This window comes from Anabrus simplex, chromosome 1, assembly GCF_040414725.1.
Source record: "Anabrus simplex isolate iqAnaSimp1 chromosome 1, ASM4041472v1, whole genome shotgun sequence".
Lineage (NCBI taxonomy): Eukaryota > Metazoa > Arthropoda > Insecta > Orthoptera > Tettigoniidae > Anabrus > Anabrus simplex.
This window is the reverse complement of record NC_090265.1, coordinates 249,891,254-250,179,611: the sequence shown is the minus strand read 5'-3', so window position 1 is coordinate 250,179,611 and position 288,358 is coordinate 249,891,254. Positions and strand designations below refer to the sequence as shown.

General features: G+C 38.7%; 1 protein-coding gene across 3 annotated transcripts; it reads right to left on the bottom strand.

Moving 5' to 3' along the window:
- Positions 1-94,468: 94,468 nt before the first annotated feature.
- Positions 94,469-265,443, bottom strand: LOC136864568 (uncharacterized). 3 transcript variants are annotated; one of them, XM_068226062.1, is made up of 8 exons: positions 265,393-265,443; positions 241,821-242,004; positions 225,660-225,734; positions 214,572-214,691; positions 183,627-183,744; positions 138,179-138,275; positions 114,940-115,000; positions 94,469-94,691 (listed from the first exon to the last, which is right to left on the bottom strand). In XM_068226062.1, exons 2-8 carry the CDS (start codon positions 241,986-241,988, stop codon positions 94,626-94,628), a joined length of 705 nt encoding a protein of 234 aa, XP_068082163.1. In that variant the 5' UTR covers positions 241,989-242,004; positions 265,393-265,443; the 3' UTR covers positions 94,469-94,625. The 3 variants fall into 3 exon arrangements, with proteins under 3 accessions (XP_068082163.1, XP_066997863.2, XP_066997845.2); XM_067141762.2 differs by lacking the exon at positions 265,393-265,443 and adding an exon at positions 264,604-264,663; XM_067141744.2 differs by lacking the exon at positions 265,393-265,443 and adding an exon at positions 263,644-263,783.
- Positions 265,444-288,358: the final 22,915 nt, after the last annotated feature.

Here is a 288,358-nt window from a genome sequence, read left to right as displayed (position 1 = left end):
AAAGTCAACATGAAATCGTCACCTTGGTGTGTCTGAAGAAGAAGAACAAGTCATATCATGTTTTTGGTAACATACAATTCTGTAAATGATAAATAAATATATTATATTTCCTATCCGGCCTCTCTTGGTCAAACCTTGTTCTCTTCCGACCCCCGCGGTACGATGTTTGCCAAGCCCAGGCAGTCTTACATTTTCACGTCCTTCGTGGTCTTTCCCTTCTTTTTCCCTAAAAGAGAGTCGGACCTATTCGACTTGTTTTGTGGTTAGTTTTAATGGAAGATGGTGGCACCGTTCTACTTTCTCACAAAAACAGTAATCACTACCATCACGAAAAGGTCTCGTAGCTACCACGATATAAACAGTCACGCAGATATACAGTCTCGTGTATTTGATATTTAAACTCACACCACAAAGTGAATTTTTATATACAAACATCAGAGGCTAATTCAAATAAAGTTTCCTATTTATTTATCGTGGAATAATTAAAGGTAGGCCAAGGTAAAATACACTGTTTTATTCCGCACCAGTCCTTTAGTTTTAGAAAAAAACAAAAGTTAATCCATCGTTAATCAATTAAATGTATTTATTTATTTCTGGTAATCTAACGTCACGCTAACATATTTTTAGAAATGCCGTACTCAATGGCTCACACGGTTGAGGCGTTGGCCTTCTGGCCCCAACTTGGCAGGTTCGATCCTGCCAACCCACGCTCCTAAGTTGTAAGCCCCGGGACCCCATTTAGTCGCCCCTTACGACAGGCAGGGGATACCGTGGATATATTCTTAGTCTGCGTCCCCCACCCACAGGGAGTCACAACTTCTAAACTCGAGTACATACAATCATTTGGTCGACAGTACATTATATGTTTAAAACTGCTGATTCCCATCACACTTTATCAAGGCTTTAGACTGGCATAATGATTGTATTAAAATCAGTTTGTCATGTTTAAAATCAGCTGTAACTAAGCTTCGTCAATTACTTTTGTCGGCTTTAGGTAACCGTCGTTATAATTTTGTTCCTTTGTACATACCTATTCACAGTAGGAACACCTGAAGCAGCAAGAAGATTACGCTGGTTTTCCATGTAAGACGTTGCCTTTAAGCAGGACCTGATTTCGCTGATTTCTTCATATTTCTTAAGGGTTCTTTCAATCCTGTCATCTTTCTTCACATATTTCGTCTTCCTCCTCTTACCTTCAAGAGTGAACTTCAGTTTCAGGTACATGCAGTTCGTCGCTTCTACTTCCTTCTTTAAACAAACCACCAATTCGTCGAATCGAGGATGTGGATTTTCAACTAAAGAGTTGATCTCGTTGTTCTCAAGCCATACGTCTGCAAAATAGTGAAGAAGCCAGTAAGTTTTTTTCTGTAGAAGGAGCATGAGAATGTACCACCAGCCATCCTTCACTGACGTCATCTGGCTTCAAAAACGCCAGAGCAGCGCACATTCGGATGTGGAGACGTATATCTCCGTTCTCCTTGTAGTCGCCCGTCAGGCCAAGTTCCTGTACTTTTCACCACAGGCATTGACTTCATGTGAAAAAAACGACCACCTAACTCTGCTGACGGAAATACTTTTCGTAGGGCTGATATCGTAGCTGCTTCGAAGTCAATAGTGATTTTCTTAGGATTCCATTAGGAAACCGCTTCTAAGATAAGTTGTAAGAAACGAATATAAGTTTCCTTCTTTTTGTTAGGCAGGAACGCAAAGACGACTGGATAAACGCTGCTTTCATCACTCCAGCCTCCAAGGTCTGCGTGAATGGTGTATATCTGAGCCGACTGTTCGCTGCAGCTCTTGAACGTGCCATCCATAAAAAGTTGCGCACAATGCCTAAGGCTTTCTCTACCTTTTTTGGCACTAAAAATTATAATTCTTTCTCCCATGCCGTCGTCAGCTAAAAGAAACGAGCTGCCATTATTCATCCTTAACGCCTCTTCATCAAGAATTATCTGAACATTTGTTTTTGGCTCTACTTGAAGTCCGCGTGCATGATTTCGTTGCTCACGCATTGTTCTTTTTCAAGTTTCTTGAGGTGGCATATCAGTGACAAAGTCGTAGCCCCTGTTATGCAGGTCACCCAACTCCTGCACGTAAATCTGTGATAGTGGAGTCACTTCTCCTCTTGCTGTCTTTGCCTCTTGAACCTGCTTTTTCACTGTGAAGGCCGCTTCTTCAAGTGGTCCACACCGATGAACGACGGTATGAAGTATTTCTTCGCCTCTTGTCCTCAGTCGTCATTTACACTTGTTCTTTTCCTTCAGACACACCCAGGTGACGATACCAGGTTGACTCTCCCTATACTTTCTGTACATATAACCTGTGCAAAGTGCACAACTATTTTCCTGATTAGTAACTGTCAACTCCATTGCAGCTCACAATAGTAAATACAGTACTCACACCAGGAAGTTTCGGTAAAGAATGGTGTTTGCGGCTGAAGGTATCAATCCCTAAAAAATGCCCGCGAGAGAAAAATGTTGATCTGTAAGGAGCGAGCAGGTGCTCAGGTAGGTTAGCGAGTGTACCCGAGATTAAGCTAATGAGGCCCTCTCCCTACTGCAGTGGCCGCAAATGTCCTGTGACAACTGGGGAATTTCTGTGAGTGGGCACGAGTTTATCTCCGTGACCTCAAATCCGGCGACCGCAAATATCCGTGACCGCAATTGTCCGGCAACCGGACAGTCAAGTCATTAATTTGCGACCAGAAGTGAAGTTGAATGAATCATTCATAAAACTGACCTAGAAAGTATCTTGCACACATTCCAAGGGGTTGCCGCACCAACTACGTAGCAAGACTCACTCATGACTCAAAACTTGCCCTTGAAAGATAACAGCAATTGTTCGAGAACGATCTCTTCTACTAAGAAGAATCAATGGAAGCAAGTGAGGTGTTGCTTGGTGCTATAACCACCTCAAGACAAGAGAGAGATGGTGCTCTCTAATTTAAAATATGGATATGAAACAAAATAGCCGACGTACATGGAAAATGATTAGCAATGATCCAACTTCACCTCAGATACTTAAGAGTGATGTTACACCCAATCGAATTGCTCATCAACTACTGCTTAATGGTAGAAGTACCAGGAGGACAAAAAGACTGGAGCTTCAACGTGAACTTGAAGATGAAAACCACTCACTTAACACTCCATTTTCACTGTCTGAACTGCAAGAGGTGATTCACTACATGAATAGTAATAAAGCAGCTAGAGTGGATGAGTTGAGAACAGAACAAATAAAATATTTTGGGCCGGAAATATTGAAATGGATCCTCAAATTCGTAAATAACTGCATCACTACTTGCCAGATTCCAAGGATGTGGAGAAAAGCTCATGTTGTAGCTATTTTAAAGCCTGGCAGGGAGTTAAATGAACATAAAATCTTCCGACCTGTTTCTCCATTGCACCATCTTTTCAAACTATTGAGCGAATGGTATTGAACCGTAGTTCACTTCTTGTAGATAAAGCTCTCATACCTGAAAAGGCTGGATTTAGGCCTGGAAGATCATGCTGTGGACAAGTTCTCAATCTGACACAACATATACAGGATGGCTACGAGCGGCGGCAAGTGACTGGTATTGCCTACACAGACCTTAGCGCAGCTTATGATACCATTAATCATTAGAGATTGGTGTATAAAGTGTGTCAAACAACAAGGGACTGTGGTTTTACAAAATTTGTTGAATCCATTCTTCAAAATCGACGTTTCTACGTCTCTCTTCGAAATGAGAACTCAAAAGAATGTGGAAGGAAGTGTTCTTGCACCATTGCTCTAGAACATTTTCACTAATGACCAACCAATTCCTACCGAAGTCAAGCAGTTTATCTACGCTGATGACACAGCAGTGGCAGCACACGATAAAACATTTGAAGAGATTGAAGAAAAGCTGGCAAAATCTCTCGATACTACGAGAACAATCATTTGAGACCCAACCCCAGCAAGACTCAAGTCTGTGCCTTTCATCTCCGCAACAAAGAAGCCAGTAAATACTGCGCGTGGAATTGAGAGGAGCAGTCATTGAACACTGTTATACACCAATGTACCTTGGTGTGAAACTGAACAGAACATTATCTTTCAAACAACCCTGTCAGGATACCAAATAAAAGGTGTGCGCTAGGAACAATATTATTAGAAAAATAAAAGGCACATCTTGGGGTGCATACCCTCATGTCCTACGCACATCTGCCCTGGCCTTCTGCCTATCAGCTGAAGAATTTGCATAACCCGAATGGAGAAATTCTGCCCATGTTAAGCAAGTAGATATTGCTATGAACCAGACTGGTCCATAATTACAGGGTGTCTGAGACCAACTCCAACAGAAAATATCTATCCTATCGCAGGAATCGCCCCTCCTCACATAAGAGGAGAAGCAGCAGTGGAAGTTGAACGTCGGAAGCAATCAACCGATCCACGTCACCCCCTTTATGGCCTTCAAATGCAGTCTGTTAGACTCAGGTCAAGAAAGAGTTTTTTTAAGAACCATACCACTCGTTGATACGACAGAGAAACGAAGACGTGAAGTGTGGTAACAGTAAGTACGTAATCCATCCCTGAGTTTAAAGGAAGAACCTTCTGAAGGTTTTCGCCTTCCAAATCGCGTCTGGAAGACCTTCAATCGACTGCGGACAGGTGTTTCAAAGAGCAAGTCTAACCTAGTTAGGTGGGGCTATGTACAAAGAGACATGGACTGCTACAGAATGAAGAAGACCTTCTGGTTTGTCAGCATGGTTTGTCAGCATTTGCCTTTTCCCTCCCTTTGTAACATTATTACTGTCCAGAAAGGTTTCCCTGCTGCTTGACCTAGTCTTCCAGGCTATCACCGAAATCTTCCCAAGACTTTTTCTTGGATTCAATAACTATTTGTTTCGTTCTGTTTCTTTCATCTACGTACAAGTCTCTATCTGCATCAGACCTTGTATGGCGCCATTTCCGACACGTCTTCTTTTTATATTTACAAGCTGCTCTCATTTCATCATTCCACCAAGATGTTCGCTTTTCCCCATCTTTACACACACTTGTCCCTAGGCATTCCATTGCTGTTTCTACTATAGCATCCCTGTATACCACCCATTACTCTTCTATATCCTGAACCTGCTTACTGTCTATTGTTTGGAACTTTTCACTAATCATATCCATGTACGTCTGTGTAGTTTCCTCGTCCTGGAAGTTTTCTACCCTTATTCGTCTGCAGACAGCTTTCAGTTTCTCTATCCTAGGCCTAGAACTGCTTAATTCACTACAGATTACATAGGTAGTGGTCTTTATCATCAAAAAATCCCCGGAATACCCGCGCATTCCTACCAGATTTCTTGAATTCAAAGTCGGTCATGATACAGTTTACTTTGGATCTGGTGCTCCTTCCCTCCCATGTGTAGCAGTGAATAACCTTATGCTTCAAGAAAGTATCCGTAACAGCTAATCCCGTACTAGCACAATCCAGTAAACTCTTCCCATTCCTATTAGCGCCTCTATCTTCCGCACATGCATGCATCACCTTCTCATATCCTTCAGTTCTATTCCCAACTCTTACATTGAAATCGCCCATTAGCACTGTGCTATCCTTGCTTTTTACCCTGACTATATCACAACTTGTCAACTTTCTCCTCATCTGGACCCTCAGATGGTGAATAGACTAAGACAGTTCTTGTCCTAATTTCTCCAAATACCAAATCTACCTACATCATTTGCTCGTTTACAGCCTAACAGAAACTATATTCCGTGCAATAGTATTCCTGATGAACAGCCCTACCCCACACTCTTCCCTTCCGTTTTTAACACCCGTTATTACACTTTATAATATGCTATCTCTTCCCTGTTACCTCCCCTTACCGGGTTGTCATTAACTCCTAACACATCCAGACGCATCCCCTTTGCTGACTCAGCCAGACCTACTTTCGTTCTTCTATAAGCCCCATTAATATGCAGGCCTATAGCTCCCCACCGAATTCCATTTCGTTCGCCAAGTGATTTCCAAGCAGTCCCTCGCCTATCAAATGGAAGAGGGACTCCCCTACTCTCATAGGCCCAATGCATGCTTAAGATATTCTGAGTGCGGTACATTCTGTGAAGGAGGATGTTACCCCACTTACACATTCTCTCATTGAGGATCTCTCCTCTAACGTGTTAGGGACCACCGATGAATTGTGGAGGTGGAGGTGATTATTGTTTTAAGAGGAAGTACAACTGGGTAACCATCCTCTATTAACATTAGTCAGGCGGAAAAATTGGAAGGGATCCGACACTTCGAAAAATGAAGTTATCGGCCAAAGAAAGATAAGGGCCACGAAGGGCATGGAAATTAAAGTCTCCCTAGGCCTCAACACGTAATACCGTCGGGGTCGGAAAAGAACAAGTGTTGACCAAGGGAGGTAATATACATGAATGTGAGGAGCCTGACACAAGTGAAGCAATGCCAGAATACTGAGCACAAGGAGGGCTATGACTCAGAATATGTCCGAGATGCCCACTCCCATTCCATAACAACTGGTATCCTAACTCTCACGACTATATACTAGGCCGCTCAGCCATTGCGAATGGTTCATGGTTCTCCTAAAATCTAGTTATACTTTTACAGGGTGAATTGCAACTGTTAAAGCATACTTCCACTGCCACACCTAAGTCTTTGAACATTGTTACAGATACCTTGGCATTTGAAAAGCCTCTGGTTTTAACTTTGTAAAAACAAAACCTTTGTTGAAAATTCAATGAAATGTATATGTTAATTTACCCAACAAGTCGCTATAATTTGATATCGTATCTCTTTCATACCATGTTTTGAAGGTTAGTTCATCATTCTGCAATAAATCCTCTCTCCTCTCTTCTAGCGATTTTCGTTTGGCAGGGGTTAGTTGTGACATGAGGGCTGTCCAGGAAATATTGCTGGTACAGCATCGTCAGTTAATTTTGGTATTCCTCTGGGCACAGTTATAACGGAGCCGTCTGGTCTTTTTGCAGTGTCTACCAGAATGATATGATTTTCAGAAAAAAAAATTCTACTACAGACACAGGCATATTCACTAGGCTCAAAATTAGCTCGGTGTATAGCATGAATCCATTTAACTCACTTCTCTTTATCGCTAGCGAACACAAATATTGAGATATTGAATTATACGTGTAAATAGGTACCCTACACGTTTGTCCCATATCGTAAACAGGGGCCTACACTACACTAACACATCATGATAATAATCATACTTAAATACTGACTGCACTTTGAAGCACTGTTAGACCATTCTTAATAGCTCAGTGAGTTCACATAACCTAGCAATGCTTGCACTAACATCAGACTGCTCAAACTACAAGACTATAGCAGTAAATCAACTAATCAATCAATCACCATTGATGTGCATTTAGATCTGTCGCTGCAGAAAATACAAGGCCAATCGAGTTGGAAATGGGACAGATGATTCAATGGTCTACGTCAGAATTTCCAGCTGAGACAAGAACCAGTGAGGCGCTATGGCGCGTTGGAATCAGCTGACTAGCAGGATGAAGAATTTCTATTCGTTCTGGTCACCGGCGTCTCGATTCTCTTATACTGCCTGCTCTATGCTTAGCCTACAAGGAACACAAAGCCTGCCCAATAGCCACTCATAGCTGTCCGCCCTGTGGATGCTATATTTGCCGCTAGAGGCGCTGCAATTCAACCTCACATGAACACGTCGGTTGGCGGTATTTCTACACACTGTATGCTTACTGGTGACGAAAGTTGAATGTTAATACCGATAGAAATAATGAAACTCAATGATGATTTTGTTTTGTCCGAATCCTTGGCTGAATGGTCAGCGTTGAGGCCTTCGGTTCAGAAGGTCCCAGATTCGATTGCCGGCCGGATGGGTGATTATAATCACGTCTAATTAATTCTTCTGGCTCGGGGACTGGTGTTTGTGTTTGTTGATATAGTGATTACTAGATCTCGGATTTTTAGGTGCTAAAATGTTATTTTAACTGCCTAAAACAGACTCTCAAATAGGCTCTAAAGTATTTTTAGGCAGCTGTAGTTTTACGTATCTTAATATGCATTATTTAAAACACCGTGTTGATTTTGTTAAATTGATATTAATTCGTTATGGGGAAATATAAAACAAGTTTCACTCACCTCTTGCTGCAAACGTCGCAGAATATAATTTTACCATCCGATGTGAAACGGGGAAACTCTTGTAAATTGAGGATGAATTGGAACCTGACACCTTCTGCTTAATTCACACACTGGCCAAATGGGAAAAGGATATGGTTAAAAACGTCAATCATATTACGCTGGTGTACTGCTGCGTTCCGTTTTGTAAACAAGGCTCTAGAAATAAAGTTCCTGGAACTAGTTTCCATGAATTCCCTTGCTAAGAGCCAACTAGGGAATTATGGATTAAAGCAATAAACAGACCAGGTATGGTACAGTAAATACGCAGACCATGAGACGGCAAAAATTAGGTTACTTATTATTATTGCTCCTATTCTGATGATAATAATTTCCTTATTTTGTTGTGTAGGTAGTACCAAGAATAAGTTATGGAACCTTAGTGACCACTCCGTCGAACGCTGCAATGGCATATATTGGAGGGTATTTGGTAAGAGTTGTCGAAGACCACATGCCATGTCAAGAGTGTGTTGATAAAATTAGTAGTATCCAGAGTCCATCTCCACTAACGTCATTAATAAAAATCAAAGACAGAGGTGGCCTCAGGTATCCAAAGCCAAGTTTTATTTCACTGCTGATGAAACTGGGGCAAGTAAGGGACGAAATGTTATCGGTAACGCTGGGCAGTCCAAAAACAGCACAAATATTAACCGAAATACAGTTGCCACGTGTTGCTAAAAATCCTATTCTACAGTGTGGGAAAAGTGATCATCCTGAGAAACAAAGCAGAATAATACTGCAGCAGTTTCTGCACTTCTCTGTCACTAACTACGCTAATGGCATGGCAGATGAGTATTGCTGAGAATACTTCTCGATAAGAAAAACAATTTATGAGAAGAAAAGATCAAGGAAAATAGTTAAAGTCGTTCCTTTTCACTGAAAATCTATGGAGCGGTAGTAAAAATATCTAGTAAAGACCTTACATCCTTTAAATGCCAGACATATATTTCGACAGTTATATGTGTTATCTGAAATGAAAATCCACAGCTGAATTGAACTCCTAGGGGTAAAAGGTGAACATTTTCTACTTCATTCTGCTCAGTAATGTATATAATATACAGGAAGTATAGTATAGAGGTCAATTTGTGCTGATTTTAACTCCCGTTACCAATGCTACTGAGTGCTGATGTGAGGTGGTATACTAGCGCTGCAGCGGTCAAGACGCGCACTGCCAGGCGGACACTGTTTCTGAAGAGAACACTGCGAGTGAGCAGGCTTTGTATTCCTTGTAGGCTAAGCTCTATGCCACTAGTTTAACACAGGAAGGTGCGCCTACCAATATTTCTCCAAGTCGCCGTAAGAGTACAGCAGTAGACGCACAATCTTGGCTGTCAGTGTGGGGTGTAGCCCCCTGTTATTGGAGCATGAATGTGTGTGAAAACCTTATTTCGTACAATGAGTAAACGTGTCTGGTCACTTCCGTTGGTACAAGAGATATTTTGTATAGAACTGTGAAATGAATTAATCATGTTATGCTTATAGATATTTCAAAAGTGATATTAAGGTGTTGGTACTTGTTTCTTCCCGTTCATGCAAAGCATATTTTTCGTAGAACTGACACTTCAGATTCTTTCCCCGAAATATTCACCTCTTGTGTACCATTTTGCCAATCTCGGCAAGGTGGTTCGCAGCCAGAAAAGGTACGACTCCATGAAATATCGTCTAGAAGGGAATTAAGAGAAAAGTGGCTGTCAGCTTTATCTCAGCAAGGGCCTAATAAAGGAAGAAATTGGATATCCTCAGATTACCCTCGCGTCTGTGCCTTTACAACTTATTTCAGAAGGTGATGGAACCTCCGCGGGTCAGGCGGCAGCGCGCCGGCCTCTCACCGCTGGGTTCTGTGGTTCAAATCCCGGTCACTCCATGTGAGATTTGTGCTGGACAAAGCGGAGGCGCGACAGGTTTTTCTGCGGATACTCCGGTTTTCCCTGTCATATATCATTCCAGCAACACTCTCGAATATCATTTCATTTCATCTGCCATTCATTAATCATTGCCCCGGAGGAGTGCGACAGGCTTCGGCAGCCGGCTCAATTCCTATCCTCGCTGCTAGATGGGGGCTTCATTCATTCCATTCCTGACCCGGTCGAATGACGGGTTTTTTCCAGAAGGTGAATAAAGCCGTGGAGGATAGTGGATTCCTTGTGATAAGAACTGTGACAGACAATCACAAAATAAACTCTTCATGTTTAGACATTTTGGACAACCTCAGATATCCAGACGATAATAGGGTCTATTCCAATCAAACTAGGAACAGGAAATCAAATTCTAATTTGCGGGTACTAGGTTCGTGCTGCTGAAGAGAGGATGGAGTGTGACATTTATTTCAGCAACGTCTCACTGCCTAGAGCTTCGACACCGCTAAATGGAACTGATTATGCATCAGGACGGAGGAGGAGTTCGATACCCAAAACCTGGTTTTGTTGCTCTGGTGAAACATCTGCAGGAGTTCGTTTAAGTTGCTGTGCCCTGTTGTCGAAGTCCTTCAAACGTACGAGCGTAATACGAGAACTTGCGACGTCTTCCCTTTCAGAATACCGGGCGAGTTGGCCGTGCGGATAGGAGCGCGCAGCTGTGAGCTTGCTTTCGGGAAATAGTGGGTTCGAACCCCACTGTCGGCAGCCCTGAAGATGGTTTTCTATGGTTTCCCATTTTCACACCAGGAAAATGCTGGGGCTGTACCTTAATTAAGGCCACGGCGGCTTCCTTCCCATTCCTAGGCCTTTCCTATCCCATCGTCGCCATAAGACCTATCTGTGTCGGTGCGACGTAAAACAAATAGCAAAAACCACCTTTCAGAATGTGTTTTGTTAGTTTGAAGTCAAAGAACATCAGCAAACTGTTAGTGATATTATCCTAACGAAGTTCGTAAGACCTCTATTATTTGATATTGCGTTGGCAAGAACATAAAATGTACGGTGCCACTCCAAGCCTTCCTCCAGGAAAATCTTTAAATTGTGCATGAAGAGGCCAACTGCGACTTCATACAGGTAATGTGGCCGATATTTAATATTACTGATGTAATTTACGAGCTTCAGTGAACATATGACCATACTCCATAGTGTTTTGTAGGCTGTCGTCATTAGAATAAGTTTAGAACATTGTGCGTCTATGTCTGCCATCTAGCGGAGAAATTTTGTCGCAGCGTAGTCGCAAAAAGGCTCGCATAGAGCAGGCAGTATAGGAGGATCGAGACGGCGGTGGTTCTGGTTCTAGTCTAATCATAGAGAAGTAAACGAAAGATCTGATTCACTTGATGCATAGCGTCTCTGTGCAGCGTTCTTTTTAATTCATATTATGGATTATATTTAGTGATGGAGATTAGTGGAGAAGTACTAACGTGCAATTACAATTAATTTTCAGTTCTCTTATTTAGAGTATGTTCATATTGTTATCAAGTACTGAGTAACATCTTGGTTTGCCGGCATTCGTAATAGTTTTCGCAATAGAGATAGATAGCGGTGCATTATTTTTCTCGCTTTCTTTTCATAAATACAATAAGTTCTACTCTTCAATACATGTGTGAAATACAGTTTGAAACCTACGTGTAGATTAGACTGCAATGATTTTTTTAAAATATATATAACTGAATAGCCAATCGCATGATTCTTAATGAATTCACTGTAAAATGCCAACATTACCTTTATAGTTGAGAATTCTCATTGTGAGCTAAATCATGTATGTGGTGTGCAACAATAACCTATAAGACGGTATATAGATTAGTGCATATTTGTTCTAACTTGGGGAAAGAAGGAATATTTAAGTATGTATCGCCGTCATTTTTTTGATCACACAGCAGTGAGATGTTGTTTTCAGCATCTTTCTTCGATTAAAATTAAATCCTTTGCAACCGAGCTCGATAGCTGCAGTCGCTTAAGTGCGGCCAGTATCCAGTATTCGGGAGATAGTGGGTTCGAACCCCACTGTCGGCAGCCCTGAAGGTGGTTTTCCGTGGTTTCACATTTTCACACCAGGCAAATGCTAGGGCTGCACCTTAATTATTAAGGCCACGGCCGCTTCCTTCCCAGTCCTAGCCCTTTCCAGTCCCATCGTTGCCATAAGACCTATCTGAGTCGATGCGACGTAAAGCCAATAGAAAAAAATCCTTTGCAGAGATTTCCTATTTTAAAGGTTATAATTTCCTTTCCATTAATTGGGAAGAAGAATGTCATTTACGATAGCTTCTATCATTTATTGAATCCCGTTCCGTATGTCCTTTATTAGATTCGGTGCTTTCTCGAATAGCCTAGTCTAAAAGCTTGTATTCTACATCAGAAAAGCCTTTCACTATTTTCTTCAATAGTATGTTAAGTTCCCTTTCAGTGTTGTACTGTAATTCTGTCTATTCTCATGATAGCATAGATGATTCCTAAAAATATTTTATGCATACAGCAGGATTTGCAAAGCGGAATATTATTTTATAGCGATGGAGTTTAATTATTTCAACTTACCGGTACGTATTGTCATGACCGTCGACTGTGACAAAAATAATATCAGGATACTATGATTGTAGAAAGAAACACGCACTTACAAGGAGTGCCATGTAGGCTATTGATACTGGTTCAGATGGTGGTTCAGAGCTTTGCCTTCATTATATTTACTTTGCAACCGGTTGCATTTTTATGTGTATTTGCAAACAGTGTTCTTCATAAAGATCATTCAGTCGATAAACTTCAATTTACGCTGTACAGCTGTCAGACTAACTGCGTGACGTCATACGCCTCACGCGCCATAGCCTAGCACGGCCGACTTGAAAATGAAAATGAAAATCCGCAGCCTGTTTCCAGTCATCTGACCGGATCAGAAATGGAATGAATGAAGCCCGCATCTAGCGGCGAGGATAAAAATTGTGCCGCCTGCCGAAGCCTGTCGTACTCCTCTGAGGCAATGATTAATGACTGACAGATGAAATGAAATTGTATTGGAGAGTGTTGCTGGAATGAACGGTGACAGGGAAAACCGGAGTACCCGGAGAAAAACCTGTCTCGCCTCCGCTTTGTCCAGCACAAATCTCACATGGAGCGACCGGGATTCGAACCACGGAATCCGACGGTGAGAAGCCGGCGCGCTGCCACCTGAGACAAGGAGGTTTGAAAATCCACAGCCTGTTTCCAGTCATTCGACCGGGTCAGGAATGGAATGAATGAAGCCCCCATCTAGCGGCGAAGATAGGATTTGTGCCGGCTGCCGAAGCCTATCGCACTCCTCTGGGGCAATAATTAATGAATGAGAAATGAAATATTGGAGAGTATTGCTGGAATAAAATATGACAGGGAAAACCGGAGTACGCGGGGAAAAACCTGTCTCGCCTCCGCTTTGTCCAGATCAAATCTCACATGGAGTGACCGGGATTTGAACCACGGAACCCAGCGGTGAGAACCCGGCGCGTTGCCGCCTGAGCCACGGAGGCTTCCGACTTTAAAATATTTGAAGTAAAAATCTCATAAGAACTATCTCAGAAGGACGTTATTTGATCTGGCTGTGGCAGTGAGGAGTAGGGCTCTCTAAAGACTAGGTATGCTCGCCCACCATTATGGTTCATTCCTGCACTATATTGGTAAGGCAGTTGACCGCCCCAGTCTTGTATATCCCTCTTTTTTTACTTATCTCCACGTTAGAAAATAATGCTAAACTGAAACACTGTAAAAATACTCATTCTCAGTACTACTCAAACGGTTACTCAACATAAATATTAGTATATTTCGTTAATTATTGTGTAATTTTTACTCGAGACAGTGATTGTAAAAGCAAGGTCGTTGATAATTTTCCTTTTGATAAAGAAACAAACTAGGCACGTACTCTCACTGGAGAAATATTAGAAAAAATAGCTTACTAATAAATCGGTTTTTTATTATTATTATATTTTTGATAAGTTGAATAGGTTGTTCGTAAGCTATGAGCCGCAGTACCGTCAAATGAAATGAGGGACACCGTGGTATTGATATAGGCTACTGTAATTCTTAAATCGTGGAATTTGACGTGGTAATCGGTCAGTGTCGAAGATATATAAATTGTGATAGAAGATTTTGATACCATATGATCTCAGTCGGTATTTCATACTTGCGTGAAATTGATTCACTGTTGTTGAAACAATAAGAAAAATATTCTTGGAACAAAAATAACGCTGAAATGTGATGAACGAAGACAAACACACCCAAGTAACTGGGATTCTTTAAGTTTATTTATTTCCTCTAAAATTTAGTCTCTTTTCTTATTTACCCGTATTAAAAAATATTCTATGTGCAAAATAAACTTAATTTTTGGTGAGTGTTATGAATCTCATCTGCTTATGCAGATGTAATGAACAGAGGATTTTAGTTTATTCAACCGAACATTCCTGAAACAAATGTTATGTTATTATAAATTGCATTCGGGAAGAAAATAGGAATAGAATAACTACTTCTACAGCTGAAACTTCTCTCCCAACCTGAGACTCAGTTACCAATGACTTGTAAGGGGAGTGGCCCACGAGCTGTGGAGAATATTGAAAAATTTTGACTTCGGCAAAGTTAACAGTACTTTTTTTAACATAAATTCCTCTGGTTTGAGGAGAAGTAGTATTATTTCTCAACACGACTCATCTTATTAAACTTCAAAAGGTTGCATCATTTGTTAACTTGCTCAGGCAGCACATTAAAAAAAGATATTTAAGTAATATTTTACAAATTTACTGTCTCCTTTTATTACAGTATTTACAAAACAATAACGTTAAGGAATGTAATATTTCTCTTCTTTTCCGAAGTAGTCCCATACATTTTACCTCGTTTCCGTACATTCTTGTTAAAGTCCACAACAGCATAGGATCGAATTTTGAAGAAGTGTCTGCCAACTTTTTCTTTTAAATTACAACACGTTGGAGAACATGTACTGATACATTTATCATTCAAATTTTTCTCCATTAAAAGATTTGCACCATTTTGCATTATATAATGCTTATAGTTCCTTTAGAAGACATCGCAGTTATAAATTGATTTCTTAACTTCACAATTTGGCTTCTTTAGACCACCTATTTTTTTTAAATGCGATGTTTCAAAGCTTGAGTCAGAAAGCTCATAGTTTAAAACCTGCCTGCATATAGGCCTACCACAGATCTTGGTTTTCTATAATGCATTTGCTATACTATCACCAACGTTAAACAAATTATTTCTGTCATATGAGGTTAGTTTTGACAAATATTGTAACTGTTGTGTTTGGAAGTTGAACTCCTGTTGCCGGACTTTGGGGGCAGAACTGAATACTGAACGATCACTGTGACTGAACTAAGGGGTGTAGTAATGTCAATGGGAGCTGGATGCAGGTTTAAGTGAGCAGTTGAATTAGAAGGTGTAGCAGAGGCAGTGGAGGCATAATGCAGGCCAGAAAGAAATCTAAACAACCTGTATCCCGCAGTAGAGACATTACCGGTACTACAATTAGGTGCAGAACAACCCACCATGTTGCAATAAATATCCACACAAATAAAGCACTATTCCGTCCATGCAAGCGGTGATTAAGGCAATACGTTTAATGTGACGAAGCGAGCGCTCATAGCAGAAACTAGTGTTTGATCACATGGCCATTGCGCATGTATGAACCAAAATGGCGGCTAAGCATACCCATCTTATCTTATAGAGCCTTAGTGAGGAGAGTGACGTCACAATGTCAACAGCGGGACCTAGTAGAGCAAATGAGGATACCTTAAGGAGTTTAAGAGACCTCTTTCTGAAGAAGGGTGTGGATTCAGGTAGTAGAGTAAAAATCTCAGAAGAGCTATCTCAGATGGACGTTATTTGATCTCCTGCGGTATAATGGAAGTGGAAAGGTCTAGTACAGGGATGGCGAACCTTTTCCAACTAGTGTGCCATTTTAAGTCTGGTTTATTATTCTCAACTGTTTACCGTGCCACTTGTTATTTTCCTTTAAGGACTGGCTACCGGGGGGTGTAGTCAGTGGGGGGGGGGGTCACACATTTCCTTTCCTAATTGCCACTTATGCCCCATAATGTTATTAATGTATTTATTTATTTATTATATCTTGTAAATACATGTGATTGCATGTTCCGTGGTCTTATTTTGGAAATTGTTCAAAAATATATTTTTAAATACCGTACGTAAGTTTTGAGAATAATAAGCTCCCATCGTAACACACTTCGCCATTAAATATCATTAGATATAACAATAAAAAATACTAATATCGCCAATGGACTTTAAGTGAAATATCGTTCTCACATTTAGCGTGAAACTTGTTGCTGAATCTTGGTAGCCATGCCATTTTTGTTAGGTTCATAACATGTCTTCAGCAACACACAAGAAGCATTTAGGTCTGAAACAAGACTGTTCATAACTTATGACTTAACAAAGTTCATTGTAGAAAATAGCTGCTCGCAGGCGTACGATGACCCAAACAAAGTAAGTAGCTCTGTAGCAAGTTTCTTCATGGCCGAAATCTTTTATGGGAGGCTGTTCCAATGTTCAAGTATTAAGTTCTCTGGCTTCTGGAGAGAGTATTCACCATCAACAGCACACTCGATTTTCACCAATACTTCACCAAGTTGATTGAATTTGTTCATCCATGTATTGCTTTCTTGAAATTCAATCAACTCCGTTTCTAAATGGTCAATAAAAATTGACCTTAATGTCACTCAAGAACAGGTCAAGAGAGGTGCAAACGAAATGAGACTTACAGCATATGTGATCAACAATAGAAAGGAGTTCAGAAGCCGAATTGACATCATGATATCGGAAGAGAAGCCACCAACATACGTAATGTTTTCTCCAAATGTCAAAATTGGGAAATTCTCTTGGAAATTATTTGTTTTGAATTTTGTGAGACGTCCACATACTTCTTACAAATACTTTTTGTGTCTTCAAAAGTTAATTGATCTGAATTTTTTTACATCAATTCAATTTGTATTTTAAGTGAAGGAAAGTACTTAAATGTCTGTTTCAAAATCCTTGATGAATATTTCAAGTTTTCTCCGGAATGTTCATGATCAGCCGCCTCTGTGGTGTAGTGGTTAGCGTGATTAGCTGCCATCCCCGGAGGTCCGCTCTGCCACGAAATTTGAAAAGTGGTACGAGGGCTGGAACGGGGTCCACTCAGCCTCGGGAGGTCAACTGAGTAGAGGTGGGTTCGATTCCCACCTCAGCCATCCTCGAAGTGGTTTTCCGTGGTTTCCCACTTCACCTCCAGGCGAATGCCGGGATGGTACCTAACTTAAGGCCACGGCCGCTTCCTTCCCTCATCCTTGCCTATCCCTTCCAATCTTCCCATCCCTCTGCAAGGCCCCTGTTCACCATAGCAGGTGAGGCCGCCTGGGCGAAGTACTGGTCATACTCCCCAGTTGTATCCCCCGACCGAGAGTCTGAAGCTCCAGGACACTGCCCTTGAGGCGGTAGAGGTGGGATCCCTCGCTGAGTCCGAGGGAAAAGCCGAACCTGGAGGGTAAACAGATGATGATGATGATGATGATGATGATGATGATGATGATGATGTTTATGACCTCAAACAATATATCTGCAGTATGCCTCTTTCCTTGCAGTTCCTTATTTATACCATTGTATACTGCTGTAAAATCACGGAGAAACATTCAAACACACAGCCAAATAGGGTCCGTGTGCTCTGGGAATTCTTCCTGCTTTTCTATAATGAAGAAGTGAATTTCGTCCAAGAGCACGACAAGCCCACGATTCAGCAAGCGAACATTATTGTACATTACAAGTACGCCATAGTGAGATTCCCCTTCGTGTAAATTTTCTAGAACTGGCGATTATTTTAGAGCACGTGCGCGTATGAAGTTCACAATTTTGATTACCCCGAGAGTACTCTTTCACATGACTGCATAACTCTTTCGCACATAGGACTTCCTGGTGTGACATACCATGAAACTGTAAAATAGGGAGTTTAAACTTTTCTTTAAGAAATTTCACAAACACATTATGAATACCCACCATACTTGGGGCAGTAGCAGTTATCCCAGGCACAGTATTCTTTAAGTCAAACCCCATTTTTAATACAAGTTCCTGCTTAACTTCGTTCATTATATCTTTCCCTGTAATTCCTCCCTCACCACATTTCAAGAAGAAAATCGGACAAAATCAGCTATCCTTGTTTGTAAGGTCACATACGTTCTTTGATCAAGGCATACGGAATATATCTGGGAGATATCCGAATCAGCTTTCCATTGCTCCGAAACATCTTCACTCATCCTTATTATTCTACACTTGACAGTATTTCTGCTGGCTGGAATTTCTTTCATTCTGTTAATTATTTGTTGTTTATTAGGAAACAGGAAACAGCCGCACTGATATTCCTTGGCCTGAAAGATTATACAAAGCAACTAGTTTGTTTTGTGTATTGTTCGATTTTTTGTGAAACGAGCTCTCCTCTTTCTTCATTTGGCATGTAACGAACATTTGAATGAATCGCCTCAAAATGGGGCTTTACATTAAATGTGCGGGAAACAACTGCTTTTTAACACATGGAACACAAAGCTTTATTGCTTCTTGCTATTACTCCGAATTCTTTGTCCACTATTCTTAAAGAATACGGTCACTACCATTCTTGAGTTTCTGATTATTGTTTCTTTTTTTTTTTTCGGCACCGAAAACATGTTTGCGAGGTCCGTATAAAAACGACATTCAACAAACAGTTATACACAAAGAATAATTACCCGCTACTGGCTACTTCACACAAGTCAAACTTCACCCACTGACTGACTGACGACCAGATTTTCTATATTTATTTCTTACACGTAAAACACTATAAAAATACGATGCACGAGATATGTATAGCCTGTAGTAAAAGATGTATACAGAGTGAACAAATAACGCCGCACTTGGAGGTCGGCATGCGATTCCACATCCCACAAGTAGTGGACAGTGGTCGTCCAAGGACTAGATCTGGTGCTGTTGGAAAACAAGTCGAAAACGAGAAGCTGGCAACACTGTCACATTCTGTAGCGCATCGGAATGTAATAGAGAAACGTGCATCATCTCGCTCTACCGTACCCGCCGTCGCAGCTCACTGACTAGACTGCTGGGCAGTGGCGGCGCGTGACTTTCATCACTGGGGGTTCAAAAGAAGAAAAAATTGCCTCCCCCCCCCCCAACCTCTCCTCTCCCCATCTCCGCCAGCTTCTCTTCCGTCGTGGGCCGTAACCTCCTAAACTAAGATGACATACGTTCTAGAAATATGATCAAATACGAGAGGAGCAGAAAATACGGTAGGCCTACATGCCGAGTTTTACCACATGCAAAATAAGAAATAACTGCTTCATTGAAGTCCGCAGAGTCTCGAACAAAGTTCCTTTCAATTGACAACATAGCAAGAGCAATAAGTCTATCCTCGGTCATTGTGCTGCGCTAGAAAGTCTTTATTCTCTTCAGGGTAGAGAAACGCCTTTCTGCTTCCGATGTCATGGGAATAGTAACAACTATATTTAAAAGTTTTCATTGGTATTGCCTTGCCGCTATTCTTTGCCTCAATGATTTTTGAGTTAAGTTTCTCTCCAAAAGGTAATTATTCCAAAGAAGGCAAATTAATAGGTGTTTAGTAAGTAATGATATATTTGGGACAAGATATTAATTGGAATTTGACAGTTTAATGTGACTTTTGGTAGTAACGATGCTTTTCAACACTAGCGCTAGTTACGTGCACTATTCTCTGTTGCCTAGCCAAATTCCCGTAAGGCCAACAGATGGCAGGCACATACCCCAACCCGAACAACACGACTAGCTAGTCTTGAGACAGTGGCCTATTGCGCATGCGTAAAGAACAGAGATCCGTTTCTGGGATATCCTGGTCTTGCCTTAGTGCTGGGTTTCGTCCCCCCGCACCTCGCCACTCCCTTCGCCTATGTACGGACGGAGAGATCGCCTTTGTAAGGGGGTTCATTCCAGACAAGTATCCAGCCACAGACCTTGCGCAGCTCACATGAATTGAAAGCCAGTACGAGTATATTACGGATAGGGGGATTTAGCAAGAGCTTCGAGATTGACAAGGGAGTTGTGAAAATTACGTAGTTGAGTACAATTTGATATAAACTGGAGGTTCATTGCTCCATTGCGCTATACCAGAAACCGCCACTGCTGCTGGGTTATGAAACCCACATGCACCATGGAGCTACGGCTCGAATCTACGTCAGGTGTTTTTTCTTTTGTCTGTGTGACGTCAGGTCCCTAGTTCCCGTCGTGTAACTGCGTTTGTAAGCATGACATCCTGTTGTCACATGACAATAGTGTGATCCATTCAACCGAATGCACGAGTCGAAAACCATGCAGTGCACAACCATAACTGGTCCTGTCAAGTGCATGTAGGGCGGCTTCCTGATGGAGTACACAAACGGCGAATACGTCGATATGCTTTTAGTGTTGGCGATAACCAGGCTTCAGCTGCTGCTCGTGAGTATGCAGCACGGTACCCTCAAAGGCGCCATCCCGATAAGAATGTTTTTCGTTGCCTTGAGCAACGCCTGCGGGAAACTGGTAATCTTCGTCCACAAGTAGTGGACAGAGGTCGTCCAAAGACTAGACGTAGTCCACAAACAGAGGACGACATTCTTGAAGCCGTTCACCAATAACCTCGGCGAAGTACCCGTGATATTGCAAGGCAGTTCCAGCTATGTCAAACACTGGTTGTTGACGTGTTGCACGACGAAAAACTGCATCCATATCATTACACGTTAACTCAACACCAGCGGCCAGAAGACCGCATTCAACGAGTACAGTTCTGTGAATGGCTTTTGCAACAAGTTGGAGATAACGAACATTTTATAAAGAATGTGATATAGAGTGACGAATGTAGCTTCACTCGGGAAGGAATTTTCAACCATCACAACAGCCATTATTGGTCGGACCACAACCCACATGCCACCCGTGAACGTGGCTTTCAGGCACGCTTTGGCATAAACCTGTGGGCTGGAATCGTGCGAGGAGTGCTTTTAGGCCCTTACCTATTGCCGGAAAAGTTGAATGAACCCCGCTAGTGTACGTTTCTGGGCAATATTTTGTCTGACGCTTTAGAAAACGTTCCACTTGGTGTTCGGCGACAGCTATGGTTTCAGCATGACGGTGCACCGCCACAGTGTGGAATGACTGTGCGTAATTGGTTAAATGAAGCGTTTCCAGGGAAATGGATTGGTGGTGGCGATCCAATGTTCTGGCCTCCACGTTTCCCGGACCTTAATCCACTAGATTTTTATTTGTGGGGACACTTAAAGGAACATGTATTTAGTACTCCACCCATGGATGTAAAAGACCTACTAGCTCGCGTTCATGCTGCATCGGCAATGGTGGATGCAGGTGTGTCGCGCAAGGTCCGGCAAAGTATGCTCCAGCGAGTGGCGAATTGTTTGCAAATGCAAGGTGGTCGCTTTGAACATCTTCCGTGAAGTGAACGTTGCTCGTAAGTGTACGCACCGGCTCTGTGAAGATAAGACTGGACGTCACACGTACACTATGGAATTATTGTGCGTAGCATAATGGGCAATCCAGTGTAGCCTACCTACTGTACTGTATTGTGTTTCCTAGTACCGCATTGGATAGAGACGATGATACTGTATCCACTATTATGCCCTACGTATTGGCTTTATTTGTGCCATGGACGGAACAAAGTGGTCGTTTACCTCTTTAAGAAGTTCATGTTATGTTTGAATGTTTAAATAAACGTAACTGTAACGGTAAGACAGAGAGTAATTGCATAGTGGAGGTGTAGCCTACAATGGACACAATTTGATATATTAACTGAAAAAAAATTGGCGCAAACGCGACTCGAACATCGGCGCATTCACACAACCGGCATTTTCGGCATTACCTCCTCTCACTGAGGTAATGAGACAGCGCCGGCAGAGCGCCGAGTTCATGCGACCTGTGCTTGGCCACGCTGTGCGCCGTTACAGCGTTGCAAGAGCCTCGTTTCTTAACTCGCATTTCTATTAAATATATTGGTAGGACTAGGTTTTGCAAGATACTTTTGTCGTGAATTTCGACGATGGGCCGCATACCGGCCTCCACGTGCGGCATTTTTGTTGGTGAACCGAGCACGCCTTTAACGCTCGGCCAGGCAGCCCCTATTCACTTCAAACAGGAAAAACAAATCCTAAAATTAAACATTCGGAAAAGTACCGAGCAGAGCCGGGTACTACAGCTATAACAACAATAAAGGGGGGCAGGCTTAAACCAGGTAGGCCTAACCCTAGGGGAATAAGCTTATTAGATATATTAGGAAAAATATATACTTGTATACTGGCAGAAAGACTCATGAACTTGACAGAGAGACATTCAATTTTGTCGAAATTTCATCGTGTTTCAGAAGAGGGAGAAGAACGCCAGATCTTTTTATTATGATAACACTTACTGACAAATATGTAACGGAAAAATTAGGGAAGTTGTATATAACATCAATTGGTTTAGATAAAGCACTTGATTCTGTGCAGAGGGAGGCGGAGCCATCACTAGTTACCAGGTTGAGACAAGTTCGAGTATCGTGTAAGATGATAAAAGCGATAGTAGCGATATAAGCTGAAGTGAAATGTATAGTAAGAGTGAAAGAAGGAGTGCTTGTAGGAGAGATTGTTTCTAAATTGGGACCCCAGCAAGATATAGCAGATATCTTGGATTCAGGAGGTCAAATGCACTACATCGCGATTGACCTGTCTAAAGCATTTGATAGGGTGGATCATGAGAGGATTACTGGCATAAATGAGTGCTATTGGACTAGACAAAAGAGTGATTGATTGGGTTGTTATATTTCTAGAAAATAGATCTCAGAGAATTAGAGTGGGCGAAGCTTTATCTGACCCTGTAATAATTAAGAGGGGAATTCCTCAAGGCAGTATTATTGGACCTTTATGTTTCCTTATACACATATAAATGATATGAGTAAAGAAGTGGAATCAGAGGTAAGGCTTTTAATAATGTTATTTGCTTTACGTCCCACTAACTACCTTTACGGTTTCCGGAGACGCCGAGGTGCCGGAATTTAGTCCCGCAGGAATTCTTTTACGTGCCAGTAAATCTACTGACACGAGGCTGACGTATTTGAGCACCTTCAAATACCACTGGACTGAGCCAGGATCGAACCTGCCAAGTTGGGGTCAGAAGGCCAGCGCCTCAACCGTCTGAGCCACTCAGCCCACTCAGCTATTTGTTTTACGTCGCACCGACACAGATAGGTCTTATGGCGACGATGGGAGAGGAAAGGCCTAGGAATGGGAAGGAAGCGGCCGTGGCCTTAATTAAGGTACAGCCCCAGCATTTGCCTGGTGTGAAAATGGGAAACCACGGAAAACCATCTTCAGGGCTGCCGACAGTGGGGTTCGAACCCACTATCTCCCGGATGCGAGCTCACAGCTGCGCGCTCCTAACCGCACGGCCAACTCGCCCGGTGGTTGTTTAACAAATAGGAAAAATCCTCTCAGTTTTAATTACTGCGTTGATGGGGTGAAAGTTCCTTTTGGGGATAATTGTAAATATCTAGGTGTTAATATAAGGAAAGATCTGCATTGGGGTAATCACATAAATGGGATTGTAAATAAAGGGTACAGATCTCTGCACATGGTTATGAGGGTGCTGAGGGGTTGTTGTAAGGATGTAAAGGAGAGAGCATATGTCTCTGGTAAGACCCCAACTAGAGTATGGTTCCAGTGTATGGGACCCTCATCAGGATTACTCGATTCATGAACTGGAAAAAACCCAAAGATAAACAGCTCGATTTGTTCTGGGTGATTTCCAACAAAAGAGTAGCGTTACAAAAATGTTGCAAAGTTTGGGCTGGGAAGAATTAGAAGAAAGAAGACGAGCTGCTCGACTAAATGGTATGTTCCGAGCTGTCAGCGGAGAGATGGCGTGGAATGACATTAGTAGACGATTAAGTTTGAGTGGCGTGTTTAAAAGCAGGAAAGATCACAATATGAAGATAAAGTTGGAATTCAAGAGGACAAATTGGGGCAAATATTCATTTATAGGAAGGGGAGTTAGGGATTGGAATAACTTACCAAGGGAGGTGTTCAATAAATTTACAATTTATTTGAAATCATTTAACAAAAAGGCTAGGAAAACAACAGATAGGGAATCTGCCACCTGGGCGACTGCCCTAAATACAGATCAGTATTGATTTCTTGATTGACGGGAAGGACGGAAATGTCAGAGACGTAAACTATGCCAGGCCCAGTCTGGTCCTCCACTTTCTATTAAGCGCAATCAACGTGGCCGCATGGTGCATGCCAGGATTGCTCTGCTAAGCCATCAAAAACACCTTCATTAGTGAGCCATTCCATAGATGCCTCAATTATTTATGTAATACATTGTGGGTTAAGTTATTTATTTCAAATGCATGGCACTGAGGGCAAAGCCAGTAGGCCGTTACCTTAGCGTGAGGAGTGCGGCGCTGCCAGTATTTTTCCATTAGCAGCGAACTTCTTCAAATTTAAACCAAGCCGCTGCTTGCAGATTCAAGTAAGGAGACCTCATTCCACCGTTCAAACTCAGCCAATTACGAGCTGGGGGTGTGGTATATTCGAATGAAGGGAACCCCGAGAAAAGTAAAATCAGACTGGCCAACTTAACTTCACTGTGCTGAGATCCTTGAATTCGATCAGAGATATCTGTTAATAAGCTGCTACTCCAGAGATCTGACCTAATCAGTAATTAAGAACGTATTTATCATTTACTCTTAGATCAAACTATTGAGTACTTGAGCACTTTAGTGTATTATTTTATATGAACTTAAAGCCGTTGGGCTGGGCGAAGCTGCTGATAGGCTGCAGTCTCTCGCAGACGGGGAAGCCCCGAAGTCAACGACCAAATTGCTAGTCTATTTAAACTACCCTGGAAGGCGAAGCGTCCCCAGTCGCCAGAAGTATTTTGAGAGAGGTACACGTATCGTGTGTCAGTCTCCGCTAGAAGTTTCTTTCTCTGTGAATTTGCTTTGTGACAAACATTTATATATTATTTTGTTCAGCATAATTACTTCTTTCTTGTAGACTATTAAAATACCAAGTGCGGGCTGGTAACGGTAATATTCAGACATGAACTAAATATAGAACTAAATATGAACTGAAATATAGAACAATCGAAGCTCCCAAGTGATATAATAAGTACTACTGACGCTTATTATTATATCCGGTCGGTACGCGGTCGTGAAACATGAACGGTTCGTGTGCGTACCATATATTTGAACCGCTGTGAAGGACAAACGTCGATTAGGTTGTTACCCTTAATCTAATAGTGTACGAGGCGGAACTAAAACTCGTGCGTCGGCTAAGTCAAGTGTAGCCTTGTATTAGGATCGATGTTGTGAAATCGCGCATGCGAAGCGGTGAAAATATTCTAACGCCCAGTATCTTGCAGTTATCAACAGGTACGAGCAGAAGCAGACGATGGTGACGCAAGGACTTGAACCCAGGACCATTCTACGTGTGCAACCTGTCTTCATGATGTGCTAAAAGGAACGAGACGCAGCGGACATGTGATTCGTTGACTGATGCTGTGTAGCCACCAAGTTAAGTGCCAAAATGTCCATTTATGCATGTTCTTGTTGTTATACGAAACGCTAGTGCAGGGTTAATTTGCATTCGTATGATTTACATGTCAGCCAGATTGGCAATATTATTTGTATAATTTCTTTTAATGTTAAATGTTGGTCAGGGCTGGTGAGCCTGCTTCAGCCCATAATTGTGTACATATTTAGCCAGATGAGAAGCACGGGTAATGCTAGATTTTTCTTGGATCTTTTTATTTGCTGGTGTTGTATATGTGTGTTTCACTTTGTGTCATGACTGACAGGGATATTCGGGTAAAATTTTCCATATATCAAATCGGCATTGCGCCAGCTGCGTTGTGATAAATTCATTGTATTAATGGGAAAATTAGTTAGGTTGTTATCTATGCACGAAGCATGCCTTATTTCAGTGGAGAAGATGCAGAGGGTTATTTTACCTGCTATTGATGAGTGTAGGATCATCTAAACGGATTGGGGGCTGGTTTGGAGACGGCAGGGTGATCAAACCAATGATATGCTGTGTAAAAGGGCTAGTGATATTGTACGCTATAATTTGAGGCGGTCCGTCCCAAAACTCGTCTTATCCATTTTAAAAAATGAGTTAGAGGTAGCATTGCCTTCTTGGTGATGTTTGTGATAGTTCTGTCACAAAATTAAGCACCAAAACTCGCCTTTTCCCATAGAAATCTGTCACCAAACTTAGGCTATTGTTCCACAACTCGCCTTATCCACGGTGTTTGTCGTTCCAAAACTCGCCTTATACAATCAACCAATAGGAAGGGATAATTTAAGCACGTGACTCACGCTACAATTTACCCGCGTTTTATGCCAGTCTTTTCACTCTTTGAGAGTTGTTCTTGAACTGTGTTAGTCTTTCATGCAGTTTTGTGCTGTGAACAGAGTGTATTAATATGACGGAAAATATTACTCTTATTGCGGAAGGTAAAGGGAGAAGAAGGAAGAGTGATTCTAATTCATGGAGAAAAACTAAGGAAAAAAGATAGGTATGCTATGAATGTTACATCCTAATAGTTTAGTTGAGAGCTGCTACTTTTAAAATACAGTGAAACCTCATAACATGTTTCCGCAGGGGACAATCTTGTCTACTGGAAGTATTTTAATTTTGTCTTCATCAGTTAACAAGTTAAAAATTGCTCTTCTACATCTCAACTTTCTTGTCAGAACACTGAATACACAAACTCATAGGAACAAGGTGTTATAGTATTCACAAATTCGACGAGCTTCAAGGTCAAGCTACCTGCTTGTTATCTTGCAAACTTCGTCCGTCCTGTGGCCCAGACAAGAGATTAAGGGAGGTTCACATTCCACAAGGGATGGACAAAGAATGCTTTCAGGGGCGCGTAAAATGTTATCATACTAAGCAATAAAACGTATGACGAAGGAACGAGGTTTCACTGTAATGAGAAGTAGCATATTGTTGTATTAAACATCAGCAATTTTGCGATATAGTACCCTGGTGAGAAATCATTCATTTTCATTGCAGGCATGGGCCTACTAGTCCTCCAGACTACCCACAATGTAGTCGCAATGGTCCAACCTCCAAATGTCGTAAATTGCGGATGATTGACATTCAGCAGTTTCATGGAAACTTTTATGAATGTAACAATAAGATTCAACAAGATACATTCATTTTAAAGTATCTGAGTATAGAGAAGCCCAAAAGGGAAAGAACGGTCAAGGAGGGAAGTTCAAGAAAAGGTGTCAGTGTTCAGTACTATATAAAACTTGCTAATACAGAACAGTTTCACATTCAGGTCTGCCAAAAGACATTCTTGAATGTATTGCATGTCAGCAAAGATCGGGTTCAGAGGATTGTCAGAAATCACTTCACGACAGGGAAACTTGCAACAGAAAAGAGGGGAGGAGCTAGGATCAAACCAGAGTACAGTGAAAAGAGGCACTCCGTGAAACGTTTCATTGAAAGCTTGCAGTGTTGTGAAAGTCACTATTGCCGCGGAAAGTCACCGGTCTGACAGTATCTACCTGGAAATTTAAGCATCGCTAAGCTTTACAAAATGTATAAGAACAAATCGCCTAAAGAACTCAGGGTGAAGCGGTGGTTCTTCCGTGAAATGTTTACGCGTTGCTACAGCATAGGATTCGGAACACCAGTTACTGACGCTTGCTCAAAGTGCATAGAGCTCAAGGAGAAAATTAAACTTGAAAGTTCGAACGTATCACTGAAGAATGATTTAATCTTGGAACTTAAGAGTGCACAAACTAAGGGCTGCAGCTTTCTTCAAAAAGCTCCAAGAAGAAAGGGACAGCATGGCAATATTTTCATTTGACTGCCAAAAGAATCTTGTGAATCTAAAAGTTCCAGATCAAACTGCCTATTACAGTCGCCAAATGTACACCTATAATTTTACCATTGTGAGGGGTACCTCAAATGCCAAGTTGACAAAGGAGAATGCTTTTACATACACATGGATGGAGCATGAATTTAATAAGGGGTCTAATGAAACGTCATCTGCAGTTTACCATCGGTTATCACAAACTGATTTGTCAAACTTCACAACTATACGACTTTGTGCGGATGGCTGCGGAGGACAGAACCGCAATTCTACAATGATTGCAACGTGCTCATATTTCTTGACACACACAGCTCCGCCTAGTATAAAAAGTGTTGAATTGGTCTTTCCTATGACAGGCCACTCATTTCTGCCCTCTGACAGGGTATTTGCTCAAGTCGAGAGAGAGATACGGAAATGCGCTATAATCTGTAATCCAGCAGAATATGAAGACATCTTTAGCAAACATGCTGAAGTCTTCAAGTTTGGCAGAGACTGCTCGGTGCACAATTGGAAAATGGTTGCGGAAAATATGATGAAAAAACCTGCATCTAGGCACTTTAAATTTTCTTCAGTGAAACGATTTATTAGCAAAGACTCACTGGGAAATGTCACCCTTAGGGGAGAACCTCATTACAACTCAGACATCGGTTTAGGAAAATCGGTAATGAAAAAGAGAAAACGCCTGCGAGATACGCTAATGCCACCTGAATTATTGCCAGGAGTAAACTTGAATCCCGCCAAAGCAAAGGACGTAAAAAGTTTGCTTGAAAAGCATTTTGGAATGGGTTGGGAAAGGAATAAGTTGCTTTCTTTTTATAAGAATCTGTTCACCTCAATTTCTGTAGACGAAAACAATCTTGTTGAAGAAACAGAAGTTCCTTGTGAAGGATCTCAAGAGGAGGGAACAGATTTGAGAGTTTGATAAACAAAGTGATGTTTTATTGTTCAAGTTACTTCTACTGTGAGTGCAGTGTAACCTATAAAGGAAGAATTATCTCCATATACTATGGATAGGATATAAGTATGATAAATCACACTGCTGTGTTTAATTTATTAGTGAATATCATTATATTGATAGCAAAAATGTGTATTAGTGTACTGGTGAGTTTTATTACAACATTATATTCTCAATTCTTTCATTTTTCTTGTTTTAAAATAAGTTGTGTGAGGTAATATATTTTGATTTTTTGGATGCTCCAAAACTCGTCTTATCCAAAATACAAATGTAATTTATTGACATTCTACTAATTATATTTATAATTCTTCAGTAAGACCACCCTATGACATTGGACTTGAACGCGTCGTAATACATTTAAACAAGTGAGACTTATATTACAAAAATTACAGGTTTTTAGCTTTTCCTGAAGAATCACTTATGGTGGATAAGACGAGTTTTGGAATGGACCGCCTCATTTAAGGCTGGTTTTATATGTGAGGCCATGGGGCCACGATTTTATAAGGATGATATATATGAATAAGTTACGAATGGGGTCCGAGATGGCTAGAGATGCCAGGCAGCCCGCTTGTATTGATTTTTGAGAGGAAAACTGTCTCCCTTTATGTGTGAAGAAATGCCGGCTTTCGCCGATGTGAAGATAGCTCCCTATGAGAGCGCTCAGCTGTTGAGCGTACCGTTAGCCTTGTGAGAGTGCAAGTTCTGCCTACTGAAGGTCTTGCTAAACCGCCTGCCAAGCCTATGTTAGCGTTCCGTGTTCATTCATGTACAGCTGACTACTACCCACGTGGAGCGAGAAGTGGACAGCTGTGTCGCCCTGAGACAAAAACCGGTGCAGCCTGTGGATATCGGCATGTTACCCGATACCCTTACTACTTGATATGTATTTGTGTGTTTTATTTACAGGTTTGTTGATTCCAGTGTGCTTTTATTCTTGTGCGTTGTTTTTCTGTCTTGTTTTGCTTATTGTGGGATAATAGCTCGTGTGCTGTTTCATTGTTAAGGTATCCTGTTTTGTCTGGTCATTTATCTCATAATGTAGAATCAGTGTCATTTCGGTAGGAGAGTGTAGGGGCCACCGTTACCAAAGTGTGTTTTTATTTTGTTTCCGAATATGCCTGAATGTACATATAGTTATGTCAATAGTGGGTTCGTATTTTCGAGGACATATTATAGACGATCATATATCGATGCTTAAGGGCCAAAACGTGCATCGGCATTTAACTAGCGCGGTTACACAAATACAGTTACGAACTCGTAACCTCAGTCACATCTCCATGTAATTACTATTGTAATAATTTTCTTGGGTCGTTACCCAATTTTTCGTTTTTTATGATAGATTTTCTTGTCAAATTTAGATTTTTCATGTACGTGTCACATATGTTACGGCCATTATTGAGATCGAAATATATACCTTATTTTTGAAATTCAATCTTAGTATGGATCAGTTTTATGTTTTGATAATAAATCCATTCTATCTCCTATCATGTATTTCTCATTCGACTACATGCCTCCATATTTGCTGTCAATATTTTAAGTAGTATGTTATTAGTTAGATATTTTATTTGACCCCGTTTCGGTCCGTTACACGCGCTCTACCCCAACTGTGTTAGTCGGCATTTTATGAAAGGATATGGTGCAATAGAGTCTAAACGCATGGGCGCCCGCAAGGGGGGGGGGCGCTTGCCCCCCCCCCCTGGAATTCTAAAAAGTTGATGTTCAATAGTTTAATATCATACCAGATTATTTCATAAACTGAACTTACTGACAGTCATCTAGCATCTGTTATATTCGCAAATTTCTGTAAACAATTTAATGTTGCTGACGTTATATTGGTATTTATATTCAAGAAAATTGTTATTGTGCCCCACCTTGGAAAAGATCCTGCGGGCGCCCATGTCTAAAGGTGTAAAAGGTGGAAGATGTAATCAGGAAGTGACATGAGATTGCAGCAGTGAATAAGGATGTGACGTAGCTTACAAGTATATTCTTGGTGTAAAAGGTTGAAGATGTAATCAGGAAGTGACATGAGATTGCAGCAGTGAATAAGGATGTGACGTAGCTTACAAGTATATTCTTTCTTTGTGAAACAGTGCAGGAAAATGTGAGACAGTGATAAGGTCTAAAAGCTATTAACCTGTGGACTGATATGGTTTTTAAAGCATCTTCGCGTATAATCGAATTCCCCAGCGTGGAAATTAGTTCTCATTTAGTGAAATGTGTATCGTAACGGCAGCGTTGCTGCATTCTCTAGAGGGTCTCTCTTATAAACCCGGACCGTCCAACAGCGTTTCTACTCTCAGAGACCTAAGCAGCTGTACGGAAGGCGCGCGCTAGTTCTTGACCTTGCAAGGAGCGTGCACGTGTTCTACCCAGCATCCATAGTCAGTTTGAATCTCACCTGTTAACACGCTGAGACAGTTATCATTGCAACACCGTATTTTGTTATGTAAAAGTCATTTTAAGTACGAATCGGCTCGATGGGAGTAGTAGGACAAGGCCGATACTAAATCACTTGCATCAGCATTTTTGCGCTGGGTCAGCACCCGAACTCATTGATTCCTAGTTTAGTAGGGGTATGGTGGTTCGCGGATTTTGCGTACGAGAGCAAGCCTAACCTCACAGGGCCTAGTTTAACGGCCAGATGCCCTTCCCTCCTCGTCGCCATCATGGAGGGGTCTAACCTTACAGAGCACAGTTTTATGGTCAGATAACCTTCCCTCTTCACAGGCGCCATTTTGGAGGGGCATTACCTCACAGTCGCCATCTTGGGCCCGGTTTTAGGTCAGATGCCCTTCCCTCCACACAGACCCATCTTGGACCCAGTTTTATGGTCAGATGCCCTTCCTTCCACAAAGACGCAATTTTGGAGGGGCATAACCTCTCAGTCGCCATCTTGGACCCAGTTTTACGGTTAGATGCCCTTCCCTCACAGACACCATTCTGGAGGGGCCTATCCAAACAGTCGCAATGTTGGACCCAGTTTTATGGTCAGATGCCCTTCCCTCCTCACAGACGCCATTTTGGAGGGACCTAACCACACAATCGCCATCTTGTGGCCCAGTTTTACGGTCAGATGCCCTTCCCTCTTCACAGCCATCATTTTGGAGGGGCTTAACCACACAGTCGCCATCGAGTGGCCCAGTTTTACGGTCAGTTGCCATTCCTTCCTCACAGCCGCCATTTTGGAGGGGCTTAACCACACAGTCGCCATCTTGGGGGCCAGTTTTACAGTCAGATGCCCTTCCCGTCACCATTTTGGAAGTGCTTTACTACACAGATGCCATCTTGGGCGCAGCTTTATGGTCAGATGCCCCTTCCCTCCTCACAGACGCCATTTTGGAGGGGACTAACCACATAGTCGCAGTTTTACTGTCAGATGCCCCTTTCTTTCTCACAGACGCCATTTTGGAGGGGCCTAACTACACAGTCGCCATCTTCAGCCTAGTTCTACAGACAGATGCGCCTTCCCTCCTCACAGACGCCATTCTGGAGGGGCTAACCACACAGTCGCCATCGTGGGTCTAGTTTTACGGACAAATGCCCCTTCCCTCCTCACAGACGCCATTTTGATGGGGCCTATCCTTACAGGGTCTAGTTTAACGGACAGATGCCCTTCACTATCTGACCTAGTTTTACGGGTAGATTGCCTTCCCCCTCACAGGCGCCATTTTGTTTACAGGGCCCAGTTTTACGGACAAATGTCCTTCTCTGGCTAGATACCCCTCCCTCCACAGACGCCATTTTCGCACACAGGGCCTAGTTTTGTCTTCCTCCTGATCTAACCCAATTTTACGGTCACATGCCCCTTCCCTTCTCATTTGGCACAAGATGTCCCTTCCTGTCACTTTGGAGGAGCCGAATCGACGGACCCGTTGTTTTCGGGAAAGTAAAAAAATAGGAATATTGATTAATATTGAATTTTCACGACCACATTGTAATCGAAACCGACTTTCAGCCTATTAGGTAATGTTACGTACACTTAGTACGTGTTGAAGAGATGTTAAGTACAGAACAAAAACGGCCAACCGGACACCAGTGCTCAGTGGGATCCGAAACCACGAACCTCCCGATTTCGCGTCGGTTGCATGTTCCAATAGGCCAAATTCAAAATTAAGTACTAAAATGAATACTACAGAATATAAACAAATATATAAAAACATACTTAATCTATGTGGACCCTCAATTAAAAAATCATACCATGACAGATAAAAAATGCAACCGACGCGAAATCGGGAGGTTGTGGGTTCGGATCCCACTGGTGTCCGGTTGGCCATTTTTGTTCTGTACTTAACACCAACACGTACTACGTGTACGTAACACGACCTTATAGGCTGAAAGTCGGTTTCGATAAAAAAAATATTATTAATCAAACGCAATCATAATTAACATTACAATTAAAGATATATCTGATAGTGTGTTGTCGACCCCGGTCTAGAAAGCAAAGAATAACGGCTGAGAGGATCTGTTATGCTGACCACACGCCACTACATAATCTGCAAGCCTTCGGGCTGAATAATTTCATGATTATTACATGTTATCCTTACTTCCATGTTACGGTTCGTCCTTTTAGCAGCAGAATTCGGTGCTGAGTACATGAAATAATCATTAAACACATGGATAAAAAGCAATTACTATTTTTCATGACTGTTATACTTACGTTATTGAAATGTCATCAAACTAGTTAGCACGGCGTGGAGGTGTTCTTTTCTTATCTTCTGATAAGACGTGAGCCTTGAGTTCAGCACTTTTACCTTTATCATCGAACCCTTTTGCGAGATGAAAGAAGAGGAGGGTGCAGAGGATGAATGAGGAATGGTATTTTACATATACCACATCTTTCATATAGAAATGAAAATAGAATTTAAAAATGAAGTAATAATCTTTTATGATTTTTTGTATTTACAACTATTATCAAAATGTAGAAAACTACAATAACTTATTGTATTCTGATTATTTACAATTTAAAAAATGATGTCATGACAGGCAGCTAAATGTTTTTGTAAGGAGGTGGAGGCGGATTTTATAAGTGTAGCACGATTTTTTTGGTTCTGCATTGTTTTTACATTTATCTTGTTTTCAATCATTGATATCAGGAACATAATACTGTTTATTGTATAACATTAAAACATACAGGTAATTAGAAGGATAAAGGAAGAGGAATAGAAGTGTGATGATTATTATACTAAAAATAAAACAATATACTGTAGCTTTTTCATTTTTTTGTAATATTCATCATCATCATCAAATTCATCGTCATTATTAGTGATTTTTTGTATATTCCAAACAAATATAGAAAAATAATTTGGTGAAATATTATTATTAATATTAGTGATTTTGAAACATTGTAAAACTACAATATCTTTTTATATTCTGATTATTTTCTCATCATCAACATTATTAGTGATTTTTTATACTGTAAAAAATATAGAAAAATAACTGGTGAAATATTATCATTACTATTACTGATTTTGTAATATTGTAAAACTACAATAACTTTTTGTGTTCTGATTATTTTCAATTAAAAAATCATACCATGACAAACAGATAAAAAATGCAAAGAATAACATATTTCTCATCTTCTTCTTCTTCTTCTTCTTCATTTTGCCTCATGACTGAGGCGTCGTGACTATCATAATATTCAGCCCTCTAGCCGATGGACCATACTCCGCCTTTCTTCCCTATCTAAAGCTTTCAATGTGGTTGCTCTGAGAGAACACTGTAGGGGGCTGTTCACCATGTCAATCCATCGCGTTGGTACTCGTCCTCGTTGTCTGGTTCCTTGGACTTTGCCCTCAACAATCAGCTTTTGAAGACTGCCATCTTGGCACATTATATGTCCAAAGTAGCGTACAATCCGCTGAGAGACCTTACACGATAGACGAACTTTTATTTCAAGTTGGTTCAGGATTGATGTGTTCGTGCGATGAGCTGTCCAAGGAATCCTTAACATTTTCTTCCAGCACCACATTTCAAAGCTTTCTATCCGTTCACGATCACGTTTGAGGATGGTCCACATCTCTGCGCCATACAAGAAGACTGAGAAGACTAGAGATTCAACGAGCTTCTTTTTTTCATTGATGGTGATATTATCTTTCCAGATCTTCCGCAGACGGATCATTGCTACCTTTGCTATTTCAATTCTTCGCTTTATTCATCTTTAGAAACACCAGAATTGGACAGTAAGGAGCCTAGATATACATACTGATGTAACTCCACACCCTCCAATCTGTATGATATGTGGACTGTTGTTGTTCTTACGATCAACAATCATGACTTTGGTTTCCTGTCGATTTAGGCGTAATCCAATTTCTATGCTTGCTTTCTCTACTCTCTTGATCAGCTCTGTCAACTCCTCTTCAGATGATGCTATCAAGGTGGTGTCGTCAGCAAATCTCAAGTTGTTGGTCTTGCATCCTCCAATGGAAAACCCTTTGCCCCAGCCATCTAATGCAGTTCTCTCATTGCATATTCACTATAAAGATTGAAAAGTAACGGTGACAGGATACATCCCTGGCGAACTCCAGCCCTTGCACGAAACTGCTGAAACTGTTTGTTTTGAATCTTCACAGTGGCTGTATTTTCCTTATACAAGGACTTGAGGGGATCAATCAAATGGAGTGGCAAACCCATGTCATCCAAAATTTTCCAAAGATGGTTCCATTTGACAGTATCGAAGGCCTTTTGGTAGTCAATAACGCACAGGTATACCGGAACATTGAATTCTCTAGCCTTTTCTATTATTTGTCTTAGGCTTACGATCTGTTCTCGAGTGCCTTTTCCTTTCATAAATCCAGTCTGGACTTCAGGAATTTGATACTCTAGAAATGCCCGGAGTCTTTTGTGCAGGATATGAAGCATTACTTTACTGGCATGTGAAATCAAAGCAACTAAGCAATAATTTCCACATTTTTTCTCGATTCTTTCTTGTGGATTGGGACAAAGATTGACTGTACCCATTCCTCGGGCCATCTTCTAGAATTCCATATTGCTTGGCAGATTTTCAACAGCATTTCAATTCCAGCATCGTCTGTAGCTTTCAAGACGTCTGCACTTATTCCATCAAGTCCACACAGTTTTCCAGTTCTCAGCATTTTCAAAGTCATTTCTACTTCATCTTGGAGGATGTCAGGTTCAGGATCTGACTGCTTGTCTATCCTCACTTGGTCTTGTGCATTACATTGTTCACTGTATAGATCCTGGCAGTACAATTTCCATGTTTCCAGAACATTCTCTATATCCACATCATCATCACCCTGTGAGTTCTGTATATTCCAGGAATAGGGCTTGAATTCTCGAGCGATTATTCTAAATTTGTCAAAAAGATCCTTGCTGTGGTTTTGATTTGTATGGTCTTCAATCTCAAAACAAGAGAGAGGGACCTCACTACACTATTATTCCCATGAACACTATCAGTTCTCATAATACCATATCTTTAATATAGAAATGAAAATAGAATTTTAAAATGAATGATGAAGTAATAATCTTTTATGATTTTTTGTACTTGCGCCTATTTTTATCGAAATGCAGAAAACTCTGTACTTTAGATAATCTTATCCCTTTTCACTTAATCATTATATTTTCATCAATGAAAGTTTCTTCAATAAGAGGATATTATAACATCGTAAACTACAATAACTTATTGTATTCTGAATATTTACAATTTAAAAAATCATGTCATGACAAACAGCTAAATGTTTTTGTAAGTAATTTACTGAAAAAAAACAGGCTTTCGCCCAGTTACATGTTCCAATAGGCCAAATTAAAAATTAAGCACTAAAATGAACACTACAGAATACAAACAAATAAATAAAAACATACTTAATCTACTATGTGGCCCCTCACACATGGGTGAATCGCCAGCTCCAAATGTGACACCCCTGCATAATATGCCAGATTCAAAAATAATTACTGAAATGATAACTAACTAAACTCTGAAATACTGAATCTACACATCTAACTACACTCTAAATCACTAGATCTACTTTGTGGCCTCTCACATGGGCGGAACACCAGCTCAAATGCAAAACGCCACACCTACATCTACACTAATTCTATTCTAAATCTGACCGGCCGTGTCATCCCACCCTGGTGAAGAATAAGGCACCTTCCCTGGGATGACACGCCCGGCCCCTGTCTCGTGGAGCCCAGACTGAGTCCCCACAGACCCCTAGAGCCGACAATGCTTTATTCCTCACCCTTCCATCATGCGACAGGCCACATGCGAGCGGATAACGAACTCTACACGTGGTCCACCGGAGCTAAATTTTCACTGCCACATTGACAGCTCACGCCCTCCATCTATTCTACGCATGCAAATGCTCTAACAATACATTCTCGGGATAGGGCAGACCTATCCCACCCTCTTTCAACTGCGTTCTGCCCTCTACCATCTCACTTCTTTAAACTACCTCTTACTATACACATAAAATTTGGCAACATGACACCCCTACTGAGAGGCTAACGACCTGCCCCTTCTGGCCTGGTCGAGTCAACAAGACTTGACTTGCATACATATCATCCTCATGACCTATCTTACTATGCTAAGTCTTGCTGTCTCAACCTTAACTTTTCTTCAGTTTGCTGAGTAAGTGCCCTCGTTCCTCTAGCGTTCCAACTTACTGACTTCACAGTTTACAGTATTACATACACTGCACTACTTTCCATTTAAATTCATATTCACATGTGAGTCTACACAACCACTTCTTGATCTTTTAATATGTCCCTAATAAAATTGAATTATACGACCAATTCTTTCAATTTATTTACACATAATATTTTAATGGCACATGAAAAATTCAAGTTCCTTCCCATATTCCACTCTTTGGTTAGCCACCCTATAATTTTTTGCTCATCACCCTGCTTGAAAATCTCTTGTTATCTCGTACTTAAAAGTTTCACCCTTACCTTTCCTGTTTCCTTGCACTGACCTACCAAGTGTAGGTCATCAATTATTTTCCCACACAATATACACAGTGAGTTGACTTTATTCTTAATCCATCCCTTACTTTTGGATAAACCCATGAACCACCACAATAAACCTCCTTTCATTGTTCCATCCCCAAACCTAATATTTATCTTTGAAACTTGTATTACCTAATAAAATAAACCAAGAGATGCTCTATTTCTACGTTCTTATGCCTTCCTTTGTCCTTGTATGTCCTTGATCCTTGTTATAATCGCTCTCTGGCTTCTACTTCCCTTACTATTCCAGATCTCTTATCAAATGTAACCCATACACACAGACTCCATATACATTTTAATTTTTAACAGCCAATTATCAGCATACAAACTTTTCAATTGCGGTTTGTAAGCCGCTTGCAACACTATACCCCTCCCCACTTTTTAGACGCATCCAGTAGTTCAATAATCTCTTTACATATTCCACTTCTATATATTCCTCGCACATTATTATCGCCCCGGCATTCGCTGTACACTGTGGGAGTCTCATAACCGCCTTACTAAATTTGCAAGTAATTTGATTTAGAATGTCCCTTTCATCTTCTAGATCCCATAATTCTGCCCTATGCAAAATTCTGCTTAACACTATCGTCCTTAACACTAGCCTTAGTATATTGTAATTTATCCCCGGATATTTTGCCTGTATAATTTTAACCACAGAGAGGGCCGGTGTCTCCTTCCATTTTGCTCTCTTTATTCGGTCTTCCCATCCGCCTCTTATATTTATAAGCTCTCCTAGATATTCTAACTTTTCTACGTATCTCCCCCTGGACCACTCATTTCCTTTGATTCTTTCTTCTCCTACTCTTACATATTATTAACACCTTCGATTTATTACCATTAATTTTCAGGGACCACTTCCTCGCATATTCCGACACATTAAGACTTCTCTGTAGCCTCCCTCCTGTTAAAGCCATTACAATCACATCAGCGAAAATCAGTCCTAGGAACTCTAACTCGCTTATTACTGGCGCCACCCTATTATTTCCTCCGTTCCCTTGCAATATGTCCTTATTCTCGGTTTAGCAAGCCTCTTACCTACCTTATTAATTTTGTTTATTCTGTCCCACACTCTCTCAGGTTGATTCATCCTACAATCTCCATTTATTAACTCTGTTTGTTTCTTCATCCATAACTTCTTCCCCTCAGCAATTTTAAGTGTGTATTCTTTCCTTAATTTACAGAAAGCATATATTTCTTTATTCCCTCCATTTTTCTATATTCTTTTAACGACTTCATAACTGTTCTCCTTAATTCCTCGCACTCCTTTTTATACCACCGTCCCTCTCCTCTTGTCTTTCTTCTCTTGCCTTTGTCTATCTGTGCAACCCTTTTAGTTGGATATTCAATTAATTCCAATATTCAGTCAACACTATTTTCCTTCGTGGCTACTGCCCAGCCACAGCTAATTAATTGTAGCCATTTTTATAAGAGCATCTAATTCCCATTTTGTATTTTCTGACCATTTATATTTAACCTAACTTCTACCCTTCTCAATATTCCTGTTTGTAACTCCATCCCTTACCTCTTCCATACTTCTATCATCACCCAGACCGGTGCATGGTGGGATTCAACCCAGTCTCCTACCTCCATCCTTTTGATTTTCCCTAACATGTTTTCCGAGCTAATTACTAAGTCAATAACGCTTCCACCCTGAGCCGTAATATATGTCAATATCCCCTTCCTATCTCCCTCCCAACAACTATTCAAACCATTTTCCTGCCTCGCACAATTCCACGAGTTTTTTTCCGTAACTATTCCTTTCCTTATATATACTTCGTCTTCCTCCCCTTATTTTCATCTCATCTTCTTTGCTGAACATTCAGCACTGCTCACCCATTTTAGCATTCCAGTTTCCAAATAGTAATATTCCATCTTCTTCAAACATCCCACTAATGATACTAGTTTCTAGTAATACATCCTTAAGAACTTATCATTAGCGTATAAGGAGCCCTTGGGGTGACAGTATGTAAAAGCCAAGCATACACCCATTAATCTCCCTTTCTCCCTCCCCATGTTGAACCTGAGCCAGACCACTTCTTCCAGTTCTCAATATCCTCTGATAGTTCACTAATCTCTTCTTTAATTAACTAAACTATCTCCCCGGGCGTTCGCCCCTTATTGCGCTCTTTTTCTTTGACTTATACTTGACCATAACCCCCCTTTTCCTATTTCTAGCCACGTCTCTAAGAGTGCCACAATGTCAAAACTTTCCAGTACCTTTTTAACCTCTATATTACCTCATTTACTTAACAAATCTTTAATATTTACTGTACAATCCCTATATTCCAATCTCGTTATAACCTTCCCTCTCTTCCTTCTCCATTCTCTCCCTTATTCTTGCTTCTTGATATTATGACCCTCTCTCCTTATACCTCTATTCCTTCTTTTCTTGACATTTTAGGGCGTTCAAAACCTTCCTTATCATCCGTGCCTTTATTTTTCTTGCCCCACAGATCTCTTAGACCCAGACTTCTCCCTTTTATCATGGCTTCCCTTCCTTTCATTTCGTCCCTCGAACCCTCACCATTGTTATGCACGTGTCCACTGCACTCTGTATTTGCCGTTCCTTGAGAGTCACCCTCCACCACCTCCTGAATCTTCGTATTTGAACCCGCACTGCACTGGCCACTTATCCCTTCGTTGAGTTCGGCTCTTCCCTCGTCTCGTCCCACCTCCCGATCTGCGACCTGCCTTCCGCCTTGCCTTGTCACAAGGTCCTTTTCCTGCTTGAGCTTCTCTTCCATTACCTGCAATTTAGTCACTAACTAAACTCGTACCCATATGCCATTGGATACAACCAGCCGTTGGCCCCTTATGTCCGCCCTCAGTCCTTGATGTCTGGTTCTCACTACATGTCCCTTTAAAATTTTAAAATTCTCACTCATCTTCCTATGTCTCTTTTGACCCAGATTTGTCCCCTTTAGCTGTGTCCTGGCAATGCTTCTACTTACTTGTGCCAGGCTCCTTACTTTTATATATTGTATCCGACCTCTGTTGGTCATCTCGTGTTCTTTTCTAACCCCCAATGCTATGAAGGCATTCGACTAGGGAGTCTTTCATTTTACGTCCTTCGTCCCCCCCGCCCCACCCAAACAAAGATTTAATTGTCTACATAGTCAAAAGGCAACTTTCATCACCCCTGACATCCGGTACGTAACATTCCGTTCTTTGCAGACGTTCACATTTTTACTCGACTGAGCGTAACGCACAAACTCTGCTCTACCTCCTTCGACGATCTGTACCGATAATATTCAGATTAAGGTTTGAATAACACCCATTTTTTTTACTAGGGGCTTTACGTCGCACCGACACAGATAGGTCTTATGGCGACGATGGGATAGGAAAGGCCTAGGAGTTGGAAGGAAGCGGCCGTGGCCTTAATAATAACACCATTAAGGTGTTCTCTGTGTTCGATTCTTGGCAATTACAATATAAAATGATTGTGGTACGTGCGTAGCCATAATAATAAAATAATTGTCGAGCTGAGTGATACAGCAGCCCCAGCATTTGCTTGATGCTTGCTGGCTAGCCAGCACCCCTGGCTGGGCCTTGCTCGATGATCTGTGTCCATAATATTTAATATTAAGATGAAGGATTGAATAACACCATTAAGGAGGGGTTCCCTGTGTTTCATTCGTGGCAATTACAATATAAAATGACTGTGGTATGTGTGTAGCAATAATAATAATAATAATAATAATAATAATAATAATAATAATAATAATAATAATAATAATAATAATAATAATTGTCGAGCTGAGTGATACAGCAGCCCCAGCATTTGCTTGGTGCTAGTTGGCTTGCCAGCCCTTCTAGCTGGATCCTCTAAAGCCTCAACGCTGACCATTCAGCCGAGGAGACAGAAAATAATAACTGGAGGTGAGTCGCTCTGAAAATAATAACCAGGGTGAGTCGCATTCATTTACCAAGGAGTCGAGAAATAATAATAAAGGTGTCTAAAAGGGGCTCGTAGGGGGCTCACAACTTGGAACTAGCCCTCAGATGCTGGTAAAAAATCCCTAACCTGACCAGCAATCGAACCTGTGGCCTCAAGGTAAGAGGTAGGAGCGCAACCGCTGGGAGACCCTTTTAGTCTCTTCTTACGACAGGCAGGGGATATCGTAAGTCATATTCTACTGCTCCGTACAAATGCAACAGCCCCGAAGGGCCTATAGCCTACCATGCGTTCACTAGTTAGCCCGAAGGCCTGCAGATTACGAGGTGACCTGTCGTCAGCACAATGAATCCTCTCGACCGCTATTCTTGGCTTTCTAGACCGGGCACCGCTGTCTTACTAACATGTAGGCTGTGTGTATGTATGTATGTAGACCACGAAACCAGCCCTCACATGCAGGTAAAAATCTCTGACCAGGAATCGCATCCGGTCGCGAACCAGCCCTTAGATAGTAGCAAAAAATTCCCTGACCAGGCCGAGAATCGAACCCGAGGAGTCAAGGTAGGAGGCAGGAACGCAATTCCTACACCGCGGCCCAACATTTTAAATCTATATCCGTTAATTATTTTATTATAATTCTCCTCTAGCAGTATGTTGGTAAGATTGAAACAGTGAAGTGCTGCACGTGCAAGTGTGTGCTGACTCAAACATCCGTTTTCCGGTTTGCGGCGGCAGGTAGCCGGCATGACAGATCCTCTCAGCCGTTATTCCTTGCTTTCTAGACCGGGGTCGGCATCACACCATCAGATAGCTCTTCAGTTGTAATGTTATGATTGCGTTTCATTAATAATAATAATAATAATAATAATAATAATAATAATAATAATAATAATAATACTGTTCCGAAAACAAGGGGTCCGTCGATTCGGCTCCTTCAAAGTAATATGAAGGGGCATCTAGCCAGGGAAGGGCATCTTTCCGTAAAACTGGGCCCTGTAAAGAAAATGGCGTCTGTGAGGAGGGAAGGTAATCTACCTGTAAAACTAGGCCAGACAAGGGAAGGGCATCTGTCCATAAAACTAGGCCCTGTAAGGATAGGCCCCAACAAAATGGCGTCTGTGAGGAGGGAAGGGGCATCTGTCCATAAAATTAGGTCTAAGATAGCGACTGTAGGGTTAGGCCCTCCAAAATGGCGTCTGTGAGGAGGGAAGGGGCATCTGACCGTAAAACTAGGTCCAAGATGGCGACAGTGTGGTTAGGCCCCTCCAAAATGGCGTCTGTGAGGAGTTAGGGGCATCTGACCGTAAAACTGCGCCCAAGATGGCGACAGTGTAGTTAGATCCCTCCAGAAATTGTGACGGGAAGGGCATCTGACCGTAAAACTGGACCCCACGATGGCGACTGTGTGGTTAAGCCCCTCCAAAATGGCCGTTGTGAGGAGGGAAGGGCATCTGACCGTAAAAATGGGCCCGAGATGGCGACTGTATAGTTAAGCCCCAGAATGGCGCCGGTAAGGGCATCTGACCGTAAAACTGGGCCACAAAAACGCGACTGCTTGGTTAGGCCCCTCCAAAATGGCGACGGGAAGGGCATCTGACCGAACAATTGGGCCCAAGATGGCGATTGTGTAGTTAGGACCCTCCAGAATGGCGACAGGAAGGGCATTTGACCGTAAAACTTAGCCAAGATGGCGACTGTGTAGTTAGACCCCTCAAAAATTGTGACGGAAAGGGCATCTGACCGTAAAATTGGGCCATAAGATGGCAACTGTGCGGTTAGGCCCCTCCAAAATGAATACGGAAAGGGCATCTGACCGTACAACTGGGACAAAGATAGAGACTGTGTAGATAGGCCCCTCAAAAAAAAAATGGCGACGGGAAGGGCATCTGACCGTAAAACTAGGCCCTCCAAGATGGTGACCTATGAGGGAAGAGCATCTGGCCGTAAAACTAGGCCCAGTGAGGTTAGGACCCTCCAATGTGGCGTCGGGAATGGCATCTGGCCGTAAAACTGCGCCCTGTAAGGTCAGGCCCCTACCAGATGGCACCGGGATGGGCATCTGGCAGTAAAACTAGGCCCTTTGCGGTTATGCCCATCCAAGATGGTGCCGGGAAGGGCATTTGGCCGTAAAACTAGGCCCTGTGAGGTTAGGCCACTCCAAGATGGCGACTGTGAGGTTAGGCTTGCTCTCGTACGGAAAATACCCGAAACCACCATACCCCTACTACTCAACTAGGGGTCAATGGCTTCGGGTCAGAACCCCCTACCCCTAACACTAGGGGTCAATGACTTCGGGTGCTGACTCAGCACAAAAAATGCTGACGCAAATAATTTAGAATCTGCCTTGCCTTACTAATGATAGGGACGCCATGCATATGTTCAGCAATTTCCTGGTGAAGTGCCACCTTCATGAGCACAGATTCATGTAATTATAAATAAATTTGAAACTACTGGACAGTGCTCAATAAAAAAAAAAAAAAAAAAAAATACGTGCACACAAACAGTTTCAGCAGAGGTAAAGCTAGATGACATTGGTGCGAATCTTGAGCGGTCACCGAATAAATCACTCACAAAATTAGCACAAGTAAGGATTTCAGTTTCTTCTGCACACAGAGCTACAAATCTGTTACACATCAAACCGTACAGGTTTACAGAGTTTTTTTTTGTTTAAAACCTGCTGATCCAGCCACAAGAGTGAGATATTGTGAATGGTATCTTGCATTATTGAATGATCGTTTATTCGACCCGCCTGTGTTCATTTCACCTCAATGGGCGTGTGAACAGTCGTAACTCTCGCTATTGGTGTGCAGAAAATCCTAATGGTGTTTATGAAGTTCCTCATTGTGAAGGATGACACTTCCAGCATCTTCTATATGGCAAGTTTTCATATAAGATTGCATACACGCTTAAAGCAGGGCGGTCGCGCGCGATGTAACTTACGCTGAGGCAGCTGCTGCAGCGCAGAGTGCAAACACCGTGCGCTCAGTCTGGGTTTATAAGAGAGACCCTGTATACGCCAATATCATCAAGATTAATCGCTCGTTTTGGGACATTGGTCTGTAAGTTGTTGAGTGAGCTCAAATCGAGATTATCACGAATTTTATCGGAAGAAGAAGTCGTCTCTCATATACGTGCAAGCATACGGAGAAGCAGAAGGAATCTGTTCAAGTCACGGAGGTGGAAAAAATATTCCAACTATTACGTATACGGATGATACCCAACAACTAGACAACTCGAATTAAGTAATGGAAAATATGCAAGAATACAGGCGGGCCTGTTAAAATTTCCAATTAAAAGACATCAAGGTATTTACAACGAAAGTACAGGGTTCTGCATCTGCATCTCTAAATAATCTACAAGGTCCTATTAACATTGATATATACTTCAATTATATTAACTTGTATTATATATTTTCGCGACTGAAGCATTTGCAGGCTTGTTCTTTAAGCTATTCACCAAGTTTCGTCGGCATTTATAAGCACAGTGCCGGACACTGCGTACGTTGCACTGATCTCGACTTGTCTGAGCGACTTGTCTTCGACTTCTACACAATTTTGGGACTTCAAATTTATTAAATCGTGTTGTGACTTGGCGCCCGGCAGTGTTTGCAGGCTTGTTCGATGAAATGTTCACCTCTTCTCGTAAACATTTTAAGGCACAGTGCCGGACAATGCGTGTGTTGTACTAATCTTCAGGGACATGCGCCTTGCTACATATAAGTGACTGATCTTCGACTTCTTCTGGTTTTTATGATTTAAAATCGCGCAGTGCTAATCCCTATTGTCTTATATTGCTTCTTGAACTGCTTCTGTGAAAGACTTACCGTTTAATTTTTTGTTTTCCTATGCAATGTTTTTGTATTTTTAATCGGCTGATGATGACCCACATTGGTGGTCGAAACCGGTACCGCTTTTAACCAAATAAGAATGTAACACTACATTTCTTATTTACTTGTATTGAATAGGTTGAACCACTTCATTTTTTGTTTTCAATTTAATTGTAGTACAGGGTGACCCAAACAAAAGATAATGGAAACCTCCTTCTAATATAATTAATTCAATGCATTTTTGTTACAGATCTGAGGAGTTAATCGTGCCAAAGTGCACCATAGCAGGACCTGCCTGGCCTTAGTCCACAGCTATAGTGCTGGAAGGGATAATGGACCATCTCTGCAATTTGTGTTGTTTGCTTTTAAGGAGACGTTTAGTAGCCCCTCCACCAAAAACATTTCTTCAATGGGTGGAAATGTGTAAGAGTACAGGTAACTTTGATAACCATAATGAAGAAAGGATTGGATGTCACCATAAGACCTCTCTGTGTGATGTAAAACTGATATTTAAAAAACTCTATATACAGTGATTTTAAATTATACTCTTGAAGATCTTGAAGAACCAGGTGTATATAGCAGTGCTGGACAAGGTGGATGTGTTCCGTGTGCTCAATGTCAGAAGCAGGCATGTGCACATCACATTTTAACATTGAACCACAGTGTACAGAAGGACAAGACAGTAATGTATAAGCACTCCACGATTTGTCATGGACTACCGCAACACTGGCAACAGTGTAAAAAGACATTTAGTAGCCTATTTACACAGCAAAATTAATTGATTAAAACTCAGTCATTGATTGCCTGGTAGAGTAAACAGGTACATCGAAATTACAGACTGCCAAAACAGTATCAAATTAAATTTCTGCAACACAGTAACTGAAGGCATATACAATTAAGAAGAAAACGACATTCATAGGCCTATATTAGGACAGAGAGAGAGGAAATTTACCTTTTATCCTGATCAAATTACATCATCTGGAACTATGAATGCAGTCCTCCTCATATTTTATTTCCATCTAAGAAGATCATAACGGAGTTAGGCCAGTACTTCGAGTACATAGGCCTAACGGATATGTGGTTCGGCTCAATTAAACATGGTGTGCTCAATGCATGAAATGGCTCCCTTCACTGTAAAAATAACATTATGTAACTATTTTATGGTGTTACGGCGAGATTCTATTTGTTTGAATCCAGTGGCGCAGCCAGACCTCTGAGCTCTGGTGAGTGAGGAAGGATAGGGAAGGGAGGCAGCCTTCTGGGCTCACATGATCGGGCAGGTTTTAAACTTCAACCCCTTAAAAATTCAGTACTTTATAAATTGAACCACAATAATAACAAGTTGATAGGTAAGTACTTTAATGTCCATCGAGCAATCTACGTATTTTTTTCCTCCTTGGCCTTTTTCCAATCAACTGGGGTCGGCACTAATGTGTATTAATCCCAGTTTTACAACCGGATGCCCTTCTTGACGCCAACCCTTTGTGGAAGGATGTACTCACTGTTGCGTGTTTCAGTGGTAGTCGGCAGTGTGATGTGTTGTATGTAGATGAAAATTAGTACAAAGATGGTCACAAATACACTACCCCCCGAGCCACAGGAATTACGTACACGCAGTTAAAATACTCGACCTGGCCGAGACACCCTCTGAACCGAAGGCCAGTTCACTGACCTTTCTGCCAAGGAGCCGGATATCGGACAAACTATGTATACAGTGTACCTCCAACCTTCAGTGTCAGTTTTATACCGATGGTAGAGGACACTAAACTGAGTATTTTTAGTAATGCATGTGAGGAACGTTCTTGTGAGCTGCATTAGTTTTCGTGTTACGAATCTTATCGATCTACTGTAATTTAATTCAGTATGACGCAATTAGAGCACACACACACACACACACACACACACACACACACACACACACACACACACACACACACACACACACACACACACACACACACACACACACACATATACAGTATACACACAGAATTATATTCAACCATCAATGACCACACTCCACTTACTGCCGTCTATTTACAAGTCTCTCACAGCAGGACTCCAGCTGGGCAGGCTTTACCTGGAACAGGCTACAATTTTCACTGACAGGCTTCATCTTTCACTTTCGCTCCGCACGTTCAGTCACCTCACTCAACAGCTGCATGCAGAAAAGTCTGAACATAGGGCTACTTGCATAAGAGAAGTCTTCCCCGTAACAGACAAGATTTTCTTCTGAAGATGTGGAGCAAAGTTCTCTGTGAAACGTAAAGAATTTTACCTTGTTTTCTTGATGAGGCAAAAGCACAAAAGCTATACTATCATGTCTATAATTACGGGTTGTGAAAGCATCAATCTAAATATTCTGTAATATTGTTCCCTTAGTATTGACAGATGTAAAACACTGGTTACCTGATTACCACGATGTCGGTTTTCTGTCCATGCAAACCTGTCTACGCTAAACTGATGAAGCTAATTCCTGATAGATCCCAGCCAAAAACGTTTCCATATTCAAATATTTCACGTTCTGTAACATTGTTCACTCCTTGTGAAAGAACGAGATAAAGTCTGTGTGTGCAACAATGGACAAAGACACCGCCTGAGTATTTATCTTGTACACTGGTTTGCAATCTGCTTATTTCCCCTGACATTACAGAAGCAAAGTCATGTGTGTGCACTACAAGTTTGTTTGGACTAATGTCATTTACAGGACAGCATTTTAAAACATGCTCCGACTGCTGCAGCCATTCGATTTTTATTGAAGTCAGCAAATTCTAACAATCGCTTTTTAATCTTCTCACTTTTTGTCACATATCCCAGAATTTTTGAAAGCTGTGGTTCATTTGTAATGTCTGTTGGTTTATCAAGCAGAATAGCAATAAAGGGAGCATTGGAAATTGGGTGATGATGTTCCACTGAAACTGTTGCAGGAGAGCTACGGTTTGTCGGGCGATGTGCGGGTGAGCGTTGTCATGGAGAATGTTTATGCCCTTGCTCAACATTCCTCTTCTCCGGTTCTTGGAAAAGTTACAGAAACAATGTAATGTAATGCCGACTGCTTTGTTAAGCTCGATTCCTCACCGAGTCTCGGTCCTATGACTTATCAAACAAACACTACACACTGCAATTCTCACTCTCGTTAGGCCACCAATGCATTGATTACTGCCATCATTCTCCATAACCACCAATAGAAATGCATGTAACAATGCAAACATTTTGAGTCATTCTGCTCACCAATAGGGAAACATGTAACATATTCCAACAAATAACTCATAAGTCTGAGATCGTTCCTTAGATAGGAACTTCCTAGCGTATATTTTTGGAAATCATAAAATCAAGAAAACATAATAAGTTGAAGAAAATTTTTTACATTAATTATATGGACTATCAGTATAGACTTACATTTTATAACTTAAGGCCAGAAAAAATGTAAAATCGGAGATTGTTTTGTTAAGAAAGAAGCCATATTTTCCAATGTTGACTTATGAAATGTAAAAAACACTTTCCAGTCTGTCAGACACACAATTTCAAATGCAAATTAAAACACTATAAGCATTCCTGTAAAAATCACATATTATATACAAGGAATGACATGCTTCTTTCTACAAGAACGTCCTCAGATTCTATCAAATCACTTAAATTATGTGCATATATGTACAGTATAGTTTACGTAGTGTATAGTCAATAAGTGGCAGTTGGAGATAACATGTGCTTAGTGCTGTAAGTTTATTTTTCCAGTTTATGTAGAAATTCTAAGAGGTAACTACTAATGTAACATGAAACCATAGCAAGATTAATAATAAGTGAATAATAATTTCACTAATAATTTCAGAAAACTGTTCAAATAGAAGTGTTAACTCACCTTTGTGAAACATTTGCTGAGGTTATGGGTGGCAAACCAAAGAATAAAGGAGGTGAGAAGATGCCGGAGAAACAACAGCGACCGGAGCGATATCACACGGAAGGATATGGTACTACCTCGTCTTCTAATGACGAAAGTGCATCGACTGATCTCATAGATGTTGTTAACAATATCATGTGCAGCTCCAATTTCCTAGACTTGCTTATTAAGAGACTGGTAGAGAAAGTGGTCACTAGATTGCGTGAAAGCATTGATTTTAATACAAGAGTAATTGAGGACTTGAAGGCAGAGCTGTGTAAACGTGATCAAAAGATCAGAGAACTTCAAGAGCATGTCTGCAAGCTCAATGACAAGGCAAATGAAGACGTAGAACAAGTGAACCAATACCTAAGAATAAATAATGTGGAAATACATGGTGCGCCAGAAATCCAAGGAGAAGACATTTATGAAGTTGTAAAGAACATAGGTGCAGCTGTGGGATGCGAAATCAAGAGGACTGATCTTGATATTGTTCACAGGATCCCATCTGTAAACAAGAATCTTCCTCGTCCAATCATCGTCAAGTTCGTCAACAGATCGAAAAAGCACGAATTAATGATGGGCAAGAAGAAAATTAGACAACTGCAGTCCTCGGCAGTTGGAATAAATGCTACTAGCTACACAGTCTACATAAATGATCACCTCACTCCTAAAGCTAAAGGGCTACTAAAGAGAGCTAAAGACCTGAGGATAAAGAGGTATAAATATGTGTGAACCCGGGATGGGAAAATATATATGCGAAAAGATGATACCTCCCAAATAATTATTGTCAAATCAATTGATGATATTGTCAAATTAGAATCATGAATTGTACAGTTTAGCCACTTGAACGAAAAATACCATCATAATCATCATAATCCATGGATAGGTCAGAAAATCAATTAAATAGCTTAGGAGAAGTTAAAGATAAAGGGAACAAAATTACGATGTTATATATTAATGCTCAGAATATACGTAACAAATGGATAACATTATCAAGTCTCATTGTGCAAGCACACATGCCAGATGTTATAGTTATTACAGCAACTTGGCTGAATCCAGATGAAGAAATATGTTAGGGGCCTATAACTTACCAAATTATGATGGTTATTTTTGTTCAAGACCATTCAAAAAGGGTGGTGGGATTGCCATCTATGTCAAGCAGTGCTATGAAGCTAAGGTCCTAACAACTGTAAAATCTACAGATGTGCCATTTAAAGTGTTATTAGTTGAAATTTCTGGTTCTGATAGTGTTTCTTGTTCTAGCTTGCTATAATCCAAATATTAAATATGCTGATTCATTCATCACTTGTCTTGAAGAGATGTGGAGTAAATATAACAGGAAGTTATGTGTTACTGTTGGAGACTTTAATATAGATAAACTGGAACAAAACCAGCTGTCAGAGGAATTGTACAGGCTGAGTGTATGTTATAATCAAATATCTTGTAATAATGTCTTATGTATTACCGTTGGTATTACCGTTAATAAAGTATTATTATTATTATTATTATTATTATTATTATTATTATTATTATTATTATTATTGTAGGCCCACTAGAGTTACTAACAGTAGTGCAAACTTGATAGATCATATATATATAAACGAACACCGCTGTTTTCAGTTGAACAACATTTTTAATGATTTTAGTAACCATAATATATTAATATTTGACTCAGAAAATCAGATCGCCGTCCAAACAAACAAGAAACGTCTTGTAAACAAAAGAATAGATGTTAAATGTTTAACTGAACACAGTGTTAATAATCCCTTAATAATTGATAGGAATAACAAGTGTAACACAGTAGTAAATAAACTAATTAGCTATATAGACGAGAAGTGCACGCTGTTCGTCAATTACCGAGGTAACTTAAACAGTAAGAGACCAACATGCCCATGGATGACACCCGACCTCTTGAACCTTGTTGAACAAAAGAACAAGCTTTATGCCAAAATTAAAAGGCAACAACTTAGAAACAGAATGGGGTGTGAATATTATTCAGAAGAACTGGTATGGGACTACACACCACTATGTAGAAAAGTAACTAAACTGAAAATGGAATTAGAGAATTCATATTTTATCGACAGACTAAATACTACAAAAAACTATTGGAAAGTGGTAAATGAAATCCTAACCACTGACAGCGATAATGATAGTAAAGAAATACACTTGAGAGTATAGGATACGGTTATCACAAATCCACTAGAGATATCAAAAACATTCAATGAATATTTTACTAATATTGGTCAAAACCTAGCTGCTAATTTTCCAAGTAAAACTACTCCCAAGTTAGGTACAGGTCCATGTAGTTCTCTATTTTTATACCCTGCCAACGATAATAAAGTATTAAATACAATCAGAAAACTGAAAAATACCAGTAGCTGTGACTGTTATAAAGAAATTGCCTCCATACCTAGTCCCCTGTATTAGACAACTTATAAATACATCGTTTAATGAGGCTACTGTCCCCAAAATGTTGAAGGTCGCAAAAATTGTACCAATATACAAAGGTTTAGATAAATTTGACGTAAATAACTATCGTCCAATTTCTATACTACCTATCTTTAAAAAAAATTTAGAATACATAGTTAAGGAGGGATTGCTGAGCTTTTTACTTAAAAATAATTATTTTTACAGATATCAGTATGGATTTTTACCAAATTCTAGTACTTACAATGCAATAGAAGACATAATAATTAAACTTCAGGAAAATTTAGACTCAGCAAATATAGCCGCGGGATTATTCATTGACTTGAAGAGAGCTTTCGACATAGTGGAACATGATATTTTAATCAGGAAGTTGGAAGCTGCTGGAGTTAGAGGAACAGCATTAAACTGGTTTATCAGTTATCTTACAGACAGAGAACAATTTGTGTCCTGTAATAATGTGAACAGTATCCCACTGCCTATAAATATTGGTGTACCTCAAGGGTCAGTACTAGGTGCCATTCTTTTCCTCATATTTATGAATGATATCGGATCACTAAAATTGTACGGACAATTGTCTCTATTTGCTGACAACACTAACGTGTTTTACACAGACACTTCTCCAGACAACCTTGAAATCATGATGCAGTCTGATATTACTTTATTTTAGAATTGGCTTCTTATAAATCGTCTAACTATTAATCTGACTAAAACAAATTATATCATATTTCATAAACCAGCATGCAGGCTTTCTCTGGATATTACACTCAAAATTTATAACTGCAAAATACCTAGAGCTAGGGCGACAAAGTTCCTAGGATTAATTCTTGACGAATTCCTCTGTTGGAGTGATCAGGTTCAGGCGATTTGTAATAAAATTACACCAGCAATTGGCGTTCTTAATAGACTTAAATACAAACTTAATGACACTCTACTAAAAAATATTTATCACTCTCTTATTCAAAGTCATATACTTTATATGGTGCATATTTGGGCATGTTGCAGTAAGGAGCTCTTTCAGACTGTTGAAATTCTACACAAGAGAGCATTAAAAATACTGTTTAAGCTACCTACATTGACACCAACAGCTTATCTATACAAACATTGTAATGTCCTTCCCCTTGAGGCTTTACGTCAGAAAGCTTCAGCTGTAATGGTCTATAAATTGATAAATAACCTGGCTCATTTCATTTCTTTATGTGTGACAAATTCTGACATACATTCATATAATACAAGAGGTATCAATAAAATCCACATTGAATTAATTAACTCAACTAAATATGGATGGTTCATGTTTGTGGGTTACTGTAGTCACGTCCTAGTTCGTGAACCATGGGCAATGGCTGAGTGGCCTAGTAAGTGGTCCTGAGAGTCGGGAAACCAGTTGCTATGGAATGGGAGTGGGCATCTCGGACATATTCTGAGTCGTGGCCCTCCTTGTGCTCAGGCGGCTAGGACTATACAATTCACCGGTGGTCCATAACCCGTTAGAGGAGAGATCCTCACTTGGACTATGTGCAAGTAGGGCAGCATCCTGCTTCATGAATTTACCGAGCTCAGAACACTTTAAGCAAGCCTCGGATCTATGGGAGTAACGGAGTCCCACTCCCATTTGACAGGCGAGGGACTCCTTGGAAACAACTTGGCGAACAAAATGGAATTCGATGGGGAGCTATCAATATTAATGGCGCTTATGGAAGAAAGAAGATAGAAATGGCTGAGTCAGCAAAGAGGATGCATCTGGATGTGCTAGGAGTAAGTGATATTCGGGTAAGGGGAGATAATGAGGAAGAGATAGGAGATTATAAAGTGTACTTGACGGGTGTTAGAAAGGGAAGGGCAGAATCTGGGGTAGGGCTCTTTATCAGGAATACCATTGCACGCAACATAGTTTCTGTTAGGCACGTAAATGAGCGAATGATGTGGGTAGATTTGTCAGTGGGAGGAATTAGGACAAGAATTGTGTCCGTGTATTCACCATGTGAGGGTGCAGATGAGGATGAAGTTGACAAGTTTTATGAAGCATTGAGTGACATCGTGGTCAGGGTCAACAGCAAGGATAGAATAGTGCTAATGGGCGATTTCAATGCGAGAGTTGGGAATAGAACTGAAGGATACGAAAGGGCGATTGGTATATGTGAGGAAGATATGGAAGCTAATGGGAATGGGAAGCGTTTGCTGGACTTCGGTGCTAGTATGGGTTTAGCTGTTACAAATACATTCTTCAAGCATAAGGCTATTCACCGCTACACATGGGAGGCTAGGGGTACCAGATCCATAATAGACTATATCTTAACAGACTTTGAATTCAGGAAATCTGTTAGGAATGTACGAGTTTTTCGCGGATTTTTCGATGATACAGACCACTATCTGATCTGTAGTGAACTAAGTATCTCTAGGCCTAGGGTAGAGAAAGTGAAATCTGTCTGCAAACGAATAAGGGTAGAAAGTCTCCAGGACGAGGAAATTAGACAGAAGTACATGGATATGACTAGTGAGAAGTTTCAAACAGTAGACAGTAAGCAGGTTCAGGATATAGAAAGTGAATGGGTGGCATACAGAGATGCTGTAATAGAAACAGCAAGGGAATGCCTAGGAACAACTGTGTGTAAAGATGGGAAAAGGCGAACAGCTTAGTGGAATGATGAAGTGAGAGCAGCCTGTAAACGTAAAAAGAAGGCTTATCAGAAATGGCTCCAAACAAGGGCCAAGGCAGACAGGGATTGGTACGTAGATGAAAGAAACTGAGCAAAACAAATAGTTGTTGAATCCAAAAAGAAGTCATGGGAAGATTTTGGTAATAACCTGGAAAGGCTAGGTCAAGCAGCAGGGAAACCTTTCTGGACAGTAATAAAGAATCTTAGGAAGGGAGGGAAAAAGGAAATGAACAGTGTTTTGAGTAATTCAGGTGAACTCATAATAGATCCCAGGGAATCACTGGACAGGTGGAGGGAATATTTTGCGAATCTTCTCAACGTAAAAAGAAATCTTAATAGTGGTGTCGCGAACAACCGAGCTCATGGAGAGGAGGAAAGTGATGCTGGTGAAAATACGCTTGAGGAAGTGGAAAGGATGGTATATGAAATCCATTGTCATAAAGCAGCAGGAATAGATGTAACTCGGTCTGAAATGGTGAAGTATAGTGGGAAGGCAGGGATGAAATGGCTTCATAGAGTAGTAAAATTAGCGTGGAGTGTTGGTAAGGTACCTTCAGATTGGACAAAAGCAGTAATTGCACCTATCTATAAGCAAGGGAACAGGAAGGATTGCAACAACTATCGAGGTATCTCATTGATTAGTATACGAGGCAAAGTATTCACTGGCATCCTGGAAGGGAGGGTGCGATCAGTCGTTGAGAGAAAGTTGGATGAAAACCAGTGTGGTTTCAGACCACAGAGAGGCTGTCAGGATCAGATTTTCAGTATGCGCCAGGTAATTGAAAAATGCTACGAGAAGAATAGGCAGTTGTGTTTATGTTTCGTATATCTAGAGAAAGCATATGACAGGGTACCGAGGGAAAAGATGTTCGCCATACTGGGGGACTATGGAATTAAAGGTAGATTATTAGAATCAATCAAAGGCATTTATGTTGACAATTGGGCTTCAGTGAGAATTGATGGTAGAATGAGTTCTTGATTCAGGGTACTTACAGGAGTTAGACAAGGCTGTAATCTTTCACCTTTGCTGTTCGTAGTTTACATGGATCATCTGCTGAAAGGTATAAAATGGCAGGGAGGGATTCAGTTAGGTGGAAATGTAGTAAGCAGTTTGGCATATGCTGACGACTTGGTCTTAATGGCAGACTGTGCCGAAAGTCTGCAGTCTAATATCTTGGAACTTGAAAATAGGTGCAATGAGTATGGTATGAAAATTAGCCTCTCGAAGACTAAATTGATGTCAGTAGGTAAGAAATTCAACAGAATTGAATGTCAGATTGGTAATACAAAGCTAGAACAGGTCGATAATTTCAAGTATTTAGGTTGTGTGTTCTCTCAGGATGGTAATATAGTAAGTGAGATTGAATCAAGGTGTAGTAAAACTAATGCAGTGAGCTCGCAGTTGCGATCAGCAGTATTCTGTAAGAAGGAAGTCAGCTCCCAGACGAAACTATCTTTACATCGGTCTGTTTTCAGACCAACTTTGCTTTACGGGAGCGAAAGCTGGGTGGACTCAGGATATCTTATTCATAAGTTAGAAGTGACAGACATGAAAGTAGCAAGAATTATTGCTGGTACAAACAGGTGGGAACAATGGCAGGAGGGTACTCGGAATGAGGAGATAAAGGCTAATTTAGGAATGAACTCGATGGATGAAGCTGTACGCATAAACCGGCTTCGGTAGTGGGGTCATGTGAGGCGAATGGAGGAGGATAGGTTACCTAGGAGAATAATGGACTCTGTTATGGAGGGTAAGAGAAGTAGAGGGAGACCAAGACGACGATGGTTAGACTCGGTTTCTAACGATTTAAAGATAAGAGGTATTATGGAGGGTAAGAGAAGTAGAGGGAGACCAAGACGACGATGGTTAGACTCGGTTTCTAACAATTTAAAGATAAGAGGTATAGAACTAAATGAGGCCACAACACTAGTTGCAAATCGAGGATTGTGGCGACGTTTAGTAAATTCTCAGAGGCTTGCAGACTGAACGCTGAAAGGCATAACAGTCTATAATGATAACGTATGTATGTATGTAACTAAATATGGCATCAAATCTGTATGGTACTACTCAGCACATGTGTATAATTCACTTCCTGAACATATTCGACAGGCTGCTTCATTTACTGTATTTAGGCAGAAACTTGTAAAATATTTACATAACATGCTATGAACATCTGTGATATCTTGGCTATGTAATATGTAGGCCTATACATTAAATGTATCATACCTCTATAATGAGCTTAACTCACTTTACATTTATTCTCATATAAAACATTTAAGATTCTGTGTTAACTCCTAATTCTGCTATATGTATATCGGATATGTATTGTACCTATATGAGCCAAGGCTCAGGTGTCCTTTACAAAATAAATAAATAAATAAATAAATAAATAAATAAATAAATAAATAAATAAATAAATTAATTAATTAATTAATTAATTAATTTTTTAAAAAAACTTGTCAATGATATGGATTAGGTGATAATATGAACCGTATGTAAGTAAAAAATGATTGCATGGGAAATGACCAACACCGTATAATGAAATATTTTGTACTAATCTACACTGCCGAAGAAACGTCTGTTGTCACCTCTCACTATAACAGATCTGTGAACCTGGGATACGAGCGGTTTTGAACTTAGCTAACGGTTCCTCGGGGAGCGGCAGAGGAGGGGATAGGCGCGTGTAATGATAAGGATCTTTCCTATTGGTTGGAGCAGAGCAGGCTGTTACCTTTTTCATCTTAAAGCTAGCAACTGTAACCTGGAGAGAGGGAGGAGGGGAGGGTGTTGGGGGCAGAGCATTTGTGAAACATTCTACAGCTATCTTCATCTAGTAATAATGTGTTATGAATAAAGGCAAGATTTATGATGTGGGTTTAATAAATTAGTTATTGAATTAGAATGTACCTATTAGATGTTATTTTAATGTTAACTCATATTCCGATTACATGAAACATATTATTATTATTATTATTATTATTATTATTATTATTATTAAGAATTTGTTGTTGTTGTTTTTTGAGTCATCAGTCCACAGACTGGTTTGATGTAGCACCCTATCCTGTGCTAACCTTTTCATTTCTACATAACTACTGCTCTGATCTGCTTATCATATTCATACCTTGGTCTACCCCTACCGTTCTTACCACCTACACTTCCTTAAAACACTAACTGAACAAGTCCTGGGTGTCTTAAGATGTGTCCTATCATTCTATCTCTTCTTTTCACCAAATTTAGCCAAATCGATCTCCTCTCACCAATTTGATTCAGTATCTCTTCATTCGTGATTCAATCTATCCATCTCACCTTCAGCACTCTTCTGTAACACCACATTTCAAAAGATTCTATTCTCTTTCTTTCTTTCTTTCTGAGCTAGTTATCATCCATGTTTCACTTCCATACAATGCCATGCTCCACACGAAAGTCTTCAAAACATCTCCTTAATTCCTATATCAATGTTTGAAGTGAGCAAATTTCTTTTCTTAAGAAAGCTCTTCCTTGCTTGTGCTAATCTGCATTTTATGTCCTCCTTACTTCTGCCATCGTTAGTTATTTTATTACCCAAGTAACAATATTCATCTACTTCCTTAAAGACTTCATTTCCTAATCTAATATTTCCTGCATCACCTGCCTTCGTTAGACTGCACTTCATTACCTTTGTTTTGGACTTATTTATTTTCATCTTGTACTCCTTACCCAAGACTTCGTCCATACCACTTAGCAGCTTCTCGAGATCTTCTGCAGTGTCAGATAAAATAACAATATCATCGGCAAATCTCAAGGTTTTGATTTCCTCTCCTTCAATTGTGATTCCCTTTTCAAATTCTTCTTTCATATCCTTTATTGCCTGTTCTATGTAAACAATGAAAAGGAGGGGGGACATACTGCAGCCTTGCCTCACTCCTTTCTGGATTGCTGCTTCATTATTTAGCCCTCGATTCTTAATGGTTATAAATTTCATGTTATCACTGCAGACTGATTTTTATACAGATTGTAGATAATTCTTCGTTCTCGGTATCTGATCCCAATTTTAGGAGAGTTCCTATGAGTTTTATTTAGTGATATTTAATAACCTACAAAAGATCGTCCTGAGCCTGTGATGGATGGTGCGTAAGTCAGGTGCACTTACTACTGATAAGAATATCCTAACCCACATTCCAGACCTTTAAGTCAGAGATTACCCCCTGTGGGATTCATTAAGCGTTAATGTATAAGTGTAACTGTTGTCCAGATATCAATTAAGTAAGGTAAATAGGAGGGAATGTTTTAAAAAGGTATTTTCATTCAGGTTGTTTTCATTATATTTGTTTGCAATGTAAATTTCGATGGCTTCCTTAATATTCAAAGATTTACTGTTATTTTCGAAGTGTAAGATTTTTAGAACCGTGTTGATGTCTGTGAAATGGTGTGAACTGTCGTATGTGTGCTCTCCGAAGGCTGAATGCTGATTATATCTGATCGCGTTTTTGTGTTCTTTGTATCTTGTTCGGAAATTATGTTTTGTTTGGCCTATGTATATGGCTTTGCAGTTAGGTTCTTGGCATTTCAGTTCATATACTCCTAACTTGGCTAGAGGGTCTTTTTTGTTTAGGTTGCACTTGCTGATGTGTCTCTGTGGTGTGTTGTTCATTCTAAAAGCAACTTTTAGACCTTGCTTTTTGAAAATATTAGCTACTTTGTATGTGTTCCTGTTGACGTAGTTGATAACTACGTTCTTTTCCCTGTCATGCGCGGTAGTTTTCCGGGCATTTTTCTTGTGTTTATTTAACAGTTTATCTATTGTGCCCAGAGGGTGGTTGTTTTCTTTTGCTATTTGTTTAATTATTTTTATCTCATCATTGAAAGCTGTTGTGCTCATAGGTAAGGAAATAGCTCTGTGTATCATTGTGTTTAGACCTGCTATTTTGTGCGTGTGTGGGTGGTTTGATTCACTGTCAATAATGTGTGACATCTGAGTGGGCTTCCTGTATACTTTGTAAGACAAGTTGTCACTATTCCTACTGATTGTGATGTCTAAATAGTTTATTTTCTTGTCAGTTTCTGGTTCCATCACGAACCTGATGGAGTTGTGCAAAGAATTTAGTGTGTTTAAAAAACTGGTGTGCATTAATGTCATTATCACATATGGCTAATTACATCATCTACAAATCTGCTCCGGTTTAAGATTCCATTGGAATTCTTGCTGTTTAAGAAGGTGTTTTTGAAGCTGTTTAAGAAATTGTTTGCTATTATACCTGACAACGATGAGCCCATGGCTAACCCTTCATTTTAACAATAGATTTTGTCATTGAATGCAAAAAAGTTTGGTTTAATGTTGTTCTAAGAAAGCTAATAATTTATAAATCAAGTGGGAACACTGTAAAAACCTGATGGAACATACACTCAAATGGGAAAGAAGACTGGATGTGTTGCTAGCTTGTCATTTTCCTGAGGCTGAGAAAGTAGAAGGGGAAAAAATGGTTGAAACAGAGGCCAGATCACGAAGAGCGGATTGGAACTGCGCCAACCAATTAATTAAGCCTAACCATGTGAGGTGGGCAATCAACACATTTCAGCCCATAAAGGCTCCGGGGCCAGATGAGATACTCCCGATAACTCCTGCAGGAAGGATGGGAGATAATCATCAAGGCCCTGACAGACCTTTTCAGAGCAAGCATAGCTCTGGGGTACATGCTGAAATAATGGTCTAAAGCTAAAGTGGTATTTATACCGAAGCCTGGAAGGGCGAACTATGCCCAAGCCAAAGCCTATAGACCATTATGCTTAAACTCCTTCATGCTAAAAGCAATGGAGAAAATACGGGATAAATACATCCGGAAAACAGTGCAACTGAACTCAACTTTACATGAAAATCAGTTAGCATACAGACCTGGCAGATCCACTGAGACAGCACTCCATCAATTGCTTTGCAAACTAGAGGAAAGCCTAGAATACAAAGAAATTGCTCTGGTGGCAATTCTACACATAAAAGGGGCCTTCAGTAATACAGTCTACAACTCAATGATTAAACCTGTTGAAGAGAGTAGGGTGAGCAAAACTGTTGTAAAATGAATTAGATCTATGTTAGACAAGAGGAAAATAAAGGCAACTCTATTTGAAAAGATGCTAACAGTTAGAGCACTCAAGGTTGTGCACAGGGAGGAGTTCTTTCTCCTCTTCTGTGGTACCTTGTGGTGAACAAAATCATAGCCATGCTCAACGAACAGGGATTTTACACACAAGGATACACAGATGATCTAGTTATTGTGGTAAGAGGTTAGGTGATGAGTGTCATCCAGGACCTCATGCAAAGATCATTTAACCTTGTGGAGAACTGGTGTTGGGAAGAACAACTCACAGTCAACCCGAGCAAGATAACACTGGTCCCTTTCACAAGAAGGAAGAAATTAGAGGGGACAAGAACAGTGAAGCTCTTTGGGCTAGGGTTGGGCACCATGTCCCTGTTTTGGCACACTGTGCACAGTTATGTTCCGCTGTTCCAGAACACCGAGTGTCAATCGTTCCAAAATATTCTCAAGCGAGATGGAGACACTGACTCACTGTCCCGCCAGAAGCGCCACTATGCACTGCCCTTCGCCTACTAGCTGAACTGTGCAGTGGGCACACGGGACTGTAACTGCACAGTGTAGAGAGAACTTTGAGAGGCAACATTACATGCTCCGCGCCAGCGGGAATGTGCCTGTACGGAACGTGCTGTGTGGTGTGTGCCTGTGTGTAGTTATGGCCATGTCCAGCATAAAGCTGCATGGAACATGAACGAACAGTCAGAACACTGAAATTCGAGCCCAATAATCTCGTTTAAAGGCTGCTTTTAGGTTAAGATTTTTCCGGTCAATATGAAATACACATAACACAGTTACAATGGCAGTGCAGGTGTTTAAAAGTAACTAATTCAAGAACATTTTCACTAGTTGAATGTATTGGCCTGTATTGTGAGTAATTAGGGACAGGATAAAACTTCACAGCACATGAGAAAGCAGTCGGAACTCTGAATGAAATACTCACCCAAAAAATCATGTCTAAATTTTCTTTTTAGGATAAGAATGTTTTCATTCATTCTGAAATACACCTGTCACGATTACACTGGCAGTACAGGTGTTTACAAATGTCACAATGTTATTTTCATCAATTAAAAGTGTACTCACACAGTTGAAGAAACATTCGTCAGTGCTCTATTCACGTACACAATATACAAGCGAAACACGAAAATAAAAGCTGTGGGATATTTAAGTTTGAAATGTCTTGTCATTGTGCCGGTTCAAGGTCCTTTTGCAGACAAAATAGTACATAAATTGCATTTCACTCTGTCTGGTTTTCTTCTAGTAAAAAAGTCCTGAACAGGACTCCATTGCGACATTATGCAAAGTTTACCGTCTTTCGTATGGTTTAATTACTTTCGTGCTGATATCCCTTTCAGATCTGAAAGAAAACTGGAGGTGTGAATTTTTGTTTGTACGTCAAGAACTGACTAACATGCTCCTCAATACACATATTAATAGTTTATTTTACAAAATAAAAACTAACATCCGAAAAACAGGACCCACACAATTGTGCGTATCAAAATTCAAAACCTCGTTGTATCACGTACGATGGTGTAGCTTCAAAATTTACGTTCACTAACCAATGTACACACTTCATTGAATATATTCCGGTATTCAGTAAAGCTTCTAGATTAATATAAACGCAGTAAATAAATACTTACTTTCGGCACTACTGCTTCCTGCCATCTCGCCGATCAACTGTGCTTTTTAAACTCTTCTTCCTTCGCCCTGGCGGTCAAGCGCATACTAAAATCAATTGAAATACACGCCACGTGTCCTGCACAATCACTGCAGTCTGGTGTAGCGCCGAAAAAACATCAAATACGGTCAGGGATAACTAAAATACGAACCCGCACAATTGTGCGTACTCGGTCTGAAAGGGTTATGCTCTCTGCACTTCGAATTCCTTCCCTCTCAACTTCCATTTACTTTCTTTAATATCTCAAAAATTTCCCTCAACACTTTCTCGGGGATTGACGTTAAAAATTAATTTGGACTTTAAGGAAACTTTTAAGCCCAAGAAAAACATAGGTCATCGCTTTGGAATTAAAAATATAACTGGATGAAAACATCGTTGTACTTTCCTGCTGTTATGCTCTCTGCACTTTGAATTCCTTCCCTCCCAACTTCCATATACTTTCTTTAATATCTCAAAAATTTCCCTCAACACTTTCTCAGGGATTGACGTTAAAAATTAATTTGGACTTTAAGGAAACTTTTAAGCCCAAGAAAAATATAGGTCATCGCTTTGGAATTAAAGATATAAATGGATGAAAAAATGTTTACACTCCAGCACAGGGCGGCACACAGCCGGTATCGACAGTCAGACACAGCCAAGGCCAACTAATCTACCTAGTGTGGCCTTCACACAGCATGTTTGGTACAGGCACATTCCAGCTGACGCGGAGATGTTGCCTCTCGAAGTTCTCTCTACGACGCAGTTAAAGTCCTGTGTCCTGTGTCCCGACACTCTGTACCGAAACACTCCGCCTCAAGCTCCTAATGTTGCGGAACTGAATGTTCCGTCTGCCCAACCCTACTTTGGGCAAGAAATCTATATGGAAGAACAGGTATTACACTTAGGTGTGATATTAGACATAAAGTTAACCTGGAATCCACACATAGAAAGAAACATAACCCAGCTAAGAACCTATTGTATGCATGCAAGAGGGCAGTCGGGACAACCATGGGGTCTAAACCCGGCAATGGTAATGTGGATATACACAATGATCATTAGAACACTGATGACCTATGCAGAAATCATTTGGTGGATGAAAGTAAGTCAAGGAAACATCAGTAGCAAACTAAATAGCCTTCAGAGAATAGCACGCATAGCCATAACTGGGGCAATGAAAACTATGCTGACAGAAGCCTTGAATAGTCTACTAGATCTCCCTCCATTAAGTAACTTTATAGAATGAGCTTATATCGATTGGAGCAAAATGGATGCTGGAAGGCTCAAAGGCCCAATCTTGGCCACTGTAAAATTAACAGAGTAATAACAGGGGAAGGTTTACGCATGCCAGCTGATTATATGATTCCAAAGTATATCTTTGAGAAACCATTTGAGACCCAGATAACTAAAAAGGAAGACTGGGACATTAACAGATGGAAAAGTGATAGGGAAGATATTGCATGGTGGATAGATGGCCCAAGCACTGAGAAGGGAACAGGAGGAGGGATCAATGGGGAAAGGCCTGAGAGATCAATCCAAATGAGCCTAGGCAGACACACTACAATTTTCCAAGCTGAAGTGATAGCCATCATTACATACTTTGAGGAAAATCTGAAAATGAACTACAGAGATAATTTTTTTTTTCATATTTACAGATAGCCAAGCAGCCCTTAAGGCACTTGAAGCTGTCCGGGTTATATGCAAAATTGTTTGGTATTGTCATACACTTCTCCTGAAGCTCTCAGAGTATAATGTTGTTAAAATAATATGGATACCTGGGCATGTAGAATAGAGAAGAGCCGACTAAGATGGTTTGGGCACATAAAGCGAATGAGCGACGAAAGAATGCCAAAAAAGGTGATGGAAATGCAAATCCAAGGAAGGAGAGGCCGTGGACGACCACGATTGAGATGGAAGGATACCATCCAACGCAGCATTATAGAAAGAAACCTGGACTGGGACACAGTGTTGGAGGAGGAGTGGTGGAAAGACCGAAGAAAGTGGAGAGGAACCATATTTGCCCCTACCCGGCTACAGCTGGATAAAGGGAAATGATGATGATGACCTGGGCATGCCGGCATAGAAGGTAATGAAAAAGCAGATAAACTGGCAAGAAAAGGGTCAGAAACACCTTTTGTGGGCCCAGAACCAGTATGTGTGATCTCTTATAGACAAGCCCGCATCTACATAGGTAAATGGGTACAAAAGAAACAAATGCTCCAGGGTGCAGGCTTGTGAAAGAACTCATAAAGAGCCCAAACAAGAAGCATACTAAGGAACTGCTGGAACTCAGCACAGAAAATGTGTAGTAGGACTGCTGACTGGACACTGCCATCTTAAAAAGCACCTACACAAAATTGGAGTAATAAGAGACAATGTATGTAGGAAATGCAACGATGCGGAAGAATCAGCTGAACACATACTCTTTGAATGTGAGGCGCTGGGAAGAATTAGAATCTCCACACTGGGATTACCTGGTGAAGAGAGAAGAAACATCCGAGAAGACCCAATAAGGAGGACCTGCAACTTTTTGAAGGGAACAGGTTTAACTAGATGGGGATGAAGTAAAACACATGGTAGTAAAAGATCTTCGAGGTCGACGCTAAACGGAACTTTTAAAGAGACCCCATGAATAAAGGAAGAAGAAGAAGAAGAGGCTAATAATTTCCCTGGTTTCTTGTAGAGACATGTTTTCTTTGAGTAGGTTCTCTGTAATTCTAAGGGATTCTTCTATTGGTACATTGGTATACATGTTGGTGATGTCAAAGGATATCATTCGTGTGCTCTCTGTTTTTTTTTCAGTTTATTTAGTTCCTTAGTTAATTCAAGGCTGTTTTTGATTGATCTGTCTCCTTTAAGGGTGATTTTCTCTTTTATAATCTGATTGATGTGTTTGCTTAATTTGTAACTTGGTGCATCTTTAATATTTACTACAGGTCTAATGGGACACGTGCTTTTGTGTATTTTGGGAAGGGCTCTAAATTGTGGGAAGTTTGGGGTTCTTGATGGTAATGTTGTCTTTTTCTTGTTTTGTGAAAATTAATTCTGTTTTCTTGATAGCTTGTTTAATTGCGTTTTGAAATTTATTTGTACGGTCGCATTGTAGTTCCTGAATCCTGTTGTTGTTGATGAATTCTATTGTTTTTTCTGTGTACTCACTACAACTGTCTGTTCCCTTTATCCGCTTTTGTGATGATTAGGTTGTTGTTCTTTATTTTATTCTTACTTGTTTTTAATGCTGAGTAATGAGTTGCGCATTTGGTTGTTTGGTGGAATTTTCTAGTTTGATTATCTTTAGGCCTTCGTTGGTGGCTACGTTCTTAATTATTTTGCAAGCAATTTCAACATCAGTGATTAGCTGTTTTTTGTTGTCTTCATTATGACATTTCTAGCAATTGAATTTGAGTCCCTTCTCTAGCACGTATATTTCATTCTTTGTAAATGTAGTGTCAGATCTGTTAACTAATCTAGGGTGAAAATTAGCGAGTATGTCATGGTTGGTGTTTTCAGGTTTTTTCTGTTCATTGATTAGGTTATGACCGGGCGAGTTGGCCGTGCGGTTAGAGGCTGTGGGCTTGCATCCGGGAGGTAGTGGGTTCGAATCCCACTGTCGGCAGTCCTGAAGATGGTTTTCCGTGGTTTCCCATTTTCACACCAGGCAAATGCTGGGGCTGTACCTTAATTAACGCCACGGCCACTTCCTTCCCATTCCTAGGCCTTTCCTATCCCATCATCGCCATAAAACCTATCTGTGTCGGTGCAACATAAAGCAAATAGCAAAGAACCAAACTCATTTCAGAGAATGAATGCAAGGTTGGCTTTTTAATTACGAGTATTTAACAAGTGTTGCCAATGCAATTCATTTCTTCAGACAGATAAACCCTGAAGGATTTGGTGCTGGTGAGAACACAGAAAATTTTACTCGAGGCTTCAATAACCTTGCAGATGTATGTAACTCCATGTTGCCTGTGAAAAGTCTATTCCATTTTTTTTAGGAGAGCAAATTTTAAGTTTTCAGCTCACTGTAAATTCAGAATTGTTTCTAGAGTAAATTATAGCATAGTAATGATTTGAAAATCTCAGCTTACAATCAGAATGTATAAATCTAATTTGTAACTTTTTTAACCAGCTGAAAATTGAAAATTTCAAAATGGAAAATGGCCACAGTGCTTGAGCGAGTAACGTCACTGTTGGTGAGCCACCTCCTGTGCGATATTAGTAGGTGTAGCAGAATCAGACAGTGCAACTGTTGGTTCAGCATGTTTAAATACTGTAATCAATATCTAAGTCAAAACATCGTTTACTGTGTTGTGTATGGTTGCAACCATACAAGCAATTCGAAAACATCGAAGGAAGAAAATTCCCCAATCAAGAGAAATCTCCTGAGAGATATCATGCTTAGCTATTTAAATATTAACTGCAGTAGTTTCATATGCTTTACACATTTCACAGAGCAGGACTATGAACTATTGATTAAATATAAAGCCGAACACCCAAGACAAAATAGAAAACGAGCGTCAAAAAAGGTTATGTGCCTGTGCTAAATATGAGGGGAATGAAATCTGTTCCTGTTGCATAGTGTGCATCTACATATATTATGAAATAATTTACAATATTGTAAATATACTTTTAAATTTGTTATTAATCAAAGTATTCTTCTTCTTGTCCCTCAGCAACCTGGAATCCTAAGTATGTACCTCTTTCTTGGGGATACTGTTCTTAGATTGCCTTCACTACACAAGATGGTATGAGTTTTATTTTCTCTCTTCCTAAAGGAATCCAAGAATTGACCCAGTACACAAACTGGCGAAAGGCTACGGGCTGCCAATTAGCAGTAGTTTTCATAGTCAGTCTTTCCCACACATAGGGGACATTCATTTTATCCGTATTATACCCGAACACCTGTCCTAAAGTACACCTGGCAAAGCTCATCGGTTAAGGTGTGGAGCGTCCGGACGGGCTTTATCTTACCGATACAGATAACCTGAATTTACTTTACATGAATGCCTCCCAGACTGAGTCCTCATAACAAATCTGTATGAGACTGCTACCGTTCCTTCACATCAGATGACTTTGTATTTACATGCAACTACTTTAAATACAGACAACTTATCGTGGTGATCCAACACTTATGTACAAGCCTAAATAACTATTTCCCCCTAAGGCATTATACAAACAAATACAAAGTTATACACACATGAACATGCATTCAGGTCCTATCCAAGTTAAACTACACTACGAAAGGTCTCGCCTTAAGTGGCATTAATGAATTACTATCCACATATTTACAGAATGAAATGTAAAAAACTACTCTCTTACATTATGATTGTTAGACTTATCTGTTTTCCATCTTGTGTGACAATTCAGCCCCTTAAGGCTCGGAATTTAGCTTGCCATTGATGATGAGAGATGCCCTGGGTTCCATCGTGCTGCTGTCAATCATCTTGTGATGCAGTCTTCTTGAGGTCGACGATCTGGTCCATTGTGGCTGTGCATACAAATGTATTACTTATCGCTCTTCGACAACTCATTCTGCACTTTCGCACCATGAGATATCGAGTTCTAAACCTTGGACTTTATCTGTTCCCAATAAAAGAAAATTTGTTTGTTTCCTAAAGACTATAATGACTGATGGTTAATTACGATCGCTTCTGAAATCTGTCCTTCTACCTTCACTGCTTAAGTTATTTAAACACAGTAACTGATACGTGAAAACTGATTTGTTCCCCAAATAATTAGAATGATTACTGTTATTACTTCTCTTAACTTCACATTCTACATTACTCGAACACAATAACTGTTCCTTTGTTAATTCTTATTTGACTGCGATGCAGCCTGACGTGTACACGATGACTTGTAACATTCAAAAAGCATGCTGAGGACTTGGTCCTCCTGTATTTAAAAGATCGCCCCTTCCACAGAGCCCGAGGGAACCTCTAACAAACACTGAGACCCCTTTTTACTGGTGACCTATTTCTTCCAATGGACATTCAAAAATTCATCTCGCTGTTAACTGCACAATTATTACAACTTGTAGGTCCTAGGTGCTTGAAAAAATATAATAATAATAATTTTATCCTTGTTTTAGATTTACACCAAACGATCTGATAATGGAAATTTGAGTTTTTTTCCGAGAGGATTCCACTCCTGCAGTCCCTCATAATTTATTGGCCTCAGCAGTCAAGGAGTCCCAAAACAAATTCAAACCTCTGTCTCCTTCAGTGGCCTGCATTTCTCTCTCTCCGGCGGTGTGCCCCAGCTTTCCCTTTGTGTGCCTGGCATGCTAACTTGAGACCTCACTCGCTATTGTTTTTCTGTCCATGACCCAGCGAGTGCCTTTTGCACACTATATGTGCTTAAAAATGGTCCTAGGATCACTGTATGATACGGTTCCATATAAAGACAATGTGTGATATTTAACAAAATATTAGAAAAATCACAATTATAAGAACTGAAGGAAGGTCTACCTATTCAATACAAATTAATATTTAAGGTGAGCTATATTTAGATTAAATATATATCATGGGACCAGTTTCAACCCTTTAAGAGTCGTCCTCAGCCATAACAACTAAAATTGACAGTTTATAACATAGGAATATAACACCTACATGCTTAAAATGAACACTTTAAAACTACAGACTGTACAATAAATTTACAGAATAAAAATGTGGTTTACTCAGTCTTCAGATTCCTTATGGGAATCAACATCTACATCATCTGATAGCCAAGCAGGCATCAATTTTTAGTAATGAGACAAAGTCTCTTAGTGCATTGGCACTGCCGGTGGCTCCAAGTAGCCTACGCAGTAGCCTCCACGGTATGCACTAGCAAGTGTATTGGTAGGTGTGCTAGGTACCAACTGACGAGCCCACCCTAGCACACGAGGGCGAAACGCTGGCAAGCAAGAATGAGTTAGCTGGAAAATTTATAATGTCCAATAACGGACCATTTATATTGGTATTACTCAGTCTTAACTACTAGAATTTGTTGATTCTAAAGTAATCTTTTTAAGCTTATGTCAAGTGTGACATAACTATTTTAACAGTTAACAGTTGATCAGTCCTATCATAGAAACACAGATACGTATGGACTTAAAATTTTTTTAAACTCGAGCCTTATTATGTTGACATCTGAGATAGAATATGATCTTTACAGTCTTAGCTGATGAAAGTCTATTGCAGTTCGTAACAGTAGTTAACTTATAAAGCTTGTGTCATGTTTATGCAAAAAGGAATTAAGGAAACAGCTCTTATTGTCCATAACAGCAAATCATCACAGTATTTCTCCAAGGTTTCAGACAGCTAACACATTCACGGAATAGTGGCCTTTCTTGATACAGACTGTGTAATATGAAGTTAATTACATTTTGTCATAGTTATTAATAGCTTCAAGAAAGTGTTTATCTTCTTGTTAAATTTATATAATGTATTTTAACCCATCAGATTGTTTTACCAGTAGCCTAAATTTAAAGATGAAACATATGTAAATGTACAGTGAGATGAAAATGTAGTAAGCAGTCTGGCCTATGCTGACAACTTGAACACTTAATGGCAGATTGTGCCAAAAACATGCAGTCTAATTTACAATGTGTACATTAATTAAAACACAGAATTTGTGACTAGGAAGCAATTAGAACAATGACCAGAAATTGTTCAAAGCATAAATTGAAACTTCTCCAACTGTATGGATGAAAGTTTATACAAATGTGTTCACATTGACTAGAAATTTACCACAGCGTAAAATGGAATTTTTCAACTGTATGGATGATTCATAGTTTATACAATTGTGTTCATTCAAAGGTGGTTATGGTCACCTATGTTGTAAGTATACAGCTACAAAACCGGAACTGTGATGTAATGTCGATCTTGTTGGGCTTGGATATCCCTTTAGAAAGAAGCGTGGTTTGGATGGTAATATTTAGAGGCTAAAAACGTGTATGTTAATATCATTCATTAGTCAGGTGCTCATCTGATAAAATGTTTCTTGGAATTTTGTGCCATTCTTGTCGGAATAATGTTCCCGTTGGTACACTGTTCAGCCTTTGGGAGGATTTATGAGTATTGTCTGTAACTGAATAAGAGAAAAAAAAAATGAATGTAGAACCCACATAATTGTAAAGATGAAAGTGTTATACCCCAAAATTGTGGACGTACTTACTTGTCCTGTCAGATGCTAGCTGGATCTACTTGTTCCGGTTGTCTCTGAACGACTAACCTTGTTACTTCTAGTGAAGTATTGATGCGGTAACTGAGGGGTGGAGCGTAGAGGGGAAAGGGGAGTGAGTTTTAACTTGTGCGCCTGTGTTATTGCTAGAGAAGCGTTACTCGAATTGGATTGGGAGGGCCTAGCATTAGGCGTGGTAATTGGAGCGCATGCGTGCTGTGACTGAAATATACTGGGGACTTTATTCTGATTTACAGCCTGGATTAACCTTGGAGTTGCCTCATATAACGGATTTTTGTTGTCAATTATTATAAGTCTGCTCCAAATAAATGTACAAGTTTTCCGTCTCACTCTATAATTTCCCTTTACCTAGGCTTCTAAAGATCGTCAAATCTTTCTCTATTGAGGTGAATTTATGTCCCGTTTCACTCATATGTTGGCTCATGGCTGAATACTTGTTATGTTTGGAAGCATTGTAATGTTCCAGATACCTTGTGTAAAAGCTTCTCCCTGTTTGACCAAGATACGTGAACCCACACTGTGTACACTTTTACCTATAATCACCTGATCTTGAGTAAACGTTGTTATTATTATTATTGACCTTATTGAGGTTGAGGAATATGTTTTGGTTATTATTTACTGTCCTGAAGGCTATGTTGACGTTGTGTTTTTTTAAAACATTAGTGATCTGATATACGTAAATGTGGCGTAGCTGTTTTTCTTTGATTTTTCTGGGACTAGGTTGGAAGATAGCCTAATTTTGATCTTATTAATTAACCAATTGATTATATTTATTTTAAAGCCATTGAATTGAACTAACTGTCTTATGTAATTCAGCTGTATTTCCAAACTTTTTGGTGAAAGAGGAATTTTTAATGCCCTATATATTAGACTATGATAGGCAGCTAGTGTTTGGGTCTTAGGATGCAAGGACGGATCTTTAATAGTTTAATAGGTTTACTAAAAATTTGAAATTCAAAAGTGTCATTCAAGCGCGTAACTGTTAAATCTAAAAAATTTAAAGATATTTGATCTCATCTTCTTTGGTAAATTTGATATTAGGATCTATTTTTGTTTAGTGAAACTAATATATCATCACTATTAGTAATATCTTTATTGATGATCACGGAAGTATCGTCAACAAATCTTAGCCATAAACAAATAACCTTTATTTGTGAAATAATTTTTTTATGTTCTATCGAATCCATGTAAATATCTGCTAGAACACCTGAAAGAGGGTCTCCTATAGCTAAGCCTTTCTGCTGATAATATTTTCCATTAAAGGAGAAGTAATTATTGTTTAGAACGAAATTCAATATCTTCATGAATTCTTCAATTTCCATTTTACTAAGGCCGCTGTGTTTATTGATGTTGTCATGGATAATTTTAACGGTTTCTTTAGTAGGAATGCTTGGAAACATGTTTGTGATATCGTAAGAACATAAAATATGGTTGGGTTGCAGTTCAAATTTCTTCAATATTTTGAAAACAATAATTGAATTTCTTAAAGGAGATTTATTGTTGAATACATAATGTTTTCCTTAAAAACCTATGAATGAATTTCGATACTTTATAAGTAGGGCTGTTCCTACAATTTATAATGGGACACATTGGGGTGTCCTTCTTATGAATCTTCTGCAAAGCTCTGGCGGTAAGGACATTGGGGTTTATGTTGAAAAGTTTTTGTTGCTCTTGTTCGTTGAAAAGAAAATTAACTTTTTATTAAAGTTTTTAAATTACGTTAAATTCTTGCAGTGAGATCTTTGTTAACTATCGAGTAACTTGTATCATTAAAAAATTTCTTTGTTTTTTGAGTGTAAAACTGTTTGTCTAATAGGACCGTGGAACACCCTTTATCTACCTTTGTAATGTTATTGTTGTCTCTCTTTGTTTTTAAATTCTGAATTTGTTTTTTATGATTGAAATAAAAATAAACATTTATTTTTCAGCCAGTTTTGGTAATTTCCTTTTTACTTCGAATCTAACATCATTTTGTATCTCAATGGGGAGTTCTGAAATACTACTGTGTTGATGAGATCTGTTGTTTTATTTCCACTAGGCCAATTATACTTTAAGCCCTTATTTAATATCCCAATCTCTTCCTCAGAAAACTGAACGTTCGTTAAACTGACTACTGTGGATGTGTTATTGTGTGGGAATACTGTTCTTGGCAAAACTTTGCTATGTGTGGGAGATCGTATTTTAGACTTTACTAATTGGGAGAGTTTTTTAATCAAGTGTTGCTTGCTTCCTTTCTAATGAAAGGATTCTATTTATAGTCTACATGTAGTTGGAACGAATTCCATTCTTCAGGCATTCAAGCAGATATTTACATGGATTTGATAGAACATACAAAAATTTCACAAATAAAGGGTATTTGTTTATGGCTAAGATTTGTTGACGATAGTTTCGTTAAACAAGATAGATCCTAATATCAAATTTTCCAAAGAAGATGAGATCAAATATTCTGTAAATTTTTTAGATTTAACAGTTACGCACTTGAATAACACTTTTGAATTTCAAATTTTTAGGAAACCTATTAAACTATTAAAGATTCATCCTTGCACCCTAAGACCCAAAAAATACCTGCCTATAATAGTCTAATATATAGGGCATTAAAAATTCCTCTTTCACCAAAAAGTTTGGAAATACAGCTGAATTACAAAAGACAGTTAGTTCAATTCAATGGCTTTAAAATAAATAAAATCAATTGGTTAATTAATAAGATCAAAATTAGGCTATCTTCCAACCTAGTCCCAGAGAAATCAAAGAAAAACAGCTACGTCACATTTACGTATATCTGATCACTAATGTTTTAAAAAGCATAACATCAACATAGCCTTCAGGACAGTAAATAATAACCAAAACATATTCCTCAACCACAATAAGGTCAATAATAATAACAACAATGTTTACTCAAGATCAGGTGATTATAGGTAAAAGTGTACAAAGTGTGGGTTCACGTATCTGGGTCAAACAGGGAGAAGCTTTTACACAAGGTATCTGGAACATTACAATGCTTCCAAACATAACAAGTATTCAGCCATGAGCCAACATGAGTGAAACGGGACACAAATTCACCTCAATAGAGAAAGATTTGACGATCGTTAGAAGCCTAGGTAAAGGGAAATTATTGAGCGAGACAGAAAACTTGTACATTTATTTGGAGCAAACTTATAACAAAAATAAAAATCTTGACGACATCACTGACAACAAAAATCCGTTACATGAGGCCTCCAACGTTAATCCAGGCTGTAAATCAGAACAAAGTCCCCAGTATATTTCAGTCACGCCTCTCTAGCAATAACACAGGCGCACAAGTTAAAACTCACTCCCCTTTCCCCTCTACGCTCCACCCCACAGTTACCACATCAATACTTCACTAGAAGTAACAAGGTTAGTCATTCAGACACAACCGGAACAAGTGGATCCAGCTAGCATCTGACAGGACAAGTAAGTGCGTCCATAATTATGGGGTATAACACTTTCGTCTTTACAATTATGTGTGTTCTACACTCATTTTTTTTCTCTTACTCAGTTACAGACAATACTCATAAATCCTCCCAAAGATTGAACAATGTACCAAACGGGAACATTATTCCGACAAGAATGGCACAAAATTCCAAGAAACATTTTATCAGATGAGCACCTGACTAATGAATGATATTAACATACACGTTTTTAGCCTTTAAATATTACCATCCAAACCATGCTTCTTTCTAAAGGGATATCCAAGCCCAACAAGATCTACATTACACCACAGTTCCAGTTTTGTATCTGTATACTTACAACCACCTTTGAATGAACACAATTGTATAAACTATGAATCATACATACAGTTGAAAAATTCCATTTTACGCTGTGGTCAATTTCTAGTCAATGTGAACACATTTGTATAAACTTTCATCCATACAGTTGGAGAAGTTCCAATTTATGCTTTGGACAATTTCTAGTCATTGTTTTAATTGCTTCCTAGTCACAAATTCTGTGTTTTAATTAATGTACACACTGTAAATCTACGTAAATATCACCTAAAGCACAACTTTTTGTAAAAAAATTTTAAGCATAAAACCATTGTATTTAGTTTTAAGTTCTAATGTTTAATGGGTTTAAGACTTGACCTTAAGATTATTATTACGCTGAAGATGCCAAAAAACTAGGGCTAAACATGTTCCCAATTAGTGTTTGTAATTCATGTAGGATTTAATCACTACAGAATATAATTGTATTGAATAGGTGGACAAAGTACATTTTTTTCTTGAAGAATTTTACTTATTTTACTAACTGAATGTCAGTTTGGGTATACAAAGTTAAAACAGGTAGATAATTTCAAAATATTTTGAATGTATGTTTTTCAAGGATGGTGGTATAGTAAGCGATAATAAATCAAGGTGCAGCAAAGCAAATGCTGTGATTTTGCAGTTATGATTAACAGTATTCTGTAAGAAGGAAGTCAGTTCCTAGATGAAACTATCTTTACATCGGTCTGTTTTCAGAAAAATTTTGCTTTAGAGGAGTGAAAGCTGGGTGGACTCCGCATGAAAGTAGCATGAATGAGTGCTGGTGCAAATAGACGGGAGGGTATTCGGAATGAGAAGATAAGGGCTAAGTTAGGAATGAACTTAATGGATGAAGCTGTACGCATAAACCAGCTTTGGTGGTGGGGTCACGTGATGTGAATGGAGGAGGATAGGTTACCTAAAAGAATAATGGACTCTATTATGGAGGGTAACAGGAATAGAGGGAGACCAAGATGACAATGGTTAGACTCAGTCTCTAACCATTTAAAGAAGAGGTATAGAACTAAACGAGGCTACAGAACTAGTTACAAATAGAGGAATGTGGCGGCGATTAGTAAATTCACAGAGGCTTACAGACAAAACACTGAAAGGCACAACAGTCTATAATGAAGATGTATGTATGTATGTATGTACATGAAATGAAACGGGTTGTGTTTCATTTATAACAATGTTTATCGTACAGATATTACTTCATTTCTGCCTCGTACTGTCTGATACTCGGTCGTTCCACCGTATCTGATGGTTGTTTGGCAGACCTGTTACGACTAGAACGTGATCTGCTGTCAGAATCTTGTACTATTCGAGTGCACACACTCTTCCTTTTACTCACTATGCTGTAAGGTTCATTAGGCTTCCTTTCAATGGCCTTTCCTCATCCTTTATTGATAACTCCTCCTCTTACTACTATGATTAATGTTAAGATGTGCTGATAACTGTCTTTTTATTCCTTACAACAACAATCACTTCCACCACTAAATGGAAATGAGCAGTTTCTTACCTTCTGGTTTTATATGGGTGGGGGTGGTAGAATAATCAACGGTATCCTCTGCCTGCTGTAAGAGGTGACTGAAAGGGGGACCAGGGCTCTCAACTTGATTGGCGACCATAGCTGTGTCTCGGATTGCTTCCATTAACTTGAGCCAGCCTCCTCGCTTTCATCTTTCCTATTTGACTTCTCTTGATCAATTGTTGTTTGTTTCCAATGCTGAAAGAAAGTCTGTGGGGCCTAGGGAGTCTTTCATTTTCATTCCCTTTGAGGCTCTTCCCTTAATTTTTAATTTTTCAATTTCTGGTTAGTGTAAGAGAAAATTTGCCTACTTGTACTTCTTCTTAAAGCAATAATCACCACCATCAAAAAACAACAATCACAACCACTTCCAACACTACATTGATAAGTAATTTCTTACCTTCCAATATTGCGTTGGCAAGCTTCTCACGATCCTTCTTAAACTTTCCCTGAAATAATACCAGGATTTATTAGTTATTTATTGTCATGGCTCAAAGATAACATAAAAAATTATATTTTGTATTCTCAATCATAAACAGAAATATAATTGAAATGATGCTATTTGTTGAACATCTGTTCTAACTACTAATGGGTCAGGGGTGCACAGTGGCGAGCTTTCATCCGGGAGACAGTGGTTTCGAATCCCACTGTCGGCAGCCCTGAAGATGGTTTTCAATGGTTTCCCATTTTCACACCAGGCAAATGCTGGAGCTGTTTCTTAGTGAAGGCCACGGCCACTTCCTTCCCACTCCTAGATCTTTCCTATCCCATCGTCGTCATAAGAGCTATCTGTGTCGATGCAACGTAAAGCAAATTGTAAAATACTAAAAAATTAACTACTAATGGTCTTAACCCTTTAGGGTCCAATTGCTAACACCCAGTTCAGGTCCTATGTTGGACATGATTCAACATAACTTCGATGTTATATTTATGTGAATCTATGGGAAAGTGGTGGGCATGCTTTACTTTGTATGAAAAAACCTGACTCCATGGCACAACAGCCCTGAAGGGTCTTAACCTACCAAGCGACCGGTGCTCAGCCTGAAGGCTTGCAGATTACGATGTGTCGTGTGGTCAGCACGACGAATCCTCTCGACCAATTTTCTTGGCTTTCTATTTCACCGTCAGATAGCTCCTCATTTCCAGTCACATAGACTGAGTGGACCTCAAACCGGCCCTCAGATCCAGGAAAAAATCCCTGACCTGGCCAGGAATCAAACCCGGGGCCTCCGGGTAAGAGGCAGGCATGCTACCCCTACACCATGGGGCTGGCTGGGTCTCTACTTTATATGCAGCATAGCTATTCCTCAGTACAGTGCTGAAATCTAGAACTACTGACTAAAAATGAGGGCTAATGGACTAGACAAAAGTATGACTAAATGGACGGCTAAATTTCTAGAAAACAGACGCGGAGAATTACAGTAAAGTAGGTGAAGCATTATGTGATCCTGCAATGATTAAGAAAGGGTTGTTCTTCATTTTCTATCAAACTTTTCCTTAACAATTGTCTTCTGAATGGCACTTCATAGTTTTGATAAGTGAATGGTCCACTAGTTGCACCAAAGTCTTTATGTTTGGCACTAGGAAAACTATTAAAGAACGTCCATTTTATCTTTCAAGAAGGTTTTCTGAGGGATGGGTAGTTAATCAACGATTAATACCACCTTATTACCTTCCTTTCCAAGGGCCTTTTGATGTTTTTCCTTTTCTGGCATGAAAACTTCATCGTTCCATTTGGTAAACAGAGCAGCAGTCATCAGGACCTTTGACTGATTCTTGTAAAAGGAAGTTTCTTCACATTTTTGAAAGCTCTGGGGTTTTCAATTACCCTATGAGCAGAAGGAGTATTTTGTGGTTTCCCTGGGGAGTTAGCACAATAATTTAGCAGGGTTACATGGTCAATATTAACCTTATGACCAGAAGTACTAGATTCCATTTTATGATGATGATGATGATGCTTGTTGTTAAAAGGGGCCTAACATCTAGGACATCAGCCCAGATTCCATTTTGGACGCTTAAAGTTGTTTCAGGCAAGGCCTTCCAAATAAGGCCTGTCATTTGCATTATGTAAAAATTCACATTAATAAGATGTTGTTTCAATTTTAATTTTTTAATAAAGTTTTCTATTGTTTTAGGTTCTGCAGAGCCACTAAAGTCTAACTCGTGGATTCTGTACATTGCCTTTTCTAAAACCACCTATCCATTACTTGCCTTAAAAGAGGACAAACCTTCTATTTCCTCAGCTAAAAGTTTCACCTTTTTGCAGATTATCAGTCCTGAAAGAGGGTTTCCCAGTGTTTGCTGCTGCAAAGACCACTTGAATACAGCCTCTTCCAGTTATTTGTTTTGTGGCATTTTGATAGTTTTTCTAGATGAACTCCCATCTTAATTCTTGAGGACAGACAAAGTTTAAAACTGGAGACCTGTTCTTTTTAAATGTCTGAAATTGTTGATGTTTCAATGTTATCTACCGACATGTATTTGAACACTTTCAAATACCATCAGATTGAGCCAGGATTGAACCAGCCAAGTTGGGCTCAGAAGACCAGCACTCTACCACCTGAGCTACTCAGCCAGGCCCATAATTGATGATTGTCATCAAGAGGACTGAAAACCTCCCTTGTTAGTGAATCGGGCCAATAACAAGATTACATTAAGGATGGGAATATCACCACAGTCCTTCACTAAATATAAGCTCACTGCAAAGTCTTTAGTTGAAGTAATAAAAGTAATGTGTCCAGAACAAGTCAAGGATTTCCAATCACCCCTTCAGTGTTACAGAAAAGATCTAATAAAAAAACACAGAGACCTAATTAGACAATTTTACTGCATTTAAATGACACAGCTCAACTTGTAACTTTCATCAGAGATGAAAACAGTGACCCCTGAGGTAAGGGAAGAGTGCAAATGAAGAAGACTGCAACACATTTGATTAAATTCACAACTCCAGAGGAGATAGTGATACTTGTTTTTCTTTTTTTTGGAGAGAAATGTTGACAACAGATAAAGCAATGGTGATAATGCGATACCACCAGACCAACTTAGCATCTCTGCTCCCATGGCCATCAGTGGACATTCTGCTTCTGCCTCTTTTGCATTCAGCCAACATTTGGTACCACAAATTGCCACAGGATGGACAAGGGGGGCATAGAATTTGATTTCCGGTGGTCTTTCATCTGAAAGTTGCAGGCGAGGCCTATTGCTGTGTCTTGCCACTTCTTTAGGCTGTGTTAATCCTTGCGATCACCTCTTCGATATGTTGGTCATCATCAGCAGTAGTAGATCCAAGGGATTTAAACTTTGTCACTCATAGCAAGTCTTTGCTATCAACTTTGATTATTCTAATTTCTTGTCCGTCTGCCATCGTATATTCAGTTTTCATTTTGTGGAGTTGTACCTCACATTGTGCAAATCAATCATTCCAATTTTGTGTTCAGTATTAGAGGTCAAGTTTGTTTACGGCTGTTGGCATGACAATCATCGGCACAGTGAAGGGTCTAGGGCTTCAACTAGTGCAGGACTCCTGTAGCAATTTCCATCACAAGGACAGAGAGAACAGGCGAACCCTGGTGCACATCCACTGTAACGTCAAGGTTTTCACACGCTCATCATCATCATCATCATCACCACTGATCTGCATTAAGAGCTGTTGCCCAGGTGACAAATCCCTTATCACTTGCTTACCTAGTCTTCTCTTAAATGATTTCAAGGAACTTGAAAATTTAACAACTTCCTTGATAAATTATTGCAAATCCTCTTATCAACGAATATTTGCCCGAATCTGTCCTCTTGGATTCAGTTGCGGCTCGTGGCTGAATAATATGGTGAAGAGCTATAACCCGTTCTGTTTCCAGCGACAGATTTAGGAACTACATGTTGTTTCTGGTTGTTTTGTACTCGTATCTCTACCTGTGACTGGCAGAGGGTCCAGTAAGTGACCAAAAATGTATATAGACCGGAGCGCTGTGTAACGTCATAGTGCGGAAACCATGTGGTTGCATTTGCTCTACAATGTAAAGTACAGATAATATCTGACCGGGAGACTAACAATTACGGAAGCGCGGCATCCTCGGGAAGAGCTGGACATTTTGTCGTGTTTTCGTTTACAACGCACAGCTGTTTACTGACGCTAGAAACCGAAAAATTATATTACCAACTGAAGGAAAAGCCTATTTAAACGGACATTTTCATTGAACTGTACAGTATTCAGTCTAGCATTTTCCTTCGGGGCATCAAATATCATATTTTGGTTTCCTTCCAAAGTCTTCAAATCTAGCTGGCATTTTATATGTTCTGCAGAGTCTGAGGGCTTATGTAAAGAACGTGTTATGTTCAAAAGGGCAGAAAATCCTTCTTTATTCCAAACGTTATTTTTATTGCTAAAAAGCAATCAGGACCAACAAAACAACTTCTGTAGAGCTGAAGAGGAGCATAACCATGGAAATTCCTTCAAGCACGATCGTTTGAAGCTAAGATTGTAAGATTTACCGGAATGATTCACTTCTTTTGTAGCACAAATTTGCGGTGATTCAGTAGGCATTCTGATCTTCGTTTTTCCAACGTGTAAATGGTGTTTCTAATAAAATACACACTATGCCATAAACAGGATACATGTCTAAATAAAACAGCACAACACTACGAATGAACCACGATGCGTAGGAACTCGTACTTCACACAGGATGACGCAGGGAAGACGAAACATTCCGATCTTCCCGCAACTTCACTTGCACATTTCGCTATGAGTAAAGTACGCAGGTGACGTCACGGTTGTCATGGCAACCGCCAGGGCCAAGCAGCACTTGGGAGGTAAAGCCAGCTGCTGAATCTCTCGTCTTCACTCAAGCTCACGCGCCGTACTGTGGGTGCCGACAGCCTGCGCTTTCGTGAGTTCCCCTGGTTCTCATCAAGTGATGCGAGTTCTCGGTGCTCCAAACGCCGCAAAAAAACATTTTCTTTCCGTAAAACCAACAAATGTCAAAGGAAAATTAAATTTAAAAAATTCATTCTGGTAAAAATAAATGGTGAAGTGGCACTTCACCTACTTCACCTGAAAAGCCGCCCCTGCTTGGATTCCAACTTTATCTTCATATTATGATCTTTCCTACTTTTAAAAACTTCTAGTTTATTTGTCTATGTCATTCTACACCAATAGCTTGGGACATACTGCTTAGACCAGCTGCTCATCATTTTACTCCAAAGTCTTTCCAGTCTGAATTTTGCAACATTTTTGTAACATTAATCTTTTATCAGAAATCATCCAGAAGAAACTGCTGTGCTTTCCTTTGGATCCCTTCCAGTTCTTGAATCAAGTAATCCTTGATAGGGTCTTATAAACAGTGGAACCTCGATTCTCCATTTTTGGAGGGACCATATAAAAAAAACGTACAATACTGGAAAATGGATAATCCAGAAACAAATTAAAACCATCAACAATTTGGCTAAATCTCACAATAATAAAATATGTATAATTATAATCTTACAAACACTCCTAAACCATACCGCTGCTCAGCCCGAAGGCCTGCAGATTACGAGGTGACGCATGGTCAGTATGATGAATCCTCTTGGCCGTAATTCCTGGCTTGCTAGATCAGGGTCCCTATCTCACCATTATATAGCTCCTCGATTAACTGTAATCACATAGGCTGAGTGGATTTAGAACCAGCCCACATATCCAGGTAAAAACGCCTGACCTAGCTGGGAATCTAACCCGGGGCCTATGGGTGAGATGCAGGTAAGCTAGACCATGGGGCTGGCTTCAAACATTAATTACACGAGTTAAAAATCTCAATACTTTATATTCACTTTTTATCAGAGAAACTTCCTCAGTTTCCTGTGAAAACTTCATTCAGGTCAGCAACTTTGATCAGCCAAGCTCATCGAAAAACCTAATAAATAATGCCAAGCCATACCAAACAACAACTGACAACAAGTAGTTATTAATTCTCTAATTTAATAAAATAAAGCACATCAAGTACAGAAACGCCCATCCATTGTAATTTAGTCACCGGTATACTATTCGCAGTAAGTTTCTAGAAATCTTGTACCACATAAAGTAGGCCTGCACAGACTTTTAAAGGTTATGTTGAACTCAAGATTATGGTTTCGAATGTAAGTATCAATTCTCAAAAATTCTCAAGTGAATTATTTTTAATTCTCTCAGTCACTAATCACAAATTGGAAGAGAAAAAATATCAACAAACCTCCACAAATTTCAGTTTAATCATGACCTTGAGCTCAGCTGGAAAGTGCGCTCACTGCACACGCCAGTACAAGTGGGAAATGATACAAAGTTTTTAAATGCTATGCTGTGCGTATAAAATGATCACGGATTTATAAGGATATTTTAACATAAAAACGTATACATAAATATCCCCATCTTATATTAGGACCAAAAAGGTAATAGGCAATCCCAAGACCCCCCATGGCTTTATACATGTAAGGTGCAACATCTGTTCTGCTCTTGAAAATATAACCATATGTGGTTATATTAAAATACTAGATTCGTGTTAAGAAGAAGCAATTTTGATTCCTGTCTGAAGCCTAGTGACTATATAGTTTCCAGATGGAAGTTCCAAAAACCTGTTTGGCAATACTAGCAGGGAAAAAAAAAAGGCCTTTTCAAGATTTACAACTATGAACATTTTATGACACTCGTTCCGTCTTCAAGTAGAACTGTCGAAATGTGCTCTGTCTCCTTCCAATTGTTGTGGCCAATCTCTGCTTTATGATTTCCGAGGATTCCCTAAACAATACCAGCTGAAAGTGATGCTAAGATGGTCTAAGTTCACCTGCCAATCGATTTCCCAGTACAGTACTTGCTCCAATTATCACAATGATGGAACATTAACATCAAGATCCATAGCTGTGTCATAGCCATCCTTTCGCAAGGGTACAAGTTCTTGAAAAACGCTTGATTGAGGATTTAGCATTGATGGGACTAAAATTTCTGGACGGTTGATACAGGAAATAGTTTTTTTCAAAGAATGGATAACGCAGGATTTTTACAATAGGATCATTCGGCCCTATGTTGTTGATCTGTTTAACCACTCTACTGGACATTAAGATCATACTTAATGCTAGTTTATATATCGCATGTATTTTGGAATCACCCCTACTGAGCTACTTAATTCTCAAAATGACAGTGCAGCATCATCTAACGCTGCTGGGCAATATTGTGCCACTGACTTTGTGTGCAAGCACTTAGACATGTCTCCTGTTTGGCATATAGTAACAATGGGTGGTGTGAATAAAAATTTGTCTAAGCCCGTGAGCGAGTGCTTGCTGAATGTCTGTGTCTCACTGCTGATGAGCTTCTACTCCAAATTTCCAATGAATAAAAACATGGAGTGCAAGCCCAGAGTAAACTCAAATGTCTGGAGCAGCCACTTAGCAACACTGATCAAGGTAGTGTACATTTTTTTTTTGCTAGGGGCTTTACGTCGCGCCGACACAGATAGGTCTTATGGCGACGATGGGATAGGAAAGGCCTAGGAGTTGGAAGGAAGCAGCCGTGGCCTTAATTAAGGTACAGCCCCAGCATTTGCCTGGTGTGAAAATGGGAAACCACGGAAAACCATTTTCAGGGCTGCCGATAGTGGGATTCGAACCTACTATCTCCCGGATGCAAGCTCACAGCCGCGCGCCTCGACACGCACGGCCAACTCGCCCGGTAGGTAGTGTACATTCCGTACAATATCTAACACTTGGGTAAATTCAGGAAGTTTGAAATGCAGTCCAGTAATCAACATAGCAGAAGACAGTGCGGAATTCCAGTCCGCATTTATCTTCATTTTAAATGAACATTCAATTCTGTTTTCCCAAGTCTCAGTTACCGGATACAAAGCACAAGAAAATAAGTGCAATAAATACAGTTTAATGTAACCTTCTTGCTAAATTTAACTAACATCTTTTGGCCCATTTAAAAAACTACAAAACATGAAAACAAGACTGAAATTTAAAGTAGATTTAAAGAGTACTGGAAACAAACACGTATTGTTAAGCGAATGGGAGAAAACAGATGATGAATCTGATGCCGGGGAGGATAATCCAACCATCGGCAGCCTGAAAGGCAGGAAATCATAGCCTGAAAATTACAACATTAATAAACTGAGAAAAATGGTATTATGAAACAAAACTTCATTATGATGAAAATAGCATATTAACCCCGCTGGTGCTTACATGTTGCCCAATAGATGTCATGATTTCACTCTGCACATTTATTTGGAAATCAATTCGTATCTTCAGTCTTTTCACGATATATTTTTATGAAACTAAAACTACAGTGATTGTGAATCTTTCTATAAAATTACAGGCTTATTACATTTCTATTACATTACATTTCTATAAAATTACAGGCTTATTACATCAATATTTTTCGTATTATTTTTATAGTGTTGTATCAGAAGTATTTTTTCTTTTTTTTTATATTAGTTGCAAGAAAATGCCAACAGTAGTTAAAAATTTGTGTTCGGAGTGAACAATCTCCATAGCCAGACAACTTTACTTGCCTTACAAAAGAAACCCATTTAGAGTTTAATGTCAAATGTCAACTAGACCATTTCCTCATTCTAAATTAGACATGCTGGGTAGCTCTCACTACGAATGCAGATGCTGTCTGATGCATTTGCTTATCTTGTTATCAAGATCAAGATCATCATCATCATTTCCCCTTATCCAGCTCCCGGCGGGTCGGGGTTTTTATAGCACTTCTCAATCTTCCTCTTTCTTTCCACCATTCCTCTTCCACGATCTTGTTCCAGTCTAAATTTTGTGCATTATTACTATCAATGATTATCAAATCACTAATGATCTGCATTTAGGGCAGTTGTCCAGGTGGCAGATTCCCTATCTGTTGTTTTCCTAGCCTTTTCTTAAATGATTGCAAAGAAATTGGAAATTTATTGAACATCTCCGTTGGTAGTTATTCCAACCCCTAACTCCCCTTCCGATAAATGAATATTTGCCCCAATTTGTCCTTGAATTCCAGCTTTATCTTCATATTGTGATCTTTCCTACTTTTAAAGACACCTTTCAAACTTATTCGTCTACGGATGTCATTCCATGCCATCTCTCCACTGACAAGTTGGAACATATCGCTTATAATACCAATGTAGTTGGTATTATAAATCTACTCATTCGGGACAAATATTTCAGGTTCCCTATGGGAATCAACATCTATGCCACATATCACTTAGTCGAGCAGCTCATCTCCTTTCTCCCACGTCTTCCCAGCCCAAACTTAGCAACATTTTTGTAACACTACTCTTTTGTCGGAAATCACCGAGAACAAATTGAGCTGCTTTTCTTCGGATTTTTTCCAGTTCTTGAATCAAGTAATTCTGGTGAGGGTCCCATACTCTGGAACCATACCCTAGTTGGAGTCTTACCAGAGACATATATGCCCCTCTCCTTTACATTCTTACTACAACCCCTACACACCCTCATAACCATGTGCAGGGATCTGTACCTTTTATTTACTATCATATTTATGTGATTACCCCATTGAAGATCTTTCCATATATTAACACCTAGGTACTTACAATGATCCCCAAAAGGAACTTTCATGCCATCAACACAGTAATTAAAACCGAGAGGACTTTTCCTAGTTGTGAAACTCACAACCTGACTTAACACAGTATATCGTCATACTATTGCCTTCTGTCCATCACAACATTATTGAGGTCATTTTGCACTTGCTCACAATCTTGTAACTTAGTTATTACTTTGTACAGAAAAACATCATCTGCAAAAAGCCTTATACCTGATTCCACTAATTTACTCATATCACTGATATATATAAAAGAACAAAGGTCCAATAATACTGCCTTGAGGAATTCCCATCTTAATTATACAGGGTCAGATAAAAATTTGCCTACTCTAATTCTCAGAGTTCTATTTTCTAGAAATATAGCCACCCATTCAGTCACTCTTTCGTCTAGTCCAATTGCACTCATTCTTGCCAGTAGTCTCCTATGCTCTATCCAATCAAATGCCTTAGACAGATCAATCGCGATACAGTCCATTTGACCTCCTGAATCCAGGTTGTCTCCTATATCTTGCTGGAATCCTACAGTTGAGCTTCAGTGGAATAACCATTCCTAAGTCCGAACTGCCTTCTATCGAACCAGTTATTAATTTTGCAAACATGTCTAATATAATCAGAAAGATTGCTTTCCCAAAGCTTACATGCAATGCATGTCAAACTGACTGGCCTGTAATTTTCAGCTTTATATCTACCACTCTTTTCTTTATACACAGGGTCTACTATAGCAGCTCTCCTTTTATTTGGTATAGCTCCTTCATGCAAACAATAATCAAGTAAGTACTTCAGATATGATACTATATCCCAACCCATTGTCTTTAGTATATCCCCCAAGACCTTATCAATTCCAGCTGCTTTTCTAGTTTTCGACTTTTGTCATCATCATCATCATCATCATCATCATCTCACACCAGTCGCCTGGGTGTGGTTCAACTTTTGTATCTTAGAATACTGTAAATGTCATTGTTATCATAGGTAAATAAATTGTAATACTCCTTTAGTATTAGTCACCTTCTCTATCTGGACATTATCCTGTTAACGAACAATCTTTACATACTCCTGACTGAATACTTCTGCCTTTTGTAGATCCTCGCATACACACTCCCCTTATTCATTAATGATTCCTGGAATATCCTTCTTGATGATGATGATGCTGCTGCTGCTTGTTGTTTAAAGGGGCCTAACATTGAAGGTCATCGGCCTGGAATGTCCTTCTTGGAACCTGTTTCTGCCTTAAAAGTACCTGTACATTCTTCTTCTTCGTTTTGCCTCATGACTGAGGCGTCGTGACTATCATAATATTCAGCCCTCTAGCCGATGAACCATACTCTGCCATTCTTCCCTATCTAAAGCTTTCAATGTGGTTAATCTGAGAGAACACTGTAGAGGGCCGTTCACCATGTCAATCCATCGCGTTGGTATTCGTCCTCGTTGTCCGGTTCCCTGGACTTTGCCCTCAACAATCAGCTTTTGTAGACTACCATCTCGGCGCATTATATGTCCAAAGTAGCGTACAATTCGTTGAGAGACCTTACACGATAGACGAACTTTTATCTGAAGTTGGTTCAGGATGGATGTGTTTGTGCGATGAGCTGTCCAAGGAATCCTTAACATTTTCCTCCAGCACCACATTTCAAAGCTTTCTATCTGTTCACGATCACGTTTGAGGATGGTCCACGTCTCTGCGCCATACAAGAAGACTGAGAAGACTAGAGATTCAACGAGCTTCTTTTTTGTCTTAATGGTGATGTTGTTATCTTTCCAGATCTTCCGCAGACGGATCATTGCTACCTTTGCTATTCCAATTCTGCGCTTTATTTCATCTTTGGAACCACCAGAATTGGATAGTAAGGAGCCTAGGTATACATACTGATGTACAACTTCACACCCTCCAATCTGTTTGATATGTGGACTGTTGTTGTTCTTACAATCAACAATCATGACTTTGGTTTTCTGTCGATTTAGGTGTAATCCAATTTCTATGCTTGCTTCCTCTACTCTCTTGATCAGCTCTGTCAACTCCTCTTCAGATGATGCTATCAAGGTGGTGTCATCAGCAAATCTCAAATTGTTGATCTTGCATCCCCCAATGGAAAACCCTTTGTCCCAGCCTTCTAATGCAGTTCTCATTGCATATTCACCATAGATATTGAAAAGTAAAGGTGACAGGATACATCCCTGGTGAACTCCAGCCCTTGCACGAAACTGCTGAGACTGTTTGTTTTGAATCTTCACAGTGGCTGTATTATACAAGGACTTGAGGAGATCAATAAAATGGAGTGGCAAACCCATGTCATCCAAAATTTTCCAAAGATGGTTCCATTTGACAGTATCAAAGGCCTTTTGGTAGTCAATAAAGCACAGATATACCGGAACATTGAATTCTCTAGCCTTTTCTATGATTTGTCTTAGGCTTAAGATCTGTTCTCGAGTACCTTTTCCTTTCATAAATCCAGTCTGGACTTCAGGAATTTGATACTCTAGAAATGCCCGGAGTCTCTTGTGCAGGATATATAGCATAACTTTACTGGCATGTGAAATCAAAGCAATTAAGCGATAATTTTCACATTTTTTCCTCGATCCTTTCTTGTGGATTGGGACAAAGATTGACTGTACCCATTCCTCGGGCCATCTTCTAGAATTTCATATTGCTTGGCAGATTTTCAACAGCATTTCAATTCCAGCACCGTCTGTAGCTTTCAAGACTTCTGCACTTATTCCATCAGGTCCACACGCTTTTCCAGTTCTCAGCATTTTCAAAGCCATTTCTACTTTATCTCGGAGGATGTCAGGTTCAGGATCTGACTGCTTGTCTATCTTCACTTGTCCTTGTGCATTACATTGTTCACTGTACAGATCCTGGCAGTACAATCTCCATGTTTCCAGAACATTCTCTATATCCACAACATCTTCTCCCTTTAAGTTCTGTATATTCCAGGAATATGGCTTGAATTCTCGAGTGATTATTCTAATTTTGTCAAAAAGATCCTTGCTGTGGTTTTGATTTGCATGGTCTTCAATCTCAAAACAAATGTTACTAAGGAAATTATTCTTATCTCTTCTACAAGAAGACTGAATCCTTCTATCAATATCAGACATTTGCTCTCTTTTTTCTTTAGTGTTAATGCCAGATTTTTTAAGGCACCTTCTTTCTTCTACAAGCTGAAGGCTCAAGTCAGAGATCCACTGTTGCCTTCTAGTATTTGGTACTCGAGATTCATTCAAAGAGGACTCTATCCAGTTTTTTGTCACATTCCACAGCCCTTCTGCAGTTGTTATTGGATCCTGTCATATGGAGGCTCTTCGCGCCAATGATTCCTTGAAAGACGACATATTAACTACTTGTGGTATCCTGTGTGATCTTTTAACTGGTGTTTGAAGTTTTATTCTTATTTCTGTTCTAAGAAGCTGATGATCACTGCCACATACTGCACCTGGACAAGTTCTGGTGTCCATTACAGAAGACCTCCATCTTGAACTGATCAAAATATAGTCAATCTGATTTTTATATTGACCATCAGGCGATGTCCATGTGTACATGTGCCGTATGTGATGCTTGAAGACTGTATTAGTTATAGTGAACCTGTTTGAATTGCAAACTCAAGAAGCCTGTTCCCCCGTTCATTTCTTTCTCCAATTCCATATCTTCCTATCGATGTTCTGACATGCTCATCATGTTGTGTTGAACCAATTTTGGCATTGAAGTCTCTCATAACAATAGTTATTTCTCTGCTTGGAAAAGCTGAAACAGTAGCATCAAGATCTTGATAGAAGCGGTCGATTATTTCATCAGATGCATCCGCTGTTGGGGCATAAACCTGAATGATGTTGATTGAAAGTGGCTTGCATTTGAGACTTAGTGTTATAATGCGATCATTAACAGGTTTATATCCTTTCACTAGGCCATTCAGTTTGTCACTGATCACAATTGCGATCCCGTTACTGCTTTTTTCTTCATTTCCAGAAAAGTAGACCCAATGATTACCACTCCTAAAATGGCCATTGTTTTTCCAGTGAGTTTCACTTAGCCCAGCCACTCCTATATTATACCTTTCCAGCTCTTGTATTATCAGGAGAAGTTTTCCTGAAGCTAAAAGTCCTCTCACATTCCAAGTACCCACATTCTGCTTTGTTCTTCCAGTCGCAAATTTCGCATATGCAGCCTGGTTGCCTACATGCACATGCCCAGTAGCACATTTCACACTTTGCAGCCTGGAACCGCAAAAGTGCCGGTTGTCAGCCGGGTCGCATGACGAATTAGATCCATTTAAAGCAGCTATCATGATAGTGTTCATGGGAATAATAGTGTAGTGAGGTCCCTTTCTCTTCCACACCGCAGTACCACAACCGAAAAAACAGTCATTCTGGTGACGCTTGAGGCTCCCCACTCTTGACCGATCTCGAGCATGAATTGCTCTGTGCATCAAGTCGATACTGATGACGCTGCTGCCCGACATCAGGTTTTCAGTGGATCCCAGTGGCATTTCCTCCACTGAGGGACCACCGCCCTTCCTCCCTCAAGGAGCTCATCCGCCCGAAGCCGTTGGCTCCCTGAGGGTGTCAGGTTATTTCTCTCCGCCTGACACTCGGCGTGGAGTCACTGGCTGTTCTGTCTACTCTATACCATCAAAAATACGTCCATTGTAATGGTGTCAACAGGTGTAGACTCTAGTTCCTTGGCAACGTCGATAAGAGCATGCATAGTTCCCGTCTTTGTCATAGTTTCCATGGCATTGATGGCAGATAGAACAAAATGGCCGACACTTAGGGCAAATATAGTAAATAATTATATCGAGTGTCTCTCTTAGTAATGTTGTCTATGGATTGAGGGCAAAACAAGATGACTATCGCCTAGGGCATAAAAACACAAGAGACTTACCTTAAAAATCAATATCAAATGATCACTAATTCACTAGACAACACTCACACACAATAAATATATGCCACAGTGTCATAAATACTGCCAAGAAGCCGCTAACAAAGCACAGTTCCCTTTATATATAGATATTTTATGCTCTTACACCACACTAGATCTTGCATTTGGCAGTCATTTATTGTATGATGTTTTGAATGATAAAGGTCATTATAAGATACGCGGAAGTCTTAGAAATCGCCCTGGAAAGGAGTTTTATCTCCCGTATGCAGTTATCAGACTGTGCCACATAAGAGACTTCTGATAAGTTCACCTGCATACACCCCAGCATAAGTGGGTAGGGTCTGACACATCCCACTCTGACGAGTCTAGTGTCAGACCTAGGACGAAATGCTGGTTAACAGAGCAAATGCCTGAAAAGCCATACATCTAATTTTTGATCTGATTTTTGATATGCTCTATTGGTGGAAAAATATCTAATTCCCTCCATGGGAATTTAGAATTACCATTTATATGAGTCCGCGCATTAATAAACGTATAAATATCTACCAACTGTGCCGCCAGGATTTCATTCCCCACTAAAATTTGTATGACCGCCAATTATGCTTGCCATCATGTTATCCTTAGCCGACTTCTTTGCTAGATTCAATCTCCTTACTTCCAGCAGCCATTTCTAAGTCTATTTCTTTCCAACCTGCACCTCCTTCTTAGTCTCTCTACTTCTCTGTTATAATATAGTGGATCTTCACCATTCCTTACCATCTTTAAAGGTACAAACCTGTTTTCACATTCCTCAACAATTGCTTTAAACCCATCCCAGAGTGTGTTTCCATTTTTATTTACTGTTTTCTACTGATCATAGTTTTTTTTTTTTTTTTTTAAACTCCATCATGCCTGTTATAACAGTCATATGGTACTGCCTAATAGTCCTAATTATAATACCTTCCTTTCTATCACATTTTATTTTTAACTACAACAAAAGCAGCTTCATGATCACTAATACCATCTATTATTTCGGTTTCTCTATTGAGCTCATCTGGTTTTACTAGCACTACATCCGGAATATTCTTTCCTGTAGCTGGTTCCATCACTTTCTGAATCAGCTGCCCTTCCCATATTAACTTATTTGCCATTTGTTGGTCATGTTTCCTTAATTCTGTTCCTTTCTTCACAATGCTGCTCTTCACTGATTCAATCTACCTTGTTCTAGGTCTTCCTCTTGCTCTCTTGCCCTCGCACTTTGCCTCCAGCATCTGTCTTGGAATTCTGTTCTCCCCCATCCTCTTAAATGTCCTAACCACCTTAGTTTCTTCTTTTCAATTCTCTCATTTAGCTTTCCTATCCCAACTTCCTTCCTAACATCTTCATTTCTCACTCTGTCTTTCCTCATCTTTCCTATCATACTTCTTATGAATTTCATCTCACTGACTTGAATTCTACTCTCCTGCCTGTTAGTCAAAGTCCAAGTCTCAACTGCATAAGTCAGTATGGGTACATAGTACATTTTGTTCATTATCTCTTTACTTTTCCTTGGTACTTCTTAGCTCCAAACAAGTTTTCTTACACTTTGGTAGAATGCATTGCCCTGCTGTACCCTCTTGTTAATCTCCATGTCCACCACAGCATCTTGCATCAATTCACTTCCTAGGTATTTAAAGCTGTCCACAATATCCAGACTCTGACTTCCAATTTTCACAATGCACTTTCCTTGCCTTTCCCCTCTCAACATCACCATACTCTTGCTTTTATCTGTACTGATTTTCATGTCATATTTCTCAACTTTTTCACTCAGTACATCTAGTTGTTGTTGCACTTCTTTGCTGTTCCTTCCCAAGATCACATCATCTGCAAATAGCAGTATCTTCGTCTATCTCCACAGGCTTCCTTTGTTTCCTTTACAATTTTGTCTATGACCATAATAAACAAAAGAGGTGACAGCACACTCTTCTGTCTTAGTCCAGTTTTATTCCTAAACCATTCTGTCTTTCCAACTGGGGTCAGTACCCTGCCAACATAGTTCTACATTGCTTGCACCATTTCTAACATTTCTCTTCCAAGTCTCTTTTTAACCATGATTTCCCAAACCTTCCCTCTGGGGACACTATCATATACTTTTCCTATATCTATGAAAGTCATGACCAGATCCTTTCTATATTTCCAGTTCTTTTTCATCAGCTGTCTCATGCTAAAGATTGGGTCCACTGTAGCTCTTCCACTCCTGAAGCCATATTGTTCCTCTTGTAACTCTCCTTCAATCTTCTTTTTTTTTTTTTTTTTTTTTTTTTTTTTGGCTAGTTGCTTTACATTGCATCAACACAGACAGGTCTTACAGTGACAATGGGACAGGAAAGGGCTAGGAGTATGAAGGGAGCAGCCGTGGCCTTAATTGAGGTACAGCCCCAGCATTTGCCTGGTGTGAAAATGGGAAACCACAGAAAGCCATCTTCAAGGCTGCCAACAGTGGGGTTCGAACCCACTATCTCCCGAATACTGGCCGCACTTAAGCGACTGCAGCTATCGAGCTCAGTCCTTCAATCTTTCTTCTCATTCTTCTTTCTAATATCCTTTCTAGTATTTTAACTACCTGTGATATCAGGTTCTTCCTTTCCACAAAAAAGTAGTCAATTACTGATTTTGTTCTTCTGTCACCCCACCAATATCTCATAATTTTCCTGTTGTTTTTCTTTCGAAACCATGTATTCCCCACCATCAGTCCATTTCTTTTAGAGAAGCCCACTAGTTCCTCTCCTTCGCAATTCTTTTTCCCATATTCACAATGTCCAATGACTTCTTTCCTGTTTCCCATCTGTGGTGCATACACGTTTGAAGTCCATCACTTCATTCTTCATCTTTAGTCTAATAATTATTGTGTCACTCACATATTTTACCACTTCAACATACTCTCCCAGTTGCTTCGAAATGATTAGCTCCACTCAGTTTATTGCCTCTTAGCCACCAAAGCAGTATAATGTGTACCCTTTCCTCAATTTCTTCCTTCCATTACCTTTCCATTTCACTTCACTCAGCCCCATCATTTCCACCTTCTCCTTCTCCATGAAGTCTACTACTTCCTCCGCCTTTCCCGTCAGGGTCGAAAAATTTACTATTCCTATCTTAATGTTGGTTACTGGTCACCCATTTCTCACAGTTCCCCCAGTACCCTGAGAACTGCACGTCGCCTGCAGGGGACGCCCTAACCTTTTCCAAGGCTGATTTACCAGTACCATATCGTGTATAGGCTATTATTACGATGGGGTCGCCACTCCCAAAGGCATTTTATACCTACTGCCAAGTGTTATTCTAGGCCACTCCACTGGACTACAGACGCTACAAGTTTCCTTCTTCCACCACCAATGCCGTACTTAAGTCCACCTTCTCCCCCACTGATGCCGTTGGGGCCTTCACCCATACCCTGGGCTCTCCATATTTGCAACCCCTGGAGAGAGGGTGTCCGAGTAATTTTAAGCCCCCAGGAACTGGGCTGCCTGTTGGTTCGCGGGTTGTACTAGGTATTTCAACCAGCCCTACCAAATTGTAGCATCCCCCTATCCGCCACCTGGGGATACGCCCTCTGAGGGTTAACAGGCTCCCCCAAAGATACAGATCTATAAATAGCACATGAGTTTACATAAATAAACAGATAGACCTACAAATAGCTCATGATAATATACAAATAATATTTCTTGAATATTTAGGGCGGATCATTATCACTCGTAACTATGACTTCAGCAAGTCCAGGCGAGCTGACAGTTCGCGATCTTTAGTAAGTGTTAATGGCACAGAAATTCCCATGTATTTTGTCAAAGATGTACTAGACAGTGACAGTGATATTGATTTTAGCTTTTGTGATAGGCTACAAGAAAGAGATTTCATCTCCAAGATTCCATCCACAGACAAGAAAAAAAAATGCTAGCCACCGATTAGTGTTGTGTCAGAGAACAGGTGTTAGGAAAGATGTAAGAACTACGTGCGGTGCTGCGGAAATGTGTCCTTGTGCTTCAACTCCTGTTTTGAGGCATACCATTCTATAGTCAACATTAAAAGGTAAGATAAAAATACATTTTATTAATATTTCAAGAAAAATATTTTTTTTCCAAAACATTCAGTAAAATAAATACAATGCATGTTTGATCAAAATAATTTGGATAAACTACGTCCATAATGTGCGGCGGGCATTTTATGCTTGATGACAATTATCATCCATAATGGGGAAACGCTTAACAATTGAATTAATTTTTTAAGGTGCAAGATTTGCAGGAGTCATCTCTTCGAATTTCAACAGAAGTGAGGATGAAATCCTGAATGGTAAGGACATTTATAAATTACAACACTAATAAATTGTGGAAGAATTTATTTAAAATACTATGCAATATTGTTTTTCAATTATATAATAATATTTTCATGCATAAATTTTAAGAGGAAATGGCCACCACTCCGATTATGGATGATTAGGGAGGGGGTTCCTCAGATGAAGTTGCTGCTCACCAAGCACACCACCATCAACCACACCAAAAGTCTGCACACCACCAACAAGACCAACAGTGAGCACAGCTATCAGAGTCATGCTGGATGAAACAGAACAAATGAAACACTTAAATGACAGTAAACTGCAAAGGTTGGTGCTGTCAAAACAATTTGAAGGTTTTGGAACAGAAACATAAAAGTTTTGTTACTATAAGAAAAACTAGCTAAAGCAGAGAGAAAGAGACATGGAAAGAAAAAGAGAAAAGGAAACAGAGAAGGAAATGGAAATGGGAAGGAGAGGGAAAGAGAGAAACAAGTAACAGGTTATGAAGGTGATGATAGCGTACTCTATTGTCTGTTGTAAATCTACAGTATTATTTAAAATGGAGGTTCTTTGTTGATAATGAATTGATTAGTAAAACAAAGTTAAGAACTAATACTGGTGTATTACACTGAAATAACTAAACCTTGAAATTATTCCTTTCTCGATAGACTTAAAGGAACATTATACTGCATATGGTAAGTCATGGATAAATGTAATCTTATAAATAAAGTTGTTCGTGTCTGTTTCTCTGTTTGTTTGTTCCACCATCATGTCGAAACGGCTGGATAGATCTCAACCAAACTTCATATTTAGAGTATACTCACCCCGGGGAAGGTTTCAATATGCATATCAACCAAACTTCATATTTAGAGTATACTCACCCCGGGGAAGGTTTCGATATGCATATCATTTTAAAATATTTGAAAAGACGGGGGTTTTATAGGAAAACCGTTTTTCTCTTTTACTATTATAGGCAAAATATCGAATTTGTCGTATAAGGACGAGACAAAGCTCAATTTAATCCTCTTGACGCAAAGAGCAAAACTCGGTAAGCCCTATGGGCCCGAAAACCATGTTTTAAGGCCCTAAAACCAACCGTTACGGAGATATTGGCACCACACTACCCCTGCTCTAGGAATTGGATAAAGAAATGAACTGCCGTAACCATGGCAACGCCAGCTCCAGGATTCTAGAGCAGTGAGATTATGTATGTACGTTTGGGCATAGCTGCCAACCAAAACTGGTACAAATAAGACTTAATATCTGGAAAAAATATACTGTTGTGTAAGGCACTCATAGGACTCCTTTGGGCGGGGATGGGGGTGAAGTACGAGTATAAAAATCTTACTATATATAGAAATGGAAGTGTGTGTGTAAATGACACATCTCCTCCTAAACCACTGGAGCAATTTCAACCAAACTTGGTACATTTATTACTTACCATCGGGAGATGATCACTGTGGGAGGTATGCCATCCCTAGCACCCTTAAGGGAGAGGGTCAGAGGGCGGGGGGGGGGGGGGGGGGGTAGTTACAATAATAATCAAGAATAGTTTCGAATTCATAGTTTTCGGGGTCACTGAGTTGAAAAGTAATACTCTAGAATTTTTAAGTCCAGCCCTCTTTTAGGTGGGGAGCAAGGGGGAAGGGGTGAGATATAGAAATAATTAAAAACAGTTTCGAATCCATAGATTTCAGGGTCTCTGAGATGAATAGTATTACTCCGGATTTTTTGCAAGTCCAAGTGGGGAGCGAAGGGGGAGAGATATAAAATTAATCGAAAAACTACATATAAAAATATTGTCTTCTTCTTCTTACTATATATAAAAATTTATGTATGTGGGTGTGTGGGTGTGGGTGTGTAAATGACACATCTCCTCCTGAACCACTGGAGCAATTTCACCAAACTTGGTACACTTATCAATTAGTATCAGGAGACAAACCGCATGAGGGTAAGACACCCCTAGCACCCTTATGGGCAGGGGGCAAGGGGGGAGGGTATAAAAATAATCTAGAATATTATTGAATCCATAGTTTTCGTGGTAGCTGAAATAATTAGTGACACTCCGAATTTTTTAAAATTCATGTTCAGGCCCCTTTGGGGTATGGATGAGGGGGAGTGAGATATAAAAATAATCGAAAACAGTGTCGAATCTAGTTTTCTGGGTCACTGAGATGAATGGTGACAATCCAGATTTTATATCTCTTAGTGGTGGAGGGCGGGAGGGGGACAGTCTCATTGACAGTTGAAATCCTGTACATCGTACCTATAGTGCGATGGCTAAATACATATAGTTATCACTTATTAATTTTTGACAGGATCAAATACTTCCCAGTCGATTCGAGCTTCCATAAGGAAGAAGTTTTACTCAAAAATTAAATAATCTAAAACTTGAAATCAAACACATCTAAATAATTTTAAAACTCATAATAGATCATAACATATCAATCTGCAAGTCAAAAAGGAATTCTATAAAAATTCACATCACACATAACTAACTGGTAATGCAAATCTTAAAGGTAAATATTCAGAAACTATCCGGGCAACGCCGGGTACTACAGCTAGTTTATTAAATAATTATTGCACATGAGACAATTGTTATGTACACTGAACACTCAAAATCTCATGATTAATGAACAAAAAGTATGAAGTCGATTGATAAAAGTCGCCAAATTTGACACACCTAATGTTGTAAACCATATGTTGCTGTTGCTATTTCATCTCACCTTTGTTGTCCCCGCTCTTTAATACAAACACCATCATGTTCAACTGTCATGTCTTCATCCTTAGAAGACTTTGATTTCAAAATCTTCATCTTGGATATGCTTCACGACGTTGTGGAGAATGAAACTGTATAAATGACAGATGGAACCTTCTATGTGGCTATTCTAAGGCATTCGATAGGGTGGAACATGGGAGACTACTGGCAAAAATGAGTGCAACTGGACTTGACAAAAGAGTGACTGAATGGGCGGCTATGTTTCTAAAAAATAGAACTCAGAGAATTAGAGTAGGTGAAGCTTTATCTGTCCCTGTAATAATTAAGAGGGGAATTTCTCAAGGCAGTATTACTGGACGTGTATGTTTTCTTCTACATATCAATGATATATGTAAAGAAGTGGAATCAGCGATAAGGCTTTTTGCAGACGATGTTATTCTGTACAGAGTAACAAATAAGTTACAAGATTGCGAGCAACTACAAAATGATCTCTATAATGTTGTGAGATGGACAGTAGGCAATGGTATGATGATAAACTGGATTAAAAGTCAGGTTTTGAGTTTCAAAGTCCTCTCAGTTTTAATTACTGTGTTGATGGGGTGAAAGTTCCTTTTGGGGATCATTGTGAGTACTTAGGTGTTTTTTTTTTCTTCTTTACGTCGCACCGACACAGATAGGTCATATGGCAAAGATGGGATGCAAATGGCTAGGAGTGGGAAGGAAGCAACCGTGGCCCTAATTAAGGTACAGCCCCAGCATTTGCTGGTGTGAAAATGGGAAACCACGGGAAACCATTTTCAGGGCTGCCAATAGTGGGGTTCGAACCTACTATCTCCCAAATACTGGATACTGGCCGCATTTAAGCGACTGCAGCTATCGAGCTCAGTACTTATGTGTTAATATAAGGAAAGATCTACACTGGAATAATCACATAAATATGATTGTAAATAAAGGGTACAAAGAAATGAAGTTGTAGCGTGATCCTTAGTGATCCATTTGCTTGTAAAATAAAGGGTACAGATCTCTGCACATGGTTAGGAGGGTAATTAGGGGTTGTAGTAAGGACGTAAAGGAGAGGGCATACAAGTCTCTGGTAAGACCCCAACTAGAGTATGGTTCCAGCGTATGTCACCCTCATCAGGATTACTTGATTCAAGAACTGTAAAAAATCCAAAGAAAAGCAGCTTGATTTGTTCTTGGCGATTTCCGACAAAAGTGTAGCGTTACAAAAATGTTGCAAAGTTTGGGCTGGGAAGACTTGGTAGAAAGGAGACGAGCTGCTCATCTAAGTGGTATGTATTGCAAGCTGTCCACTTCATGACTGTATCAATGAGTTAAATCAACTTATTACATTAAATTACCACCTAATCGATACTTTATTACATGCCTTTGGCAAAATTATAAAAACATCAACAATCACAGTACATGTTTCGACCACTTAGTGGTCATCTTCAGCTGTGTCCAAAAAATTTTAGATGATAATACATGGATTGTAAGCAAGTTAAAAACCTTGATAATTTCCCCCCCCCTTCCTTTCCATGTTCAGTATAAAATAGTAATAGTAAATGATCAAGGTTTTTAACTTGCTTACTATTCATGTATTATCAAATTATCATCTAAGTTTTAAGGACACAGCTGAAAATGACCACTAAATGGTCAAAACATGTACTGTGATTGTTAATGTTTTCATAATTTTGCCAAAGGCACACAATAAAGTATCAATTAGGTGGTAATTTAATCTAATAAGTAAAGTGGTATGTCTCGAGCTGTCAGTGGAGAGATGGCGTGGGATGACATCAGTAAATGAAAAAATGAATAAGTTTGAGTGGTGTCTTTAACAGTAGGTCATGCTATTTGCTTTACGTCGCAAACACACAGATATGTTTTATGGCAACGATGGGATAGGAAATGCCTGGGAATTGGAAGGAAGCGGCCGTGGCCTTAATTAAGGTACAGCCCCGGCATTTGCCTGGTGTGAAAATGGGAAACCACGGAAAACCATCATCAGGGCTGCCGACAGTGGGGCTCGAACCCACTATCTCCCGATTACTGGATACTGGCCGCACTTATTTAAAAGTAGGAAAGATCACAATATGAAGATAAAGTTGGAATTCAAGAGGACAAATTGGGGCAAATATTCATTTATAGGAAGGGGAATTAGGGATTGGAATAACTTACCAAGGGAGATGTTCAATATTTTTCCAATTTCTTTGCAATCATTTAAGAAAAGGCTAGGAAACAACAGATAGGGAATCTGCCACCTGGGCGACTACCCTAAATGCAGATCAGTAGTGACTGATTGATTGATTGATTGATCGATCGATCGATTCATCTTGCTTTGCAAAATAGGAAAGCGCTGCTTTACTTGACCACAGCATCTTTCTATCATGACTGGGACTCTTATGATGCAAGCATTATATACCCTCTGTTCAGGAGTGACAGCATTTTGAAACTGAGTCATGAGCAATGGCGAGATTCCATAACCTGCACTTCCATGATGTTTAGTCATAACTCTGTAAACATTGGAGTTTCACTAAACTCAGGAGTCATGGATAGAGCCAGGCCATGATACATCTAAACTGGTGAACTGTTCCTTTCCGTTGCAAGTAGCCTGTACATTAATGCTACGGACGCCTTTTCTGTTAATGAAGTCAACCCCGTGAGCAGTTGGCTTTTTAATTTGTACACGAGTACAGTCCACAGCTCAGATAGCATAACAGAGGGTAAAATGTTGCCACTTAGTCTGCGCTTCCTACATTTCAGTAAAATTTTTTGTTGCAAATTTTATCCAGTAATCCGCAGTTTACTTTTTTTCTTTCTTTTTTTTTTTTTTTGCTAGTGGCTTTACTTTGCACCGACATAGATTAAGTTTTATGGCGACGATGTCCGACTCGTTGGCTGAACGGTCAGTGTACTGGCCTTCGGTTCAGAGGGTCCCGGGTTCGATTCCCGGCCGGGTCGGGGATTTTAACCTTAATTGGTTAATTCCTACGGCACGGGGGCTGGGTGTATGTGTTGTCTTCATCCTCATCATGACGCGCAAGTCGCCTACAGGCGTCAAATAGAAAGACCTGCACCTGGCGAGCCGAACCCGTCCTGGGATATCTCGGCACTAAAAGCCATACGACATTTCATTTCATGGTAACGATGGGGCAGGAAAGGCCTAGGAGTTGGAAGGAAGCAACTGTGGCCTTAATTAAGGTACAGCCCCAGCATTTGCCTGGTGTGAAAATGGGAAACCATGGGAAACCATGGAAAACCATTTTCACCTCATATTCACTGTTCCGTATCAATGCCAATATCATATAACAACCACCTCAAAAGGAAATAATTCTGGTTCCACCTTATTCAATACTGAAGATAGAACCAGAATTATTTACATGCGAGGTTATTACATGATGTCTTCACCAACTACACTCTGAAACCCAGGGTCACTAACATAACACAGAAAGATTCTCGTTTTTTATTTGTTTGTTAGTGCATCGCCTCTTGTTTCTTTGGACTGTCCAAGGAAATGCTCCACTAACCATTTAAAATGTTCCTTACTGATCCTATGAAACACTCTGCAGTCGAGATGATTCTCTGCAAAGCTGATATAATTTCCTGTTCTGATTGACCACCATCAAAAACTCTGCCATTCTATTGAGCTTGACACTACTGCTTGGAGTCATCTGCTGAATTATCTCAAGGAAACATGAGCACGCACTAACTGGAATGAGCGCCTGCTCTATCCTTATTCACCATAAATCTGTAGGACCCACATTACTACCTGAGTGACTGGAGTGAGTGTTCAAGTGCACAGGTCTGCTAAGAGTGACTGCTAACGATCAGTGGTTTTTATTCACCTCAATGAGAGTGTCCATTCTAAATTCATGAGTAAGGGTATGTGCTCATTTTTATTGCGTGTCTGTTTTGGAATCTCGTCGTGTTCCATCATGGCAAGCCATCCAGCAGTAAAAATGAAAGCAGGGTTATCCCTGTTTCATCTATCAGGTGTCGGATAAAGTGAAAACTGCGTAAGGTGCTTGATATGTTCTTCTGAAAATCAAATCCACATTAGTGACCAAAATATACCAAGATATAATTTATGGAAGAACAGTGCGAGTACATGTTTATCTTTTGACATGAAAATTATCATCTTTAAAGAAGTATTTGATGTGTGTTTTAACTCATTACTGGACTACTATTTCAATGTTCACATTTGGAATTATGTTATGAAGCACATGGCATCACGAAGCTCATGATGGGAACCATGGTAACTTAACATGTACTGGAACTCAAAAATTGTACTTGTGAAAGGGAAGCTTGCCCATCATGTAAAATGATGCGTTTGCTTTTCATTACCTTATTAGCTGCCTCAGTGCATCAGTGGTAGTGTCAGCCTTCGAATCCCAAGATAGTGGGTTCAAACCCGACAGATGTAGTTGGATTTTTGAAGGGCAGATAAAGTCCATTCGACACTCCATTCTGATAAATTTGACCATAACAGGAGCTATTTATTCCTGTAATGACTTGTATAATCTCATTTAAAAAAAAAGAAATTTGGCAATAAGATATAAGGAACATGTTAATGCTGTTAAATATAGGATATATTCAGCAATGGGAGAACACATGGTAGAAAATAATCAAATTCACAGACATTAATAGCAATATGGAATTAATACATTTGACCCTAAAAGGTAAATTCATGAATGTTTTAGAAAATTTACTTTTACGGTTTTCAGAGACACCAAGAGAGATTCAGTTTACTCTGCCATCTAGTACGCCTAGAGTAAAATGGAACGTTGAAAATGACAAGCAGAAAGCCAGTTGGTGTCAAATTAAAATGTCTGCGTATGGTAGCTGAGACGATTGCCTTATTTAATTTGAGCAGTGCCATTGGTTATAATCTTAGTAGTAAGCACCACAGTCCTTTAACTTAATTTGCATTTCTTATCGATTTGGATTTGTAACTTGATATTCTAAATAGTACTCTTGCTGACATTACTGAAAATCTTAATTTTTTTTTTTTTTTACCAAGGTAGGTATTATGATGTACATATTGATTCCCAAAGGGAACCTGAACTATTTGTCCTGAGTAAATTACTAATTCCTAATTTCATAATGTCCAATAAAGGACCATTTATAATGAAAGGCAGGATGTGTGATCTAAGAATTAGTTCATATTTTTGCTCCATCATGCTGTAATTAGTTTCTGTACCCATTGTGCTCCACTAATGAAGTTTACTCAGTCATTTGCATGTGCTGGTGTTTAATGTAAGGACATTGTAGTCCTTATGAATTATCCATTGGCTGAAGGCCCTTTTCTTGGTTATGTCCTATAATTAGTTATAGGCCAGAAGAATTATGTTCAAGCCCTTTGATTGCATTAAGTTTTATTTGGGCGGTATGGTTTTCAATAATTCTACATTCCTTTTATTAGATCCTCCATGAATGAAGGAGCTTCAATTCATTTAAACTTCCTTTTAATCATCTTTTTTGGGTTCAAAATATGTAATAATTATTTTACAATTAGCAGATTTTTATCCTGTTTGAGTTTATTTCAAGCATTAAGCTTTATTCTCTTTAGATTAATCTTGGTTTTATCTTACCTGTGTAGGACAACGTAAGTTAAGTTTACCCCCTTTAAAATAGAATATAGGACAATGTTATGATGAAGTATTAGGAATTGCCATCCTTTGTGGGGCTCGACGTGCTATTTTCCTTCATTGTTTTAATCCTCCTCTTTATTGTCCAGTTACCTCTCTCCTTTTGTTCTGTCTGAATGGGAATAGTCACCTGTAATGGTTCTATTGTTTTCTGTCCAGTATGTGGGTGGGTGAGTTTTGTTTTTTGGTTGTTTCTTGAGGTTGGTTGTTGTTGATTTGGTTTGATGTAGATGTACCCAGCCATGGGAAATTTTGGGAAGTTTTCTGAAGTTTGATTGATCTTTTGTGATTATCTGCTTCATCTACCTTGGTGTTATCTGTAAGTTTTCTTTTCTTCTCCCTTTTAATTTCAATTTGTTTTTGGTGTTGTATTTATATTGCTACTCAAAATTTATCCTCGGTTCTAAGGTGACATTATTGATATTGTATTTGTATCTTTTCTTTGAGTTGTCTAATATGGTGGAACGATATGTTCCATTATTTCTTGGCTTTACATCTGAAAAACAACTCTAGCCTTCACCTGGAATTAATGATAATTTGTAATGAAAGATGTAATTTGGTGTAGAGAAGGAAGCCATTGACTTAAACTAAGATCTTAGTATTTAATGATTAGTTTGGGATTCTGTTAGCCTTTTTCATCAATTTCATTTCTCTCATCCACATTTTATCTCTTTTAATTATATTTTCTAAATTTATTATATTAGTCAGCATGCATGCAGTAGGACTAACTTCTATCATAAAATTTAAACTTGATAATAATAATAATAATAATAATAATAATAATAATAATAATAATAATAATAATAATAATAATAATAATAATAATAATGCTATTTGCTTTACGTCCCACTAACTACTTTTACGGTCTTCGGAGACGCCAAGGTGCCATAATTTAGTCCCGCAGGAGTTCTTTTACGTGCCAGTAAATCTACAGACACGAGGCTGTCGTATTTGAGCACCTTCAAATACCACCAGACTGAGCCAGGATCGAACCTGCCAAGTTGGGGTTAGAAGGCCAGCGCCTTAACCGTCTGAGCCACTCAGCCCAGCAAATTTAAACTTGAAAGCATACAGTAGTTGTCATTCAGTACGCAAATTATGTACACTGGTGGAAAATGAAATCCCAATGCCAAGAAGACATTACTTTAGAGGAATGAAATTTAGGCTAAGCAATTGTCTAGGCAAAGTATTTATTTGATTAAAGTTTCCAGGTCACAGGTTCAAGTGCGCACGAAAAGACATGTGACATTATGGTACATTAATATCCACTGTAGTCACCACGATTTCCAATGCAAGCATGCAAATGTGCGTGCATTGTGTTGTCAAAAAAGAAAAACAGTCATCTCCGTACGGGCCATGAAGGCGCTTGGAGGGGTGGAAGGTGAATGCTTCTACTATCCGTAACCTCAGCACTTGTTGGAGTAGAGTGGTTGGTTCTATGCCTGGCCGTCTTTGCCCCAAGGAATTAAACCTGGTACTCATTTTTGATGCAGGATGAATGAACCTGAGGACCATATGCACGTCCAGAAGTGAAAATCTTGTTTCTTAAATTTTGACTTCTTGACAGGAAATTGAACCCACGTCCTTTCAGGTGAACCGAGCACGCCTTTACCATCTCGGCCAGGCAGCCCCTGCATTGTGTTGTTGAGGTGCTGTATGTCATTTTGTGGGATGAAGTTCCATGCCTGTTGCACTTGGTCAGTCAAATCAGCAACGATTAATGCTTATATTGGATGGCGCTGGATTTGTCATTCCATAATGTCCCATACATGCTCATTTGGAAACAGGTCTAGTGATCTTGCAAGCAACGGCCAATTGGTCGACACTCTGTAGAGCATGTTGAGTGACAGCAGTGGTATGAGGATGAGCATTATCCTGTTGGAAAACACTGCCTTGATTATTGCGAATGAATGGCAGCACAACCAGTTCAATCAACAGTCCGACATACAAATCCACCATCAAGGTTCTTGGGATAACGAAGAGAGTGATCCTACTGAAAAAGGAATTTGCTCTCCACACCATAACTTCTGGTGTAGGTCCAGTGTGTCAACGCCGCAGACAGCTTGGTTCCAAGCACTCGCCTGGCCTCCTCCTTACCAACCTACGACCATCACTGGTACCAAGACAGAATCAGCTCTCATCTGAGAATACTACTACAGATCTCCACTCCGCCCTCCAATGAACTCTATCTTGACACCACAGAAGTTGTAGGTGGCACTGATTCGAAGTTAGTGGCTTGAACGCTACAGTACATCTTGCTGAGAGCAGTCTCACAAGTAAGCCATGCAGCAAATACAACAATCTCTTGAATCAGTGCCTTCCCGTAACTATTGTTGCCAACAAAGATGCACTGTGGACATATCCCTGCCAAGTCTTTCTGCAATATCACAGAAAGAACATCCACCTTCTTGTAGACCTAGTACACGGCCTCATTCAAACTCGGTGAGCTGCTGGTATAGCCTTCTTCGCCTCCTTAAAAACATGTTTGACTTCTACCTGCCTCACAATTTACACACTGGACAATGACTAATGCTCATGAAGCGCATATGTAAAGCAAACTTGCTTTGCAAGGTCATAGTGGCGCTATTGGCACCACTTTCCATCGACTAACGTACAAATCCGAATAGGTGTCATCATTCAGATGTTCAAACACGCCTCCCAACTTTCATTTAGCTAGCACAACACCCTTTTTGGTGTTGGGATTTTATTTTCTGCCAGTGTATATACAAACATTTCTTCCAAGGTGGTCACCTTTATTGTTTTTAAGGAGTGGGTTTTCAGCATGATTTTCCTGTGGAGAGTGAGGTGGGGTTCTCCCAAGGTAAGGTTTTTCTATAATGAAGTGATCATGGGTCTTGTATATTTATGTGTCCTTCAGGTTTTCCTCCTCTGTGTTCTTTTCCAACTCAATTTTAATACTGCTCACTACCCATAACTAATGGATTACATTACTCTCTCTTTAGTCCGACATTTCACCAGTCCAACACATCCCATAGTCCAACACAACAACATTTGCACAGTCACTATGAAAAAGAGGGAGAGCACCAAGTAAACAGCATTCAGTCACTAGTTCTTTGTTGTATTGATTGTACAATTGAATTAGCATGCTTTTTAACACTGCATCTTTATTTTGTTAATGTTAGTTTTGGTGTTAGTGGTATCTGTTGTACAATATGTCACAAGCAGGAAAAGGTTAAAAACGTAAACACAAGACACTGACTGTGGTTGAAAAGGCTGAAATAATTAAGAAACTGGACAAAGGAGAAAAATTTAACAAGTTTCTTTTTATGGCATTGGACATGCTACCATTTACGACATTTTTAAAAACTCGGGATAAAATTGAAGCGTTCGTAAACAATTTGAACAACAACAGCAGCGACAGGAAAGTAAAAGAAAACTGGTGAGTTCCCCTCAGTAGAGGACTCTTTGTACACATGGTTCCTTCATGAGCGTAGTAAACACACTCCCATTTTAGGGGATCTTATCAAAGAAAAAGCTGATTATTCTATACAAACATAATGTAAAAAGATTATTTCCATGCAAGTACTGGATGGCTTGATAAACTTAAAAAGCAACTTGCGATCCACTTGCAAACTGCAACAGGAAAGACTATCTTGTGAATTTGAAGATGTTGAGCCATATAAGAAAAAAAATGTAGAAGAATTAAATCTTCATCCTGATCAGATTTATAATATGAATGAAAATGGATAATTCTGGAGACTTCTCGCAAAAAAAAATGTTTGTCCACAAAGCAGATGCTAGTGCTCCTGACAACAAAATGTCAAGAGACACTCATGTTTATGCCATGCTGTAATGCTAGTGGAATGCACAAGCTCAAGCTACAATTATAGGGGTTCAAAAATGTTAAATTTCTATTTAATTATAAATACCGGAACAAAGCTTGGATAACAAAGGACTTGTTCAACGAGATGTTTCACGAGGAGGTTGTGCCAACAATTAATGAATTGTGCCAACAGTCAAAATGTTCCTTAAGTAGCAACATATGCCTCAGCAAGCTTTGTTAGTTTTAGATAACTGCTCAGACATCCAGATGAGGATGAACTTCAGTCCAAAGATGGTTTAATAAAAGTTACGTTTCTTCACCCCCAATGCAACCCCTTTACTCCAACCTAAGGACCAGAAAGTCATACAGATTAGAGAGAGAGAGAGAGGGGGGGGGGGGCATCATTCAGTCACTGAAAGACACTTAACATAAAATATATTGTTCAGAACCTTGGTTGGAGTTGGAAAAGTGTGTCGACCAAAGTGATGGTAACTGTGCGGGGCAAACTGTGGCCAGATCTCCCTTTATTCATCCAGTACAAAAAGAAATAGAAAGAAGATGAAGTAACTGAAAGTGATCTTGATCCTGCAAATGACAAGGAAATCATGCAGCTCTGAAGAGATTAGTACCACAGATTCGTAAATCATCTTCTTCTTCTTCCTGATATGTTTCTGTTTATGCAGGTCGTTCACAGAGCCTCTTCCAATGTTCTCTTTTTTTCCACATCCTATCATTCATCACTGTCTGCCACTGTCGTCCTGTCCGATTTATGACATCCTCCACCTGATCCCTCCGTCTTGTTCGTGGTCTTCCAATTGGTCTTCTTCCAGATTCTGTCCATTCCAGAGCTCTTCCTGGTAATCTTTCTTGTCTTATTCTTTTGACATGGCCGAATCATTTCAGCTTATTTCTCTCCATAGTTTCTTTTAGAGGATTGTTCTGTAGCATGTTTCGATGGTTTCACTCCTTGTTAAGTCCAACATTCTACTCCATACGTCAATTATGGCAAATAATACGATTTATATAATCATGATTTTTGCTTTGGTAGGTACTTTCCAATTTCTAATTATGTCTGATATACAGTAATAAAATTTTGAGCAATTTCCTATCCTCTCCAAAATTTCTTCCTTGATGTTTACTTTCCCAGTTAGCTTACTTCCTAGGTATTTAAAAGCATTAACTACTTTAAGAATTTTTCCATTACACCTAACATCCTTTATTTTTTTGTTTTGTCTACTGGTTTTCATTACTTCACTTTTCGTTAAACTTATTTCCATGCCTGCTTCTTCAATTGCCCTCTGCCAGGTATTCAGTTATTCTTCCAATTTTTGTACATTTTCTTCCCATATCATTACATCATATGCTATGACTTCCATACCATTTGCTGTTGACCCTTGGTGAACTTTCCTCATTATGTTGTCTGTCTTAAATGCTGTCTGTTTTGATGTAAATAATAATTCCAATATAATAACATGTAAATGGCTGGCTGTTTGGATATGAAGACAAAAATTGTCAGCCAATGAGTGATTATGAGATCGTTCAAGATGTTTCCACTACATGATGAAGGACAATAAGAAAATTTGCCACAAATTCATGTTGTACATCATAGTGATGCTGTGAGGGTGTTTTCAACACGTGTCAAGTGGGCTGAGAAAAACAACATAGCAGCAGCCAAGTTTTAGTTGTAAAGAGACTGCAAAAGCAGCAGCCAAGTTTTAGTTGTAAAGAGACTGCAAAAGAAAGTTCTAAAAACCTCCTTAAAAGCAATTTTATTTTCCAGGACAGGCCTATTGCTGTAGAAGATGGACTTTAAGAAATCAATCATGGCACCAAATTGCTTTTCATTGAATAAAATGTCTCATTTAACATGTCTTTACAAATAAAGGGTTTTTTTTTGCTAGTTGTTTTACGTTGCACCAACACAGATAGGTCTTATGGCGACGATGGGATAGGAAAGGCCTAGGAGTTGGAAGGAAGTGGCCACGACCTTAAGGTACAGCCCCAGCATTTGCCTGGTGTGAAAATGGGAAACCACGGAAAACCATCTTCAGGGCTGCCGACAGTGGGATTCGAACCCACTATCTCCTGGATGCAAGCTCACAGCCGCGTGCCCCTGACCGCACGGCGGTTACAAATAAAGTACTGATTTTCATCCACTCATAGGTCTACACAGTATTGTCTAAGGGTTTTTATTTTCAACAAAGAAAATAGTTTTCATTTAAATAACTCTCTGTTTTCATTGAAATTCCAGTAATCTCTATAATCCGACAAGGCCCAGTCCCATACGCGTCAGACTAGGGAAAGACTACCGTATAATAGGACACAAGTTAACTGACTAGCTTTCACAAACACAGGAACAGTAAGTGAGAAAGAAAAAGAACTGAAGATAATATGAGGACAACACGAACAAGATAGCCAAAGGGTAGGACTACGGATCAGCATTGCTAAGGCAAAGTTACTGAACACCACCGGAGACTGGACAACACCAAAAAGCACCATGCAAAAAATAGCCAAGTACATGGAAAATACGTAACAGGAAGAAACAGGGGCAGAAAAGGGATAAAAGAGTGGGTGAAGAGGATGGGAACAGACTACCTTGCAACCAGAGAAGTGTACAGCAAGAACAACATAATAACAGATGTGGAAATCAGATACTACAAGGCAATGGTGAGGGATGTGGTTCTGTATAGGGCTACGTCACCAACATTGGGAGGACATGGGGAGGAACAACTGGAGAAAGGGGAAAGAACCATGGGAGAAAGAAGAGAGAAAATTTCTAAAGAAGATACTGGGACGACAAGGAGGAGGTGGAAGATGGGAGAAGGATTAAGTGATGATAACGGAACACAAGAACAATCTTGCAAGAAGATTTACTGGACTTGTTGTCACGATGGACATGAACAGAATGATGTGAAGAGTATGGGAAACAATAGGAAGGACAAGAGAAAGAAACAGGAATCATGTGGTTTGTCAAACTCGGGAATAATTGGTCTGAGATGGTGAGCAAGGTGGAAAGAAAGAAGAACTGGGGAAATAACTCCACACCAACCAAAGTGCCAGAGCTAAACAATAGAGAAAGATAACAGGGACAGAATAGAGAAGCACCAGTGGGGGAGACAAGGAAAGAGAAAATCTAAGAAGAACAATAAGAAAGCAGGGAGGAAGGGGGAGGGTGAAGAGGTTCTGGGAAGATAAGAAGTTGTTGTGGTGAGAAATTGAAAGGAGGTACAAGATAGAGGAGGAGAAAAAGAGAACTGCATAGAAATCTAAATAAGACAACTGCTATTCAGAACAATAGCTCAAACAAACTGAAATGTTCTTGACTATGAAGAAAAAAAATCCACAAAGGGCAAATGAGAATTCAAATTCTGATATAAAGGTGGATCTTGGAGGAGGGGTGCAATATTGAAAATACAGAAAGTGACTGCAAATCTACTCCTTTGATTGTTGTCATTTCTACTCGAAGATTAATCCTAAAGCTTGCAGACTTGTCTCTAAAAAAAGTGAGGTTATCAATAAATTTTCTTCTCCTCTAATCATTCTAAAGCTCTGTGAAGGAAACCCACAAGGTACAAATTTACAAATAATTCTTGGGTTTCAATATGTTTTGACCTAAGTGGTGAAATATCCAACTCGATGGCTGAATGGTCAGCGTACTGGCCTTTATTTCAGAGGGTTCCAGGGTTTGATTCCCGGCCGGGTCAGGGATTTTAACCTTCACTGGTTAATTCCAGAGGCTCGGGGGCTGGGTGTTTGCGCTGGTCCCAACATCGCTGCAACTCACACACCACACATAACACTATCCTACACCACAATAACATGCAGTTACCTACACATGGCAGATGCCGCCCACCCTCATCGGAGGGTCTGCCTTACAAGGGCTGCACTCGGCTAGAAATAGCCGCACGAAATTATTATAGTGGTGAAATTTGGCTATTTGAAGAACTTCAGAAATAATAAATCAAGTTTTAAAAAATTATGGTGTTTTGTAATTTTATATTTCCTCTTTCATCTATACAGGGTGAAGCGTAATTCGCGCACTTGGGCGTCGCAGCGCGACTCCTCACATGCCAGCAATAAAAAAATGTCTCCTACAAAATTTCATCTTGCGAGTATATCCGGCAGAAAAACGACGAAGATTAGCAATCTGGCAACACTGTAACCACATGTAGGGTAACTACCTCTGTCAGCAGACATTACTCGTATTGTACAGTTGGTGCAATGGATAGAGTTTTGGTTAGCATGCAGGAGGTCGAGTGGTCGATCCTGGGTTGAGGCGTGTTTTTTATTTCGTAAATGTAGTCCAGGTGGTATGGTATCTGGCATCTTAATCGTCAACAGCGATTGCAGTGGGTCCTCTAGAAACCATTTGCACTTACATACTACGATCCTAGAAATGGACGAACAATCGTTTTCATTGGTCAGCTTTGAAAGGCGCCCTTTCCACGTCGTGGGCGTGAATTTATTCGCACCACTTCATCTACTAGATGTGAAACCTGTTTTCTTTGTAGCCTCCCCCAATGGTCCCATAGATTAGTACCAACTATTATTCTTGCCTCGTTCAGGTCCATTACATTTCGTTAGGGGCTTACGTTACCAGTAGGAATAGCAACGTGCTCTGCGAATAATGTCCAAACTCGGTTACAATTTGTATGTGTTATCACCATGGTCCCAATAATTCTGCCTTTCAACATTGCGTGTTGCGTCTGGTAACCGCATGCTGTTTAGTACGTATCTCAATGTATTATTATTATTATTATTACTATGTTGTAAATGTAGGATACATGTGACCTCAGAAACGGTGTCTTACTGTATCACAGTAGGTACTGTCAGATGGAAATTAGCAAATAAAAAATGCGCCTCAACCCAGGATCGAACCATCGACCTCCTGCATGCCAACGAAAAACTCTACCCACTGCACCAACTGTACAGCACGACGTGGACGTGCTGACAGCAGTAGTTATCCTACATATGGTTACAGTGTTGCCAGATTGCTACTCTTTAACGTCCGTTTTCTACCGGATATACTCACAAGACGAAATTTGGTAAGAGACATTTTTTTATTGCTGGCATGTGAGGAGTCGCGCTGCGACGCCCGAGTGCGCGAATTACGCTTCACCCTGAATATATAAAATTGGATGTTGGTATATTTGACGTTAATAGACTCAAAAACTACTGGACCGATTTCGCTGAAATTTTCACAATTTGTTCTTATTACATCTGAAAGGGATTTTGAAGTGTTTGAACGAAATTGGTAAGGTAGTTTTATTATTATGAGTAATTTGATGTAATTTTATTCAAAAGCAAAGCTGTACCAAGACTGGATCGACTTGATGGACAGATTGTCGCTTGGCGACAGCAGCTTACGCTATACCATGATAGTCGGCTAAATTAAATGGTGTAAGGTTTTTAGTGCCGGGAGTGCCCGAAGACATGTTCGGCTCGCCACATGTAGGTCTTGTGATCTGACTCCCGTAGGCGACCTGCGCATCGTGATGAGGATAACATTTGCTGTATATAGGAGGATGAAAACACGCCGCATTGACTTACAAAGTACCTTTCTTGATAGGAGGTGCATTCTTATGCCTATTATTTTGAAATAGCAATCCAACATGCCGTGATCGAGATGTACTTTCATGTCATAGTACGAACATTGATAGGTCTGCCCATTTTGAAGAATGTAGCTGTGTATTAGACGTGTAAAATATATAAGAAACTTTTAAAAATATAGAATATCAACAATGGAATGACAAGAGTTATCACCCCCTCCTAACGAAGAGCAATTGGGGGTTCCCAACGAGCAAAGGCGAGTCTATGTAATCTATAGGTCTATAGGTGGGTATGTAGATATGGATGTATTGCATCTCCTCCTATACCACTCGAGCGATTTCAACCAAACTTGGTACACTTATGACTTAGTATCAGGTAAAAACCTTGTGGGGGAAAGACACCACAAGCACCCTTAAAGGGGGGGAGCCTTGGGGGACGAGTTAAAAAAATAATCGAAAATAGTGTTGAATTCATAGTTTTTGGGGTCGCTGAGATAAATAGTGACACTCCGGATTTTAAAGTCCAATTTCAGTCCCCTTCGGGGCGGGAGCGAGGGGGAGTGAGAAATAATAATAAGAAGAAGTTGACGAATAGAAAATAGAGCCGAATTCATCATTTTCAGGGTGGCTGAGATGAATAGTGATACTCCGGAATTTGTTGAAGTCCAAGTTCATCACCCTTTGGGGTGGTAGGGACAAGGGGGGAATGATATATAAAATTAATCGGAAATAGTGTCGAATCCATAGTTTAAGGGGTCACTGAGATGAATAGTGACACTCGTTTTTTTTATTAAAGTCCATATTCAGCACCCTTAGCGGGGGGAGGGGGCGTGAGATATAAACATATTAATAATAGAAAATAGAAGTCGAATCCATAGTTTCGGGGTCGCTGAGATGAATAGTGACACTCCGGAATTTTTGAAAGTCCAAGTTCATCACCCTTTGGGGTGGGGGGCGAGGGGTAATGATATAAAAATAATCGGTAATAGTGCCAAATCCACAATTTTCGGGGTCGCTGAAATGTATAGTGACGCTCCGAATATTTTGAAGTCCAAGTTCATCACCCTTTGAGGTGAGGGACGAGTGGAGAGTGAGATATAAAAATAATCGGAAATAGTATCGAATGCATAGTTTTCGGGGTCGCTAAGATGAATAGTGACACTCCGGAATTTTAAAAGTTCATATTCAGCACCCTTAGTGGGGGGGACGAGGTGGGAGTGAGATATAATAATTATAGTAATAGAAAATATAAGTCGAATCCATAGTTTTCGGGGTCGCTGAGATGAATAGTGGCACTCCGGAAATTTTTAAATTCAAAGTTCATCACCTTTTGGGGTGGGGGTGGGGCGAGGGGTAATGAGATATAAAATTAATCGGAAATAGTGACGAATCTATAGTTTCGGCGTCGCTGAGATGTATAGTGACACTCCAGATTTTTAAAAGTCCATGTTCAGCATTAAGATAAGAATTTCGTAGTGTTCCCTATTGAAGCGAGTTCAGCGACCTTGGGGGGGGGGGGGGGGGGTGTGAGTGAGACATAAAAATAATCGAAAATAGTGTCGAATCCATACTTTTCGGGATGGCTGAAATGAATAGTGACACTCCGGATGTCGTTTAAGTCCAAGTTGAGCCCCAGTAAGCAGGGTTGTGAGAAGGGGTGAAGAAAAGAAAATGTGCAAATGACCGAGATTTTGGGTGTTTGTATGCATGTCAAAGCATAGGTGTCTACTAAACTTGGTACAATACTAAATTTATTTAATAAATTCACACTATCTGTAAAAAATACTGCAGGGGCAAGACACCCCTAGAAGCCCTAGGGAAGGGAGCGAAATATAATCATAACTAAAAACGACCGATATCAGTGTTGAATCCATAGTTTTCTGGACTACGGGAGAGATTTCAGCCAAACTTGGTACACTTATGACTTACTATCGTGAGACAAACTGCGAGGAGGTATGGTAGACCTAGCACGCTAGGGGTGGGGTGGGAAGGGCTGAGATGTAAAAATAATCGTAAATAGTGTGGAGTAGTGAGACAAATATTGATATTCCGGGCGTCGTTCTGTGTATGTTTCTTCCAACATAGCCCTCATACAAAATTGGTACACATATGACTTACTATCTGAAAAAAATACTATTGGGTAAAACACCAGTAGCACTCCTCGTGGAGGTGGTGAAATATAAAAATAAACGAAAATGACTGATATTAATGTTTACGAGTTCACTGAGTTGAACTGAGACACTCTGGATGGATAACTCATACTTCACTGCAACTGGTATGGAGGTTGAGAAGGGGTGAAAATGAATGTAAAAATAACCATTAAAAATTTTAAAATAATAGAAAATAACCGATATCAATGTCGAATTCATTGTTGCGACTCCCTGAATATCGTTTAAGTCGACGTTCAGCCTCCATTGGGATGGTACACTGAAAGGGGTTTTGTAGTGAATAGTATAAAATGATAGAGATTAGTGTTGAATCCACTGCGTTTGGGGTCTCAAGGCTGATTGGTGAGAGTCTCAATGACAGTTGAAATCGTGTAGATCATATCTATACCGTGATTGATAAATACATGAATGAGCTTCCACAAGGATAAAATTTTACTCAAAAATGAAATCATTTAAAACTTGAAATCAAACACATCTAAATAACTCTAAAACTATATAATAGATGGTAAAAATCCATATCCCAGAAAGGAATTCTATAAAAATTCACATAACATAACTAACTGGTGATACTAATCTTAAAAGTAAACATCCTAAACCAACCGGTCTACGCCGGGTAGTACAGCTAGTAAACTATATAATATAATCAGTATGTCTCACCACAGCAGCAGCTGAGTTTGTAGACTGCTTTTCATTGTCAAACTGTGGATGACAGCCACTCCTGGAAAAGAGAGATATGAAACATAAAACACAAGATGAGAAAAGATAAAGAAAAAAAGGAAAAAAACTATAAACCAGCTTTCTATTCCCATATGTACCATCACCACGAAATGAAACCGTTTCTCCAAAATGAATGTGATAACTGCTGAATATGAAAAGTAATATTCTACGTACTGGTAGTGTGAAAATGAAAATCCTCAGCCTGTTTCCAGTCATTTGACCGGGTCAGGAAATGGTATGAATGAAGCTCCCATCTACATCTACCGGCAAGGATAGGAATTGTGTCGTACACCTCTGGGGCAATGATTAACACGCGAGAGCTTGTACCCACGGCAATTTGCCGCACTTTTTAAATATTTGTTAATAATTTTGTTGCTAGCCGCTGTAGGGCTTAGGGAGCTCGTTTTATCCCTCCCCTCCCTCTCTCCCGCCTGACATTGATTATCGTCAGTGTATTGCCTGCTGCATTCCGGAGTAGTTTAAGTTTTCTTTCACTCTCGCATCTGCATTGGCAAATTGTCTTCGAGCGATCCCTCGCGTAGTGTATTCTTACATGACTGCATTTCCAAGAAAGTTTCTTAAGTAAAGTTCATGAGGTTTATGGTGGCTTTCAGTGAAGTGTGGTGCTGCAGTTTTATCTTGAATTGTGACCAAATCATTAATAGAAATGTACAAATGCAAATGTTGCGGCAATTTGCTCATGCGTGACCTCTTGCGTTCTTTAAAAACTCACGTAATTTTACCAGATTTTACAAAAACATTTCATTAATTTTTTACATTGAGAAAATAAGGTTACTGGGTAATTATGTTAGTACTAGTTGAAAGGCAGTTAAACATGGTACATTTTTATATTTTTATCAGAGCATTCACTGCAAAAGGAAAATAGCAGCTTATTAAAATATTAAGCGTGAGCAATTTACCTTCGCGCAACCTCTCGCGTTCTAAAACGGGTGCGACCTCTCGCGTGTTAATGACTGGAAGATGAAATTATATTGGAGAGCGTTGTCCACCACTAATCTCACATGGAGTGACCAGGATTTCAACCACGGAACCCAGCGGTGAGAGGCCAGCGCGCTGACGCCTGAGCCACAGAGGCTCATTGTATGTAGTATAACTTTCTTATTCTTTTTGACAAATGGTGCCTGAACTATTACAGTTGTTAATATTTTAAACACTGAGTGAGTTGGCTGTGCAGTTAGGGTCGTGTAGCTGTGAAACTGCATTCGGAAGATGATGGGTTTGAATCCTACTGCTGGCAGCCCTAGAGATGGTTTTCTGCAGCTTCCCATTTTCACACCAGGTAAACGCTGGCCTGTATCTTACGTAAGGCCACACCTGCTACCTTCCCAGCCCCAGCCCTTTCTAATCCTTCCATTGCCAAAAACCTTTGATGTTTAGTGCAACGTTAAAGCACTAGCAAAACAAAATTTTTCATCTAGGATAATTAGGCATACCTGCTGCATCTTCCATGGACTTCAATTAAGATAACTGGTCTCGTCTGCCAAGCACAAACCATTACCTTTCTGCTTGTAGTACCTCTAATATTTAAGGTGTTCTGTGAATAAGCAGGAAATTTGACTGTCCTATCCTCGTGTTTCTTAGTGCCTATACCATTACGTTTTATTTACTTTCTTAGAATTAGCAGCAGCAACAGCAATATACCCACATTTTGCATGCGTTTCAGTTCACTATGGCTGCGGTAGTAAATACAAGGTGCGTTCCATAAACAATGCGACCAAATTCATAAAAAATCATTTATTGAATATATTCGTACAAATAATCATAAATTTTCAAAATAGCACCCTCTTGCGTCGATACACTTCTGGTGGCGGTGTTTCCATGCCTGGAAGGCATCCTGGAAAGCCTTTTCCAGAATGTCCTTCAGATTACAAACCATTATTCTCGTCATTATTCCGTATTGAAAAATAGCTGATCACTAAGTTTATACAAGGAGTAATCTTAGTACCATCTATTCAATACAAATTTATTCCACTATAGTGTGGTTAAATACACATGGAAATTATCAGAAATTTCAAGTACATGTTTCGCCCACTATTTATTGGGCATCATCAGCTTCAATTAATCTTAAAACACACATGGTCTAAGGAGTCATAATAACTTACGTAAAAAATATTGATGAATATTTACAAGTGTTAATACTGCGGATGCATAATGTTTACAGTAAAAAAAAAATTGGTATTAAAACAGAACGTATACTAAAATCACTTTGAAAAAATGATGTGTTCATCTAAAAGTAATAGTCATATATTGTTTTTAAAAAGTAGTCTATGTCTGACACTGAAATGGATCTTCTTGATGAGAAGCTTAATCAATATATATTAGGAAAACAGAATATCAAAAATAAGGCGTCAACAGGGTAAGAACAAGACGGTTAAAAGATGCAGTAAAAATTCATATTTGTGGCCAATATTTAAAATAAGGATGGAAAGAAGTAGTTGAATTGAAGGCAGTGTAGTTTATGACGTCTTGGAAAGTTGGATTAAAATAGTGGTATGTCATGAAGTGCTGAAAAAACATCGAAGAATTTGCCGTAAAACGCTGCTAAAATATCGAATAAAAGAAGGTAGGCTGGACGACAAATTCATGTAACAGAAAATGCCTCTTGTAGACGTGGATGTCCATTGTAAACAATGTTGTCAATTTATTCTCAAGATGTAATGTATGTCCGAATGTATCTGCAGCGTTACATACCACTATTTTAATCCAACTTTCCAAGATGTCAAACTACACTGCTTTCAATTCAACTACTTCTTTCCATCCTTATTTTAAATATTGGCCTCAAATATGAACTTTTACTGCATCTTTTAACCGTCTTGTTCTTATCCTGTTGATGCCTTTTTTTAATATTCTGTTTTCCTAATGTAATATATATTGCTTAAGCTTCTCATCAAGAAGATCATTTCAGTGTCAGACATAGACTACTTTTTAAAAACAATATATGACTATTACTTTTAGATGAACACATCATTTTTTCAAAGTGATTTTAGTATAAGTTCTGTTTTAATACCAATTTTTTTTTTTTACTGTAAACATTTTACATCCACAGTATTAACACTTGTAAATATTCATCAATATTTTTTACGTAAGTTATGACTCCTTAGACCAAGTGTGTTTTAAGATTAATTGAAGCTGATGATGCCCAATAAATAGTGGGCGAAACATGTACTTGAAATTTCTGATAATTTCCATGTGTATTTAACCACACTATAGTGGAATAAATTTGTACTGAATAGGTGGTACTAAGATTACTCCTTGTATAAACTTTGTGATGTCCTTCAGAGCCGATGTAACATGCACCTGGATTCTTTCAATCGTGTCCCAATGTTTTCCTTTCACGACTCCTTTTAACCGATGAAACAAAAAAAAAAGTCAGCGGGAGCCAGGTCAGGACTGTAGGGAGGCTGGGGAACCAATGGGGTGTTGGTCCTGGCCAGGAAGTTGTTGGCAATGAAGGCGCTGTGACTCGGCGCGTTGTTGTGATGAACTTTCCACGTGTCCTTGATGTCGCTTCGGCAGCACGAGACCCTCCTTTTCAGTCACAATGCGGAAAACGGTTGTTTTTACCATGTTTAGAGTTTGTGCTATCAATTGAAGGCTCAGCCATCTGTCAGAGTTCAAACATACGCGCACACGCGTCACATTTTCGTTGACTCGTGAGGTTGACAGCCGTCCACTGCGAGGTTCGTCGGTGATCTCCTCTCGGCCCTCCATGAACGACTTGTGCCATCGGAAAACTTGTGATTTGGACAAGCAATCAGTCCCAAAGGCCTGCTGGAGTAATGGAAACACTTCGGTGGCGGACTTCCCAAGTTTAACGCAAATTTGATAGCATACCGTTGCTCTACAGAACGATCCATTGTGCCGTGTTAAATGAACTCAAAACGGGCTTGACGGAAAAGCACGTCCTGACTCTCTGGCACCTCGCTGCTGAATGAGACAAAGAGCGTTTGAAGATAACACCACCCTCCACCTAGCCCAGCAGGTTAGAATACGCTGCGGTGTACAGTTGCATCAGAAAAAAACTGGTCGCATTACTTATGGAACGCATGTTGTATGGCTGCATTAAAAGTATGCTCTAAATGTTGTAGATAGTGGATCAGAAGTAAGTGGGCAGGGTAGTGAAATGAATGTGCATCATGATAATGGAGATGGTATTATTATTGTACCGGAGGTACACTTTCTGCGTCCATTTGAACTGCGCACCTCCTAGAATTCCACCTGTGTTATAAATCTGAAACTGTGTAGCTGAAGAAATTTGGCCCTTTAATATTTAGATGTCTTTACTATCGGCCTATGTTCCCCCTCTGGCGGGAGGACGGACAATTAATTTTCAAGAGAAATTTCTATTCTATATGTTTGTAAACCTGAAGTGTTTGTAGATTGTTTTATTATGTGCTAAAGTTACCAGCAATTCTACGACTTCCTTCTTCCTTAAGCTGTTAACCAATTAGAAATTCTTGTATATATTTCTCTAGCTAATTGAAATTAGGGGTGTGTACAGGCTTTCGGCGTAGGTCAAGACAGTTTGGGAACCTTCCTCCTGAGTTACTATAAAAGCTGGGCGCTTTAGGGCCGTTTTGTCATCTTCATCGCTCCGATCTACGCGCGTGTATGGCAAAGTTGTGGGCAGGGGTAGCCTTGCCGTCGTAGTAAGGCCCAACAGCTAAAGGTAATGGCAGGTATCTTTTAAGATATGTGATAGCTCCAGACAGTTAACTCGAGGGGAAGGTTTCAAACTTCTTTCTTAATGGAAAAATTCTCAAGTTTAATATCACCTTTTAAATGTAAATTTTCAGGCAAGTCTAAGGACTCTATTCAAATCTCTGCTGGGAAATATGTAACTTAGGGAATAAAGAGTGTTCACTTTCTATTAATTCCCATTCAACTTTGTATGGGGGTGACTACGATTTTCTAAAACTCTAAATTCTTCAAAACTATTTTGTACTTAATATTTCACATCTAGTCACCCCTCTGTAGTATAAGATTAGCCTATGTAACTTTGGGCCATAAGCCCATGCAGGATTTTAAGTGTATTTCAGAAGGAGTGCAAGTGTTTTGCCTCCTAGCATTTTGTTCATGACCATTCTCTTAAACCTTTTTTTTTTTTTTTTTTTTTTTGCACGCTAAGGCCATTTAGAACGGGCACTTATTGTCCCTGCTTAAAGTGTCATTAGTTATTGGCGAGTGTGTAATAGACTGACAAGCTGAAATGACAGTAAACACTGTTTTGAAGTTTATCTGGTGTAAAATTTGACAGAAAACTTGTGCCTTCGAGAGGCTGGACTGTAGTAAAATTTTGCAATGTGAGTGGAGCCAAATGTGCTCTTTGAAATAGTGTAACTTTAGAGCTACAAAGCTCATTTCTTGTAAATGATTGTTTTGACAATTTTCTCTATTGTACCTGATTTTTGGACTTATAGCCCACTCTTGTTATCCCAGCTGACAAGCTCTTTAACCATTATTTGTTGTTGCTGATTCAGATCATCTATCAAAGTTTAAAGTCAGAAAAAAAGAAAGGAAAGAAGTAAAATTTCAAAACTGACTTGCTTATTTCCTGTTGCTCCTCCTGGAGCATAGGACTGCCATGAAACATTTCCATCTGTTCCTATTGTTGGCTAACCTCTTCACTTCATTCCAAGTTTTTCCCACTGTTAGACATTCCTCTTCGATCGTTTTTTTCCAGGTCTTCTTCGGACATCCGCGCTTTCTAGTGCCTTGGGGGTTCCATTTATTTAAAGATATGAACTTCATTAATGTTTCCGTATTGAACTGAGATCAGCGATAAGATATCTATTTGGTTCAACCTTTTCAATACTAATTAGGTTCATGTTTATGTTACAAATACCTTTTATTCAACTTGGGGACCGGTTTCGACATATATAATGTCATCATCAGCCATAAAATCACAAATATATAAGCAAAGACATAATCTATAACTGAACATTCACACCATGTGTCATAACAGAAGAGTAACGGCTTAATAATTACATCAGGCGCAGTGTCACATTGAAGTAAACATAAAGTCTCTCGCTATTCAAAGAATAAAAGAAGGGTCTTCAATATGTAGTCTTCGTGCATCCATTCAATAGAAGGCTCCGATAGGCTTCAAAAGTAAAGAGTCATGTAAAACACTCGCACGTGCAATGCGTCAACCAGAGCGTCGAGAACTTATTGGAGTCACTTGTTATTTATACCTAATAAAATTTTAATACTGATGAATATGAAATCAGTCAGTAGTAAAAGACGTTAGTCTTGTGAGAAGGAGATATAAAATGTGGTAAGTCTGGAGGGGAGGAAGATGGTGGGGAGAAAAAATCTTGTTAAGGGATTAGTAGGTTTAAGGTGGGTCTTGTGAACAATGTGGTAGGGGTTTATAACGTGATAGGGTACTGTGTATCATGGTAAATATTGACCTCCTATTCGGAAGATAAAAATACTTAAAATACTGTAATTAAAAAAATCAAATAGAATGTTAGTTTTTTCTGAGATTTCGTTCAGATTCGAATTGGAGTTGAAGAACTGGTATAGTGAATGAAGCAATTTTCTGCGACATCAAGAATAGGGCCTTTGTCCAAATTCATGAGCGCCTCTATATCTTGTTGTACGTTACTGAAGCTATGCTTTGAATCTTGAATATGCTGGCCAACTGCCGAGTATCTATTATATTTTCTAGCATCAATATGTTCTATGTATCCGATTTTGAAGTTTCTCCCTGTTTGACCAATGTATGAGGATTGACAGTTTTGACATTGGAATCTGTAGACACCTGATTTTTGATAAATGTTAGTCTTGTTAATTGAGCTGGTATTGTATAAGATATCCATATTTCTATTGTTAGTTTGATATGTGATTTTGGTGTTGTGTTTCTTCAGAATATTCGGAACTACATAAGTATCTTCGTTGAATGTGAAGGTTGAATAATAATCAGCTTTAATTTTCTCTCTAGTTAGAGTTGAATTTAGGCGAAATTTTAGTTTGTTAATAATGCACTCAATAAATGCATTGTCGTAACCATTATATTTGGCTATGAAGTGGATTGTATTCAATTCTTTATTTAGATTTACCTGTACTAAGTGGTTCCAAATATTCTGAAGAAACACAACACCAAAATCGCATATCGAACTAACAATAGAAATATGGATATCTTATATAATACCAGCTCAATTAACAAGACTAACATTTATCAACCGAGCTCGATAGCTGCAGTCGCTTAAGTGCGGCCAGTATCCAGTATTCGGGAGATAGTAGGTTCGAACCCCACTGCCGGCAGCCCTGAAGATGGTTTTCCATGTTTTCCCATTTTCACACCAGGCGAATGCTGGGGCTGTACCTTAATTAAGGCCACGGCTGCTTCCTTCCCAGTCCTACCTCTTTCCTGTTCCATCGTCGCCATAAGACATATCTGTGTCGGTGCAACGTAAAGCCAATAGCAAAAAAAACATTTATCAAAAATCAGGTGTCCACAGATTCCAATGTCAAAACTGTCAATCAATGTACATTGGTCAAACAGGGAGGAACTTCAAAATCAGATACAAAGAACATGTTAATGCTACAAAATATAATAGATACTCGGCAGTTGGCCAGCATATTCAAGATTCAAAGCATCGCTTCAGTAACATACAATAAGATATAGAGGTGCTCATGAATTTGGACAAAGGCCCTCTATTCTTGACGTCGCAGAAAATTGCTTCATGCACTTAGACCAGTTCTTCAACTCCAATTCGAATCTGAATGAAATCTCAGAAAAAACTAACATTCTATTTGATTTTTTAATTAAAGTATTTTAAGTATTTTTATCTTCCGAATAGGAGGTCAATATTTACCGTGATACATAGTACCCTATCACGTTACAAACCCCTACCACATTGTTCACAAGACCCACCTTAAACCTACTAATCCCCTAACAAGATTTTTTCTCCCCCCCCCCCCCCCCCCATCTTCCTCCCCTTCAGGCTTACCACATTTTATATCTCCTTCTCACAAGACTAACGTCTTTTACCACTGACTGATTTCATATTCATCAGTATTAAAATTTTATTAGGTATAAATTACAAGTGACTCCAATAAGTTCTCAACGCTCTGGTTGACGCATAGCACATGTGAGTGTTTTAAATGACTATTTTTGAAGCCTATCGGAGCCTTCTACTGAACGGATGCACGAAGACTACATATTGAACAACCTTCTTTTATTCTTTTAATAGTGAGAGACTTTATGTTTAATTCAATGTCACTGCACCAGATTTAATTATTAAGCAATTACTCTTCTGTTACGATGACGCATGGTGTGAATGTTCAGTTACAGATTATGTCTTTGCTTATATATTTGTGATTTTATGGCTGATGATGACATTATATATGGCGAAACCGGTCCCCAAGTTGAATAAAAGGTATTTGTAACATAAACACGTACCTAATTAGTATTGAAAAGGTTGAACTTAATAGATATCTTATCGTTGGGGGTTCCAGTCAAGCGCTATCTTTTCAATGGCTGCAGCGAGCTTCCTTAAAGTATGTCCTATCCAACGCTATTTTCTCTCCCTTATCTGCAATTTCAATTGGCTGCTGGTTAGTTTCTTCCCATAGATCTTCATTTGAAATAATATCCAGCCATCTTCTGTTGATGATACGTCTTAGACAGCGATTCACGAAGACTTGCAGTTGTTTAGTCGTCTTCTGGGTAACTTTCCACATTTCACAGCTGTAAAGCAGAACGGACTTAACATTTGTGTTAAAAAGTCGTAACTTAGTTTTTCTAGAAATGTTCTTGTTTCTCCATATAGGATACAATTGAACAAAAGCACCATTCGCTTTCCTGATACGACTCTTAATGTCTTCTTCTGCTCCTCCAGTCGTAGTAACCATACTCCCAAGATATATGAAGGAGTCTACTTGTTCTACCTCTTTATCACCTATAGACAATTTATTATCAATCTTTGAATTGACCATCATCTCCTTGGTCTTATTAATATTTATTATAAGTCCAGCATCCACTGCCTCCTCCTTCAACCGCTTAATCTTCTCTTCCATATCTCTGAACCTTTGAGCCAGTAGGCAGATGTCATCTGCAAAAACAAGGTCTTCTAACCTATCTCGTAAGCCCCACTGGATCCCCATTTTCCGACCTCGATATACTCTCCTGAGCACACTATCCAACACAAGTAGGAAAAGCGTCGGAGAAGGAATACAGCCCCGTCGAACTCCCGAGGTCACATCTATTGGTTCAGTAAGATCTCCCATACGCAGAACCTGACATTTATAACCCTCGTACATATCCTTTATAATATTCAGAATCTTTTGTGGTATACCATATTCTTCAAGTGTTTGCCACATAACTCTTCTATTTACAGTCGAATGCCTTCTCAAAATCAATGAAAGTCGAGTAGAGGGTGTTCTGCCACTCTGCACTTTGTTCCAAGATGATTCTCAGAGTGTTTATGAGATCGACACAGCTACGGTGTTTACAAAAACCAGCCTGTTCCCTTCTAAGGCGCAATTCCACAACATCCTTCACCCGCTCTAAAATGATCCTTGAAAGCAACTTACTTGGTACCGACAACAATGTAATTCCCTTACAATTATCACACTTAGTAATATCCCCTTTCTTTGGTATCTAAACAATCAGGCCTTTCTTCCATTCAGCTGGTAGCTTTTCTTCATTCCAGATCCTTTCCAACAGGGGGTGCAATAATTTTGCAGAGGTCTCAATATCTGCTTTAAGTATTTCTGGTGCAATATTATCCATACCGGGTGCTTTACCAGTTCTTATCTGTTTCAAGGCCTTCTCTATTTCTCAACAGGTTGGAGGATGTAAATTTATTCTTGGGTCAGTATCTACTGGTTCCATTTGTTGGTTAACATTCTGTTCTGTATCTCTATTGAGCAACTCTGATAAATGTTCCTTTTTACCGAGCTCGATAGCTGCAGTCGCTTAAGTGCAGCTAGTATCCAGTGTTCAGGAGATAGTAGGTTCAAACCCCACTGTTGGCAACCCTGAAAATGGTTTTCCGTGGTTTACCATTTTCACACCAGGCAAATGCTGGGTTCTTGTTAGTCGTTTAGTCGCTTTCGACTCTCCGTGACCCCATAGACCAAAGTGCGCCATTTCTTCCTGTCATGAACTATTTTCCAAAGTCTTTCTAAATTGAGAGCCGTGGCTTCCTTGATGCCATCAATCCACCTCATCCGTTGTCGCCCCCTTCTCCTGTTACCATTAGTCTTCCCCAGCAGTAAGGTCTTTTCCAGTGAATCATGTTTTCTCATAATATGACCGAAGAACTTTAGTTTTTATCTGAGTATTTGACCTTCCAGTGAACAGCCTGGGTCGATTTCCTGTAATATAGACTTATTAGACCACTTCGCAGTCCACGGAACTCTAAGGAGTTTTCTCCAACACCATAGTTCAAATGTGTCTATTCTTCGACGCTCAGCCTTTCTTACTGTCCACGTTTCGCTTCCGTACATTGCTACTGGAAAGACCATAGCCTTCACTATACGAATCTTTGTTCTTAAAGTTACGTCTCTACTCTTGAAAATGTTATCGAGGTTGGCCATTGCCTTCCTCCCAAGGAGCAAGCGTCTCTTAATTTCATGGCTGCAATTGCTGTCAGCAGTTACTTTGGAGCCCAAGTAGATGAAACTAGGAACAACCTCCATTGTTTCACCATTTATATGCCAGGAGGTGATAGGTTTAGTTGCCATGATCTTTGTTTTATTGACATTCAACCTTAGTTCAGCTTTAGCACTTTCTTCTTTCACCTTCATTAGTAGATACTTAAGTTGTTCTTCACTTTCTGCCAACAGGGTGGTGTCATCAGCATATCTAAGGTTATTTATATGTATCCCACCAATTTTAGCTCCAGTTTCTGTTTCATCTAATTTGGCATTCCTCATCACATACTCTGCATATAAGTTGAATAAGTAAGGTGACAATATGCAGCCTTGACGTACACCTTTCTTAATCTTGATCCATTCAGTTGCTCTCACCGTAGCTTCCTGATCAGAGTAGAGATTTCTCATAAGGCAAATAAGATGATCTGGTACTCCCATAGTCTTGAGTACTTGCCACAATTTATTGTGGTCGACACAGTCAAAGGCTTGAGCATAGTCAATAAAGCATAAGTATAGGTCTTTCTGGAATTCTCTTGCTTTCTCCATAATCCAGTGAATATTAGCAATTTGATCTCTGGTTCCTCTGCCTTTGCGGAAACCGGCTTGTTCTTCAGGTAGTTCTCGATCTACATACTGCCAAAGCCTATTTTGCAGGATCTTGAGCATAACCTTACTAGCATGCGATATAAGTGCGATTGTTCGGTAGTTTGAACATTCTTTAGCGCTGCCCTTCTTTGGAATTGGGATGAACACTGCTGGGTTTTCCATATTTGCTGACATATTGAATGTAGCACTTTCACAGCATCCTCTCCTAGGATTTTGAACAGTTCTGCTGGGATTCCATCATAACCACTTGCCTTATTGTTTGCAATACTTTTTAGGGCCCACTTGACCTCACTTTCTAGGATATCTGGTTCTGGCTCTGACAACAGAGTAACTTCATCATCAGGAGTATTCCGCTTTTTCCTATACAAATTGCCTACATATTCCCTCCACCTTTCTTTAATCTCCTTTGCTTCAGTAAGATCTTTTCCATTTTTATCTTTTATCATTACAATCTTTGCCTGGAATTTCCCTCTGATGTCTCCAATTCTTATGTAAAAATCTCTTGTCTTACCCAGTCTGTTATTTTCCTCAACTTCCTTGCATTGTTCATTCAAAAAGGCATTCTTATCTCTTCTAGCTAGTTTCTGAAACTCTGCATTTAATTTAGCCATCTTCGATCTTTCCCCTTTGATTTTTGCATTCCTTCTTTCTTCTGCTATTTGTAGTGCTTCACCCGATAACCATTTGGCCTTCTTCTTGTTGTTTTTCTTGGGAATATGCTTTTCTGCTGTCTCCTTAACAACACAGCGTACTTCTGACCATAGCTCTTCTGGAATTCTATCTGTTAAATCTAATCCATTAAATCTGTTTCTAACCTCTACTGTATATTCAAGAGGTATGCTATTTAGGTCATATCTGCTTGATGGTTTGGCTCTGTCAATCCTTTTTAATTTGAGCCGGAATTTGGAAATTAAGAGCTTGTGATCTGATCCACAATCAGCCCCAGGCCTCGTTTTGGATGACTGTACAGCGCTCCTCCACCTCTGACTACAGAGTCTGTAGTCGATCTGATTCCGACATTTACCATCTGGCGAGGTTCAGGTGTATAGGCGTTGTTTGGGCAATTGAAGCAGTGTGTTGGTAATGACCAGTGAGTTGTTTCGACAGAATTCTATGAGTCTCTGTCCAGCTTCATTTGTTGTGCCAAGGCCAAATTTTCCCGTTACTCCATCTAGAGTTTGATTTCCTACTTTGGCATTCCAGTCGCCAATAATGAAGACGACATCCTTCTTTGGTGTTAACTGTAGCAATTCTCGTAAGTCTTCATAGAACTGATCAATATCTTCCTCTTCAGCTTCTGTGGTTGGTGCGTAAATTTGTATGACTGTGATGTTAAAAGGTTGGCCTTGAAAACGTACAGACATCATTCTATCAGTTTTAAAATTGCACCCAATTATAGTGTTACGCAACCTGTTGCTAACTATGAGGACAACTCCATTTTTCCTTTGGTTTTCATGTCAGAATAGTAGACCATGTACTCATCTGTAGCAAATTCACCCATACCAATCCATCTCACTTCGTTTATTCCCAGTATATCGATGCCCAGTCTCTTCATTTCTCGTTTGACTATATCCAGCTTTCCTTGATACATGGATCTTACATTCCAAGTTCCTAAACAGTACTGTTCCTTGCAGTATCGCACATTTCTTGAGGCTTCTCTTAACGTAGTTCCCCCCGAAGATCCGATTGGGGAACTTGAAACACCGGAATCTTTTGAACTGAGCAAAGCCATGGGGTTTTCTTGGGAAAATTACAGTGGTGGTTTCCCGTTGCCTTCCACTGGGACTGTACCTTAATTAAGGCCACGGCCGTTTCTTTTCCTTTCCGTTTCCTTCCCACTCCTAACCCTTCCCTATCCCATCGTTACCATAAGACCTATCTGTGTTGGTGCGACGTAAAGCAACTAGCAAAAAAAAAAAAAAAAGTTCCTTCCATTTCTGCATCTGTTCTTCCCGGGCGGTCAAGAGTTCACCTCTCTTATTTTTAACGGGTTTATTCCTGATAAGTCCTCTCCTTGACAGTTTCTTTGTGATACTATACAATTCCTTAGCATCTCCCCTTGCTGATGCCTCTTCTGCCATTCGTGCTTGTTCATCTACCCACTGTATATGATCTTTTCTTATGCTTTTCTTCACACTCTTATCAGCTTCCACATATTCCTTTTGTGCTGCAGCTTGTTTTAAACATATTAATCTTTGCCTTAACTAGCTTTCTAGCCCAAATTTTTTTCCAAGTATCATCAGACATCCATTCCTTCTTGAGATAATTGTGAAATCCAAGCACCTTCTCACTAACGTCTAAATATATGTCCTTGACTTTCTTCCATGATAATTCAACATCCATCATAAGTTCTGGTTCAACAGCAAGAGCTTCAAAGTGGTTTCTTAATTCTATCTGGAATTCTTTCCTTTTACTTTCATCTTGCAATTTACCTGAATCAAATTTCTTGTTTCACCTTTCAAATTTCCTTCCACTTGCCACAATTTTCATTCTAAACTCTGCAACTACCAGGTGATGATCACTTCCAATACCTGCCCCTCTTTTATTTCTAACATCAGTTAATGATCTTCGAAACTTTCTACTTATGGTGATGTGGTCTATCTGGTTTTCTGTAACCTGATCTGGCGACACCCATGTAATCTTATGGCATCGTTTATGAGGGAATAAAGTGCCACCCACTACCAAATCATGGCTAGCACAGAAATCAATGAAAAGCTCCCCATTTTCGTTACAGTCACCAACTCCATGCACTCCCATAATTTATTCCAGTCCCTCATTGTTAGAACCAACCTTTGCATTTATATCCCCCATCAAAATAATAATATCTCTCTTTCCCACTTTCTTAATAGTCTCATTCAGCTGGCAGTAGATTCTTCCTTTTTTTCAATCTCTGACATTTCTATGGGAGCATAACACTGGATCACAGTCACATTGCGAACCCGGGTCTTGAATCGAGCTGTCATCAGTCTTTTTGAGATGGGTTTCTAATCAAGGAGGCGCCTCTTTGCAGTTTCATTCAATAGCAATCCTACACCTTCTCTATGTTCTGTATCCTCCCCCAATTGCCCAGAATACAGGAATGTGCACCTATTAAGAGTCTGTATTTCTCCAAAGTCTGGCCACCGTACTTCACTTAATCTAAGGATATCCAGCCTGTATTCCTCCATCACTTTAGCCACCTGCTTCAATTTACTGCTCTCCCTTAGGGTTTTGACATTCCAAAAACCTATTCTCGTTTTCCGTTTCATGCCAAAAGTCGTCAACTTATTATCCATCCAGTTGTGTTTCACTTCGGTTTCTTTAATAGTTTATATTTAAGGCTGTGCGAGTTATTAGCTAACAGCAACCTGAGCTTGGTGGTAGGACTGCCACCTAAGCCTCCAAGCCTGCTGTTTTCTGTAGGGGTTGTTTCCCTTAGCTTTTGAAGATCCCTTCACCACAAGGCAGTGGTTCCCCTTGTTTCTTTAAACCCCACGGGAAGAGGGTTGCCTCGTTCGCCAGATTTACCGTTCCAAAAGTCTCTTTTTCTGCCGCATCTGCCATTGAGGACTTCACCAGAGCCCCGTTAGCCATCACTTTTCAGGGTTCCTGTAGGGCCTTCACAGCTACCGTAGCGGTCATGGGGCACACACAGTCTCTGCTGTACATCACCCCTGCAGGCAATCCCTTACTTCATGCCGTCGCCCACCTCCCATGACGTGGACGAGGGGTTGGACTTATGGGAGGCAAAATGTCAAAATTAAGTGTTTTAAATTATGCTCTCGTCTTTTTTCTGCCCACCCATTCACACCAGCACCTTCTTACACCTCTGTAAACTACGGATAACCTGTAGCAATTATTATTATGATTTTCATTATTATTATTATTATTATTATTATTATTATTATTATTATTATTATTATTATTATTATTATTATTATTATTATTATTAAGGTAAGGTTGACATTTCATCATTCGAAAGTGCTAAATGAGAATACAGGTGATGTAGTGTAGCTGCAACAAAAATGTGCAAGTAAAGACGAAGACGACTGGTTATGGGTGGAAAAGGAAAACAATCTAGCAAGGGAAGGTCACGTACCGGGGATACATTTTACACACATGTTGAATGAGCCAAGATTAACATAATGGCCAAAATATTTATTTTGGAAATTAACTCGTGCAACCTACAGAAAGGGTTAAAGTTCGTATTTTTTAAATTAGCGCGCTTGTCTATGCAGGACTGCGCCACATGGTGGGTTCACTCGTCGAGAGACCACTACTCCGTACTCTACCTGCAACTCACAACGTCCAGCAGTTGATGTGAGACTATGCTTACATACGCTTATAGCCATCGTATGGAACAAGTGTTTGTTTGTATAATAGCAATCAACATAGGCAATGTTACTTTTGCATTGGAAGAAAAATATGGAACATGTGATATTAAGCCTCACAACAGTCAAGAACATAATGTGCTGGATGCTATAGATGGTATGCTGATGGGCCTGTTTATTTGTTGGTTTGCATCTGTTTCAAAGTTTGTGTTTAACTTTTTACATACTGACATTTACAGGTATCATCAGAAGCTGCCTCGAAAATGATAATGTTTACGTGGACAGCATGTCTTGTCTCACTTTTGCCTCAAATGACATGTCACATGATACTAAAACAAATGATTCCGATGATGAATATTTGGTAGAAGGTGATAGCCAGCCAAGGAACGCTAAAGACGAACTTATAGACCTTGATCATAAAAGGAAGACTGTTCAGTATTGGAGTAGTGGTAAGTGGGCCAGCTTTCATTTTCATCTGTGAAACAAAAGTTCCATCATGCCAAAAGCAAAATTTATATTTGTGGAAAAAGCATATAAAGAACAGTGGGATGCAGCACGATAAATTGAGGGCAATAGCATGTACGTCAGAAAAAATTGATTTTGCCCATCAAAATAATGAAATAATTCATAATGCGACTTCCAGCATTGGGCTATACAAGTTGTTCATGAAGAACAATTATTGGAGTTTAAAGCATTCCTCACATGGATACCCACAATCAACGCAAGAATTGCATTATTTATCTTAATGCTGCTACATAATTTTTGTGACGTGCAACACAATTACTAATGGAATAAAAGAGAAGATCAGGTGCGGTCCCTCAAGGAGGGAATGCAGCACGAGCTGCAGTCCCGCATTGCCATACGCGCAAATTAAAATATGCAAATTTAATGCTTTCTGTAGGTCGAACGAGTTAATTTCTGAAAAAATGTTTTGGCCATTGTGTTATTCTTGTCTCATTTAACATGTGTGCACAATTTACGTAAAATCCATGCAAGTCCAATTGTTCATTCATTCACACACTCACTCAACTAAAAAGGTGAGTTTCAAAATCCCCAAATTCAATTGTACTGTGACAAAGATGAGTGCCTCTTCATATCTGGGAGTACCTTGAAGTGTATCACTGCAAATCCTCATTGTGAAGCATCAATGTTGGCATGCTAAATTAATAAACATCATCGCCATAAGACCTATCTGTGTCGGAGCGACGTAAAGCAAGTAGCAAAAAAAAAAAAAAAAATTAATAAACAGCATGAAAATATTCCCAGTGTGTGTGATCTGTGATAAGTTTAGTTCCAGAGTGTGCCAAAGTGTACGGCAGAGCTTTAAACTCATGAGTCGCTAAGCATAAATTCAATTTGTGGGTAAACCTATTAGCCTCTTAAATATGAGGCAAATGGGTTAAACTAATGCAGACATCTTTCCACTCTCTGACTGCACAGTGTTGTTGCTATAGGCATGGAGATGTTTACTGTTAGACTATGACCAATCATAACACGTTGACAATATAATATGAGTGGGATCATTGCTTACAGTGAGATTTTTGTGCATGTATGGACTTCAGGTTGATTAAGCATATTATTATTCTGTTTTATAATATCATGTTTCTTCTCATAAATAAGTCTACTGAAGTACAAACATTTTCTCTATAATGGTGAAGCAATTTTATATTTTACAATTCATACTGTATGTTAACATGATCTACACAAAATACTCATGGCAGGCACACATTATTTAACTGCACCCTCTCTACTAACTGGCTTAAACTATACATTTCATGGTCGAATTGAAATAATAGCAAGATTCTTAACTACTCATTATCTAAATTTAGAATTCACTTCCACAATCTCCACAAGTGATTTCCTATTTCCCATGCTTAGTTGTATCATTCTTACAATGAGATTTTATTTTGATGTAAATAAATATCACACGAGATACATTCACTTCCTTGCATAAAACTACGTACTTTATTGCCGCTATGTCTATTCCTTAACAACACGGAGTTATACACAACACAACACTATTACGGGAAACACACTGAAGCAATTTATTATCGATTCTGTCAAGAGCAGATATCACCAAGTTCTCAGACACTGGTTATTCAATGCACCATCACACAGTCGATTCTGTAAAGTACAGATATCAACAGTCACTTTGCCCTCACAAGGCAAGATTGGCTAACCTCTCACTGAAGTTGATTCTGACAAATACAGATATCAACTCACTCTAACCCACACTCTACATTCTCTTATTGTACTGTCTGTCTCTGTCACTCTTACCGACTGGCTGACTCACTACGGAGTTCAACACTGACTCCACCACGGGGCCCCACACTCACTCCGAGTCCAACACTGAGTCTGTCTGACTGTCTCTCGGCAGAAATATTGACTTTTGGAAATCATCTTGCAACACTCTAAATGGAATACATCCTAACATCAATCGATCGACCGGCCTCTCGATTGGAGTAGATCAAACTCGAATGTTCTATTACGGTTTATAAACACATATGGACAAGTCTATAACATTCCTAATGTTTCCACATGTATGGATAAAAAATCATTACTGTAAGTTTCCAGAAACCTCCACATGTATCAGAATGATAGTGGATTATACCCAATATACGAATATTAAAGACTTTTCTACAGTTTTTAACTACACAGATACTGAGGTTATACATATTCACAATACGTATTTGAGGTTATACAAATGTATAATACATATTTACGGGGTAGAGTCGTACTTAGTATTTAATAAAAGATAATTCAAATATATTAACAATAATAATTGAAGGTTTTACAAGAGTTAGGCTATGTGTAGGATGGCGAACATACGATGGTTGTACTGTAAACGGTGTAGTTTTTGTAATTTTTTCTGGTGTTCCTTTTGATTTTTTCCTTTCTTTGTCTTATGTTTTGTAATGTAAAAAATGTTATTACCATTTAAAGCCAGCTATGGACCACATAATTTCAACCGTCTTATTCCTTGGGCTATAACTGTTACCCAGTACTCCCACATTCAATCTTAATGTTGTTCCTCGCTACCCTTAGTTCACACTTTCCCTACTTTCCCTGATAAACACGATTGCTATTATCTTCATAAGCAGATACCACGCTCCTGGTATATGATCCCAATTTCCTTCAAATCCATTTCAGTGATCCAGCCCCCTTGGTTTTCTTGTCCTGAAAGCAGAACTTATCTTTTCCACATAGCTGTATAGTTTGTGGTTGTGCCAATTTCAGCCTTCACTATAACCTTTGCCTGAGCTGAATTATTTTCTTCTTCTTCTTCTTCTTCTTCTTCTTCTTCTTCTTCTTCTTCTTCCAAAATCTTTCTTTGGCCCTCAGCTTTTAACCAGGCCCTTATTGTTTATTGTCGGGCATTCCACTCTGGTTCAATGACAACATAGTAGTGTCTGAGCATTGCAGTGATCTTTTGTTGAATACACCTCTGATTAGCTAGTATGCTATTTCCATTTTGTTCATTTATGATGTAAAGCAGAGGTGCTAACCCATTTCTAACTCGCGCACCACCCTCCCCCCTCAAAACATTTACGAATCAAATCCAAAGCACTCTGTTTGCCCTTTCCAACAGCAAACTATTCTGAAGTATATCTTGTTACACAATAAAATTTGCTCATTACCTGTTAGTTCTGTGATTAAAAAATCTGTGTAGAAGTTTTGCACCCAGCAGCTACTTTTCAGTGTAGGTTTTATTGAAACATACTCCTGAGATGACATTTTCATCTTCAGAACCATAAGCAATTCCAGTGTAGATGTACTTAATGTAGGCCTAAATTCTGTCTGATTTTTCCTAACACTGAAAACTCTTTCTGTGGGAGAGTTACTGTGAGGTACACTATAATACTGCAAATATAACAATACTTACGGTTTTATACTGAATTCGTCCACTTTCATTTTTAAGCTCTGCAATGTTGCCCCAGTTCACATCAATGTTAGGTCTATGTACAATATATTCAGGAAAAGTATCACACTGATAAACTGCAAATTCCTCTTCAAGTTTGTCATGTTCACTTTCCTTCACCAAAATTGGAAATCTTCAAACAAAATACTCAAGAGATGAATAAGAAACCTTTATTCTGAGAGAGATGGCTACAACTTCGGCATGATGAAGAAATTCATCATCGAGGTGAAATTTGCTGATAATATAACTGCAAGCTGCCATATGAAACTATTACAGAATTATAAAACATCTCTTCATCACAGTCATTATCTTTCAAGTATGCCCTGGGTTTTGTTCCAATTATCAAGTCCCCATTAGCTTTCTGGTATTTCCTCTTCTTGAATTCAATACTCAAAAGGGAGGTAGATTCTGACCGAATAGAACATGGCTGAGCAAATCTGACCAATAGCTCAGTTAAAAGAAAAGTAAGTTTCCTCCTAAGAAGATGTATGGTTGGAGCATCTTCTTGCAGAAATAAATTCAAGTTAATGACAGGAAGTGTACTCTGAAGTAGCAAAACAGTTTTGTGTGTGGGTCTTAAAGAAAGATTTTAGTTTTAAACTGCTTGGTGCTCTCATTTTTATGCTGGGGCTCACTACAAAACATGAGTGTCAAAGCACTGCTCAAGAACTCGATTAATAGACTTAAGAAGCGAGAGCCAACGGGTACTTACATATTTCAAAATTTTATGACCCTCTGTGCCACAAACAGCCTGATATACTTTCAACATGTTTTGCCTTTTAGAACTCTTGTCAACATAGTAATATACCTGAACCAAAAAGTTCTCTACATTGACTGGTAATTGGGCTGCTGATTTTTGTGCACAGGTGTGCATGAGATGACATGAACAACCCGGGACATAAATAAAAGAATGTCTGTACTTCACAAATTTGGCAACACCTTTATTTGCCCCTGTCATTGTGTATGCACTGTCAGATGAAAAAGAAATGCAATTTTCCCATGGAATGGCTAAAGAAGACAATTCACTAATAATAACAGAGAAAATTACCTCGCATGTGTTGTCAGTAGTCTCTAACAATGACAATAGAAGAGTTGATATTTGGCCTATCTGGACATTAAAGAAAGAGACAACTATAGGATAAAGTTTAACTGCATTTGTATCCGTACTACCATCAGTAGCCAAATAAAAAGACATTATTTGCAAAAGTTCACTTCTTTCCTTTTTTTGCCTCAGCTGCCGTGTATTGAACTAAGGCAGAGGTTTTAGTTCTTGCACAACCATATTTCTGAGATATTTTAAAATCCGAGAACATTGATCTAAATAAATTTCCAGCATGGTCTGAAAAGGATGATAATGAAATATTATGCTCCAAAAGAAATTATGTGAACAGCAATTTGGCATTTGTCACTGCAGTTTCATTACTTTTTACGAAAAATGACGAAACAGACTGGGTTTTACCGTGAGCCACAGGGAAATCGCACGAACACACACTGCAGAATACATGGTTTTCACTAACACATGTAGCAAGTAGGCATGGCCATTCATTTGTGTAACAGTCTCAACATTTCTGTAACACTGCTGTCTTCTTAGAAGAAGATGAAATTTGACAATTGCTCCGCTTCATTTTACAAAACCAATCACTAATTTTTTTCAAACCAATGATTAGGATAATTAGAATTGAAATGCGCTAAATGTACCACTCACGTCTATGCACACAACAAAGAGAGAGCCGAACACGCGCACTGGAGAACAGCAGAGCAAGGAGTACAGCCTACTTCACGGCAGACTTGATGCGTCATTCTAGCTAAGACAGCAGCGTATATCTATGTAGCTGGCCATTATTTCACAACGCTCGCGGGAAACAAAAGAAAGTGACGCCCAAATAACCACCGAGTATGTTTAGTTGTCAACTTACAAACACTGAAACGAGGAGGGTTGACCAGTAATGCTCTAAGGGATTGAAAATTTTTTACTCCTTTCCTTTTTTTTGTAGAAATGATTTGTTATCATGATAATGTTGCTTTTCCGTAATAATTTCCCCTTTGACCATAATCGCGAAGTGAAATCTGTAATCATTACAGATAATCTGTAACAGCTGGCACTTCTAGTACAGGCTTCTTTTTCTTTTCTTGACATTTTTTTTTTCCCAGAGATGTTGGGTTCTATTCATTCGCCTAGGTACTTAAACTTTTCTACCCATTTGTACCACCACTAGCATTCCAGGTGTTAACTTGACTTTCACCATTAATTCAATTTTTTCTGAAGGAGATTTGGTGGCCCACCTTTACTGCTTGTACTTTAAGATGGTTAATATTTTTGTGGTTGTGTCAAGGGAATAAGAAAAAAAAAGATCATCTGCAGGACAAGATAGTCAATTGCAGGGCTCAGTTGCTATAGCCCAGTCTGACCCCATATTCGAGCCCTTTATTGGCCATTTCTTTGCACCACTTGCAGATGACTTTCTTGAGGAAACAGATGAAGAGCAGGGACAAAAGCCCATCACCCAGCCTAACTCCCACCCTGACTTTGAAGGTGGATGATATCTCGCTTGAACTTCAGTGTATCAGTGTCTGAGTCTGTTGGATAATCACTCTTGTTTTGCTGTCCAAGTCAAATTAATTCAGTGTTAGGGCAATTTGATCAATCAAGTTGTAGGCTGTCTTGAAGTCGATAAAGGTCATAACAAATTTATTGTTCCTGAGCTTCAGATATGAGAGGATAACATTTCATATTCATAATCTACTTATAATGTGGGCAATCTTCCCTGAACTGGTGGTTGTTCATGATGCACTGTGCTATGTTATAATGCCTACACTTAATATTAGAATTCTGTGGATAATCTGAGAGAGGAAGACCTCAATAGTTCAAGTACCTAAGGGTGAGGAAATAAGCCATGATGTGAATTTTATGCTATGTGTAACACATAATGTAATGTCGCTTGAGTGGTGCTCTTGCACAGTTATGAAATAAAGATCCCTGTAAAACAGTGCCTACATGTGGCTGAAAAAGAACCATTTGAGAAAGTCATCGACATATAATAACAGAAAATACTCTACGCATGGATTATAGCCACCATAGAGGAAGTTACTGACTTTTGCTCCATTGTGTAGACCTTGGTTTTATGTCATGAACTGCACTGAATCCCACTACACACTCTGGAAGTCAGAATAGAATTATAAAACAGATGCTCATTTAAAAAAAAAAAATGGTAGGTTGTGCATTTAAGTCAAGTATAATTTTCTGATGAGCATTTTATTGGGAGGGGGAGGGGGAGGCAGATAATCATGCTATTTTCCCCTTAAAACAACAACAGTCACAAAGGGGAAATATCTTGTCATATTCACTCTTTCTACAGCACAGCCATTAAATTAGATAACAGACATTTGCTCAACAATCACCATGGTAAAACAACAAAATCCATTGTGAACTCTTGGAACAGTGAACCATATATGGCATCAGTTTCATGAGTTTGCATCAGTTAATATTAAGGAAAGGACAGTTTCAGGAAAATCAGAAGGTTGCAGAAGCTCCACAGGCACGAATACGGAACAAGGACATAACATATACATTTTGTTCAACCTCACATTTCAGTTATTAAATAAGAACTAAGTCTTCAAACAAGAGATCCATGCATTACCTCAACAGTTACACAGAAGAAGGCCATGAAGACTTAATAGAATGATACTGAACCAACTATTACTTTTAGACACTTACCTATTTATTTTTTCATCATGATGTTTAGGCTCTCCACTCTTGTTATGATCACCAGCATTGTTGTCTCTTTTGTTTTCAGTTTCCACCTTGCTACAATCTGCAAAGTTCATTAAAATTAAAATAATTCATAAACTGTGTATGGTTTCTGTAATTGAATCAATCTTTTTAAAAAGGGCATAAGTCAATACTTTGGCTATTTCGTGTTTTATAGTGGTTCATACATTATGAGGGTAGATCTATCATTTGTGTTTAAAAGGGTGTCTGTAACACGTTCGGTTGCCTTGAAACATGGAATTGAAAATCACATTTTGTTTTAAATGGGAGTAAGTCACTGATATGTGCCCTTTTAAGACTGAAGAGTTGGCAGTGGTCCAGTGAGTGCAAACAGTTGAAGAGCTGCCTCGTGTCTTCCGAGTTCGTGGTTTGTTTACTAAGAGCGAAATGTGTGATGATGAATGTGTTAACAGTGATACTGAAGATAAGACGTGAAAAAGAAGGAAAGGATGAAATCCACTTTGTTACAAAATCACGAAAATAGAAGTATTTTGGTTGAAAGGCGAAGCCTACATAAATCACAATGGGAATCCAATTCAGTCCAAAACACCTGGGTTATCTTGCAGGTAAACTGGTAATTTGCTTATGCATCGTCTACAGATATGTATGTTTCAACTGGTACTTGTTATCATATCAAATTAAGCTACATAGTACGTTACCGTCAGTGAACACAGCCATGTTTTACATCCTTGGTTGCATTCCCTTGTATGTTCCCAGGTGCAAGAAATTTTTTTTAGAATATCTTGGAGAAGAAAACTGCAGACATTTTTACAACATTTTACGATATTTCAACTAATAATGAGCAAGACCTGTTCCTTCAACGGCTAATAGATTGTACACCAATCAAACAGAGACGCCCAAGAAAAAATTAACAGCCTGTGGTAGTACTTTTTTCTAGCTTTTATTACCAAGGTAGTAGGCACATCTCGGGAAGAGGTATGTATGAAAGCTTTCCTCGCAGTTTTTTACATCAGTGAAAAGCGAGTTTGAAGAATAAGACTGCTGAAGCTTGCTGGCAAAACTCCAGAAGTCAAGAGGGGTAAAGGAGTTTGTAAGTCTTCCCTCTTCCATGATTAAGTAAGGGAGCATATTAAGTCCTTCTCATTGCAGGAATCACACTACTGTTCTACAAAGGTGTTTTGCCTTAGTGCAAATTTAGATGTCAAAATGATGTGGAAGTTGTTCGTAGACAAGCATCCTGATACCAAAATAAGTTACTATTTCTACCAGAATTATTTTGAGGAGAATTTCAACTATCGATTTGGGCAGCCTCATGTAGACACCTGCTGTACATGTAAGAGTTGAAACTGAAGCTTAGATCACCACATCTCAACGTTACAGCAAAACGCGCAGCAGCTGCAGAACTTACGATATACCAGCACCAAAGTAGAAAATTTTACTCTGCTCTCACCTATAAAAAATCAGATGAAGCCAATGGAGACACACGTTATCCCTCGCAATTGATTATAGTATATGACAAATATTAGCCTGCCTAAAGTACCAATACACAATCTATTTTATCTCAGAAAGATCTCAGTCAATGTTTTCGGCATTCCAGACATAAAAAAGGGATCAAGCACTTGGATGTTTATCACGAAGGAACCAGTGGAAAGGGTGCTAATGGAGTGTGTTCCTTTTTATTTGATTATCTGAAGTCTATCCATGAAAATATCACAGAGCTTTGACTGTTCTATGATAACTGCACGGGGCAGAACAAAAACCAAACGATCTCTAGATTCCTACTTTCACTGACAGATTCTGGACATTTCAACCTTATTCAACAGTATTTCCCAGTGAGAGGACACAGGTTTTTACTGTGTGATCATGGAGTCATTTCAAAGAAGCTTCGACAGAATGACAGGATTGTTACTGTTCATCAAATAACACAGCACATTCAACAAAGTAGTACAAAACCCGGTAAATTTACAGTTACAAAAGTTGACACAACTGACATTCTGGACTTTAAAGGCTGGTGAACAAAATATTATATGAAGAAGGCTGTTTCTGAAGAAACAAGGAGCAAGCCAAGATGTGACAGATATAACTCTGCAATCAGCAGTATTTGAGTGCCATAGCTGGGTACATCAAAGGTTCGACATGTATCAAAGGGTTAGCGAGTCACAAATTCTTCATGGGAGATCAGCGAGAACCTGTTCCTCCACCAACAAACCCTGCCTAACCAGCAAGACGAATGCCAATTAAAGTGCAAAAAATTCTCAAGGCTTAAAAAAGATGCAGCAGTACATTCCAAGTGAGCATATGCAATTCTACGAGGAACTTTTGAGCTAGACTACTGGCAGTAGTACAGCACATGACGATGACTGAGAAACAGTTCACCCCAAGTGAAAAGACTTGAGTTTTATGTACCTTTTCCAATATTTCTATTATGTTTCTTTTGCAAGTTTAAAAGTATTTTGTTCATTTCCTGTGGCTTGGAGTCGTTTTTGCAACATTTAATTCACAAATGTGGTCAAATATCAACAATTTGTTCTGTGCCTTCTTCCTATGAGACTAATTTTTTTTAAGGGTGGATGTTTTCACATTTAAAATGCCCATAACATTCCATGTATTTGTATTCATGTTACATGTACTGTATACACCAATCAAGGGGCACCTATATTCCAGTTCATATGAGCAGACTTTTTTTTTCCTGGTACTTTTCTACATACATACATACATACATACATACATACATAATCATTAAAGACCATTATGCCTTTCAGTGTTCAGTCTGCAAGCCTCTGTGAATTTACTAAACGTCGCCACAATCCTCTACTTGCAACTAGTGCTGTGGCTTCATTTAGTTCTATACCTATTATCCTTAAATCATTAGAAACTGAGTCTAACCATCGTCGCCTTGGTCTTCCTCTACTTCTCTTACCCTCCATAACAGAGTCCATTATTCTCCTAGGTAACCTATCTTACTCCATTCGCCTCACATGAGCCCACCACCGAAGCAGGTTTATGCGTACAGCTTCATCCATCAAGTTCATTCCTAACTTAGCCTTTATCTTCTCATTCTGAGTACTCTCCTGCCATTGTTCCCACCTGTTTGTATCAGCAATCATTTTTCTCTACTTCCATGTCTGTCACTTCTAACTTATGAATAAGATATCTTGAGTCCACCCAGCTTTCGCTCCCGTAAAGCAAAGTTGGTCTGAAAACAGACCGATGTACAGATAGTTTCGTTCGGGAGCTGACTTCCTTCCTACACAATACTGTTGATCACAACTGTGAGCTCATTGCATTAGCTTTATTGCACCTTGATTCAATCACACTATATACACTACCACTCATTAATTTCAATACACCCTGGTATTTCACATTTACAACAGAAATCAAACGTTATTTCTCACATAAATAATGATATTAACTTACACATATATAATACAATCACAACCATTATATTTTACTTTCATCAAAGTATCCTCCTTTGGATTTAATGATTGCCTCACAAACTCGAGGCATGCGGGCAATCAGTTTTTGTACGTATTGTGAATCTACATGATTCCACACATTCTTAACACTATTCCAGAGATGTTCCTTGGTGGATATATTAACTTCCCTGAAACGTCTGTCCACTTCATCCCAGACCATTTCAATGGGATTACAGTCGGGGCTTTGGGACGGCCATACGATATCTATCAGTACTTTCTGTTTTTCCTTTGATGTAATGTAGTTATTACAGTATGCTGACCGATGTTTGGGTCATTATCCTGTTGTAAGGTGAACCCTTTCCCTATTAAGCGCAATCCACTTGGTATTTCATGATACTGAAGTATGCGGTGGTACTACTTCTGATCCCTACATCCTTCTATTTTCACAATGTCGCCAATTCTATCTCTGGCAAAACATCCCCAAACGATAATAGAACCTCCACCGTGTTTAACTGTAGGGAGAACACACTGCTGGGCTACCGTTTCCCCTACAAATCGGCGAACAAATATTCTCCTTCGGGTTTCAAAAATCTCGAACTTTGATTCATCGTGAATAATACCTTCGTCCACTCTTCCGATGTCCAATTATGATGTTTTCTAGCCCATTCAAGTCTCTTCTGTTTATTTATGGGTCTTAGAAGGGGTTTCCTTGCTGTGACATATCCTTTCAAGCCCTCTTCAATCAGTCTCCTGTTTACTGTTGCAACAGATATTGTTGTCGTGTTAATTTCTACCAATTCTGCACGAATTTGGGGCGCTGTTTTGAAATGATTTCTCTTACCGGTAATTCTGATATATTTATCATCACTTTTACTTGATTTACAAGGTCGTCCTGGTCGTGGTATGTCCTTACTGCTACCTGTTGTCTTCTGGCGGTGAAGGCTGTATTGCACTCCCCCAATAGATACACTACATTCTTTCGCAATTTGGCGAATAGATAAACCTGCATGGCTAAGTGTTACAATTGCAGCACGTTTTTCTATGGATATCTCCACTCATGGAGCCATACTAGCAATGTGCACACTTCACCTGTCACGAAGGAACTGACATGCAGGAACCACATGTTACGTATCGTAGCAATGCTTGCCGTTCGCTGCAGATATCACATCACTATAGGGAACAACCCAGGTGCACCAAATGCGGCGTCCGTCGGCAAATAGATAAACACACATATCCGGTACGTAGATAATGTTTATGTACACAAAATTGTTTGTTGGATACATTTGTATCTCGATGGCCACAAACAAAAATTATGACATGTGTACAACTGCTGTACTATTCCTTTGCTTCCTCAACCGTACGCACGGTATTAGACCTTATCTACAGAGAACTAGATGCCAATTATTGGGTGTATTGAAATTAATGAGCGGTAGGGTAACCATCCTCGGACAACACACATCCTAAATACTTGAAATTATCTACCTGTTCCAGCTTTCTATCACTAAACTGACATTCAATTCTGTTGAATTTCTTATGTACTGACATCAATTTAGTCTTCAAAAGGCTAGTTTTCATACCATACTCATTGCACCGATTTTCAAGTTCAATGGCAGGCTTTCGACACAATCTGCCATTAAGACCACATCATCAGCATAGGCCAGACAGCTTACTACATTTCTACCTACCTGAATCCCTCCCTGCTGCTATATACCTTACAGCAGATGATCCATGTAAACTACGAACAACAAAGGTGAGAGATTACAGCCTTGTTTAACACTTGTAAGTACCCTGAACCAAGAACTCATTCTACCATCAATTCTCACTGCAGCCCAATTGTCAATATAAATGACTGATTGAATTTAATAATCTACCCTGAATCCCATAGTCCCCCAGTATGGTGAACATCTTTTCTTTTCTTTTCTTTTCTTTTCTAAATTTTTTTTTTTTAATTTCCCACTAAGTTGGTTTTCTTAACTTACGCCCTTTAAAAAAAGACCGATTCTATTATGAAACTATTCACATTTCATTTCTTTAACATTTATATCTGAACAGTGAATTCAATTCTAATTTGACAAAGTGATGACGAATATATGCTATCAGTTACCAGTTTTAAGACCTTTTGAAGTGGTGCCACTTGGATAACCTGACAAATAACCACAATGTTCTGATTGTGCTGGCTTTCTGAGCAAAAGATGGTGGTGGGTTTGATCCTGGTTCAGTTCACTGGCACTTGAAGGTGCTCAAATTCACCAGCCTAGTGTCTGCAGATTTTCTGCCAAGTAAAAGAACTGCTACGGAACAAAATACTGCCACTCTGATGTCTCCAGAAAACCGTAAAAGTGGTTAGTGGGTTGTAAAAATAATATTAATACTGCAACATGCCCTACGGTGCCTTTCTCTTCAATTTTGCCTCACGAATGGGTGATAAATCTAATGTAACCTTTGCTGGCCTCGTAGTCCTAATTCTTACCAAGTTCCAGGTTGGACTGATAAAAATATAGGTATCACCATCGCGCTGTACTTCCTCATACTTCACCTCAAGTTGTAGTACTAATTTAATATGACGTTGCCCGTGCAATATTTCCACTTAAATGTTGCTAATTAACTATCCGAAATCGGGGATGGATATACCAATCAAGTGCGGTGGTTGCATGTCCATATTACGTCAATATCTCAGGGTAAAAACATTTATGTATATTCAAAAATACTATTTACCTTCGTAAGTTCCGTTGAAGAGGTTGTATACTTCAATATGTTACTCATTTACTCTGAAATCCTACCGTAGAATTAATATAAGCCTTTAAATATCATGACTCTGAAATACCAGTCTAAATATATCCTTACAACTAATCTTCCTATCTCTACCTTTGAAAATAAACGCTAGAATAATCTTAAAACTAATTTATTAGCATGCCAATACTATAATTAACAAAATAAAGATCATCTTTGGTAATATAGGAAAGTAAATTCGAATATCACATATTATCTTTCTTGACAACTCAAATTAACGAATTAACATAATTAAAATTGGGCAGGTATCTTTAATTCATTTGGGCAATTATTATTTTTGCTGCGTGACCACATTTCATCATTTTATTTCATCATGGGGACAATTAGGATTTGCTCTTATTAAAGGAGGGAGTGGTCTTTCTTTCCTTTAGGTCTATTTGCAGTACTCTTTGGAATTGGTTTGGGAATTTGCGTATTGACTTGTTTATGGCATGAGATAAGTAACTCTTTCCAATTATGGCTTCAAAATGCCATTTTAAGTATCTAAAAGAAATTAATCCTAACCAAAAATATTAATTCCAACATCCTTATATATTAAAAATATGTGCCAAAATTAAATATCTTCATTTACGAGTGCCATCTCCATTTTCTTCAACCGTCATAACCTGTCAGAATCGTACCGATCAATTAATTATTATGTGTATATTCAATTAAAATTACTCCTTCTACTGCCTACTAATTTTACCATTTTCAGGTTGACGCGTGCTCCAATGCTGTATATTCACTATGGGAGACAAATATATTACTAGGCGATTATATCTCTTTTCCATATGCACTTCAAATACATGTAAATTACGATCAACCTATCTCCATATTTCATTTAAGTTCGACCAATTGACCATTTAACCTCACTGCTACACTTAATATATTCACGTATCTAGGCCTTAATTCCACTGCTTGCCTCATTTTCAATCGCAACATAACTGTAGCTAAGCATAAATTCGCACCTATTTCCTTCAATCATTTACTTACCTATTCAACATCTCAAATCTCCAACAACATATTATCATTTCTGCTTTTAATTACTGTGATTCCTCCGCATAAAAATCAATATCTCTACTCAGCTTCTTCATAATGTCTACCACGTCGCAGTAAAACATTTCTTTTACCTTAATTTTTCATAACATCGCAAGCTGCTACTGTTTATTTCAACTCATCGTAAATATGGACGATATCGGCCTCGTTATTCAATCTGATCATTGGGTAGCCTAGGTTTATTATTATTATATACTGCACTTTCATATCTTAGCCTTGCCTAGTTTAATATACAACGTTCTCGTAAGCATATAGCTGCAAAAACATCATAATTCTCTTCGCGATACTGCTCACATTAACCTCATATCAAACTTATGAGCACGGCAGTATATTACTACACATAAATAATACGTATCTGTGGTTATCTTCTCCGGCATATGCCTTAGAATTCACACAATGGTACAAACAGGTCATATATTTGGCACTACAGCATTCCTACAATTATACTATACTAAATGAAATACTTTACAGTTAAATTTCTTAAAATGTTACTTATCTCATGCCATCCTAGGTCTGACGTTGCTTTCTTCTTCCTCCTCACGGCATCTCGGAACGTCTAGCCTTGCACTGGATTACGTCATGCTGGATCTCTAGGTCTTCAGGCTTGAGCTTACGATGATCTGGTTAGCCTTCCTCCATCGCTTTAGGCTAGCTCCATTTCATGTCCAATTTCCATGCAACAAAAAAATATAATTAAATTGACAGAATACATCTTAATTTTCAGTATATAGAGCTCTTCCAAGGACTTTGTCTAACTGTATTTATATTTCTTTTCCTCTAAAGATACTGCTCAGATTCAATTTTATTTTCATAAACTGGTTCTAGAAACAAGGCACCATATTTGCTTTGTCCATATAGGCTATTGTTACGATGGGCTCGCCACACCCAAAGGCATTTTATACCTACTGCCAGGTTCAAAATTAGGCCGCCCCTAACATGGAGACAGACGCCTTTCGTAGCCGCTCCTCTGTTTCTATCATAGTGTAAGAAATATGTTATGGGACAAAGATGTGCCAATGGAAGCAAAGGATACTATGTACAAGATGTATTACGTACCCATAACAACTTACGGAGCAGAAACTTGGACAATGACAAAGAAGGATGAGAGTCGAATACAGGCAGCCGAAATGAAATTCTTGAGGAGTATGATACAGAAGAGTAGACGAGACAAAATAAGGAACGAGAAAATCCGGGAAGAAATTGGAGTGGAAAAAATGAATGATAGAATAGAGAAGAGCCGACTAAGATGGTTTGGGCACATAAAGCGAATGAGCGACGAAAGAATGCCAAAAAAGGTGATGGAAATGCAAATCCAAGGAAGGAGAGGCCGTGGACGACCACGATTGAGATGGAAGGATACCATCCAACGCAGCATTATAGAAAGAAACCTGGACTGGGACACAGTGTTGGAGGAGGAGTGGTGGAAAGACCGAAGAAAGTGGAGAGGAACCATATTTGCCCCTACCCGGCTACAGCTGGATAAAGGGAAATGATGATGATGATGATGATGATGATGAAACTGGTTCTTCTTTGGTTTTCTATGTTGTCTGAATAATGTTCTTTAAATCTTATAAATGGGCTATACGTATAATTTGATGAAAATTTGGCCGTTTATTAAGTCAGTGTAGGCCTCATTTACGAATGCCGTATTCCAACACCTCTTCTTCCGTACAGTATTTGAAATCTATTATGAGTGTTTCCCTGCCGTTTTTACGTATTTTCCAGTAGTTTGTTTCTGGATTCTTCCTTCGTATGGCTCCTATTATGGTTATATTGATTATGTCAGCTAATCTTCTGGTCAGGTAGTTGCAATTCACAGTTCGTTTACGACGAAAAATCTTCTTGCCAAAGTAGATAATAATAGAACGTTTTTCAATTTTTTTCTTACGTACAAGGGTTCATTTCTCATAGAGTTTCCTTTCCATCTCGCCAGGCACTGCCTCCTAATTGCGGTGAACTTGTCATAAAAAGTTATTCCGTGCATTCTCAACGTTTGAAGCTGATCTGCGCCATTTTTCTTCCGATCTATATTCATGTAAACTGACGTCAATCGTAACATAAGGTACAATACTATAACAGGTAAGAATGTGAGGGTCTCAAGTCAGGAAAAATTATGTAGGTAATGAATAAAGTAATTAACATAATTACAACATAGTCAAACTTTCCTACAACTAAAATAATTGAAGAAGGCCATGATGGAAACCTTCCTAATCCAAGTGGGTGGCATTAGTGGTTTAACACACTGAACTGTGCTTATTTATAGGCTTATTCATGTACTGTGTGGCGTATTGAGGTGTATAGTGCCCCAATTGATGTTATCTATCATACCTGTGCTCCCATTATAGAAAATTTTCACTAAATAAGTGAGCTGAATTTTTGCAGTAATTCCAACAAATTACTGAGGAAGCATCTTGTTATCATATAAGTGTTCTATGTCCATTAATCATTCAACCTCTGAATTAGGCTATGTTCTCAATATTTTTTGTTCCTCTCTTCTTGCCATCTCTTAACTCTCTTTAAATATCCTACTATGATATCTTCAATTCATTGTTTGTATTTATAAGACCTAATATTTTACACATCCCTACTTTCTGATATATTCTACAGTTTCATAGTAATAGTGTCTATAGGCCTAATAAATTATCATCATTGACAAATATAATCTGTAACAATATTAACGAGGTTATACATCCTGTACTATGGCTAAAAATGACACCAATAAGAGTACCACTCATAACAAAACACAATGTCAATTTTTCGGGCAAATGTATAAAGGTCTTAAGACACATATAAGTAAATCACACCCAGAGCAATACAGAGCCTGCTTGTTGAATCCATCTATGACCACACCTAGCCAGTCTAAGATTCCACCTTCAGATTCTATCCCTATTTCTAGTAAAAATGGTCAGTCAACGAAGTTGGAAATAACCTCTGATCAAAGAGAGCAAAATAATAAACCTTACCATGATGAACTGAGTAAATGGCTAGGTATTTTTCAGCATGAATTGAATGATGCTGAATTCAATGAACAAGTCACTAATTTTGTAAACTTCCTTGCCACAGCTACAGACCTACTGCCAGGTCCAAAGAGTCATGTTACTAGATATATTGAAGCTCGTAAACGTGGCACTTACAAAAACAACCGACAATATAAAACCTCCAGTAACCCACAGACATCCTCTAAGAATGATCGTAAACGTCGGAAAGCTAAATTCGAGTATGAACTGACTCAATATGAATATTTTTACCAAAGGAGGAAAGCAATTAGAAAAATTTTAAGTGGCAAAAGAACTAATAATTTGAAACTAGAGAAAGATGTTGTTGAAGGATATTTTAGGAACAGATTTGAAACTCCTAATGATGTGACGTACCCACGCGGCCCACAGATGTGTGACAAAATTATAACGTGACGGGTCACTTTAATATTAATATAAATAAATAATATCTCATTGTTTCTCCAAAAACAATATCCCATGGGCGCCAGCCTTCAAGCTTATGGCTTGAAAACGAAACTTGATAATTAATAATAATAATACGTCATGAGACTCAAAAAACTCGCAGGGGTAGGGTGACGGGACACTAACCATTAAGTACACTAACTTGGAATTTAAGGATCATTAATAATCATTTCATAAAATACAAATTAAAACAGCTATTTATTAGGATGAAAAAGTGACGTAACAGCGTATTAACGAAATCTGAACTTACAGAAGCAAAAGAAAAATTGAATGAAATTAAGAAAATGAACTGTTGCGCGAAGACTTGCAGTAACTTATGCCATAAGCTCACCGTTTGTAGACTCTGTTATCTTGAAGCTGATGGTGGATGGATCTCTTGTACCGGTTGCGTCATCTGTTGTTGGATTCCAGTCCTACTTCTGCTTCGTGCATAATACACTAGCTGTAATATGACTTTCCTGCCTTTAACACTTCCTACTGTACTCCTTACATAAAGTTGTAACGAGTCCTAATTTTAAATTCAAAACCACCATGGGTCATGTTCATGGAGAGAATACACTTGTATTCTTCCGTATTACGGAACAGTAGTGTAACTAAATTCATAATAAAAGCTCTCCTCCCCTACATTAGTCAAAAGCGGTCTCCCGTTGACTACCTCTCGTCATTGAGATAACAGGTCCCAATGAGAGTAACTTTTGAGTAGTATATACTCAGATGCGAAGTGAACTAAGTTAAAATCTTCTCCGATGTGCAGACGTAGAATCGTAGTAAGAGTGTCTCTGTGTCTCAGAGTGAGAATAAGAGTGTCCTCTCCAGCTTTTGTCTTCGAAGTATATCGGTTCAAAAGTCTCCCTCCATCAGCCATGTCACATGGTCCAGTAAGATTCGAGGTCTCATCCCTTCTCCTATGTACTGCTGTGAATCCATCACGTTGCTTCATTACGTCCATTCATATAGGCTGAACTTTCCCGTAAAATCAAAGCGTCAGGTAGCGAACTTCGAAAAGTCGGCATTCATAATGTTTCGACTGTCTCTTCAGAAGGTGGAGAGGGTAGTCTCTCGTAACCTTGATGACGTACTTTTCCTGGAAATGGGCTGAAATTAGCCTGCTGACTCTGGTCACCTCACAACGGCTATTGGAAAATTTACTGCAAGCTATTAATATGAATGATGTTGAAATACTTTACCCAATATGTGGTTCATTCAGAATACGTTATAGCCACGATACAAAGAAATGAAATGATGTGAAATGGGCGATTAAAACCCTATATAAATACAAATTAATTTAAAAATGACCTATCAGTGATTACATATATACATCTTATCAATTAATTGTATAGTGCAATAACTGAATACATGCAGTGATGTCCCAAACATCACAATGATTGCATGAGAGACTCCTATACTGATTATATGAATGATTCCTTAGATGATACAATTTCAATATCTCAAGAGCTAGTTTTCTCTATTATTAACAGCATAGCAATTGACACTAGCCGAGGTCCGGATAAGGTTTTATTGAAATCTGTTTATGATCCACTTGCTGCTAATATTTTATCCCATATCATTAGAAGAATATTTGAAAGTGGGTTCATTCCTGAGGTCCTCAAGGCAGCGAGAACTGTTCTTTTACATAAAGGCGGTGAAGAAAATGATCTGTCCAAATGGAGACCAATTAGTATTTGCTCCATTATTCGGCGCATATTAAATAAGATCCTTAATAAAATTGGAAGGGAATACATCCCTTTGAACCAGTTCCAAAGAGGTTTTGTCACGACCCCTGGCTCTTTCATTAACATGAATATTGTTGATGGCATTTTACGAACAGCTGTAATGAAAAAGATTTTGGGCTGCGTAGTATTCCTCGACATCAGCAAAGCGTTCGATAGTATTGGACACAATCACTTAAAGGCAACAATAGAGAACTCTATACTACCCAGATCCATTAAGCAGTTACTAGTCAACCTTCACACAGAAAACACAAGTTCAAACTGCTCGTGGTCATACAGATAAGATAAAGATCAAATGTGGAGTGATGCAAGGAGATCCCATTTCACCTTTCTTATTTAACTGGGGTATAAACCACATCCTTGATGAACTCACAGACATCAAAGTATCAGAAATGTATGGTTTTCAATTGAGTCCTAACACTGTACCTTTAACATCCCTATGCTTTGCCGACGATCTGGTGATCATAGCTAAAGATCAAGCAGCAGCTTCAATCCTAGTCACTTCTGTCATAAATCTGCTTCAAGAAATAGGTTTGCATATAAATGCAGACAAATCAAATGCCATTATTATTAAAAATGGTAAACTTCATTCTGATGATATCGTGACTGTCTCTGGAAACATTACAAGTATAAATGATAGTGAAGAAATAAAATATTTAGGGGCAACTGTCAGACAGACTTTAGTCTTCAATGAAAATCAGGTACTTGAAAAAGTGAAAGCTAACTTAGATCAGATTACCAGGACTCACTTACTCCAACCGCATCAAAAACTGACTGTAATAAATCAGTTTATTGGCCCTAGGGTTGGGCACTATGTCCCTGTTTCGGCACAAGGTGCCGGTGCACAGTTATGTTCCGCTGTTCCAGAACACCGAGTGTCAATTGTTCCGAAACATTCTCAAGCAAGCCGGAGACACTGACTCGCTGTCCCATCAGAAGCGCCACTATGCACTGCCCTTCGCCTACTAGCTGAACTGTGCAGCGGGCGCACAGGACGCGGGACTGTAACTGCGCAGTGTAAAGAGAACTTCGAGAGGCAACATTACATGCTCCGCGCCAGTGGGAACTGGGAGTGTGCCTGTACGGAACGTGCTGTGTGGTATGTGCCTGTGTGTAGTTATGGCCATGGTCCAGCATAAAGCTGCAGGGAACGTGAACGAACAGTCGGAACACTGAAATTCGCGCCAAATAATCACGTTAAAGGCTGCTTTTAGGTTAAGATTTTTCCGGTCAATATTGAATACATATAACACGGTTACAGTGGCAGTGCAGGTGTTTAAAAGTAACCAATTCAAGGATATTTTCACCAGTTGAATGTATTGGCCTGTATTGTGAGTAATTAGTGAGTAATTAATATCTCGAAAATTTCCCTCAACACTGTCTCGGGGATTGACGTTAAACATTAATTTGGACTTTAAGGAAACTTTTAAGCCCAAGAAAAATATGGGTCGTCGCTTTGGAATTAAAAATATAACTGGATGAATACATTGTTGTACTTTCGTGCTGTTAGGCCGGGCGCACATTGAGAAGCAGTTGGCCGCAGAGCAGGGAAGAGCAGAGCAGAACAGCGCGATGCTTACGAAATTGCGAAGTGGACGTGAGCGCACATTGCCACGCAGGGTCTCGTCGGTTTTCAGAAATAACATATTTTCTTTAGACTCTGTGATACTGGGGCATCCAGTATAAAGAGGCTCTTTTTTTCTTTTTCTTCAAGCATTCGCGATTTTTCTAATTTTGTTAGTCATCTTCACAATTTCCCTTGTGCTGATGGCAACGCGGTTATTCAGCTTAAGACAATCGCAATAAAAACAACCACCTTCGCCAGTTTACAAGATTGAACAATATTTCTATGTTACCGATGTTCGGCGTTCATATGGACTAAGCAAAGAATTTAATTCATGATTATTTTTTATATTTTTTACGTCGCACCGACACAGATAGGTCTTATGGCAACGATGGAATAGGAAAGGGCTAGGAATGGGAAGGAAGCGACCGAGGCCTTAATTAAGGTACAGCCCCCCCAGCATTAGCCTGGTGTGAAAATGGGAAACCACGGAAAACTATCTTCACGGTTGCCGACAGTGGGGTTCGAACCCCCTATCTCCCGAATGCAAGCTCATAGCAAGGCGATCCTAACCGGACGACCAACTTGCATGGTGAATTCATTAATAGGATCACAGTAGGGGAGAGGGAAAAACATGTATTTACAAATGTACTGCTAGATTTTCATCTAGTTGTCACAAGACACAAGATACTAAAATCAATCAACATTGACAATCTGTTGTGAACGCGTTTGCATTTATATTTGACAAGACATGATAAATGATTTTCCGTATTTATCTCTTCACATAAATGTGATGATGGATGACGGCGACGGAGTCGGCGATGATGCTCTCCATAATCAGCATTAGATCTTTGTCTTAAATTCTATATGTTGCGAGAACTTGGGTCACGGATTGTTTCATAGATATATGAGGATTACATTATTTTGTTTGCTGTTTGTTTAACGTCGCACTAACAAATCGAAGGTTTTTCGGCGACGGAAGAAGGGTGGAAGATTGGGAAGGTAACGGGCGTGGCCTTAATTAAGGTACAGCCCCAGCATTTGCCTAGTGTGAAAATAGGAAACCACGGAAAACCATCTTCATGGCTGCCGACAGTGGGGTTCGAACCCACTATCTCCCGAATGCAAGCTCACAGAGGCGCGACCCTAACTGCACGGCCACTTGCTCGTTGGATTACATTTTAGGCCTTTCTCTAAACTACCTTGTTACGCAGCGTGAATAAAATGATTTATAGCCTAGAGTCTAGACTGTAGTGCCTTATTCCCCGAATTTACATACCGATTTTCATTAAATTCTGTTCAGCCATTTTCTCACGAACATACATACATGCATATATACGTACATACTGCATTGCAGTCCACATGATTCACATAGTACCTACAAAACATGGTGAGACTGAATGGTTGTGGTAATTTTCTCCATTTCTTAACTAACTGCGTGACACGCGCGCTGGAAACTGTATTTCGAAGACTGCGCGAGGTAGGCGGAAGTAGGTGCAGAACCGGCCTGCTCTGCTCTGTCCTGCCCTGTCTGTCAACTTGCGATGGTGCAATGATTTGTGCGGATTACAAAAATCTGCTTTAGCTGCTTCGCCTGCGTCCCAATGTGCGCCCCCGCCTTATGCTCTCTGCACTTCGAATTCCTTCCCTCTCAACTTCCATTTACTTTCTTCAATATCTCGAAAATTTCCCTCAACACTTTCTCGGGGATTGACGTTAAAAATTAATTTGGACGTTAAGGAAACTTTTAAGCCCAAGAAAACTACGGGTCATCGCTTTGGAATTAAAGATATAACTGGATGAAAAAATGTTGACACTCCAACACAGGGCGGCACACAGCCGGTATCGATAGGCAGACAGCCAAGGCCAACTTATCTATCTAGTGCGGCCTTGGCACAGCACGTTCGGTTCAGGCACATTCCAGCTGAAGCGGAGCATGTCCTGTTGCCTCTCGAAGTTCTCTCTAGGACGCAGTTACAGTCCTGTGTCCTGTGTCCCGTGTCTCGGCACTCTGTACCGAAACACTCCGTCTCAAGTTCCTAATGTTGCGGAACAAGTGAATGTTCCGGTCTGCCCAACCCTAATTGGCCCTACACTGATATACCCCTTCCAGACTGTTTTGGTTGAGAAAATTCCCAAATCAAGCCTGTTAAAAGCCGACAACATGATCAGAAGCGCACTTAAAGAAATTCTACAAATTCCGAGTGACACGCCGACAAGTATGATCTATAAATGCTTACAATATAGTGATTATTTTAATCCACCTATTCAATACAAATTGGTAACCTATCACTTTTTTTTAAAACAATCTTCTTTATCTTCCCTCAAAATTGTTACTGTGTATCATTGAATTGTATTGAATAGGTGGATTAAAATAATCACTATATTGTAAGCATTTATAGCAAATTTCAATATGGGTCTAATCCTGAGATTAGTTACATGTAATAAGTATGATCTATTCGAGCCACAAATATACAGGGTTAGCATTAATGCGCGCTACTTGGGAATCGTACCTTCAACAGCTGAACATCAATCTTAAGCTAGAAGCTGTGAATGATTCGCAAGTAAATGCTGTTCGAAATTTCACAGCAATAAAAACTCGCTGCCTATCTGAACTTCAACTCAATGAAGAGACATCATCGAAATCTGTTAGACAACTGCGCAATATACTTAGAACACGCGAATTTGAAGCTTGGTGTGCATATCCACAGAAAGGAAGAGGTGTTGAGTTATTTGCTCAAGTCCCTGCTGCTAATTCTTGGGTTACCAGAAGGGATGGTTTAACTTGTTCGGAATGGAGGGAGATGTTGAAGATGACCGCAATGGTTGCACCAGTACGTACTCTGCCGGGACGTTCTACCAGCACAGGCCACTACAGACAATGCAGTGAGTATGAAACCTTACCACATGTGCTGGGGAGTTGCCCTCAAGGAGAACTGCTTAGGATCAAAAACGCCATAACATCATCAGAAACCCGATTGCTAATGCTGTTCATCTCAAAAATCTAGAAGTGTACGAAGAAGTCCACTGCATCGCTGAAGGAGGCAGCACTCGCAGGATTGATATTATAGCGATTGACAGACGGAGGAACGAAGCAGAAATTATTGATCCTATGGTACGCTTTGAATCTTCAGCCTCTCAGCTGACTGACGTAGACAATGAGAAAAAGGATATCTATAACCTTAAAAAAATTACGGTGACTGGACTTTTCTTTGGCGCGAGGGGAACGATTCCCAAATCTTTCGTCACATGGCAACAAAAATATAAACTAGCGAGAAGTCTACAAGACGAGATAGTCGTCTCACTCACCAAATACTCCGTTTCCATTCTTCGTCACCATTTATATGGAGTCCATGCCATTTAACATGGTTAATTGTAACCTATCACTTTTTTTAAAAACATTAATCTTCTTTATCTTCCCTCAAAATTGTTATTGTGTATTATTCTGTGTCTTATGGCAAATCTAGGGTGTCCTGGATCAGACTAAATAAATAAAATTCCTTAAAATAAATCTAGGAACAAGAGTTTTATTTTAATATAAATTATTGTAAACTTTCCTCAGTATTAAGTAATGTTAATGATAATGCTATTGGTTTTAAGTCCCAATAAAAAAAAATTTAACGGTTTTCGGAAATGCCGAGATGCACAAATTTTATCTGCAGGAGTTTTCTTGCATGTCAATCATGTCAATACTCTACTAATATGTGGTTTACGTATTTGACCACCTTAAAATACCATCAAACTGAGCCAGGATCAAATCTGACAAGTTGGGCTCAGAATGCCATCACTATACTGCCTGAGCTACTCAGCCCAGCTTATGTAAAGTTGATGGGTGACCAAATTTATCAGCATAATCTCCATCAATCAGTCGTCAATGATCTGCATTTAGGGCTGCCGCCCAGGTGGTAGATTCCCTATCAATTGTTAACCTGGTCTTCCCTTAAATGATTTCGAAGAACTAGGAAATTTAATGAACAGTTCCAATCCCTTAATTCCTCGTCTCAATTCTTTTTGCCCAAATTGTCCCCTTGAATTCAAAGTCTATCTGCATGTTATGAATACTTCTACCTTTAAAAGCACTACTCAAGCTTATTCATCTAGTAATCTCATTCGTTCCTCTTCATCTCTCCACTGACAGCTTGGAAATATTGCTCAGTCCAGAAGCTCGTCTCCTTTACTCCCAAGGCCTCCCAGACTGAGCTCAATAGCTACAGTCGCTTAAGTATGGCCAGTGTCCAGTATTCGGGAGATAGTGGGTTCAAACACCACTGTTGGCAGCCCTGAAGATGGTTTTCCATGGTTTCCCATTTTCATACCAGGCAAATCCTGGGGCTGTACCTTAAGTAACGCCACAGCCGCTTCCTTCCTACTCCTAGCCCCTTCCTGTCCCATCGTCGCCATAAGACCTATCTGTGTCAGTGCGGCGTAAAGGAACTTGCAAAAAAAAAGTCCTCCCAGGCCAAAGTTTGCAACATTTTCATATCACTATTTTACTACAGTTTATGAATTTCATATTCACAATGTTCTGTATTGACAATCTATATAATTCACAAATGAAATGAATTGGTGTATGACTTTTAGTGCTGGGAGTGTCCGAGGATATGTTCGGCTCGCCAGGTGCAAGTCTTTTGATTTGACGCCCGTAAGCAGCCTGCGCTTCGTGATGAGGATGAAATTATGATGACGACAATACATACACCTAGCCCCCGTGTCAGCAAAATTAACCAATGATGGTTAAAATTCACGACTCTACGGGGAATTGAACCCGGGACCCCAGGGACCAAAGGTCAAAACGCTAACCATTAAGCCATGGAGCCAGACTATAATTCATAAAACTCCTTTGAAAAAGAAGAAAATTTAAAAACCCACCTTAGCCAATAAAATTCAATATAGCCTATATTAAAAACACTTAATAGATCACAATTGAAAGTTATCTTGTGTATTACACTTTTGTAGGAAATCGTGGAGGACAAACTGGACTGCTTGCCTATGGATAAATTACAGCTCTCATAGCAAGTAATCCTGTTGTGGGTCCCATATACACCGGAACCATACTCTAATTGGGGTCTTACCAGTGACTTACATGCCCTCACCTTTAAATTCTTACTACAACATTTACATTTTTTTGCTGGTGATTTAATATTGCAGTAACACATCAAAGGTTTTCAGTGACAGGGGGATGGGAAAGGGCTAGGGCAGCAGCAGCTGTGGTCTTAAGGTACAACCGCAGCATTTATCTGGTGTGAAAATGGGAAAGATGTACCAGATGTCTTGGATTCAGGAGGTCAAATGGACTGTATCGCGATTGACCTATCTAAGGCATTTGATAGGGTGGATTATGGGAGACTACTGGCAAAAATGAGTGCAATTGGACTAGAGAAAAGAGTGACTGAATGAGTGACTATATTTCTAGAAAATAGATCTCAGAGAATTAGAGTAGGTGAAGCTTTATTTTATCCTGTAATAATTAAGGGGGGAATTCCTCAAGCAGTATTATTGTACCTTTATGTTTTCTTGTATGTATATTTATATATATTTACTGAACCCTTTTTGTCCATATTTAGGGATACCTACCTTTCTTACCTATCAGCAAAGTTCATGAGATCTGTCTCTTGGGTCGTATCGGGTTCTTCGTCACTTGCTGAGGTAAAGGTAGGGTTCAGTAATTCTAATCTATCTACTCTGAATGAAAGGTCTGTTTAAAAGATTCCAATTTTATTCAGGAAATTCTGAAGCATTCTGATATGTCAACGGTATTACTGGATTTACACGTGTCCACTGGACACCACAATCATTATATTACATATAAGGTTAGAACACTGGTGAGCCTTTGACGTGTCTGCCTGATGGGCATTCTTACTAGAAACCATTGTCTCATTTTATTAAAGAAAAGAAAGTCTGGAAATCCTTAAATTCGGCTTCCATGTGAGACCACATGTACCATCATAGTGATTCGTTATGGTCCAGCCCTCGTAACACGAACTCTGGACTCTGGGTATAATTAAGGCAGTCCAATCGGTGTGTGCCACACAGTGGTTATACAACATGGACCCTTAATTGAATCGATGTGACCTGCGTCTATGTCATGGACCGACATCTAAACTTCTAAGTTACTTTAAAGTCATTGTGGATGATGACCACAAGGAAAATTATGCTGCTACAGTGGCATATGGCTCTAATCTAAGTCACTGAGGTTGATGACCCCCTGACCATCCAAGTTTCTAGGCTGAAGGCTAAACACAAATTACATCGGATGATGACCAAAGTTTCCACTTTACTATCCCCAGCACATTCACTGCTTAATCAATCAAAGTTAAATAATTACAACAATAGCAATGCTCATGAACTTGTTGGCAGTAAAATCCATTTCCTTCGGATATGTCCCCTTAATCGTTACTTTACCATTTAGATATTCCCCAGAAAACAAACTAAGATTTCCAGAATGCATCTCCAAGCTATTCGCTTGATTAAAGTTATTTCAAATGCGGTTTCACTGAATTTAATAATTAAATAAATTTAAATGATTTAATGAAATCTTAAAGAACAACAATTTCTATCTCCGCGGACTCTGGTTTCTTCACAAATTCCTACGCAATTATGATCTCACAATTTGTAAATTCTATCGATGTTTATCTGTTGCTTCCTATTATCTGGAAAAGACTACATCATTCATGTCCGGTTTGTATATCTTGTCTCATGATCTCACACTTTAAATCTAATCTAATCCTAGCCATTATTAACACTTGGATATCCTAATAATCTACGTACAAACCAAAAGCAACTCGCCATATAATTACGATGCCATATCTCATCATAACATTTTTATAAAGTTTGCGCACCCCTCACAAACAAACAATTATCACTACCATCGCTCTATATTTTGGACAACCCTGAATTTGGTTACTCTTGTTCATTATACTCGAAGTTCGTGGTTTCAAATGTTCATCATGTCCCCAATTAAACAAATTTACAGTATTCCACAATACTCAGGTTATTACCGGATGAAAATTTCAACTAGATTCCATAATTATTTATCTCCGTTGCCATGAATGAAATCTCAATCCTACACGTAAACCACTACATGTCCCGTTACAACCCGTTTCCCTTTCAATCCGCTGGCGGTCTCAGCTACAAACGACCCTTCCTTGTCTTGTCAATCTCGATATGGAACATCTGTTCATCATGCCTGACTGACCTCAAAGAATGAAACTTCGCAAAAGACTAATTACAAAATACAATACTCCTGACCAATAAAATGCACATAGATTATACTTCAAGATGCCCACAATAATTATATACGTCGCAAATTAATACCGCTATGGATTTCTATATATTTCTTTCCATTCCCAACATTATAAAATATTCCTCGGGCTTCCATGTTCCGGCTTCAATGACAGGACTCTAACCTGATTCACAAATCTCATTTCGACTCACACGACAACTAACCTCTGTTTCTCTACTCGCAACTACCATCGACAAAGAACTGGAATAAAATCCTTACTAGAATTCATGACGTCTAATACGCAAATGCATTAATAATGAACAACTTCGCATAACATGATATCGTATTTTTAATAACTTGATTTTCACGAAAAATAACTGAAACATTCTACTAGATCTTTTTATTGCCAGTCAGACACAGTTTTAACATGGGCATAGCAAAACGTTTCTCTCCGTGACCAAATTCATCACACTATATTCTCACCCGACAGCGCGCTTCCACTCGATTGAAAATGAGTAACCATGGATTTCTATATTCTTTAGTCAAAATTACAGACAGAAAAATTTTACGTCGAATGAACATCTTAATTTAACATCACAAAATATAGGCAGGAAACACACAGAAATGACGATCTACATTGGACTTGATATCACTTCGAAACCCTATTCAATAACTTTTTATAACATTATACGGCACTCACAAGACTTCAAAAATTTATCCAAGTGAAAAATAAACAAATGACTCTTTTAGTCGTATTCTAACATTTACAAAACTTAATAGGGGTGACCACTGCGTCGTATATCCCCATTCAAATACACATTTAGAGATCATGAAACAAGATATAATAGGTAGTAAGATGGAAAGTCACATACCTTATGTAGTTATGCCAGTGTTCGTCATAGAGCTCACCTGCGACCCTGGCATTTTTATTTAGCCATTTTTACATTCGTGGCTTTACAGATCATTATTATATTTCTTCAGGTTTCCTGGAATAAAGCATATTTAAAAAAAAGAAATGCCCTTCACTTTTTTTTTGATCGCACACGATGGACTGTAATTACTTCCGCACACGAATTACTTGTAATTACTTAACTGAGTACCTCTCACACCTGCAGCAGAGGAATAAATGGATACTATCAAACAATAATGTGCAAAGAAATAAATGGATACTATCAAACAATAATGTGCAATCAGGCACATTAGTGATCGTCAAGGAAAACAACACCCCCCACTGTGTTGGAAGCTTGCGGTAATTGATCAGGTCCACCCTGGTGCTGATGAATTAGTATGCGTCACCACTGCGTACTTTTGGAATATTTAAAAGGACCATTGCCAAACATTGTCCACTTCCCACTTCTCAAGGAGACGATATTTGAACGTTGTGGGTTTGTACTGTAGTTGTCTTCATGTTTGTTCGTTTTTTATTTTGTTTTTTACTTTGTGTGTGAAAAAAGTGTTTAATCCTTTTTTGGCGGGCGGCATGTTTGATCACTAGACTTAACTTTGCCGCTTTGCTTTCACTTTAAGCAAGCCCTCACCAGAGGTCAGATATGTTAATAATTCCACAACAGGAATCCTATGATATGAGCCAGCTACCTATCTACCTACATCCAATACTTTCCTCATGCTATCCTTAGCTAAACCTTGTACATATCCTAACTAAATTCAAACCTGCCTATATCCCTACCCCATCTCATTTCAGGCATGAAAGAACAAATGAGAGAACAAATATGAAAAGAAACTTTTCCAAAGGGGCTTATTAACACTGACTACCAGGAAGTAACCAGGGCATTTAAACCTCCAGCCCAGCCATTCTTAAAAGTCCTTGTCTGCCAGTCCTGCCTTCTGCACTGTGGAACAAACATATTTTTACTAATCCTTCATTACACTTAGAAATAATGTGAAAATTAGAAAATACCTGGGGAAGGGATTCTAGTATGATTTTAAGGTGTGATATCTGGTCGCCACACTTCCTGTAGTACCACCTTGTGTCCCACATTTTTTTCTTCTTGAGACAAACTCTACATCTTCTTGTCCGGTAAGGGTCAGTTTTCAGTGGTGGAAACTTGAGCAGAATATGTTCATTCACTTTTCCATCCAGATGTGATGGGGGATCTTTAGCTGGTGCTCTGTGTGTGTGTGTGTGGGGGGGGGGGGGGGGGGAGAGACTGGTGAATGGAACATGGTGGGTTGGATGCTAGAGATGACGTGTCGGAGAGGGCTAGAGAGGCTGTTCTGACTTGGGTCGGGGCTGAGACTGGGACAGTGGCAGGAGGATTATGACCTTTAAGATAGTATCTGGAAACTGTCTGTATGAACTGTAGATTGGTAATTTTTGTCTGGGTATTGGACTTCTAGAGGAGAAGGAAAGAATTGAAGAGGGTGCACTGTAGTAAATAGAAGAAAACCTTTTTTGGCCATTTACAAGTTTTTCTCATGAAGGGATATAGAGCAAGGTATTGGTCAGCTGTGTCTGTCCCATGCAAGTGCTGATTGTAATATGCAATGAACACTAGCTTCATTGTTTTTCTGCCAAACTTTGAAGCGACTTCAACCATTTCAGCGAATGCATGGATGAAATCATTGTGATTATTTTCTTGTCCATCCAATAGACAAGAAGAATTTCCCCATCACGTTTGAATGTCACTTCCCCTCTTTTTAACAATTTTTGTTGGTCCTTAAGGTTCTTTGGTACACCCCTGTTTTGCCCGATTGTCCCACAAACAATAATATTCTGTTCACGTAAGGTTTTTGTAAGAGCAACACTGTTGTAATAATTATCCAAGAAAACGGAATACCCTAGGCCTAAATATGGATTGAGAAGTTCAAGGACAGTACTATTTAAGGCCATTCCACTTGCATCATAAATAAGCAATTTGCAAATATACCCAGTTTTTGATTCACACACCATCCTAACCATAATGCCATACTTAGTTATTTTAGATGGACTGTAGACTCGAAAACGTAACCAGGCTCTCCAAGCAAGCATGCCCTCATTTAAAGCGATCTTTCTGTCGGGACTGTACACTAGGGTGCCCCTTATTTTTCAAAATTTTAATTTTGCAATGCATAGGTTATTGTTTTATTCATTTGAGCCTAAAACACCAGAAAACAATTTTTTTTTCCTTATTTGCAACAGTGCAAGCTGTGCCGACTCGCGCGCAAACATGTCCATACAAGTTGCGTCACAAGAGTGGCGCACTCTCATTGTTATTGTCAATTAGTTTTCGCTTATCAGGTAGCTAGTACGGATTGTTTTATATTTCGAAGATGTCAGTGGAACTAAGGAGCAATAAAAAAGTATTTTCTTGGTTGGTGAAGTAAATCACCAAATAACAGACGCAAAATTACCATCTAATCGTCAAGTTCTCGCAGTTCTATTTTTCAACATACGTGAGGTTAAGTAGACTGTTAGTGAAAGCGCAAATCTTGTCATTCGGGAGTGCAATATATTCTGGGAAAAGGCTAGAATACCTACCAGAGCTGTGCCTAATTGTGTTAAGAAGTTAGTGGATCTTTATCAGGTCTGGCGAGAACTACAAAAAAATAGCAAAGAGATTCAGGATTTACAAAGGCGCCGCGAGGAGAACTTTCAACTTGAATTAGATAATTTATTCGATATCACACATGCTGATGCTCTTGAAAGAATAAAAATCAAAGAAGAGAGCTCACTGGAATCTACAACTTTACAGATCTTTGATACACATGAAGACGTAGAAGAACTATCTACAAGCTCTGAAGAAAGCCTGGAAGAATCTCTGCCATCCACATCTCAATCTGTAAGTTCTTTAGCTGCGTCAACAAGAAGAGGAAGAAAAGATTTTATCACACCTAAATTAGTTGCAACTTTAGACAGATGTCAACTAAGCATCAGAGATTCTGTTTATATAATTCAATCTGCAGTAGAAGCACTTGACAATTACCCGATCAACAAATCTTCTATTCAACGCATTCGAACACAAATGAGAAAAGATAGAGCGGGATCCATTAAATCCAATTTTGAGAATAACGTGCCTGAAGTAGTTACTGTTCATTGGTATGGAAAATTGTTACCTGCTCTGGAGGGAAGAAGTTCTAAAGAAGAACGCCTACCAATTATTATTTCACATGATGAGGAAGAACAACTTCTTGCTGTGCTTAAGTTACACAACACTTCTGGCAAAGAGCATGCAAAGGCAGTATCAAATGCCCTTCATGACCGGAACCTGGATGATAAGGTACAAATAATCAACAAATTAATCTAAAAAGCCACCTAATCGATACTTTATTTCTTTTGACTTTGGCAAACTTAAAAATACATTAACAAACACAGTACATGTTTCGACCACTTAGTGGTCATCTTCAGCTGTATATAAAAAATCTTAGATGATAACATTTAAAAGCAAGCACATTAGATCTTAAAACTATATCCCATGGGAATATAAAAACTATTGTTCTAGATGCTTTAAATGAATTGGAAGATGGGGGTGGGGGGTTGGGGTAAGGAGATTTATGTGAATGATACTTAAATTACAGTATCGTTTACAATTGTGTTTAAAAAAACTTAAATGATGAAAAACATATTTAAAATATTTAGAAGCGTCTATGGTAAAATTCTTTTTGATAAAATTAGGTGGTGTGAATAAAAAGTTCGTGTTTGTAATAATCTTCAGGCATTTGTGAGGAAATAATAACTTAATTAAAATTTGCGTCTGTGGTGCTGTTAAACACTTTGTTTTTAATAAACATACTTTAAAATATTCTAAAGTGTCTATGGTAAGGCACTTATTCAATAACACTTGTGCTTCAATGAAAGTTTATGTCAGATGCACCAGTCTTCAGGTATTTATTGTTTATATTTAATAACTTCCTTGAGTGATATTCTTGTGGTTAAAAGGCCGTGTTGACTGTTTAACTTCCGAGAATTGCTCTTCGGAATGTGATAAAAGAAATTGTGTTAGTCGTTCAACTTGTTAAAACCCAGTGGTGGCTTCTGTTATACAAAATGGCGATTTGATTCGGGCAGCTTGCCTCGCGATCTGTAACCAGCAGGAGATCGTAATATATTAAAATATAACATATGATAAAAGTAAAAAGCTCCGAATTCTAAATAGATAGCGGGAAGATATTTGTATTCGAGATTGCGTGGCCTTGACTTACCTTATCTGGCAAATGTTTAATCCGCGTTGCCTTGGAGAACTGCCTTCGTGCACGACCTAGTGTGATAGCGGTGTGACATGGTCTGATTGTTCGTGGAATATTCCGGAGAAAGGGAAAGTAGAGTTGTGTCGTCATCTAGTACGTCTTGTGAGGGGGGAGGGATTACTGGTTGTGTTTCAGTGACGTCGTGTTTGAGTATTTCATTTGTTTGTCTTGTTTGTTTACTGTTTACCATTTCCACGTATTTACTGAATTGTTCGTATAGGAGTTTTTTTTCGTTCGTTTCGTTTAGATTCCGTTCCCTGTTCTCTAGTTTATCGAGAGTAATGTGGATGTTTTCTAGGTTATTCATTAAACTTCCTTTATTAATCCTACTGATAATTTGGAGATCTTGTCTGATGTTAGTGAAATTGTGATTTGCTTCCTTCATATGAGCTCCCATAGCAGAGTATCTTCTGTATTTCTCTGCATTAACATGTTCCTGATATCTAATTATAAAGCTCCTCCCAGACTGCCCCACGTATGTTTTTTTGCACTGGGTACATGTCAATCTGTAAATGCCAGATTCCTGGAATTTGTCATCTTTAAGTTTATTGACTTTATTGTGATTAAAAAATCTGTGTTTTGTATTGTTGTTGGTTGAGAAAGCTATTTTGGTATTGTGCTTCTTAAACAAATTCGTGATTTCATAAATCCTCGGGTTATTAAAGGTGAATTTGACGTATTTCTTTGCATTCTCCGATTGTTGCTTTAGTTTAATTTGTTGTTGATATTTGCACTTAGTAATGATTTTGTTAATGAATTTCAAACTGAAACCGTTATGTAAGGCTTGTTGACGAATGAAAGATAGTTCCTTCTTTCTGTCTGTATCTGTTAACGGGATTTCAAAGGCCCTGTTGACGAAACTGTAGTAGGCGGATTTCTTTTGCGAAGTGGGATGTAAAGAATCGCTTTTAATTGTAGTCGGTGTAAAGGTGGGTTTTCTGTGTATTTTAAACTGGAAATGGTTGTTTATCCGAATTGTTTGAATATCTAGAAAATTGAGTGTACCTTCTTCTTCTCCTTCTTCTTCCGCTGTAAATTTAATGTTTGGGTCTAAAGTATTCAAGGTATTTAGAATACTTTGACTGTCATTAAATTCTTTGTTTATAATGACAAAAGTGTCGTCAACAAAGCGTACCCAGAAATCTAGTCCTTTAATGTGGCCTACTATCTGAGTGTATTCCAAGTGATCGAGGTATATGTTAGCTAAAATTCCGGAGGCCGGTGCTCCCATAGGTAGTCCGTCTTGCTGATAAATTTTATTATTAAAAGAGAAGAAATTATGGTTCAATACAAATTCCAGGATAGTTATGAAGTTTTCTATTTCAGGTTTACTGATGCGTTTATGGTCTAATAAATTAGTTTTTATAATCTTGATAGTGTCTTCCAATTAATTTAAAGCATCTAGAACAATAGTTTTTGGATTCCCATGGGATATAGTTTTAAGATCCACTGTGCTTGCTTTTAAATGTTATCATCTAAGATTTTTTATATACAGCTGAAGATGACCACTAAGTGGTCGAAACATGTACTGTGTTTGTTAATGTATTTTTAAGTTTGCCAAAGGCAAAAGAAATAAAGTATCGATTAGGTGGCTTTTTAGATTAATTTGTTGATTAAACTCATCGATACGGCCATGAAGTGGACAGCTTGCAATACAAGGTACAAATACTGTGCTGTGATACTAGAGCATCTAATACAGGACGCTTGAACGGAGCTTGTGTGCTTTTAGAGCAAAAAGTAGAGAGTTGTTACTCTTTCCTTGCCGCCATCATAAATGAACTGGTGCTTAAAAGTGTGTTTGAATCAAAGATTCAACAAATCACTAGCAGTCCTGATATTCTGTTGTTCAAAAAGTTTAGAGACAACTTGAAGAATATTAATCCTAGTACCACCAAACCATGAGCTGATTTTGTCCAACAACATCTCTGTGAGGCAAATATTATTGAAATGGCGACGTTTTTAACAATGAGCTGGCAAAATCGACTGTACGAGATGATTCGTTGAAGGTTAGGTCAAATGTTCCACCTTTACAATACCAAGATTCTTTATTAACTAAATATTTACATGATTTTTAATTATATCGGGACATGTTTCGTCTACCTTGTAGACATCATCAGCCATAAAAACTTTTGAGAAAAAGCTACAAGGACAAGGACAAAGTAACACATTAAAATAATTCGGATAACCGAATATGTCATTTAAAATGGTGAAGAATTCAGAACTGTTTTGAGTACAGCACTTAAGAATACCGTTGACATTAAAATTAAAATTGTCCACATGGGATGATTCAGTAAAAACCTTGCGTTAAAATTCTTCCTTTTTGTGTGATGTGTTAATATATAATATTCTGTTATGTCGTGAAGGCTTGATAATGAATTGCACAATGTTCATTCCAATAGGATAATAACGATGTATAAGAAATCCAGTGAGCAGATGTTAAAGCCGTCTTATTGGTGTGGTGTTGGCATTTCTTGTTGAGAAGTTAGGTGGAAAATTTGAACGTGATAACGTAATGTGGAATGTGCAGTAGAGGGCCCTAGAATAAGAAAGATAGCTGTTGTTAGTGTTAAAATAGGCAAGTTTTTGTGTCTTGAGATGTAAAGTAATGAAAAAATGAAAAATAAGAAGTGCGGCACATCTGATTACTTTCGTTCTCGCCTGTCTGACAGCGACTAGTTCAGTGTGGAAGCCTGTGGTTGACTTAGAGCGAACTATGGAGGTCGTGTGTGAAGGGAGCCGCCATGAGGGGAAATTAGGGGAAGGTTAGGATCAGTAGGCGGGAAGCCGTCACATGGAAGCTTGTTAGTGGGTTTGTCAAAGTAAGAACTATTGAGCAATGCCTCAAAAATTACGTTCGCAGTTTCGGAAATTTCATTCAAATTGTGAAAGGGATTGCATTTATGATCTATATTAATATAGATGTTTTCTAAAACATTGAGTAAAGTGCTTTTATTATGAAAATAAAGAATTTTTAAGTCCTGTTCTATGGAAGTGAAGGAATGATTGGACTCTGTCATGTGAGTACTCATGGCGGAGTACCTTCTATGTTTAGCGGCGTTGATATGTTCCTTATATCTAACTGAAAAGCCTCTTCCGGTTTGCCCAATGTAGCTCGCGGAACATTGGTTACACTTTAACTTATATACGCCTGACCTATTATATTTATTCATAGTGTTGTTAATTTTATGTTGGTTGTAAAAAAGATTAGTATTATTGTTGACTGTTTTAAAAGCAATGTTGATCTTATGTTTCTTGAGGGTGTTGGTGATATCATAAATCTTACTATTTGTATAAGTGAAAGTGGCGTATTTGTCTGTTTTTCTTTTTGTTTCTCTAAGTAAAGTTGAACTGGATTTGTTAGTAACTTTATTGATTATCCTGTCAATGAAATGCCTGCTAAAACCATTTTTACTCGCTATTAAGCGGATAAATTCAAGTTCTTTTTTACGATTAGCATTTGATAAAGGGACGTGAAAAGCTCTGTGGATTAAACTATAAAATGTTGCTCTTTTTTGAGATTCCGGATGCGTTGAGTCTTGTCGAATAGTATTAATAGTTTGGGTGGGCTTCCTAAATATGGTATAAGAGAGTACAGTTGAATGCAGTCGATCCATGGATCAAGTTTACTTCCGAAGCGGAAGTCAATAATTCATTAAACTTCTTAGATGTCACTATTAACAATAGCTCCAACAAATTCTCTTACACCATATTTAGGAAGCCCACCCAAACTATTAATACTATTCGACAAGACTCAACGCATCTGGAATCTCAAAAAAGAGCAACATTTTATAGTTTAATCCACAGAGCTTTTCACGTCCCTTTATCAAATGCTAATCGTAAAAAAGAACTTGAATTTATCCGCTTAATAGCGAGTAAAAATGGTTTTAGCAGGCATTTCATTGACAGGATAATCAATAAAGTTACTAACAAATCCAGTTCAACTTTACTTAGAGAAACAAAAAGAAAAACAGACAAATACGCCACTTTCACTTATACAAATAGTAAGATTTATGATATCACCAACACCCTCAAGAAACATAAGATCAACATTGCTTTTAAAACAGTCAACAATAATACTAATCTTTTTTACAACCAACATAAAATTAACAACACTATGAATAAATATAATAGGTCAGGCGTATATAAGTTAAAGTGTAACCAATGTTCCGCGAGCTACATTGGGCAAACCGGAAGAGGCTTTTCAGTTAGATATAAGGAACATATCAACGCCGCTAAACATAGAAGGTACTCCGCCATGAGTACTCACATGACAGAGTCCAATCATTCCTTCACTTCCATAGAACAGGACTTAAAAATTCTTTATTTTCATAATAAAAGCACTTTACTCAATGTTTTAGAAAACATCTATATTAATATAGATCATAAATGCAATCCCTTTCACAATTTGAATGAAATTTCCGAAACTGCGAACGTAATTTTTGAGGCATTGCTCAATAGTTCTTACTTTGACAAACCCACTAACAAGCTTCCATGTGACGGCTTCCCGCCTACTGATCCTAACCTTCCCCTAATTTCCCCTCATGGCGGCTCCCTTCACACACGACCTCCATAGTTCGCTCTAAGTCAACCACAGGCTTCCACACTGAACTAGTCGCTGTCAGACAGGCGAGAACGTAAGTAATCAGATGTGCCACACTTCTTATTTTTCATTTTTTCATTACTTTACATCTCAAGACACAAAAACTTGCCTATTTTAACACTAACAACAGCTATCTTTCTTATTCTAGGGCCCTCTACTGCACATTCCACATTACGTTATCACGTTCAAATTTTCCACCTAACTTCTCAACAAGAAATGCCAACACCACACCAATAAGATGGCTTTAACATCTGCTCGCTGGATTTCTTATACATCGTTATTATCCTATTGGAATGAACATTGTGCAATTCATTATCAAGCCTTCACGACATAACAGAATATTATATATTAACACATCACACAAAAAGGAAGAATTTTAACGCAAAGTTTTTACTGAATCATCCCATGTGGACAATTTTAATTTTAATGTCAATGGTATTCTTAAGTGCTGTACTCAAAACAGTTCTGAATTCTTCACCATTTTAAATGACATATTCGGTTATCCGAATTATTTTAATGTGTTACTTTGTCCTTGTCCTTGTAGCTTTTTCTCAAAAGTTTTTATGGCTGATGATGTCTACAAGGTAGATGAAACATGTCCCGATATAATTAAAAATCATGTAAATATTTAGTTAATAAAGAATCTTGGTACTGTAAAGGTGGAACATTTGACCTAACCTTCAACGTATACTCACGACAATACGGGCTTTATAATGAAGTTTATTTTATGTAATGTACGAGATGATTATCGCGAGCTCATTGAGCTCACTATTATGAGCTTGCTATTGTTTCTCTGGGTGGAGACATTAAAAATAAAATAAAACTCAAGACTTCCTGGTGCAATGCATCAAGCACGATGGATGGCAAGAGCTATTTACTCCTTAAAAATGTGTTTACTGCAGTTCCAGTTTAAAATGAGCACTAAGGACAAACAAGCATTACAAGATGCTTGTTTATTCATTGTGGCAGTTTACGTGAAGCCCTGGCTTGGATGTAGTTTGGAGATAAAAGCGCCGTATCAATATTTTTGTTTTCTAAAGACCTTCAAAGATTACGTACGAGAAAGTTGACAAGTTGATTTCCAATGTGGCTTTAAACAAGTTCAGTGAACACTTGTGGTACTTGTCAGAGGAAATAGCCATCCTTTCAATTTTTTATGATGAACTTGACGAGCAGACCAAAGGAAACATTGTAGAAAACTTACAAAAAGAAAGCTTTGGTGAGCCCGGAAAGAGATATGTTCCATCGAAAGAAGAGATGTCTGGCTCTCTACATGGTGCGTAGTAGACTAGTAGTGTTTAATCTGGTATTTAATTTAGAACTTATTTGTTTTATTTATAGGCACTACAAGTATTTTTTTATCTTGTTTCAGAGAAATCTTTGAGAGATTTTGTTCCTGTCAAGATTTATTTATTTTCACGATGAACTTCACAGTGGTTTGCTTCAAGAAATTGTATCTTCGTGGAAAGACAACATGGCGTTTGTGGAAGCTAAAAAGGTGGTTTCTACCTTAAAAGCAGTTAATGACACAGCTGAAAGAGCTGTTAAACTAATGACAGACTTTCATAGCTTGATTACCGCAGATGAAGAACAGAAGCAGTTATTACATTGTGTGCAAGAACATAGAAAAATTTACCCAGACTGTAAAAAAAGAGACTTTGAAGAGGAAATATCAAAATGATTAACTATAAAAATTGTATCTTTTTTGTTACTTACAAGAGCATTATATAAATTTCTGTTTTCATTTATATTTCTCTAAAATAATTGTTTTGAGTGATCATCTGCAACTACATTTAAGAGACACTTTAAGCAGCTATTTCCTCAAACTTTAGGCCCCATCGGCACGGGTTAAAATTAATGTAGGAAGTTAAAATTCTGTACTTGGGTAACTAATAGACTAAACACAATAATGGGGTATGCATTTCAATAAATAAATAAAAAAATTTTTTTGCTCTTTTAAGGGACACGCTACTGTACACCACTGAAAACTGATCCAAAAGTTTTTCTAATACTGGCCTGATTTTATAAAGCCTGTCTGCACTGTTTACATAGTTACTGCTATTGCTAAAATGTAAAAACATCATGATACTTTCGAAAATGTTCTTGGACAATGTCTTGAAAATACAGGCGTTGAAAACACGGGCTCTCCGGTCCAGTACTTTTTTAGATCTGGCTTCTGTATAATTCCGGTAACTAACATCAATTGCAGGTTATAAATTTCATCTTCTTTGTCCGTATTGAAGATCTACTTGTGATACAAATTCTTACAATTTATTGTATTGAATAGGTGGTAATTAACAAAATTATAAGAATTTGTATCACAACTAAGATCAAATCGATAAACTGTTTCATTTCGATCATTGACACAGGTTTTCAAGTTTGATAGATTGAATATTTATTGAATGGACGTGGTGTGCTACTGATAACCTGCTGTGCATATAAGTTAGTCTGTTCACAAACATATGCAAATAACTGTCATTGATAAATATATTTACAAACTTCACTGTTTGGAACCTCTACATTTAGGCCTACATTTCCTAAAAACTCTGATAACGGGGGAGAATAGCTCAGAGAGGTGTCAGATAGAGGAACACTGTCTGGCATTTCCATATTATTGTGCACTGTTGTTTCGTCCTCATCACTTTCACTATCTAAATCTGGAATGAGTTCATCACCAGAATCATGCTTATAAATAATTTCAACAGTCTCTTCAATAGATATAAAGTTACTGCTTGCCATACTCTTTCGTGCTAGTGGCACTAACACAACAACACTGGAGGCAAGAGCGCAGGCTTGGAATGTGCCCAGAAAGAACCATTTTTTTCTGGGCGATTCTAGACGGAAATTACTGTTTTGACATATTTTAATGAAGGTCAAACCATTCATCTAACTACCATCTATGAAAGAATGAAGGAACTACGATCCATAGTGTGGTTAGGGAGAAAACACTGGCAAAATGTTATCCGCCCTAAGTCGCCTACGGAGTCAATGAGTTAAGTAACAATAGTGCATTAAAAGGTTTGTAAAACACCAGGTAACAAATATAAAAACATTTGCACTTGGGGCCCATAAAAATATCAGTGCATTATTTGCAGATCACATACTCTTTGTAAAACAAATGTCAGCTGAAGCCTTGTATTTCACACCAGTGGGTTATTAAACGTTGTTTTCTGGTCACACTCTTGAACCATGAATTATTTAGAGATTGAACTTGGCCATGTGCGAGAGGATTACTTTGACAGTCATCTCAAATGTGACAACACTTTGATCGACTCGAGTTGAAACTCGAAGGAACGAGTTTCAACATATGCACCGCTGTTGAAAGATGTGGATGCCTGACCACTTCCTGGATTTTAATTTTGTCTTCATTAGTATGTGACATCTCAATTTTTCCAGTATCCATAAGTGGTCTACAAAAATATGCACCACGCTAGTCAACTTCACACGATTATGTTCCTAATTCGTATGTAGGCTATCACATAAAAAATATTTGCTACCTTTTATTGCATCACTCAACACACAATAAATTTTTAACTACTGAATGGAATGCAAAATACAAACACAAACAGGCTTTCTGGGTTATTCAGCAACATCAATGAAATCCGGAGAGCAAATCTGAATTTTCCTGAGGCTAATGACGCTTCCTGAAGGTGTAATTTACCAAGTTCAGGAATTCAAAGCCTTTTCACATTTTTATGCAACTTCCTCCAACTGGCCTCCTGTTGTAAGGGCTCTAATCTGTGTTGAAAATCATATTCCTTTCACAAGGGATGACAAAAAAACATTTTCAGGTCTAGGAAGAATGTGATTGTACTAAGCGGTAATAGTGAACATTTGTGACTCAATAAGTGAGGTATTTTTATGTAGATTTAATACGTCATGAATTAGGACTTCGAATTTATGTGCTAAGCGAGAAATAGTCTTAATGAGGAAATTTAGTAATGAAGTTTCTCTGTATTTACTTGAGTCTAGTTAAATTTCCGAAAGGCTATTTCCACAATATTAAATAGAAGGAAGGATCCACCTTTCCATACTCCATTCTTAAGTTGAACCAAATAGAAGTTACAATCTGATCATTTAACTTAACGTTAAAAGGCTATTTCCATGTAAATTTAAAGCAGAAAGTTAATCATTACTCTACTGGTGCTTGAAATATGTATGTTAAGTTAGGTTAGATAATGCTGTTTGAATAAGAAAACTAAAACGTTTGCCAGAGAAGCCACTGGATTGACACTACTCCAATTTTTGAGAATGAAATTAAACATACCCATTCATGTTGTCTCGGAATTAGAAAAATAACTAATGAGAAAACCGTTGCGCGGAAATCTGTGAAAACGCAAGTTCTGAACAAACTGATTGTCATTTCATGCCGATTTCCGACTTTTACAAAAAATCAGATATAACGCAATCAGTTATAGCGAGTAAATTTTTCATGGTTGTGAATTCTCGCTATAACGGAGATCTACTGTATAATAAACAGATTTTCCAGATCACGAAACTATTGATGATGATGCTTGTTGTTTAAAGGAGCCTAACATCAAGGTCATCGGCCCCTAACGGTACGAAATGAGACGAAATGGTATGATAAATTAAAAGTTCAAAATCCTCCACTGACCAAAATTCAAAGTGTGAGGATGAAGAATGAATGGATGGATATGAATTTGAAACGATCAGTGGAACCGACCCACAGTGCCTCACAGGCATAGAAGCGGGCACAAAACAATAGTATTACTGAAGAAGGGTACGAATCACAAGTACTGTAAGACCCTCATCACAAACCTATTGCGTACTTAACACAGTGGTACTACGTGCACGTAAATGCGACCCATGGTATTCCCTGCATAATGGTACTTATTACAAGTAGTCTCATTGTTCTAATTTGATTATCCCTTTGTCGCCCCTTTAAATCGCCTCTTACAACAGGCAGGGGATACTGCAGGTGTATTCTACATGTGCGTCCCCCATCCGCAGGGGGTCACAAAACCATTTAAAAAACAAAACTTTATCATGGCTTTCAAAATTCAGAATACTAATGCCAACATCTTTTAAAACACACATACAGTGAACAAGAGTAACATTTATTCCAATTCAGGGGTTTACAAACTTAAATGTCGTAATTGAAATTCAAGCTACGGCAAAACTTAAATGTCGTAATCGAAATTCAAGCTACACTGGGCAAACTGGCAGAAATTTCATTATCTATTATCTAGAACATGTCAATGCTAAAAAGCACAACAGATTTTCAGCTATAAATGAACATACTGTGTGTCAGATTTCCAGCATGAAATCACATCCATTGACAATGATCTATTAATTCTCAAAAAAGGGGGCAAGTTACTGAACATATACGAAAGCATTTTCATCCATTTAGATCAAAAGTTAAACCCCATTTTCAATTTAAATGAAATTACTGAACAAACTAACGTTCTTTTTGAGACATTATTAATCCTTCTTGATAAAACAAAGTCACATTCTTCCTGTCATTTATTATAAGTTCTCCCTCCCACAATTTCCTCTTCCTCCTCCTTTGCTTCAATCAACAGCTGACCAGCTTGGCAATCTATCAGTTTCATGTTTTATGCCATGTTTCTTTGCCTTTTCTGTATTGACCACATACTTCCTTTCATTTTTCTAATTGTCACCTTCATTACTTTTCTGTAACACGATATTCTGATACAACTGATATTTCTACAAGACTTCAAGAACAAGTAATTTTATACACCGTATTCTTATTTACGTTTTTGGTTTTGTTTCTTTCAATATGACAGTGTGACCCTTCAAGATAAATTCATTTATAGACTTTTAATGTGGCGTCTTCTCTAGTTTCTTTTCTACAAACTTTATATTCTTTTCAAGACTGAAGAAGGCCCAAAATGGCCAAAACACACATCACCAATTGTGTTTCTAATTAACGTTTTTGTATTGACTAGGGTGGACTTTTAATTTACATATTTCTGTGCTGCAGAGGTGCCAACTATTACGGATTGTCTGTAATGATTACGGATTTCATTTTGCGATTACGGCATTACGGTCAAAGGGGAAATTATTACGGAAAAGCAACATTATCACGATAAAAATTAATTTCTACGAAAAAAGGAAAGAAGTAAAAACTGTTCGTTCCCTTGGAGCATTACTGATCAACCCTCCTTGTTTCAGTGTTTGTAAGTTGGCAACTGAACATATTTGGCGGTTATTTGGTCGTCACTTCCTTTTGTTTCCCGTGAGCGTTGTGAAATCACGGCCAGCTACATAGATATACGCTGCTCTCTTAGCTAGAATGACGCATCAAGTCAGCCGTGAAGTAGTCTACTCCTTGCTCTTCCGTTTTCCAGTGCACGCGTTCGGCTCTTTGTTGTGTGTGTAGATGTGAGTGGTATATTTAGCACGCTTCAATTCTAATTATCCTAGTCGTTGATAAGAAAATAAGTGATAGGTTTTGTAAAATGAAGCGGAGCAATTGTCAAATTGCATCTTCTAAAAAGAGAGCAGTGTTACAGAAACATCGAGACGGTTGCACAAATGAATGGCATACCTGCCAACTTTTGAAAAGGGCTATCAGTAAAACTCACACACGACAAAAAATCTAACAATTTTTGACATACTCTGGATTAATAATACCAATATTAATCATGGGAATCAACATCTATATCATCTGATGGCCAATTTATAAATTTATAATACCAATATAAATGGTCCGTCATTATATTGGTATTATAAATTTACTCATTCAGGACAGAATTTCAGATTCCCTGTGGGAATCAACATCTATATCATCTGATAGCCAAGCAGGCATCAATTTTTGGTAATTAGACAAAGTCTCTTAGTGCATTGGCACTGTCTGTGGCTCCAAGTAACCTACGCAGTGGCCTCCACAGTATGCACTAGCCAGTGTATTGGTAGGTGTGCTAGGTACCAACTGATGAGCCCACCCTAGCACACGAGGGCGAAACGCTGGCAACCAAGAATGAGTTAGCTGGAAAATTTATAATGTCCAATAACGTACCATTTATATTGGTATTATAAATTTACTCATTCGGGACAAAATTTCAGATTCCCTGTGGGAATCAACATCTATATCATACTCTGAATTGACGAAAGTAATACTTCTGGGCTACAAAATACAATAATTCATGCTTTAAAGAGGATACTTCAATGAAATCATATCTACTTACATCATACGCCAATGATTTGTAGATGAACATAATCAAGAAGAAATCCATGTTAAACAGCAGCAGGCATAGTGAATATTGGTTTGGAGCTACATAACAGGACTTCCTTGATAAATCAAGGAGATATGCGATAATTGAAAAAAAGCTTTACACAATAAAATCTGTAACACAGACAAGAAATAATATAATACACATTGTAAATCACATGTTAGTTCGGCTTGAAAGTCATAGTTGTGGCCTTTTTAGCTACCTGCAAAATGCCTTGAGAAAATGTTTTGCCATAATAGGGACCAGAACTTCTGGTCTTCAAAATAGAAATAGACTCCAGAGATTCAATGGACATAGATGATCTGAACTCTGTTCTATTTTTCTTCACAAGGCTGAAGACATGTTCACATTCTGCATTGCTATGGGGTATGGTGAGAATAGCAAGCATTTACAAGATTAATATTTCTCAAGTAATAATGTTATTAGAAGAGTTATGTATATATGAAACAGAGTCCTGTAAATATGTAAACAAAATGATGAATGAATAAATACTACTAATACTAATACTACTACTATTGTTACTCTAGAAATTCAGTTAGGGCGAGTTGGCAGTATAATCAGGGGTGCACGGCTGCGAGCCTACATCCAGGAGATAGTGAGTTCGAATCCCACTGTCGGCAGCCCTGAAGATGGTTTACAGTGGTTTCCCATTTTATACTAGGCAAATGCTGGGGCTGTATGTTAATTAAGGCCACAACAGCTTCCTTCCAACTCCTAGGTCTTTCCTATCCCATCGTCACCATAAGACTTATCTGTGTCGGTGCGACGTAATCCCAGCAAAAAAAGAAATTCCATTATACTCTTTTACTATTTTTTTTACGGGCATGTGTAGTAGCAGAATCAAGTCCATCGGCTCCACTAATTCTTGATGCAGTATTTGTGCCCAACTGGAATCACTTGCAACATCTTGATTTGCAGCCAAAGTGTCATCTACATGAAGAGTTGTTAACTGCCTCTAAAGCTCATTCAGCACCTCATCTGTAGTTTCATTCTCTTCCTTGCGTAAAATGATAGGAAACTTTTCCAATAAACAACGAATGGAAGAAAACTGTGCATCTTCAATTTTGTCTAACCTAGCACCTTGAACATGCTTTAACACAACATCCTTGAGTGAAAACTTGTTGATGATGTAGTCACAGGCAGTGCAAAAGTAGTTTCTCACTGATGAAAAGAAAAGGGATTTATCTGTATACTGGAGATCATTCACTATGTTCAAAGTCTGAATGCCAATAACAAACTCATCATCACTTCTTTGATTTTGAATTGAGTTGTACTCAACTTCTAAGCAATGAGGAGCTTTTGACAATTTTGGGCTTAAACTTGATGAACAACTGCTTTAGCAAATCCATTAGAAGTTCTAATAAAACGTGTACTTGTGGGGAAGAAGTCTGAAGGGCAACACTGAATTTGTCGAATACAGGAATAGTCACATGAAGGAAAGTGCAAAAGGCCTTGTTCAAGTTTGAGGACAGAAACATAACCAACTTTTCCTCACATGTTGTAGCATAAGCCTTACTTTATAGGATGGTTTGTAACATTTGGAGGAATATACTATTCTTTTATGGGCATGTGTAGTAGCAGAATCAAGAATTATCTTCTTCTGATACTCTTTGGATCTACTTTGTTCAACTATAGGTATTCTGAAAGATGTCAAGCTTGTGGAAATGTTTTGGGTACATAATATTACTTCCTCCTTGAAGAAAGAAAGAAGCAGATCCCACTGGTCCAGTAGTCTATCCATACATGCTTGAGAATTTTCTTTGCCTCTTTATTGTGAAAGTTCTGAAATTTCTGAAGGTGTTCTTTTCTTTTGACACTCCTTTCTAAGAAATAAAATATATCAACAAGGATCTCATCCACTTTAAGTGGTAATATTCCAATACCTTTTTCAGCTACTAGATTAATCAAGTGGCAAATTCAACCTATGATGGCAATCCCTGGTTGAACTTCCTTCAGAACTGCTGAAACACCATTTTTGTGTCCTATTATAACGGGAGCACTGTCGGAGCAGAATGCCACATAGTTTTAAATTGGTATGCTATGAGAATTCAGCTGTCATAACATTAGGTTACCTATGTTTCACCCTGTTGAGTCCCCATCTAATGCTGGTATGGATAGCACAGTGCTCACTACTTTTTCCCGTTAAATATCATAGAATGTAACAATAGGATACAACTTGGCATTCATATCATTGCTTACATCCGTTCCCAAAGAAAATGGTCCATTCTGAAGGCACCTAACAACTTCAGATGATGCATTTTCTGCCATTTTATTTACAATGCATGTCATTTTCGTGCGACCACAGCTCTATTTCTTTGCAACTTCTGATGTGGGAAACATCTTCTTAAATAAAGCACCAGCATTATCAGCCACACTTAAGGGCACACTGCGTTCCACTAAAATGGAAGTAAACATACACTCTGCCCTAATTACATCACTGCCGGGCTGAGTGGCTCAGACGGTTGAGGCGCTGGCTTTCTGACTCCAACTTGGCAGGTTCGATCCTGGCTCAGTCCGGTGGTATTTGAAGGTGCTCAAATACGTCAGCCTCGTGTCGGTAGATTTACTGGCACATAAAAGAACTCCTGCGGGACCAAAATCCGGCACCTCGGCGTCTCCGAAAACTGTAAAAGTAGTTAGTGGGACGTAAAGCAAATAACATTATTTATATTATTATTATTATTATTATTATTAATTACATCACTGTCAATGTTTCCAGGCTTGGCAAAAAAAAAAAAGGAAAAATGATGTTTATTTTCTGGATATCTTCCTTCGAGTAACATAACTTATGTGTTTACCACACTTCACATGATTACTTAAATCGTTTCTTCCACCATGTGCAATATTAATATCACACCCACATACCATGCAAAAGGCAAATTTTTCTCCCTCTCTTGATTTTAGTATGAACGGAAAATCAACAGAATATAATTCTTTAAATGTCTGGAAACACTGTTTCTTGTTGGATTTATTCATGAATCCTACAATAGGAATATAGCGTATGAAAATGTTTGAGAACAAATGTCTCGATATCTACTGAAACATTGAAAGGAACCTGGATCACTGAACGTCACATAAAATTATAACAAACACTCAAGGCAGCCAAAGCAAACAAAGTCTTAAACCATTAAATGAACACGATGCCAACCTCGTGAACAAAGAATAGCATATGGTAAAACACACACACACACATGTGGAACGAATGTAATTAGTCCAAGGAGTACATGAAACTGCGAAGAACGAAGTTATAACACAAAAACTCAAACACTTCATTAAAATACGGTATGTCATAATCTTAAACGTCCAAAACATCAACGGAACACCAACTTCATGAACAAGGAACAATATCATGGTCAAAGAATATGGGTTAAATCACAACAAGCGAATGGAGCAGAATAAAGAATTTGCGGAGCAGAGGCTATTGACACCCAAGATGCGCATGGAAGAACTGTTATCCAGGCTTAAAATCGAATTCCAATGACGACACAAAAATCACATGGTTAAAAGTACCAATCATATCAAAGAATGAGTTATCGACTATCGTGGACTTTACTTTGACCCACGCAAAACAATCGATTGTACGGAAGTGGGGTGATTATCGAATGTTAACGTTTTCAAGTTTTTGTCCGCGAAGTCGTAAAATGACACCGTCCATCCGTAAAACTGTAAAATGCTGCAATTTCCGTAAATTTTATGGACAAACCATAAAAGTTGGCAGGTATGAAATGGCCATGCCTACTTGCTTCACGCATTAGTGAAAACCACATGTTCCGCAGTGTGTGTGTGTGCGCGCGCGCGCTTTCTCTGTGGCTTATGGTGGACGAGATGATTGAGGAAGACACATAGAATCCAAGAAAAATCACACATACAGTGAATCAAAATTATGAAACCAGCCTGTTTCATCGTTCTTCGTAAAAAATAATGAAACTGCAGTGACAAATGCCGAATTGCTGTTCACATAATTACTTCTGGAGCATAGTATTCCGTTATCAGTTCCAGAACATGCTGGAAATTTATTTAGATCAATGTTCCCCGCCTCTAAAATATATCAGAAATATGGCTGTGCAAGAAGTAAAACCTCTGCTTTAGTTCAATAGACAGCATCTGAGGCAAAAAAGGAAATAAGTGAACTTTTGCAAATAATGCCTTTTTCTTTGGGTATTGATGGTAGTACAGATACAAATGCAGTTAAACTTTATCCTACAGTCGTCTCTTTCTTTAATGCTCAGAGAGGCCATATATCAACTCTTCTATTGCCATTGTTTGAGAGTATTAACAATGCAGGCGAGGGCATTTTCTCTGTTATTAATAGTGAATTGGCTTCTTTAGCCATTCCATGGGAAAATTGCATTTCTTTTTCATCTGACAATGCATATACAGTGATAGGAGAAAAATAAAGGTGTTGTCAAATTTGTGAAGGACAGGCATTCTTTTGTGTATGTCCCGGGTTGTTCATGTCATCTCATACATATCTGTGCACAAAAATCAGCAGCCCAATTACCAGTCAATGTAGAAAACTTTTTGGTTCAGTTATATTACTATGTTGACAAGAGTTCTAAAAGGTAAAACAAGTTGAAAGTATATCAGGCTGTTTGTGGCACAGAGGATCATAAAATTTTGAAATATGGCTCTCGCTCCTTTAGTCTATTAATCGAGTTCTTGAGCAATGGGAAGCTTTGACACTCATGTTTTGTAGTGAGCCCAAACATAAAAATGAGAGCACCAAGCAGTCTGAAACTGTAAAATCTTTCTTACAAGCCCTGCACATAAAACTGTTTTGCTACTTTCTTCAGAGTATGCTTCCTGTCATTAACTCAGTGAATTTATTTCTGCAAGAAGATGCTCCAGCCATACATCTCCTTAGGAGGAAACTTACTTTTCTTTTAACTGAGCTATTGGTCAGATTTGCTCAGCCATGTTCTATTCGGTCAGAATCTGCCTCCCGTTTGAGTACTGAATTCAAGAGGAGGAAATACCAGAAAGCTAATGGAGACTTGGTAAGTGGAGCAAAAGCCAGGGCATACTTGAAAGATAATGACTGTGATGAAGTGATGCTTTATAATTCTGTAATAGAGTTTTATATGGCAGCTTGCAGTTACATTATCAGCAAATTTCACCTTGATGATGAATATCTTCATCATGCTGAAGTTGTAGACATCTCTCTCAGAATGAAGGTTCCTTATTCATCTCTAGAATATTTTGTTTGAAGATTCCCAAATTTGGTAAAGGAAAGTGAACATGACAAACTTGAAGAGGAATTTGCAGTTTACCAGAGTGATACTTTTCCTGAATATATTGTACATGGACCTAACATTGATGTGAACTGGGGCAATATTCCAGAGCTAAAAATGAAAGTGGACAAATTAAGTATAAAACCTTAAGTAATATTGTATTTGCAGTATTAAGCATCTCTCACAGTAACTCTCCCACAGAAAGAGTTTTCAGTGTTGTTAGGAAAAATCAGACAGAATTCAGGCCTACATTAAGTACGTCTACACTGGAATCGCTTATGGCTCTGAAGACAAAAATGCCATCTCAGGGGGAAGTATGTTTCAAGAAAACCTACAATGAAAAGCAGCTGCTGGCTGCAAAACTTCTACACAGATTTTTTAATCACAGAACTAACAGGTATTGAGCAAATTTTATTGTGTAATATAATATACTTTAGAATAGATTGCTGTTGGAAAGGGCAAGGAAAGTGCTTTGGATTTGACTCAAACGTTTTGAGGGGGGGCAGTGCACAAGTTAAAAATGGAATTACTCTTGAGTGATAACCCATTTCAAAGGTTGGCACCTCTGGTGCTATATGGCTCGCTGAAGATTCCTACGGACAATGTACCTCTATGGTCCATTCTGAGTGCTACTGGATCATCAAACTACAATATTGCGATACATCTGGCCACCTTATTACAACCATTCATGGCACACAGCTGTACGTCAGAGACTGCGGCTACTTCATAGAAAAGCCAAAAACCTGCTTGTCAGCTTGAATGTGGTCTCACTCTTCATTAAAGTACCAGTAAAGGAGGCCCTGGAGCACATCGCTCATATTTTTCCGAAGGACATCACCAACTTGTTCAACCACTGCTTTGTCACAAGTTATTTCCAGTGGAGTGACAGTTTCTATGAACTAATCTATCATGTTGTCATGGGCAGTCCTCTGAGTCCGGTGATCACAAATTTCGTCATGGATAAGTTCAAGCAAACAGCACTCGAGACCGCACCACTGAAACCTACAGTGTGGCTTTGCTGCATAGATAACAACTTTGTAATCTGGAGCCATGGAGAAGAACTACAGCAGTTTTTTACAGCATCAGAAAAGCAATAACACAAACATTCAGTATAACTTGTAATTTTGAGTGGGACCGATGACCTTAGATGTTAGGCCCCTTTAAACAACAAGCATCATCATCACAAGCATAATTTTCAATGAGAATCTGTACATATGGCATAGTAGTGAAGAAGGAAAACTCCCTTTCCTCGATGTTCTGGTAATGAAGATAGCAGATTTAAACTTGGGTGCAGAGTATACTGCAAGCCGACCCACACAGAGCGCTACTTGCAGAGGACGTCCAAACACCACCCATGACAAAATTTCAGAGTAATAAAGATGCTAGCTCACCATGCAAGAAGAATTTGTCAACTGCAACACTTTAACAAGCTCAGCCACCTCAATATAGCCCTATGCGCTAATGGATACAGCCATAAAAATATTAGTATCATTAGTAAAACATCCAACAACCAGGAGGAAAGAAGATAAGAGGCCGGCAGCTATAGCCTTTCCGCCGTACATTGAAGAGATAATTGATTGACTAGGGAGGCTACTGGAGTTCCATAAGTTAAAAAACCTTATATATAGAGCATTCCTTGGAGAATGTTAGTCCTTCAGTAATTTTAGCAAAAGGACCATGTAAATATTCAATGAATTACATTGCAGAACTCCATTAAGCCACAAAAATTTAATATGAACATCTGATTTAAAAAATTACAGGTAATTAGCCTGCTTTTAAAAAATGTTAACATTGCTTCATGAATGTAATGTGCATATGTTACACGTGAAAATCTTAGTTTAAGTAACAACAGTAGTTGCTGAGCTACAAAACTATGAATTTTAGCAAGAAAAATGTAAACCTCTCTCCTTAAGAGATTTAAAAATATTTAAACTTCCAAGTATCAGTATTACAGGGCTTATGAAATGAATTAACACACGAACTTACTTGCTTTTGAAGCATCATTATCTCCTTGTTTATCTTCTGATTTTAAATGCTTAAATGGACAGCCCTCGACGTAGCAACTAACACCTCCCTCTTCCAAAAAACAGGGTTTTTTATTATTCTGTAAAAGAAAACATTTTGTGCTTAGCAACCAAAAGCTTTATAATAATATGATGAAATTAAAATCTTCAATTGCATCTCTGTTAACAATGGAGAGGCTGTTCTACCCCTCTCTAGGTAAAAACATTTTATGAATGGTATTTTCTCTTGAAGTCTGAGAAGGAAAATCTAAAATATGTCAACAAATATTATGAAAAAAGAGTAAGAAAACTTCAAACCATGAAAAGTAAAAGTATTGGTGTCATTGCAAATGAGATTTCTTCATTTCCTATATTCATCCTCACTCCATATTAGTACAAAACTATTGCAATTGTAACTGTACAAGAGTACGTACAACCCCCCTCCCTCACAACTTTAGGTAAGGAAATATTTTAAAATTAATTTGTAATATAAAGTAGTGAAAATCATGTGGGGTTTTCTTCCTATTTGTTTTACGTCGCACCGACACAGATAGGTCTTATGGCAACGATGGGACAGGAACAACCCAGGAATGGGAAGGAAGTGGCCGTGGCCTTAATTAAGGTACAGCCCCAGCATTTGCCTGGTGTGAAAATGAGAAACCACGGAAAACCATCTCCAGGGCTGCCGACAATGGGATTCAAACCCACTATCTCCCGGATGTTTTTTTAAAAATAAGATGCAAGAACATTAGTATTATACGGATTTATAGTCAGGGAATATGGAACATGTATATCATATTTTGTATAATTTGTCATTTTGAGTGGGGCCGATGACCTTAGATGTTAGGCCCTTTAAACAAGCATCATCATCACAAGCATAATTTTGAGTGAGAATCTTTACATATGTATAGTGGTGAAGATGGCTCAAGATTGTGCAACATATAAAACAGTGACTAAATCGGGAAAGACAGTTGAAGTCCGTTGAAAGTATTGCAACAAGTAGCTTTTTCTTTTTTGCTAGGGGCTTTACGTCACACCGACACAGATAGGTCTTATGGCGACGATGGGATAGGAAAGGCTTAGGAGTTGGAAGGAAGCGGCCGTGGCCTTAATTAAGGTACAGCCCCAGCATTTGCCTGCTGTGAAAATGGGAAACCACGGAAAACCATTTTCAGGGCTGCCGATAGTGGGGTTCGAACCTACTATCTCCCGAATACTGGATACTGGCCGCACTTAAGCAACTGCAGCTATCGAGCTCGGTACAAGTAGCTTGAAGACCTTGGGTGAAGTCAGGACACAAGCTGAAGATAGTGATGCATCAATGTAGGTGAATAAGTGATAGCGCTATTTCACAGCTGATTCCTGTATAATGATGTCTTAGAGCGACGCAAAGATGACAGAACAACCTTTGTAAATGGTTACTGGAAGCTGGAAGGGCCCAAGGCATCAGTCTCAAGAGGAACTGTTCGAGAGTTTAAGGTTAGGGATGACCTTAGTAAATAAGAATATCCAAATGTAAGGCAGATTGTTGCACCTTATTCTTACTAGATAGTAAGTGGAATACAGTAGTGATGTCACGCAGTGCCTATTGGAATATTACCTGTTGAAGTATGTAATGTAAGTGTATAAATGTATATAATAACTGATTACTTATGCACATATGTTGTTTGTTTATCAATTTTGGAGACATGTTTTGTGTTAAGAGGCAAAACTGGTTGGTACCATCAGATGATTTTCATTTTTGTTCTTTCTTTTTGAGTAAATTCATATAGTTAACCCAATGGTAAATTCCTTATTGGAGGAATGAAAACTTGGTATGCTACCCAGATTTATTTTCCAGGTTTAAATAGTGATAATTAAGGTAAGGAACCAAATTTGGATCCTCATCAACCAATGCCAACGCCTAGGGAGAAAGGATTATTCCATGCTCAACCAAGTTATTTATGTAAGTATTTTGCAGATGGCACCCAATATCACCAATTTATTTATTCATTTCTATTATGACAATCACTTTTAAAGTTACAAATGTTGCCCAAGCTAGTTCATGTTTAGTAGTAACACTACAATACATCCATTTGCAACTGCACGAGTGGTATCGTCCTTGCTTTATAAGAGACTCATCTGCCGCATCTGCTTCGGCAGCAATCACCTTGAAAGTTGTCAGGTGAGCTGCTTTTTTATTCGGATGATGATTATGATGATGTTTGTTGTTTAAAGGGGCCTAACAGCTAGGTCATTGGCTCCTAATGGTACAAAGTGCAATGAAATGACATGATAATAGAAACTTTTAAATGTGACCACTGACTAGATTCTAAAATGAATGATGATGAAAAAATGACCATGGATCCAAAACAGTCAGTAGATACAATTCACAATTCCTTATTTTAAGAGATGATGCTTGTTGTCCAAAGGGGTCCAAAATCCAGGTCATCGGTCCCTCATAATAGCAATCACTAGTAAAGCAGAACCATGGTGTTCCTCCTATAGCAGTACTAATCAGAGGTAATGTAGAATCATAATGTTTCTCTCATGGTGGTACAAATCACAGGTAATGTAGACCCATGGTAAGTACACGCAATGGCCCCACTCACAGGTAGCACAAACCCATGGTGTTTAGCAGGTAAGGGTACTACTCACAAGCAACGCAGACCCAGGGTGTTCCTCACATAGTGGGACTAATCACAGGTGTCAGTATTCTTGTGGTGTTCCTCACACAGTGGAACTAATCACAGGCCATGTATACTCATGGTGTTGCTCACATAGTGGTGCTAATCATAGGTAATGTAGACCCGCGGTGTATTACACATTATGGTAATACCCAGAGGCAGCACAAACCCAGTGTTCCTCACATAATGGTACTACACTCAGGCAACGGTGACCCATGGTTTTCCTCACATAGTGGTACTAATTACGGGCGCCAGCCATACCTGTGGTGTTTCTCACATAGTAGTACTAATCACGGGCACCATCCAAACCTGGAGTGTTTCTAACATAGTGCTACTAATCACAGATAACATAGACCCATGGTGTTTCTCATAATGTGGAACTACTCATAGGTAACACAATGAACCGACCGTGGAAAGCACAAGATAACACTTACCACAAGCAACACCCAGACCCGTAGAGTTCCTCAAATAATGGCACTGTTCCTATGTAACGTAGACCCATGGTTTTCCTAGCAAGATGCTACTAATATTTCTATGTAACACTTTTCTGCCTTGTCAATACTTAACATTATATTTTAATTATTTACCATACATGTTTCGAGAGCTCAACCACTCTCTTCTTCAGCGGTGCAAAAACATCAAACAAAATCCTTGGACTTGACATTTGTACAATACAGTCATCAACAAAACAAATTATACATAAATCTTGAAATTGTTAAAATATCTCTTTTGTGCCTAAACTGTTCATTTATACATACTATGTCATTTAGTAGAAAATTCAAAAATAGAATAATTTTCAAATCATAAAATGAATAAAACCTATTAACCCGTAGAGAGCCAGGCAACGACGTATCATTGTTTTGCATATACGCGTAAAGTGCCAACCACAATATATTGTTTGGATAGCGCAGGTGTTTTTTTTTTTAAATAAGAGTTAGTATAACTTGGGCTGTTAGATGGCAACATCTTATGTGTCGAGTCCATAGAGAATGGTCAGTGTAGACCTTAAGTACGCTGTTAGATAGTGCGTAAATTCATTTGTTATCATAGAGTGAATTTCTGGAAGTCCGTGTTCATTTACGACGTATGATCTCCATGCCACATGAGTAAAATGGCAACTAGCAGGAGAAATGATTTTCTTGACAATGATGAACTGGCTGCATATCTTAATAATTAAGTGAAGAAGAGGATGATGAAGTTTCGAATGAGGAATTCACTCCTCCAGCAAGTGAGGAAGGGGAAAGTGTTATTGGGAGTGATAACGGCGATTTGTCTGTAAATACCCAACCACGTGCTCATTGGACAAGTGTAAACAGTGAAACTGGTAAGAACCGTCTGAGGGACAGTACTGATGATGATGATGATGATGATGATGATGACAGCTGTAACAACATCCAACAGCAACAATTTCCTGTTTCCATGAAATTCAGTTATGTCAAGATGCAAAATACCAACCCTCAGCTAGTTATTACGAGACTCCTGGCCCGAGACATGTCCCTTCGTCAGAAGCAAAACCTATAGTTTTTTGTTTGTTTGTTTTTTTCACGGCTCAATTATGGAACCTAACAACTACAGAGACAAACAGATATGATAATCAGTTTTTGAGAAGTCATATCTTGTCACCACATGCCAGTGCACAGCAGTGGCACCCAGTTACATTGAAATGAAGGCTTTCATTGCCGTTTGGTTGGAAACGGGTATAATTAGAAGGTCGAGCATATTTTCTTATTGGGTCAAAAACTCCCTTATATTCCATGGTTTGGAAATTGTTTTCAAGAAACAGATTCCAATTGATCTTGAGATTCTTTCTCTTGTGAACAATGATAATCTTTCACCACCTGATTAGCCTGACAACAACCCAAATAGCAGCTGGTCTCAGTCTCATTAAGGTCAATGGCAGCAAGCATAGGAGGAAGGACATGTTTGTTTGGTTCAGACAAGTGAAAATTTGTTTTAATTTTGACAAATTTGGTACCAGCTGAAACTGAAATGTAAATAAGGTTTTAAGGAAAGGAGAAGTTTTCAAGAACAGAGCAGACAGCATTTCAAATTTTAGTATACAGTACTAACTTGATAGGTCTTATCCATTTTATGATTTGAAAATTATTCTATTTTTAAATTTTTTACTACAGTAAATGACATAGTAAGTGTAAGTGAACAGTTTAGACAAAAAAAGAGATATTTTAGTGATTTCACGATTTATGTATAATTTGTTTTGTTGGTGACTATTGTACAAATATGTCAAATCCAAGGCGGAAAAGTGTTTCATAGAAATTTAATGTAAGTCAATACGGACAAGAATGAACCATAATGGTTAAAATAATCAAAGATGGTACTAGTCGAAAGTAACATCGACCCATGGTGTTCCACACGTAATGGTACTATTCACAAGTAGTCTCATGGTTCTAATATCATCCCTTGGTCGCCCCTTTTAGACGCCTCTTACGACAGGCAGGAGATACTGTGGGTATATTCTTCATCTGCGTCCCCCAACCACAGTGGGTGCTTTTTATACTGGATTGGTATTTTATGTCCACTTGACACAACCTTGTGATATATTGATAGAGCTTCCATGAATTTATAACAGCTAGTTTTGAAGGACAGAACAGTGAAATAATCTGAAGAGACAACAAGAACGGAAACCAACTTGACCAGAGTTCAAAACCAACTGAATGCTTGGAGAGGAATATAATTCAGAGAGAGAGAGAGAGAGAGAGTGTTTAATTAAAATAGCTATTATTTGGTCAATAAAGTGTAATTAGTAATACATTTTAAAAAACTGTAATTCCAAAAGTGCAAAATTGTTCACTGGCAACACAACATAAGAATGAGAACAATGCTCCAAAGGGACCAGCATCGAAATCCTCAACAATAAATATCTTGGAACCTTTATAACTGTACAAGAGTACGACCCCCAGATTTGTTAGGTTAGGAAATTTTAAAAAAATATTTATTATGTAAAGTAGTGAAAAACATGTAATTGTATGAAGTTAATATGTAAGAATATAGCATCATATTTATAGTTAGGAAGTATGGAACATGTATATTATTGTATTTTCTATAAACTTTTAACTTTGGGTAAGAATCTGTGGCATAGTGGTGAAGATTGCTCAAGACTGTGTAACATGGGAAACTGACTATATCGAGAAAGAAAGTTAAAATCTATTTTTTTTAAGCTATTTAAAATTGTTTGTGTTAGGTCCACCTTGTCAAAACACTTTTTATAATTGAAAAATTATTTATTCATTGACAAGGTGGACTCAACACAAACCAAATAGTTTTTTAATAGATTTAGACAAGTCAATACAGGATCAAATCAAATAACTATTATGGTTAACTTTATCAACAAAGATAGTTGAAGTGTGTTGAAAATGTTGCAACAAGTAGCTTGAAAACCCAGGATACAGTTGGGACATACAAGCTAAAGATTGTGCTGCATCAATGTGGTGAACAGGTGAGATAGGGGTAAACTTAATTTTTGGCTGCTCGATAACCATTACGGACATGGAGATAAGTTTTGATTTTGAACAAAGTTTCGTTGACTGGTAGACGCTAGGAGATATGTCGTGAGAGCACTGCTACCAGTTAACTTGTAGCGATGCTATTGTCACGTAGAGAGAGTATATAGGGAGTATGCACAGTACTGGTAACAGAGTGCTATGGCATAGTTCCCAGTATTACTGTGGCGAGAGTGCATCCGACTGAGGTGAAGACTTGCGCCACAGTTACAGCAAAATATATTGTTACATCATATCATCATAGTGCTATGGAAATTCTATTGAAATGTGTGTTTGAATCTGTTATAAGGGATATTACCGTGTGAGATATGTACATTGTAAACTCTTTTAAACTGAAAAGTACTGAATTCTATATTGTGTTGTCTGTGCAATGAAGAGGGAGGTGTTATTATGTACACTGTGATTTCTGTTAGAGTATTTTCAGTAATTCTTAGTAAATTCAACAATGTAGTTAAACTTATGATAACTTTAACTGATGAAGTGAAATCCTGGCATGCTATCAAGATTCATTTTCAGGATTTAAATAGTGTCAGGTAACGTAAGGTAGCAAATTTTGATCCTCGTCAGCATATGACCATTGCATAGAGAGAGAAAGGGTTCAGTCGTGTTCTACCAAGTAAATCATTCCTCAGGACGCAGAGCACAGATTTCTGCGAAACAATAAGAATTTCACCTTATTTTCTTGCCACGGCATAAGCCTAAAAGCCTATACAGTATCATGTCTAAGTACGGGCCGCGAAAGCATTAATGGCAACATTCCTTTCTTGTTTGAATTTTGATACACTGGTGAATATCTAACATCCATATTACAGCACAATTAATATTTAGAGGAGTTTCTCTTACTAGGTCAAACCTTTTAACATCACCTCAACATCACACACAAGTTGACAGCTCATAGAACAGATCTTAACTCAATTTTAATTGCCCAGTTATTAATGTAAATGTATCATCCTACATGACTGGAATATTACCACTGCAAGAACACAGTATACAAACAACTGTACAATCAAGAAAGAAGACCAAAGAGTTACCCACACACAATGCTTCAAAAATGTTTTAAGACTATTTATTTTTATACTGTCTATTGCCATTTTGTATGCATTTTATATACTTTAAATCTTCTTTAAGCTGGAGATGCCCCATATAAGGGGACAAAACATGTTCTTATTATTAGAATAGAAAAGAGTATTTCCTCTGAGAGATAGCATAATATAGTAGTAATGAAAGGTGGAATCTTCCCAATTTGATTTGAAAGACTTTTAGGAACAAGAGGGGTACTTCAGACAATACCATCTGTTTGAGAGAAGACTGTAACATCTGGTGAGAATGATAAGGCAGTTTTGGCCACAGCTTGCAATAACCCACACATGAGTACAAGGACAATTGCACATCAGGTGAACATCAGCCAGGCTTCCATACTAAAAAAATTACACAAGGATAAATATCACCCCTACCATCAACAACTAAACCAGGAACTTAAGGGCGGGATTTCAAAGCTAACTAATTTCTGTCAGTGGCTGTTAGGAATTCTGGAAAATGATGCAACATTCCTATTTTATTTTAATTTTCGTGTGGCTATTTCTAGCCGGGTGCAGCCCTTGTAAGGCAGACCCTCCGATGAGGGTGGGCGGCATCTGCCATGTGTAGGTAACTGCGTGTTATTGTGGTGGAGGGTGGTGTTGTGTGTGGTGTGTGAGTTGCAGGAATGTTGGGGACAGCACAAACACCCAACCCCCGGGCTATTGGAATTAACCAATTAAGGTTAAAATCCCCGACCCGGCCGGGAATCAAACCCGGGACCCTCTGAACTGAAGGCCAGTACACTGACCATTCAGCCAACGAGTCGGACAACATTCCTATTGAAAATCCTGTTCTCGGATGAACCACAATTCCACAATACTGGTACCATCAACCAACACAACAAGCACTACTAGAGTGCTGGCAATTAATTCCCACTGGGTGCAACAGGCAGGCTATCAAGTGCAATGGGAAGTGAATATATGGTCAAGAATTTTCCATTATTGCCTTACTGGCCCATATTTTTTTGAGGACCATTTAACAGGTGCATGCTACCTGCACTTTCTATGCCATGAACTCTCACTTCTGCTGGAAGATGTGCCATTTGGATAATATTTAATGAGGTGGTTTTAACAGGATTGAGCTCCATCACAATGAAGGTAACCATCTGAATGAGGCACATGCAGGAAAATGGGTAGGAAGAGGAGGACCTGTCTCTTGGCCCACTTGGTCACTGGATTTAATGCCATTAGAAGTCTCCCTGTGGGAACATTTAAAACAAACAGTTTAAACTGAGGAGCCAGAAAATCCTAAGTGTCTTCAATAACTTGCTGCCTAGACCTGCAGATCACTAACACCAGCTATGCTACAGCGCACTAGGATATCCATTCAGCAGCATGTTCAGCTATGCATAAACTAAACAGGTCATCACTTAGAGCACTTGCTAAAGTAACCAACGATTATTAGTGTAATGTGGTCCCCCCATTACCTATCCTGTCTTCGTCTGACACTGATGACATACTGGCCTTTCTTAGAGCTGCATACCTTTCAATCACCGAAAATGTGCATAAAAGAGGACATTCCACATAAATTAAGAGATGGTAAACCTACATAAAAATGAAATAATAGAGTATCCGCGCCCTGCGCTTGAAACTGTCAAACGTAAGACTGGCACACCATAGCATTTGGCTTGATACTGCATCACGGTAAAGTGCATATAGATTACAGCTCCATTTCATGTTTCACAGTCTTTTTTTTTCCATATCAGATAATTTACAGAGCACGGTTGTAGTTTCTAGTGTTCAGTAACATTATGGTCTAGCAGCTTTCTATTTTTGTGAAGGCTTTAAATACAAAAATTTCCATTTCACTGTGTTTACTGTGCATACTTGAATTAATTATTGACTACAATTAATTAATCGGTCGGTCAGTTAGTTGGTTAATTTCCATATAATTACACACTGTTCCACCAAATTCAACCACATCTGTATAATTATCTTTTAGATAAGATAATGTGTTTTATTTATCCTGGCAAAGTTAGGAATGTAATGACTTCTTTACACTTAACCAGTCTTAACTTAGTAAACTCTTAATAATAACTATTACTTTTAAATGATGTAAAAAAAAAAAAAAGACAATAACAACAGTAATAGTATTAGTAAATCAAACCAAGTGATATTAAGGAAGAATTGTATATTATACACAAAAAACAAATCATATATACAAAAACACATTGTAGGTACAGTTCATGAAATACATATGGAATATTAAGTATTAGATATACTACTTAAGTTTCAAAAAGGTATAGATTTTTTTTTTCTAGGGGCTTTACGTCGCACCGATACAGATAGGTCTTATGGCGACGATGGGATAGGAAAGGCCTAGGAGTTGGAAGGAACCGGCCGTGGCCTTAAGGTACAGCCCCAGCATTTGCCTGGTGTGAAAATGGGAAACCACGGAAAACCATCTTCAGGGCTGCCGATAGTGGGATTCGAACCTACTATCTCCCGGATGCAAGCTCACAGCCGCGCGCCTCTACGCGCACGGCCAACTCGCCCGGTGTTATAGGTCTTATGGTGATGATGGGATAGGAAAGGGCTAGGAGTGGGAAGGAAGTGGCCCTGGCCTTAACTAAGGTGCAGCCCCAGCATTTGCCTGGTGTGAAAACGGAGAAACCATATGGAAAACCATCTTCAGGGCTACCGACAGTGTGATTCGAACCCCACTATCTCTCGAATGCAAGCTCACAGATGCACACCACTTGTGTAACTTTCTTCTGAAATGGTAAAACCCTGAATGACTTTGCGTGCCTCGCCCTGCAGAAGACCAATCGGATACTGATATTTTTTAGTATTTGTAAGTCAAGTATCATAATGAATGGTTGACTTGACTATTTTTAAAAAGCAACCATTTTGTGAATTCGCCACTGAATTCCGGTAATTTCTGTATTCTTCAGTTATGATTTTGTGAAACTTCCTGTTGACGAATGGCGTTGTTTATGGCCATGTTCACTTGAGCTAGCAAATTACTTTGAACATCCTCTGCTTCATCTATTATTGTTTGAAATTTTGTAAATGCACTGAAATAAATAGATTCAAATAGCCCTCGCTCTCCCTCACATTCCTCTTGAAACTGTAGTGCAGCTTTTTCATCAGTGATCTCTATTTTAATCTGCACTTCTTCAAAAGAATTCCATAGCTCTTCACATTTTTTTATTCTAACATTCACCTCTGCTTTTGACATGTCAGCTGTAATTGACTTCATTATTCTTGTTAACGTGCCTTTTAGTCGACCACGTGATTGTTTCAATTTCATTAGCTGCGACATTGAAATTGAGATTATGCTGTAAAAGTTCGAAGGGATTGCGTGAAGGTTATGTACAAATTCAAAGGAATCGTGTTACTGAACTGAGATTATACAGGGTGGCGCAAAAGTCACTGGACAGTGATTTAAACAAAAGACTGAATTTATGTTTCATTACAAATACAAACAATGCTTACAATTATATTTTATGTTCAAACTGTTTTCAGTCGGCATGAATGGAGGCATGTCAATATCTGCCCTTCGACCAATCATTTTTCTTTGGAAAATTTTATTTAAATAATTGCGGACAGCAGTGGCATAATTATGCGGTGGTGTCCCATCGAGTTGAAAGTAAATTTCTTGAAAGTTTTCAGCACACGTCATAAGTCCTGGTAGCACGTAATTCTGAAGAATATCCAAATACTTATCCCCTGTCACCAACTTGACAAAGCATAATCATCGTCATGTGGTGCCGGCTAAGGGAGGATTTTTGGATATTCCATCGCTAAGGGGGTGAAAAGGGGGGTAAATTTTTAAAATGAGTATATCCCAAAACTTGAAAAGTTTACAGATATAAAAACAGGTATTTAGAATCTCCTTTAAAAATAAAAAAAATACGTATGTTTCTGTTTTTGGAAAATTCCACTAGGAGGGGTGAAAAGGGGTGAAAAAAGGGTTGAATGTCTGTAATGAAGATACTTATATCTCAGAAAAGATATTACAGACCTGAAAATTGGTATTTGGAATCCCCTTTAAAAATAAAGAAACATATTTTTTTGTTTTTGGAAAATCCAATTAATGGGGGTTAAACAAGAGTGACAAATGGGGTGAATTTTTTGAAAGACTATATCTACAGTATATCTTAGAAACATAAAATGTTAACAGTCGTAAAAATTGGTATTTGAAATCCCCTGTAAAAGTAAAGAATGGTGATTTGTTTTCGTAAACTCCACTTAAGGGGAACTAAAAAGGGAGTGAAATTTTAACTCTTATACGCTCAGCGAGCCAATCTATCGGCTCGAGTGGTATTGCTTAAAACACTCAGCGTGCCGATCTATCGGCTCTGTGTTCGGATGGCTGTATTAGTACCTTAATGGACTCCCAGATGTCAGGAAAGGACAGCAATACTAGCTTTTGGATTTAGTTTACACTTTTCTTGAGAGATAGAGACACTAAGCTCATCTGTTTGGAACAAATGAAGTTATCAAACCGCATATGTTTATCGCATGCCGAGTTGAAGTGTGCTGGTTGCGAGTACAGTCTCCGTTAAGCTTCAAAACGTGTTTTTACCTTCGTTTTATTGTTTCCATTTTAATACTGTAGTAGTTTATTGTTTATTATATTTTGTTTATATTCAACATTTATCGGTGTTCCCAAGTGAAGTTTAGTTTAACATTTCATGTTATTAGATTTTCGTGCCACGAATAGGCCTAATTTTTTTAAATGGCCAAGCCAAGTTCTAGGCTAAATAATTCCGATGTTTTGGATTATTTCGATGCTTTAGACGATGACAGTGACTTAATAGCCGATAGCGATTAGGATTTTAGGCAGTCTCATTAGTTGAATGGTCAGCGTTGAGAGGCCTTCGGTTCAGAGGGCCCGGGTTTGATTCGCGGCCATATCAGGGATTTCAATCGCCTTTGATTACTCATCTGACTAGGGAACTGGGTGTTTGTGTTTGTCCCAACACTTTCCTCTTCCTATTCAGACAACACACTACACTACAAACCACTACAGAAACACGCGATAGTGATTACATCCCTCCATATAGGGTTGGCGTCAGCAAGGGCATCTGGGCATAAAACAGAACCAAATCCACAAGTGCGACACAGTTAGCACCCGCGACCCCACAGGTGTGGGAAATGCTATAGATAAAGAAGAAGTGTGATTCGTATTTTACAGGTAGTGATGATAGGAGAATGTTTCCAAAACAAACATGCTGACTCCGGAAGGTACGTGTACAGTTCTTTACGTTAAGTGCTATCTAAATAAGAATACAAAAAACAAAATTATATCATGTTATACAGAATTAAATGCTCTTATTTTCAGAATGACTGAATAACAATGTCACTAAAGAACAGATTACATTTTGAGTATTAGAAAACCGATTTTTATTTTTTGTAATATATTTTCTAATTTTCAATTTTTTTTTGGTAGTATAATATCCCATGAACAATTTTGGGATTTTTTCCTAAAACTATACTGATTAGTGTACTATTGTGATTTTTTTCAATTTTGTATCTGGAGATTTCTTTATACGGCAATTTTTTACATTTTAACATACATAATCATGAAAAATGGCCTCAGTGTTTTGGGCTTGACCGGTGAAAATAGCGTGAGAACAAAAGGGTTAAAATGAGCATGTTTACAGTACATCTCAAAACTTAACATGTTGCAGAAGTGAAAAATGGTATCTCTATTAAAATTAAGAAACATGTATTTTTTGTTTTCGGAAAACCACTTAAAGAGGGGTGGGGGTGAGAATAGAAAAATTATTTGAATTATTTGTATGAAGATACTATTATTTCAAAATCGAAAGATGTTGCAGACGTGAAAATTGTTATTTGAAATCTGCTTTAAAAGTAAAGAAACACATATTCCTTTGATTTTGGAAAATCCAATGAAGGGAGGGGGGGGGGGTTGAGATTTGAAAAATTAAATTAATTGTATGAGTATACTTACATCTAACAGAAACTAAAGTTGTTACAGATGTGAAAATTGGTATTTGGATCTCCTTTAAAAACAAAGAAAATACAGTTTTGGGGGGAAATCATTTGGGGGTGGGGGTGAAAAGGAGTTGAATTCCTTTTATGAGGACACATATCACAAAAACTGAAGATGTTACAGTCGTGATAATTAGTATTTAGAATATCCTTTACTAATAAAGAAACAAGTATTTTTTCCAGAAAATTCACTTAATTGGGGGTGGGGGGTGAGTGAGTTTGAAAGGAAGTGAAAAAAGGTTAATTCTTTTTACAAAACTGAAGGTAACACATGAATATTGGTATTTGATTTTACTGTTCGTAATGTAGACTACTTGATTCTGATCATAAACCGATAATTTTTAATCATTCCTGAGTTCGTTTTTAAGAGCCATCTTTTCTTTTGGAGAACATGAAGTTAGATTACAGTAGATTTTCCTGGCATATACAGTAAAGAAAAATTTAAACACATTTGAAATAAACGATAGGAATGATATTGACTGTGCAATTGTTTACCTCTATAATAAAGTCAATAATGCACAGAAGTATATCATTCGTATCACCAGAAATCCCGCGCACTTGCCTACGCGCGACAATGGTGCTGGTCACATTGTCGGCAATGACAATGGCAGCAGATGTAATTTACCGCCAAGTAGCAGTCTTGCATCTTGCTGGGGGGGTCCAGAACAACAGCAATAATAATAATAATAATAATAATAATAATAATAATAATAACAACAACAACCTAAATTCAACTAATATCACCCACCTCAACAATAATAATGTTCTGGACCGTAGTCAAAATGTGCAGACCATGCTGGAAACGGGTCCTGGCCGGGTAATGACTATGACTACAAATGCAGCCCGCTATGGGTTAATTACCGCCAAGGCACCCAAGACCACACCATGTTGGATCTCCTCAAGGATTTAATCCAAATTAAAAATGCTTATAGGAAAAGATGGCAAAGATTTAGGAACCCAACTGACCGGGCGGAATACCTGGATCTAGCCCAGGAAGTACGAAATAGATTGCTGGAAGGAAAGATTGAAAAATGGGAGGAACTTTGCCGACAAATCGCAAAATTTGGCGGATTATGTATAAAATGTTAAGTATTCAATTATAAATTTCAGTATAATACCATAGCTGATGGTGGACTCAACAAAGTGTAAAACTTTGAATAATAACTTTCATTTTTAAGCTGGAGCGAAGCACGGGTATCTTGCTAGTATACTTATAAAAATGAAAGGTCTTCATAACAAGTGGGTTACAGCTAGTTACAACAAACTTCCTTCAATTTGGCATAAAGGAGGCATATACTGTAGAAGGCATTTTAGGACCTGCGGAGTGGCCGTACATGTTAACGTACTATCGCTATGGAGTCAAGAGGGTTCAAATCCCACTGTCAGCTGTCTTGAAGATAGTTCTCTATGGTTTCCCTGATTTTCCATTTTCATTTCAAGGCAAATACTGGGATAGTCCGTATGCTTAGGCCACAACCAGTTCCTTCCACCTCCTTACACAATTTCACTTCCATAATTCATTTCATTAGCTCCTGAACTGAGGTTGGCATCAGGAGGGGCATCTGGCCACATACAATTTCATCTCGCCTCATGCCCGACCCCATATCAGGAAAATGGATTGAAGGGTAAGCATGCATATATACAGTACATACATACATAGCAGGCATTTTAAGATGAAGAAATCCATATTTAATACACTAGTTTGAGAAGGCTGGTAATGTAGGCAATGAACAGTGATGACTGATGTTATTCATCAAGCTGAATCTTCGATGTTTGCGATTAACAACTGTTATGGAAGAATTAAAACTAGTAAGTAGCTTGCCTCATGCCATCAATCACAAGGAATGGAGAAATTAGAAAGAAAAGAAACAAAAGCAGAAGGTATATGCAAGAAATCAGAAGGCTTATTCTAATGAGTGGAATTAAGCTGAGGGCACACAACATACAATCACGTATACCCTCGACTACAGCCCCACCAGTACAGATCCTTCTTTGAATTCCCACTGTACGCCAATTTGAACATTCATTATTATTATCATTATTATTATTATTTTTATTAAGTACACACTTCCAGCGGCCGGTGAAATAGGAACTGATCCACTGGAGTACACTCGCGGAGAAATTTAAACTATTTAATTTGGATGTAAGTACAGGTATATCTCTGCCAACAGTGTTGAAAGCTTTACTAAAGTCCAATAATACCAGAACCGTCAGTTGTTTATTGTCCGTAGCTTGCCTTATGTCATCAGTCACATGTGATAGTGCACTGCAAGTACTGTGTCTTGGTCTCAAGCCAGACTAGTGGATATCGAAGAGATTATGTTGAGTAAGATAGTTTGTAATCTGCTTATGAACTATGAATTCTAATATAAAGCTTTTGCCAATGTACGTAAGATGATAATGAGTCGATAATCACTGATGTATTTTGCCAGTCTTACTTTTAGAAGTGGGCGGACTATGGCCTTTTTCCATATTTCTGGGTAAGTCCCCTGTTGGAGCAAATAGTTGAAGATATTCACCAACGGATAAATGATGTGATGGAGAATTTTCATTAGCAATTCATGCCCTATATTAACTACACTCCTAGCCTTGGTATTGATGCATTTATTGAGTCACTCGCTTACAGTGGTGTGACAGAATTTTCATTAACAATTCATGCCTTATATTAACTACACCCCTAGCCTTGGTATTGATGCATTTATTGAGTCACTCACTTATAGTGGTGTGACATGGCTGAAGTAAAATTTATCCCTCTGTGGAGGTGGCACATTATCATTTGAATGACCGTATTTTCTCGCATATTAGACCCCCCTATTTTCCCCACTTTTACATCGGAGAAAAGTAAGGGGGATATGTGATGACCTCAAATTCTGTGCAGTGAACACACAACTTCTAGGCTATAAAGAGCTATAAAATGTACATGTAAACATTCTACACTATTCTTTAACAAATTTACAAATGTATTCTGAAATTTACTGACTATTTTCGTTAGAAGGCAGTATTTCTAAATATAAAAAAGACACATGGTGAACACATGCCTTTTAGACCTAAAAGTAAATATAGTCAATTTTATTTACTCATATATATCACGTAATTCCTTTCATCTGATTAACTATTCTGATGAGGTTGATGTCAGGAAGGAAATACGGTCGTGAAAACTCGCTATGAAGAAATGGGATAAGGATATTAATAAAAAGAACTTGATGGTCAGTCATTTGTCTCAGTCAGTTGAGCAGTAGGCCTACCACACAGTAAATGTGATCACTGAATTCATTTGAATTACCGCTATCTTGTGCTGCCAATTTCCCTGCTACCGGTGTGTCATCCAAATGACGACATCTTCACTGCCATGCACTGCCAATGAGAGCATTCGATAACATGTCTTTTTGAAGCTTTAAAACATACTGTAGTTTCGGATAGAGTCCAAACAGTGAGAATGTATTCACAAATTGTTTCTGGAGATGGTCTCTGTTATTCCCAGTTAGTGTATGTGTAGTAGAAGCCACCCCTTCTGAATAAAGCCGTGTTGTAGAAAACTAGCTGATAAGTAGTGTATGTTTCAAGTTGTACTTCCGAATGTAATACATAGTGACTGGAAGCATTCTTTGGATAACAATGGCTGTTGAATGCCAGACCTTTATTTTAAAGTATATTTCATCATGTTCTCTACGTTTATCACATCAGGATTCACCTAAACAGCTAACTTAGATAAGAGAAACCCCATTGTTTAGGTTAGGTATGCTGTCAAGTGCCCGGAGAGTGCCAGAAGTTCCATGACAGAAAGAATAAAAATAAATAACAGGAAACTTGCCACATTTATGGACATCTACAGGTGTGGCGGTAATGTGTTTTATTATCCAATGTTTAATTTCATACTCTGTTGTCACCGGGCAAGTTGGCCGTGCGCGTAGAGGCGCGCGGCTGTGAGCTTGCATCCGGGAGATAGTAGGTTCGAATCCCACTATCGGCAGCCCTGAAAATGGTTTTCCGTGGTTTCCCATTTTCACACCAGGCAAATGCTGGGGCTGTACCTTAATTAAGGCCACGGCCGCTTCCTTCCAACTTCTAGGCCTTTCCTATCCCATCGTCGCCATAAGACCTATCTGTGTCGGTGCGACGTAAAGCCCCTAGCAAAAAAAAAAATACTCTGTTGTCTGTGGTTTTTTATTAATGCATAATTTGTTTTGTTTGGTGTCTCCAAATATCATAAAAAGTACTTAGTGGAGATGTAAATTTAATAATAATAATAATAATAATAATAATAATAATAATAATAATAATAATAATCATAATAATAATAATAATAATAATAATAATAATAATAATAATAATAATAATAATAATGTTATTATTTGTTAGGTACGTTGAAGAGTAAAACAATTGTTATAATTGGATAGTTTTTATCACATTTTAAACCTACTTCTCTCAAAAAATTATCTATATTGGCATGAGCTACAAAATATTAAACGATTACTTTGTTAATGATCTTGCCTGCTACATTATAGCAGCAACCATGAATATTTCTTAACTAAAGTAAGCTAGTTTTCTCATCCCGAGATGGTGCAGTTTTTTAAGGCACGTCCCCAATGGAGAAGAGATGCATGTACCATTTTTACCGCATATCAACCCTCCTGCAATTCTTACATCTCGGTAGCAGGAATTGAACTCAGGCCTCCGAGAATGACAGCTAATTATGCTAATTGTTACACTGGCAGACATTCCTAACTACAAGCATGACTGATGCAAGCTTGCAATGTGCAGGTCGGACACAAAACTGTTACCTATTTGTGCGACATCATCAGATCTGCAGTAGGCCTACGCTACGGAGGCGGACAATTCTTAACCACAAAACACAGATATACCGCATGACTTTGACGCGTGTTTGCATTACCCGGGTCGTACGGACAAAACTATTCACAAATCTGTGATGCCAACGGAGCTGCATAAGGCTTGTACCAGCTTCAAAGCGGAATCGTTATTGTTCTCTGATGAATTACGTTGGTGGGGTCGTGCAGGCAAGATTAATTTTTTCATTTTCTTTTTCTCGAAAAGCCAAGGGGGTCTAATACACAAGTAAATACGGTAATTGTTTTCTCTTTCACGACCGGATTAATTCCTGCTGGCAAGGAGATGAAATGGTTGCCACTGATGCTTTCATGGTCCGTACTTATACAGGGTGTTTCTATATTCCTATTTACAGACTTTGAGGGCTTGCAGTGGGCATCAAGACAGTAAAGTTTAGAATAGGAACTTGTGTCCCTAAATGTACTGTCTTACCGCTACTCGCAAGAAACCACCACAGCATGCGTTCAAATCTCCCGCATTTTCGGTGCCACTGACTAGAGTACGTACATCATTGATCGACCACGTGATGCCCCATAACCCTACAGGTTTGTTGACATTCCATGCCATTAGTTGTGTGTGTGATCCGCATGGAGACGTGTTGTGCCTGCTGTTGTGGTTGTGATCTTCGTTCATACTACAGTACAGCAGTAATTCTTTACTACGTGCACAGCAGTAAGCTGTACGTACAGTACTCAGACATGGCAACTTTCAAAAGTAAAAAAATCAGGAGAAATTTGGCAGCAAATCACAACGTATCACGACACATCACTGATGGCAGAACATGTACTAATTCATTATAATTCAATACATTAACAATTCTATTTGGCCTACATATATATATATATATATATATATATATATATATAATATATTTCATCATTTATATGTGAATACCAAATACTGGACATACCTGAACTGTAGGAACATGTGACTTCTCATCCTTCAATATGGTGATCACATTATGACTAACTGTTGTTTAACACACCAGTAGCTAACTTAGCCCTCTTCAGAAACTCGGAACTAAATTTTTGCTCAAAGCACTTGCCTTGCTGAACTGATTTCAAGGTAAGTTTCTCCAAAGTTTGTTCAGACAGCAAGGATCTGAACTGAGTTTCTGTCTCTGTGACTCTGATAAAAATCCTTTCACATTCTGCATTGCTATGTGGAATTGATAAAATAGCAAGCATCACCTCAGAGAGTCTGTCATATTTAAGTACACCATCAGCTGATTTCATCTGACCTACCACTGTCCAATGAACATCAGTTCTTCCTTTTACCAGGTCTGTTTCTTCCAGGTGAAAGTTACAGAACTGGGAGTGCAGAATATCAGGTTCTTTATCTAAATGTTCCGTTTCATTAGTCAAAATATTTGGAAACTTGTTAATGAAAAATCTAAGGCTAGGAAATGATGCCTTACTTATAACATAAACATCTGCAACTTCTGCATTAATTAAAACTTCATCTTTGAATGGAAATTTGTGTACCATATAGTCACACGATGAAGAGAAACACTTTCTAACAGACTTAAAAGAATATGTACTTTTCCTCAGACTTCATGGTGTTCACTAAAACAAATGCAGAGTTCCCTATCATCAGATCACAATCATCCTTTTGATTTGCTGGGGTATGATAATATACATGAACAGTCGTTCTTCACGTGACAATGCATGGCTCTTAGTGTCATCAGTAGTTTCAATTTTTTTTTTTAGTGAAACTGATGACTGGGTTTTCCTTTTAACTGAGGAGTGTGGTGAAATGTCATGACTATCCTTCACCTTTTCAGACAAACAAGACACATCTGCACTTAAACTGTGCTCAGGAATTTTGTAAGTCTTCAAAGTTCCCATCTGAGAATCCTTACTCACAATTTTGCTCCTAATTAAAGTAACCAAAGGGTCCCACTGCAGCATATCCTATCTAAACACCTTCTTAGTGATAACCATTGAGTAGGCACATGCTTCGGAATTTTCCTCATCTCGGTGTTGTGTAAAGTCAAGATTAATTAGGTGACAAGAGCAGCCTACGATGATTATGTTACTATTTTCCTGCTTCAAACATCCTGCCACACCATTCTTTAATCCTACCATTACTGGAGCATTATCAGCACCAAGAGCTAGGCAGTTTTTTAATGGAATGCAGAATTCCCAAAAAGTTGAGAGCAAAAGATTGGCAATGTTAGCTCCAGTAGCATCCCCTTCTAAATTAGGCACAGAGAGTAGACAACTCTGAATTTCATTGAGTTCAGGCCTGAAAAATGTTACAACAATGGGATATATTTTCAAGTCGCTTTTATTGCTACCATCAGTAGCAACAGAAAATGCATTCATCTGAAAATGTGATACAATTTTCACCCTTTCTTCCATGCACATTTCTGTAATGATAGCCGCTGTTTTCATTCTAGCACACCCATATTATTTAGCGATTTCCGAATCAGGAAACATTTTGAGAAACAAAGGTTCCACATGATCGGCACAATTTACAGGCAGTTTATGTTCTACGATAAATAACGTAATTAACGCCACGGCATTCGTCACAGGATTTACATCTTGGTTTTTCATTAATAGTTCAGTTTCTGGTTTCTTTCTACACACTGGATACTCTCCGTATGTTTTTTCGTTTGCACATGCTTGAGTACATTGCACTTCCCACCATGCGCAACTGAAAAATCACACCTACATATAGTACAGAGTGTGAACGTTAGTACCTTTCTGCATTCACTCAAACACGGAAACTCTTCCCTATAAGCACTTTTAAACATGGCATCATATTTCTTTGACATTTTGGCCAAAACAAATATTAAAACACAACACGAGCACTTCTGCAGGTCTTGGCCTGGGTAGAATGACTATGGCGTGCTACTTCTGAGGTTAGGTTACTTGCTTGCAAAGAGAATGACTGTATTATAGACCAAAGAGGAGCACACGACTGGCCACCGTGTCCCATACTGACATCTGGTATCATTATTAGAACTACTATCGACCAGCCACACTCAGCCATATATCAACAGAACGAGAAAATCTGCGGGAGTTAAAATTAATACGAAAATTACTGATACTGCTCTGAAAATCGGGAGATTGGTCCCGGCAATCGGGAGATCGGGAGGAACGATGAAATAAAATATCGGGAGTCTCCCGCTTAAATCTGGAGACTTGGCACGTACATGTTGATATTGTGCGGCGAAGCTCAATGCAATGGGAGAGCTGCTCGTCAGTTGTATGGGGAGCGTTTCCACACCGCCGAACACCTTCGCATGCCCTCTTTGCTAAGGTGTATCAGCGAGCCTCGGAGACAGGTAGATTCATCGCCAACAGAGACTACTGTGGTGCTCCACGGCGGCACTGCACACCCGAGTTTGAAGAGGTTACACTCCACGCAGTGGAAGAGGACGATACTACGAGTAACAGAAACATAGCAAGGACACTGAATGTGGATCACACAACTGTCTGGCGAGTTGGGCATGAGCAGCAGCTCTACCCGTACCTCCCCCAGAGGGTACAGGCAATGCAGCCACAGGATTTTGTGTCAAGAACCCACTTCTCAGGTGGTTCCTGCACCGTTGTGTGGATGATCCCCACTTACCACGGTGTATCCTTTTCAATGATGAAGCAAAGTTTACTAGGGAAGGCGTTTTCAATTCCCGCAACAGTCATGTGTGAGCTGATGAAAATCTGCATGCTGCGCGCCCCCATGAGTTTCAGCAATGATACGGTGTGAACATTTGGGCAGGTTTCCTGAATGGATGTGTGATTGGGCTATACCTTCTTCCAAGAAATCTCACGGGTGCCGCGTACTTAATATTCCTTGAAGACACACTGCATGAGTTCTTAGACGATGTGTCACTGTATGTGCGTCAAAACATGTGGTTTCAACACGATGTCGCACCATCTCATTTTTCACTTGTGGTCCGAGATCACCTGCGCCAAAGATTTGGGCAACGGTGGATAGATCATGGTGGCCCGAGTGCTTGGCTTGCACATTCACCCAACTTGACACCGCTAGACTACTACCTGTGGGGTCACATGAAAACCTTGATTTACGAGACCCCTGTGGAATCCGAGAAAGAACTACTGGTGCAGGTTATGGCTGCGGCATATGTTGGAGGTTCAACAATAATAAAGGTGTTTTAATTTATTCCACCTATTCAATACTTATATTTTCACTTATAGTGGTTACATAATTAAATTCTTAGTTACATGGGACATGTTTCGCCCTCAATTAAGGGCATCTTCAGCCTAAATACAATACAATCATCAAAAATACAACTAAATTAAAAGTGGAAGTTAAATACAATCATCAAAAATACAACTAAAATAAAAAGTGGAAGTTAAAAGTTTAGTCTGTTATTAAAATTCGGAACAATAAAAATGTGAAAAGTGATAAAATATAAAGATGCTAATGGAAAACTGTCTTATGATTAAACTATAATCTTGTCAGAGACTAAAACTTCTTCTATTAAAATTCTAATTAAAACTAATTCTAATTAAAATTTTATATGAACTGTTTTAATTAGAATTTTAATAGAAGAAGTTTTAGTCTCCGACAAGATTATAGTTTAATCATAAGACAGTTTTCCATTAGCATCTTTATATTTTATCACTTTTCACATTTTTATTGTTCCGAATTTTAATAACAGACTAAACTTTTAACTTCCACTTTTTATTTTAGTTGTATTTTTGATGATTGTATTTAACTTCCACTTTTAATTTAGTTGTATTTTTGATGATTGTATTGTATTTAGGCTGAAGATGCCCTTAATTGAGGGCGAAACATGTCCCATGTAACTAAGAATTTAATTATGTAACCACTATAAGTGAAAATATAAGTATTGAATAGGTGGAATAAATTAAAACACCTTTATTATTGTTGAACTGTTAAATTTTCAATACGGACCTAAAATGAGGTTTATAACATGTAATATGTTAGAGGACCAGGGATTGGTGATCGTGTGTATGAGAATATGGTACAAAGGTACCATGTCTGTGTTGACGTCTACGGTTGTCACATCAAGCACCAATTCTAATTGGACCCAGACGACAAGAAGCAGGAGTCGGACAGAGCGCCAAAAATGCAGGAGCTGTGAACATGTGCTGTGGTAGTTCCTTGCAGGTAGCGGAAAGATGGTACGTTTCCGGACACAAGTTCCTATGCTAAACTTAACTGTCTTAGACCCTACTGCAAGCACTCAAAGTCTGCAATGGGAATTTAGAAACACCCTGTAGACATGATATAGGCTTTTGGGCTTATGCCGTGTCAAGAAAATACGGTGAAATTCTTTACGTTTCGCAGAGAACTTAGCTCTGCATCAACAGAAGAAAATCTCGACTGTTCACGAGAAAGGCTTCTAAAAATAATAAGTTCATTCGTCACCAGATGATTCCCCGGACATGGTACAGCGCTAGCGTTGGAAGATGAAACTGACGGAACCATCAGAATCGGTCTGAGAGGGTCACATAACAAAACAGGTGTATGCACATATGAAGGTATGACATTGGCACAAGCCTGGAATGAAACATCTGGCGATGAGGAACGTACGAATTTGGAAAAAAACGAAATGAATTAATAATAGTGAAAGGACAGGGAAGCTACGTAAATCCTTAATGGCTGGCAACCAGGAACTACTTAATTGATAGCCAGTGTCCCTGTCGAAATTATTAGGATTTCTACGTATTTTCACAGCTGCCCATATAATCCTGGACCTGTAGTGTCTAGTGTGAGTAAGAGCTCGAGCATCTTGGAACATGACATCATGACCCAACGATAGAACATACTCAGCTATTACTGATTTGTCTGGCTGGTTGAGACGAATATTACGTTCATGTTCCTAGATACAAGTACCAATGGACCGGCATGTTTGGCCAATGTATACCTTACCGCAAGTACAGGGAATTTCGTAAACCCCAGGATGTAAAAGTGGGGACAATTTCTCCTTGGTTTTACCCAGATTGTGAGCAATTTTACTGACGGTGTCAAACATGGTTTTTACATTGTGTTTGCAGAGGACCTTGGCAATTCAATCTGTGGTGTTATGAATGGATGAATTAAACAAATTGCTTCAACCACACATAGGACGTACTGAATCATACGTCAGGGACTCTTGGTATTTCGTCAACAAGCTGTCAACCATAACCCTTCAACCTAATGCACTTTTGGGGAGTTTCAATGTGGAGTCCTTGTTCACTAAATTGCCCATTGACTTGGTCATGTCTCTCATTGAACACCTGTTCCCTGAGGACCTTACTAAGCTATTTTACCATTCCATGACTTCCAGCTATTTCTTGCAGGGTGGGAATTTTTACGAACAGATGGACGGAGTGGCTATGGGAAGTCCACTTTTGCCCGTAGTGACTAATTTCCTATGAAGTATTTTAAGGAGGAGGCTATTGCTTCGACGCCCATCAAACCTATGATTTGGTGAAGGTATGTTGATGATACATTTGTGGTCTGGACGGAAGGTCCTGAGAAACTTCACCTATTTCTAAACCACATAAATCAGCAACATCCTACAACGAAATTCACTATGGAGATGGAGTCAGATGGATGCCTTCCTTTCCTGGATGCTATAGTAAGAAGGAAATCGGACCGCTCCTTAGGACATACCGTTTATCATAAGTGTACCCACACAAATCGCTATCTTCATGCAGATTCTCACCACCATCCATCACAAAAACAAGGCATTCTCATGACACTCACCAAGAGACTTAATAACCATAAAAATCTTCCACCTTTTTGATACATATATGGATAGATTTGCATTTTAGCAAATTAATTAATTACACACACTACATGATTCATTCTTTTTTAGAACATCTTCAGCTGTTCACATTGCTTAGGTGATTCACTAAGTGTTTATCTTTTTATTAAGTACATCATAACGAGGTACCTTTTTCTTCTTAAAATGAATTTAAAACAATGTGTTGGTTAAAATTAAAATGAAAAATGAAGCAGATTTCTTGCAAACTCACCAAGAGGGCGAGACAAATTTGTGAGCCATTAAATATCCAGGTGGAGATGGACATACTCAAAGTCACGTTCAAGAGTAATGGTTACAGCGATTTGCAGATTCATAGAGCCCTGCATCTCAGTGAAACAACCAAGCAAATCTCACAAAAAGAAGAAGTGAAGGGAACTGCCTACCTGCCTTACATTCATAACACCACAGATCGAATTGCCAAGTTCCACCGCAAACACAATATAAAAACTGTATTTGGCACCATCACTAAAACTGCTCACAATCTGAGTGAAGCAAGGACAAATTTTCCCCACTTTTACATCCTGGGGTTTACAAAATTCCCTGTACTTGTGGCAAGGTATACATTGGCCAGTCCATTGGTACTCGTATCAAGGAACATGAACGTAATATTCGTCTCAACCAGCCAGACATATCAGCAATAGCTGAGTACGCTTTATCGTCGGGTCATGATGTCATGTTCCAAGATGCTCGAGCTCTTACTCACACTAGACACTACAGGTCCAAGATTGTATTGGAGGCTGTGGAAATATGTAGAAATCCTAACAATTTCAACAGCGACACTGGCTATCAATTAATACCTGGTTGCCAGCCATTAAGGATTCACGTAGGTAGTTCTCTTCCCTGTCCTTTCACTATTGTTAATTCATTTTGGTTTTTTCCAAATTCGTATGTTCCTCATCGCCAGATGTTTCATTCCAGGCTTGTGTCAACGTCATATGTTCATATGTGCATATACCTGTTATGTTATGTGACCCTCTCAGATGGATTCTGATGGTATTGTCAGCTTCCGCTTCCAATGCTAGCGCTGTACCGTGTCCGGAGAATCATTTGGTGATGAATGAACTTATTATTTCCGCTTCTATTGGGTAATGTCTAAATTCAAACCTCATTGCTTTAGAAGCCTTTCTCATGGACAGTCAAGATTTTCTTCTGATGATGCAGAAATAAGTTCTCTGCGAAATGTAAAGAATTTCACCTTATTTTCTTGACACGGCATAAGCGCAAAAGCCTATATCGTGTCTAGACAAAATGGTCATTCAACGCAGGTCGCATGTCAGGTTTAATCAAGTTATGGGTGTAATGTAGTCTAGCGCTTCAAATGTTCGAGGTTGTTTTATTATGCAGTGTTTTAGAAGTCTGGTGGTTCACTTCCTTTGGGTAGTGTTTGTATCTTCTATGATCAGCATCCCGTTTAGCCATTAGGTTATGAATTTTGTCATCTATCAACAATTCTGGAGTTCTGGAACCCTTTCACGTGTGAACAGGGGTGTGCATATTGCAGAGTTATATTACTAGGTCATTAAATGTTGAAACCATTTCCCCTCTATTATTGGCACAATTTATTTCCATCCATTCGTCTGTGTCTATTCATCTGAGGTCCATAAATAACCACACAATAACATTTGTCTTTGGTTTCATAATTTGTAATTGGTATGACAGGTAGATGCCATGTCCAGTTAGTCCAGGGGCTGATGTTTGTCCATGTTGCAGAACTTTCCCTGAATTGTTTATTTTTATTATTAGATCAAGTAGAGTGTGACTGCTATTAGTGTGATGGGTTGGTTTGAGGGGTAAAATAGTCATGTTATATGCTTCAAAAGTATTACAAAATTGTTGAGTAGAAGCTGGAGTACTGTTTAATAAATCTGTATTGAAGTCTCTCATATTAAAAAGGAGTTCATAGTCCAGCAGAAGGTTTAGTATTTCTGTCTCAAGGTTGGTCAAATGCCCTACTTTCAGTGGCTTGTAAACCACTCCCAACAAGCATTTTGCTCTAGACAGAGTTATCTCCACAAACAAAAACTCCAGGTTGCGTTCATATTGTGAAGGGTAATATAATTGAGGTCTCTGGTAACATAAGTGGCCACCCCCACCCTTTTCCTTCGCAGTCATTTCATAGGACGTACCCATCCATGTTAACAGCTGAGCTGGGACACTTGCTGGTCAACTACGTTTCGGACATAAGAATTGCACAGACTACGCATTTCATCCATGTGCATTTAGGACAGCAATGACTGCACATTATAATGACAAACAATAAGTGCTCTTGAAAAACTGTTCCACAGTTTTCTTCAAGATAGTAGCAGTTGAGAGAGGGGCTGGGTTTGCTCTAGCAGCTGTGTGTGTGTGTGAAGGCAACAGCTAACGGAACAGGGGGATAGATAGATAGATAGATAGATAGATAGATAGATAGATAGATAGATAGATAGATAGTGTGTTAACTGTAGTATATTTCTATTATGAGAGCAAGAGAAGAAAATATTTCAGTTCTTACATTAAAAGCAAATGTAGTTTTGATCTGGGTGGTGATGTTTGTAGATTAAAATTTATAGAGCATCCAGGGTTAAGAAAAGACTACAGGTCTTACGGGCTTTTACTTCTATTGGTGTTTCCCCCTTTAGTTCCAAATGTATGTAAGAATTATAATGAAGTCCTGTCCAACTGTATTATTTTCCTTAGGAAACAAACATTGCTTGCGCCATACTATTCTGAAGAAAACCTGAAATCCTTTTGATATCTTTGAGTTTATCATTTTTAAATATTACATATGAGACTCAATATACGGAAGAGCAAGCCAAGTTTGCCACATCGCGCCAAAATTCAGCGCGGAGTGGCGGGTGTATGCACATTAGTCAACACATGGTATAACTCAACTACTGTGAATTATAATTGGTGAGGTCAGCGAAGCATATTTGCATGTGTCACACACATTACACTGACTGCTTATGTAATGGAGATATTCATCAGATTGAAGTGATCGCCTGTGCATATTATTTCATTGTAAATATGTTCTGTATACCTGCCCACGCAATACATTGCATTGCTTTTCGATGTGTGTATAGTGTAGGCCTATATTGTTTATGCCTGTTTAGTATTTGTATTATGAATCAGCCAGTAACATTTTTAAGTTATGGCTGAATATGTGAAAAAGAATAGTGGTGAAGTTCTCAGGAGAAAGGAATGGCAAATGGTGCTTAATACATTTTCATGTTTTGAAAACAAAGCATCCAGGTCAAAGTGTAAGCTGCACTGTAGATGAAGCCGCAAAGGCTTTCGAAATAAGGAAGCTGATATGCAAGTACAGTAGATGGATTTTATTTTTAAATTGTATTTAAAATTTACTGAATTTGTTCATCTGTGCTTGCGTGTTTTTGCGTTCTCATATGAATAGGACATTCGATATTCTGTTTTGTATGTTGCGGAAGAATACTTATTGTATTTTGTGATGAACATCTGCTGTCTTTTAAGAGTAAATTTACCTGAAGTGAGCTGTAGGATACATTGTGGAGATATCTCTCTGTCACCAATCTGTTAACGGAGCTTCCTGTGTTGTAACCACACAATGTTTTTCCCTTAATAGTAAAATGTTTATGAAAGCTAATGAAGTCAGCACTCTGGTCGCTTAAAGCAACAGCAATCGTGAAACTTTCTCAGATATAAGAAACAAGACAAAACACAATCATTTCAGATTCCGGACACGTATGTTATTGTTTCATTTGCATCCCAACATTTTCACATTCTTACTGTATTTCGAATGGTAAGGCTTTTCAGGCGTTTGCTCTATTAACCAGCGTTTTGTCTTAGGTCCGACACTAGACTCATCAGAGTGGGATGTGTCAGACCCTACCCACTGATGCTGGGGTGTATGAAGGTGAACTTATCAGAAGACAATTATAAGAGGCACAGTTTGATAACTGCATACGGGAGATAAATCTCCACAATGGAATTATAGCTTGCCTAGCAATTCCGAATTCTCATTCGGAATTTGGTACCATCAGTAGACTGATAACCTTAGAAACGTTCCGTGGTGAAACAAAGTTTTATAACTATAATTTCATTAATGATTGGCTTACACAGGTGCACAATGACTTGGCAGAAATAGGTATCAAGGAGGATGATATAAAAGAAAGGACGTCATTTAGGAAGAAAACTGCAGGAATGAGGGATGCGTCTGAGAGCAACATGCAAAGCCACGGAACATCTCAGTGGAAGAGCAAGCAAGAAGAAGTCAAAGACTCAAGAATCTTTGGCGAGAGTGTAAAGAGAAGGGTATTAGTCTGCGTGACAGAAGGAAGATTGTGTAAACGTGGATCACAGATGGTCATATCGATAAATAATAATAATAATAATAATAATAATAATAATAATAATAATAATAATAATAATAATAATAATAATAATTGGAGAAAATCAGGCATTTATATTATTATCTACTACACATACTGTTGCAACAGCTGCACCAGTCGAGTATAATTTTATGTCATCCCTCTACTTCACAAGGAGTGACCGAGCCATGGTGGGTGAGGGACTATGGCATCACTGGAACGTAGTAAGCCCATAAGGCCTGTAGTCTCTTCTTAACTCTGGATGCTCTATAGGAATATCACTCGTGATTGATACAACATCCCGTACCATCTACTAACTTAATTATTATATCACCATGATCTGTCCAAGTGCTTTTCAGTTCATGAACAGTGATGGCTGGATTCAATATTGCGAGATGAGTTGTAGTCAAATCCTCCCATATCATGGTAGGTGCTCCTTTTAGTTGACACTTCCGTGTGAAAACCTCCTGCCTGGAGCGGAAGGACGTAAACTTCCGGGTACCTTCCGTCCTACTCAGTGGCTCCTATCAATATCAATTTTGCTCACCTTGGCTTATAGTTTACTGCACAGGTTCCACTACAATGTTGTATCTGTTCTTGCCCTCAGATTCGGCAATACCAAACAGCCGTAAACTTGATCTTCATTGGTACTGCTCCAAGGAGTCTCTCACTTTGCTTCAACTTCTTCTGTTGATAAACTTAACCATAATAGGTTAATATGGTTGTTTGATCCTGTATTGACTTGTCTGAATCTATTACAGAACTATTTTAAATAGTTCTGTAATAGACTCAACTTCATCCAACCAAGTTTTTTTGTTCAGTTTGTTCACCAAATCAGCACTGAACTGGAGGACTATGTTCAAGTTTTCACCACAATCTCGGTCACCTGTCTCGCCACTGCACTCACAATAAGAAGCGTTCGGAGAGCACAGCCTCGTTCAGTGCCTTTCTCACCACCTGTTCAATTTAGTTGGCACCACAGCTGAAACTATCACTGCTAGCCAAGTTAGGACGATGGCCACCTACTGATATAAAACAACAATATAGATTCAAAACTAGTTTCAACTTGAACCCAGTCATTAGTATCACAGGTATGCACGTTTGCATACCACACACTGCTTCTGTTCAAGTACAAAATTTGCTTTTATGGTGAGAAGATTTACTTGTGTACTTCCATGAGCAGAGCCAAGGAGAGAGGCTGTAGATAACAACTGTACCTTCCATTTCAAAACTCCACCTCCACTCACATATTTTGTCCCTTCAATATTTTGCTTGTTTTGTGCTCATTTCCCAAAATTGTTATAGAATGGTTAAAAGCTAATTTTATACCTAATGACATGAAGAAAAGTACAAGTTTGTCCCTGTGAAATACCAAAACCTAATGCATGCTGCTAGGCTGTTTTCTGCCCCTTCCTCATGAGCTTGAGGACTCTCTAGTCTCTAGTCCTCCCCTCCATTACTACCACATGTGAACCGTAGCATGGAGCTCACTCTCTTTGACCATAATTTCACCATCTTGAATTTAAAAGTCTACATAAATATACAGTACTTGCATCCATTTTACAGTACATATAACAATTCAAATTCCATGACAGATTGCCAAGATAGAAACAAACTACATTAAGGTTTGCAAATCTGATGAGACAGTTACCTAACACACACACAAAATTTACTTAACCAGTGTAACATTACAGGAGAAAGTAAGAGGAGATATGCTACATCTTTCTTATCGATGATTTTCACAGGAGAAAAATGAATAAAATTATTTCTAATAACATACCTTAAGTTTCATATGTCTTAACGGGCAATGCTCACGAAGGCACTTTTGATCTTTCCAAAGACTGCACGTTCTCCTAGATCCAAGTGCAGCACGTTCATGGCGGTACTCACAATTATCACCCTAGGGAACGTTGAAGAAATATTTTGACAAATAACCAAACAAATTAACATTCTACCTACGAAATGCAACAAATAAAACAGCTTAAGCAATTTCAATCCCTAAATACTCTCCAAACTAATATCTTTCAATAAAGTGAAAAAAAAAAAAGAGAGAGAGTAACATCAGTTCTACAGTACAGAACTTTTAAACATGCATCTTTCCTCAATTTTTATTTGGATGAATTTGTTTGTTTATGGTATAATCTTAGAAAGGGATTAAATTTGAGAAAACAACACAGTGCTCAGTTGGAAAGTTTTAAATACAGTAACTGCAGTGAAAGCTGCAAAATAGACCAAAGCACCATATTTGTTGCCCTTATTCATGAAGAAACATCCCATACCAAGCTTTCTTTACCTTTACTTTTTTTTTACTTTTCCATTTGTTTCTTTGCCAAAACCAAGGGTACATTCACAAGAGATAAAGTAATAACTTGGCTGACTCTGTTTCACTCTACTAAATGGGGTAAATCAGAACTCGACAGTAAGTTTTAATTAAAGTTATCAGGTAAACACCGAATGTTCCATCAGAGATCTTGATTGTATGACATTAAGTGATGAATGGACACTTGTTTGCATCTATAATCTATCAGCTTCATGTCCATATTGATAATTTGAGCACAGAAGTATGAAGGATGAGTTGTCCACCTAATCAATATTTTATTTTACAAAGTGTCTAGAATATTTACATTAAAAGACAGTACCGGTTTCGACCTGTAAATAGGTCATTATCAGCTGTTGATGAACCTTCTTAATAGCAATTGTGCAGAATAAAACACTACTAAAATTAAACAAGAATGCCACTATTCTAATAAAATACATAATGTTATGATATTTACATATGGTACAATAATGGGCTTTGACTTGCTGGAGTCCTATGAACGCCACATTTTCCAAAAACAGTATTGCTAATAGTTTTAAAATAGGGTTCCGTTCTTGACACCAAACCCCCAGTGACTCTTTGAACTCTAAGAATGGTACTCTATTGTTAAACTTTTAGCAATACTGTTTTTGGAAAATATGGCATTCATAGGACTCCAGCAAGTCAAAGCCCTTTATTGTACCATATGTAAATATCATAACTAGAGATGGAAATTTACCTATTTGCCTATTTTATTCCTGTGTTCAGAAACGTAGGCTTCTGAGATATAAATCTGTTTTAGGCTCTTTTTAGCTATATTTTGTTGGTTTTATTGTGCCTATAAATGCCTATTTCAGGGGTTTGTGCCTATTTGGAGTATGATTACCTATTTGATGCCTTTTGACTGTATTTTAAAAAAGAGGATTTTCTTCCATTGCATTGTATTGTAGCTAGTGTGCTCGACAGAATTACATTCTCTTCTCTCAGTATCTGTTCACCCCATGAACAAAAATGGGAATTCTCAGAAGTCACCAGAAATAGTTCTAGGTGAAACAGGAACAATGTGACCTGGAAACCTTCAACCCCTCCAACCTCTAAAGACATATGCGAGAACCAGTCAACATCGAACTATGTTGCTCAATCCATGTGCCCTGTACCTCCCTTTTGATGCGACGAGCTGTTGTACGCGTACACTTTATGTCCAGAACGTGTTGTGATTTATTGTGAAGAAGAAGAAGAAGAAGTGTGTTTGTGGCAATGCTCAAAATAAATCGTCGAAGTCCTACTGGCTGAAGCAGCGGATCACAGGGGATCCCAATTTCACTACGGATGGAAGTTGCTGTAAGGAGGTGAGTTGGTTCGATACTTTTTTTTTTTTTGTGATTGAGAACTATGATTGCATTTCATCGTAGCATATCAACAGCTTACTTCTAAAACCTTGTATGTTCCGATGCTCTTCCCACACATTATTTTCCTTAAGGTAAGCCACACCTCCCAGCCATATATGCAGTCCATCAGAACAAATTTCATTGTGTCCAATTTCCTATGCTGATGTGTAAAGGAAAATGGACCTTACCGTACCGTATAGTAGGGATGTTGTTTACATCACGTATTTACGCACTCCTACAGTATAATGCATTTAACGTTCAATTTCCTTTACACGTTAGCACAGGAAAATTAACACAACGAAAATTGTTCTGATGGGTAGCATATCAATATGTGGCTGGGAGGCACAACCACTCTTAAAGGAAATAATGGGTAGAAAGAGCATTGCGAGATACGAGGTTTTAGAAGTAAGCCGTCAATATATAGGCCTATTAAATTATGTAGTGTAGCAAGCAAGTTGTTTTGTTGTAATGCTATATTAGTCGTGAACTTTCAATTATTCTTTTATATTGCTAAATAATCATTGAATTACTGAACGAGGAGTTAGAACGCCGGTGGTCTCTTGTCACAGACTGGATGAAAATTAAATTGGTATTTTGAACTGTGATTCATTTCCTGTGAAAATAGAGATTTACAACTGAAATGCAATTTTTAAAACTCCCTTTAAAAAAAGCGAGAATTCTATTACACTTTTGCTAAGTCTTCGCGAAACACAGGTTGCAGATCCAATGTAGCCTGGCTAGGACGAAGCCACAGCATGTTTTACAAGGTTGCCACGACTATCTTTACAAAACCATGCCAACGAAAAGACCGTTGGTCTGGACTGGTGAGGTCCGGTTAGTAACCGTTGGGCTTGCAGTGGGGGGGCGAGAGTCTGAGGGGCATAAGCTCCCACGTTAACAAGCCTCTACCATCCCCTCTAGAGTCTTGCTAAATTGTTACAAAAATAAGGTTATGGACGCATATCACGACAATTTCAAATTACGCAGTTTTTAATTTTCAACGAGGGCGGCGGCCTTGTGGGCACACATGATGCAGGATCTATTGCAGACAACAGAAAATAGTGTTCATGACATCTGACCCACCTGACCAAAGCCAGCAAAGAGAAACAAATAAAATGTTCACAAATCTGAGATTTATAGTGCCTCAGTTTTCATTCTTCTATATAAGAAAGAATACTGCTAGGGCCAGCTTGGTAGGTCCTTGGTAAGCATAAAGGATGGATCTCTCCTCTATGCTACTCCAGTATCGTTTCACGTCTTTTTATTATATTTTTCACCCGGTGAACTCGACACGATACTGCCAAATTATAACTGAAAATCCCTAAGGATATATTTCCATGTAAATTACTAATTCCGTTGTTCCTACTTTAAAGTTCTGTACTTCTAGAAACATCATCTCTAATAGTCTTCTTTTAATGCATGATATATACTAAGCATTATTGCCAATTAACCCAACTGTAGAAATTTAAGATATAGGGACAATGTAATTTATGTAGGATGCTAAAAGGTAATTTATGTCGACTTTATTATTTTTCAGATCAAATGTGAGAAAAATACCACATAGATCAACTTAGAAATACTGCGATGCACCTTATACAAGCACATAAATCTGTATCAACGCAGCCTTTCTACCAGTCCACTTTGGGCAGCGACCAACAACCATTTTCTTCAGACCTATGCACTGCAATGTTGGGAGCTAATATGCCCCTGCATAAACCGGAGCATCTTCAAATTTCAACAAGCTGCCGGGAGCAATTACCAAGTTGGAGAAGAGTGGCATGCCCCTTGTGGAGTCATTTAGGATTGTGGAAGAAGTCATGGGGAAGTTTTGACCGAAACTCTGGGAAGGCAGCCGCTGTCAGCAAAACAGTGAAATAAAACCAGCTGAAGTGACTTCACTGAAGATTTTTCCAATCACTTCATGTGATGTTGAGAGATCTTTCTCTCAGTACAAACACATTATGCATGAGAGGAGAACATGATTGTTACCGGAAAACATTGAAAAGTTGCTTGTACATTCATTTTAGAGTAACTGAGTGTGTTATTAAATTATAAGTAATTTTTTCAAGCCTATTTTACACATTAGTGCCTATTTAGATGCTTATTTTGGCCAATTTAAGAGCCTATATGCCTACCTCTTTTGAACTGTTTTTAGTGTCTATAATTCTCATCTCTAATCATAACATTATGTGTTTTATTAGAAGTGGCATTCTTGTTTAATTTTAGTAGTGTTTTATTCTGCACAATCGCTATTAAGACGGTTCATCAACAGCTGATGATGACCTATTTACAGGTCGAAACCACTGCTGTCTTTTAATGTAAATATTCTAGACACTTTATTTTACAAAGTATTGATAATTAGGTGGAAAACTCATCCTTCATACTTGTGTACTTATTTGCATCATTGAACTATGCTGGTAATAAAGGAGAGGCCTGTAACACTCCATGGTTAATGTACACTCGTTTTGTTCCCTGTTGTTTGGGGTCTCTGTGCTATTTTATTGTTATGTAAAGTTATTTTCAGTAAAGGGGGAATTATTGTGTTCCAAGACCAGTACAGTACCTGCGAAGATCCAATAGGAGCCCTGAAAAGAGATGGCTAAGGGGGTTCTGGTGGAACTGCTCCAACAGCAGTGGACAACCAGCTGACATTGTTCTAATTAACAGCAATCCCTCTATCTCTACAGGAGGCAGTGACAGAGTGGGTATCTACACTTAAAGAACAGGCATGCAGGTTGTTAATACCTCTATGAGCAATGGTGTACACAACGATTCAGAATATCAGTTGGTAACTGTGAAATAACTTACTATTGCTTTACTATTTAGTATTTTATCAGTATCTGACAAAAAGGTTTGTGGTATCTTGTTTAATATGAAACTGCTATAAAAAAGTAAGGTAACTGAACAGTTCATGACTGTAAATTTCTGGTCAGACAACAAAACTGGTGAACTAATGAGAGTATCAATCCTATTTTATAGCTCAGCTCAGGGATCACAGTTTGCGTATCACACACAAGTTTCAGTTCATTAATAAAATTCACCCCTAAGTAGTGAAATTCATTTCCACAGCATTTATATTTCATTTCAGAATTGACAATAATGATGAGAGCATCCTATATAGGATGATCTTCCTTGATAGAGGCAGACACTGATTTAAATGCGCTGATATCAAGACCAATCTCCTTAAGGCTGTCTATAGGGTCCTTTGCAAGTTCTGCAGCAGATTCGGTGTTCTTCCGAATTATTACCATTACCATGCCTGTGAACCTCAGAGATGCACTTATAGTGACCATATTTTAAAAAGGGGGGTAGAACCCAATGTGGTAATTATCGTGGAATATCCTTGCTCTCTGTTGCTGGCAAAATTTTTGCCACAATTCTATCCCATCGTCTAGTGCCACTAGCAGAAGAGGTTTTACCAGAGACAGAATGTTGCTTTAAACCCAACTGTGGTACTGTTGACATAATCTTCTGTGCTAGACATACGCAGGAGAAGTCCAGGGAACAAAATTGCCAACTATATGTGGCATTCATAGATATTGTCAAGGCCTTTGAATCTGTTAATAGAGATGCTCTCTGGAAAATCTTAGCACTAATTAGCTGTCCTTTGAAATTCATTAAGGATCCTTTAAGTCCTCCATGACAACATGTATGGTACCATCCTTACAAATAATGGACCTAGAGAATGATTTGAGATCCCAACTGGTGTAAAGCAAGGATGTGTAATTGCTCCTACACTATTCTCAATTTTTGTTGGAACCATACTTCACCTTGTTATAGGTGAACTACCACACGACATGGAAACAGAACATGGGTTTGAAAGAGGTTTATTCAACCTTAACAGACTGCATGCCAAGACCACGATTTCTAATGCCTGGGTTATGGAACTCCCATATGCAGATGACAATGTTGTTCTGACCAGTTCAGAAGAAGATCTACAGAACATCTGACTTGGAAGGCCGTATCACTCCATCAGCGAGCATTTGATCAATGATAGCCTTCAGGGCTTTCATTTTGGGAAGTGACAACCGGTACGGAGGAGAGTGAACAGGTATGTTATTTGTAACCTCAATTTTGTATTCCAATACATTGGTGACGCCTAACCTGTCGGTGAAGACATCAGGGAACTTATCACAGAGTTTCCTAAGTTGATTGGCTTGCTCTTCGGGTAAGTGATTAAAATCAAAAGCTTGGGTTCATCAGAATCTTCAGGAACAGCGTTAACATGGCAAGGCAGAATAGGGGAGCGATCACACAGCTCAAATGTTCTTGCACAAAATTTAAAATGGAATCTGTTGAACTGGAGGTCCAAAATCATGCCTGTTTTTGCAATAAAATTTGCACCCAATATAAATTGGCAGGATAAATCTCTTGCCACTAGTACTGGCATTTTCCAGGTGAAATCACGGACTCTAATCTTGACCTCTAGTGATCCTACAATATTCATTGAATTGGAATTAGCAGTATGGCATGTTAAGGACACTGGTTGTAATGTAGGTAGCTTGCAAACAGTTTTCATAGAATCATACTAGGTCTCACTCATCAAGGCGACACTACTCCCAGAGTCTAGCAACGCACAGACAGGTTCATTATTTACCTCTATGCATAAATATGGTAGTTTACAAGAAGGTATGGCAGAAATCCTACAAGATTGTAAGAAATGAAGACCAGAGTCAGACTGGGAGCAATCATTAACCTCAGAATTAAGTAAATTAACCAAGGTACAGTCGTGATCGACAAGACAAGAAGCCATGCTTTGGGATTTGTCAGCAGAACCAGCGGTTAGTCATCTAGCACTACTATGCCGTGCGCGTAGAGGCGCGTGGCTGTGAGCTTGCATCCGGGAGATAGCAGGTTCGAATCCCACTATCGGCAGCCCTGAAAATGGTTTTCCGTGGTTTCCCATTTTCACACCAGGCAAATGCTGGGGCTGTACCTTAATTAAGGCCACGGCCGCTTCCTTCCCACTCCTAGCCCTCTCCCGTCCCATCGTCGCCATAAGACCTATCTGTGTCGGTGCGACGTAAAGCCCATAGCAAAAAAAAGCACTACTATGGCCTGGGGGTCCAGAGCCAGAAGTGTTACGTGGGCCCTGCCTAGAGAAATGCCTGTTGATCCACAGTTATGGCAAGAAGTATTGGTGGAAGAGCCTCCACCCATCGCAGGTTTCCTATTGCCTAATGTCCTGGCCTTGGGACAGTCCTGCTTGAGATGAGCTGTGGAGCCACAATTGAAACATGAACGGGGATTACGCGAGTTGGAAGCAGGTGACGGGGTGGTTTTAGAATCTTGAGTAGGGGGTATGGTTATAGGAGGTGGGGCTAATGCCAGGCGTAGCTGGTCAGCATATCGAATGCCTTCAGCGGACACTGTAATTGCTTCCAACTGGGCGAACGTTGCAGGTCGGGGTGAAAGAGCCAGATATGATCTATAGTTCGGGACGAGACCTTCAATTATGTTGGCAACCATCTGGGCCTCTGAATAGTGGAGCTGGAAAATCTTAGCTTGGACATAATTCTTCGCATTGATAATGGCAGCACTGCAGTGGCATATAGGAATGCAATTGCACAACACCACTTCAATAGCACAGCACTTATGAACATTATACTGTGTATTATGTATTGGTTATACAGAAATGCACTTTGAAATTAAACTGTGTATTTACTTTTGTGTGTGTTATTGCTGCGTAGGTGTGCCAACTTTCAAAAAACAACTCTTGAGACAGTGAAGCCAAAATTTTTATAGAACTGTTTTAGTTGTTTCATAGATCACACTGTAACGTGGGCAATACTATTAAATTCCCCTGTTAGTCTTTCCCATGTGTCCTTTTCTTTTAATTTTATACCGTCAATCTTCTTGTATTCTACAATGCTTCGGTACTCGGTAGCTAATTCAATAAGTAATGCTTTTTCTAAAGCAGAAAAATTCATGCCATTATTTCTCATCTGCACTTCTTCCATTTTGTGATCAGGATCACGAAAGAATAATATCTACCACGGACCTGAGGAAGAAAACGAAATACCACGCAAGAAATGAACAAAAGAACCACGCAAGAAGTGTGTTCATGATCTCTGATTTTTAGTCACTGCCTCCTTGATTAGTACGGCAGCCGTTTCCTGCAAGGGTTAATGAAGTGTTAGTTAACCCTCTGCCGAAATAGCTTGGTGAAACACATGATTCGTAAGAATGAGTTAAGATATTAACCATAAGGTAACAAACCCAGGGTTAGAATATATTCAACCCACGCTGAAGAAACGAGGCCTTAAAGGTTTAGATTCCTCAAGCTAATGTACCAAATAAGTGTGCATAAGACTTAACATCATTGCTCAACACATCAAGATCAAAAAGACTTAACACAACAGTCTAATGCACCCAACTCATATCTCATGTTTTTGTGCCAACTTTTATCACACTTATTTTATATTGATTTTAGGAATTTGATACTTTTACCTTTTGTAATCACTGGCTGATGATAACACAGACTTGTTGTTGAAACTAGTGCCATCTATTTGTGATGAAATTCACATCAAAACTATTTTGTATTGAAAAAGGTGGAACCAAAATATACCTATTTTTATTGAACTTTAAATATATATGTGCCTGGCCAGGCTTCTAGAAAGCTACATTACAAAAAACACTACCTTCATAAAAATTCTGGAGTGCGTAATCCATAGACTGTAATGTATGAAATATTCTACATCGTTCTTGTCATCTATTATTCTGGAAGTTACAGTGTGTTTCACAATTATGGATTACAATTTATATTCAGGTAAGAATAAATTATAATACTAATTTACAGGTTTTTACATTAACGGAACTGATATCAATGTCTATGTACAACACGTTTCATGACATAACCTCACACACAATACAATCATTCAACTACATAAATAATAATAATAATAATAACAATAATAATAATAATAATAATAATAATAATAATAATAATAAACTGATGTACATCACTTCATAGCTATACATACAAGTAATAATAGGTAATATAAGGGTGTATTCTGCCCGAAGGCAGGTCCGAACCTCCACAGAGGTGTGCCTGAACCGGAGTTTACGTGCGGTAGGGTGGCCACTTCCTTTCTGCTCCTCCATTCCCTTACCCCACACCAACAGCGTGTGGCAACCCATCCAAATCTTGACTACGCCCAATGTTGCTTAACTTCGGAGATCTCACGGGATGCGGTGTTTCAACACGGCTACGGCCGTTGGCACAAGTAGTAATAATAATAATAATAATAATAATAATAATAATAATAATAATAATAATAATAATAATAATAATAATAATCATAAAATAATAATTATTATTATTCGAGCTCGATATCTGCATTAGTTACCCATGGGTGAGAGAATACTGTTTTCAAGTTATCACTGTTTATCGCACTTGCGTTGCACTACATGACATCAGCATTACTTCGCAACAATTTATGTTTTGTAACAAAAGTACGCAACTCATTACTAATCCAGAGGTAAAAGATTAAGAATTAAAAACATATGGATGGAATGTGTTCGGCAAAGGTAAAATGTTCTTGTAATTTTTTCCATCAACTACCTTTTAATAACAAATCTCCTATGGGACGTACCGTATAAAACTTATTTTTTCATATTCGTGGGAAAATGTAAAAACAGCACTTTGAATTACACTTCTCGTCCACAATATAGCTACTTATAGCAGCACGTCGATGTGACGGAATTTCTTTTTAAGAGTATATTTCCTATTAAGATGAGAGCGCAGAATTTCTTTGAGGCAGCCGGTGACCTATATTGTCTTTTGAATTAAGGTATGTACATTTGAAATGTTATTCCTTGTAATGAATTCACCATCATCATCTTTGCATTTTTCCATTTACGTAGGGTATGTCTTCTTGCAATGTTTCCTCCACTTCAATCGATCCATAGCGGCCCGAGGGCCGAGTTTGATGAGCCACATGTCATCTCTCATCCTATCCAGCCGGAGTGTTTGAGGTCGATCTTGAGGTTGGCGACCCTCCACGTTCAGTTGAAGGGCAGTCTTTGCAACTGAGGTTTCACTGCTACGGAGTACATGCCCATACCATCGCAGATGCAATTCATAATTTTTCTCTGTGATTGGGGCAATCTTGATTTCTTTCGCACAGCATCATTCCTGATATGGTATAGTCGAGTGAAGCCATTGGAGCACTGCAGCATCTTCATTTCCATTGCATGAAGTGCCTGTTCGTGCTTCGATGTTGTAGGCCGGCATTCAGATCCATAAAGAGGTACTAGCCTACTGTAATCACTGTGCAGTAGACTTTAGATTTTAGAGTTGCTTGTACTGAATTATCACTGTTTATTTCACTTTTTTATTCATTCAGAACTGTAGTGTCGTGGAGTTGATCTACAACTAGTCGTATTGCATTCGTGAAGCGGCACTATTCTCTTCAAAATTTCAGCCAATGGCCTGGCATTTTTACGTTCATGAAGATAGAAAATGTTGTGCAATTCCTATAAACATATAAACTAGGGTTGGACTGGAGTGTAGATAGCTTTCAGAATGAATACATTTGCCTCTTACAAGTTACGGTACATAACTTTACATTTGGACATGATAAAATGTGGTAGGCCTATGGTGTTTTAACCCATAGAATTCGTAAAATCTGTCATAATCAGTACCACATCCATGCTACTGTAGTACATGTGAGAAATCAATGGAAACTACAGAAAATCCATAGAAGTTAGCATTTCTGCTTTCAGTCTGAAGAACATGGTGGATCTGATTCACCTGTTTATGTCACGTAGCAAAGTGCAATCCTTTGATAATATGCATTTATTACTGAACAGTTTTCTTATTCTGCATACAGTGATGCACACAGAAACTGCTAGTCTATATATAAAGAAAGGGTGAGTGCATTTGAAGTTCATCTGACAATTACAAATCTTAACAGGATGAGATAGGAAATTGGCTCACATCAAAATAACAGAACAGATCAAACATGTACATCTTGATAATTCAGCATTCTTTTACTATGGACACTGCTGCATTTCAGAGACAATAGTAAGGCAACTAATAAAACGCTTTGCAAGAAAGCATGGAAAATCAAGAAAGAGGCAGCTACCCATCAAGCTCAACACTTCATCCTTCACTTAACATATTTCATGGTCACCATAATTTTTTCAAGTATGTACTAGTTTCAAATGAGAGTCTACTTACCTTTGAACACTTATGGTGGTAATAAAACAAGCAGTCATTCCTCTTCTTATAAACAGCTATCTTTTGATCTGATATCTGTGGAGAAAAAAATGACAACAGTAATTACAACAATAGTGGGGAGAGACATAAAGGATTGCTGTAACTTCAACCTAATGCAACACTACCGTCCGAACGCCTAGAGTAGGTAAAATTATTTCTTGAATAAAATTACTGTGTCCACCTATTCAATACAATTATATTTTGTAGTGATTACAATCTACATGAAATATACACACTAGTTAGGGACATGTTTCGCCCTAGTTTTGGGTATCTTCAGCCTAATACTAATCTTAAGGTCAAGTCTTAACTCTATTAACATTGGAACTTAATACTAAACTTAAAAAATCAAATACTAAATACAATGGTCTTATGCTTATTACATATTTACATAGTTTACAATATGTACATTAACTAAATGCCAAAATTTGGGAACAAGGGAGCAATAAAATATTTTATTTTACATGACTAGAAAACGTCTGAGACGTCTGGATGAAAGTTATGCAAATGTGTGCGTATTGGCTAGAGGTTGATCACAGCGAGAATTGGAGTATCTCCAACTGTTTGACTAGAGATTGATCACAGCGTTAATTGGGGCTTCTCCAACTTATGGATGAACATTAGGCTGAAGGGTTTTTTTTTCTTTACGTCGCACCGGCACAGATATGTCTTATGGCGACGATGGGATAGGAAAGGCCTAGGAAGTGGAAGGAAGTGGCCGTGGCCTTAATTAAGGTACAACCCCGGCATTTGCCTGGCATGAAAATGGGAAACCACGGAAAACCATCTTCAAGGCTGCCGACAGTGGGGCTCGAACCCTCTATCTCCTGATTACTGGATACTGGCTGCACTTAAGCGACTGCAGCTATCGAGCTCAGTGCTGAAGGTTTTACAGCTGGTTCGTTCACAGGTGGTTATGGTCATTAACATAAGTATATTGTTGCAAAACCAGAACTGTGGTTAAAGTCGTTCGTGTTGGATTTGAATATTCCCTTAGAAAGAAGCATGGTTGGATGGTAACGTTTAATAGGTTGAAGCATAAAGGATTGCTGTAACTTCAGCCTAATGTCCCAATTCACACTGTGATCAATCTCTAGTCAAACAGTTGGAGATACTCCAATTCACGCTGATATCAACCTCTAGCCAACACGCGCACATTTACATAACTTTCATCCAGACGTCTCAGACGTTTTCAAGTCATGTAAAATGAAGTATTTTATTGCTCCATTGTTCCCAAATTCTGGCATTTAGTTAATGTACGTATTGTAAACTATGTAAATATGTAATAAGCATAAGACCATTGTATTTAGTATTTGATTTTAATTTAAGTTTAGTATTAAGTTCCAATGTTAATAGAGTTAAGACTTGACCTTAAGATTAGTATTAGGCTGAAGATGCCCAAAACTAGGGCGAAACATGTTCCTAACTAGTGTTTATATTTCATGTAGATTGTAATCATTACAAAATATAATTGTGTTGAATAGGTGGACACAGTACATTTATTCAAGAAATAATTTTACTTATTGTATCTTCAATACGGAACAAAATGAGATGGGTTACTTGCCTAGAGTAGACCGCTTTGTTTTTTGTTTTGTTTTTCATACTCTTGACTGCTTCCCAGACAAACTGAACTACACTAAGAATTATTAAGTTTATTTTCTGGGTTGAACCGTGTTGTTTTCTGTACATTACGGAAAATAAACTTAATAATTCTAACTCACCGTGGAAGCTTCACCTCTAAGATACACTAAGTATGAACACTGTGTATGATTGCTCATAGTGTTTCCTGCTACTGTCATGTTCAGAACTCCTTGAGGTAACCGAGGGGAAAAAATATTTCATAATGACCGTTCGACTCCAACCAGTAAATGGGGTTAACACCAATATAATTTGTCCATTATTGGAAATTATAAATTTTCCAGCTATCACATTCTTAGTTGCCAGCATTTCACCCCAGCGTGCCAAAATGGGCTCATCAGTTGGTAACTAGCATATCTACCAAGATGCGTGGCTAGTGCATGTAGTGGAGGCACATAGGGGAGAAACACTGGCAACCAAGATCAATTATATTGGAGATATGAATTTACTCATTCAGACAAATATATGAAGTTAGCTACAAAATTCAAAATCAATATCAAATGGGGTGAAGTCGACCACTGTTTTATAGTACATGGAAATGGTTTTGCTGACATGCAGTTCGGGCTCACTGACTGTTGTTTTTTCTTTAAATTACAGGGCAAGGTATCTAAGATAGGAAAATGTGAAGCTATAATTGATACATTACATAAGACTAATTTTCTTCATATCGATATTGACTTCTGAATGTAAATACCCACCCATGGTATGTGTAATACTAAATAGGGAATCTTGCACCTGATGTAACAATATCATTCTTGTGGACTTAGGACAATTAGGCCAGAAGTTACCTGGTGTAAAATAATTTTAAATAAACAAATATTTTGAAACAATACTGTGTTTGGTATTGTTAGTGTTACAGAGTTTTGGTGGAACAGCAGAGGTGAAAGAAGGTGCTGGCTGGAATAGGTCTCAACTACAGAATTAAAGTTAATTTAAAACTTTGACAAAGGTTATATTTTCAACAGACAACAAAGTTTAACAATTTTCATATAGACTTTCAAAACTTAACAAATAACAAGTCAGCAACAAGCCAAAATCAGGTACAAAGAAATTACAAGATTTCGGGGGTTATTACAAAATCTGGGCTTCAAGCTCCAAGTATAATTCCTGAGCTCTCAGCTCACAACTACCATTGCTGAAGGGCATAAAACCCCTAAGTACAAGGAGCACTTGCTCCTAATTACAGTGTTAAGAAAAAGAGCAGACCCGCTCTCAATTTTACACGCCTATCAAAGGCTACGGCAAACTTCATTTCTATCTGCCCTTAAGGCACACCAAGAAACAGGGGTATTTGATACCCAACCTACAGGGCCTTTACATGAGGAAAATGAAACATCAGGTTAAGTTACTGGCCCATAATGCAAAATAGAATGGAGGCGAAGCCTGCACTCCTAATACACTTTTAAAACCTACTTGGCACTAGGACGCTTACGCAAGGGCTAATCCCATACTAAGGAGGTGACACGGTAAGAAAACTTTATTACATTACGAAGAGAAGAAAAACTGTTATGAAAACGTAGTCACCTCAAAACAATATGAGTGGGAGCTCGAGAGGGTTAGGCACTCTCTATCCCAATTTGTAGTTACAGAGTTGGAATTTTTACCAAATGTCTATTACATTTTAAAGATAGGTTACATGAGAAAAGTTTCGAACCTGGCCCGAGGGTTAAACTGCTGAGCTAGCAAGAAATAAAGTTATTAAACGGCCATTACCTTGTGGATGAACTGCTGCCCGAAGAAAGAGGCGCTTCCCGCCCCCTGCTACATAATCACACCCTAAGCAAGATGTCGATGAAGTGGCCCCGAGACAAGAAAATCAGCAGTTTAAATACCCTCGTGGAACATTCGAGACCTTTCAAGAATGAGTACACACATCCCCCTCAACTTTATTGGATAGCTTAAAGCAACATATCCATATCGAAGAAGACATACGTTATTGGTCAAAAATTAATTAGAGAAATTCGGGATTGGCTAAATTCAAAACAAGCGGGTAGAAATGATTAATGTTGCCAACCCACAAACCACAGAACAAAATTTAGTAAGGTCAAAAACTTATGAACACAAAACTTCTTCAAGAAGGTTCATTACTTTGCAACAGAGTGCGTAATCCTAGGTTTTTCTCTGTAGAGACATCTAGAAGAGAATGTCCACACTTCTTGATACGGAATAAACAAACACAAATCGAAATAGACACAGTTCAGAACATTTCAAAATCACACCATTTACCATAGTGACATCTTTTAAGAAATAGTAGAATTAGTTCAGTTTTCAAGGTTCCAAACTTCTCCTGTAGAAGAGTTTAAATTGGCGCAATATTTGAATGAGCGGCATGGAGGTGTACCGCCCGGTAGAGTTAGTATTGTTCAACAATTATGCACCAGAAATATCTTGCAGCAAAAGCACTGTACGTGTGTTGCCACGCAGGTGGTTATATTCCATAGCAGAATACAATTTTACCTTGTAAAATTTTTGGATAGCAAGGAGAAATAGTTTTTATTATAACATGTTGTTAAGGTTAAACATCTGGAAATAGGAATATACAATTGTTCAATCAATCACTACTCATCTGCATTTAGGGCAGTTGCTCAGGTGGCAGATTCCCTATCTGTTGTTTTCGTAGCCTTTTCTGGACTGATTTCAGAGATATTGGAAATTTATTGAACTCTCCCTTGGTAACTTATTCCAATCCCCAATTCCCCTTCCTAGAAATGAATATTTGCCCCATTTTGTCCTCATGAATTCCAACTTTATCTTCATATTGTGATCTTTCCAACTTTTAAAGACACCATTCAAACTTGATGCTGTATAGGCTTTTGGGCTTATGCCGTGTCAAGAAAATAAGGTGAAATCCTTAACGTTCAGCTTCAATCAGCTTCTTAAGAAGCCTATCTTGTGGTCAGTAGAGATTTCTTCTGAGGATGCAGAGCAGTTTTCTGCGAAACGTCTATAAGTCAATGTCTATAAGTACGGGCCGTGAAAGCATTAACAGCAATACCATTCAAACTTATTCGTCTATTAATGTCATTCCACACCATCTCTCCATTTACCACTTATAAAATTCTTTTATTTACAACCACCTATTCAATACATTATAATACACTCATTGAATTATAATATAATCATGAAGTGTCTAATACTGGGACATGTTTCGTTCAACACAGCGAACATATCATCATATTAAAAAATGAACCATGTCGTAATAAAAAGTGATAACCAACAATCAATACAATAAAAACATTAGACTCGAGGTTGTAACAATATATCTAATATTAAAAACTTCATATTTGGTCCGCATTGAAAAGAGACTAACACACAATAAAGGAGAGTACAAACGATCCACCTTATATCAATACAAATTATGTTGTTAATACAAGATCACAACATTTTTATTAGGGGCCGGTTTCGATGTCCTTGGACATCATCATTAGCCACAATAGGTTAAAAGAACAAAGATATATACCTTACAATACGAAATATAAACCGTTAGTAATAAAATAACATAAAAAGGAAGAAATATACAACCTGATGGTGCTAAAAAAACATTCTTACGAAATTTACAAGTGGTGGTCAGACAATAAAATAGGAGTGAAAATTTTTTTACAAATGGTTTAAAAAGTCTTTGCCACTGTGTAATGCCTAAAAGTTTTGAGCATGGCATAAATAACAGAACTGATGTTAAATCTTGACATCTAAAAGCTGATGTAAATAATTGTTCCTCTGTAGATAATATGTAACTTGGTAATGGTCTATATCATCAGTTTTCATAAGGTAAACCTTAAGTTATAAGGTAGTTAAGCAAGTGGATCGTGTTTACTGCATTGACAGAAGTATTTGTTGCGAAACCAGAAAGTTCTCGATCCAATGCGGGACCTGAATTGGAAGAAAGACAAATTTTGAATTAAAATAAGTTGATGGAAAAGAGGGCATTATGTTAAAAGAATTTTAAGGTACAGGACTCACCTTGATCGGCCTGTCTTTACGGAGAACAGAGAGAAACTGAAGGTTGGAGCTTACAGGGAGTATAGCACAGTGTTAAGGGAGGGAGAGGGGTGAATCAGGAGGGAGGGGGAGCGGGGCGATGGAAGGGGTGGAGTCAGGCGGATGTGGTAGGGAAAGATAGCGCGATAATTTGTTATGTTTTTTGTATTGATATAAGGTGGATCATTTGTACTGTCCTTTATTGTGTGTTTGTAACAATATATGCAAGTTAAAAGCAAAATTCGTCGTGGAGTACATTAACGGTGGCAATCTGTGGAATTAAAAACATAAGTATGAGATTAATTACATGTAAATATACCACTTAGTCGAGCAGCTCGTCTTCTTTCTCCCAAGTCTTTCAAGCCCAAACTTTGCAACATTTTTGTAACACTACTCCTTTGTTAGAAATCACCCAGAACAAATTGAGCTGCTTTTCTTTGGATTTTTTCCAGTTCTTGAATCAAATAATCCTTGTGAGGGTCCCATACACTGGAACCATACTCTACTTGGGATCTTACCAGAGACTGTAAAGCCCTCTCCTTTACATCCCTACTACAACCCCTTAACACCCTCATAAACCATGTGCAGAGATCTGTACTCTTTATTTACAATCCCATTTATGTGATTACCCCAATGAAGATCTTTCCTTATATTAACACCTAGGTACTTACATCGCATCAATGCACTAATTAAAACTGAGAGGACTTCTCCTATTTGTGAAACTCACAACCTGACTTTTAACGCCGTTTATCACCATATCATTGCCAGCTGTCCATCTCGCAACATTATCGAGATCATTTTGCAGTTGGTGACAATCTTGTAACGTATTTATTAATCTATACAGAATAACATCATCCGCCAAAAGACTCATCTCTGATTCTACTTCTTTATTCATATAATTTATTTATATAAGAAAACATAAAGGTCCAATAATACTGCCTTAAGGAATTCCCCTCGTAACTATTACAGGGTCAGATACAGTTTTGCCTACTCTAATTCTATGAGATCCATTCAGTCACTCTTTTGTCTAGTCCAATTGGACTCCTTTTTGCCAGTAGTTTCCCATGATCCACCCTATCAAATGCCTTAGACAGGTCAATCACGATTCAGTCCAAATTACCTCCTGAATCCAAGATATCTAATAGTTGTAAAGTCTTTTTTCCTTTTGACATGGGTGCTGATATACCGGATATTGAATTATCAGACCAGCCTTTGCTAGGTACACGGGACGTAAGTACATATATAGGTTTCATCCGTGTACACTATAGGCCTATCCTCCGCCCGATACTGGACAATTTTTCTTCAAATAAACAAATCTTTTCTATTTTATGTCATGTTTTTCCATTAGGATTGCTTGTTAGTGTTAGTTTTTTTCCCAACGATATTCTAGTAATCGAAGGATTCGCTTGACACTAATATTGGATCCTTTGAACTTTAAGCCTTTCTCTAACTTTGCACGAATTTTTGACACTGTAGGTAAATATTTTTCAACCAAACAAAAATTGTTAACAATACGACGTACGGCACCTTCATCAAAGTCGTCCAGTCCAGTAACATTCTTCGTGTGCATTCTTTTTTTTTTATTTGGTGTTTCAAACAGAGACTATCCATAGATTTTCCTAATTCTGTCGCTTCTCGTTTTTCACTCTTAATCCGTGCCACAGAACTTTCTGACCTTCCAACAGCTGCTGCTACTCTTTCCTGCACTTTCTTACAATCTAACAAGAACTTTTCTTCCAGTGCCTCCCTTTCAATAAAGTCTATAGCGTTCAAGTTTCCTACACACGGGTCTGACTCTTTAGCACCTTACGATGCAGGCTACATTTAACGCCTTTCATTCTGTAATACGTAGGCCTAACGCACACCACCACTAACCACAGTTACTACAGAACGAGAAATTACAAAGCAGCGCGTGACAGCTGAGTGTAAACTTAAGCACTGAACTGTCCTAGTAGCAGGAGCTCTGCTAGGAGGGAATGCGCTAAACTGGATCGCCCAAAGTGCGCATGCGTGACCAGACGTCTTCCTAGCTGGCCTGATCTCTACTTATGCCAATGAAAATGAAAATCTACAGCCTGTTTCCAGTCATTTGACTGGGTCAGGAATGGAATGAATGAAGCCCCTATCTAGTGGCGAGGATAGAAGGCTGCCGAAGCCTGTCGCACTCCTCTGGACCTATGCCAATGACAATCTCAGTCAATGTAACTCTCAGAATAATTCTATATTATGATGTTCAAGTGCATGCATACTACTACTTATGGGAATATATCTTGATAATGTGACTCTAGCATAGCTTTTTATATAGGTTATAGCCTGTCACAATCAACATAACATCTATATTAAAGACAGAATGCAATATTGCTCTAAATTGAATACATATGACCCTTGCTCGCATCAATCAATTCAATATTTTCTTCAGTCACTCACTCACTTTCTTCTTTTATTTCATCGTAGTATGCTTATCTATATTCCATTTCTTACGTATTACAATATTGTAACTTCCTCAATATCCATTTCCCTTCATATGTCTTCTTATATTCTCTATTCTCTTCATATTTAACCTTTCTTGACGCATGTATGACTTTCTTCCTATGCATTCTCTTAATTGGGATCATGTCCAACTCATTGGCTGTACGGTCAGCGAATTGGCCTTCGGTTCAGAGGGTCCCGGGTTCAATTCCCGGTTGGGTCGGGTATTTTAACCTTAATTGGTGAATTCCTACAGCATGGAGGCTGGGTGTATGTGTTGTCTTCATCACCATTTCATCCTCATCACGACGCGCAGGTCGCCTGCGGGAGTCAAATAGAAAGACCTGCACCTGGCAAGCCGAACCCGTCCTGGGATATCCCAGCACTAAAAGCCATACGACATTTCATTTCATTGGGATCATTGTATTCTCAGCTTGTACCAATATCCCCCTGTGGGTGGGGGCGGTAGAATAACACCCACGGTATCCCCTGCCTGTCGTAAGAGGCGACGAAAAGGGGCCTCAGGGGCTCTGAACTTTGGAGCGTGGGTTGACGACCACGAGGCCCTAAGCTGGGTCCTGGCATTGCTTCCACTTACTTGTGCCAGGCTCCTCACTTTCATCTATCCTATCCGACCTCCCTTGGTCAACTCTTGTTCTTTTCCGACCCCGACGCTATTAGGTTTGCGAGGGCTAGGGAGTCTTTCATTTTCACGCCCTTCGTGGCCCTTGTCTTCCTTTGACCGGTATCTTCATTCTTCGAAGTGTCAGATCCCTTCCATATTTTCCCTCTGGTTAGTGTTATATAGAGGATGGTTGCCTAGTTGTACTTCCTCTTAAAACAATAATCACCACCACCTTGTACCAATATCTCTTCTGCCTGACAACTTTTTGTTACTTGTGACCTTGCATCTCATCGTATTCATGTACTTGCTTCATGATGAACAACCTATCTCAACTACCATCATTTTTAGCCTAGCACCTGGAAACTCTAGCATCATAAGTGCTCCTGTTTACTGAAGTCTTATTGTAGTTTGGTTATATGGCTGTAACATACTGCCTACTCTCTTTATTTCCACTTATTCATCAATCACTCGCGAGAATCAAACATATAAAAGCTTGTATGAAACATTAACTGACACAATTAACGTTTCTCTTAGGCCTATAAGAAAAGAAATACTCTAATAAGATCTACTAATCTACATGTTTTATACAAGAAACTTATCTCTCTTTTTGTGCTTCTGGGACGATTTCTCTCTCTTTCATCTGCATCGATGGTAGTGATCATCATCTCCATGGCTGGTGCTGCAGTTGTCTGCTGCGGTGTTGGCTCGTTTCGATCTACCTTAGGTCACTCCGGACAGTCCTCCACTCATCTTCTTGAAGACACTTCATCGTCTTATCTTAAGCAAATATAAAAATGAATGTCTGCTACGGTGTTAGCTCGTATCGATCTACTTTAGGTCACTCCGGACAGTCCTCCACTCATCTTCTTGAAGACACTTCATCGTCTTATCTTAAGCAAATATAAAAATGAATAAAAGACTTGTGTGAAATCAGCTGATGCATAATGTTATATTCCAGGCCTTCTATTGTAATAATGATTATTCCTTAAAGGTTTCTCTAGTTTGCTACTAATTTCTATTTCAGATTCCCAAAATGTCTGATTTAAATTCGATATGTGTGCTGTGCTGTATGTGATTTGCATAATCAGTTCTCTTGTTTTAATGTAATGTTATTCTGGACTTGGCCGTCTTTCAATCGCGTTTGCTGCTTTTCTTGACCTTTACGCGTCTTATCAATATTCTGTGACATTCCTCTGACGTCTTTTTGTAGATAATATTCTTTCGTTAAAATCTCTTCTTTTCTTGAAGTTTCTTCTATTAATGTGCTTTCAACTCAATTGCGATACGCCTTTTCTCGAAGATAGCAATTTTATTTTAACAAGATTTTTTTGTTTATTGAGTTTCGTAACAATCTAATTTGCTGGTTTTTGTCTTTCTCACCGCCTTCATAATTATGTAAATTTTGACATTGAGTTATTCTAGATTTCTATTGTATTTTTTGAATTATTTGTTCTGTTTAACTTCACTGGGGATAATAGTGTTCACTCTAACTCAATTGTAATTTCACTTTTGGAATAGTGTAATGGTACACTAGACAACAGTAATATACAAATAACGTTAATAAAGTACAGATGTATTAGGGAACGGAGTCTTGTTTCATCTTGTTTCTGGCTGTCCTATTAAATCCTGGCGGGGACATGGGTTTCATCGAGAACTGTCTGCTAATCCGGAAGTCTGGCAGCAAGAGTGGCGACTACCACGATGACATGAATAATGAAAGATATGCTTATTCCTAATCTTCCACCTCGCAGTGTTCTCGTGATTGACAACGAGTCATATCACAACAAGGAAGTAAATCGTGCTCCAACTTCCAGCTCACGGAAAGCGACGATGATCTCCTGGCTAGTGAATAGGAACATTCCACGCCGTAAGATGATGTACAAGCACAAGCTTTATAAGCTTATCAAATTGCACAAGCCGGCACACAAAATATACGTCCCAGATAAACTCACGGAACAGTACAGACACAGTCCTTCGACTGCTCCCGTATCACCCTAAATTAAACAGTATTGAAATAATGTGGGCAGAAGTGAAGAACTGGGTAGCTTCTCACAATGTCACCTTTACTATTGACGACGTAGAGAAACTCGCCAGACAGAAATTCACGTCAATATCCACTGAAGACTAGAAGCGTAAATGTGAACACAAAAAAAAAAAAAAAAAAATGGAGAAAAATTTCATGACGGATGAGGAACCTCTTGAAGACATTATGGAGTCCTTTGTGATCCAGCTGGGAATCGACAACACGTCATCCGATGAGGATGACAGAAGTGATAACGGAGGACTCAGTGGAACTGAAGAACTGTAGAGGACATTATAAAACAAGTATATGCTCATTTTGTGAATATAGTGTCTTTATTTCATTATTTATTATTTCAAGTGTCATTTAAGTCATCTTTGTATACATACGTCATTGCCTTTTACTCAGCATATTATGTAGACGCTTTATGGTGTTTCACTTTATGAATTATATTTTGTTTCTGTACCTGAGACTCATTATATTGTTATACAGTTTATGTCATATCGTTAAGTCACATTTCTTATTTTACAAGAGAGCAACAAAATCTTGGCATTTTTAAGGAGCTAGGGACAAACAATCATTTATAGTCTAACCCTGCTTTCTTGCCTTATAGCAAAAGAAGTTGTTGTTGTTGTCGTTATTGTTATTATTATTATTATTATTATTATTATTATTATTATTATTATTATTATTATTATTTCGTTTCACCCTCTTTGGGGTATGTTGAATCAATCCTTTCTCTGTATGTTGTTCTTTTCCTAGTGCCCAGTATTTCTTGATCCTTTCTGATCTTTGTTTCCTCTCGTCTTCAGAGATAACAGATTTGGCTTTTAATGTAGATTTGTCTTGGAACCTTATTATTTCTTCTTTAGTTATTACTTTATTACCTTTCTGTAATTTTAATTCTACTAAGTCTTTTTTCAGTTTCTTTAAACCAGTTCGGTTTTGTTTTGTGGTTACGGAAGAAGTCAAAGAATTGTTCCAGTAATCCATTAGAGTCCATTCTGAGGAGAAGATATCTGTAAAAAATTATCCTCCTTTTTCACATAGTATGTGAGAGTTTTTCAATTTTCATGTAGTGTGTTTCACTCTTGGTGTATATTATCTTATTATTATTGTCATTATTATTGTTGATATTATCTTAATGTTATTATTATCTACTAATTTTACATGACGTGACTCAGGTTATGAAGCCTGTTGTTATAGCAAACCACAATCTACACTGTAGATCTACAGCGTCGTAAAGTTAACTTTACATCAAATTATCATTTAAAATAATTACTACGCAAATCGAAACACGAAAACGATTTTGACAGCTACTATAATAAGAGGTTAAATTTTCTAACTCCTTAAATCTATCTATCATCTGTAACACTTGTAAATAAATTAATTTCAGCTAGGTATGTCTGTAATTAACCGTTCGAAGGGAATTCCACTAAATGAAAATCCGCGGAGTGTTACATGTCAGTTATAACAAATATTTCTGGTCAACTGTACGTCGCCACAATGCTGAGCGAGAAGGGGAAGTCAGCGTTCTCGCTCCCAAAGGTCTGCTTTCTCGCTCGCACACTTCCCCTCACCGGCTGCCTTCCTAGCTGGCCCGATCTCTAAAGAGATGACACCAACTGCTACTCCACAGATAAGAAAGTAGACGAGGTCAGGCTGCACAATATCTCCCAGGATGAGATTTCCTTGTACATATTAAATAATGTTATGTTGATTGAGTCATGTAAAATTTAGCATACCTTGTTAGGCAAGATGATTACTGTGATGTATATGTTAAGATTAAATAAGACATACTTTTAAGAGCAAGGATAGATGAGTTGATTTTAAGGCAAACTTGTGCCACATATTACGAGAAACGTATCCCTTTTCTTGTTGCTTAGACCAAGAACCAATAAAAATCCTGAGAAAACCAATACTTAATAATTAATGAACAGTAAATTAACAACGTAATAAGGAAGAATATGAATTTCACTTCAAATAAATGATGTTAGCCATGAAATAACTGAAATAACTTAGATAATGAAATTTATATTCCCAGACTCAGATTGTAAATTTCAATTTCAGGTACAAATGTAAGAATGACAAAAGGTAGCACGTTTCAATGTTGATTATTAAGATGATGAAGGAAGAATAATAACAATGATCAGCAAAATGAACTTCCCAGACGTTACCAAGTCAATTGTTTTGAACCTTAATGTAATAATTTCACTTATCTTCCAAGATTTTCTCCCTATGTTAATAAATACTAGCGGTTAAGATTAACTTGAGTCTTATTTATGACATGATATTATAGTAATAAGATGCGTTAGAGTTAAGATAATGAATTAAGAGGTAATCAACATTAATGTGTCGGATGGAGACGTCCATCGGGTCGACCGGCAAGTAAAATTACTCCACAAATCTACGTCTTCTTTGGATCACACGTAAAAAAAAAAAAAATTACTTAATCGACAACCCTGAGAAGCTGGATAGGATTCCTTTTACATTCACCATCCTGGACGCGGGAATGGCGTACTAGAGATACACATTTTGTACTGGAGTTACTTCCCAATAAAACCATAGTTTACAACAACAATATTTTAAAGATTTGTACATCTTTCTGCATATTTCGAATATTATACTGATCGTTTTTATACCAGGAGGCATAGATCAAGTCAAGAGCAACAATAATGCAAAAAAAGATTAAACTGCAAATGGCTACAGAGAGCCAGGAGACATCAAGACAAGGCATTAACAGGGAGAGGAATGTCAACTATGTGCCTGAGAATCTCAGGAAAATCATGAGGTGTCCAAAGAAATGTACAGTAAAACCTCGTTAATTCGAAGTCGTTGGGACTCAAAAATCGGACTTTGAATTAACCGCCAATTCGCAATTCAGAAGTGCCAACCCTCGCTGCGTTACAAAATATTCTAAGGCCCGTTACTACATGCAGTTAACCTTGATTCACAGTTTAAACCTTTTAAATGCCATAAAAAAACTATTTTAAATGTTTCCAAGAAGGTGCATTTACAGTATTCAAAAATGCACTTGGATAACTCGCTGACCAACATAACCTCACGCAACGAAGGAGAAAAAAAAGCACGATTCAAACACGAGGAGAAATCTATGCTGGCTCCCATGTGCAAATACTTTATTCATTGGATTAATGCACAGAAAGTACCCGATGCCCTTAAAACATCATGGCTAATAGAACTTTCCTATGACTCTATTCTTGTACCATTTCCTGCCATGGCACTTCTCTCCTACTTCAGATATGTAAACACTTGCCACATCACAAAGTATTCTAAGACTCATTAATGCTTGCGATCACCTTGATTCAAGTTTAAACCTTTCAAATGCCATGGAAAAAACTATTTCCGAAATGTATCCAACAAGATGCATTTATTACAATGTTCAAATAATACACTTGGATAAAGCACTGACAAACATAACCTCACGCAACGAAAGAAAAAGAAATCACACGATTCAAAGACGAGGATAAATTATGCTGGTTCCCCTGTGCAAATGCATTATTTTTTAAATTACAGTAGTACTGTTTGCATTTTTAGATGTACTGTACTTCCACGGAAAGTCCCCAACGCCCTTAAAACATTATGGCTTATCGAACTTTCCTATGATGAGGGGATAAAGTTTCTCACTTCCGTATGTACTGCAACTTTGCAACACATTGCAATGACCCCCGTCCTTCCACGATTCTCCAGCTGGCACTTTCTCCTTTAAAACCATAAGACCATTTGGGCTCGTCATTAAAAGAAAGCAATGCAGTTTCATCGGCAATGACAATATTGTTTAGTGCCTACGAATTGATTATATGAGCCACGCTTTTTCGTCAACTGTCAGCATCGCTAGTGTTCGCGGATTATGTCTTTCTGCACACTGCCTGCTGCATGATATTACGGCGTTCCTTAAAAGGTTGAATACAAAATAATTCCGATTTCATTCAACTTAGCAATTATGAAGCACACTGTAGACCCACCGAAGTGAGTGTAAGTCCGGAAAGCTACCCCTCCACGTCCGAAACACACGTTTTCTTATCATGACGTGGATAAATATTTAATTTAAATTACCGTACTCTGTAATATACTATTGTTTTAAAATGTAAAGGCAGTTTTGAATTAAAAATCTGAATTTCGGTAATGGTTTCGAGATTGTACTTTGAGTTACGAATTATCTGTATTTCTAATTAAACAATGTAAATAACATGCAAAACCGTATCTCATGTTTCTGGGAAGAGAACTTCTTCGAATTAGGTGGGATTTTGAATTAACAGATTTTGAATTATCGAGGTTCTACTGTAATAGTACACACGCTAAGTGATCATCCTATCAACTATGGGTGCAACAGCTAGTAAAGCAATCATATGAAATGCTTCCGCTGGTGCTTCTGCCACACCCTAGAGGTCGCACGTGCGAGCTATTTTGCACGGCTTTATACCCTTCCTGATGCCAACCTGGGTTGGAGGAATGAATTCACTATTGCATGTTTTGATGGTAGTTGGTAATGTGACGTTTTGCGAGAGTATGAAGAGGTGTGAATTAAAAAACAAATATCCAGCCCTCCAAATAGATTGGCTGAAGTCCATGACGCAGCTGGGAAACTAACCTGGGCCCTCTAAACCAAAGACCAGAACACTGACCATTCAGTCAAGGAGCCAAACAACCTTGCTCTTCGGGTAAACCAAAATTTATCTGCACATGAACACCAGTAGATTTTGGTACACTTACTTATGGTTCACTCCGTATTTAAATGGGTTTAGACAGTACTGTTCTTCATCTTTGATTATGATAGTTTCAATGAAAAACCTATGTGTTTGGTTCTGAACAAGACACCTTCCAAGTTACCATTTTTTGGATGATGATATAATAATAAAAAGTGTGGTGTAGGGTACCTATGTTTAAAATATTTGTATTTCGTTCTCAGTATCCTGGATTAGATGAAATTTACACAAATTATAATGACAGACAAAAATCTGTGTGAGAGAGAGAAAACAAGAGCATAGACATGGAAACAACCAAACATGAATGTAGGGGGGGGGTGGGGGGAAGAAAAAAAACTGTTGATGGCTAGGTCTTCCATATCAAGTAACCAGACTATATAAACATCACTCTCCCTTTTGCTCCCTTACCAAGATACAGTACTGAAGATCCATTACATAATATGGTTCATTACCTGATTTGATTTCACTTCAGGTTCTTCATTCTTGCATGCTTATGATCTAGTATTGTAGATGATACTGGAGGTGTTGAAAACAGTAGTTAATGTTCTGTTCAAGAAGATATTCCTGTGCATGAAGGGACTGAAGATGGAGTATAATTCATTACGTGATGGGTTTAATGGTAAAGGAGCAGTAGCTGTTGATGAAAACAGATTGTTTTACACTTTCCTTACCTGTCTTTTTGACTCTGATGAACGTTCTTCATCTCTTCTTTCTGATGTGTAAACACTTGAAGAGTCAATAATATCCCAGGAAGGAGCAGTAGGCGCATAATGGCTCTGAACTTTTTCAGAACTTCTAGATGATCTCTGGGAAGGCGTCTTACTAAAGCAGCAACCCATCTTCACATATTGTTACCTAATGCAAAGAAAGTAAGCTATTTAAAAAGAAGAAAGCACCAGAGGTGTTTTAATTATGGTGTATATTATAATAAATACCATATTTTGTATTTTAGTTACCAAAGTATTACAGTTAGTCCTTCACTACCCTATTTTAACTACATATTATACAAGATGTAACAGTAAGGTACGGCCAAACTTTCAGGACACATTTGGCACATGTACAAGAAAATGTTCCATGGAAATGCTTTACTTCCATGTTAGAACTCATTTCTACAACTCTACATACCACATTAATCATGGTAAATACACAGGAAAAGAACGTACCAGCACACAACATAGAACTCTGTTACATGAAATGATCAAAATTCCCTCCGTTAGCATTGAGACATGCATCAACCTGCCATTGTATTGAATCCTGGATGCGCTGATGTATCGCTGGAGTATCGTGTATGATAACCACGAGGGAATTTTGAACATTTCATGCAAGAAACAAGAGTTTCATGCGGTATGCTGGCACGTTCTGTTCCTGTGTATTTCCTATGATTAATGTACTATGTAGAATTGTAGAAAAATTTTTTTTTTTTTTGCTAGTTGCTTTACGTTGAACCGACACAGATAGGTCTTATGGCGACGATGGGACAAGGAAGGGCTAGGAGTGGGAAGGAAGCGGCCGTGGCCTTAATTAAGGTACAGCCCCAGCATTTGCCTGGTGTGAAAATGTGAAACCACGGAAAATGATTTTCAGGGCTGCCGACAGTGGGGTTCGAACCTACTATCTCCCGAATACTGGATACTGGCCGCACTTAAGCCACTGCAGCTATCGAGCTCCGTGAATTGTAGAAAATGAGTTTTAACATGGACATAAAGCATTTCCCGACCCATGTCCCATATTTTCTTCTACATGTGAGGAACATGTCCTGAAGATTTAGCTTTACCTTAATTTTACACCCTGTACATTCTTCTTATAACCTTTTTTTGGGTCAGAATTTGTTGGATTTTAATCATTTTAAGTACTTCATAGTTCATACTATGAGTGACTGGTCAGGTTTTCCTGCTATGGTAATAAGAGCACACCATATATCCAGCAACTCAATGCTGGGGGTTGGGTAGCAGTAAATAACTAAACCTCCTAAGGGAAGGGAACAAACGACAAAGCAGATGAGTTCCTTTAGGAGGATGATGTTCCCTGAATGGAAGAAATGCCACTAGATTCCAACAGGCAGTGTCCATACTACAGGTTAGAGTTGGCTGCCAAATGTGTCTATTCTCCATGTTAGGGGTGGTATTCCATTTCATTTCCAATGACAGGTAGAACAACCAGATGGAAAATTTTCTTTGTTGCATCAACTGATCATCTCAGTTCGAAACTAAAGTATGATAATAAATAACACCCACTGTCTTCACCTGAACGAAGGGGGAAATGTGTGAGGGGCTATCTGCTCAAGGACAGAGCAGGCCAAGGAAACTAGTCTGATGAAGATGATGTCTGCCAACTATTAACATCGGTATGTTCACAGGTTGCAACCATGAACTTGCAGCTGTATTGAAGAGGTGACATATCGACATAACCTGTGTAGAGGAAATAAAACGGACAGGATCCAAAGCCAAGAACATCAGAGAAAGACACTAAATCTACTACCATGTCCAAAGGTCTAATCATAATGGCGTCACAGTAAAATTTCAGAACAGTGTAGCTGAAGTAAACCACACCACATACCAACTGCTTTCCATTTAAACAAAACTGACACCAACACCACTGCCATCTGCATTTTTTCATGCTACACACCACAAGCAAGATGCACAGAATCATCATCAATCAATCACCACTGATCTGCATATAGGGTCGCCACCCAGATTGCAGATCCTGTATCTGTTGTTTACCTAGTCTTTTCCTAAATAATTGTGAAGAATCTGGAAATTTATCTAACATCTCCCTTGGTAAATCATTTCAATTCCCAATTCGTCCTCCTATAAACAAATATTTGCACCAATTTATCCTCCTGAATCCCAACTTTCATCTTCATATTGTGTTCTTCCCTACTCTTAAAAACTACACTCAATTTATTCATCTACTAACGTGATTCCCATGCCATCTCTCCTCTGACAGCTAGGCACATACCGCTTAGTCGAGCAGCTGGTCTCCTTTCTCCCAAGTCTTCCCAGCCCAAACTTTGCAATATTTTCGTAATGCTGCTCTTTCATCAGAAATCACTAGGAACAAATTGAGCTGCTTTTCTTTGGATTTTTTCCATTTCTCAAACCAAGTAATCCTGGTCAGAGCCTCATAGACTGGAACCATACTGTAATTGTGGTCCTACCAAAGAACAGTATATGCCCTCTCCATTACATCCTTACTCATCATCATAGTCATTTTCATTTCCCCTTGGCCAGCTCCTGCCAGGTCGGGGTGTTGATGGCACTTTTCCACCATTGCCTCTCCTTCCACCACTCCTCTTCAGTAATTGTATTCCAGTTGAGCCCTTATTGAAGTGCTCATTTAATTAATCAGTCATTTATTCGAATGTGCAGTGAATATTCCATTTAAGTACTAGTAACTGACAGGAAACATCTACATTCAGCAGTACATGTCGCAATTTCTGCAGGGAGCTTGGAGCTCAGATTTGTTTGCTCACCAGCTAAGTTTGGAAGGCGGAATTTCGACATGACACACACAAAGCCGAACAAGGGAACAATAGAATTCCAACGGACAACATTTCAGATGCCCTGGCGAGAGGCTAGGGTCGCTTATAAGAAATGTTTGAAGTAAGCGTCAGGTACGCGATGCGTCGAGCCAATGCAACGATAGAGCCACCGGCGATACGGTGAGGCATTGGTCCAGAAGAGATGTGGCCCCAATCGAGGATACGACGGCGTCTTCGAGGACGAGTTAATAAAACAATGACAGCGTCAGTTAGTTACCCTATTATTCGGCGAGATTCTGTGCAGGTAACATCGTAAGAAGTAGTTTTTATTTACGCGAGTGATCGTGCAGGGACTCGTAAAATTTTGTTGGAAGACGCTCAGTCTACATTTGATATACTCAACTTTTCTTATACTGGGAGAATGGCTTTTAACTTACGACTACCAAAGGGAGAGAACAGTTCCATTTAATCATTTCAAAGTGCATAGTAGCCTGCCTGGGTGAATCATTTTCCGAGGGCATAAACTTTACCATTTTCAGTTTAGCCGTGTAAAATATGGGAAATATTTGACCTAGTTACGAGTGTAGATAAGAGAAGCGTTTCCGCGACTGAATGGGAACTGGTTTCACGGACGGTGGAATTTACCCCCCGGCTGTAGTATTCTAGGAACTGGCCGGTTGATCTTGACCTAATTTCTACATTGTGAACGAGGGGATGTTTTAGACGACATCCAGAAGCAGAAGCAGCAACGGAAAATTCGACATCACCTTACTACCCCTCAATGGAGACAAAAGGACTGATCCAGGTCTTTTCTGAAGGCTGCATTATCATCGAAATGGCGGGCTAAGAAGCAAGATGGGGTCGGCTGTCTCCCGAGGACGAGCGGCCATTAGTCAACATTGCAGATGAGTACAGTATTTGAATGTAATTATGTGAGTGTGAACGTGTTTAATGTTGCAAAAGGGGATAGGTTAGTTTGGTATTTAACTTCTGTAGATGTAGCTTTGTTTGATAGGACTACGTCCTATTTAAAGTAAATGATAGGAAGCTTGTTAATGTAAATATAAATTGTAACATAAATGTGGACCATTTGCATGAAGTCGCAGCTTGCTTTCTTACATTTTATTCTGATTTATTTAGCTGAGTGGTTAGCGTCATTTATTTACAAGTCAGTTTCTTATTTTAGCCTGATATAAAATTTTGATTTGTTTGCTTTGATGTTTGAGACGCAGTGTACGTCTCGGGGCGTAATTGTAAATAAGAATTCAAATTAAAGTCAAGAAGGATTAGATTAAAGTATTATTAAGGGGAGCTCAAAGTGTACGGAAACATGCCGTCACGTTTTCTGGGATTTATTGCATGATTTGTGAATGAGAGTGTGTAAGACGGTGGAGTATGGATCCACGAAGTTGTTAGCGTCATCTTCACGACTATTTTGTATATCTAGGTGGTAAAGTAAATATTGATTCACGAGTTCCACGAACGCAGTTTAGTATTTCGAGTTCCGAAAATTAGAATAAAATGTCTAAAATATTATTATTATTATTATTATTATTATTATTATTATCAGTTTAATATATTTATTATTATTATTATTATTATTATTATTATTATTATTACCATCTAATGAGTTTCTTGCGATGTAGTGTTGAGATATTTCAGTAACTTTCCGATGTTCAAACATGACTGATTGTCAATGTGGCAAGTTCTTAGTTTCAGTTCATCATATTTATTACACTTTATTATTCATGTTTATTTTGTGCGTGAGTGCTTTATTTGTGACCAGCGCGGTCATTTCTTCAGTTTTTACGCGACTTTAGGACATGAGATATTATTTGTGTGATTTTGAGTAAGAGGACTCGTTCCTCATCTGAAAGGCCTGCATTTTCTTGATTGTGTGACTTGCCTCGGGTAGACTCTTGAGCAGCGTGTGTAAAGGGTTGGACCCTGTGGTTTGGGTATTGCTGCTTTATTTTGGGAGACGTGGATCTCCACTTTGAGTCATTCCACCGTGTGTTGGCGAGGGTGATACGTTTGTCTACCGAGGAGAGTTTTATTTGAGCGGCCTATACTTGTCTCTACGGTCGTGGCAGTTGACGAGAGTTTTTATCGCGACGTTTGTTTTGGATTTTCTTTTACGATAGAACCGCGCTGAGGAATATTTTGTGTCATGTCATCTCTTCCAGGATACGTCGAATTATTGTTTTTGTGTCCTGTAATTATTTTTCAGGAACCTGTGTTAAATAGGAAGTGTTGCGTAACGTCTAATTATGTTTCCTTTCATTTTCGTTGTGGCTTTAAGTGGATGCGAGTTGCGTGAATGCCGCATGCTTTCCTTGGTGAACCCTGGAAAATGTGATATCATGTTTTTGTTTCTTTGAATGTATATATTGCCTTTTATATGATTTTGATTTGTGTGGTTCCAGTCCACATTGTTTGTTATGCTCATGAGATTGTTCATGGCTCAAGATGTATATATTGTGTGCGTAGGATGTTTTACCACACAGCGTGTTATATATTGTACAGTTAGGTTATTTTGTCCCCCCTTTTGCGCATTAGATCACGTCTTTTCTTAAGGTTAGGGACCTCACTGCAATGTCATGTGCGCAGAAATGGGGAACGTACTCATCTACAGTTAAAAGTGTCAACAAAAATTAAAGCCAGGAGCGTGGTGCATGCACGCAAGCCTGTGTTAAAATTAATTTTTAAAAACTTAAAAATCTGATTTGATATGTTAAGTATGTGTGTCAGCATACTTGTGAATTTGTAAAATATTCTGATTCTCAAGATGGACTTGATCCAGCTGAAAAGGAAAACAACAATCTGAGTCATGTAAATCTGATTATTTGATACTTTGCTAGTTTTTAAAATATTTATCTTGTTTATTTTAATTAAAAGATTTTCCTCCAAAACTGATGTCATGCTTCGCCTTGCTTTATTGGTAGTTTTAATTGACCTCACCATGTCCATATTTAGTTATATGTTCCCCATCAAGATCCAGGGTATAGGGATTTTTAGGGCATTATTTTATCATATTTCGGACTGAGCACACCTGGGATCGGCTGACTAGTCTGGGGCAAGTTACCTTGATGGTAGAAATGGGGACACAGTCCAGTCTTGATTTTCTTATACTGTTCTTGACAGAGTCCATCCATCTTGCTCTGAGCATCCCTCTTGCCCTTTTTCCCTCTATCTTAGCCTCCAACACTTGTTTTGGTATCCTTCCCACTTCCATCCTCATAACATGTCCAAACCATCTCAATTTACTCTTCTCCATCCTATCACTCAGTTTTTCTATTCCTCTCTCTTTTCTGATCTTAACATTTCTTACTCTCTCTCTTTCTTTGTCTTCCCTACCATACTCCTCAGTAACTTCATCTCACTGGCCTGAATTTTACTCTAATTTCTTGCTGTCAAAGTCCAAGTCTCTGATGCATACGTTAATATAGGGATATAGTACATCTTCTACATTATCTCTTTACATTTCATACAAACTTCTTTGATCCACACCGGGCTCCTAAATTCTGGTATAAAGTATTTCTCACTTGTACCCTTCTGCTGATCTCCTTAACCAACCTTGCATCTTGCATATTTCACTTCCCAAATATATGACTTATTCAACAACCTCAAGATTTTGTCCCCTCATACTAACAATTCCTTTTCCTTTTCTTTCCCCTCTTGTCATCACCTCTGTTTTGCTCTTCTCCACACTGATTTTCATACCATATTTCTCAATATTATCATTTAAAGCCTCTATGGGGATTTGCACTTCCGTATTGCTGACTCTCCAGATCACTATGTCATCTGGAAACAACAATATTTTCATATTCCCTTCATATCCTGCCTTCTTTCAGAATTCATTTAGAACATAACCCTTGTTCCTGTCTAGTGTATCATGAGCTCCTGATACAGACTGTAGGACAGTTCGTGTGTAAATTAAAAGCACAGGCATCACCCCGAAAAGGGGGTCGCTCCCAGTACCTTTATTTTATAAATTACAATTAAGATTGCAGGCGAAAGGTTAGTTGCCTGCTCCCAGCTCTGACTAAGACTGATCCTGTGCTCTGCGGAGGCCATCCTTATATACCCTACACTATTCTTTATCTCCTCTGAGTCTGTTATGGAAATTTAACATTTTAAATTTCCACTCTCTTCCTTTGCTTGTGTTGTGCAGACATTTTTCTTTCTTTTCTCATTTTTTTTTTCAATCCATACATTCTTTTTTCATCATTACTTCCTTTTCCAACTCTTGCGTAAATATCTCCCAACATTTTCTTTTCCTCATTTACCACTTTCTTACACCTACTTTAATTTCCTTATACTTCATCTTACATCCTTCTTTCCTATCTCTATTCCATTCTTGCCATGCTTTCTTCCTTCGTTTAACAACCTCCTTCAACTTTTCATTCCACCAAGGTGTCTCCTTTTCCTTCATTCTCACCGAAGTTCTGCTACAAATCTTCTCTGCACAGCTTAAAAACATGTTTTTAAATTTGGTCCATTCTTCTACTACAATTTCTGTTTCTGACATCGGGATGTTTTAATTCCTCCTGAAACTTATCCTAAGTTCTTTTATCTTTTAATTTTTGTATTTTTATTTCCTTGTCTTATTCCTTTTACTCTCACAATTTTACCTATTTTGAATTTTGCTGCCACTACTCTGTGGTCTCCATCAAACCCCTCACCTGGTAGTGCTGTTACATCCATTAACAGTTTAAAATTTATTTTCTCCACCAAAAAATAATAAATAACTGTTTTTCTTGTTTTTTTTTTCACTATTTCTATTTTCTTCTTCCTAAATTTGAAACTTGAAATTTCATCTGTCCAAGTCCGTAATGTTCAAAAACACAACAATGGAACTCAGATATATTACGAATTGTATAAGCATTATTTCCACTGCGTCTTCGGTAGTGTTATCATAAGTCATCTTGCCACAGTACCGTAAACATGTCTCGTAAACCTTCAGTTGCTGAGTCTACTGCATGACGTTCCTGAAGATGTGTCTGATGTAGAATGTGGTCCATATATAAAGGACCTAAAAAGAGAAAATGCATACGAAGATTACTACCAGTCAAGTGATGACTCGAAAAGCAGTGATTCAGATCACGTTGAAAACCAGATTGTTCAGGCTGAAGGTAAGTTGGTATTAGTATTATTATAACCATCAGCAAAACAAGTTTGGTGAAATTCCTTGATTTATACTGTATTCAAATTATAATGATGCCTCGCATCGGCTGAGTACTGACGAATTTTCAATTATTCTATATTACAGTCGTAAAAACAGTAATCTATAAAGCATGGTATCATAGGGGACACGACAACCAAGGTAAAAGCCTCCCATGTCCAGATATTGCGCCATTAGGTACTGATGGTATCAGGGAGTGGACTGTAGCAGACTGGGAAGATGATACCTGGTTGGATTGCTCGCCATACCCCCTTAAAAGAAAATCCAAGACTTACTCCATATTCAAAGCGGCAGGTTTCTGACGACAGTGTAACGAGTGCGTGGTGTCTTTTTATTGATAAATAAATATTGAAACTCATAAAGCAATGTGCAGAAACAGAGGCAAAACTATAATAATGAGTAACCGTGCGTATCGAGAATGAGAATATAATAATTTCAATAGCGGTCAAAATGACTGCATCGGTCATATAATATACAATATATAATATATTCCGGTGGTTCTAGTGTTAACATTCATACACCTAGTTTTCCTTTCTCCGAAGGTTTCCTTGATTTTCCTGTATGCAGCATCTACCTCTCCTAGGACCATTCAACCGTCAACATCCTTGCACTTCTCCTTCAGCCATTCTTCCTTAGCTGTCCTGCACTTCCTATCCACTTCATTATTAAATTGCCTGTATTCCTTTTTGCCCTCTTAATTTTTTGCATTCTTGTACTTTCGTCGTTCATCAATCAGGTCTAGCATCTCCCAAGTTATCCATTGGTGATCTTACCTTTCTTCCTATCATTTCTTCAGCACTAGAGACCTCATTCTTCACAACTGTCCATTCTTCGTCTATTGTGTTTCCTTCAGCCTTTTCATTTAGTCCTTGTGCAACATGTTCCTTGAAACAGTCCCTCACCCTCTTTTCTTTCAACGTGTCTAGATCCCACTTCCCTGCATTCCTTCCTTTCTTCAACTTCAGGTGGCACTTCATGACCAACAAGTTGTGGTCAGAATCCACGTCTGCTCCTGGGAAAGTTTTGCAATCAAACACCTGGTTTCTGAATCTCTGCCTAATCATAATGAAGTATATTTGATATCTTCCAGTGTCTCCAGGTCTCGTCCATGTATACAGCAGTCTTTTGTGGTGTTTGAGCCAAGTATTAGCAAGGACTAAATTATGATAGGTGCAGAATTCGACCAGCTGATTTCTTCTTTCATTCCTTTGTCAGAATCCAAATTCTTCTAGTGTATTACCTTCTCTTCCTTGGCCTACCACTGCATTCCAGTCTCCCATCACAATTAGATTCCAGTCATTTACATATTGTATTAAATCTTCTATCTCTTCATATATTCTTTTGATTTCTTCACAATCTGCTGAACTAGTAGGCATATAGACCTGCACTATTGTGGTGGGCATTGGTTTGGTGTCTATCTTGACAACAATAATTCTTACACTTTGCTGGTCATAGTAGCTTACCCGCTGCCCTATTTTCTTATTCATTATTAAACCAACTCCTGCATTTCCCCCCCCCCCCCCATTTGATTTTGTGTTGATAATTCTGTAGTCGCCTGACCAAAAATCCTCCTCTTCCTGCCAACATACTTTCACTTATACCAACTACATCTAAATTTAGTCTATCCATCACACTTTCCAGATTCTCTAACCTACCACAATGATTCAGGCTTCTAACACTCCACACTCCGACTCATAAATTATCAGTATCCATCTACCTGATGATTGCCCCCTCTCATGTAGTCTCCACCCAGAGATCCGAATGAAGGACTAGTTTATCTCCGGAATATTTTACCCGGGAGGAAGCCATCATCAGTACATCATTCATACAGAGAGAGCTGCATGTCCTTGGGAGTTAGTTATGGCTGTAGTTTCCCGTTGCTTTCAGCCGTGTAGCAGTATCAACATAGCTAAGCCATGTCGAGTATTATTACAAGGCCATATCAGTCAATCATCTAGACTGCCACTCTTGTAACTTCCGAAAGGCTGCTACCCCCCTTTCGATGAACCATTCGTTAGTCTGGTCTCTCGACAGATACCCATCCGATAGGGTTGAACCTGTGGCTCGGCTATCTGCTTCATTGGGACACGCAAGCCTCCCCACCATGGCAAGGTCACATGTTTTGCAGGGCAGGAACTCTTATCATTTATATATATGTACATAAGAAAACAAAGGTCCAACAATACAGTCTTGAGGAATTCCGCTCTTAATGGTGACAGGATTAGATCATGCTTCACCTACTCTGTACTGTAATTCCCCAGAGTTGTATTTTCTAGACATATAGACACCCATTCAGTCACTCTATCATCTAATCCAATTGCATTCATTTTTGCCAGAAGTCTCCCACGATCTATCAATCGAACGCTTTAGATAGGTCAATCATGGTACAGTCAAACTGACCTCCTGAATCTAAAATATCTTATATATCTTGCTGGAATCCTACAAGTTCAGCTTCACTGGAATAATTTTTCTTAAACCCAAACTGCATTCTATCAAACCAGTTAGTAATTTCACAAACATGTCCAATATAATTAGAAAGAATGCTTTCCGAAAGCTTACATGCAACACACATCAAGCTGACTGGCCTCTAATTATTAGCTATATGTTTATCATCTTTTCCTTTATACCCCAGGGCTACTATAGCAAATCTCCATTAATTTGGTATAGCGCCTTATGCAGACAGCAATCAAGTAAGTAGTTCATAAGAGGATGTGTGCAATGTCCACCTTTATAGCATAACTGTTTGTGCTACTAGCTGCCATCAATGGAGGCCCGAGTTCCATTCTGACACTGCCAGAGATTTAAGAATGGCAGGAGGGTTGGTATGATGTTAAAATGACACATGTAGCTCACCTCCATTGGGGGTGTGTCTGAAAAGAGCTCTACCACCTTGGGACAAGGACATGAGTTTTGACCAGCTCCATGGCTAAACGACATGCTGGTCTTTGATCCAAGGAGTCCCAGGTTCGATTACCGGCTGAGCCAGTGATTTTAACCTTCATTGAATAATTCTTCTGGTTCACGATTGGGTGTTTTTGCCATCTTGAGAATAAGAATTCATCTTAGGAAGAGACCAATCCTCACAGACATGCAAGGTTACCTATACGGCGTCATGTCAGAAGTCATGCGCCATTATTATTATTATTATTATTATTATTATTATTATTATTATTATTATTATTATTATTACCCCTGGGCAACCGACCTCTATTAGCACTAATCGTAGAAAATGTGGAACACCTTGGAAAAATAAAGCCATTGGAGAAAGAAAGGGAAGGTCCACAAAGGGGTGAAAATGAAAGACTCCTTAGGCCTTGCAAACCTAATAACGTCGGTTGGAAGACGACAAAATTTGATAATAATGATGCTTGTTGTTTAAAGGGGCTTTAACAACTCGGCCATCAGCCCTTTATGGTACAAAATGAGACAAAATTTAATGACAATTTAAAAGTCCAAATTTCATCCACTGACCAGAATTCAAAACGTGATAATGAAGAAAGAATGGATGAATATGAGTTTAAAATAATCAGCAGATCCAACTCACAATACTGAAAGTTAAAATAATTCCAAAATCGATCCACTGACTAGAATTCAAAAAGACGACGATGAACAATGATTGTGAACTTAAAACAATCAGTGGATCCAACCCGCATTGCCCCAACTTCCCAGAAACTATCTTAAAACAATGGTATTACTGACCAAGGGACTGCATCCAAAGCAGGAATCGATGATGCTTGTCTAAAGGGGTTTGAAATCCTTGTCAACGCCCCTCATAATGGTACTTATCACTAGAAGAGTAGAACCATGATACTTCTCATGTTGCGACACTAATCAAAAGTAGCGTAGATTCATGGTCTTCCACACATTATGGTACCACTCACAAGTATTGTACATCGCACATGTAATACAGACCTATGGTGTTTTTCACATAACGGCACCACTCAAAGGCAACGCAAACCCATGGTGTTCCTCACCTAGGTGTGCTAATCACAGGGACCCAAACTATCCCGCGGTGTTTCTCACATAGTCTGTACTAAACACAGGCAATGCCCAGACCCGTGGTGTTTCTCAAATAATGGTACTAATCACAGGCAACATAAGCCCATGGTGTTCCGCATATAGTGGTACTAATCACAAGTACTGTAAACCCGCAATGAACCACTCTCTGCTGCTACTAATCATAAACCTATTGTGTACCTAACATAGTGGTACTGCTCGCAAATAAAGGTGACCCATGGAGTTCCCCGTGTGAGGGTACTAATCACAAGTAGTTTCCTGGTTCTAATTCAATCAGCTGGACTGAGTGGCTCAGATGGTTGAGGCGCTGGCCTTCTGACCCCAACTTGGCAGGTTCGATCCTGGCTCAGTCTGGTGGTATTTGAAGGCACTCAAAAACGTCAGCCTCGTGTCAGTATATTTACTGGCACGTAAAATAAAATCCAGGGGGCTAAATTCCGGCATCAAGGTGTCTCCGAAAACCATAAAAAGTAATAAAGAAGCAAATAACATTATTATTATTATTATTACAAATTCAATCATCCCTTGGTCGCCCCTTTCAGTCGCCTCTCATGACAGGCAGGGGAAACTGTGGGTGTATTCTTCGTATGTGTCCCACACCACAGTGGATAGAGAAACAAAAAGAAAAAAGGAGGGATTTGTCACTTCGAAAAATGAAGTAACAGGCTAGGAAAGGCAAGGGCCACGAAGGACGTGAAAATGAAAGACTCCCTAGGCCTCGAATGTTGTAATACTATCGGGTCAGAAAAGAACAAGTTGAACAAGGGAGGTTGGAAAGGACAGATGAAAGTGACAAGCCTGGCACAGGTAAGTGGAGGCAAGGGCCCATTGTCGCCAATCCACGTTCCCAAATTGAGAGCCCCTGGGGCACCTTTTAGCTGCCTCTTACGACAGGCAGGGGGATACCATGGGTGTATTCTTCATCTGCATCCTCCACCAACAGGGGGTGACAAAATTTGTTGACCACTTGTGGTCCGACAGCAAAGATTAACACAAGTAGAAGCAATGCCAAACTCAGCTCAGGGATGTCAACCCAAAATTGAGAGGATACAGTGGGCGTATCCTACCACCCCAATCCAAAGGGTTTTTTTATTGCTCCTATAGTTGTCGTCTTTTGAGTCCCACTCCCAAAAATGTTTAGCTCTTCCCAAAATAATTCCTGGGTATGAATTTGATGTGTTTTTTGAAGAAGAACCCAAACACTTAGATGACAGTATTGCCATTAAAGCCGACACCTATAAGGAATAAAAACTAAACTTATTACAAGTAATAAACTTCATTCCAGTTCCGTACTGACTTCAAATATCTAAGATGAAATTCTAAAAGAATTGAATTATATTAGGTCCACCTATTCAATACACTTCTGCCATTCAGTAAATGATCTGTTAAAAAGTCACATAGTTGTTTAAAAATACCTAGGACATGTTTCGACCTAGCTTAGAGGTCGTCATCATCATCATCAGCAGCAGCAAAACAACAAAAACAGTGATACATAAAAATTTGAGATAAAGTATGGTCAACAAATGCAATGGGAATTTATGTTAAAATGTGCGTAGCTTCAATATTAAAAATATATTCAACAAGTACTATGGAAATCTGTTAAATATGTACATGGATTCGAATTTGGACAAATTAAGTTGTAAGTGTGGATCCAACCATATTTAATACAATATTGGTTGGCTGGAGAAAATACTTAAAGAATTGTGAAGACTGTTAGTGTTGTTCTAATCTGTCATGTTTCCGGAAACTGAGTGAAGTTTCTAAAAATATCCGTTACACTGCATCACAGAGAACACAAGTATAGCCAGGATGTCCTCTTTCCTCCAGCCCTATGCTTGTGTAGATCAGGTTGGGTCGGTGTTGACCTCCACACTGACTGCATTGCATCGCATTGCCCTTGTCTGCTTTCGTGACTATCAGATCATTCTCGTTGATTTTTTGTTTTAAAGAATCTATGGCTATTTTAGGGAATACAGGAGCTGTAGATTTTTTGATTACAATTAGGTTAGAGTATTTTTTTGTGAACATTGAATCTAATTTCTGTTTGATTGTAAACTGGAATTTTAGTATAGCATTCTCAGCTTCAGCAGTAATGGCAATAACATCTTTTTATTTAATGGTAGTAAGCCAATTAAATTCAAGGTCTTTTTCCACGACATTAATATCTGAAGCGCGTGAGCTGGGTGATAGAAAGATTTATAACAGGGTTGCGGAACTTCAAGTTTCCCAAGACGGAATCATTAATATGCCTATTATGCAGAGGAGAGTTTTTACCAGAATTCTTATTCCGCATAAGTGTGTTGAATTTATTGTCTAAAGTGGTCTGTTTTTTTTTTTTTTTTTTTTTTTTTTTTTTTTGTGATTATATTGTCTATTTTTGTAATTGTGAATTCATGAAAAGAATCCCATTCTAAAGGGGTTAGGATGGACGAAGCAGACAGATGTGCTTCATATAAATTATTGTTGAGTAGAGATTTTTTCCTGTATATGAACTGAATTTCATTTCTAATCCATAGTGAATGAGATTTAAACTGAGTTTCTGGTGCCAAAAAGGTGTATTGTTCTCGTTTAGATTAAACTTCAAGAAATTAAGTATAAGTTCATTGTGTAAACATTTCTTCAAAAAAGCCATGTCCTTGCCTATTTTTGATAACTTAATCTTATAATTCAAATAGATGTCAGCTTTATTTGCCTGGTTGGCATAATCAATGCATAAAATAAATTTCATTATAAAGCCCGTATTTCAATTTATTGATGTACATTTTCAATACGGACCAAATATGAAGTTTGTAACATGTAAAGCCCATATTGTCGTACATATACAGTACTTACTCAAAAAGGTATGGTAGTATTGTAAAGGTGGAACATTTGACCATACCTTTTTGATTAAGTACACGTACGACCATACGGGCTTTATAATGAAGTGTATTTTATGCAATAACTGAACTTATGTCGTAATGGTCCACCTTTTCAAGACTACATTATGCAATGTTTACATTACATTTTTATTCTAGGAACTAGTTTCGGCCTTGGCTGGCCATCATCAGCCTTAATGCAAAACTGTACAAACACATCTAATAAATAAAACAAATGTATAAACATACACAAATGACGTTAAAAGGTGTTAAAAGCCTCTGGGATGAACTATGTGCACAACACGTAAAATATGACAAAATTAAAATCAGGCTATAAAATTCTTCGATGCGTTGCATCATGTTAAAATGTTCCATTAGTGCTTCTCGTTATAATATCATGAAAATGCTGAGAAGTTCCTCTGTTGGAAATTGTCAATGGTTGAATCAAGGACGGCACACGAAAATATGATTAAATAGTTGGCTTAGATTGCAGCTGGTAGAGATTCGCAATTGAATTGCTGCAATAATCTGTGAGGATATGACTATTCTCCACATCACTGTGTGTTACTTTCGCTTTTCAATTTCTGAAGCTGAGGACTGAGGTCTCATATCTATGCAAGTCAGTCTTAAACATCTTATAATATGAAAGTCCCAGGTGGTGTTCATTTCAAAGTTCTGAGAGATAGGAATCAAGCATTCTATTTTGTACTTTATCCTTAGATTCCAGATGGACTTGGCAGATCTTTTCCTTCCTTCTTTACTTTGAACTTCTCCCAGTTTTCAGGTATTTTACAAGAACATACCCATGCCTTCTGATGTTCTTCAGTTGCCTTGTCTCCCTCGGTTAACTACAACACGTTTCCTCTTTTTCTCTAGACAAACTCAAACTGTTGCAGTAACAACCATTGACTCTTTTAACTGTTATCATTGGTACTTTCTTTCCACTGATTCTGTTGCAAAACCCTTCGAGTTTTTCTGGGTCAAACATGGTCATTTGAGTCATGTTGTTGTTTCTTCAGGATCTTAGGATGAATTTAACTTTGACTTGGGATGGAAGTGGTCAGAATCCACGTTAACACCCCACAAAACTTTGACATTTTGGATCTTTTGTTCTATGTATTTTGAGATCACTACGTTTTCACACTCTCCATTTCAATGTGTCCTTTTATGGGCTGGGTAGTCTCTAGCAATGTTCTTAAATCTCTTTTCCTCCCCTAGTTGCGTGTCTCTGAGGATTACCATCACATTCTTGGCTGGGACCTTTTGATATCCTTTCCTCAACTCCTCCTGAGTCTTGTTTTGTTTGATCTGGTTCCTGTGCATGTAGAATGTATTGGCTCCTTTGAAGGAAAGGGTGGGATACTGTGCAAGGAGGTAAAGTCATACTCCAAGAATTTACTTATTGATTAAGAAACACATGCCCAGATGAGGGACATTCTTCATCACTCGTTTACCTGGTTTTCCTTTCAAAATCCTATACCCTTCGGATTTGAAAGCCATCTTGTCCATGTGCCTGGTCTAAATATTCAGTTTGGCCAAGGTATCTGGGAAATGTTTTAAGTTTTCCAACAAAGGGGAGATGTAGGCAAAATATGACCCAAAAATACAAAAAAATGTATTTTAGGATAGCTGAGAGTCTCAAACATGTTCTCAAAGTTTCGTGGCAAAAAAAAAAAAAAGTACCTTAAAACAATAAAAATTCACATATTCATGTTTCTGCCACACCCAACTGTCAAAGAGTGGTTGCATGCTTGTAAGTTTTATTCCCATTTCTTGCAGGTAGTTTCAAGAATGGTTACATTTATTGCACTATTCTTGCAGACAATACTTGGGTAATGATCTAGAACAGAGGTGCTCACGCTGGGCATTCCGTCCCACAGGCGCCCAGCACTGTAAGTGGGCGGGCTGCCAGGCGATGAACATATGCTATTCAACCACTGTGATGATGTGGCTACGTCACAGGCTGTGAAGGTTGGGCGAAATTCTCCCAGTCACTCTTAATCAGTGCAGCGATACCTGAGTTTTAAATTGAGGCAGAAAATAATGAAAGAAAGAGGGCAGAAATCCACGTTGTAAGACATAAGTTATTCATGTTCACTGCAGTTTATATATTTTGACCGGATACAATAAAGAGTTAGGCTTACAACCTCATATATTTTTATAATGTACGTAATGAATTACAATTTTTACTAGTACATTTTAAGAGGTGCTGGTTCTAATACAATATGGAGTTAAGGGGGATAAGCTGTGGCTTATGGTTATTTGGGTTTAAATTATCTGTTAAACTCACCAACAATCCAATCACGCCTGCCGGGAATAAAATTAGTGAGGTTAATAATTTGAAGGCATACTGTGCATCTATCTGGTAGATAGATTTACATTGTTATTGTACTTTAATCTTGGATAGTAAATATCTATGTCCTCACTCCCTCTCGCCATTTAGAGACTAGCTATTATCATCAGATGCCTGTTAAATTTTAATCACTGGGAGAGTTGGCCATGCGGTTAGGGGTGCACAGCTGTGAGCTTGCATCCGGGAAATAGTGGGTTCGAATCCCACCGTCAGCAGCCCTGAAGATGGTTTTCCGTGGTTTCCCATTTTCACACCAGGAAAATGCTGGGGCTGTACCTTAATTAAGGCCACAGCCACTCCCTTCCCGCTCCTAGGTCTTTCCCATCCCATCGTCACCGTAAGACCTATCTGTGTCGGTCTGACCTAAAACAAATTGTAAAAATTAAAAAAGTTTTATTACTATTTTATGAAATTCAATGGAAAGGAGTCGCACAACACTACAACGCTGTGCAAAATCATTGTTGCATTATGTAATTATGTTACTTTTTGCTTAATGAATAACAGGAATTTTACTTTTTTTTTTTTTTTTTTTTTTTTTTTTGCTATTGGCTTTACGTCGCACCGACACAGATAAGTCTTACGACGACAATGGGACAGGAAAGGGCCAGGACTCGGAAGGAAGCGGCCGTGGCCTTAATTCAGGTACAGCCCCAGCATTTGCCTGGTGTGAAAATGGGAAACCACAGAAAACCATCTTCAGGGCTGCCGACAGTGGGATTCGAACCCACTATCTCCCGGATGCAAGCTCACAGCTGCGCGCCCCTAACCGCATGGCCAACTCGCCCGGTACAAAAAGATTCATAGGCTTTCATGATGTTTCGATGGATCAGGCTGCATCGGGCTTATCGGAATTAATTGTCCATATTCTGCAAAAGTGAGGAATAATTGATAAAACTGTTTATCAAACATATGATGGATGCTCCACAATGGCAGGAAAGCATGGGGGGTGTTCAGCATTACGTTAAGCAAGACTGCCAACGGGCAATATTTCTACACTGTTATGCCCACCAATATTAAACCTTGTTCTTCTCCACTGCTCCAAAACAATAAAATCAGTCAGGCTCTTCATTCATAAGCTGACAGCGTTTCATTCATTTTTTAGTAGATCCTCAAAGAGAGCTCATCTTCTGGAATCCAAAGGACTTCCACAAGCATGTACTAACCATTGGAGCTCTCATTCCAGAACAGTCTACAAAATTTTCACACTATTATAATTTAAGACAGGTTTTTGAAGATAATTGCACAGAATGATGAGAGTTGGGACAGTGAGTCGTACAATTCTGCTATTGGGTTGCTTAACATACTCAGGAAGGCCCAATTTATCTGCACTCTCGCTATAGATAATTTTTCATTTATACAGACCATCTCCTTGTTCTACTGAAACACAAAACCAAATTTGATGTAACTCTATGCAATACTGAAATTAGGAAATCCACTGGTATCCTCAAGGACATTATTATTTATAAGCTTCAGAAAACACTGTATCCACTTGCGTTGAAAAATGTCGTAAAATAAATAGTGAGATTTAGATGACAGGACATTCCAAATGCTCAAAATTTTAACAGTGAAGTCCTTGACACTTTAATTATGTAAATGGGAATACGAGAAATACAGAGAAATACTCGAAAATGAATCGATAAACATTTTTTCCAATAACCTATAGAAAAACATTTGTCCCCTTAAAAGCTTTTACATTATATTGCCCTCAATGGTTTTGAATCAGTGTACGTTGAAGTGTAAAAATTGATTCACTTAATATTAACATTTCCTATGATCACACGGCTTCCTCTGAAAGGAGTGTGAGTACTCTTAAGTGGATAAAAACCTTCTTGTGTAATACAATGAACAATGAAAGACTCACCAGTCTTAGAACCATTTGTATAAAGAAAATGGCCTGTGAAGGAATTGATGAATGATGAACTATTGAAGGAACGTGTGATTGACCATTTTTAAACCAAGAAAAGTACTACCGGTACTCAAAAATAAACTTTAAGCTAAGATTTCCTACCTATCCATTCATTAACTAACAGCTTCACCACTGGTGGCAACACTGGATTTGTTATTGCTGAGACAGTTTCCATGTAAACTTCAAGTAAAATACATCAACTAAAGTCTTTTGCTATCTATGTATTCAAGTTAGGTACTCAACTGCTAGCTGTGTATAACTTAATCAACTACGGGAAAATCATCCAGGATTTTCAAGAAAGTTAAGACAACCTAAATAGTGAATAAAACATCAAAAAACAAGAAGAGGTTAGGAATGGTACTTCACCAATAATGGATGAATTTACAGAAAACAATTCTGGAAATATCATTCCCACAGTGAAAACCACACCAAGTGCCTCCAGTCAGAGACAATCAAGAGCATGTTTATGCTAAAAAATAAAACAGGTTTCAGACTATGGGCGATCACATGATAGATTTTAATCATCAATTTACTTCCATAGAAGAAGATTGAGTAATTTTATACAGAGCGGTGAAGGGCAATCTGCTTAACATATGAGATAATATTTTCATTCAATCAGAAAAAAATGTATTTTCAATCTTAAAGAAATATCAGGTCAAACCAATGTGCTTTTTAGGATGATTTTAATTTTTAAGAACCAAAATAAAATAAAAGAAGTTGTGCTCCCAAATTATCTCACACCTAATACAGTTTCCCCACCATTTTTAGGTGTATATTCTCATTTTCTTTCTTTGCTTCCTCTTTTCTTTTTAGATCTTCTTTATAAAGACTACAATTTTATTCACTGAACATTAGCTACTCTGTGTTGGCAGTATTTTTCTCTATGTTTTATTTTTGACCAAAAGTTTTTAACATTTTTTTCTGGTGAGCCACTAACACAAAAACACAAAAAGATATGTTCCAATAAATCTCAACAATTTTAGTGTATACTGCAAGTTAAAGAATTTGAAAAACATTCTGAAAGTTTTCAAACTGTAGGTCTATGATCTTTTAGAGAAGACCTTTGGAACAAGAACGCTCAATCTAGAAAACTATTTTATGCTTTTCTATTCTATATTTGTTTCTTATAGAATGAACAAATACATTAGTACCGTAAGAAAAAGTGTTTGTGCATAATCTTCATGTTTTGAAAAATCATGTAGGCCTATCTGTTGGTTTTATCAATTGTATTGGCTGAAGAAGTCCCACAAGAGGGATGAAACAGATAGCCTACCGGTACCATAAAATGAATGATTTATAAATGTTAAAAAGAAGAAAAAATTGATTTTAAGAATCTTGAATGGTACTGGTAATAAATAAGGTGGAACTATAATCATTACCACTCAAGATTACTGTAAGCCTATGTGTAAAAGGAGTTTTCCATCATATTCTTTCACGTAAGTTATAAACAAGTCAGAAACTGAAACAAAGGTACCAGTAGCTAGATAGCCTATGTACAGTAGTAAGTAGGTATGCATGACCCTCTTTTCCATACAGTACAGCAAGATATTTTCCTCATAAGGTATAAAATAGAAGTAAAATAAAGAACATTAACCTAACTGAACAATTGAGATAATTTAAGGCAGGCATATAGGCCTAATCACCACACTATAGTTCATATAATAAAAAATAACCACACTGGTTCACACAAAATGATCATTCTCAAGATTGAAAAACATTCAGAAAGTTTTCAAACTGTATGACCTTTAAGAGAAGACCTTTGAAACAAGAATGCTCAATCTACTGTACTCAATCTAGAAAACATTCCTCAGTGTTTATACTCCTGAGTGTACTGCCATTACTGTGATTTATTTTATTTTTATTTTTTTATTTTTGCTAGTTGCTTTACGTCGCACCGACTCAGATAGGTCTTATGGCGACGATGGGACAGGATAGGGCTAGGAGTGGGAAGGAATCGGCCGTGGCCTTAATTAAGGTACAGCCCCAGCACTTGCCTGGTGTGAAAATGGGAAACCACGGAAAACCATTTTCAGGGCTATCGATAGTGGGGTTCGAACCTACTATCTCCCGAATACTGGACACTGGCCGCAATTATGCGACTGCAGCTATCGAGCTCGGTACTGTGATTATTATTGTTGTTGTTAACTACAGTATGTCTTATTATTATTATTATTATTATTATTATTATTATTATTATTATTATTATTATTATTATCATCACCGGTTATTACAATAGCCTATGTCTGCAACATGGTCACTAACGTACACTTCTACAGTAGCCTACCTCAAGTACGGTATCCAGTGGAGATTTAACATTAGGCTATAGATTATCTTCACAATACAGAAAATTAAATCTTATGAATTCTCCTCGTTTTTTGTGAAAACAAAGCGTTTCACGATGCCACCCGACTAGATACTTACTAGTACTGTGATTATTTGTAATATAGGAACCTGTGTATATATCTGTACCTACATATTTTTCTACTTGTACTCCACTGAACTTTCTTTTTAGTGTGTTTTGTTTTGTTTATTCTTCTCTACTGTTATGTAAAATGGTATTACAGTTAATAAAGTATTATTATTAAAGCCAAGATAGATACCGGTACTACCTACTTGCTGTCAAGCAAGCTGCTCCTGTTAATTTACTTTCCCTCCCCTCTGTCCATAATAATATTTACATGCTTGGTAATTACTTACTGAAAAGTGTGAAGTATTCTGAAGGGACAGAAAGTACAACAGTCCGAGAGCACTTAGTCACAAATAAAATAGGGCTCAAGTCCACTAGGAACACTGGCGGAATTATAAAGTTCAGGGTAGGTGGACTCGGACTACTGTCACCTCCACCTGGACTTGGAGCTTCACCTGCTAAAACACCAAATTGCACTGAACAACCCTTTCCCTAACCAATGCAGCCAACAGTTAGGTATGAATTTCCACTATACCAGTGCCGATGATTCACTGGATTCTCCCTAGAAAGTAGGTAGTACTCAATAACCATTACAATAAAAATAAAAAAGTGTCATGATTAATTTTTCTTCCTTAAAATTATTCATTTGAGTATATTTTATCTGAACACCAAAAACTACGCATCGAAATGTATACCGGTACTCTACCCAAATGCCCCCCTTGGTCGAAGATGGATAGAGGGTGAAATATCTGTAGCCTACGGTGATTATTGGTAGGTACGGTACGACATGGTTTTCTCAATTTCAGTGTCATAAATTTATTGCACAGAGATACGAGCTGCGGAAATGAACTTGGTCGAGTAGCTGTGGTAATCTCAACTCCCACATAGCGTAGGCCCTACGGCCGCTTACGGTACCGTACGTAATTTAATTGAAAATTGTTTGCAACTCTGGATTTGACTATGGAGGTCAAGTTTCGATCCAGTATGTTACCTACCTTACTGTACAGTGAATTACTCTAAACCTCTGATCCATTATTTCTATTTAGATCTACATCGCATTTTTCGCAATACAGTATTTCTGTAATTTACATAATATACCGTATCGAAGTTTTTCTTATTTATTTCCTAGAGAAATACAGCGGTGGCCATCGTACAGCCCCCAGCACCGTATTGGCCTACTGGGAAAAATTAGAAACCACGGACAAATGTCGGTGAGGTTCAAATCCATTATTTTCCGAATACAAACTTACACGGCATGTGCGGAGCAGCCCACTCGTTCGGTAAATCCATGGTTCCATTCGTAAGCTCTCTGGAAAATAATTGCTTAAGTCAATGTTTTATATTCCCAAACTTCATCTCTGCCTAACCTTACACCTAAAAAGTGGTAGAATTTAAACCAGCTAATAATTAACAGTGTGTGTATAAATCAACTAGAATTCTCACAAACCATTGGACACATTAAATACTCATCAGACAGACATTTAAAAAGAAAAGGTACTAGATTTGGTGAGAAACTGGTAAATTGGCAATGCTGTAAATAACCGGAAGCGCATGGAAGTCATTAGGCAATTCAACTGAAGGTTTAATGTGAATGCTCCCTTCAACTTCAAGTAGGATACACCCATATTGACGAATCACAAGCAAGATTGCATCATTCTTATCACGCGACGCCACACGATGAGTGAACCATAAAGGTGTAGTATGACGTTACGACCGCATTTTTCCGAAACTTCATGTCGGCTGGAGCGATAATTGTGTTTTATGCGCTTTGTGCATATCGTCCAAGTGAGAACGCATTCAATCTGTGATTCACCTGAAGCATGTTCTGCCATCATATAAAATATTAACTCACTGAGATGAATAGCCTAGGCTACACTTCTACGGTATCTAGTGTACTTTACAAATTTGAGAACCAATTTACTTATTTTCATACGGAACTTATAAAATGATGACGATTATTATTATTATTATTATTATTATTATTATTATTATTATTATTATTATTATTATATTGTATGCAGGGTATAGAAACAAGTAACCTTAGCCTGCATGAAAACGAAGAGGAATCGACAGGACGGCTGAAATCGCCGCGACATCTTGCGGTCAACTTTTTGTCTTCTGCTGTGTAATGGCGGAAAGAGGTGTGTCTTTGAACAGGTGTTTTCTGGCCGTGTACATATAAAACTCACCGTGATAAAGATATATAATCACATACCGGTATTTCCTTACTTTATTTAACAAAATTTGTCTAAATTATGTACGGTAATCAAATTTTATAAAAATCGTGTTCGGAAGTACCGGTACCAACATAGTTGGAGATGTGTGAGATCTGGTAAATGCAGCACGGGTGAAGTTTAAGAAAGCGGAGATGGTTATTAGTGGAATACTGTGTAGGAGGGATACTGACTGGAGGGTGATTGGAGATTTAAATGAGACTATGGAGTGGGTATGTGGGAAACTGGGAGTGACATTTCTAGATCCTAATGGGTGGGTAGGAGATGGGGATCTGCGCTCAGATGGCCTTCACTTAAACCGCACTGGTACGTATAAGTTAGGAAATTTGTTTGGAAGGGTAATAGGGAGGTACATTCAGGGAAACGGGGTGGCCTAGGGAGCGGTGATAAGGGAACAGGGAACTGGAAATCAAGTAGGGATGACATAAAATTGTTAGTGTTGAACTGTAGAAGGAATAGAATTAAGTAATTTAATAGATATATATTTACCAGATATTGTAATAGGAGTTGAATCATGGCTGAGAAATGATATAATGGATGCAGAAATTTTCTCACAGCACTGGAGTGTGTATCATAGAGATAGGATAGGAATGGTGGGAGGGGCAGTATTCATTCTGGTGAAAGAAGAATTTTTAAGCTACGAAAAAGTTACAGATGAGACACATGAAATTCTAGGTGTAAGGCTCATTTCTAAAGATAATAGGCAACTTGATATATTTGGAGTGTACCGGTACAGACCGGGAAAGGGTAGCACTGACGCGAATTCGGAATTATTTGATAGGATAGCTGGCTATGTGGGAAACGACATGGAAAGAAATGTGATTGTAGCGGGAGATCTGAATTTGCCAGATGTCAATTGGGAAGGAAATGCGAACGACAGGAAGCATGACCAACAAATGGCAAATAAGTTAATATGGGGAGGACAATTGATTCAGAAAGTGATGGAACCAACCAGATGGAAAAATATCCTGGATGTGGTGCTGATAAAACCAGATGAGCTCTATAGGGAAACTGAAGTAATAGATGGTATTAGTGATCATGAAGCTGTTTTTGTCATAGTTAAAAATAAATGTGATAGAAAGGAAGGTCTTAAATGTAGGACTATTAGGCAGTACCATATGGCTGATAAAGCAGGCATGAGGCAGTTTCTAAATAGTAACTATGATCGGTGGAAAACGATAAATAAAACTGTAAATAGACTTGGGATGGGTTTAAAGAAATTGTTGAGGAATGCGAAAACCTATAAGGGTGGTAGGAATGGTAAAGACCCACCTTATTATAATAGAGAAATAAAGAGACTAAGGAGGAGGTGCAGACTGGAAAGAAATAGAGTTAGAAATGGCTGTGGAAGTAAGGAGAAATTGAAGGAACTTACTAGAAAATTGAATCGAGCAAAGAAGGCAGCTAAGGATAACCTGATGGCAAGCATAATTGGCAGTCATACAAATTTTAGTGAAAAATGGTAGGGTATGTATGTATGTTATGTATGTATGTATGTATGTATGTATGTATGTATGTATGTATGTATGTATAGGTATTTTAAGGCAAAATCATGTTCCAAGAAGGACATTCCAGGAATAATTAATGAACAAGGGGAGTGTGTATGTGAGGATCTTCAAAAGGCAGAAGTATTCAGTCAACAGTATGTAAAGATTGTTGGTTACAAGGATGATAATAATAATAACGGACCATTATATTGGTATTACAAGGATAATGTCGAGATAGAGGAGGAGACTAAGGCCAAAGAAGTATTAAAATTTACATATGATAACAATGACGTTTACAATAAGATACAAAAGTTGAAAACTAGAAAAGCGGTTGGAATCGATCAGATTTCTGGAGATATACTAAAGACAATGGGTTGGGATATAGTACCATATCTGAAGTACTTATTTGATTATTGTTTGGTCGGAGGAGCTATACCAGATGAATGGAGAATTGCTATAATAAGCCCTGTGTATAAAGGAAAGGGTGACAGACATAAAGCTGAAGGCCAGTAAGTTTGACGTGCATTGTATGTAAGCTTTGGGAAGGCATTCTTTCTGATTATATTAGACATGTTTGTGAAATTAATAACTGGTTCGATAGAAGGCAGTTCGGTTTTAGGAAAGGTTATTCCACTGAAGCTCAACTTGTAGGATTCCAGCAAGATATAGCAGATATCTTGGATTCTGGAGGACAAATGGACTGTATTGTGATTGACCTGTCTAAAGCATTTGATAGGGTAGATCATGGGAGACTACTGGCAAAAATGAGTGCAATTGGACTAGACAAAAGAGTGACTGAATGGGTTGCTATGTTTCTAGAAAATAGATCTCAGAGAATTAGAGTAGGTGAAGCTTTATCTGACCCTGTAATAATTAAGAGGGGAATTCCTCAAGGCAGTATTATCAGACCTTTATATTTTCTTATATATATATAAATGATACGAGTAAAGGTGTGGAATCGGAGGTAAGGCTTTTTGCGGATGATGTTATTCTCTATAGAGTGATAAATAAGTTACAAGATTGTGAGCAACTGCAGCGTGACCTCGAAAATGTTGTGAGATGGACAGCAGGCAATGGTATGTTGATAAACGGGGTTAAAAGTCAGGTTGTGAGTTTCACAAATAGGAAAAGTCCTCTCAGTTTTAATTACTGCGTTGATGGGGTGAAAGTTCCTTTTGGGGATCATTGTAAGTATCTAGGTGTTAATATAAGGAAAGATCTTCATTGGGGTAATCACATAAATGGGATTGTAAATAAAGGGTCATTACTTACTCCTTATTATTGGCGAATAATAAGGAGTAAGTAATACGATTTTATTACATTACATTGTTTTTATTTCATATTCCATTTCACGTTACTTACACTTATATTATTTTTTCATTTTATTTCAGATAAAGTTATATATCCATTACCACACAGAACTTTACCATCATGGCCCCGATCTGATTTTAAATTCTGAAGCACTTAAATTTTAGTATACCATCTAAGGAATGCTTATTAAATTTTTAACAAATCTTTCACCAAGGAATACAATCAAGTGTGCTTTTTACAACAAATGATATTTTAAGATTTTATAAGCAAAACTGGTATTTTCCAAGAACATCAACAAGAGAAATATGGACAGTTTGACTGTTTTACCTGTCTTATGACTTACAATTTTAACAAAATTTGAAGATCTTATTTTAAATTGTCAAACATTTTAATGTGTCTTTCCAATTTTAATATTTATTACTGATATATTAATGTTAATTTGTTATTAGCTGATGATGTCCCTTAGGGGACGAAACATGTTCTAGATATTAATAAATTATATATTGCGTTGAATGGGTGGACCGCTCAATTATAATATTTAAGTTTATCTTGAATATTAATTGATAGATTATAGTCAATACGGGATTAGTATTACTTGAAATGAAGCTGTTAAAGCTGATCACTTGTAAGTGGTATTTTACATGTGATAAATATCATTCTTGATCCGTATTGATGATACTTGAATGGAAGTTGAATTCAATAAATTAACTTATTGTTATTATTCCATTTAAGAGGTATGTTCCGAGCTGTCAGCGGAGAGATGGCGTGGAATGACATTAGTAGACGAATAAGTTTGAGTGGCATTTATAAAGGTAGGAAAGATCACAATATGAAGATAAAGTTGGAATTCAAGAGGACAAACTGGGGCAAATATTCATTTATAGGAAGGGGAGTTAGGGATTGGAATAACTTACCAAGGGAGACGTTCAATAAATTTCCAATTTCTTTGAAATCATTTAGGAAAAGGCTAGGAAAACAAGATAGGGAATCTGCCACCTGGGCGACTGCCCTAAATGCAGATCAGTATTTATTGATTGATTGATTGATTGATTGATTGATTGATTGTTTCCTTCAGCAATCCAATGCCGCCCGATCGGTGTGAGGAATGTGTGAGGACTACCTGCTCTGCTAAAGGTTGGAGCAGGTTAAAGAAGCGAGGCAAATTTACCCGTTTTACTCTATTGACACTAATCAAAGAGAAAGCGTGGAAGGGATACAACATTTCGAAAACTGAAGGTATCGGGCAAAGGAATACAAGGGCCACGAGGGGTGTGAAAATGAAAGACTCTCTTGGCCTCGAATGCTCCAATACTACTGAACCGAACCCCTCATAGATGATGTCAGACATATTATGATACGCACAACAGGAGAATCGAGGCGTGGACCGCGACTAGGAAAGGCTAACGACACAGCCCCGAACTGGAAATGTCCCTCATTTCAACGCAGTATAGGATAAACACTAAGACTACTAACAGTAAAAAAAGAATTAAATTCAAATGAGGGTTTATTGAAAATAATAAAAAATTCAAAAGGAACAAATAAGAAATGAAGCCAGCAATCAAAAAGAGATAATACATACATGTTCAACACCCATCCAACTGGAAATCATATCCAGGATGAATAGAAGTACATAGTGTGACGACTTCTGCTGTTTGATATATTCCTACATTACGCGGCGCTGGTGTAGGTAAACAGGGATCAGCTGTCCCTGAACATGTGATTTTAATTGAGATCTGATGTGACTTTATTCGGAATTTATCGTTTAAATAAATTATTTAAAACTGTGTGTTTATTATTGTTATGTTTCAGGAATGTGCATTCTCTTTACTGACCGATGACTGTGTTTATGTGCGATCTGTGTTTCACGCAAATTAAGATATAGTGTTCCTTGTTTTGAAAGCAATACGTGACAAATTTGTAGGAATATTTTACATTTAGTAATAATTTAATGACATTACTTCTGAAATTGGTTCGTCACTGTCTTAACGAATATCTCATGTTCAGTACAGCACCTAAGTCTATGAGAAACAGTAATTGGAGGTAAACTATCCAGGCATTCTTGAAATATTTCTCACAACAACTTCTTCTACATGAGAAAACAATAATAATTCACTCGATGGGTAAATGAGATAGTTGGATGCGTTACATTCTAGACTTGTTAGGGCCTCCTCTGTATTTTTTTTTGCTAGTTGCTTTACGTCGCACCGACACGGATAGGTCTTATGGCGACGATGGGATAGGAAAGGCCTCGGAGTTGGAAGGAAGCGGCCGTGGTCTTAAGGTACAGCGCCAGCATTTGCCTGGTGTGAAAATGGGGAAACCACGGAAGTATTGTTTTGCATAGAACCAATACATGCTGTACAGCCTATCACTTTTCTTGCATGTTTAACAATATACCCACAGAACTGATGAATAACATTAATTTTTGAACTGGTGAAAGGAGCTATTTGTTCATCTTCCCGAGCTAGTTGGCCGTGCGGTTAAGGGCACGCGGCTGTGAGCTTGCATCCGGGAGATAGTGAGTTCAAATCCCACTGTCGCCAGCCCTGAAGATGGTTTCCGTGGTTTCCCATTTTCACACCAGACAAATTCCGGGGCTGTACCTTATTTAAGACCATGGCCGCTTCCTTCCAACTCCTAGTCCTTTCCTATCGTTGCCATAAGACCTATCTGTGTCGGTGCGACCTAAGGCCACTAGCAAAAAAAGAAAAAAGGATAATGGTGGCTGATCAAAGGTAAGCGTGCTGTAATATTTTTCCTGAGCTGTACTTGTGATTTTGTCATTCTCTTTGACAACAGCTTTTGCCATGGCTCTAATCTGACTGAAAAATTATGTTAAAGGTACTATCACTTTAAGGCAGATGTTGACGTGGGATAGCCTTCGACCACTTTGAGAACAGAGTGGGATCTTTTGGGGGTGAAACAAAAATGACGCTTATCATTCGAATGTTTATTGTAACCTGAATTACAACCCGGGACATTGCAAGTTGTAGGCATATTCACATGCAGTAGTAAATTGAAGCATGAGCCAAATTATACGTCCTACTTCTCAAATGCTTAATCTTTTTCACTTTTCAGTTCATGAAAAGTTAATACCAGCTATTTTGTACATATACAACTAGAGAATGTATAAAACTACTGAAAAAGACCACAAACTGTTTACACACTTCCACATTAAGCCGACGAAAAGGGCGCGTACTTGGACCTTTTGTCGACAGCAGCGTTGCAGGTGGTGGAGAACATGTACACCGTGCTTGTTAACTGTGATTCAGAGGGAGTTGTCACACTATTAATTTCTATTTGTCCTGTCATATCATTGATGAGTGACCACATCCTTTCTTTTTAAATCACCAGGCTGAAATTATTAATATAACGCTCCCACTTTTTCAACTGTAGTCTCGCTACGTAATACCGTGATGCAATTACAATCCACACGGATTAATTCAAACATTCTTTCAGCGAGCATAATGAAATTCCAAGCCCACGCATCTATTATATTTTTACATCATCACAACAATTACTACACATCATAATTCCCACGCAGGGAGAAGCAGAAAAGAATAGTTAACAATATACTCAGAGAGACATAAACGAGCACGCAAGATCAGATCTTAACACAGAAAGCAGCATCTCTGGACCAAAGAATTAAAATTCAAAACCAAAGAGAAGCACAGGCAAGTGCATAGCCCGAATGAAAATAAACAACATGGCGGCCTCCAGGTCAACAAACGGCCAGGACGGACACCAAGGCAAAACAAGAATAGCCGTACCTACGACAAGCATGAAGTCCAGAAAAAGATTAAAGTATTTAATAAACTGATTGATACGTCATCCTTACTCTCCTTTCACATGCCCACACACGCAAACAAACACATACACACTGCCAGCATCGGCAAATGATACGAGCAGTTGCACCAGTAAATAAGTAACTGAGTAACTTACACAATGCCATTCAAAAGCATGAGAAATCGCAGTCACACGTTTCTGAACTGTTACAGCAGAACATGTTTGGAAAATGTAGAATTGATATTCAGCTTGATGCTCAGTTGCGTGCAAGCATTTACAATATAATGAGACCGTTCAAAAAAACAGAGAGGTGCTCAAGCTACTCGCAAATTACCATTCCAAGGACATTCTGACGGTGAAGATTCTTTGAACAGGGGCCTTATTTGGGTGCATTGAACTTACTCGTACCGGGCGAGTTGGCCATGCGCGTAGAGGCACGCGGCTGTGAGCTTGCATCCGGGAGATAGTAGGTTCGAATCCCACTATCGGCAGCCCTGAAGATGGTTTTCCGTGGTTTCCCATTTTCACACCAGGCAAATGCTGGGGCTGTACCTTAATTAAGGCCACGGCCGCTTCCTTCCAACTCCTAGGCCTTTCCTATCCCATCGTCGCCATAAGACCTATCTGTGTCGGTGCGACGTAAAGCCCCTAGGAAAAAAAAAAAAAAAAACTTACTTGCCACTTGCGATGCAACATTAAATACACACCTAGAAACAATGAACATGTTTTTCGGAACTTCAAACAGGATACAAAATGACTTTATAAGGGCCGTGAGTGATGTAGTTTTGGAAAAGTAATGTCAGAAATAAAACATGCTATTTTTGTTGCCCTTCATCTTGACAAGACTTCAAACATTATGAATCTGTCTCGACTATCAACCACTCTGAGATACATTGATTCTGAAAGTGGTAAAGTTCATGAAAGGTTCATTTCTTTCACTGAAGTCAGTGCAGATCGAACAGCCAGTGCTTTGCTTGAACATGTGAAAAACAGTGTTACTGAGTTTGACTTAAACTACAGGTTGGTTACACAAACATTCGACAGAGCAGCTATAATGGCCGGCCACACAAGTAGACTAAGAACCAAAGTACAAGAACTTTTTCTGAAGGCCACATTTACCCGTTGCTTTAGTCACAAGTTTAATCTGATTTTGTCACAGTCAGTTTCCTGTATCAAGGAATGTAGAATATTTTTTCAGACCTTAACAGGATTAGGATCATGTTTTCACAAGTCCTTTAAAAGATCTCATGAATTGAAAGAATTTAAGGGCTTTTGAGATATTCAGCATTTTATTAGATTGCCTGTAACTTTATCAAAACAATAATAATCAGAAAATGTTTTAAGGATTGAGTGATGTAGGTACTGTATTAACTTCCTGCAAATGTGGGGCAGAATAAGTTTATTTTTATTGTAAAAAAACGTTCACTTGACTACTGACATGTAGATGATATTGTAGATAAAACACAGATTTTCAAATACAACAGAGAAAAAATAACTCTAATTAACCTCATGAACATTAAACACCCTAAATAACAACAAGCTCATTGGTTTCTTCTATTTCATATTCATTGTCTGATTTCAAATTCTGATAATAGCCATGGAGTACGGGAAGCACAAATTTCAACATGGACATTATATCACGCAGTTCAGCCGCTTTGATGGGCCTACCATTAGGATACTTTGGTTCCAGAACAGTGTCATTTTCTGTGCCCTTTCCTTACCCTTCTGCAGACTTATGGTAGTATATTGGCCTATATCACTGTATGTGAACCATACGTGCACTTTATGCCCTCCCTGGAACCTCATAACAGATGCCTCTCGGAAGTCCACGCTTATGCCAGAAGGGGTTTTGTTTCTTTTTGTTAGCTTTTTTGTTAATGGAGTTAAACTAACAAAATCCTCTTTCTGCATTTCCACTACAGTGAACGGTTTCTTTTTCCTTGCATTTTGGATCAGGTTTGCCCATTCTTGAGGAGTGAAAACGTATTGGTTATGTCGCTTTAACTTTTCAATGATCCCAAAATCTGCATCCCAACGCAGATATGTATGGCCAGGCACCAAAAACCTATGTTCTATTCTCTCAAACCAGCCCATTTCAATCATGTAGATCCACACACACATAATGGGAAAGTACCGAGCTCGATAGCTGCAGTCGCTTAAGAGCGGCCATTATCCAGTATTCGGGAGATAGTAAGTTCGAACCCCTCTGTCGGCAGCCCTGAAGATGGTTTTCCGTGGTTTCCCATTTTCACACCAGACAAATGCTGGGGCTGTGCATTAATTAAGGCCACGGCCACTTCCTTCCCAGTCCTAGCCCTTTCCTGTACCATCGTCGCCATAAGACCTACCTGTGTCGGTGCGATGTAAAGCCAGTAGCACAATGGAAAAGTTCTTGTTTTGTCCCACACAAGAATCACTATAAACAATAAGGTGTTTCATGTTTCCTCTAATTTTGGGGATAATTTGAAGCAAAACTATCTATTTCATCCGCTCCACATCCTGCCATACACTCTGGCCAAACAGCCAAAAAAGATAGGCATTTTGGATATTTCGATCTCCTAATTTACAAAAAGCATTAAAACGTTCTTTCTTCCTGTCTTCTGCCATATCCTTGTAGCCACACCATTCTGTTTCACAGCACTGTATACTGATGCACACTTTAGCAGGTATAACCTCCCCTCCGCATGCAATATATTCTTCTCCACCGTTACGTGCCTTCTTCCTCCTAGTATCTTCCCATTATTCTGGATTTCTCTTCCTCTTTTTTGCTTTTAATTTCTATATTTTCTTCATTTATAAACAAACCACTATTTTCTGCATGAGCTATATTGATTATAAGCCCAGGTTTGCAACCTGCTCTCCCATTGGTTGGTTAGGTAATCATTTATCCAGTTGGAACCCAGGCATCAGAGAGATTTGGGATACCTCCTTATTCCACTCAGAAGTGTGAGACTGCTCTGTAAGGCCTGTTATATTATCCTCTTTAGTACTGACATTGAGCAATCCTGCACTCTGATAGTTCAATAAACAGATGCCAGATGAACCCAGCTCAATTTTCACCAAAAGGAGGGATACCCCCTTTTTCCACTAAGCCTTTCAATTACAGCAAAGAGGATGCCTAAAAATGCTCCAACACATTGGAATTTTTCAATTCGTCTTGTTGACACAGTGAAAGAACATCGCACTTCATTCCTTGAATTCTTTCAGAGTGTATTAGGTGAAAGGTCAAACTGCGGCAGTGAAACAGAAGTAGCGGCACAAAGTTTCATGAAATTTCTGACTAGCATTGAAACTTCCTTTTTATTACTGATTTTTAGCAATGTTTTTACTTTCACTGAAATCCTTTTCAATATCCTTCGATCGAAGCATTTAGACATCTTGTATGGCTCCCAGAAAGTTCAGGAAATCAAAAGAGAGATGCTAAACCTCAGAAAATAAGTGCAATATAACTTGGGCCGAGACTCGGGCCTATCATGGTTTTGAAGACTGTCCACCAGCTAAACGAGAGTGTCAGGAAGAAGATCCAATAATTTCAAGGAAATGCCTTTACTACCCTATTTCTGACGACATTATTGTACAATTAGATGAACGATTAGGGTCATTAAACCAATTACAGTTTACATCCTTGTTGGATCCTTTAAAGTACGAGGTGTACAAAGCTACTTTCCCTCATTCAGTTTTTGAAAATCTTAAACTGTCCTACAAAGACTTGTTTAATTTTATCCGATTGAATGAACTTATCGTGCTGTATTAATTTGACGAATTTTATGGTCAACACTCTCATAAGTTAGAATGTTCCCTGAAAAGCAAACAGTTTGATACAGCCCTGCCTGAATTGTACAAGTTGGGTTTACTTATGATAACTGTTCCAAGCACAACAGTGTCAATTGAAAGATCGTTTTCAGCTCTCAGGAGGATTAAGGCATATCAGTCAAATGTTCAGCCCTCCACCAAATGGAAAGATTGGCGACTTAGGCATTATTATGCAATAAAGTTGTGTTTCTTTATGTTAATAGAATCTTTCCATTTGGTGGAGGGCCGAACATTTGACATTTGGCACCCAGCGTGACGGTAGAATAGTTTTCTCGTCAGTGTTTTGTGGTTACTTCCGCAATGGAGAAGATTAAACGTAGAAGAATAATCAACAGATCATTGTTTACCTGACATCCTGTTGTTCTTATTAAGTTTCTTGAAGAGAAGAAATATGAAGAAGCTCGCGCAGCATTTGCTTCTTTGGAACAATATTTCGAGAATATGGATGCCCAGAATGAAGAGGTTATGGAATGGATGTTGGATAATGGTGCTAGTGAAGAAGAATTAGATCAAGAGGCGCTATCAGCCAATGAGTACTGCAGTAAGTACGAACTGTTGAAGGTAAAGTGCTTAAAAATTGATTCCCTAGACCGACAGTCTATCGCAAGTGAAGATTCAGTAAATTCAGTAAATGTTGCTCAAGTAAATAGGAAAATCAAGCTCCCAACCATAGAATTTCATAAGTTCGGTGGTGAACTTAGAGATTGGTTGCCATTTTGGAACCAGTTCCTGCGTATTCATGACAATATAGAGATTGCACCAGTAGATAAATTTTATTATCTGATGCAAGCTACTTTACCAAATTCAAAAGTTAGGTCTGTTGTAGGCAGTTTTCCAGCTACAGCTGATAATTACATGTTAGTGATAGAGGCATTTCAAGAACGTTTTGGGAGGGAGGATCTTCTCAGTTTGAACCTTCCTGCTAGTAAATCATGCCATTCCCTCACGGAGATGTATGATAAGCTGGAGTGTCACTTAAGGGCACTTGAATCTCTTGGTGTCGCAACTGGGAAATGTGCAGCAATCCTTTGCCCTTTGTTAGAATCATGCATGACAGAAGACTTTTTAAGAGTATGGCAGTGATGTCCATTATATAGTGATATTGCTAATGCAGAACAATGGCTTACTAAATTCATGTCATTTATGAAGGCTGAAGTTCAAAATGAGGAAAGGATCCATGTTGCCATGTCTGGTTTTAAAAAGTCAGCTGATAGGGCAAAGAAAGATAGCAGTCCTAAATATGTTCAAGGCAAGATGTTCCTGAAGCAATGGGCTTACTCTTGTTACAGGAAAATAAACATTCTGCTTATGATGTACATCATAGTAGCACTGACTGCTACAAAGCACGTGATATGCCTCTCTCAGAAAAACTTGAAATTATTAAGGATAAGAAATGCTGTTTTATTTGCATTAAACCAAACCATGCGACTAAAAAGTGCACCTTTAAGCAAAAATGTTTGATTTGTGATAAGCGTCACGTTATCCTGTTATGTCCAGATTTTTTTGCTTTACGTCGCACCGACACAGATAGATCTTATGGCGACGACGGGATGGGCCTAGGAATGGGAAGGAAGCAGCCGTGGCCTTAATTAGGGTACAGCCCCAGCACTTGCCTGGCGTGAAAATGGGAAACCACAGAAAACCATCTTCAGGGCTACCGACAGTGGGGTTCGAACCCACTATCTGCTGGGTACAAGCTCACAGCTGCGCGCCCATAACCGCATGGCCAACTCGCCCGGTATGTCTGGATTTAAAGAGAAGTAAGAATATAGTTAACTGTAATGAGTCCGGCAGGCCTGAAATCGTGAATGTGCAGCAGGATGAAGCCCTTGACAATCTGACATGTGATAATAGTGTGTTGCTTCCCACGCTTCTGGCGAAGGTTCAAGGGAATGGATCTCTATGTACTGTGAAGGCAGTTCTTGATACAGGGTCACAGCGATCGTACATCTTGAAGGGAACAGCATGGGAAATGAATTATTCACCTCTTTGGAGGGGAAACTGTTGTCCACTCACTATTTGGAGGCCAAAAAACTGGCAATTGTGAGCATGATAAATATAGAATTCATCTTCTGAGTCTCAGCAATGACTTTTTGCGCAATTTTGAGGTCTGGGACCAAGACAATATCTGTAATAATATACCTCATATTCAAGATAGGACATTGGCTAGTGGGGCCGATGACCTTTGATGTTAGGCCCCTTTAAACAACAAACAAACAAGCATTGGCTAGTGAAATAGTTGATGATAACAATTTGCAGGAAGTCATAGGTACTCTAGGTCCTATAGAAATTCTTATTGGTGCTGACATTGCTGCCAGATTCTTCATTGGCAATGTTAGAAGTGTAACAGGTGGTTTGATACCTATGGAGACTAGGTTAGGTTAGACCATTTACGGTAAATATCCCAGTAAACAACCCAGAGTTACAACTGCTATGATTGTCACATCTATGCTAACTAATGAATTAAGTATCTCGATCTTTGAAAATTGGAGTTGATTGGTATTACTGATCCTGTTGATACGGAAGCATAGCTTGAATTGCAGGTGGAAGTTGATAAGCATTTTCAAGATACTGTAAGGGTAAGTTGTGAAGGTCGATACCAAGTTCAGCTTCCCTGCAAGGATAGGCACCCTCCTCTTCCATTGAATTACACTCTGGCTGAAAAACGACTGGATTCCACTGTCAAGAAGTTGAAGGCTAATGCGCTGTACTTAGAATATGAACATGTTTTTGAGGAGTGGCTTGAAGAAGATGTAATTGAAAGAGTTCCTGACTCAGAGATTGTTAGTGATAGGTGTCATTATCTTCCTCACAGACATGTAGTGAAAGAAAATAGTACTACAAGAATTAGACCTTTGTTCGATGCATCAGCTCGTGAAAAGAATAGCCCATCATTGAATATGTGCTTGGAGAAAGGGATACCATTGATAGAACAGATACCACCACTTCTTTTAAGATTCCGTCTGAAGCAAGTAGGAGTTGTAGCTGACATCAAGCAAGCTTTTATGCAGATTAGTGTGAATGTAAATGATAGGAACTTCCTACTCTTTTTATGGAAGGATGATTTAGAGAACGTCACAGGAGAGTTGTGTTTGGTGTTGTTTGTAGCCCTTATCTGTTAAATGCAATCATCAGACTTCATCTCACAAAGGTTCTAGATGAATTTAATAATAATGTTATTTGCTTTACATCCCACCAACTACTTTTACAGTTTTTGGAGACACCGAGGTGCCGGTATTTAGTCTCACAGCAGTTCTTTTACGTGCCAGTAAATCTACTGACACAAGGCTAATGTATTTGAGCACCTTCAAATACCACCAAACTGAGCCAGGATCGAACCTGCCAACTTGGGGTCAGAAGGCCAGCACTTCAACTGTTTGAGCCACTCAGTCTGGCTCTAGATGAATTCAATCAGGGAGTTTCTGCGTATTCAGAGACCACAATTAAAAGTCTTTTTAGATTGCTTTTATGTTGATAATGTAGTCACAAGTGTTCATGATGAGGATCAGCTTAGAACATTCATTCAAAAAGCCACCTCTATCATGGCTGATGGAAAGTTCGAATTACGTGGATGGGAATTTTCAGATTCAGTTACAGAGGCTTGTTTCGCTAATGTACTTGGTTTAATCTGGGACAGAAAACATGACACTCTGGCCATAAGCCCGGACTGTTCCTAGAACTTTCCAGAGAAAATTACCAAAATAACTATTCTTTCTACAGCCCATAATGTGCTTGATCCAATTGATTTTTCATCTCCTGTGACCTAGAGCCAAAACTTATCTTAAGAGAATTATGGAGTTTAAAAATTGGGTGGGATGAAGAGGTGGATCAGAGCATTGCGAACATATTTGCAAAATGGGCAGATGATGTTGCATGTTTGAAAGACTTGAAGATCCCAAGATGGCTACCCTCTAACAGTGAACCATCTGAATGGAGTGTGCATACATTTTGTGATGCCAGCAAAGATGCCTACGCGGCGGCTGTGTTTTTTGAGGGTGGAGATGGTTTAGCATGTTAATGTACAGTTGATTCAGGCAAAAATGAGATTTTCTTCTACGAATAATACAGTCGCGATACCTCGCCTAGAATTGCTTGCTGCATTGATAGGTCCTAGGCTCCATTCATCAATCATTGAATATCTTTCCAGTAGCTGTGAATCATATTTCTGGAGTGATTCGTCTACAGTCATAGCATGGGAAACTGGGTGAAAGAGATAAAGAAGCTGACTCAAGTAGAACAGTGGCATCATGTTCCAGGTGTTTGTAATCCTGCTGACCTGCCATTTAGAGGTTGTTCAATCAATCACTACTGATCTGCATTTAGGGCAGTCGCCCAGGTGGCAGATTCCCTATCTGTTGTTTTCCCAGCCTTTTCTTAAATGATTGCAAAGAAATTAGAAATTTATTGAACATCTCCCTTGGTAAGTTATTCCATTCCCTAACTTCCCTTCCTATAAACAAATATTTGCCCCAATTTGTCCTCTTGAATTTTAACTTTATCTTCATATTGTGATCTTTCCTACTTTTAAAGACACCACTCAAACTTATTCGTCTACTAATGTCATTCCACGCCATCCTCCACCGACAGCTTGGAACATACCACTTACAAACCATCACTCTCATTTTTGTTCCGTATTGAAAACAGCGATCTCACTTAGCTTACAAAAGGAGTATATTTATTACCCCACCTATTCAATACAATTAATTGTATGACGACTGATTGTATTGAATATAGTAGGTGGGGTAATAAATATACTCCTTTTGTAAAATAAGTGAGACATTCCAGTTAGTCGAGCAGCTTGTCTCCTTACTCCCAAGTCTTCCCAGCCCAAACTTTGCAACATTTTTGTAACACTACTCTTTTGTCGGATATCACCCAGAACAAATCGAGCTGCTTTTCTTTGGATTTTTTCCAGTTCTTGAATCAAGTAATCTTCGTGAGAGTCCCATACACTGGAACCATACTCTATTTGGGGTCTTACCAGAGACTTATATGCCCTCTCCTTTACATCCTTACTACAACCCCTAAACACCCTCATAACCATGTGCAGAGATCTGTACACTTTATTTACAATCATATTTATGTGATTACCCCAATGAAGATCTATCCTTATATTAAGACCTAGGTACTTACAATGATCCCCAAAGGGAACTTTCACCTCATCAATTCAGTAATTAAAACTGAGAGGATTTTTCCTATTTGTGAAACTCACAACCTGACTATTAACCCCGTTTATCATCATGCCATTGCCTACTGTCCATCTCACAGCATTATTGAGGTCACTTTGCAGTTGCTCACAATCTTGTAACTTATTTATTACTCTGTACAGAATAACATCATCTGCAAAAAGCCTTATCTCTGATTCCACTTCTTTATACATATATTTGATATATATAAGAAAACATAAAGGTCCAATAATACTGTCTTGAGGAATTCTCCTCTTAATTATTACAGGGACAGATAAAGCTTTGCCTACTCTAATTCTCTGAATTCTATTTTCAGGGAAAGAGTTGCTTCAGTCATCATGGTGGGAGGGACCTGAATGGTTGTACCAACAACGTAGCAGTTGGCTTTTAGCCAAAGTCAAATGAACTAACAAGGAAACATCGGAAATGGGCAAGTCGCCGATCGCGATGAAACTTGGAAAACACATTGAGGTACACGTAAAAAAGATGTCGGCATCAATTTTGGGTGCCAACATTCATTAGGGCGTTAACTACGGGGCCTAAAAGTTGCAACATTTCAAATTCTGCGCGATCAGCGATGAATACCTGCTGGCCAATGCTAGGCCGGGACACTGCGTGCATGGAGACACGCCTCTGCACCTCCTCCCCTCCCAATCCAATTGGTTCGCCACCGCACGTTCCCCTTCTCCCCGCGCTTGCCGGCCGCTTAGCTGTCGAAGAGAACCGGTGCTACACTTTGCGTTCTCTATCAGCCTTCCTCATATCTCTCCTTTGTAATTTCCACATTGTATTGTTTACATTTTCTGAATTGTTTATGAAAACGTTTGCACCGGGCGAGTTGGCCATGCGGTTAGAGGCACGCGGCTGTGTGCTTGCATCCGGGAGATAGGGGGTTCGAATCCCACTGTCTGCAGCCCTGAAGATGGTTTTCCATACTTTCCCATTTTCACACCAGGCAAATGCTGGGGTTGTACCTTAATTAAGGCCACGACCGCTTCCTTCCAACTCCTAGGCCTTTCCTATCCCATCGTCGCCATAAGACCTATCTGTGTCGGTGCGACGTAAAGCAATTAGCAAAAAAAAAGTATGGTACTTGTTGTTAATTGTGTTTTGTTTGTTTTCTTTTCAATCTTTAATGTTTCAAATAGACCAAAGATTGTTTTTGTTTACTATCAGTTATTGACGGGGAGTTCGCCTGATGTAATGTATAGAGTCATTTATTTTGTTGCCTGTTAATTGTTTGTTGTTGTATCAGTTCGTACATTAGCTATTTAACTTTTTGCGTATGTAACTGCCATTATACCCAGAAGACTGTTAGTGTGATACTTTAATATCGGTACTTGTTGAATACATAGACCTTCGTCAGCTAAAACGCAAAAGTACCGGTAAAGTAAGACTACAGGTCTGCCTGTGATTACTGTATATCTACTGCGTATATAAATGCACATCTTTTTTTTTATTTTTCAAGGCTTTTCTTATTACGTCAAACTTTACTACATTCCATGTCATACTCATATCGAAGTTGCCTATGCATTAAATTTATTTATATTGGACAACCGTTGTTGCAATTGAAATGTGTTGTGCCTGTCACTGCAAAACATAAATAAATGGTTCAGTACAAGCACAAATAAAAAACATTCTACCTATAGGCCTATTCCTTATACCAGAGTACGCAATACGGAAAATACCAGGAGTTTCAAACTCGAAATTTATAACTGCTGTTGTTGTCGTCTGCGATGTCGTTTCATTATGACACAACTGATAGCGTACACAAAATGGGTGGGGGGGAAGGGGACATAAAAAGAAGATCTGGACCTATAACCAGGTTTTGATATCCCGAGGTACTGAATCACATTACATTCATTGGGTTCCTCTACCCAGGCATGTAATTTCTTTACATAAAAAGGTATTTAACGTTGTTTAAAGGTGGGAGATTTATTTTAGTGGTGGGTGATTTAATTTAACTAATTCCATATGTATGTCCACTCTAAAGGACACTAACGACAGCTTTAAGGCGTTTTAGAAGTAAATAATAATTTACGCATAGGTAGGACGCGGTACCCCATCCCACGCTTGACCACGCCCGGTGGTAGGCTGCTTAACTCGGAGTTGTACCCACGAATGTAACAACTCACCGGAATTAGCAGGAATGGAAATATAACATTTGAATAAGATATGGTATATTAGTTTAGGTTATTTATTATCATTATGTGTGAAACGGAACGTTATTTAAAGAATTTCAATAATTATAGTACGAAGAGAAGCAAAGTATAGAGCTGGTCCCGTTCAACAGCTAAGTAGCCGGCAAGCACGAGGAGAAGGGAAACGTGCGGTGGTAAACCAATTTGATTGGGAGGGGAGGAAGTGCAGAGGCGTGTCTCCATGCACGCAGTGTCCCGGCCTAGCATTGGCTAGCAGGTATTCGTCGCTGATCGCGCGGAATTTGAAATGTCGCAACTTCTAGGCCCCGTAGTTAACGCCCTAATGAATGTTGGCACCCAAAATTGATGCCGACATCGTTTTTACGTGTACCTCAATGTGTTTTCCAAGTTTCATCGCGATCGGCGACTTGCCCATTTCCGATGTTCCCTTGTAAGAGCCTGCCATGCTCCTTCAAGATATTCGTGAAGCTGCTGTGCCTGACATTAATAAAATTGTGTCCTCCAGTTTGAACAAGAGGCTGAAGTATTGATTATCACTGAAGGAGAATCTGAGAAAGAGGTTCCACAGTGAGTATTTGGATCAACTGTGACAGCAGATGAATGCCAGGCAGTTAAAAAATGTTCAGATTGATGATGTTGTACTCATTGGAAATGAAGACTCAAAGAGACTGGATTGGCCTCTAGGAGAGGTCCTAGAACTTCTGCCTGGAAAGAATGGAGTTACTTGTCTTGTCCGCCTGAAGACTGCTTCTGGAGAATTTCTGTGCCCAGTTCAAATCAAATCAAAATCTCTTTATTTGCAAATGAGATGTCTACCTCGGTGGCAAATGATACACTAAAATACATTATTGTCAAGCACTAAATTTTAGATTAACAAGAGAAGAAAATTTTCCTAGAATACAATATTATACAATTTACGCTAACAAATATTTTTCTATTAAACACACAGCTCATCCTTAATAAATTTATATTGTTTACAAAATTCTACTTATAATATCTCCTGTACTTACAAATATAGTCAACTCATATACAGTATGTGGAATTACTTCAAATAATACTATAGACCTGGTATAAGATTAAAATTTACATTGCATTTATTTACTTTCTTTTTTATTTTTTTATTTTTACCATTCTGGAACCTAAGTAGCATAACGACCTGCTGCGTCTTAACCAGAGCCCCCTTTTGCCACCACTTTTCAGAGTTCCTGAAGGGCATTCACAGCTACCATAGCGGTCCCAGGGTCCTCGAAGTCCCCACTATACTTCACCCCTACAGGCAGTCCCCTACTTTGGCTGTCCAAACTCCTTAGACCACGGGGATGGAATTAAGTCTCTATCTCCTAGAAGCCAAAGATAGTGAACCTACATCAGAGATTAAATCTTCTGTTCCAGACACTGAAAGGATGACTGATCTGACTGTGAAAGAAGATAGTGATGTGTCGTTGGATAATGTGAGTGATGTGGGAGATGTGAACAAGACTCGAAGTGGAAGAATTACAGAAGCGCCAAAAAAATATTTGGATTAACTTGAACTTGTCTGTCTTTTGTGTCACTTTGTTTGTTTCAGGTGTGAGCAGAATTGATGATGTTCCCAGGACTATAAGTTAACTGTTTCACATCCGTTAACTTGGTGGGAGAATGTTGGGAACACTGAGCGAGATGTGTTTGTTTGCTAAGATAGAGGAGGCTGTGTATAATCTATCTCTTATATGATCCTTGTAGTCAGTTAGGAAAAATTGGCGACATAGGCATTATTATGCATTAAATTTGTGTTTCTTTAAGTTATAGAATCTTTCCATTTGGTGGAGGGCCGAACATTTGACAGTATCATCAAGTCTTTAATGGTCTGACAGTCTGGCATCATTGTTAGATGGTTTGAGTCCTGTTGGTGGGGAAAAAAAAAAATTGCCATCAGAATGTTGGTCACCAGGGTATACAATTTCTGATCACTAGATTGCATGCCAAAAGCTTGGATTCAATTCCAAACCTCTCTGCAGTGTTCCTATGGAATGCAGGCACATGACACTGTTATTCATCAAATGCGGATGTTAAGCATTGAGCAGACCCCTTAGTGTTATTCAACAGGATTAGGCTATGTGTTGACACTGGATTATACCCTCTCCCTACCTAATTATCATTATATCACACCCAGACATGTAGATCATCCATGGGCATCAAGTAGAATGACCTCCAACTGGTGAGCCAGCAGGTCCTTGGACACTATTGGTGTTAAAAAACAAACAAAACAAAGTGTCTATAATCACAAAGAATGGGTACTGTCCACCTAATCAATACAAGATATAATAAAGTATTGATTAGGTGGACAGTACCCATTCTTTGTGATTATAGATACTAAGTATCAATACGGACATGAAACTGATAGATTACAAAACGAAGTGTGTATTTAAGTATAAGCCATATAGGCTCAGGTCTACAGCCAGGCCTGCGCGCACATGCGTGCGCACACACACACATATATGTGAAACTAGAGGGAGTTAACGCCGAGCAGAACGACTAATTACTCAACATGGTCACTTAAATACAGCCAGGTCACTGCCCTCCATAACAACCCTCTGTAAACAAATAGATATTGCTTTCCTGAGAAAATCCCTCACAGGCAACATTCATATAAACCCTTTCAACCGCTTACAGCTGAACTATCGTTCCACTCAAAGAGGTCGAGGTGTGTCCCTTTTCCCTCCATTTGCAAGAACAGCATCATATCAAAGTGGCTTCTTTAGTCATTCTGCTCGGTTGTGGAATGAACTCCCACCGCAGATAAAAGAACTACCTGCAGAAAAATTTTGTAAATATGTAAAAAGGATGTATATATAACGAAACCCTCTGTACAAAACATAATTTATCTACTGTGTGAATTTTCAGTATGAGTGGGAGGATGGATGAAAGTTATGGGATATATTTTTTTTTTTTTTGCTAGGGGCTTTACGTCGCACCGACACGGATAGGTCTTATGGCGACGATGGGATAGGAAAGGCCTAGGAGTTGGAAGGAAGCGGCCGTGGCCTTAATTAAGGTACAGCCCCAGCATTTGCCTGGTGTGAAAATGGGAAACCACGGAAAACCATCTTCAGGGCTGCCGATAGTGGGATTCGAACCTACTATCTCCCGGATGCAAGCTCACAGCCGCGCGCCTCTACACGCACGGCCAACTCGCCCGGTAGTTATGGGATTATGGGGTTTTTAGAGAGAGGGAGGGAGAGAGAGAGAGAGAGAGAGAGTGTGTGTGTGTGTGTGTGTGTGTGTCAAATTACTTGAATGTTGAACAAGTCTTGTGAGTATTATGTAAATATGGTAACTGTATATAAGAACACTATGTAGAATGTAATTGTATATTTATATATTATAATTTTAAGTGGTGATGGAGGCACTTTTGTGTATGTGGGGCTATGCCCTTTCTCCATTCACCATCCCTACATTGTAACTACAATTAGTGGAAAATAAATAATAATTTTATATATATCGAGCAGTGTATCAAGTTCCAAAAACATGATGCTCTCAATTTTATTGATTTCAAGATAACTTTTGATAGCATACCTTTTCGGATTATCATTGAGTTGGGAAGGATTGAAACCAATGAAGTCAGGCACGCATTCAAAGTTCTGAAGAACAAATAAAGCTGCTGGCATAGACCAGATCCCAGCTGAATTCTTGAAGGCTGGTAGAGAAGATCTGGGAGTACAGCTAACTAGATTGTTAAATAATTACTGGTAGACACAGTGCATACCTGACAATTGGGGGAAAGGTATTCTTGTAAAGATCCCCAAGAAGGACAATCTCAATGATTGCAATAAGTGGCGAGGAATCACCCTCCTTTTGGTACCTGGTAAAGTATTCTCGATCGGTTAATAAACTGTTGCAAGAGGAACAGAGCTGGGTTCCATCGTGACCACTCATCTCACGAACAAATCTTAATGGTGCATAACATCGAGCAGTGTATCGAGTTCCAAAAACCTGATGCTCTCAATTTTATTGATTTCAATAAAACTTTTGATAGCATACATCAGGACTTGTTGTGGAACATCGTAAGGAGCTATGGTATCCCAGGTAGATTTATCAACATCTTCAAAAGACTGTATAATAACAGCAGCTGTTGTGTGAGGGTGATAGTGGGAGAACGAACTTCATCATTGGTACAAGTATTAGACAGGGCTCTATTTTATCACCCTTTCTGTTTCTCCTCACCATCGATTTTGTTATGTGGAAAGCGCTGAATGGACCTAGCACTGCAATCTCATGGAATGACCACATGCTGCTCACCGACCTTGATTTGGTGACTATGGTGCATTGCTGACAGAAACCAGTACCTAACTACTAGACAAGATTAGCAGCTTACTAAACGAGGCTGGAAAAGTTGATAAAATAAAATCAGTGTTGATTGGTAATAACGCTTCTATCAGACTGATCACTGTTGGGCAGCAGGCAGTTGAACAACTGAAACAATTCAGTTACCTTGATAGCATCTTATTACAAGATGGCACAGAGAGAGAGAGAGAATTGGCAAAGCCTCAGCAGTCTTTCAGCGCTTGCAAACCAACTGGTCTGCTTTAATGGTCGATAAAAAGACAAAACTCAAACTTTATAAAACACTTGTCATACCAACATCAATCTATGCCAGTGAAACACGGAAAATTATGGTGCAGACAGTGTGGGAGCTTAACGTATGACACCTACGTTATTTATGCAAAACTTTAGGTGTCACTTGGCGTGACCAAGTCACCAATCAGAAAATTTTGCAACAGAGTGCTGCAGCAAATTACAGCATATTGTGGTGGAATGTTGACTGTGTCTAACTGACTATATTCTCCGTCTATCAGACGGCCAATATTCTAAGAATGCTATGCAATGGAAGCCACCAGGAGGTAGGCGGAAGCCGGACAGGCCACTTAAAGCATGGCGCCAAATGTTCAAAAAAGACCTACGAATAGTTAGGGTCAGGTGGGATGATATTGAGAATGCTGCTTCAGGTATGTCTCATTGGCAGAAGCTTGATGCCCTGTGTGCTTTG

Bases quoted from the DNA above. Each gene is read 5' to 3' on its own strand.
- LOC136864568 (XM_068226062.1), bottom strand. From the start codon at position 241,988: ATGGGTTGCTGCTTTAGTAAGACGCCTTCCCAGAGATCATCTAGAAGT. The intron at 214,692-225,659 runs GTAAGTAGACTC...AACGTTCCCTAG, and splicing joins ACCACCATAAGTGTTCAAAG to GGTGATAATTGTGAGTACCG. The intron at 115,001-138,178 runs GTAAGTGTCTAA...TCTCTTTTCCAG, and splicing joins CATGATGAAAAAATAAATAG to GAGTGGCTGTCATCCACAGT.